Genomic DNA, 245,712 nt, shown 5'->3' with positions numbered 1-245,712 from the left:
GGAGGACAGCCCGGCTATACAGCATGGTGGCATTTCAGTAAGAGGTCAACTAAAACCCACTCACTTACCCATAGCTTCCTGGAGATAAAGAAATTGGCTTCAACAATTCCCTTTTTTCCTTTGGTCAGGAGGCACAGAATCATAGAATGGCTTAGGTTGTAGAGGAATTTAAATATCACCTAGTTCCAATACCTTGCCATGAGTAGGACTGCCAAACACCTAATTAGGCTGCCCAGTTTCCCATCCAAAGTGAACTTGAATGTCTTCAGAAATGAAGCATCCACAGCCTTTCTGGGCAAAGTGTTCCAGCAAGAAATATTCCAAGAGATATTTACTTTTTGTAAGTGTAGTAGACAATACCCAATGACAGGAAAGGCCTGTGTTGAAAAAAAAAAAAAAACAAAAAAAAACAAAAAACCTGTACCCATTTGTCTAAATTCAGTGAAATAAGAGAAAACAGAAATGATGAACTAAATAATCTCTGTTTCCCCAGTTTGATTGTTAAAGAGATATTTTTTTTTCCTGTAATTTTTCATGGATCTTGCAACATAGGCTTTAATCTGTCAAATATTTGCACACGTGCTTACTGGACAAAGTCTTTTCATAATGCCAATGGAGCCACCTGCTTGTGCAGAATCAATCTCATGCACAGCTGTTTCCAGGAGCAAGACCCATCTTTACGTTCAAGTACCAATACACATTCACATTAGAAATTATACTGCTTTCACTGAGACTACCCATATAGATAAATACAACCATAGCTTGAATGGGACTTAAGCCTACAAACATTTGTGCATATGAGTATCTTATCTCAAATAATCTCTAGCATTAAATTAATCTCTCCTAGTTTACGGTCTTTTAAAAACTAGGAAGACTTCTGCTGAAAGGGATCGATAATTTTAAATCAAATTACTTTCTTAACCAACGCTTCAGAATCAGTTCTATTTATGAAGCACATAGACTATAATAAATAGTAATGGAATTCATTAATCAGGTTAAGAACTCGAGAAGAGAGAGAGAGTAATAGGACTGCCAAGAACTGCTGAGCAGATCCCAGAGCCCATGTGGGGCAGCATTGTGCTGTTTCATACTGGCTGGGCTGTGGTGGCCATACTAGAGTGTTGCCTGTGCGAAAGCTTTCAATCCCTTCCTAGTGATTTTATTAAGAATTCTCTGCATTTCTGAAAATAAAAAAGTACTCTTCATGTTTTAGAGACTATATAATTTTATCACAAGTGAGAAAAATTATGAACATATAATAAAAATGTTCTTGCTAGTTTTATTGAAAAAAATAAAATCTGATAAGTCCCATAATCTTAATTTTCATGTTCACAGCTTTGGAACAAATTAGGATAATACATGATTATCCTCAGCTTTTCAGTATGAACTATTGTCTGAGTCCTGTGCACTGGTATTGCATATAATTTAACAGGATAATATTTGCAGCACCTATTTGGGGGTCAAGCAGATCGGTATCACTTACTGATCCTCTGAATATTCACTTAATCCATTTTGGAGGATGATTGTCAGACCAGAAATTGTCTAAATAAATAAGCTACTAGCTGTAAATTACTGTGGAAGACTTAACCAGATATGTGAAGAATTTTATTAGCAGGAATGTTCTAAGAACACAAGAGTCTCACCTCATTCTTATAACCAACCGTAACTATAGCGAATGATGAATTTATTAGGACTAAAACAGCACATAAACAGACTGGGTACTAAAATTTACTATTCTGCTTCCTATATTAATATATTTTAAAAGCTCATTAATATCATGAGCATTTTCTTGAAATATGCAACACCTTGAAACAAAGATGGGTCATTTATAATCGGCATATGACAGGATCATACAAACTTCAATCAAGTAGCACATTTCTCCATCAAATTGCCCAGCTGCCCAGAGAGGTTTTGGAGTCTCCTTCTATGGAGATATTCAAGACCTGTCTGGACGCCTATCTGTGCAACCTATTGTACGGTACTCACTTTAGCAGGGGGGTTGGACTTGATGATCTCTTGAGTTCCCTTCCAACCTCTGCAACTCTGCAATTCTGTAAATTATGTAATTCCCCACTAAAGTAGATCTCATTGTTCCATAAAGAAAAAAGGACTATTCTGTTGCTATATGTTTGAGGATGACAGGTATCTGAAACTACTTTTTATATACTGTAAGTCACTTACAAAGCCCCAGGTAAGTAAGGCTCTTGCAAGGAGCTTCACCCCTGCACGAAGGATTAATTTGAAGTCCTCTGAATACATTTAATCAAATTCTAATTAACTTAAGTCAATAGTCTTTAGGTCTTGTTTATTCTACAAAACAATCATGTTTAAACACAGTAGTGAAACATATTTCTCTTGGTTGCCTGAATGGACAGAAAAATAATGTACTAATATGATGTGTTTTAGTAAGCCTAGCACAAACTTAACCTGAATCACATTAATTGAAGTGCTCTTGGAATGAGATAGTAGTGTGTATGAATTAAGGCATCAGACAGAGTTGTATTAAATAAGTACAAATAAAACCCGAATCCATGATATTTCAAAAGGATTGTTTTAACAGAATTTTTATTTGTACATCATGTCATACAAAAACCATTTTGTATTAGTCTTCATTACAGATATTTCCTATACTTATTGAACTCATAGAATCATAGAACCATAGAATTGTATGTTCTCTGCACAGAACTATTGGTATAATTACATAATACCTTGAAGATTTAGGAAAAAAAGAAACCTTTCTGCATCTCATAAACATGCAGCTCTATACTTCAGAAAAAAGAACTGAACATCACTGAATACTAGGCTTTGGAACTGATGACACATGCTGTTTCAAACAATTTTCCTATGCCATGCATAGAAGAATTACAGTCAGATCTGTACTGTCTGCTGGGGAAAATGAATATTCAAAGGCTGTGTCAACTGACAATTTTGTTAAGAAACATGAGTCAGTTTAAACAGGAAATTGAAAAAGAGAGCTTTTTGTCCTGTTAAGAATATGAGATCACAACAGAAGCAAATATTTTCATCTTAACTTGTTTCAAATTTTATATACACAAACAAACAAACAGACAAACCTCCACATTGAAAACTGAAGAATAAGGATATAAAATACAGAATTTGTAATTAAATAGTGTATGGAACTATTGCTCACAGCATCACTTTTTATATTACGCAACCTTTTTGTAGTCACTATTTATGCTCTTGCATTAATATATGTTAATCTAAATATTTGCCACAATATAACTGTTGTAGAAAAAAAAAATCATCTAATGCATGATGATAAAGCAAATTGAATGTTCCAGCAAAGTGAAATATTCAAATAATGTCATCTTTAAAGAAATCAGAAGAAAAGCTAATACATACTGCTCTGAAACTGTACTTCGGGAATAATTCAAGTGATTAAACATTATAAAGTGGTGCTGTTGTTTTGTGTTTTTTTTTTTAAGACACTGATAGGAATGAATCGCCGTGATTTTTTTTTTTTTTTTTTTTTTTATTACAGCTGCCTTTTCAGCAACATTTCTTTCCAATTCCACATTAGGATGGGACACATTACCATCACTTCATAGTTTTTTTATAATCCTTTTAATCGGCATTTCCATTTTGTTTCTGTAATTTGCAAATTGCCATTCTTTTTAATGAAAATAAATTACATGTGAAATCTCACTCATGACAAAACTGTTTACTCCTGATGATTAATCATGTTCCTGATTTGTATATTATCTCAAACCATAGATCTACAAAGAGTTATATTAGATTCTGTATTTTCCAACTTTAAATCTTTTGCATCTACAATGGGAAAACTCTGGCTATTTATATTCATAAGGCTGATCCAGTAATCCATCTCTACTCTAGAAACCATTAAAAGTACATTTTCAAGTGCTTTGTTGATGTGAGTTGCTTATTTGTTAGCTGAACTGGGGCCTAAAACAGGCTATGTCTGACAACAAATGAACACAGAGGAATAAGACTCTGTCAAAGAGTGACAGAATAGAGACTTTCTCTATTTATTCAATTAGATCTCACTCTGCATAAATGTAATACAAGCTGTGCCATTACCCAAAATGGGACTAGATCTGAGCCATTATTTTTCATTTTATTCCGTATATTCTAAATGATGTACAGCATATCATGTTAAAAATTTAAGTTATAGCAACCTCAGGATGTGCAATTACATGTTTTTCATGTGAAAAAAGAAGGGCAAGCAGAAAAGGAAGATATAATCCTGGTGTTTACTTCAAATCAATAGTGCAAAGCAGCAGACAAGGCAATTGTTACATTTAGGAAACAATCTTAGACATCATAACCTAGCCATGGCCAAAGATACAATTTATTTATAAGCAGTTATCTTAAATATCTATCTTCAGAAGCATAGATACAATCTGAGGGGGTATAAATACCAAGATTTAGGTGATTAATTTCTATATTTGATTTCATGTCCTTTCTTCTTTTTTACTCTGAAGTCGATGGCAATATTCTAATTGGTTCTTTTACCCTTAGTTCATTTATCACACCATTTTTGTATGTAGCTTTGACATATAAGGGGGCTGCTCCAAAAGTAATGCCTCTTGTTTCATTATGTTGGCTCATGATGTCAGAGGCAGATGTTGGTAGTATGGCAGTAGAGGTTGAAAATTCCCTTCAGTATTCCATTACATTTTGTTGCCTTTTGGCAGTTTGCAACAGTGGGGCAGTCTGACAAATTGGTGTCTGACATGAAAGTGTGTATGAAGCAGTGATGTGCTACTGAATTCCTCCATGCAGAAAAAATGAACCCATTGATGTTCATCAATGCTTGCTGGCTCTTTAAGGACACCAAAGAGTGGATGTGAGCACAATGAAGCAGTGGGTGCTGTGTTTCAGCAGTGACAGCAGTGACATGAAAGACAAGCAATCTTGCACGATCTTGTGCGACGGCCATGCACAACTGTCATACCATGAAATGAAGAGCATCACAATCTGCTCATCCATGTGAATCAATGGATTGTGACCAAGGAACTGTGTATGGAGCTGAATATCTGCTTCAATGCATTGGAAATGATGGTGGTAAAATTGGAATATCAGAAAGTTTTTTGCCAGGTGGGTTGTATGAATGCTCACACAGAAAGAACACCAATATGAAACTGAAGGTGACAGTTTCCTGGATTGTATCATTACAGTGATGAGATATGGTATCATCAGTACAAACCAGAGTCAAAACAGCAGTCCATGGAGTGGTGATATGTGGATTCCCCATCAAAGAAAAAGTTCAAGATACAGCCCTCAGCCAGAAAAGTGATGTGCAGTGTCTTTTAGGATAGGAAAGGTGTGAACATTCTGGATTTACTATGATTACATTAGTGTAGCCTCAGTTCACTCAAAATAAAGAGTTTTACAAATGAAACTGAAGCAACGTGAAAAAAAAAAAATCTCACTCCTTTCCTTCTGTTTCCATACTCTTCTCTAGCTGTTGTACCGTCTCTATGTATTTTCCTCCTTCTTTTCTCTCTGCTGTATTCTTTCTTCCTCAGACATGTATTAAAATGCTATACAAAAAAACATCCAACATAGAAGACATGGTCTTTATGAAACTAAGCAAAACGGCTAGAAAGTAAGCACCTTTAGTGATGCTCACATATAGTGAGCACTTGTGACAGATATTTCTGTTGCTGTAGACAAAACAAAATAACCTCTTTATTTGACAAAATTTTTATAAATTAATATTCTTCTTTGTCTCTTTGCACAGCTTTAAACACTATCAAAAATCCTCCTCTTTCTGAGAACTGCAGTAATCTCAACAACATAGGTAAATGTGCACATAGTTTAAAAAAAAAAAAATAGAAGAGATGACTGACCTTCATCACAGACTTGACAAAAAAAGCAGACTAAAAATCCTTTAAAAGTTACATAAATATGATAGAATCTTTTGAGGCTTAGTGTATACTTAGGGTTTTAGAATATACTCTTCTAGATCCTTTTCTTCTCCTTGCTATCAAAATTCAACATACCTTTTTATCCTTTTATCAGATAATTACTAGACACCCTCTAGAGGCCAAAGTAGAACAGTAAATACCAAATGCAATTTATATTCAAAATACACTCTCACATTTGAGATTTATAAGCATTGCTATCAGCATTTTATTACTGTAGCTCTGAAGAACATCACTCTCTGTGTCCAGTACACTCAGTAATGAACACATACAGAAGAAAACCTTTCCTAAATAGAACATCAATCACTCATTAAGAAAAGATGATGTTTTTAAAAAATGAATTAAAAAAATATATCCCTAGTCATCAAAGTAATAGTTTGGAATTTGATCTTGAAAAGCTTAATGTGATGATGATTATAATGAATAAGTAGCTCATGTATTACTTTACACAAATAGCTGTGTAAAATTACTTTGTGTTTGTTGTTGCTGTACTCAGCTTTGGTAAGAGATAACCTGGAGAAATGTGTTCAGTTTTTGATCCCGTGTTTCAGAAAAAAAAAAAAAGAAAAAAGAAATAAGGAATGAATATAATATAATGACTGCCTTTAGGTCTTTCCTTGTTCTATTATCTTTAAATCTGTAGTTTTACAGTTGTGGCATTTCCCACTAGCTGTACACACAGTGATATATTTCAGACTTGCCTTTTAAGTAATTATTAGAAAAAGTGTCAGGCTTGAAACACATGCTTGTGATGTACTCGACTGATGCAAGAATCCTCCAAATGTCTGAATTAGATTTAATCCAATTTCACTGATGAAGAAAATGAAACCAAAAGAGATTAAGTTGTACATGCATATGAATACACCATGAATTAATAGGAAATGTAGACAGAGAAGTTAAAAATCCCACTCTGAATTTTATGCTTAAAATTGTAAAACTAAAATAATGGCAAGTTGACAAAAAATAGAAGACTCAAGATGAAGTCCCATGGATCATAGGAGCTGCATATTTCTCATGCCATAAAATACATACTTTGGAAGTATAGTTTGGTATAGTTCCTAAAAAGTGTTTATTTTCATTACCATTTCTTTTGACTAAATGTAGCATCCATCCAGCTCAAAAAGAACAAACTCTCTAAGTACTGCTAGACAACTATTCAGAGTTTTTAATATACAATTACTAAGAGTTTAGCTATCAGCTCTGGCTATTAATCGCCTTGACAAAACAATTGATTTTAATTTCCTTCTTTCATGTTGCTTGAGAACAGTCTGAGTTAGATTACAAGATCTGAGAGGGCCAGTAAGGACCATAAGGAAGCTTCTGAAGGTCCTCGAGGTATGCAAAAAGATTCTGAGTGCTTAGAGGATTATAGCCTTTATAAATTTTTAATGAACTTGTTGTTTTAGCTTTTGAGAATCTTGTTTCTTTAGCAGTGTGAGTCTTACTTCAATGTAGCAAGGCAGAGAATGTAACCAGTGTTGTACTGAGGTGCTAAATGTAATTAGATGTCCTATTCCCAGCAAGGTGTTAGATAATTTATGTATTTGATTGCACAAAAAAAGCTTAAGCATCTATATTTTGTGCCATATAAAAAGGCTACTAAATAATCCAAAATATAGTAAAGTTTCTGAAACCATTGCAATTCAATTAAATCTTAGATTATGATCAACAGACAAATATGTTCCATAGTCTTCTCTACCTGGTAACAAGGCAACATGTGCATCACAAAGGGGTGCCTTGTAGATTAGGTGATATTTTGCTAAACATTAAAGACCGCTAAAGTAATAGTAAAAACTAATGGCTGCTTTTCAAAACAAATCTATTCTTGATAGCATTCTTTCTTTTAAACTAGGACATCCTTGAAAAGATCTAGTGTTGTCAGATCTATGCCTACTGAAGCATCACTCTGTAATGAAAGTCAGAGGCCTGCTTCTGTATATTCTTAGACTACGCCTCCATAGTTTTCTACAAAAAAACTGTTTCCTTCTAAGTGTGCAAATCTCAAAAACATAGTAACAAATCCTACAACCTTGTCTAACTTCAATCCTAAAGAATTCCACTGGAAGTATCATTTCATTGAAAATCCCCCAAAAACAAATGTGTGACTGCCACTGACAACTCTTGAGTTTTATTCTGAGGATGTGATTGCAGAGTCAGGACTGAAGGCTAGCTTAAAATTCCCTGGGCACATAGAGTTTAAATAGGTATAGCATCCTCATGGCAAAACAACTCATCCTATTTGAATCTGAGTATTGATTCACATATAAGAGGAAGATGATGCATGGGTCTACATGAGTACGTGGGAATTAAGTTAGAACAATAACAGCATTTGTCTGGGGGTTACCACATGCTGCAGGGAGGAAAATGGGAGCTCTCAGTAGCCTCTCAGATGAGCCTAAGACTTCAGCTCAGTCTTTGTGTGTCAGCAGTTTGTGGACTGGTTCAACACAGTTCCGTGACTTGGGGGGCAGAGGGATCTGCAGATCTGCACCTCCAGAAAAGGGTAGAGGGATGGACCCCAAATCAAAACAGCGGCAACGATCTGAGGAGAAACAAACTAATTTACTAAATAAGATACCGGAATGCAAGATAACACATTATAATACAGTATAATACAATATAATTAGAATTGGGGCTAATAAATCAAATATAATGAGAGAGAGTGTCTGAAAGGTGAGAAGGTCTCATCATAATGCTGAGGTGAGATGCACAGTCGGGTCGAACAGCAGGGAGGAGAGAGACGGAAAAAGGGAAAAGAGAAAGTCAGGTGACATACCAAGGCCTTATATCTGTTCCCCCTGAGCAGAAATGATAACAATACAGTGAATAGTCTTCAGGGGAATGTAGTAGTTCTCTTCCAGGACAGGTACCCGCACCTGGAGCATTAACTCTTTAACTCCCAGTGCACTACATGATGCTGTAATGTGGAATACCAATAACCAAAAATCATAAAACCATGACATTTTGTCATCCCAGGACTGTGAGAATTTGTGCTGTGAAGAGTCCAGGCATTATGTCTCCACAGTGATGGACATGCTTAAGGACTGAAACACTGTCAAGTTCAGGACTGTGAAGCAAACTTCTACCTGCGCATAGAATGAATTAAAAGCTAAACCAAGTGCAAAATTCAAGCTCTAGCTCTTAGCAGTGCGCTATTTAGTGTTGTTTTCTTTTTAAACAACAAAAAACTTCTCTTTGGATTGACTTATTCTACTACAAAAGTAATTTCATTTGTTTTTTTAAAAAATAAATAGCCATTATTATGAATGTTTTGACTTTACTTTTGTGTAAGCAGGTGCTACTTGTCTTACATGAAAATGTATCATTTCTTCAAATTATTGTTTAATATTTGCATATCACTGTCATATACCCTTGCATTAGTATGAGGGACCTTTTCCTTTTTCTAAAATTAAAATCTTATAACCTAAATATATAAACGGATGAAAATGCATGCCTAGGGAAGAAAAAAAAAATTCAAACAACTCACAAAGTCAACCTACACAGCTTCAGGAAAGTAAAACCGAAGTTTGAGGAAAGTGAAGCAGAGTAGCATGAGTGAGGATCATTGGCAAAATGACGGCAAGGAGGCCCTCACTGCATTGTACTGCTGCCCCCTTACGGACAAAGGACACGATGACCATGAGGAGGCTGATCAGAGGCCTAAAAACTCTAGGTGACAAGCGAGGTTTAGCTGTAGGAGTTTTGGAACGGTTCTTTTGCCTTTATGTATGTCACTGGACTCGACCTGGTTGCTTTTGTACTCTGAGGCATAGAATCACAGAATCATTAAGGTTGGAAAAGATCACTTAAGATCATCTAGTCCAACCTCAAACCATCCCTACCATGCCCCAAAACCATGTCCCTCAGTATCACATCTACACAGTTTTTGAACACTTCCAGGGATGTTGACTCCATCACCTCCCTGGGCAGCCTGCGCCACTGCCTCACCACTCTTTCCGAGAAAAAAATTTTCACAATATACAGCCTGAACCCTAAGGCCATTCCCCACTGTCCTATCACTGTTACACGGGAGTAGAGGCTGACCCTCACCTCACTACAACCTCCTTTCAGGTAACTGTAGATAGCAATAAGGTCTCCTCAGAACATCCTCTTCTCTGGGCTAAACAATCCCAGTTCCCTCAGCTGCTCCTTATAAGACTGGTGCTCCAGACCCCTCACCAGCTTTGTTGCCCTTCTCTGGACACACTCCAGAGCCTCAATGTCTTTCTTGTAGTGAGGGGCCCAAAACTGAACACAGTACTCAAAGTGGTGGCTTCAACAGAGCTGCATACAGAGATGATCACCTCCTTACTCCTGCTGGCTGTACCATTTCTGATACAAGCCATTGGCCATCTTGGCCACTTAGGCACACTGCAGGCTTCATGGTCAGCTGGCTCATGATCAGCTAATACACCAAGATCCTTTCTTTCATGCAGCTTTCCAGCCACTCTGCCCCAAGCCTGTAGTATTTCCTGGGGTTCTTGTAGTCCAGGGGTAGGACCCAGCACCTGATCTTGTTGAACCTCATCCCAATGGCCTCAAACCAGCTATCCAGACTGTCCAGATCCCTCTGTAGGGCATTCCTACCCTCAGGCAGATCAATACTTTCTCCCAGCTTAGTGTTACCTGCAACCTTATTGAGGGTGCACTCAATCCCCTTGTTTGGAAACATGTTATTATCCCCGCACTCTGAACATACAAAGTGGTGGAAGCCTGTCCTGTGCTGAAAGTAGGGGGAGGCACAAAGAAAGGCAAAATCACAGAATCTCAGGATTTGGAAGAAACCTCAAAAGATTATTGAGTCCAAACATTCTGCTAAAGCAGGTCCCCTGCAATGAGTTTTACAGGTAAATGTCCAGATGAGTCCTGAATATCTCCATGGAGGGAGATCCAAGGGATGGAACATCTCTCCTTCAAGGACAGGCTGAAAGAGTAGGGGCTGTTTAGCCTGGAGAAGAGAAAGTTCTGAGGTGATCTGATAGCGGCCTTTGAATCTCTATAGGGGAGTGACAATAAAGAAGGAGACAGATTCTTTATCAATGTCTGTGGTGATAGAACAAGGGGAAATGGCTTCAAGCTTAAAGAGGGTAGACTTAGGTTGGATATAGGGAAAAAATCTTTTACAGTGTGGGTGGTGAGGCACTATAAGAGTTATGTGGGCACCCCTGATCTGGCCACGGTGCCATCAGACTTTAAGCACTGAAAAAATAATTTGAAAGGATACTGTCAATAGATTAAGATGGCTCAAATATTATGGGGGATCTCAATTAAACACAGCATCATTCTGAAAAAGGTGCTACTGTGGGCTGTCAGGACATTTGAAGGACTCATCTCAAAGCAAAATATTGTGAGACAGTGGAAAGCTTTTCAAACAAAAGAGAAAGAAACAAACCTTGGGTTGTTGGTTAAAGTAAACTGTTAGGAGCTTCCTGTTATCAGGTTGGTGCTGAGATACTGAAGATGAAGATGATATTCTTTGATTTGTATTCTTCTTTCCCAGAAATGAGCACCTGTCCTCTTAGTCAACATTTTCTGTATTTTCTGTTGTCACAGTTCTAATTTAACCTTCAGCCTCATATACCTGAAATTTAACTTGATGAGTTGCTCCATTGCTTAAATGACTGGAAGTCACTTAAAATTAAAGTGCTTTTGTACTGTAAATTGTGAGATAGCTTCTCATTACTGCTACTATTATTGTGCAGTACTCACAAAATCTGGATGTTCATGATTGCTTTTGATGGCAAGTACAGTGATCACTCCAGCTGTTCCAATACTATAGCATGTTAAATTGATTCTGTAGTGAGCTTACATAAACATAAAATGTGTAACATGCATGGAAAAGAACACTATAAATTTAAACGGCTATGATCTAAACAAAATTTGGTAAGCTGCATGAGGCCTTTTGGGAAAATAAAAACAAAAACAAACCACCTTCTGGAACAGGAAATTCCCAAAGTGGGATCTTATGATTCTATGATCTATTGCTACAATTTTCAGGTCAGACAAACTGAGTTAATATGAGGGCAGCATAAATACTTGAACCTACTGAAGTCAATAGAAATTTGCACCATGTTTCCTAAAGTGAGTGGTTTGGGGAAGAAAAATGACCTCTTGCTCAGAGTTCCCTCATCTTGACGGCTGAGACCACTGCTGCGTGCAAGATCCTGGATGAATCTCTCCTTCTGCATGCTCATATTTCACAGCATTCAATTTGGAAAACACACACACATATACGCATAGGTATATATATATATATATATATATGTACTTGAGCATATATATCTGAAATATCTTCATGTGTCATTATGTAAAAGGGCTGCTCCGAAATTAATGCCTCCTACTTTATGATGCTGGTCCACAATGTCTGAGGTGGATGTTGGTGGTATGGCAGTAGAGGTTGAACCTTCTCACCAGCATTCTGTTATATTTTGTTTCTCTGTGACAGATAGCAGCAGAGGGGCAGTCTGACAGAATGGCAACATTCACTGAAGCTTGCTGACTGTGTATAGAGACCAAGTAGTGTATGTGAGCACAGCAATGCACTGGGTGATGCATTTCAGTAGTGGTGACAGCAGGTCACTTCTTCTGGTGCAGATTTGCACGAGTGTGGTGTTCAGGTTTTTGTTTAATGCTGACAAAAATCCGTAGCTAATGGTCTTTGGCTCTGTTTAAAAGCAGCAGTTTGTAGTTGAGAATTTGTTCTATCAAATAGTGCTATTGTGTTCTTTGTGCTGTAGTTTCCATGGAAATAAATAGGAGGCATTACTTTCAGAGCAACTTACGTGTATATACTGTATATATATATATGCATATATACATATGTACATGATATATGGAGTATTTGTAATATATGGTGCACATACATACATATAACAGCATTAGAATGGATATTAATATCTGTGGGATATTCTGAATTCCTTTGAAAGAAGCTGCAACAGCACAGCCTGAGGTAACATCACACAATCCACTCCTTTCTTGCTGACACCACACTATTAGCTTTAGCAAACTAACAGCATTCTTGTGTTTTGATGACATCACTGTATCTAAACAGCAAAATGAATTCTAGAGAGGAGCGAAGAAGATCTGCACACAAGTGTTCAAGAGCAGCTATCTAAGCATCCCAAGCCTTGGCCTCAAACGGGCAGTGCATTCAGGTCCAACCACAGAGAACAGAATTAACTCAATGCAGCTCTCATTTGTTTTGCTTTTCTCCAAATGGAGCATTTCGTTACGCCCGGTGAAGCGCCCTCGGGACGCTCACTCTGCGTGCGCCCACCAGCTGCAGCTACCTTCAGAGCGGGATCCCCACCGTTCCCAGCCGCACAAGGTCTCGGCGAGAAAGGCTTTTCTTAACCTCAGCGACTGAACGAGAACACGCGCAGCCATCCTCCACCTCTCAGCTCTGCTGCCGAGGGCCGGGCCCCGCGCAGGTGAGGGCGGCCGCGGAGCGGCGGGGCGGAGTCGGGGCGGGGCGGAGTGGCTGCGGCCGCACCGCCCCGCGCCGCAGGAAGCACCGCCCGTGCGCCTTCCTCCTTCTCTTCCTCCTCCGCCTCCGCCCGCCTCCTGCGGTGGCGGCACGGCCATGCAGCAGTACTTTTCCCTGGCCGACTGCGAGGTGATGGGCTTCGATCTGGATCACACGCTGTGCCGTTACCACCTCTCGCAGAGCGCGACGGTGAGTGCGGGCCGCTTCGCTCCGGCCGCCCGAGCGGAAGGGCGAATGGGGGCGTGCGGGGCCGGCCGGGGTCCCGGGTGCGGGGGGAGCCCAGCAGAGGGACGGAGAGCCACCGGGAAACGCGAGCGGAGGGGAGAAGCGGGAGCCCCTCTCTTTGCCCGCCCCCTCGGCAGGCCTCAGCCCGACCGGGGAGCGCTGCCGTGTCTTTGCCTTGGAAACGGCGCCTCCGGAGTGTTCTCCTGCCTGGAGTGGTGCTGCGAAAGGCAGAGTTCCCCCCCCGTCGGATCGCGAGGTGGTGCAGGCGGGCGGTTCGAAGTGCACAGCGCTTTCTGTAGGGGATCGTGGCAAACTTTGTCGTGCTTAGAACGGTGAGCATGAGGGCATTCAGCATCTCTGCCTCAGCGTTGCTGTCCGTCAGAGCCTGATGGCATGCGCTGTGCCTTCTGCCTCAGCGCTTCTTTTCTGCCTGGCCCCTTTCAGTCTCGGGTGTTCCATCTGCAGGTCTCCCCTCTGTTGAGGTCAGAATGCTGCACTGCTGAATGCTCCATCCCCATGGATGTTCTTCAGTGTGATATAGAAATAACTGTTTTTATAGAAACAACTGTAGCAATGGTGCAGTGCACCTTGCTCTGTAAAACTGCATTGCTTTCTAAAGTGGTGTTTGATATTCTGCAGAAATGCATCTTACTTACAGAAAGACACTTCTTAAATTTTGTTTGCTCTTCTCAAAAGGCAGAGGCTGGTTGTCACGTGCCCTTTGCATGCATCCTTACTGATGACCAATAAAGCACTTTAAATTGCTGGCATGAACACCAGAAGATACAGTTGTTACTGTTTGTCTTTCTCACTATTCAAAGTCATTCCAAGAGCAGCTCTGGGAGAACAGCTTTAATGAAAGAACTATGAGAAAAAGGGGCCTGGCATTATCTGCATAGACTTACTTGCACAACTTCACTGGCGCATTACAGTAAGAACTGGCTGAATGTTGTACTAGGCTTTAACACTACTCTTTCTGGCCTTAAGAATCTTTTACTTAGTAGTTGCTGTTTTCTTCAAAATATGTTTTATCAGGAATGTTTAAAATTTTCTGCATCCAGGTCTGGTGCCCCCAGTACAAAAAAGACAGAGAGCTGTTGGAGAGGGTCCAGAGGAGGGCCACAAAGATGATCAGAGGGCTGGAGCACCTCCCCTATGACAACAGGCTGAGGCAGCTGGGCTTGTTCAGCCTGGAGAAAAGAAGGCTGCAGGGTGACCTCGTTGCAGCCTTTCAGTACCTAAAGAGAATCTATAAACAGGAGGGGAGTCAACTCCTTGAAAAGGTAGATAAGAGCAGGACAAGGGGAAATGGTTTTAAGCTGAGGGAAGGAAGATTTAGGTTGGATGTCAGGGGGAAGTTCTTTACAGAGAGAGTGGTGAGGTGCTGGAACAGGCTGCCCAGAGAGGTTGTGGATGCCCATCCCTGGAGGTGTTGAAGGCCAGGTTGGATAGGGCCCTGGGCAGCCCATTGGATTTGGAGGTTGGTGACTGCCTGTGGCAGGGGAGTTGGAGCTTGATTATCTTTGAGGTCTCTTCCAACCCAAGCCGTTCTATGACTCAGTGATTCTATGTTCACTAGCTGCAGTTGTTGGCAGGTTCAGATGCTACTTGTTGAATCTGGGTAACCGTGATATTTAAAAAAAAAAAAAAAAAAAAAAAAGATTTGGAAGGAAGAAGTAGTGACTGGCTTTGGGTGCTTAGTATCTTTGTTTCCCAGTAGTCTTGAAGCCCTAGGGCAGTAAGGTAGAACACTATACGCTTGGTTATGCTACAGAAGTTGCCCCAGAACTATTGCATGAGCATCTTGAGCTGTTTTCCAGCCCACCAGAAGTAACTCAGGGACTACTGGTAAAATGCTGTGGGGCAGGGCCCCCAGGTTCCTTGTTTGCCTCTTCTTAGGTGGTACTAAAAGTTCACATCTTCCCAGGGAAAGCATTATCTTTAGATACCTTAATCAATGTAGTTAATACTGTTTTAATTTCTTATTTTATTTTCCCATCTATAGCTAATATATGATAGTTTTGCTCAGTATCTGGTAACGGAGAAGGGTTACGACAAAGACTTGCTGACTCTAAATCCAGAAAGCTTAGACTTCTGGTAAGTATGTTGAAAATAACATAAACTTTCATCATAACTTCCTTTATACTATTTGTAGTATACTTTTACGAAACTTGGAAAACAGCTTTTTAGACAGTTGTTAAGACTATCAAACCAAATAGGTAACTTCAAGTTTTTTCCAACAAGTATTTAAAACCATAAGTATTTCTCCTGAAATACTTCTAATATGATGTTTTGAAGAGAACTGAATATTGCTTTGTGCTTTCTATGAAATCTCTAAAAATTTTGTGGTTTAACTTGCTGAAATACGCCTCCTTTTTCTTCTACCCTTAACTCAACTGGTAAATACAGTAACCATCAGAATTTAGTCATATCTCCATGTTTCTCTTTACAGATGTATTTTTGTTTGTGTAAGGTAGAATAATCTCAACAGTCTTCTCAGGAACTGAGGAAAGGTGACATGCCAAGAAGTAGCCCTTGAGTGATGCTTTAGGCACAAAGCTGTAATGTAAGAAACTAAAACACAAGTTTCTGGTCTGAATTCAGTGGTATCTGAGGTGGAACTTTAATGTGAATCACTGATGTTCCAACTTGTATAGGTTATTATCTATGGCAAGAGTGTGGGGACTTGAAAGTCAGGTTATTGCTGTTTGTTTTGGCTTTGTTTTTCCTTAGGAGAAGCACAGGTGTTTTGTTTTCAATTTGTTTTTACAGTTCAGTATTTGACTGGTGAGTTTCCAAACATGTCTGATTGCAAATCTCATGTGATAACCAGGACTCTGAGGGATGAAATCTGTTGACATTTAGATATATCTACCTTGGTTCCATCCTGAAGCTGGGGGTTCCTTAGTGAGGATCTGCAAGCCCATAGTGCTGGTAGCATCGCTTATCACCCAGGTGTCAAGTGTGAAAGAATAGTCTGCTAGCTGGGTTCAAAGCACGTTGTCTTCCCTTTGGATACTATATAACACAATGAAGAAAGCATTACTTTTCCATTATCTTTTCCAATATTATTCTAGATATTGAACTCTGATCTCATTTTTCAAACAAGCTAAGTAAATGTGAGTTCATTTTTCTGAAAGTTGTGAATTTACTAGGTGAGTTAGGAACTACTATGGCACATCTGTCCTACTCAGTGTACCCTTCACCTTGTGAGTGCAGACTAGCCTGACAATGCCTCTCTTCACATACTCTTAGGTATTCTGTTGTCTCACTGGAAATGATGTTCTATCTCTCTCTTCCTTAATATTAGTGTTACTGTTGCAGTAATAAGTAGGGCAGGTACAGTCAAAATGTGTATTTAATTTTCTTTAATAGTGGTTTAAACATCACATTTCTTAGTTGTATATGTTCAGGCCTTAATCCTCCAACCCTATCTATATGAATAATCACACTGAACTCACAGAACAATGGAACTGGATTTATTTAGTTGGAATTTGCTATGTAAGTGAAATCCAGCCCTCACTGTAATGATATGTATTTGCATACGTTACTTTCAAACATGAGAGTGCTTGAGGGGTTGTGATTTGTTGCTTTTAAGTGGCATTGTTATATAGCTTCTGTAACTGCATTTCACTATTCTGATACAAAGAGGCATTTTTCTGAAAACATTTTTCTTGTTTTTTCCTTAAAAAAAAAAAAAAAAAAAAAAACAAATCAAAACAATTATTTTTAGTTGTAAAGGCTTGGCATTGGACTTTGAAGAAGGAAACTTCCTGAAGCTTGCGGAAGATGGAACAGTTTTGAGGTAATACTGACTACGTGTGCTTATTGTTAAACAAACATGACCATTTTATCCTCTTCTTGAAAGTCACCTCAGTTTTATTACACATCTAATGTACTAGTTTCAATATATATTCATTTATGTAAAAATTTAAATGCTCTTGGGTAACCTAGTGTTCAGTATCTCTTAATGTTATAAACCTAGTATTTTCATAATATTTCCATATTAGCTGCTAGGAAGAATATATAATTTTTTATAAACATCTAAGATTGAGTGCATACTGATCTTGAAACTAAATTCACTTTTTTCAGTGGCTACCAATGTACTCTGTCCAATTCTGCTAAGATCCAGGGTAAGGTTTTTCTTTGAATTCTGAGTAACTTGAGTCAATCAGTGCTAATAACTAATGTTAATGACAAAGCAAATGTCTTTGTACCATATGTATTCAGAATTCTTGCAGATTTGCTACATGTAGCTTAAGTAGCCTGAGGTAAATTAAGCATAGAAACTGACACGCTCACTTGGGGAAGTCTTTTTTTCCCTCTTAAAATTAAATTTTCCCTTGAGTCATAATTTTAGTATATCTTTACTTCTTCCTTCCTTCTTTTTTTTACTTAAAAAAAAAAAAAAAACAAAACATGAAGATGCTAGGGGAAATCAGATCTCATTGAAGTCTTGGAAGGTGTCCCCGCCCATGACAAGGGCAGATAGGAACTAAGTGATCTGTAAAGGTCCCTTCCAACACAAATTATTCTATGATCCTATCAAATAAGGAATGAAATATCTGTGAGTCTTTGTTATGCGCACAGAAATTCAGTTAGCACCATGAATTTCAAAGAGCTACATTTGGAATTCAAGACAAGAGGATATATTAATATAAAGAGAAGAGTGTTACCCAGGAAATGGAAGGATAACTAATACTGTTTCCTTCAAAATCGGGTTATGTATGTTCTTTAGGGGCACAGTTTGATGGTCAAGTTAGTGGATTTTTAATTCCTGAAAAGGCTTGTACCTATTTCTGTATTACATAGCTGCTTTGAGGGCTCAAACTAGAATTTTATCACAGTCCTGCCCTGCGTTCTGTGAATGTTACCAGGCTTCAGAACGGTGTATAGGCTTTCTGCTCTGTGTTTTATTGTGCAGCGTATATTGAAAGTTCAAGTATAATGTCCTCATACAATTGAGAACATTCGAGCAACACAGAGTGATTGTGTTAGGAGGTGAGGCACTGTATCCATGCCCTCAGCCAACCAGACGTTTGTGAACTAGAACTTATACTGGGGACTGTAGTGTTAAAAGTTACAAGTCAAAAGCTTAGGTCCTAGCAAACTTCAAATTGGGAACTCAAGTGAAGATAAACTTGCATGCACTTTGGTATTCAATTGCAGTTCATTACTGTTTCCTAGATCTAGTCTGAATGTTTTTAACCTTTTATTTTTCTCTCCATAATGCATCAAATAGGGCAAGTCATGGCACTAGGAGTATGACATCTGAAGAGATCCTGGAGATTTATGGAAGGAGGGAGTGGAAGCATTTTAGTACAGTCAGTGGAATGATTTCCCGCTCAGGTAGCTATACCTCAGAATGTCCTGGTCTATGATTTGGCCCCTTCAGTGTTTATTGTAGTGTTAGTTCATCCTAAATCTATTTTTAAAAAAATACTTGAGATGAGAATTACTGACATATGTGAGTGTTTGGGGCAAAGGTTGTTTTTATATTTTTAACCTATATAATACTTAAATCACCAATTATAAGGCAAGTAATGAACAAGCTAACAGTATAGGTGTGTTTTGGCTATAGAGATGGGCACATTGTTACTTGTTGAAGTAGTGAAGTTCATAGTCTCAATCTAATTTAAGAATAATTTAAAAAAAAAATCAAGTTTGTCTTAATTGTTGACATGTTGCTGTCAGTGTTCTTACTAGAGGCCTAGCTGGAAGTGCAATTAACGGAGCAGGTATGGAAACACAACTGCTCATCTTGTGGTGGCAGCTGTTTAATTTTAAGGTGGGAGTCATGTTGTGAAGGCACTGTTATTAGTTTTCCACTTTAACTAGCCACCTTGTACTTTCTCCCAAATTTTCTTTAAGATTAGTAATTGTGAGTGATGCACATAAAGGTAAAAATGCTCGCTTTTAGTTGCACTGTCCCGTGTGATAGAGATGTTCTTTGCCATTTTGCTGTCATAAATTCTTTTGTCATCCTCACGCTGAACTACAGGTAAACTTTTGCAGCTGGGTAGAAAAGTACCTCAGCTATATGTACAAAAGAAACCTTTTGCATTCATTATTTAGTTCTCTTTCATAAATATTAGTCCTTGTTTTGCTGACTTATGTAATATATATAAGAGACGACACAGACAAGATCATTAATACAATGAAAGCATCACCTATTAAATCACATTTACTCCCAGAAAAGAATTGCAGAACATGACCTTAGTCTGGGAAAAATGCTTAGGCGCTTCTGACTTTTTTGTTCTGTTTTAGGACATCATAGAATAATGTGAGCATGTTTCTCACTGGGCTAAGTTTCTGTCTTTAGCATGTATTTTCAAAGGACAGGACTATCCCAGCCTTTGTTTTAGATGATTCAACCCGAATATCCAAGCACCACCCGAGGGTGAAATGAATCCAGAGAGGATCCTGTCTTTTTTGCCCAGAAGCTAGACGAACGAAGAATTTCCTTGCAAATTCTTTGTTTTAGACAATGAAGGAAAGACAAAATCTGAAGTTTAACAGGTTATGAGACACTTGTACAGTGTGCCACTCATAGACAACTGTAACATCAGAGTAGCAAGGATGTTTTAGATAAGTTCTACAGCTAGAGATGCGGTTTTGTTGAAATCTGGGAATGCTGGAAAACCTCACAGAGAAATGATGAAACATTGCTTTTATTTTTCCATTTTGTTTCAATGATTCTTGAGTAATTCTATTTGGTAAATAAAATGCATCTGTCCACTTTGCTTTGGTTCATTCAATTTTTACTTGTATTTTATAAGATGCTGCTTTCAAAGTCACTTGACATTTCTTACACTGTCTTTCACTTTATGACAAATTGTATTGTTGTGGCATTTTCAAAATAAAACCACTCTGTTATCACTGAAGTGAAGCAATTCAACAGTCTCATAACAGACTAGGTCAGTGTTATCAAAAGGAAATACTTAGTCTGTGAGATCAGCAAGGGGAATATAGCACAATTCTCAGTAGCGCAGAGGAGAAGGGTAAAAATATGAAAACTGCCAAATGGTTTCAATTCCCATTAATACCCTAAATTCAGAAGTTATTAAAAGAAGGGCTGTAGCCAGTAAGAGTTGATCTCTCTCCTACCTGCATGTTTGGATTTGATGATCTTAGTGGTCTTTTCCAGCCTTAGTGATTCTATGATTCTATGTAAGACCTGTCAAATGTTTCAGAAACAATTTCTCAGACTCACAGTATTTCTTACTATTGGGGAAACTGATATTTTGGAATAGCTGAGCTGCACTGCCTTGACTTTTAAGACCCATTATTCATGTCCATCTCTTCCACCATGACTTTTAGAGTCTTAAAATGTTTCTAAAAATCTTATTGCTTTGGTGTAAGGTAACCACTGTCAACTGCCAATTATGAGAATCAGAAATAGAAATAAAAGCTAACAAATGTATTATTAAGTTGGGAAACAAATAATGCTTATTATCATAAAATTCAAGGATCAGTTTGTAATACTATTTAAATATATTATTTATTTGTAAACCATGCAATACGTATTTAAAAACTAGAGGTTTGTTGTTTTTTTTTTTTTTTCCAGCCAAATACTATCTGTATGATAATTATTTTGATCTACCAGGAGCCCTCCTGTGTGCAAGGGTTGTGGACAGTTTAGATCAGGTAAGAACTGGACTTTTTGAAATTAAATGTTCCATTATCTTTATCCTTTTCTGCCTCACTTGCTGTATGCATTCGGCAGTGCATGCAAGTAATACATTCAGTGAAGTTAAGCTCTTTAGCTCTTCTTTCTTGTTTGGAATTTTTCATGCCAGACTTATCAGTGTATTAGAGCTATCTCCCACGTTACTTGTGACTTACTTGGCATGGTCAGAGTAAATGTACTTCCACCAGAGGGCACAAATAGCTAGGATAAGAACAAAGGAGTTATTTTCTCAAGTTTATTCTGTGATATGGAGAATATTCTTCTTAATTGTATTGAATACTTAATAGAATACTGTGATTTTCCAGTTTTTTTCATCTCCTAAGCAATAAATTAAATTTCAAGGTGGAAAATGAAATTGCTCCAGCTTTTTTCAGTGCTTCTTAGATATACAATGTAGCTTAGATCCTATCTTTGATATTTGTTATCATTTGATTCAGTTGAGTCAAAGCAGAGTTGAAACTTCAACTTGAAGGTAGCTGTAGAAAAGGGCTTTTCTCATTGAGTAAAATATTTTAATGTCAATGAGGTATGGATATAATCTACTGTCTGAAGGTACTAAAGTAATGCAGCACTTTGTCTGCAGACTAGAATTGAGAATCGTGATGGGTATCTGCAGTTCCTTGGAGTATCACCTAACTTGATGTTTTAGGCTTAGATCCAAAATAGCATGCTGAGCAGATTGCTGTTTAAGTCCAACTGCTGCTTGAAGAGTTACCTAAAGCTAGCTTATTGGCAAACACTGAGGACAGGTACGTCATAAGAGTCTTAATTTCGTGCCTGATTAATCTCATTCCTTGCCTGCTCACAGCTTGGAATCCTCTCTCAGATGTCACAGATGTACTGTGTTGCTTTATTTTACAGTTAATTTAGACTTGGTACAAGTTGTTTGGCGCTGGGGAGAAAGAATGCTGCTAAAATGTGGCTCAGCACACATGTAGTATGCTTACATGTTCTTACTAGTTTACAAGCTGGAGCACTGTCCCTGGAGCAGTGCTGTCTTTATCTGGAAAGAAACCCATGCTCTATTTTTCCACAGAGCTGCTAGAAATGGTTCAAGCATTCTTCATCAGTTTCTTGAATATTTAACTGCACGCTAGCTCAATTTCAGTACAGGGACTACAACAATTTTGTAAAATGTTACCATCAGTCAGATGATGAAGACACAAGGCAGGAGATTGTAGGCCTCTCTGGCACTTGTGCCCTGGACAAGTGCTGCAGTTGTTAAGCTATTTTATATGGTATCAAAATCATGGCATTTTAATTCCTTCAAACTGCTAAACAGAATTGTAGGCTTATATTTCTTCTTTTTGCAACTTGTATTAGTAAAGGCTACTTTTCCTTAAAATTTACAGAAAACATTCTAGGATTTGGAGAGTTTCCTACCAAAATAGATGGAGAACTAGGTTCCAGTTCAAAAAGGGTTCAGACAAGAGCTGGATGCTGCACTGCTCTACTCTGTTAAAGATATGTATGTACTTGATGAATTTGTGTATGTTTTCAGGCAAATGAGAGGAGCTTCTCAACATTTTGCATCTTTGAATTGAAGCTCTACACAAAATACTTTTTGTCTGATACTTTAGCTAATGAAATCAATGCATAGGCATGCTCATAGTTACCTCTCTGCTTTCAGGGAATTGGTCAGTTTTCTTTTATGTGCAGTAGCTCTGGATTTGCAGTGGGGTAGTTTTACAGTCATTTTGGTCACTTGTAAAAACCAAAGGTTTTGAGGGAAGTATACCACTTTTAAACTTCTATCCACTTGTCCTCAGAACAACACTCTTGAGGAACTGTTAGCTTGTTGCACTGATTTTTAGAAGAAGCAAGCAAATAAAACAATGAAACAAAACAAACAAACAAACAAAAAAACAAAAACAACAAAAAAAAACAAGGCTAGAGTCATGGAGTATATGTAGAGCTTGCAGTTGAATCTGTCTGAGGGCTGGTGGTAGTATAGGCTACTGCTGTCACCACTAGACAGGCATTCCCTGACATCTCATGAATACAGCTTTGGATAACGACCTTGCTTAGCAGTTAACTAAACTGATATACACCTTTTTTAGTGCCTTTTCTCTCTGACAGTCCTTTTTATATATATCTGCAGTAGTTTGCTAGAAAAATGGATTTTGGGGTGACAGGGGAAGCAATAACACTATCTTTCCCACTCTTAATCTCTAAAGTGCTGGATCATAAGTAGGCTACCAATAGTGCTTGTCAGTCACGTGTGAAAGGCCTTGTTACTGCTGCTTGATGGAGGTGAAATCGAGGGCAGACCTTTTTTCTTGAAGCCTCTGTGTCAGATTAGGCCTGAAATAGCAGTTTGCTACAAATAAACTGCATGTTTTTAGACATTTTAAATTCATTTTCACTTTCTAAATACATCCTTCTCTACTTACAAAATAAGTCTTTATTCAGGCACTAGTGCAGAGCTGAGCTGACAGGTTTAGGACATAGGGCAAAGCCATAAAAATCTGTCAACAGTTGCATCAAAACTTAAGCTTAAGTAGATGTGCAAAGCCTGCAACAACACTACAAAATACTTTCTATGGTGTAGAAACTGGCATCTGCTTTATTGCTGCCCTGTACTTGGTAACTGAGCACCTCTTACAAGCTCAGTAACTAATTATCTGCCCTATAATGTGCCTAGCTGTGTAATTGCACCTGAGTTTAACTCAACATTTTTAAAGTTTGTAGTGTTTGAGTCCCAGAGCACTCTGAGCTGCTTGAGAAGCTTTTTCTCTATCTTAATGAGACACTGGGAGGGCAGCTGAGGTCAGCAGAAGTGTTTCTGCACCTGGACAGCTTTCCAGGAAAAGTGGGAAGCTGATCACATTGAAGATTGTTTTTTCCCTTTCCTTCTGCCAGAGCAGGGGTTTGGCAACCTACAAAGCACAATGCAGTGTAGTGCTGCTCAGCCTGGCTTCTAAGTGTTTTATGTGGTGTTTAGGGTGGAGTTATTGGCAGAAGAACATTGCCACTATGTTATAGTGAAAGTTTTTACAAGTTGCAATGGTGGAAGGTGATACCAGTGCCAGGCTGTAGTTAATGTCAGCCTGTTAATTTAGTACAATGCCTGCAGCTCTAGGTGTTAATTTTTCCTGGAAGTCAGCAGGATAGCTCATTCATTAAGTTGCTGTTCTTCCTAATGCTCCTCTTTGCTGTAAGATTTTAGGCTACTTATTGAGTAATTCAAAAGCAGACCTGCCTCCCATTATTCAGAGTTCACAGCTGAGTTCTGAGTCCTGGTTCCTACTGTCTAGGACTGCTCTTCTCCATTTTCATAATACTTTTATTTATTAATGGCGTTCTTCCCACTGTTTCAGTATAAAAGCTTGAAATGGCTGATACTTGATATAGTGACTAGATTCCTTTGACAATTACAGCATGATGGTCAGAAAAAATATGACTTCTGGAAGGACATGGTGGCTGCTATCCAGCATAATTATAAAATATCAGCTTTTAAAGGTAAGTAGGTTCACCAAAAACTTACTATAATAGCCAGAAATATTATGTATGTTTGCTGAAACAAATACATTTGCTACCATACTGTAGGTTACTCAACGTAGCTTTTACTTATCAGGCTCCTAAGTTGTTCTATTTACACATTTATCCTGCTATCATTGGTATTCTTAATTTGTTCATCTGGAGCTGTTTTGATATTTTTAATAGCACTTTTGATGTTTTACCTCACTGTCTTTAGAAGAAAAGTATTTGATTCGTACAATAATGTCAGCATTATTTGACTGTATTTAATTCTATTCTTGGTGTTCTTGTATTTATGAATAAAATCAGATATGCACTGAAAAGAAAGGAAACTAATATTCAATACATTTTTAAATAGGTTTTCTTTAGCCCTTTAGTTTTGATTAGAATTCATTATGTATTGCATATGGATCATGCATAGTTAGCTTCCTTTTTAAAAAATAAATTTTACAGTAAGTTGTTATTTGGGAACATAATTTAAATCCTGATCCTTGAAATCACGTAAATAATCAATTTTATGTATGTAGGAGTGTCTGCTTGTGTGTACATGTATACACTTAAGTATATACATACACATTGTACCTATTTGTGTATGTAAGTGTGTAATCTGTAAGCAGATGTGTGATGTGACTTAATTCTTTTAAACTCCTTTCAGAACAGACACTTAATTTACTACACATAGTTTTCTGTTACAGGGGATATGAGGGATGTGCACAGCAGCAGTAAAATATGAGAAGTTATTAAGGGATAAACATGTTTTTTCTGGGGTGGGATGGGAATAGGTAGGGCTTTGTAAAATCAGCAGTAAGACAGTACAGATTGTACACAGTACTTTAATGCATGAAAGTGCTGAACTCTGTCATGCATCGTTTTGAAAACCTTGCAGTGGTCTTATTGTCCTTTTAATAATGTAGTCCAGTGGATGAGCAGGAAGATGGAAGAATTGGATATTATTTCTTCCTGTTTGACTTACCTGTGATATTTGCCTGAAGTATTGTCCTTTTACTTCAGGTCCCTCCTCTGTGAAATGGGAATAATAGTACTAATCTTCTGTGACAAGTTAATGCCAAAGACTTTTTCCTCTGGTGCAAGCTTAATGTAACTTTCTGAGGAAACTTAAAACTGGCTCCATCCCAGTTTCGACATACCAGGAAGCCCCATGCTCTTTCTTTGTCCAGAGCCTGGACTAAAATGCATAAACCATGTCTTGACTTAACTCTGCTCCTTCGTTGCCCTGTGAAGGGTTTAACCCTTTAGAGAAAAGCAGCACTCATTTGCAGATAGTCAAAGTAAATTTTCTAAAGCAAGCGTATTAAATGGTGAGCTGGGGAGACATCAAGTTCCCAAGTTAAAATAGCATCTTGCTAGTGCCATTGTCAGTGATGGAGCAGAACGACTGACCATTTTGTTTATTTGAAATTCATGTTTGCATGTCACTTCGTTTCTGGTTTGTTGTCAGTGCGCCCTTGTTTATCTTTGTCCCTTCTCTTTATCACATGATTTCTTTGATCATTAGTCAGGTGTCTGATGGATTTTGCTTTTCATTGTCTTAGCCATGGTGATTGCCTTAGATAATGGCCCAACTATGTATTTTTTTTAGATAGCTATTTTAGATAGCCATGATTGTCATGACTCTCAGTTTATATCAACTCACTCTGCTACTTATTCTTAAAGTGAAGAACTGAGGCTTGCAGAAGAAGCCTAAGAAAGTTCCATGTAGTTTTGTTTTATTTGAATTTTGCTTTTCGAAAGCCAAAAATTTCAAGCAGTCTATTAAGAAATACTATTAGGTAAAAACATGATGTCAGACAGCAATGAACACTGGCATTTTTATTTTTAGGCAGGTCACTTTTTTAACCAACAATACGTGCAAGAATGCACTCTGCATAAATTATTCAGAATTCTTCTTGCCGATCTTTATTATTGGAATATTTTTTTGGCTTTAACATGATTAGTATTTCTTTTTTTTCCACTTAGTTTATATTCTATTCTCATTATAGTCATCAGTATAGAACAATTCAAAGGAATCGTTATGTGGAAATTATAATTAATATTATGTAAATATGTAAAATTTTCAAATTTGGTGCTTTTGATAGAAAAATTGATGGTTCCTGCAGGAGGAAAATGCCCAATATAACTTCTTAGAGCATAATCTTATAAAATGTCTTCTCATAAAGACTGCTTTCTTTCTCTTGCATGATTGTCTTTCCCCATCATCTCCCAATCGTAACAGTAGCACCTATGATTATGTAGAGAGAATAATACACTTGTAATGTTTTCAATCAGTTTGTAACACTATATTTCATTTTGGAATTAGAAGGATCATGCCTGACATAGCAGATAAAACTTTATAAGCTGCCCATTTAAAAGCTTGGTGGGATATGCTGTCAGCTCTCAAGGGTGCTTGTGAAAAAATTGTCTTTGTTTAAAAGGTATATAGTAGATGAAGGAAGTGCTAGATTAAAAAACTTGTTGTTTAATAACTTGCATTTTGATTTTAGTTGTGTTGTGTTTTTTTTTAGGTAATTGAGCAATATTCTGAAGTGGCATGCTTCTATGTAGAAATTATATACTTTCTTTATACTTCAGGGAGAAAAGCTTTCTGGATTATGAAATACTTCATTCTCTCCCCTAAACATGTGCATGCAGACAAGTTTTTGATCACAACTCTATGCTATAACTCTTTTGTCTAGGCAGAAGATAACAGAATTGTCAGTGATATCTGCATTATGTTCTTTATATGTGACTTCGGAAACAACAAAGAGGAAAGATGCTTTTCTGATCAAAAAGGAGGAATCTTCAAAAAAGACTGTAACACTAGGATTTCTAATGTTGATGTAGTCTAGTGAAGAAAGATTAGTATTTTTCTTAGTTGTGAAAATGGTGGCAAACATGTAAGCTAGTAAATTTGTTATACATCTATTCTCAGATTTCCAGGTAAATTCATAAGTGATCATTTGGCTACTTCACATCTGACTATTTAAGAACTGATGAGGCTTGTCTCAAATTTCTTTTTTTCCAAAGCCTTTGGAAGAGAATTTTCTACTATTACTAAGACTCTTATATTTCAGTTTTAATCTCATGGGATTTTCTTCTAATACCACATCTGGAAAAAAATGTGGTTTTTGGAAGAGCTTTGTCTTCACATCTTCATGTGAGGAGGATATTTAAAAAAAAAAAAAAAGAAGAAGAAAAAAAAAGTGCTACAGACACCCCCAGTTTTTCCTTTTGGCTGTTCTGTCTGAGCTGCATGGCCATCATCTGCATTATGTGATTGTGTCCAACTCTTCTGAAGCCTGACATTCACTGGTGATAAAATTCTTTTCCAACATACTTTGCTTCTCCTATAATGTGCAATTAAACAGATCTAACTTATTTGAAGTACATATCTAAAAAATATGAATTAGCTTTTGTTTTAGTAAGAGTCTTAAACATTTTCTCAGAGTTTCTTCTAAACAGTGAATCCAGAGTAAATCTTTAAATTCTACTTGATCACAGTGTGAAGTGTAATCACTAGTTCTGTGGTGCTGAGCGGTTTTGTTAATGGCTTAACATCTGGACAGTTATGAAAAGTGTTCAAAAAGACAGGCCTGAGTACTAAGTTGTAGACTTGAATTCCTTTGTACTCATTTGAAGAACTGAGATGTTAAAACACAAAACCTGATTTAAAGTGGGGGGACAATGAAGATAGCCAAACCTAACTTCTAAGAATACTGTCGAGGCCTAGTTTCTTGTGCTGTCAAATTGGAATCACAGGACAGGTGCTGAGCACCAAGAGTCTCTAACAATTTTAAACACTTCGACCGGAAACTGTCATGTTTGAAGCTCCACTTCATAATCTCTCTGTTTCTGAAATAAGAGTGTCAAATTGTTTGAATTGTTTATTTTATTTTTTTAAAAAAGGTGTTTCTTAGGAGACATGTAATTAATAGATGAGGACAGACAATTCACTGAAATGTCTTGATTGTTAGTTTAGTTTGAAGGAAAATTATTATGGGATTACTACTTATAAATTATGGTACTGTCCACTGCATTATTTTCATGCAAACATAGAACATTTATAATGGTAGTACCTACTTACTTGCCTAAGTCTACTTGGCCGCTAAAATAAGATGATTATTACTGAGTATTACTTTCTCTTTTAGCACTTAAAAGTTTAGTTTAAGCCTTCTGCATTGTTATCTAGTAGCACTTAATAAAAGGATCAAACCAATTCTGCAGTTACTTTCTTAGAAGTTCTTTACAGTTTCCAAAGTATTTAGTTTTTCTAACGATGTATCAGCCCAAAGGTGCTCTCACTTTTTTATTAATCCCAAGGTATTTTCAAGTACTTAGGAAACTACTGTTTCAAATGTACAAAATGTAATAAGCCTCGGGTTTCCCTTTCTTGAAGAAATGATGACATCGCAAAAGAATTCAAACATAGGCCTACGTACTTACAATGCAAATGATTAAAAACATCCATTAAAAAGTTTAAAATAACAGTTTGAGTTGATAAGCTTTGGATATATATATATAACAGTTAAAACATAAATGATAGCTTGCCATTGAAGAGATGTGTTTTGATAATTTATGAACACTAATGCTATTGAGCTAGCTTACATTATACCATTAACTTTTTACTGTGCCATTACGGACTAATATACTATGTAGTGTTTGAGAGACATGAGTGAATGTAGACATGCTAAGCATATAGTGTGTCTCCAGACAAATTTACTGTGATTATAAGATCCTTTTACCATGTAAGTAAAATATAATTCCAAGACTATTATTTTTATCTCTGAATACGGTATTTCTTTAAAACACAATTTAGGAGCAAAGTTTGTCTCCAATTCAGGAGTTGTAAAGCTGTTCTGATTTTGGTATCAGCATGCATGTGAAAATATGTTCTCCTGAATTTGGTTTTAGTGTACTCCAATTATCATCATTTTACAGAATGTTAATTAGGAGCTTAAAAAAAAAAAAAAGGTGAACTAGTTTTTTTACTGTAATTTACCAAATGTGTCAAACAGCTGTGATGGAAACTCTGGTCAACCTGGTCTAGGGTTAGATATGCATGGTGGCCCTGCATGAAGCAGGGAGGTTGGAGTTTGATGATCATTGAGATCCCTTCCAACCCAAGCCATTCCATGATTCTATGAGACCTGAGGGGAGGGTGCAAAGAAGACAGAGCCAGGCTCTTTACGACGGTGCCCAGTGCCAGGACAAGAGGTAGTGGGAATCTCCTGTGATCCATTTTGAGCCATCTGAACATCAGGAAACACCTCTTTACTATAGTATGCTGTAAATGGTGGATCAATGGAATAGATTACTGAGAGGTTACGGTGAGAGGTTGCGGAGTCTCTTTCCTTGAAGATCCTTAAAAGCTGTATGGGCTTGGTCCAGGGCAACCTGCTATAAATGCCCCTGTTTGAGCAGTGGGGTTGGACCAGATGACCTCAAGAGGTCCCTCCTGTCCTTAACCTTTCTGTGATTTCTACATTTCAAGACTGCTTGCTTTTCTCTATTGTTGGAGGTCTTAGACCTCTATTACCTTCAGTAATAGATTATGATTTCTAAATCTACCTTTCTCCAAGGCTGATTTTTCATTAGTAGGAAAAGCTGAACTGACTTACAAGTGACATATTATGTACTGTAATCAAGTTTTGTTTTCTTGACCTTTTTTTGATAGCTTAAAGATGAAGATATTTGATAGAAGACTAATGGTAAAGAAGTGTATTAACTGGTTATTATGATGACCATGTTGTGTCTGAAACTGTTTACTTTTGAATCAACTGAAGGTATCATTCAGTGTACCTGAGTGTGGTCTAGAGTCTTGGAAGAGGCTACTTTACCTATTAATGAGAAATGATAGTTAGAAATTCTGATTTACCCCCCCTTTTTAATGAAGAGAGAGAGACAGGTGTATTATATTAATTCATAAAATTTTAATGTTGCATTCAATTGGACAATTGATCATTGTTCAAAACAAATTTTCCATGACAAGTTCCTAAAAACATACAATATTTTTCTACTAGTTTTGAACCAATTGCTTTACTTTCTCACTGTCCTCAGTTTCTGTTCAAAATTGAAGTTACATGACCTGCTACAGACATATCACATCAGTGCCCAGTTAAAATGTCCTGAAGGAGAGTGTGTCAGGACATTGTAAGTGGGATGTTGTTAGATTTGAGCAAATAGGAAACCTGAGAAAGAAGAATGAACATATTCAGAGGAATAGAGACCATTGGATTCTGAATTTGGCAGCTGGAGCCACACTTGATCATTCTCCATGAGATCAATGACAGCACTGCCAGAGGCCTGGTCAAGGTATCCTTTCTGGTATTCATCATAAGTGTACATGACTGGGGAGCCATTTTTATAGAGTGCAACCCAAACATTTGTTCCTTTTGCATGTACATGATAGGAGAAGTAGTATAGTCCAGGGATCCTGCAGGTAAAGATTCCTGTCCTGGGATCATAGTGTTGCTGTCTGTTGTACAAGATTTTGTCAAATTTGATGGGGACTGTTGCCCCAGGGTAGGCTTTTGAGAGAATGACAGTGAAGGCAGACACTGGCATTCCTGTGAGAGCTTGATTTGCTCCTGCTTTCATGAAAGACATTCCTGATAGTTCTCGAGACTCTCCTTTAACATAACCTTCTGGGATTGTGGCTTGGCCAGGGGGACCAGGAGGGCCTGGGGGACCTGGTAAGCCAGGTTCTCCACTGTTGCCTTTAGGCCCAGGAGGTCCAGGTGGTCCCATGGGGCCTCTTAGACCTTTTGTAGCAATACCTGCTGGGCCTGGCAGTCCTGGTGCTCCTGGCTCACCTTTTGCACCAGGGGCTCCTGGCATGCCAGGGGGACCGATGGGACCTCTGATCCCGGGTATTCCTGAAGGTCCTCTTGGGCCTTGTTCACCATTAATACCTGGCACTCCCTTAACTCCTTGTGGTCCAACTGGACCAGGCAAGCCAGGTAAGCCAGCATGGCCAGTGTCACCTTTTTGGCCAGGGAGACCTGGATGTCCCTTAGGACCAGCAGGACCCTGCTCACCTGGGTATCCTGGTTTTCCATCTAATCCTGGTAGACCTCTTTCACCCTTGGCTCCTGGGAATCCTGCAGGGCCTGCAGGGCCCATATCACCTTTGGGTCCGGGTAAGCCATTCTCACCAGGCAAGCCTTTGAGTCCTTGAGGGCCCATATTTCCTGGGGGCCCAGCAGGACCTGGTTCTCCTGGCACACCAGCTGGGCCTTGGTCTCCTTTAGGTCCTGGAAAGCCAGAAGGTCCTTCAGGTCCTCTGTGTCCCTTCATCCCTGGCAATCCTGGCTTTCCAAATCCTGGAAGACCTGGGGATCCAGGCAAGCCTGCAGGTCCAGGGAATCCTTTGGCTCCAGGGATGCCTGCTGGTCCTGGTGGTCCCATTGGCCCAGGCTTGCCAATGCCAACTTCTCCAGGTTCTCCTGGTGGACCCTGGGGGCCTGGGATACCAGCTTCTCCACGTGCCCCTGGTAGACCTCTGTCACCTTTCATACCTGGCTGACCTGGAAGGCCGTTTTCTCCAGGCTTCCCTATTCCAGCAGGGCCAGGGAGGCCTTGGGGTCCCTGTGGTCCTGGAAGACCCCTGTTACCTGGGCGGCCTGGAACACCAAATCCCATTTCTCCTTTTTGTCCATTTATACCAGGAACACCTGGTTCTCCTTTCTCACCAGGGAGGCCTCTTGGCCCTTGAGCTCCTGGAGGGCCTTGTGGTCCTGGCTTTCCAGGGACAGACAGTCCTGCGGGGCCAGGAATTCCGGGGGGTCCTTGTGGCCCTCTTGCTCCTGGGAGCCCAACAGGTCCGGCTTCTCCTTTCTCACCATTTAATCCTCTTTCTCCTGGTTTCCCTGGTAGACCTGGCATGCCTGGTTTTCCAACAGTGGAGAATCCAGGTGGTCCTGGGGGACCGGGGGGACCTTGGGGACCGGGGCTTCCAAACCCTGGTTTTCCTGCGGGACCTGGTTGTCCTCTTGGTCCAATAGGGCCGGGGGGACCAGGGGGGCCTTGTTCGCCCCTCATCTGCACACCTGTATGAGAAGAAACAAGGGCAACCATGACATTTTGTACAATTGTGTAAGTTGTAAAAGCCCTTCCAGATTTGCATGTTTATTGCATGGTGAAGAATTAGCTTCATTTGGGCTTCACAGAAATCAAGTGTTTAACACTGTTGTTCACTCAGAACCTGAGCTGACTTTGACAGCAGAAGTGACCTAAGAGTCTCATTTGAATATGTAATAAGTGCAAATATGTTGGGAGTTGTCATGTGAGCTATGATGACTTTACAATTTTTTTTTTACATCAATTCATTTAGAGTAAAAAAAAAAAAAAAAAATCAAAATATAGTGTACAAGTGAATGCAAAGCATTAAGGAGGAAAGGAAACATGTAAATGATTTAGCAAGTTATGACTTGCATCTTGATAAATGAAAACAGGATGTTTCCAATAGAACTATGCTTTTTTTCCCTAAAACTACTTGGTACCTTTTCTTCTTAACCATCCGCAATGAGCTATAACTCTGCCTTTTCTTCTTACCATCCACAATGAGCTATAACTCTGGTGTTGTGTTGTTTTTATTTGTTTTATCTTTTTGTAAACATATGAATGTTTCTGAAGTATTGTCATCTTAAAGAATTGTTTGCTGTAATAATTTCACACAGTGACAAGATAACTGATATTTCACTGTAGTGTAGTCAGAGCTCAAGTTCTTTGAAAAAAAAAAAAAACAAGAAAAACAACAAATAATGATTCTTTTTGTCTTAGCTGTCAACAGCAGGTGGAGCCACTTAGCCAAACGTCACAAATAGAGGAATAAACAAGCTCAAAACTGTTTTCTCTGTACTTCATGGGAAATTTGTTGCTTCCTGTTGGAATTAGGATGATGATTTGAAACATATTACAGAGAAGATCAATATGAATATTGTGAGCCTATTTCACTGTTTTGCAGCAGCTCATACCACTATAGAAAAAAATACCATAGTTATGATGAATACTAATTTAAGAAGGCATGCAAAAATCAGACTCTGAGGTGTATAAAAATAGCCTGGATTCTGATTTTCTGATGGGAATATATTCAGTTCATTGCTTATTTAGAAAAAAAAAATCATTAACAATTGATTAGCTAAAGTTCTATTTGAGTCTTAGAATATCAACAGAGCATGTCTGTGTGTGTGTGTGTATTATATATATATGCATGAAGGTGTGTGCAATGAATATTTTCCTGTCTTTAGAAAACCAGAGTTTGTTATCTAATCTGTGGCTACTTCTGAACCAAATGAGATGAAAATAGAAATAATTTGTATATTTTTTAAAGAATATAATAAAGAAGTAAAGCTGTCAAATCAAAAATCAACTACAGATAGTAACTTTTTTTTTTGCTGATGCGTAAAGGCAGCATAAATTCATACTGTTGTTTTGCATGCATTTCTATCTCATCCTTCTTAAGTCAGAATTCAGAAAACACGGGCAAATCAAACCAAAACTTTGATGCAGACACTTAAATGAGTTGTTGACCTTGTGATGTTCCAGTTGTAAAATGAGAAGAAATATGAATAAGTTTTTACATCATTAGCATGAATTCTACTTTACTGAATTCAAAACCCGGCATTTATGTGTTTAATTTGCTAGAAGACAACTGTATTCCCAGCAAGGTGTACTTTTTTTTTTTTTATAATTCAGTGAACTATGTCCATCCTTCCACGTGTGTTCTGTTCTTTGGGAGTTGGAGTGAGTTGAATTTCTGCAGTGAAGTAGCACTGATATTCAATAGTGTTCAGGTAACATGCTGTTATTACACTTGACCTAACTGGGGGCTGGTAGGAAGCAATTGCTTCAGGCATCAGTTTCAGAATGCTTCTCCTTACTGTTTTTCAGTTTGTTTTAGGCGCAGTTTTGTATGTCTTAGTTTTGTAAAGTGACATGTGCTGCCTTTAGCAAAAGCTTCAGTATCTCTTGCAAATGTTATTGTGGACATTTTCTGTGAGGAGCTGACAAATGTCCTCATTTCAGATTTAAATATCTGGTGATTGCACTGTCTTAGAGACAGCAGAAGACAGATGGTCACATTAATGAAGTATAGGTTTTACCAAGAAAATTGAAGCAGTGGTTAACTACTTTTTTATGTGTCTTGGATGTATAAATCAACTTTACATCAAGACGCGTCAAGAGCAGTAAAACCTTATTTTTGGATAGAATTAAGTTTCAAGACTTCAGCATGACCTTCAGTAAAGGCCTATTAGCTTAAATGTTGGTTCTATGATTATTCTCAACCAGGACTTTTCACAAGAAGTTCAGGGCAATGAGCAAAGGATAATGTTCTACTATACTAATACATATATATGTATACAATATGTATGTATATTAAATACAATAAATATTCTAGTTCTGCGTTTATACTATGTTCTTTTAAATACTGAGTACTAGTATAGAAGTGGGAGTATGCAAATAAATTGAGGCAGTTTCAAGTTCTAAAATTTTTCCCTGCTATGGACTATCCATGTCTCACTCCCTGATTTGCCCTTTCTGTTGGTTCTGCTATGGCTGTAGTAAAGGTTAGTTTTTTCAGTAGTTACATTTGTTGCACAGCAGGCCCTCACACCTGCACTGATCTGTATACTGATGAATATGTATTCTGAATATGTATACTGATGTTGCTTCTGCCAGGCAGAAAAACAAGTGAGAGTTACAAAGGCAGTTTTAGTTTGATGCTGAGTGGGTCTACTAGAATATGAACTTGCCACCTGCAGAAATGAGCATAGGACTTCCATCCTATTCTGTTAGGTGCTATCAAGCACGTAACAAATGTTGGCACTATTTAGGCCCAGACTAAAATTTTGATTCCAGGCTGCTTTTTGACAATGCTATACAAAACGAAAAGAACATGCTAGTAACTAAATCACTAGAAGATGATGTACAGTGAACAAATATGAGAAATAAGCTATAATTAAGATCTTGACATGTGCTACTTGAGGTACTTGCCTAAGGAGCAACTCACTAGACAATACAGTCAGAGGTATTAATTTGGTTTTGCAGTCTCGTTTAGTTTTTCCATGACTATCTCAGGTTATAAGCAATGATTGTGTAACAGGGTGAGCCCTCTTAAATCTCTTCTAAAATGTATCTGTAGGATGCTTGTTTTCCAGGTTGAGAAACAGCAGTTACTGTGTAGTCTTTCATTTTGATACTTTGTCACCAAACATGAAGTTTTGTCAAGCTGCTTTGCATGACTGGTGTCTTAAATCTGTAAAATTGTAAGCTATTGCCGCTTTTGTAGTCTGGTGAATAATCTTTGCTCCCTTTCCTAAATAGTCAGCATCTTACAATTGTCACAGGTCTATATAATCATTATTTAGATTAAGAGGCTTAATGCAGATTAGATTCTTTGTTAATATAATGTGAAATATTAGTTCAGGACAGTTTCTTTCCCCTTTCCTTTTACCCCTTTTCGTATTTAATTTGAACCTTTCTTTTCTTCTTAATTTATTTTATTTCTCTTCTCCCTCCCTTCCCACCCCCCCCTTTCCCAGTGTTTTCTGTAGGCTTGAAAAAAAAAAAAAAAAAAAAAAATTGCCTTGAGAAGAATAGAATTGAGTGAAATGTGGTAGATAATAAAGTACATAGTATACTTCACATGAAAAATGATATAATAGTGAATAAAATCACAGGAAAACACTGTGATCAGGTACTGGGAAGAGAAAGTGTAGCTTTAACCTTCTGGGAACTCCAGCTAGTAAGTCATAGCAGTACCTGTTCATGTACCTAAATTCAGTCTGAGAGTGCTGGTAGGATTACAGAAATTCCTTGTGCTGAAGATAAAGCTATAATAGAGATTATAGCAAGAGATAAAGCTATAATAGTGTTTTGGTGCAGCCCAGAAGAGCATTTTTAGTGGGTAGGTTTCCCAGTCATGCTACTTTCTCTAGTGAGAAACAAGTGAAAGTTTTTTGAAAACGTGACCTGGAGGCAGTTTGAGTGAGCCTATAGCAGCATCTTTGAGTTCAGTATGTACTTACTGCTCTTGTGTATCCAGTCCATAGGATTTGGCTAGAGCAACTCTGAAATGAAACCTCATAAATGAGGATAATATGGATGCTGTGTCCTGAGGAGCTACTCTTCTGCTCTCCAGGTCTGCTTTTGTTTTCTAATGCAGACTTAAAATGTTCCTTTTCTAATGAAGTGTCCCTCCAACAGTTATTGTGTAACAGAAAGTTTATGCAAGTGTGCATCTTTATCAGTGGGAGGTAACTTCCTGTGTCACTGCCAATTCTTTCTGCAGTGATGAACTTATTAAAGTAAGCCTAAACTGTTAGTTTAATACCAATTGTACAAACAGTAAGCTTTTGTTCATGTGTTGATCCACTAGAACTTATTTTATGCTAGTTTATTATTAAAAAAAAAAAATAGACTTACCTTGACTCTTTACATTGAATGGTAGAAAGTGTGGTGGCCCCTTGATGCTGGACTGTTTCTGGTATCGCTCGGAAAAGTATCCATCACTACCATGGACAATGTTTAGACAAAACAGCAGCAGTAAGGATATTTGTAAATGCATGTTTCCAAATCCGTCCTCTGTTAGAAAGGGGAGAAAACAGTGTTTTAAGTAGAAGTTGATAAGTGTCTTTTGCATAAATTGGTTTTCTTAAGATATTGGTATTAAAAGTTTCTTCGTGTGCTTGCTTTTTCCTGTCTGTGAGAAGTGCTGTAAGGAGAATAGAATCAACATTGCTAATTAAAGATTTGGAGTTCTTGTATGTCTAAGATATAAAAGAGATGGTTTAGAGGCAGCAGTCTCACATTTAGAAAAAAATAATCATTTTAAATAAGTGTACTTGAAACCACTAACTTCAAAAACAGTAGTAATTTTTCTAATTACTCCAGGGCCCAAAAACTAAGTTCAGGAGACACGTATATCAGCTCCTGGAGTGAAGAAAAGGTTTCATAGGTTATATGTAGGCTATATACCATGATGTTATTGCCCCTGTCTAATGCTATAGTAAATTCCATGAAGGGTAAAGTTCTGGCTCCTTCAGCATCCATGGCAAAAATCTCATGCTGAAATGAAGTTTTTGTTTGCAATCTGTTGAATAACCCCAGTAGCAGTTAGGAGGCTGATGCTGGCCATTAAACATCAACTCTGTTGCAACCCCAACTAGCCAACATATCCTATAGATTTTAGCATCAAAACCATATAGAATAAAATGAAATAAAAACATACCAAGTGTTGTGGAGCTCCAATGCAAGGCAGTAGAGTGGCAAATCCCCCTCTAGTGAGGAGTTCTTCTGCCACCGGTGAGTGAGCAGAAGCTGATGATTTCAAGTGTCACCCTTGACTATTTATACGATTTTCACCCTAGTTTGGTGACTGCTGTACATAAGCTCCTCCCCAAGAGTCAGTAAGCAGTAATTATCTGTGTGTATGTGTGTTTTTTAGGGGTGAGGGAAGCTATTTTTGGTAGGGATTTTAGGTCCTGTTAAGCCTTTTTTTTATTTCTTCTTCTCTTGGACCTCTTATTGTTGATGAAATATAGTTCGTGTTTTCTAAAGTTTGGCATCCTTTCTGGTTTTAGAAATGAGAAAGGTTACAATGGAAAAACTTGTAAGTAAGGTTTATCATTTTTAGGTGCTTCATTTGGATTTTTCTGTGAATGTTTTAACTGAAGAATTACATGTTTTGAACTTTTGAGGTGTTACTTTCAGAAGTACTCCTCTCAGATTATGCGAATAGTTATTCACTAAGGTACAAATAGAGAGCCTAGAATCAGTTATGATGTTAATTTGAGAGCTGTGTATGAATCTGAAGGTTATTTTTAACCAGTTATTGTATTCAGAGATTGTCTCCAAAATCATATTTCTAAGCTTGTAACTGTTCTGTTATTGGAGGTATGATATACCTATTTTATGTATGCTGCAAGTAATGTTTCTGACATATAAGCTTACATTGCACTATGAAAACTATTATATTAGTAATATATGTAATAAATGTATTGAAATCCATACTGCTGAAGTTTTACACAAGCTGCTGTGTGAGTCTGATGGGACTTCTTTGATCTTTTCTGTTGTCAGTAATTAATATATATATTATTTTTTTAAACATGCTCATTCAACTGTAATTACTGCTCTATTTTGACCAGGTGCATTTTGTTCCCATTACATTACTTCAGTTTAGTAAACTTATGCTATGGCTGTTTTAGTGTTGGCTCAAACTTGATTACAGCTTTTCTTATTTTTCCTTTAGGTTATGGATTGATTTTAACTGATCTTGTTTAATAGACTGTATCCACACATTGTGATTTCTTTCTGAATAAATGGTAGAATCTGACAGCGTTTTAGCATCATCTTTAATTTTCAGTATTGAATAGTCAGCAGTTTTTTAGTTTTGATTTATTTGTGAAAACAGTATTTGAGATCAGAAATGACAGAATAAACAAACCTTTCTTGCTTAGGATGAAACCATACAACTAAATATATAGTGCATTATCAAATATTCTCAGCAAAAAATACCCGCATTTATCTGTGTTAAAATTTCTTTACAATTTGATTTTTATATATATGTGTGCGTATATGTATGTTTTAACATTGTTACATCATGTTCAGTCTTATGGGAGTTAGGTTTTTGGGTGTGTTTGAAATTCTTAGTTTCTTTTGTGTTGAAGATTGGTGGGGGAAAAATGTAGCTATCTGTTTTCACTAGAGTAAACTGGGCACATGCTACGAGTTACTGTGATGAAGTTAACATGTCAAGTTGCATTTATTTTATCATTTGTGGAAGCCATCTGGAGAGTAATATCTATGCAGAAGATTACATGTGCATCCATGTCCTAATACCAATGGTAGAAATATTTTAATTATGGAAAGGATATATATATATATACACTACATACTGTACATGTTATAGGAATTTATTTTACTCTAGGAATACTAGCAAATAACCTGTGCTACCATGAGTTCTCATGCATGGTAGGTTCTGAAGGGACACCTGTTACCTTTCCAGGCAGTAGACTGAGCTATTGGCCCTGAACTGTTCAGCTATCTTGTAGAATGACAGGTTAACATGGGCTGAATTCTACCTGCTTTTTGTCTTTGTTTAATTCCACACTCTCCCAGTGACAAAATTTTTTGGCTTCTGTGTATTGTGGCAAATATCCTAGAACACAAGTTACTGTACTGAAAGAGACCAGTGGACCATCAAGTCTATTCTGCTTACAGTTGTGCTAATACATTTGCTTATTAGAGGACTGTATTGAAGTTTGATTTAAAGACTGCTGCAATAATTTATTTAAAGTACTGTTAAACAGTTCTTTTCTTCTATTCTTCTTTCTAGCCGTCCCCTAAACAACGTTGTGTTCCATTTTTGTAAATAAACCCTTTCCTCTGAGGAGATCTTCATACTGTTTTCCCTATTTAGCTTGTGTGCCCAATCCAATCACTGGTTTTCATAGAATATCTGTATGTCTGAGATTACATTTCTATTCTTTGTGTGCATTTAGCTCCTTTTAATGTTTTGAAGAAAGAAACTTTGTCCGCAAGTTGTTTGTGTAAAGCCTTAAGCTCCTTCATTTAAATATTGGTCTCTATAAATTCAAGTGAGAATCCTGACAGAAGCAGCAGAAAACAACTTCAATCTTTTTTTTCTTTTTTTTTTTTTTTTTTTGGTTCACATAAATCCAAAAATAACTTTTGATTTTAAAACATTTAAATATATAGCCCTAAGTGGTAAGTGTGGTTGTTGCTAATTTGACAATGTTTGGTTAAGTTAGGAACAGCAGGCAACAGTTCTTTGCGTGTACCGTTTCATGCTAATTTCTAGCCTAATTCATAAATACCCCCAAGGCAGACACACTTATGTTACAAAGGCACCAATAATGTACACCCCTATTTGTTCAGCAGTCTCACTTCCTGCCTTGTCTCCTCTTGGGGAGAGAGGTGAATAATCTCTCTGTCTTTGTGTAAATAGCGATGATTACAGGGTCAAAAGGTACATACAGGTAAAACTGTTGTCCTTTAATGTGAGCTCCACCCTATTGTACTATCTTGTGCTACTTCTTTGGTTTGAGGTTTTGTTTTTTGTGGTTGTGGGAAATAGGGGTGGAATTGGAATATGCTTCTTTTGTATGTATTCCTTGTTGCTGTGGGTGTTTCCTGTTGGCATAACACTAATATGCATTTAGCTCTCAAGCATGCCTTCGAAGGTTGGCTTTTTTGTGTATATTTGCATGTGCAAAAATACGTGTAGTAGGCACTATGCTTATTTACAGTAACTGCACATTTTTAAAAAAGGTTATTTTCATATCTCTTGGCAAGGTATAACCATTCAGACGTTTTTGTTTTGTAGCTGTGCACTTTCCTTTTGAGTGTAGGAGTCTTCACTCCTTCCTCCTCCTTCTGTCCCACTACTGTAACACTCAGGAATAACTCTGGGACACCTTTAACCACTGTACCATTCCAAAACTTGCTTTTACTTTGGTATTGGCCCCCTCATTCCATGTGAAAGCAGCATTGTAGTAGTTCTTCAAGATTGGACTTTAGCTATGTCATTGCTGAACTTAGCTGCAAATCGACTCAGAATAGAATTTCTGTGGATTGTATGAATTAGGTACTGAAATTCCGGAGTCCTTAATGCTGGCCAAGTGTTGCCTGTTCATCAGCAAGCACATATGCTTTCCGAAAATCTGTTTCTTACTCCAATGGAGCCGTGAAAACACATGGATAAGTTTTGTAGGAATGACACTATGCTTTGGGAGGTGGGAACTGATTTCACTACAATCCTGCAAGTTATTCAAAAGGTGAATAGAATGAGTGGCACAGTAAGCAGCTGCTTACAAGGAAGTAATGCGGAATTAATTAAGCATAAACTGGAATAAAACAACCACTTCCTTTCTCACATAGACATGCAGATGCACAGAAGCACCTGAAACTGCTGAAGCAAGTCTCAGAGAATGGCTAGTCTAGGTTTTACACCAAATAGGAATTGGCAATGTATGTTCCTAATGCTGAAGATATTCATTGTGAATATGCTTAGATTTATTGTTTTGACTTAAAGATACTGAGCCACAAAGTAATGCTTTCTGTTGTAAGTCAGTTGCAATGTTATTATCTGCCTGAAGTGAACTTTGAAAAATCTGCCATAGTCTGTGGTGAATCTTTCTGTGTAAGAGTGCTTATACCAAAAACTTGTGGAAGCCCTAGTGGTTTCTAACTAAGTTGACTCTAGGGAAGAAATTCTCCAGCCTCCAATTTAAATTCTATTAGCACAGATTTCTAGGAGTCATGGATTTCTAGGAGAAATTTGAAAGCCTGCCATGAAATAAGAGAAGTAATTGGTTTTTCTAGTTTGTGGTGCACTTAGGATGCTCTGGATGCTCGGAAGTAATCTCTGCTCCATGGGTTAAAACTGTCCAGCTGTCCTTTTCTATTACATAATGCTGAACAGTCTTCACACGTTCACGTAGTAATGGCCAGATGAGCTGTAAATGGATGTGCAGAGGAACAAAATGTTCTCTTGTACCTTTTTAAATGGAGAGTACTAATACAGAACTTTTTCTCCTTTCTGTTATCTATCATGCTGAAAGAAATAGGAACAGGATCGTTTTTTAATTCAATACTTGATGGAAGTCTGGGTGGTTCTTCTTTGTTGTTTATTTTAAATGTGTAGCTTTTATTTGTTTCACTTGTCATCACTGTTTCATTTCATCATTGCTGCTATTTTGTATTTACATGGAGGCTACTTTGTATTCCAACATTAGCCTCTTGGACTCCCTAAGGTAGAAAACATCTTAGTGGACAAATGATTTACCACTCTCGTTGCAAAGTAAGTAGGATTTCTTCTGAGTTTCAAAATGCATAAGTGCTTTATTGAGGGAATCTGCAGGGCTATGTAGTTCTGTTAGTACTTTTGGGATACAATAAGGAATTCCCTCTTCAAATAAAGTAAAAGCTACTGTGTTAGCCCTACTCTTTCATGCTAATCTTTTTATAGGTATAAAACCTTTATATTTTTAATGGGTGTAACTGTGGTTGAATAAGCATCCTGCTTTCAAGCAGTAACGGAAAGATGGTCTTTATTTGTTCTGGTACTGCAAAACTGTCTATTGTATGTTGTGTTCAAGTATGTTGATCTCAAGAGCTTTATTTAGTATAGCAATATGTTTAAATAGATGACAGTTAAATATTTACGTTTGCTTTCTGATGAGTTAACCTGCACAGACACTGAATAAACGTGCTGATGTAGGAAGTGATGTGTAGAGAACATTTTGAGACTGACATGGATTTTGTATTACATATTCCTCATATTCAGATAGTGTTATTGATGCTTTTTAACCTCACTACAATATTTGTGGTTCTATTTCATAGAAATTGTATAAAACTATGACAATTTTTAACCAAGAAAACTTATGATACTTGAATGAAATATACCAAAAAGAAATAACATCTGTGTTAGAAAAGATGTTTCCAGTTCCTCAGATATGCTGCTGGCCTGACCTGAGTTTTATTCATTTTCCCCTTTCTTTGAAAGTAAAAACAAGTATTTATCAAATTAATGCATTAAATTGAAACTCATAGCAGAGGTATGAGCTTTAAATAAAAACTGATTAGATTTCAAGATACTGAAAGCAGAAAGCAGTTTATATACATTGATACTCATACTTTTTCTCACAAATGTATTTCTGAATCAGTTCAGTGCATTCAGGAAATGCCAAGAATTTCATCTTTCTCACAGTGCAATAACATAGAAAGAAGAATCCACTTTCCTTTGTGCACAGTTTTAGGAAAAAAAAAAAAAATCAAAGGGTCTGAATGCTGAATGATCCAAGCAAGTAAGAGAATTTGGCCTTGGATTTTTAGGGGAGGGCTCCACAAAACTATTTCTGATGCTGTTTAAACAAAGCCATCTGAAGAGATTTCCTGTTCCTTTTAACCCATGAATGCTCATTTTCAGCTTTTTCTGTGATATTGGCTGCACTCTTGGTTGTATTAATATGAAACTTTTCTGTAAGCTGAACTAGTAAGAATTTAATTTTGAATAAAATGCAACCAAGACTTTACAAGGAATGCTGGAAGGAGAGAGGCTTGTTTTTCTATAAGTCATTTCACAGGACATGTTAAGTGATATAAAGCAACTGAAATGCGTACTTGCTTTTAAAGTATTACAAGTGTTCTTTTTTGGTTGTTTGTTTTTTTTTTTTTTCCCCAGTAAGTTCTTGATGACCATGATGTTTTACTTGAGTTTTTCAGCTCACCCTCACCAAACCTGATGTGTTACAGCAGAAACAGCATTCAGTAAAGATACAAAATTGCTAAATAGTCACAATGGTTTGTTTTGTTTTGTTTTGTTTTTTCTGGGGGAATGGGGGGAGAATGAGGATGACACTGCAGGGAGAGCATTTATTTTATTTTGTTTAATTTATGCTTTGTTTTTCTCTGATTTTTTAATTAGTATTTGTATCTTGTTCTATCTCAGTACCTGTTGAGCTCAAGGTTTCTTTCATACTAGAGAAATAAAGTAAAACCACTGATGAAAGAAGGGTGAGAACTACTCTTACTTTCCCAAAGGTGAACAAATTCAAACAGCTTCCTCTGAATTAGAGAATCTTCCAAATAGTGAAAAATAAGTGTAAGTGAACTACTTTTTTAAGCATGTCCACTGGAGCAGTCTGCTGAATAATCCTATTCATTGACTACCACCTGCTGTGGTTTGGACAATTGGCATAGGGTTGTTTTTAAGCTTTCATGTTAAAAACAGGTACCAAAGGTGAGGGGAAAAAAAAAAATCCAGACTTCTCCAGCCAGAACAAATAGAAGTTGTCTGAATTCGCTATAAAAATAACCAATTTGTTTGTTTTGTTAACAATATTTGGCATCTTAAGTATTGCTGTTTCCCTTTCATTTATTTGAATTGAGACATGGGGAAGTTCTGTTTGTTGGGTGTACACAAACTTCGACTACTTTGTTTATGAGAAAAAAAAAAAAAACACCCACAACCTGAGTGTATGGAATCTAATTATTCGTTATGGTTATTAATAGGACTGGTTTTAGTTTCAATAACCTGAGATAGGATTTGTGAAAGCATTACATTGTCATCAAGGACAGTCAAAATTATCTGCCTATAACAAAGGGTTGGTAAGTTGGTTGCTTTTAATGTTACAGAAGACGCATTCTTCAGTGCAGCAGTTTTATAAGTGTCGCTTATGGTGATACTTTCTGACAATGCTGTTGCTGTTGTAAGTGGTGCAGGAAAAGAACCTTAAAAACTGAATTCTTGCTGGAGGTGGTATTAAATGTCATCAGTATCTGTGGATGGTGAGATGTAAGCAAGCAATGATTGTTTGAATTATATGTGGTTGATGTGCTCTGATGTTAATGTGCTTGAGCATTAATGAAGTCAGAAGCAGAGAACTGAATCTGTAAATCCCAGGTCACCTTCCAGTTTGTTAACTTATAAACCATTTTCACCTGTGTGGTCTGTAATAGCTAGTGTTTGTTCCTGGAGTAGTTTATCTGACAGTAGCTTAGCTAGGGATATAGGTGAAGGTAAATTTACTGGGAATCTGTTGAGTAGCTTATGGTGCATAAGCAAGGAGTAGGCTGCTCTGCTGTCAGCAGCTGCTTCCAATGTCATGTACTATTGCACAACACTGACACTCAATTTCAGGGAAGATTTTCTAACATGCTATCACTGCTGCAAGTCTGGAGTGAAAAATATCTTCCACCAGCCTACAATAACCAAGTTAAAATTAGGACATGGAAACTGGGTTGAAAGGGAGTCATGTAAGTTAGGAAATAGGAGTGGAAAGGAAGGAGTCATTCATAAGACTAGTGGAGTCTGAAGTTGACGGTTATCTTATGTAACATCTCTCTTAAGGAATACTTGTAGAACCTGTGGATTCCTTGAGTAACAAAAGCTAAAAAGAGAGAGGACACTGCAGCTCCTGGTACAGTAGCATTTACCTAGACATCATTGTCTCTGTTTCCTTCTAACTGTGGATGTCCCTGTTCATTGCAGGGGAGTTGGACTAGATGGCCTTCAGAGATCCAACCCTAAGATTCTATGATTTTATGAGATAGTGAAGGCCTCTGAGTATTTGACCATGCTAGTTAAACATGTATGTGAATCTGTAGTGCATGCATTCAAGAGAAACAAATGAAGTTTGAGTGTAACTGATCTAGAAATTAAGCTACCTTAAGTGTAGGCTCCTTAAGTGGGCACAAATCCCAGCCTTTCTGGCAATGTGCGGGCTGTTGGACCTTAGTGCTGGAAAGCTGAAGCAGTTTTACTCTGCGTAGCAACCTGGCTGCAACCTGTGTTGAACTGCTACAAAACCAGAGAGAAAGGCAAGGCTTTGTGGTCAGCTTGCACTCAGCTCCAAGCTCTGTGGGAATGAGCAATCTCTGACTACAAGTAGTATGAGATTGTGTACTGAGCAGATGCAAGCTAGGAATACTCATTTTGTTAAGTGTTACAGTGTTGAGACAGATCTCAGCGCTGTTTAGAACTCGATAGTGTTTGAATCTGAAACTATTATAGTCTCATTTCATTTTATTCTCCCTACTGAATGGATGTAGTTGGACTTTGCAGCTCTTGAAAGTCAACTTCAGAAGATCTTTACCAAAGGAAGTCTGTTATCCTGATTATATTCTATGTTTCTTATTAGAATTTAATAAAATCTTAACTATTGTGACTATAGCACTGAAATCATAGGATCATAGAAAGGTTTGGGTTGGAAGGGACCTTTAAGATCACCTAGTTCCAACCCCAGTGCTATAGGCAGGGACATCTCCCACTAGACCAGGTTGCTCAAAGCCTCACCTAGCCTAACCTTGAATGCTTCAGTGAAGGGGCATTCACAACCTCACTGGACAACTTGTTCCAGTGTCTCACCACTCTCTCAGTAAAGAGTTTCTTCCTAATATCTAGTCTAAATCAATCCTTTTCCAGTTTAAAGCCATTTCCCCTTACCCTGTCACTACTGCACTTATAAAAAAAATCCCTCCCCAGACTTTCTGTAGGCCCCTGTCAGGTGCTGGAAGGCCACTATAAGGTCCCTCAGGAGCTTTCTTTTCTCCCTGCTGAAGAGCCCCAGCTCTCTCAGCCTGTCGCCGTGGGGAGGTTCTTCAGTCCTCTGATCATCTTCCTCTGAAATATAGAAGAATGAAATAATCTAGATTATCCTATAGATTATGTAAATTTCTGAGGGTGCTCTGGGAATCCCTCTTACTGTAGCGAGCTGCAAGTATCATGGTGTTCTTTGCAGATTCATCTTAGCCACTCAAACAAGCATCTGACTTCCCTTGCACATATTTTAGACTATCCAGATGATACTTTACTTTCCAGTTAGAAAGCTAGTTCTCATACATATTTGCAGAGAAAGAAGATGCCATGTGATGATCAGGAAGGATGTTTAAAATATATAGAAAATAAGAGAGCTATAGAAAATATATAAAGCTACAAGGGCTGCTCTGAAAATAATGCTTCCTATTTTATGATGTTGGCCCACAATGCCAGAGGCAGATTGTGGTGTTGTGACAGTAAAGGTTGAACCTTCCCACCACTATTCCATTACATTTTGTTGTTATATGACAGATGGCAGCAGAGGGGCTGTCTGACAAAATGGCATCTCTCATGGAAATGCGTATTGTGCAAAGAAATGTCACTGAATTCCTCGATGTGGAAGAAATGGAACCTATTGACATTCATTGATACTTGCTGAAAGTTGATGGAAACCAAACAGCGGATATGAGCACAGTGAAGTGGTATGTGATGCATTTCAGCAGAGGTGACAGCAATGGTGTGTTGCCTCTGCAGGTGCAGATATTTATGAGTGTAATGTGCAGGCTCTTGTTCATCACTGATAAAAATGCATAGCTAGTGTTCTGTAGCTTAGAAAATTTTCTCTACCAAGTAGTGGTATTGTTCTCTTTGTATATCCTGTAGTTTCCATAGAAATAAATATGGAAATATTGCTTTCAGGGTGACCTTAGTGTATTAACCCTGAGGGCTTTGAGACATCTGTGTTAGTCTATATTATTTTTCAACAACAATAATAAGATTGAAGAGAAAAAAAAAGAGTAAATTGTCGGATCTGGGAAGCTAGGTGTAAAATTAATACTGTTACATAAAATATTTACTTCTTGCTTTTGTTACACTTTATTCAGCTACTTTCCTCTCACTGTTTAACATTAAATCTAGTAGAGTCAATTAAGCATTGCCTTCTTGCCATTGCATGGCCTTATTGGGTTATTTGATCTTGTTCTAGTAGCAAAGTAAAATTCTGTCTTTATAATTCTAATCTCATCCTGTATGTGTAATGTTTTTAAAGATTTTTTCACTTTTTTTTTTTTTTTTTTTTTTTTTTACATATCTGAGGAATAAACTTTAGATTTGTCTGTAAAATTAAAAAAAAAAAATCCTTATTTGCAGAAGATCCATCTGCAAATTTAGTGGAAGTTACAGGAATGACATTTGGAATTTGGTTTTCATTTACTTAGTTGAAGTATTTATATACAAAGCTGAGTAGCTTTAAACTCTCTCTGTATTTTTTCAGAACCTAAACATAACGCTGTTTGCCAGTTGAAATTTTAGGTCACCAAGAATGCATCTTAGGTCATTGAGAGAGTGTATTGTTTCAGAAAATAAACGTTCTGTGTAACCTATGGTGGAATGTATTTGCTTACCTAAGTATTAGTAAGTAAATTAAAATTAGTGGCTTTTTTTTTGGTTCCTTTTTATACTTGTCTAAATCAAGAGCTTTTTCTGGAATGCTCTGTGTGCATAAATTGTATTGGGTTTTAGAGTGGATTCCACCTTGGGATGTGCTGACTGACCGCAGGATGTTTATGTGAACTTTGCTAAGTTTCTGGCAGACTTCTTTCTTCCACACTTTCATTGCAGTACTTTACCCCTGAGGCACTCAAGTCATTTCGAGTGTCTTTTTGTTTGTTTGCTTGTGCACCAATAGTTTACAGATACTTTAGGGGAAATATATTTAGGCAAGTCATGCAGAGAGTGTCAATGCTGCTGAAAAACTGGGAGCTGGCAGGAGCATGAGAGGAATTTCTTTGAAATGTGAAATAATCCCTGGAAAACAAAAAAACCTATTAAATAATATACAACACCTTTAATACCTTCTCCAATTTCTGGGGATCGGGAATGCTAAGAAAAGATCAGAAAAAAAAAAATTGCATTGACAAAAGAATGTTAATTTTACAAATGTAATGGGGCTAATGGACATAATTCTGTCATGTTCTGTCTAGAACTGCTTTGGAATATTTAAATTTATACTGGATTCTCTTTTAGAAACAGAAAGGAAGACCTCAGTGTAAAGTTTTGTGTTATCTAAGAAAACAATCTGTGGTTTCTGGAGAACTTGATTAGAAGCTGTTGCAATGATATTATCTTTCAGTCAGTCACTTAAGAATAAATGATTTTTAGAACTAAGGATCTAATTCAACTTGAAATAGCTTAACATCTACTTGTGCATTTATGTCATGTGCCTGCCCTTTTCAATTGTGCGTGGAAGGCACATAAGAATATCTTTTGTTCTTTGTCTCTACTTTCTCTGTCTTCAGTGCTATTTGCCATCCTCTGAGAAATTAAACCAGTGCTTTGGAGAAGTTTTAATTTACAAGCACAGCAGCTTCAGGGTTGCTGTCTTTTCCCCATGGGGTTTCTTATCTTTTTAATCCCAATCATTTACAGTTTGTTTTGGAGGTAAGTATTGCAATGTTTCCAGCAATGTGGTGGTTTTTTTTGTTTTTTTTTTTTTTAATACAGGTTTTACCTTTTGAAGTGCAAAAATAATGGCAAAGATAGTAAGAACTGTGTTTTAAATTCTGTTTTCACAAGATCTGGTGTTTGTCGTCTTTAGTTTGTGACAAAATATTTGCCCTGTATTTTAGTGACTGTCCTTCAATATTAGGTCTTAGAAGTGTTTATATACTCTATAATTTGAAGCTGAGTGGACTATTAATTTTGTGTACTTCTATATAAGTTTCAGAATAATCTTTTAAAGGACTGTAAATATGGTTACAGGTATCAGTGTCTATGTGGGGGCATCCCTGTGAGGGGGAAAACCAATTTCTGAGATGTTTTTGGGATGTGGTCATTACGGCATTTAACTATATAGAAAGGATCAGACTTTTAAAGCTGTTCACATATGACTTCACTCCTTAAGTAATCAGAATTAGACATTATTTTTTTTTAGGGTTAGATATCCTTTTTATCAACATCCTTTTTCTGTTTTTTGTTCTCTTTTTTCTGCTTTTGTTTCCTCGTGGATATTGTCATTAGGCAGATATTATTTTCATGTGCACATAGCTCTAGCTTTTCTTCATGCCCTCCCATGCTGGGAATCTTGGATGCCAATGTCACTTATATGAACACTGATGTTTTAATGGCAATAAATTAAATGGTAAGTACAGGTGATCATACATCAGTAAAAGGAGTAGATTGTTACCTTTTAACTAGAAATGTGCCACACATTTCATGCACAGAATACGTAAGCAATGTATTTTATAAGTGAAGTATTTTCTCTGCCTCTCAGTTATCTTTTTCTATGTGTTTCTTTCCATCTTCCACACCTTTGGCCTTGCTGTGGTCTTCTCTATGTATTTGATGCTTTCTTGTACTATTAAACGTGTCCTAGCTATGGTGTTTAGTATGGCGTGAGTGAAAGAATTTACTGCTGTGCCATTTATCAGCTCTTCAAACTTCAGAAGCTCTTTTGAGACAGCAGCATGAGTAGGGTTGCAGTCTTTTTCTGAGAAAACAAGCCTGGGCTGAGTAGGAGGTCAATTTTTAAAGCTTTCTGGTTGGAAAAGAGACTTTCAAATAGTAAGAAACTGCTGCATTCTTCAGTATACTCTTGCTGTGAATTGTCTGACTCCAGTGACATAGAATTGCTACTTTTAAATAGAACAATTTAACTAGCACATGGTTTAGAACTTATTTTAGTTTATTTACACACCAATTCAAAAACGGTATATCCAAAATTCAATATTTAGCATTAGACCACAGCAGATGCTAGTCTGTCTGTTGAGTCACTTTAGAATGTGTTCCTATAAAATTGCAACCTGAGACACGAGGATGATTAGAGGGCTGGAGCACTTGTCCTACAGAGAAAAGCTGAGGGAGATGTGTTCGTTCAGCCTGGAGAAAGCTCCAGGAAGACCTCATTACAACCTGTCAGTACTTAAAGGGAGCTTCTGATCAGGAGTGAGGCCCATGTTTTTATGTAGTCTGATAGAGATAGAATAAGGGGAGGTGGTTTAAAGCCAAAAGGAGGTTTAGTTTGGATGTAAGGAAAGAATTTTTCACTTACAGGGTTGTTAGGTACTGGAATACATTCTCCAGAGAAGGTATGCCCTATTCCTGAAGATATCTAAGGCCAGGTTGGATGGGGCCCTGGGCAGCCTGGTCTAGCGGCTGGCAGCCCTGCCCATCGCAGGGTCTTGGAACTGAACGGGCTTTAAAGTCCCTTCCATACCAAGCCATTCTACAATTCTATGAAAAGTCAACAATCCCAAAATGTGAGAAATAATCACTACCTACTTAAGGTGAAAGCTTTTTTATTTTCTAAATTTGTTACTATAATTTCCTCTCATGCTGAGAACAGAATTTTCACTGTTTAATCTTAGAAGTGTATCTTTCTCATTTAGAGCAGAAGGTCAATTTGAGTTTGAATACTAGTCTGGATGTATGGTGTAAAAATCAAATTCTATATTTCATTCTTTCTTCCTGTGCACACAAAAGAAAAGAAAAGCCTTCTTGCCTCTGAGATCTGAGAAGCTGCAGTGACTCACGCTTCTGGTGAAGTGTTGCTGCTGTGATGACAGCACAAAAATGCTGTTTGCTCATTAGATCAGCTTTGGAATTCAGGGCGTTTTTCTTTTGTTTATGTCCCTGAACTTGACTGGAGTTTCTTCCAGCAGGAAAAACGTGTGGATGTTATCGTATGCCTCTCTTTTGAGGTTTCTTTTTGCAGTTGCTCAGTCACTTATTTTCTTTTAGATTTAAACTTGGTGAGAGTGAATAGACTTCTTGCTGTCTGAGAATTCACTACCAGCTTTCATAGTAATTCTCTAGAGTCTTGGCACGTGTCTCCAGCTTGTTCTTCCTCGAGCAAAACATAATTTTAAGTATTTGCAATGGATAAAGTCAGAATGGGTCATTACAATAATCCATTCTGACTATTGTAACACAAGCCAGAGCTTGTCCAGTAGCTTCTTTATCTGCCTGAAGCTTGTATTTTAAATGAGAATGTATATTTAAAGGCATAATATCCTAGCCTTTATTTAGCTATGTATTGCTCTGGTTTCTTCACACACTGCTTTTGATTCTCAAGAAGAGAATTCCTATTTCACATCGCACAGAGAAGCTACTTTTAGATTGGCTGTCATCATATCTTTCAGATGTGTGGCATAGTTTTTTTTTTTTCTTTTAAATTTGAATTTGATATTAGAGATTTGTGCAATATTGCTTTAGTATTTTAATTTTGCAAAATTAATTATACTGTCCTGTTTTGATTTATAATTGTCCTGTTTTGATTTAGGAGGCTCTAAGTCTCTGGAACTGTTATAGTTAAGCTACAGGAGCTTAAATTAGAGGTCTACACCATCATCACTTGTTTCAGATTCTTTCTGTGCTCTGGAAAGCAGTGGAAGTCCAAAGAGTTACTGAAGTGTCTGTTTCTTTCAACTTTTATAACTCAACCAAAGCTAGTATTATCAGACTGTTGTTCCTATCTCTTTCCTTTCAAATAACAGTGGAATAGTAATGGTAGGAACTCCAAAATGTGCGGTGTCCAGAGAAGACTTTGAGTTTGGAGATCTTCCCCAAACCATGGGGATGTGCCAGTGAATGTGAATGTGCCAGTCTGCTTCTTGCAGTGTACATACTAGAACTTCTGTTCCTCCACCCCTCAGCTTCTGTGTTGACAAGACCCCCCTATCCAGCTATAGCCTTTGCAATTACTTGTACCAAATTTGCTGTGGGCTGGCATGAGGTCAGTGTACACACCCATCTGAGAATAACCTGACATACCACAGCTCCATTTGGAAAGAAGAATTTGCATCTCCACAATTAACAAACCACTTTACTCCATACGCATATTCCAGGAATTAGTTTCTGTAGGAAAGGTGCAAGCTTGTACCTCAGATCTGCTCCTAGAACTTCCTCAAAGCTTGGTTTCCATATGTGGTTTCTTTCTGGTGGCCCCAGGCCATAGGAGTGTTTAGATACATGACTGTTTATGTCAGGAGATTTGGTCCCTCCTTATCTGAGTTTGATCGAGAGGTCATTGAAAATGTTGCAAAAATTTGCAGTGGTCAGTGTTAATTTTTACATAAAGCCATACTGTGAAATACCAAGTCACGGGGGAAAAAAAAGCACTTTTACTTTAATGAGGTTTAACAGATAAATTCTATAACTTCTTTAGGAATTCATGTCTTACAATGTATGATTTTCTAAAGCTATGTTTTTTTGCAGTTTTTAAGACAACTTCACTATCAATAAAAGCACCTGGAAGAAGCCTTCTGTTGTTTATCCTAGATACTACTGCCTTTTTTTTTTTTTTTTTTTTTTACATTTACTGAAATCTAGTCATTTGTCAGGTTTCTAGTTCACAGTCTGTGTGTTTTTAAATACCTGCTTTCTTGTCAGATGACTTTTTTGCTAAGTTTATTATCATTTAAGCTGTTATCTTATTCTGAATAATCTAACTGATTTTGTGAAGAAATGTGTGGTACGTTTAAGTGTTTTATTATATACTGTGTTGTTGGATATGGAGGTCTCCATCTTTTAGGACTATTTAAGCATGTTTTGGTGCCTGAATGCTTTTGATGATATTGTTCTTCATTCATAGGCTGTTTGCGGATCACACAAATATCTGCCCAGTATGTTATCTCATCAATTTTATTAGGAGCCATGTTATTAACTTTGGGCAGCAGAAATGCTGTGGTGTCTTCATAGAGTAACTTGGGTTGAAAGGGGCCTTAAAGATCACCTAGTTCCAACATCCCCTTCGTGGGCAGAGTTTATTACCTCCTAGATTAGGCTGCCCAGGTCCCCATCCAGCCTGGCCTTGAATGCCTCCAGGGATGGGGCATCCACAGCTTCTCTGAGCAGCCTGTGCAAGAGTCTCACCACCCTTGGAAAGAAGAATTTCCCCATAACATCAAATCTAAATCTCTTTTTCTTTGGTTTAAAATGGTTTCCTCTCATTCAGACTGCATGAAAAGTTAATTTCCCTCCTGATTATAAGATCTCTTTAAGTACTGAAAGTCCACAATGAGGTCCCCTGAGACACTTCTTTTTTTCAAGATGAATAAGCCCAGCTCCTTCAGCCTTTCTTTGTAAGAGAGGTACTCCATCCTTCTGATCATCTTTGTGGCCCTCTTTTGGACCTGCTCCTACAGCTTCACATCTTTCTTATCTTGAGGTTCCAGGCCTGGGTGCAGTACTCCAGGTGGGGCCTCAGAAGGGCAGAGTAGAGGGAGACAATCACAATCCTCTTCTATTGGCCTTTCCTCTTCTGACACAGCCCCTTTTGGGCTGCAGTTGTACTCTGCTGGCTTGTGTAGAGCTTTTTGTCCACTAGGTCCCCCAAGTCCTTCTCCTTTAGGCTGCTCTTAATGTGTTCTTCTCACGGTCTGTACATATATCTGGGATTGCCCTGACCCAAGTGCAATGCCTTGCAGTTGGCCTTTAATCTTATTAGGTTCATACAGGCCCTCTTTTCAAACTTCCTTCATTCCTCTGGGTGGCATCTATTCCTTCTATTGTGTCAACTGCACCACTCAGCTTGGTGTTGTCTGCAATCTTTGAGTGTGCTTAATCCCAACAAATTAATTTGTTGAAGATCATCGGTCCTAAGACAGGCTCCAGGGTAATGCCACTTGTCAGTGGCCTCCATGTGGTCATAGAGCCATCTACCACAACTCTTTGGCTGTGACAATCCAATTCTTTATCCACCAAATAATCTACCAAATCTTTTTTTTTTTTTTTTTTTTTTCCAGTTTAAAGATAAGGATGGGGTTTGGGACCTCATTTGAGGCCTTACTGGAGTCATGATGGATGACATCAGTTGCCTTTCCTTTATCCTCCAGTACAGTCAGGTGTGATCTGCTCTTGATGAAATTGTTGGATGTCCCAGATTACGTCTTTGTTTCACAAACATAGCTTTCACCTTAACATAGCTTTCAGAAGGATCTGCTCCATGGTCGGTCTTATGCACAGAGATAAAGCTTACTGACCTGTAGTTCCCCAGGTCTGTCTGTCTTTCTTTCCTTCTTGAAAACAGTAGTGATGTTTCCCTTTTTCCAATCATGTCTGTCAGGCAAAGTTCCCAGTGATTTTTTTCATATATGAAGGAGAGTGTTTTGGCAGCTATATCAGCCAGTTCCTTAAAGGCCTCATGGACTTATATATGTTCAGTCTCATGAGATGGTCTCAGGCTTGCTCTTCTGTTACAGTGGGAGGGATTTTTTTTCCCACATCCACTGTCTAGACATTCAGAGATGTGAAAAGCCTGTCTGCTAGTGAAGACTGAGTCAAAGAAGACATAGCATACCTCAGCCTTTTCCATGTCTGTTGAAGCCAGTTTTCCCCCCTCAGGTGAGGGGAGGAAAATCAGAGGAAGTACACTGTACACTTTCCTTTGCCTGTCTCTTATGACCAATGTATTAAAAGAATCCCTTATAATTTTTTCACGCCCCTCACCTAGTAGAGGCTTTCCCAGTTTCATCTCTGCACATCCAGACAGCATCCCTGTATTTTTCCCAGTCCACACATCACTGCTTCTACTGCCTTTTTGTGTCACTATTTTCTCTTAGTTTGACCAGCAGGTTCTTGCTCAGCCATGCTAGTTACTTGCTTCCTCCGCTTGTTTTCCTGTATTGGGGCACAGGAAGCTCTTGTTCTCTCAGACAGGTTTCCTTAAAGAGTTGCCAGTTTCATTAATTCCTTCATGTCTAAGGAGATTTTCCCAGTGGATCTCACCTTAAATAGCCTGAAGTTTGCTCCCCTGAAATTCAGGGTCCTGACTTATCTTTTTGCCAGGCCCATCCTCCTTGTAATTGTTCCTCTTGATTTCTGTTGTTTAGAAGTCATTCCTCTCTCTCGTGCTGGTGTTCAATTGAAAGATCCTCATTTTCTTTTTCACAAGCCAAATAATAGCTTGCTTATGCAAGGCATATATCTTTCATTATGTATCTCATTGTGCTTCTGAATAGCTTCACATATGTTCTATCTTTTGGTTCTTGTTCTCATGGTCTAATGTATGAATGATCCATATAGTATGAATATAGTTGGCTGATAAATTGCAGTGGTGGGTAGGCCTGAACTGTTCTCATACCCTTACTCTCTGTGACAAAGTCTTTGCATTTTCAAGTATTTCCTTCCATCTCACCAGAAAAAAAATAATAATTAAAAAAAGAAAATCTGTGATGGATTACCTCAGCCTCATAAAAAGACAAAATGTTCTCAGAAAGTATTTTTTTTGCCCTTGCAGGATATCTTGCTTAATAATGTATTTGTTTCAATATTAGAAAACCAAGTAAAGCAGTTTTGAGCAAAGTAATCATGTTTTGAGTAATCTTAAAGAATGCTTTTAAATATAGATGTCCATTAGCTCATTTGTTGCACCTCTAAAGAGGGTTGTTCTCAAAAGCAAAATTAGAAGTAGTTTCAAAATTATTTCACTAAAACTCATCTCATGTACAAACAGTAGAAAACAAAGTGACAAACTGTACTGCTCACCAGAAAAGATGTCTAGACTGACCCCCTGCATTTGTGAGTAGTTTGTTGGATCCTGACTTTGTCCATGTTTATGAAAGTCCTGCCCATGTCAAAGGCTTTCTATTAGAATAGTCTGCTAAAATAGTCTGAAGTGTTTCTTTCAAGCTGGAAAATGAATTTAAACAGGAAGGACTAAGGTAGAAATAAAGCTGTGGTAGTAAATACGAGTCATCAAAGGAATGCTGTGAAGACTGGCAGGTCCAAAGCCTACATGACCTACATGAGGTATTTCACTATTTCTATTGACAGATGCTTGACTGAACTTGCATCTGGCAAGTTCTGAGAGTCACCAAAACAACTTTTTTTATTTCAGCCAGAAGAGTGAATATAAAACCCTTTCTGTGACTTGCCAAACACACACAAATGGATTTGGGATGCTGATTTCTATTTCAGACTGTGGTAGCATGTTGTACTTTTCCTTTGAGTGTCATTGTTAACTCTTTATGAGTGCATATTCCAGTATAAATTTCCAGTTGACTCCAGCAGGCTTGCGGGGCTTCCATATGAATTACCAGGAGGTTGCCACTTCTTCAGCAGCTGCAGATTTATGGGAGGATACACTCAGCATATTTCATGTCTTTGGCCAGATGCACAAAAGCATATCCTCCTTTGTGATATTTGGGGCACTGGACATATCTATGCAGCTGGCAACAGAAAAATTGGCCGTGACTGGTAGCTTCAGGAGTGCTGCAATGCACTGATACATGCATTAGCTAGGGGACATCCGTGCTAGTGCAGCTAAACTGCTTCTAGAGTGCCACTGCTGTGTATGCAGCCAGCTCAGGTTGGACGCAGGATCTGCTTGCACCTGCCTGTGTAGATGTTTCTGCTGTGTTCAAACCCTTGTGTAGAACTGCCAGTTCTGGTCACCTAAAAATGAGTTATCAAATTACAGCAAAAGGAAATAGTGATGCTGTTATATAGAATAAAAGAAGAGTGGAAAAAGAGTGCTGCTGGAAGAGGAAAAAAACTTTTGTGCTGAAGTATTTCCGTCAAAATGCCAGAGCATACAAATCTGAGAATTGGCAAGAACCTCCTCCATGCAGCAGTTCTCAGTGGAAAGCAGCTTTGGATCTGGATGATTGAGGAGGCTGGAAATCCTATTGTATGTACTTAGAATTTTGAACAGAAGATGTTCTTAATCTGAACTGAGAAACGTGGTAGTTAATATGTGGCAAATGCTAATGTTTGTAGCAAATATGCATAATCTATTAAGTAGTAGGCTATGAATCTGGAGAGGGCAATTTTGGTATTTGTTACACTGTGTTCCTAGAACTTCACTTGGTGATTGGGTGTTTTTAGAGAAAGTAAAAGATAAATATTTCCACACCCATGGAAAAGCAGATATTTTCCTTTAAGTGGAGAACATCTGTTGTAGTTATATATGAAGCACTGGCTTCTGAGAAATCGGAGTTACTGTTTTTACAAACAGTAAAGGCTGAAAAGACAAAGAGAGTCCTTATGAATAAAAGCTGCTTTTCTATGTAAAAAAATGAATGCTTCCTTTATATCAACAGAGATTTTACCTCCGCTGATGTTTAAAAAACAAAAAATGAACAAAAAAACCCATAGATTTATCACCAAGAAAAATGCTAGAGCAGTTTTCTTTCCTCATTTTAAATAGATGTTGTTTGTTCTGGAAATGTAAGTATGTCAACAGATACTGCTCTCTACATACCAGACAATGTAAGCAGCTAAATATTTGTGTAAGTGACATTAGGTAGCATTACCCTTTGTATCCCAGCAAGGCGAGTTCAGATAATAGTAAGATCCACCTTCTTTAGCCCAAAAGTTGACTCATGCTTTTATTTACTGATTCAGCTGAACAAGTACTGTTTACAGCATGCAAGCGGCCCCATGTAATCACACAAACCACTCACGTGACTCAGAGAGCAATTATCTTTTTGGTTAGTATGGTAATACTTTTTTCCTCTGTAAAGAAGCTCGAGTCATGGAAAGCAGCTTCTTTTATCTTTTAAAAATGTTTAATGCTGTAATGATGGAAGCAATATTGTGGGCCTGATGTGAAACAGTAGGAGCCTCCTAATGTGAGCTAGGAGGAGTATTAACTATTATTATTATAAGGTAAAAATTTGGGAACTCAGAAGTGAATTTAATTAAAAAAAAAAAAAAATCCAAGCTAGTCAGTCTTGGCAACTTTATTTTTAGTTGTTCTAACTAAATACATACAGATATACATTGGAAAATGACTGAACAGGTAATACCTATTGCCATGCAAACTTTCATACTTGCAACATTGGCTTAAACTGTGGGGGTTTTTTTAATACTAGTCTGACTTAACTCAGTGCCAATGCCACTGTAGGCACTGATATGAAAATAAATGTATGAAAAGGAGATGTTCAGTGCTGCTATGACTTAATACCTGTTCAATCACTGTGCTAACTAGTTTTTTCTGAAAATAATTTCCACTTAAGTTATGCATAGTTTTTACCTTGTCAGGGATTAGTCAAAACTTCCAAAGCAGCATCAATTACAGTGCTAGTAAGGTAAAGTTAGTTATTAAATTTTGGCATTACATTCATCAGTAACTATATTTCTTCTGTCCTCCGCAGTGGAAGGAAATCTATATGACGTTCCAAAATAATTCAAAATATTTTGTTTGGAAAACTTATTAATATCTTAGTCTCCAAAACCCTGCTTCATCTAAATATTATGACAGGCCAGGAAGTTTGTGGCTCAGTTTCATCATTTTTCATATGTTATTTGCTCTTACTGAAAGCAAATTGAATATTATACGTGTGTGTGTGACATACATACATAGAGAAATAAAGGTCAACCTTCAATCTTGAAAAGATGACAATTAGCAAATATTTTGCCATCACTGATTTAGCCATTCCAACTTTGTTATATATGGTCAACTTGTAAATGTCTTTCAAAACTGCCCTTTCCCCATGAAATGCAACATGTTTACTTTGGATGCAGGAGCTTAGAGAGGTGGACAGTGCCAAGCTAGTTTATTAAAGTGGGTGGGGCAGACTAGTGTTACTTATTTATTTGAACTCAAAGTGTGTGTGTATATATATGTATATGTATATATATATATATGTATATGTATATATATATATATGTATATGTATATATATATATGTATATGTATATATATATATATGTATATGTATATATATATATACACACACACACATGTATATATATGTAACTGTTGTCTATTGTACTCTAGAAAGAGCATTTTTTCCTAAGTGAGAATTTAAGATACCATTGAAAGATGGCTGTTGATTATTTGTAGGCTAACAAGAAATAAATTATCTTCTGTTATAAGCAGAACTATCTGAACATGCCCTCCTCTCTAGGCCTATTTTGTTTACTTAGCAGTTGGTGAATGAAAAAGAGGAAAATTCATCTTAGCACTCTCAATGGAGAAATGATTTGAATTAATCATAGTGGTTTGAGTTTAGCCTGGGAGGATACTGCTGTTTCTGAAGTTGGGTGCAGTTGTTCATTACGTGGTCTTTTTTTTCGTTTGCTTGATGACTGAAGTCCACAAGTTATAGCAGGTGAACTAATCTGAAAACAACTTTCAATTTATAATACTTAATACAGCATCCAAAGCACATTTTTATTTTTACACCACTGTTTCTGTGCTTTAACTTTGAGACATACAATGTAACAAATTATTTTGCAGTGAAATAGTAATGAGTGAATGTGTGCTTAGTAGCCTGTGGCAAATGTGAAATTATGTGAGTAACACAGCATTTGTGAAAAGTAATTTATAGCATTATATTTCACAGCTGAGCCCATCAAATGGGCTGCTTCCACCACAAGGTCTTATTTTCCCTTTATCTTTCTTCTTCTCCCCACCCTATAGTCTTCTCTTTCCCCATGCCATGTGTGGTTACTGTCAGATTCTTCTTAGCTTAAACTAGACAGTTAGCTTTAGCTCAGATAGTTACAACTATCTTCATTCACTAGTTTTGTTTTCTCTCATTTTAGACAATTGAAGAGAATCATGCAGTTTGAGCAGCGTTACATGGAAGGAATGAGGAGAGGAGCGTGTTGATGAGTCACATATGCCATGTTTCCAGTATTTTTAATTAAAGAAATAGGCTCTAGTTGTGACCGCAGTAGATAGTTGCTATGGTTTAGCTGACAGGTGTGCGTTTTTTTGGGTTTTTTTTAAGCCCCCATCTTGCATGTGAAATAGCCATTTTTGTCTTTATGTGATGAGAAGTGAATTGAGGTCCTGAAAATATGTAATGGTGCTGTTTATCTGCTGTAACTTTAAAAGGTTGATTGTGGCAGTCAGTGCATTCCAGGTATTTGAAATCATAGAAACATCAAGGTTGGAAAAGACCTACAACATCAGCCAGTGCAACCATCCACCTATCACCAATAGTTCTCACTAAACCTTATCCTTCAACACAAAATCCAAACGTTCCTTGAACACCTCCAGGGTCGGTGACTCCACCACCTCCCCAGGCAGCCCATTCCAGTGCCTGACCACTCTTTCAGAAAAGTAGTATGTCTAGCCTAAATCTTCCCTGGCGTAGCTTGAAGCCATTCCTTCTAGTTTTATCACCAGTTACACAAGAGAAGAGGCCGACCTCCAGCTACTACAACCTTCCTCCAGGTAGTTATAGAGAGCAATAAGGTCTCCCCTGAGCCTCCTCTTCTCCAGACTGAACAATCCCAGCTCCTTTAGCTGCTCCTCATAAGACCTGTGCTCCAGACCCCTCATCAGCTTTGTTGCCCTTCTTTGAACCTGCTCCAGGGCCATAGGGTCTTTCTTGCAGTAAGGGTCCCAAAACTAGATGCAGTACTCAAGGTGCGGCCTCACAAGAGCCGAGTACAGGGGGGCAATCACTTCCCTGTTCCTGCTGGCAGCACCATTTCTGATGCAAGCCAGGATGTCATTGGCCTTCTTGACTACCTGGGCACGCTGCTGGCTCACAGTCAGCTGAGCATCAATCAATACCCTCAGGTCCATTTCCTCTACACAGTCTTCCACTCTGCCCCAAGCCTGTAGCATTGCCTGGGGTTGTCGTGGCCAAAGTGCAGGACCCGGCATTTGGCCTTGTTGAAACTCATCCCGTTGGCTTCAGCCCAGCTATCTAGCCTGTCCAGATCCCTCTGTAGGGCCTCGCTACCCCCAGGCAGATTGATACTTCCAGTCAACTTGGTGTCATCCGCAAACTTACTGGGATGCACTCAATGACCTCATCCAGGTTGTCAGTAAACATATTGAAGAGGACAGGCCCCAGCACTGACGCCTGGGGAAAACCACTCATTACCAGTTGCCAGCTGGATTTAGCTCCATTCACTACCACTCTCTGGGCCTGGCCTTCCAGCCAGTCCCTTATCCAGCCAAGAGAGTACCTGTCCAGCTTTGCTGAAATCTAAGTAGACTACATCAATAGCCTTTCCCTCACTTTCCCTCATCTATCAGATGGGTCACTAGATCATAGAAGGAGATCAGGTTGGTCAAGCAGGACCTGCCTTTCGTAAACCCATGCTGGCTAGTCCTGATCCCCTGGTTGTCCCGCACATGCCGTGTGATCTCCCTCAAGACAATCTGCTCCATAACCTTCCCTGGCATTGAGGTCAGGCTAACAGGCCTGCAGTTCCCCGGATCCTCCTTACAATCCTTCTTGTAGATGGGAGTCACACTGGCAAGCCTCTAGTCTTCTGGAACCTCACCAGTCAGCAAGGAGTGCTGATAGATAATGGCAAGAGGCTCAGCTATCACCTCTGCCAGTTCCCTCAGCAATCTCAGGTGAATCCCATCTGGCCCCATGGACTTATGACAGTCCAGCTGTAGTAGCAGGTCTCTGACTGCATCCTTCTGAATCATGGGGGGTTCAGTCTGCACCCCAGCCGAGACTACCAAGTCAGAGAGCAGAGTTCCCTGAGGATAACTGGTCTGACCTTTAAAGACAGACATAAAGAAGGCATTCAAAACCTCTGCCTTTTCCTTATCCTCAGTGGTCGCATTCCCAGCTTCATCCAGTAAAGAATGGAGATTCTCCTTAGTCCTCCTCTTACCTTTGATGTATTTGTAAAAGAGTTTCTTGTTCCTTTTTACCCCAGCGGCCAGGTTGAGTTCAAGTTGGGCTTTCGCCTTTCTGATTTTCTCTCTACACATCTTAAAAACTTCTCTGTACTCTTTCCGAGTCTCCCATCCCTTCTTCCACAGGAGGTAGATTCTCTTTCTCTCCCAGAGCCTCAAGAATAGCTCCCTAGTCATCCACGCTGGTCTTCTTCCTCACCAGCTCATTTTGCGGCTCAGGGGGACAGCCAGCTCCTGTGCCTTTAAGACTTCCTTCTTGAAGACTTTCTTCATTTTAGATTGCTTAATGGTTTGAAGCATACCAAAATGTGTTGTTGTGCAGTAGATCAGATGAGTCTAGGTTCAAAGCTGGCCAGTGATGGCCAGTAAATTCAAACTGTTCATACTGGAAAACATAGCACTGGAGAGAAACGTATGTTAGGAGGAGGGGTCAAGTACTTAGCTGATGCAGCCCCTCTTTTCTCCTGTACATCCATGAGTACATACAGCCACCATAGCAGCATCTGGACAAATCCAGTACCCAGCTCTACTCTGCAGACATATTACTCCAGGATGTAAGCCATCCTTCTTCCTAGAGCTAGCTGCAGGCAGCAGCTGCCAGATCATGCTGGTGGATGGTACAGTGACATTATCATGTCACATGTGACATTGGCTGGGTTCCTCTTGTGTGTGGCTCATGCCACAGCAAGGAAGGACAACAAGCTGTGACATTATCTGCACTGTGTACTGCAGAAGTTGCAAACTTTGTAAATATTGAAAATCTGTTTCCTAGTTAAGTCACTTTTCTGAACTTACATGGAGAACCAATCAATCTAAAATGAACTGTGGATGGAACTGCACTTATTTTTTTCAATATAAAATGAAAAAAAAAAATGCTGTGAAATTGCTTCCTCTTTGCAGTGTGAGGGGATAACTGTGTCGTAGCTCATGTGGACCAGACATGCAACCTAGGCTGAAGGGTAGCAGGTACTGGAAGCATAACTGTGAGGTACTACTGCAGTATTTTCAAATTCAGTTATTTTTGATTTCACTAAACATTTTCCAGGTTCCAAATGATTTTTCAGTGATGTAATTTCTTATACCTCTACAATCAAGGCACTCAAAAAGTACTGTAAAAGAAGGAATGTTTAAAATGATGCTTTGTCATTTGAGAGAGGTAGTACTTATAAAAAGATTCAAAAGTAATCTTTCTTTGATTTGTGTTGTGAATGAACATGAAAGTAGACTTTTCAAATGAAAATCGGAATTTTGGAGAAGAATAATTAAACTGTTGCAAGTGATGGGGAGAATAAGAAAATGAGTACTTTCAGAGTATTAAAAATTGAAGAAAAATGGCTGATAAGTCAGTGGGGAAAGCAGTGAATCTGAATGACTTACCCTAATCGGCTTAGTAAGCAACTAGTCTTTCTCTCATCCACCAAATAATTAGCAATGAGTTCAGTCCTTAATCTTCTTTAAATTTGGCAGAAGAGGACAAACATATCAAATCTTTAATAATGTTGGAGCAGAATTATGAAATACATTTCTGCTTTGATCTTGCTTCAGAAAATGAAAAGTCATTCAGCTCTAATACTACTAGCATAAATAGTTCTAATGCTATTTCTTAGAAAGTAGTAAAATTGAAAATTAAGCACTTGGAACCACTGGTGTGATTGGTAATAAGTAATGTACTATCTTGTAAGAATTGGGCATGAGGTGTTGATATATGATTCATAACTGAAAGATCAGTTTAGTCCACTGGAAAATGATCATAATTGGGAAAAGGCTGGTAATCTATAATCTTTGATATGTTTGCAGAAAATCACTAAGCTTGAAAAGAAGCTGAAAAGCAATTCTGGTACTGGAGGATCCAGGAATATATTTCTTTGCTGTCAGAGTTACTCTGACTTGAACTCAGTGAAAGTTTGTGCTGTGATGGATGGCTATGTACTTTTTAGGTAAGACAGACCACCAAGGCAAGGTGTTGGAGTCGCTCTTTCTGTGAGAGAATGACTGGAATGTATCAAGCTCTGTCTAGGGATGAATGATAAACAAGTGGAGAGCTTATGCGTGAGAATTAAGGGGCAATCTTATATGTGTGGCACTATTGTAGGTATTAACTATAGGCTGCCTGATCAGGAGGAGAAAGTTGAGGCCTTCCGCAGACATCTGGAAGTAACCTCATGATCACAGGCACTGGTTCTCAGAGGGGATTTCAGTTACCCTGATATTTGCTTGAAAAGCAGCACTGTCAGGCACACACAGTCAAGGAGGTTCCTGCAGTGTGTGGAAGATAATTTCTGACATGAACACAGCAAGGAGAGGTGATCCTGTGATTCTGTGATTTAGGTTGTCTGCAGTGCAAGATTTGCTTACCACATCAGGCAGTCCAGAGCAGAGCATAACGTGAGCTCATGAGCTATTGGTACTAATTTCAGTAAAGTTTAGTAGTTTGATATTGCTAACTCCTTTATGCTGTAGGTGATCTGCAAATGGATTGACACTTTTGAAAAGTCATTGATACAGCAAATGTAGGTTATACTTGTACTAGTAAATTGACCTCTGCCAAGGCTCAGGCTCAGACCTCAGAAGTCTATTGTCTACTTTGTAGCTTATTCTCTCCTTATAATCCTTTTGGTTCAAACATGGCCATGATATCTTAGAAAACTAAAGCACACTTAGGGAGTTGAGGAATTTGTTAGGATAGCAAATTTTTCCAGCAGACATTTGTATGGAGAATTTTAGCATTTTTTATTTTTTAGTATTTACTAGTGTGACTATGAACAGCCTGTGTCAGTTGGCCTCAAGCTCAGAAGGAAGCAGATGATTCTCTTCAGTTTACTAACTATAGAAGTAGAGAGTGAATTACCAAAACATAACAAGGTGTTCTGGAACTTGTGAAAAATACATGCACACTGAACACCAATTGCTGTAATGAAAAATGTTTTGTAAAAAACTTCTTCAAAGATAAACCATATTTCAGGCAAGTATTGTAATTTGGTGATTATTAAATTAAGATCTTTATAAGGTATGTTCTATTACATCAGTCTACCCCGTAAATATCTTAACATCAATAATTACATATTTGGATAACAGATTGAAGTGGCACTGAACAGCAGATAAGTTGTGGCAGAATAGAAAGATTAAAAAAAACATAAGGTATAACTGGTACGTGCATTCATGCAATTTGGAGTTCTTTTAGGCTGCAAATGGAAGATATGTTGAATCTTTCAAAATTACAGTCAGTAATTGTCTATTAGGAGAAATTGAAGCTCAATCAGCAATTGCTGTGTTCAGGCATAACAGTGTTATTTGGTACATTTCTCTTTTCCTTTATCTGAAATTCTTAAGGGTATTCTACTTTGATTCATACAACAACATAATTTAGGCCAAGATTATTAAAAGGCATATTTTTCTGTCTCCAAGCTGCTTTTAGAAGGCAAAACGATTGATTTGCATGGCAAGCCATGCTGAACTTCTACCAACCACTGAGTCTTAAGTCTTTAATTTTAGGAAGGCTGCATGCTGCATCAAAAAGGAATTTCTGACACATCCATCTTTATTGGGAGATTCCTTCCTGTCCAATTCTGTGATATGTGGAAGATGGAGGGAGAAATTTAAAGGCATGGTTTCCTATGCAACACAATTACCTTGTAGAACTAATTGCCCCAGGAAACTGTTGAGGTAAAGAAGCTGTAAAAAGGAGAAAAAAAAAAAAAAAGAAAAAATAACAGAACACAAAGGAACCTGGTAGATGAAACCACTTGGATGAAATAGACTAGAGGTATAAAATGATATTAAAAAATAATAATGTAAACTAATATAATAAAATAATGTTTTTGTCTATGTGTTGATTAGGTGTGAAGTACTCTTGATGATTTTGAATGGTCTATTCTTTTAAATCATCACTGTGCATAACTTCAAGTATGAAGGCAGCATGTGGGCAAAGGTGAATGCATATTTACATTTTACAGTGTGAGCTGAAGGCTAGATGTGAAGATAAGGTAATAGAAAAAGTGCTGGTGCCTTCCTAAGCCAACCTTGGGCTCTCTTGTAGAAACATATAACATGAAAACACTCCAATAAAAACTATTTTTTAAATTTTTCTTTGAGATTGACTTGAAAATGTTACAGATTTGTCTGCGTTCACAGACTGAAGCAGTAGCGGTTGGTGTGATGAGGGTCATCTGGAATCTGTAGTGACAGTTCATTTTTGTCCATTCACAAGATAGCCTTCAAATATTAAATTTAAATTTAATTTAATGGAGCCAATACTGTTAGTGAAATTCAAAGTAGTACTTATCAGGTACAATTTATCAATTTATACACTAAAAACTACTCAATTTTCATAGACTGTTTAAAAAATAATGATAATAATAAATATATATATATATGAAGCACAAAAAAAAAAGTTATCTCTTTTTTTTGGGCTAAAAATAGCCAAATCAATTTAGAGGAAGTCCTAGACCATGAGAAGAAAAGGAAAGAAAATAAAAGAAAAAAGAAAACTGGTATGCCAGCTCTTAATTCAAAGTAAAAAAAAAAAAAAAAATACAGTTTTCAATGCAGCAGCCTCAATTTTAATGCTGTGTCCAGAAGGCAGTTGTTTTTGTAATCCTGTTCTTAGACTTTTTATGCAGCTGCATTTCTGAAGTATTTAAGTCATTAAAAGAACCATCAAAATAGATGAAATAAAATTGCTTTCAATGTAATTTTTCAACGTTTGTGCAATACACATTTTTATTAAGTTCAAGCCGTTTTGCAAACTGCTATTGTGTTACTTGGCTCTTCTGAAATATTTTAAACAAGACTTTTAAACACACAGAAAATATTCATTGTTGCCAACCTTCTAAGTGACCAAGCTAATAGCAATTTAATGTATTATTAATTTGGGAGATAGGTAATACTTCATTGAGTGGACTTAACAAGTAGGACAAAACTTCCAATTTAAATATTAATATTTAAATTTTGGAAATTAGCTAACTACCACAGAAGTGGTTTTCTGATTGTATATATTATGTGAAGGAATATTAAAGGCATTTGAAGGCATAGCTAAATCATTCTGCAATTCCAGCATTGAATTTAACATGAGTGGAATACTTACTGCTATTTTAACATTTTGTATCATTTCCTGAGACTTAAATGGAATGTCTTTTTCCAAGTTGCAGTAATGTTTATTACTCAGTCTTTTCAGTGTATGCTAGTATATGCATAAAATCTGATTAAGAAGCATATTTTATAAAGCATCTTGTTTTATGCTCTTAGATATTTTTCTCTTTAGAAAGTACTATGTTGGATTACCTCTTTTAAAAACAATATTGCTGAGGGAGGTTGCAATTGCTACATATTTTAATCATGGATCTAATATCTTTACAGTCTATCTACAGGAATGCATGTTTTCCTACCTTCCAGTTGAATGAAGGCTGTCCCTTTGGTAAAGGGAGTGTCTGCTTGCCAGCTGTCACTGAAAGTCACTGCCTTCTTAACTCAGAGGGGCTCCTCTTGCAGCAGGCATGATTCACAGAAGTGCTCAGCAGGCATTTCAGAAGAGTTAAAATGATGCAGCTTTCTTGGTTCAAAAAGCTTTTTTTGGTGGCTTTTGGTCTTTCTAACTTTTTGAGAAGCTGAGTTGAATCATATGCTGGCTACTGAATGACAGATCTGCCTTCTGATTCAGTTCCAGGAGGGAGTAATTTTTTGTTTTCCAGAAGAAAATGGCTCTGTATGAGAGGTGGAAGGGGACTGCAGATTCTTGATTGCTTAACCCCTAGTTTCTTGCTTATTTGTATTAAAGAGGAGCATGAAATTTATTTGGTATGTCTTTTTAATGTCACAGGCTTCTTAGAAACTATAAGAACAAAAAATCATATATGTTCTGTAATTTAAAAAAAAAAAAAATTGTGTCTTAGGACAAAAAGGGCATTTTCCATGATGTTACTCTATTCATATTGCTGTAGCAAAACTCAGGTTTTAAAATGGGACTATGAGCTTACAAATACTTTCATGCCTGTTACCCATTTTTTTCAATTCTTGAATACCTTCCACAATTAAAAGCAAGATATAACATCTATGATTGTTTTTCCCTGTTAAATAAGGAATTATACGTAAGTCCAAAAGATTAGTGTTTTGTCTGGAATTCAAAGGAATGTTTTCAAATAAAGATCTTTTCTTCTTTCCTCCTTTCTGTTACCACTCCTGAATTTATTCAGGTGTCTTATTTAGACTGAGTATTTCATTTTTTAAATGTTTCTTTCATGCCTATACATCGTAGAATTCCAATTTCATCCTGTTTTCTTGTTGTTTTTTTTTAATCTTATTGACAAAACATCTCTTATATGATGCTTACATCCAGCACAAACTTCTCATCTATAAGTGGAGGGAAACTTTGATTTTTTTTATTATTTCTAACTCAGCCCTAGAAGAAAGAAAAAGATTAGAAAATTAAATCTTGAAGATGAGGGTGGATGGTGTAAAGTATCATCATATCCCTTGATTGAAGTAGTTTAGTCTTTTGCAATCGCTGTTTTGTTGTGATGTGTTAGTTTTATCTACAGTCTCTTGAGTGTCTTTTACACACCTTGTAGTTATAGTAAAGTTACAGTGTTCTCTAAAATCTTTCCTAGTGACCTAGACAGTGGGATTGAGTGTACTCTCAGCAAGTTTGCTGATGACACCAAGCTTAGTGGTGCAGTTGATACAATAGAAAGAAGGAATGCCATCCAAAAAGACTAGGACAAACATGAGAAGCTTAACAAGACCTTGTGCAAGGTCCCACACATGGATCATGGAATCCCAGATATGAGATGAATTCATTTATTTTATTTGAATGCAGCCTCCTTGACTTTTCACATGTTTCTTCTAAGTAGTTATTTTGGATGGCACCAGGATGGAATAAATCATAGTTCTGTGGTTGATACTTTCTTTTTTTACCTCCCTTTCATATTTCCATGATCTTACATTCCCATGTCTGTTTCTTTGCAAATTCCCCACTCTCTGTGCTCTTCAAGACTGATCATTACTGGAATTTTCTTCTCCAGATTACCAAGGTAACTGAGAACTGAGCCTCTCAGCTATGGATGTGGCATGATGCTGCTTTTCTGCAGGGGGGAAGAAATTGTAGACAAGGTCAGACTCAGGAGACTTGCAACAGGGTGTGTTGAGTTTCTGCACAGGAATAATGAATTAATCCAGCTGGCACAGAATCGCTGTGTGGGAATTGAAGAGTCACAGGAAAGATGGAATCTTGGGAGAACATAACTGCCTAAATCCATAATGCAAATTTCAGAAGCACGTATTTTAGATTGTTACTGATACATAAAACACTTGAACTGATTATGTTTTTTTTAAAAAAGCTCACTGAGTTTTTCTGGGTGCTGAAGTTACAAAACTTAGAAAAAACCTATCTTATAGTTATAGAAAAATACTATTCCTTCCAAAAAATAAATCTACATACATGCTGAAATTATTTTGAGTTTCCAAAACATTTTATGTTATTCTATTTGTAATTCATTTAAACAATGCAAATTTAAAAAGGCTTCTCCCTTGCAGGGACATCTAGTGACATTCATATAATTCTTGGTCTTGCAATGTTGTTTTTTTTTTTGCAAAGCTGTTCACATGATGTCACAGAATGACTTGGGTTGGAATGAACCCTTAAAGACAATGAGCCAGGGTACCTTCCACTAGACACCAAGTTGCCCAAAGCTTGACCTTGATCACCCCTGAGGATGGGGCATCTGCAGCATCTCAGAGCAGCCTGTTCCAGTGCTTCACCAACCTCATCATAAAAAGTCCAATCTAAATCTAACTTTTTTTTCATTTTAAACCCATGATTATAGAGCCTGCTAAAATATCTTCTTTTGTCTTTTTTGTAAGCATGATCTTAGAGGCCCTTATCTTCTTTGGGCTAAACAACTCCAACTCTTTTAACTTTTCTTCATAGAAGCATTCCAATGCTATGATAATTTTCATGGTCCTTCTCTGGGTTTACTCAAACAGGCCCATACCACTTTTATAGGGCATCCCAGACCCAGATGTAATTATCCAGGTGAGATCTCTCTAAATGAGAGTAGAGGTTGAGAATCACCTTCTGCCTAGTTGATCTTTTGACATCCTGTCCATGCTACCCTAACACATCCTCACATCTTTCTATTGTATAGACTGAGTCTCAACAGCTATGAAGATACCAAGTTTTTTAGATGGGTTGCATGAGGTGAATTCCATTTTATCTGCAGGATTCTGTTCTTTATTCTGTTTAATACCTATCTGTTACTGTTTCAGTCAAGTTTTCCCTTCATATGATATTCTTTCTCCTTTATGTTAGCAAAATCTGTCTTTTTTATTCAACTTCTTGCATTAATTTCTATTCTAGAGGTGAAATCATAAAGTTAAAATAATTAACAGGATGAATACCAAGACTAATCCCCGATGAAAACTGTTGGAGTAATTTGTTTTCAGCCTAGCATTCAGAGCAGTTCACAGTTATTTCCTCTGCAACAGTAACTTTAGTTAGCATCCTTGGGCTCTTTTTCTAATCTTCTTTCTCTCCAGTCTTCCTAATAATCTCTGTTGTGACACCTTATCAAGTGTTCTGCTGAAGTTCAGATAAAATCTAATCTCCCTGTGCAGTTCTTTTGTCTGGAAAATAAGGTATCCTATCAAAGGAAAAAATCAGGCTAGTCTGACCTTTACTGAAGCTATTCTACATTTTATTCTATTGTTTGTTTACCTCTAAGCTGCTACTTATTCTTTCCTTAAAATTTTATCTTAAACTAAATACAAAAGCTGAGGTGTGATAAAAATAAGAGTTTGGAGTCATTTTTTATTCTCTGATGTGGGCACAAATCTTGTTACAATTTTAACTCATTTTGTGTTCTAACAATCTATCTGTTATGAGATGGTTGTTTCTCAGAGTTCTGAGGTGAAAATAAACTTGTAAGTAGACTCAAGTTTGCTGGTATGTTTAAGCTTTGCTTATGTCTTGTCTATGACTAGAGATATGTTCTTATCTCGAGACCCTTGTCTTCCCCGAAGGTGTTCATTTACCTTGAGGATCACATGTTAATTTGTACTGTGGTATTTCTACTTCTTTCCTACTTCTTCAGATATAATTATTTGTCTGTTTGGATCTGGAGACTGTATGAAAGGATTTCTCCTTCCTTGAGATGCAGGTTCCAATTAGTATGTGAACATTTGAAATAAAGAAATTCCGATCCTCTGCAGACTTGTTGGTCTCCTCAGCAATTTTGTTGCCTGACACAACTAATATTTTGAAATACATCTTGAAGAATATGGGGATGCAAAGAATGTCACAACTGAATATTTTCATATTAAATCAAAACATCTTTCTGTCAATACACTTGGCTACTGTTTATGGAATTCCATTTGTTTGTTTGTTTATTGTATTAAGTGGAGAGTAAGAGGATTATTTAGCCAGTGAATTCAAATGTTTAGTCAGTGAGGTTTAGGAAAGTTGCTAATAAAAAAAAAGGTCAATATTCTTCTTTGCAAACACCAAAGGAGGCTGTTACTATCATAATCAGGAATACTCTGTGCTCCTTGACAATCAGAGATCACTGTGAGATTCTTTTGAAAAATGTCCACGTTACCAGCTTCTTTAGCCAGACAATTTGATGAAAGAGAAACATCTGTTATTACACCTTGGATATTGATCCAGTACCCTGTATTTAAGATTGGCATCAGCTAGTGACCCTGATTTTTATTTTTATTTTTTCATTCAGCTTACTTTAAAAGTTTTATGAGAAAAGTTAATGCAAGAAAATAGGATAAAACCTCATATATCATTGTTTTGCTTTTTCCTCTCCATGCCCTCTTCCACAGTTCGTATTCAAAATAAGGTATCTTATTTTCTCAAATTCTGGATATTTTCAGAAAATGGTTGAGATTTCACAGTGTCCTTTTTACCTACATAGTCAAAAATTAATCTTTAATGAATGAAACAAGAAGAGAATGGAAAAGGAGATTGTATTCAGTTTTATGTCTTTCATCTTTTGGTATTCATCAATCCAGTTCATTCTTTCCTAACTATTTTTTACTGTCTAGAATTTAGAAATGTTTGTGTTTAATTTGCACAACTTAGCAAATCTCATCTGACCAGACAGAGTTTTGTGTGGCTCTTCACTGGATATTGACAATTAGGCATCTGTTGTCTAGAATCCTTTTTTTAAGTAAAGGGAAGAAGCAAGCATTTGTAGTGTGTGACTCACATAATCTATTTTAAACATCTGTGTACACTGAGATGGGAGGAACAGCAAACTAGAAACACCCATCAGTCTTCATCAACTGTAAAAGAAGCCTTGCCATCCTGAACAGATTTAGAGATTGTTAACCTCTGAAGTTAGATGGGGTGACTGGCATCCCTAATGATCGTTCTTGCACTAGGCCATGTTTTTACCAAAAAAATAGTACTCTCTCCTTCTTGCTGAGATGGAAAATTTCCATGTCCTATAGAGAAACTTATTGTTCTCACTGTTTACCACCCAACTGCAGTGTCACCTAGCTGAGATTGCATATGCTTCTCACAGGAGTGCTTTTGTGTAGGACTTGTCACAGAAGGAGCTCATCAGTATTGGCACTGACTGCATTGGGACCTTCTTACTCTTCATCACACAGTGATGAAGGCAATGGAAATCTGCTTTGGAAGAACTGGCAGGCAGACAGGAGCCCCCAGCACTGCTTTTCCCTGTATTCTCATATATTTTCAGGGTTTTGTCAGCATTCTTCTTGCATCTGCAAGTGTTTCTGTAGCAGACTAAGTTAATCGATATGGGAGTCCAAAGAAAGCAATGCTTTCACTGAGTCTTTTTTTCACTGTACTTTTTACCAAGTAGAAATCAGCATAGCTATTACAAAACTGGTGCAATTATATACAACAGAAAAGGATATATTTTGGAAAACCCTTAGTGTCTGAACATCTTCAAGCACTTTCTTTTGAATATTGAACCTAAGTTTGTGCTCTTAGGTTCAGTGATGAACTGAAACTGGCTTAATGCTCCTAATGCCTGATCCAGAGCTTCACATGACATAAAGCACTGGTGCCAAGTAAATTCACTGTGCTGATAAAATTTGTTTCCAGAAATACCATCATGTTCACTTTGTCCTGGCAGACTTTCTTCAAAGACTCTAACACTCTGACACTCAAACTTTTTGAGGGATCAGATATTTGATCTGCTTCTAGAATAAAACCAGCACAAAGTCATAAAGCACTTGTTGTAGTGTGCACTGGGAAATGTGAAAGACCATTCCCATAACTGACATAGTGCATACAGGTGATGTGCTAAAGCACAAATCTGATGTAACTGTCTGTGGAGCTTAGGTTTTATCCTGTTGCACCTTAGTGAGTCTATCACCTTATTCTAAGGAATAAGCTAATCATTAAGAAAAGAGATGGATACTAGAAGAGAGAAACCACCTGGTGAAGATATTAAGAAGACAAATGTGATTGTATTGCAACTGCATTCGTTTTTCGATTTTCTTTCTGTTCTAATTCCTGGGAAAAATGGTGTTACAAAGCACACTTGGTCTTTGGTTTTGAAGGCTAAAATATAGCAACCTGTTAGTGGAGTTATATATTTGTGCTCACAAGATATTTAAATGAAATCTTGAGGGTAGCCACAGTCCCTGGTTAGAATCCTCCTTCCTATTAAAGATGACCTGGACAGGACTTGTTCTTATGCCGCATTTAAATTGCCCAGAGAAAAGGATCTCTGCAGAAGGCATCACACTTGGTCTTGTCTCCCTGCCTCTGACCAACTTAGTAAAGTCACTGCACCTTAGTCATTAGCAGGAAGAGAAGGAAACCAATACTTCCCAGTTCTGGAAAGAAAACCATTCAAGAAAAAATACTTACTGGATCCCGCAGAGCAATAATAAAAAGTTTGTTTGATTGCCAACAACTTATTCATGACCTCATGAACTGGGGAAAAAAAAATTATGTCCTCCTTGGGTAAGTTTAGTAAATTAATGTTTCAGGATTTCTTGGGAAGAGTGAAATCTTAAAAGGTGATTTGCTTGGAATTTTTTAATATGTATATTTGAATGTATTTGGTGCTCTTCAGTTTGCTAATTACGAGCCTAAGCAGAAGCCGTTAGTTGGTAGCTATGCATGAGCAGTTAACTCTCTGTGATACTCCCTCTACAGAGTTAGCACCTGTGTAATTGTGACCACTCGGACCTGCTTCAGTCTTAGTATTAATAAATAAGGAAAATCAATTTGGAAAAGCTGAACAATATAAGCATTTCCCCTCCTAAAATGCTAAATGGTAGTTACATATATTTTTATATCAAATAGGTACTTCAAGATACTTTTTTTTTTTGTTGTTTACATATCTCTAAGTTAGTAAAACTGCTTTACAAGCCCAAAGCAGAGATTTACTAAATATAAACTTGCTTGCTAAATATAATCTTGTTTGCTAATATAAAGCTGGACTGAATTTCTTTCAGTCAAATATGTAAAGTTCTTCAAAACTAGATGTATAGTTGGTGAAGCACAACCTCATAACAGGGTTAAAAATGAAAGAATTTTGGTGGAATGCGGCACGCAACACTGATATGGGATCTGACTCTGAGATATTTATATTCCTCTGTGCTATGCCGGCTACATTATAAAAGTTATTAAACATAAAGGCAAAGAGACAAACATCTTAATAAATAAATAAATCAGAAGTAGGCTGAATACACAGTTTCAAATATTTTTCCTTTAAAAACAGATAAATATAAGATAAATATCAGTACTGATTTTCTGACAAAATTCAAAAGAAAAAAAAACGATACCTGTTCTTGTACTCTTTTGCAGAATTAAAGAATAATTTTAAGAAAATAGGTCATCAAATGAGATAACTACTTCAACACAGATGGTAATGGTAGCCTTACCAGTCTTTAGAAGGTGAACTGAGCTATGTTGCTGGTAAATTTGGACACAGTTGAGGTATGTCTTGTCACAGGAGATATGGCATGTATCCTCTTTCCGGCATAGAAGCCAGAATATAACATTAATGTGTATTTCAGAGAAAAACAAACAGTGGCCATCTAGCTGCATTGGGAACAGGAGAAATAGAAACCCAGCAAGTGAATGCCACTGCTAAAATCCTTTAAGTCTCCTCCACCTTTTACACCATCTATTTGCTCTATAGAGTCTTGAGCAAAACCAAACAGGAAAGATCTTAAACCTGTTGGACTGCCAAGTATTTAGTGGTCTCTGAGAGGCTGACAGTTGAACTGCAAAACCTGTGTGGTATGCAGGACTGCTGGAAAAGGCTGTTTGGGCAGGGAGCAGTGACAGCACTGCTGGAGCTCAGTCTCATGTGTAGGTGCCAGGCAGTCTCTTCTGTAGGCTTCGAAAAGGGCAAGTGAAGTGATCCATCATCTAATAAGTTTACCCAGTAAGGTTAGGTGAAGTACAAACTCCTCATTACAGTGGCCGCTCTGCCTCTCACCAGGAGGGAGAAAAAGCTTTGTGGCGTTTGTGAAATTAGAACTTCAATTCTTTCTTTCAAATGTACTCTCAAGCCCTTAAAATGTCTCTCTTCTATAGACTTTGCAAACCAATCTTGTGATGGAGTCTTGCTTGTTGTAAACTGTAACCACAAAGTTATTTATCGGAGAAAAAGATGCATGAGAAAAAGCTTTGTTGGCAGTCTTTCCTACTCAGAGGTCATTGTGGTGTTTGTGGCCTTTTGTTGGGTTAGGGTTGCTGAAAGGAAGCTGGCTCTGACCCTTCTCAGCCCAAAATGCCTCTGTTTCCAATCTGTGAGCAAACATAAGAGCTCTAGTTGTACAAAGTAATCAATAATATAAAGAAAAAGAGAACATAAGTGGCTTCCCGTATAAAAACTGCTAAACTCTCAGAACCTCCCTGAATTCCTGGGAATACTAGAGTTTGGTACTTCAGCTAAAAAGATGTGGCAAGGATAAAGGAATACCATATTGACTGTGGGAGCTGAGACATTGCAGATACTGGACAGCAATAGCCATGTACTGTAGGTTTTAAATACTACAAAGCAGAACTCAGCATTTCAAACTAGTCATAAGAACAGCTCTGTAAGAAAACAGATCTTGGTTATTGTTCTTTGTTTCTTGTCATAAGGACAGTGATCAAGTCTCTAGGATTGGTGGCTTTCTCCCACATGGTCATGAAGTATTTGGAGACAGTGTAATATGAGTCACTTTACTACTATAATACCAATTAGATTGGCTCCAATAAATATGACATGACTTTTGCTTTCTGCTCTTTTTGCTGCTCCCTCATCAGAATTACTCACTCTGGAAGTAGTTCTTTGTCCCTTCTTCCTCTCCTCCCAAGCTTAGCCCTGTAGCTTCCTCTTCTCTTACTCTTTTCTGAACCAATGATTCTTTTGAAAGCAGACATCAGGAAATGTTTACTTTTGTTTACCGCCCAACTTTTCCTCTGCATACTGTATCAAATGACATGCTAATATGTTGGGCCAGGTATTATTCATCTGATAGAGCACAAAGGAATAAGCTGATGTCTGCATCAGTCCTTTGGTCCTGCCAGAGACTAAAGGCACCAGAGTAAATTTTCTTCAAATACTTTTGGTTTGGTTTAAAATGTAAAATTATATAGAAGTTTTATTTGATGTGAAAAAAGCAAGACAGAGAATCTTAAGAATTTGGATGTAATAGTGGTCAATAGCAGAAGGATTAGTTTAACAAAACTAGCTTGTTTTCACTTACAGTCTCTAAGCTACTTAGGGATAGTTTTGACACTTAGACACTAAATATATTGCTCTTACAAAGTTTTATTTGTTGAGCATTAAAAGCTAGAGTTGTTGTGTATTTTCTAAGTCTCCAGTAATTTTATTGGATCAGGCCAACAGCTAAACATAAAAATTCATAATACGAGTATGAGAATTCTAATGAATTTGTGAACATTGAAGAAACCTCAGTCTGCTGCACTCTGTGAAATATTTTGTTTCTCGATTCATATAATTTCAGTACCTCACCATATTAGACACCATTTCATTGCTTGAAAGTGTATATTACTTCAAGCCTATCCTTAGCTAAGAATTTATTGTGTGTTCGACTTGGTATGTGCTGATGATGGAGTATCCATAAAAATGCTTCTATTAATTCTTCTAGAAAGACAATTTTGCCCTTCTCCTGTAAGTATGTTAGTTTAGATAGATAATTAAAGTTGATTAGTTGGTGTACACTATGTCTTTAGGAATCTCCACTGGATTTTCTTAGATTATAACGTAACAAAATAGGTTTGGGGAAGCATTGTGGGACTATTTTTATTTACACTAGTAAAGTGGAATCCTTAAAGTAGAAATAAGTAGAAATAAAGTAGAAATAAGTATGACATCTTTAATTAATTGACTGCAGATTAATTGATGGGAAATTAATATTCAATACTACTTCAATACAGAAACATACTTCAATATAGAAAAATTCAGAATGTATTCTTCTGTCTCTCAGAGGCCTTTCTCTCGGAGGCCTCTGAACCTTAATTGTGCTGTGATTTGATATTAAAAAAGTCACATTTTTAGATTTATTTAGGTAATTTATTTAGGTAGAATGATATTACTATCAATCACCTGATTAAACTTTAGCTGCAAAGAAAATAAATGGTCACTGATGATGATCATAATAATATAATTGTAATTAGTACGTTGTACTCACTACTCTTGTGAGTACAGTACCTAATGGATGCAGCATTCTGGTATCATACAATTAGTACATTAATCTCAAAGATAGAGGTTGTTTCCAAAAGAGCGAAGTAGTTCCTGATGAGCATCATTCATCTTTCTGTCCAGCCACAGTATCAGTACTGTGATAGGTGTGCTGTGTTTTCCTGTGATCTGCTTCCAAGGGAGCATTTCCCTATGTAAACTATTTGAACACTTCTGAAAGATTTTCATCATATGTCAGGACTCTAAGGGAAATGTCAGCAGGAGATGTGAGAGGCTATATAAAATATTGTCAAGCTTTAATTTTTAGACATCTGTATGACACAGTCAATTAAGGAGATTAATAATCTTTTCTATACAGCAACAATCACATCTGTCCTCTGTAGATACCAGACACTCTAACAGTTGGCTCTTGGACATCTAATCCCAGCAAACAAAGACTATTTTCTGTTTTGTGTATAAACCTGTTTCTCTAAATTAATTTTGATGAAAATTGAGCGTATAATTTTTTTTTTTAAATACGGAATGGAATTTTATTATTATTGTTTGAGAGGGAGCATTGGTTTAGAACCTGTAGCAAGTTTCAGGAGGGAAATGAATTAAAATTAAAATATTGAATTGTTTAAACAAAACAAAACAAAACCCAAAAACAAATATATGACTTTGAGTAATCTGAACACTTAAGAAAGTTAAATTCTCCACGAGAAGAAATTGCACTGATGGCAATGGTAATAGAAGGACTGCACCTGACTTCAGAGGTCTTTGGATCATTTGGGAGCAGGCCCAACAGCAAAAGAAGAGTATGCATGATGGTAGTCCTTTCAGGTAGGACCTCAGGATGTAAAGGTTGGCAACAAATTTTGGCCAATTTGGAGATAGTGAAATATAAAGATGTCAGTTTTGGTTTCTGGTTCCTCAGAAGTAAGGTTATCTCTGTTTCTGGTCCAAATTCTGTAAACATGAATCATCAGAGAGACAGTTGATTTGAGAGGCTTCTTCTTTTGGGTTTTGTCTAGGTTTAGTCCCTAATAAATGACTAGAGTATGTTGTTTTGTATTGTTTTGTTTTGTTTTGTTTTCTCCAAAGTAACACACACACACAAAAAAAACCCTATTTATACCAAAGTAATCTATTCTGGATGAAGACAACAAGGCTGCCAGTTTTTCATCCCATATTCAGAGGATTTTTAAACTGTACAAGTGTCTGCATCTGTGCAACTGAAGTACATCCTAAATTTTTGTGCTGTTTCCTGTCTCGTTACATATTTCCTCACAAGCTGAAGAACTTTGCTTCACTATACTTGGCTATTCCAGGTAATCTGACTCTAATCTGACACTCTATTAAATGATGAAATACTGTCAGTGGCTGGGAGACTCCAGCAAAGCGTTCTCTTCTCTGTGATACTTGCTCCCTCTGGTGTTTTAGCAAGGACAGTGATTGAAGAAAAGTGGAGGTCATGGAGAAAATTACGAATACAGGTTTATATTCACATCAAGGTAATGACACTTTTTTCCTTTCCTTATGGAATTTGTGAAATTATAGTAAAATCTTATGGTAAAATAAAATGTTCATTGAAGCACTCAGATGTAATTGCAGTGAATACAATGAGCAATGCATTTATCTTCCCACATGGCACTGAGCCCTTCTAGAAGTCAGTCTCATCTTCCTTTTAAGTAATCCTTCTCTTCTAATTCATTATATTATTATATTGTTTTTCCAAGACTTCTGCTTATGTATATATTCTCTGAAAGTAATGCCTATTTCATTATGCTGACCTTCAATGCCAGAGGCCTGTGTTGGTAATATGGTAGTAGAGGTTGAACATTCCCTCCAGTATTCCATTACATGTTGTTGCCTTTTGGCAGATGGCAGCAGAAGGGCAGTCTGACAAAATGGTATCTGACATGCGTATGAAGCAAAGGTGTGCTATTGAGTTCCTCCGTGTGGAAAAAAAGTGGTATCCACTGACAATCACTGACACTTACTGAACATTTATGGAGTCCAAACAGTGAAGGTGAGCACAGGAGGCAATGGATGGTGCATTTCAGCAGCAGTGATAGCAACAGTGGGTCGTCTTCACTGGTGCAGATTTTTACAAGCATGGCATGCAGACTCTTCTTCATCACTGGCAAAAGGGCACAGCTAATGGTGTTGACTATGTTGAAAATCATATTCTGTAGCTGAGAATTTACTCTATCAAATAGTGTTATTGTGCTATTTGTAGTTGTTGTCGTTTCTGTGGAACAAAATGGGTGACATTATTTTCAGAGTAACATGCTTGTTTCTCATATAGCAGTTTATTTAGATTATTGCATACATTATATGTTCTGTAATTCAGATCTGAAAAATGTCCTTACTCATGAGCTGTAGTGAAGAAGTTCTGCAGTGTTAGAATTGAGATATGAGCTTACAGCTCAAATAAATTTGACTCGGGAATATATGAGACACATTGTATAGACAAACTGTGTGTGTACCAATTAAAATGTTTCTTGCATGCCCAAGATTTTAACTCACTCGAACAACCTGCTTATAGTGCTGTGGGGAAATACTGTAATCTCTTTGGTTTAGTTCTCTGAACTTCATAATCCAGAGTGCTTTTTCCAGTCTTGGAGTCCTTCAGTCATCTCTGTATCCATTTTGTTTTGTTTTGTTTTGCAAAGGGCATTTAAAGAAGTTGGAAAGAAAGAGTTTAAAACTTCCCAGATGGGCACTATGAAAGGTGCTTCTGGATTGGCATTTTATATGAGGCATGTTCCTGACCTTGCAAATGGTGTTAGAAGTTACTGCCTGTCAGATGAGATGAAGTGACTTATTCTGTATGTGCACGTCCCCACTGTGAAATAAAACATTATCCTAAATAAGGAAGAAAAGAAAGCAGATGTGCAAGTATAAGTTTGCAGCTGCCAGACAACAACTGCTGAGATTGGCTCATTTTATTACTTGCAACAACCTGCAAAACTCCCTTAGAAAGTAAAATGAAGGCAGAAGTAGGAACAAAACCAGCTTGTGTCATTTGAACAGGTGAAACTTCAATAACTCTCTTTAATCTCTGGCTCTCTTATAATATCTGGTAGGACAAAACACTTCAGGACTCTTATCCCATTGAAGTCAGTACAGATTTTGCAATGGCAATATAAACAAATGCTTAAAAGTCATGCTTCTATCATTTATATTATATATATATATATATTATACTTCTATTATGAAGTATCTTATGGTAGTGCACTGTCAACTGTTTTCAAGTATTGATGCATACACAGCTATCAAAGTATATGTAGCTTGAAAGTATTAGAAGTTACTCAGCCTACTAGATGATGGGTTTTGTTTCTATTTAGCAGGTCTGCTTTTTGGGCAAAAATATTTGTGCAAGAAAGCTACTATCCATCCAGGATAAACAAAGAAAGACTTTTATTAACTCAATGATTGTGGTGAACTAATCAAGAAAGAGAACAAAGTTAAATAAAAATCCCAAGATAATGTATATTGCATCTGTATGGGAACTGTTGAGTCATGGCCTAAACCACTGATTGATCAGCTGGGGAAAGGACTGGATCAGCCCTGGGAGCACAGGTGAAGGCAATTCACCTGTGTGACCAGAGGGGTGGAGCCTGGTTGCATGTCTCTTAGACCCCATTTAAGGGCTGACTGTCACTAGGGCAGAATCTCTTTCTGGAGATCCTGTCTTGGTGAAGCTTTCCCCTGTGAATCTGGAATCTTCTGATATGGGTGAGCAACCTTCTTCCCCTCCTTTATAGTACCTTTCTATTGTGCTGGTCCTTCCATCATCATACCTTTGTTAAACACATTTCCCACTGTATAGATCTGTCCAATTGCTACAGCATCCTTTCTATATGCCTCCATTCATAACAGTGTGATTGTGTGATCCTGTACTCATTTTATAACAATGCATTTCTGTAAATGATTATAAATATATGCTACAATTATAATCACATTACTAATTTCATGAGCAGCACTGTAATTACACTGAGCATTCATCTTCAGTACCTGAATAACAACTGATACACAGGCCACTCAAAAGCTACGCGTTTCTCAGTCATTTTGCAATTAACCTAAATATTGGCTGTTACTATAGTCTTGCCTGTACCAAAATTGTACAAAGCAGACTGTTCTTTAATGGATTTTGTTCTCACTTATGACATTATGTTTTATTTCTCTAGTCTATTATGTATTTTTCTACCTGGCTATCTTGTAATTGCTAGCAGTCTAATAAAGTCTTTGTCTGCTCAGTTATTCTAGCCAACAGTACCACTGTGCTACCACAGTTTGAACTTCTGTAAAAGGCAAATTCTAACAACTGAATTCAAGTAGTGTCTGTTCTTCCTAGCTTTGATGCCTTATATTCAATTATGTTAGTACAGAAAGCTAATGGCAAAAACATTTAGGTTTTTATCTGTTTGTAATCTTATTTCTTGCATGCAGCAAGTGTTGGAAATGAGCAATAAGAGCATTAAATTAGATTATTTGGCTTAACTCAGGATAGTGATATAAACAGTAGATTAAAAAAAGAAAAAAGCATTTTCAGAAGGGGGAAAAAAACCAGCATTGCCTTTTGCCATCATGTATAACATAGCTGTGTAACCATAGGAAGAGTATGAAGGCAAAAACAGAAATCCAAAGACAATTTTATACATCTTCTTATACCTTTTCAGTACAGAAAAATGCAAGTGTACGCCTGTATGTCACAAAAATACATTTCTGTAAGAAATGATATCACAGATTACACACTTACGAGCAACTATATGATCACAATTTACACACCCAATTCTGGCAATTGAATACTTCATACTACTGAAGAACCGTACAACTTTACTCTATGCTTTCCACAGAATCATGGAATGGCTGAGACTAGAAGGGACCTTTGGAGGGTATCTGGTCCAACTCCTGCTCAAGCAGGGGCATCAAGACCAGGTCGCCCAAGGACCACATCCAGAGGACTTTAAGATCACCAAGTAATTTTTCTAACATAGGATCATAGAATGGCTTGCATTAAGAGACCTCGAAGATCATCTGTTTCCAACCCCCATGCCACAGTCAAGGTTGCCAAATGCTAGATCAAGCAGTAGTGCAGGCTACCCAGGACCTCATCCAACCTGGCCTTGAACACCTCCAGAGATGGGGCATCTCCAGTGTCATTGGGCAGCCTATTCCAATATGCTTACATCCCTGTGGCATTCCAAAATGCGCTTCTTATCTCTTGGTCTAACTCTGTCTGCACTAAGCTGTCCATCTTATGTCAGAGTGTTCTTAAATGTCTCTCATATGTTCTCATATGGGTATCCTTCAATGCCTTTTATTATAGTAACTCTTTGTTGCCTATAGGGACTTGAAATTTCCTGCAACAGCGTTTCTATATTATAGTTATCTTAATTTACAACTAAATATATTAAACATATTTTTGTCTCCAAGGCTTTGTTTTCTGTATTCCTTTTTCCGTTAGCGGTAACATACTTTTTCTTGGAAATTTTACATATGAAAAGGCCTAAAGTATCTAGAAATTACATGAGGACATAAGAATTTATAGTAATTTCTCTAAAGACTTGTAAAATTGTTATATAGACAAACCTAACAATTTTCAATTTCTTTGAGATACTGATGAAGTCTATTACTTGCCCATAAACTTGTATTTTCCTTAGAAATATATTTATCTTTCTGTGCAAATAGATCTTATGCTCACATGGGTAACATGCGCAGGCGTTTTGCTATATAACAGCCTTTACCAGTGAAATGTACATAGGGTGAATTTCCTGAAAGATCTGCATGTAAGGATAGATGATATAGTATTATTAGACAGAGTTACGTATTTGATGCTCAAATATTTTCTGATGCTTGAGATTATCTACACTTCTAAAGATAAAAGAAAACCTTATTTCTTATTTCTTTTTGCTTTTCCCAAGTTCTTATGCAGTAGGAAAATTTCTTTTAAAAAGCAATTTCAACAGAACTGCTAGTGCTGATATAATTTGTGATTTATCCTCATTGAAGTGTTGTAATGATAAAAGAAGAGGCTATACTTTATACCCCATTATCATTGTAGTGATTTTTTTTTTCCATGCTTAGTTCATATCTTCTAGTAGAAAGGAGGTAATAAAAGAAGGATCTTAATACATTATACAAGCACAAGAATTTGACAGTAATGTTCATATAATGGCAGTCAAAAAAAAAAAAAGTGAATAATAATAATTAAAAAAAAAAAAAAAGGTAACTCTCCTTATGGAGAAGGTATAGAGCTGCAAGCAAACTTTGCTGTCCACATGTCTTTGCCTTCAGCATGAACAGGGATTTAACTCTGGAAGCTGAAATATGCTCTCCTTATCTGTCTATTTTTGGGGGACTTAGTATTTGGTCTGGCTCCCGGGAAAACAAGTGCTGTTTGTGTGGCACCTGGTTTTTTCCTAATATTAAGGAAAGAGTCTTGTTGCTCTGTGGAAAATGTGTCTACCAATGCTCTGAGCACGCCATATTTGTAAATGAAAATTGCTACCACAGTCTTTCCCTTCCATAAACCCCAGGTCATACAGATGAAGCCCTGTGCCCATGATCCCATGAGCAGCAGGAGTTTCTTCTTGCAGCCCAGTGAGGACTGGAGGCTTACCTTCTGTTTGTTTGTTTTTTTCCTCACCAAGGAAGTGTTTTGCTGAGGGTGTAGCAGGAGGGGAAGTGACCTGTGGCAAGGCTGTTGGTGAAGGCCCATGGTAGCTCCCTCTGCAGTTCACTTGCAAGAAGAACAGCAGGAGGATGTCCAAGATGGCACTGCTGTAGTGAGTGCTGTGAGTCGCCCATGTGATGGCACTGCAGTGGTGAGCTTTAAGGCATTATCACCATGCACTGAAGGTGAGATCAAACAGCTGTAGTTTACTGGTCTGGGGGCATCATACATTTCTTGATGCTTTTAAAGCTCTCCAATTAATAGACGTATTTTCAAAATATATGCTAATTCACATCCTTTGTAACTGAGGTTTGCAGATGTAAGCAGTTTGGGATTGTTGGCTTGCAAGAGAGAATCATTTCCAACAATAAAACTTGTTTTGTATGCTGTTGCAGCAGATGAACCACAAGCAGATTCATTTGGGAAGCAAATAAAGACATGGATTTTGATAAGAAGTTACTATATGACTTGAAACCTGAGAGATTGAGCTCTGAAGTTTGCATTAACAGTAGCAGCAACAGCATTTCAACTGTACTGTAAGAGAAATTCTGTAGTAACTTACGTATTTTTATCAAGACTATAGATTGCTTTACATCTCCAGGTCTTCCTGCTACTAGCTGCAAAAATCCATACAGATGGCCCCAGAAAGCCAAGAATTCTCACTTGCTAGAGCCTGTACATGACCTGAAATAACATAGAGTTTTGTCCAGATACATATGATCTATCTCAAGCATGTTACCATCCGCTTCCTGCAAGAGGTCTCTTAAAGCCAGAGTGTCCTTGAATACATATCCAAATGTAACTTACAGAAGTTTGAATTTCAGTACCCTAATTGCAATTGTAGCTGCTTTAATATGTGTTTCTTGATGTTTGCATGCTGGATTGCTATTAACTTGAATTATTCATGCTAGAATCTCATCAGCTCCTTCATAGGAACAAAATCTGAATAAAAATTGAGATATTTCTTACAAGTATATGGCAGTGGAACTTGTCGTGAATGTGCATGATTTTGCACTGACAATTCATTTCCAATCAAAATAACAAAAAGGAGAGATTAAACATAGCAAGTATCCTTCTTCAGGCATTTATGGGGTACAAGTTCATGTGATTGCTTTTTTGCCATATTTAGATTGTAATTTTGGTCTGAGATTTCCAGTGGATGACCTTGAAATACAGAACCAAATATTAATTCCAGGTTTAATGATTAGGATGCCCGTATGCAGAGGTATTGTAAAGTTTGAGTCTCTGTTGCTATATGAAGTAGCGAGGGTCAGATAAGTGAGATTAAAGCACAAAAACAAAATCATGTCAGCACCAGGATTCAGTGGACTGGAACCATGTTCCAGCAAGGCAGAGACAGTGCTTCTGCCTGGCTTGCAAAATAGGCTTGTGCACAGTAAGCGGCTGCCAGTTTGTGTGCACATGAGTGTTTCTCCTGTATTCCTTTTTTTTTTTTTAGGGGCTTGTAGCATTTTCCTCATTCTGGAATCCTAGAGAAACCTAGGAGATAAAAATAAGATTATTTCACAATTCTGCTTACAGAAACCTGTAAGCACACTCTTGGTATTTAATTTGAACTAGCCTCTCCTCACTGGGGACCTATTTTACATTAAGTGATATTTACAGGCTTACTTTTTATCTTTTGGCCCTTGTTTAGATAATGCTAAAAGAGAAAATTCAAGCTAGGAGGAAAAAAAGAATGCAGGATCACAGGTGGAACACATGGAAGATTTTTCTTAACTTTTAAATACAGATTTCCCCTAGGCTCTAACCTCCAATATGCTTGTCGATGGGCTTGGGCTTTCCAACAATGATTTAGGTATAATTGTGTGGCCCCTTAGTTTGTGTATTATTCAGTTTGATGAAAACTATGTTATTAACAGCAACAAGTCAAAAGCTATATTGCTGCTTCTTGCTGCATTCATTCTCTTCACCAACCTACAAGCAAACTTTGTTTTGAACATAATCCTAGGCATCATTACCCATAGATGAGGGGATTGAATATGAACCCTTGCCCCATTCATTAAAGAACAAGTGGAAAACAGGCATTATTTTAAGTAACTGTAGAAGTTATCTTGGTTTTTGCCTCACCAGTATTAAAGGGATGGGTTGGGTATTCTCTCCCTGGCAGGTAGTTGTTCAGAATCTTTTTAAAGACCTATACTTATGAATCTTATAGAACCTCTGAGGCAACTTTTCCAGTGTGTCAATATCCTTGAAATTAGAAAAGTTCTTATCTTGCTTTTGGAGGCATAAGCTCAATGCTTCTTGACTCATTGACTTTGGTCTCAGGGGACATTATCCCCTTTTTCTTGTTTTTACTTCTCCAAGCAGTTTTTTATGTGCTTGAAGACTGACAATATTTTTTGTTCAGCTTTATCTTTAAGCTGACAAATCATCCAGTCTTTTCCAGATGGTCAAGAGCTGAGCCTTCTGCACGCATGTGCTGTGGCTCCTGGCGTTTGCTGGCTGTGGATCGTTGCCTCTGGGTGAGACAACCCTGTCTCGGTCACTCTGGCAGCAAAGGGGCTGCCTTACATCTAGGGGAGATGGAACCCAGCCAGCAGCCCTCCTACACCCCTGAGCCGGGTGAGTTCCTGATGGGCGGTGTCCTTTGTCGCTAGATGGCATCAGCTGCACTTTGGAACTGAGAAATAACGCCTGAAAGGGACGAGTTTTCAGTCAGGGAAGCTGGTCTCTCCAGTAGCAAGTGGATTAACTGTTTGTGGTAAACAATTACGTACAGAAGTAGGTTTTTCTTCCTGCTGCTGTGCGAGCTTCTTAGACTATAAACTACTACTGCTTCCAGTAAAGATACTTCTGAGGAATTTAACTCCATTCTTACTGTAATAAGTGTCTCATAGTACCTGTCTGTTTCTCTCTGGAGACTGTCATTTGAGATCTACAGAAAAAAGTAACCTGTAATGTCCTGTTGGTATAGCAGGACTGCTGAATAGGATTTCTAGTTTGTTTAGATTTGTCAGCAAACTGTGCCTTTTTTATAAAATATATAGATGTGTACTTTATTTCTTTATTGCGCATTTCACTTCAACATCAAGTATAGCAACATTTTCAGCCAAGCCAGTGCACTCAAGTAAGCCTCATCAGCTGTATAAGTAAAAACTGTACTCTATATTTGACTTCCTGTCAAATTAGATGCCAGCATTTCTTTCTGACCACAGCAGCATTCATTTCCTAGCTTCTTCTCTGTATTCTCTTGCACTTGTCTGTTGAACAAAACAATTTCCTTCTTCTGTCCTAAATTGTTTTTTTTTTTCACTAGGGAAATGTATTTAACAGTGTGTGAGTTAACCCAAGAAATGGTCTGAAAGACATCAAATATGTACCAGAATCTCTATCAGCCCAAGAGTAACAACAGCTGCTCTTGGCTTCCCTCAGAGAATTTCTAGATACGCAGACTTCTTTTAGCTTGAAACCTATCTTCAGATCCCAGAGCATTTACATTTTTGCAGTAAGCTTCTCATAGGCCATAGGAGTGTTAAAAAAAAAAAAAAAAAAAAATGTAGAAGAGGAAGTAACCATGAAATGTTTGAAGAGATGGTGTTTTGTGTGAGTTCTACTGAAGTGTTTTGCTCAGTATATTAAATATTTATATAGCTCTGCAATCACTATTAATCCAAATAGTTGTGTTTTCTCTAGCCTACCACAGATTCCTACCTTTTAGTCACCCCCTCAAAATTAATCAAGGTGAACATATGCACTTGTCACCACTGGAAAATAGTTTATTATTTTAGCAAATAACATATTTCATTTATTACAATTCTATTTCTGCCTGACTAGAGCTGGGTGTTGCTAAAAATATTGAGAAAATAAATGTGAGCTGTGAATGTTTGCTTTTGCAGCTGCACAGATAAAAGAGGCACATGAAGGATCAGATGATTAGACTATCTTGTATTTCCACTAGTAATATGTGATTTCTTCAAAACTGAAGTGTTGCATAGAAAGGGTAGACTTCGCAATCTTAAAAATCATTACTTTTCTGAGAACATCAGAGGAAGTATTTTCTATTTAATTTCACATGATATGTCAATAGAGGTTTTTGGAAACATATTATTAATAAACTACAACTTAGCATTTTTCATCCCAGTCTACTTTTTGTTTCTCTTTCTATTTTCCTAGATTCTCTATAGTCTGTGTCTTTTTTTTTTTCCCTTCTCTTTCCCTTTCTTCCCACACTCAAGAATCATTTGAAAGATACTTTTTTTTCTTTTTTTGGCAGCTACTCATATATCCAGGCACACAATTCTTAGCTTTGACAAGCAGAAGTTCATCGTACTCCAAGTTCACTCTCACGATGGGCAGTGACCTGCCTGGGTGTCATTTGGAATCTGAGGTCTCTGATAGTCAGCCCAGACATACTCCTTTTTCCCTTCTGTCCTTGAAGCATTTCTTCTCTCTTTTTTTTCTCATTTGAAAAGCAGATTTGGTATTGTAATAATAATATTTCCATTACCTCCAACTCAATATGCTCTTTTTATGTCTGCTTCTAGTTAACTAAGAGGTGTAAATAGCTAGTATTCTTCCTAGGTCAGGGTGTCTAAACCTTTGGTCTGTTAAGGAACTGCACAGTCTCAGCTAAGGAATTGAAACAATTGCAGAAAACATAAAAATATAGAATATTTTGTCTGTTTCTTTTTTGCTGTTATGCCATTTTGTTTATAAGCTTCTGTCTTGCTGAATTTGCATCCTTTCATTCTGTTTTTAAACATCTCTGTCTTCTGGGGGAAAGAGAAGGATGATTTATTGCTTCCTGCTGTTCTCTGTTCCTGATACCTGCCTGAGGCCAAGCCTCCAGAATGTAACATTTTACCCCATCATCCCTGCTTTGCACTTAACTCATCTTACTTTATGCTAACATTTCCTTCTCTCTGCCTCTCATTCTGCTTCTGCTATTCCTCCTACTCCATCTTAAAGGAAAGGAGATGAAGATGACTTGGCTAATGCAAATTTTGCAAGCATCCTCTTTCTCCTGTACTTGCTTTCATTAGCAGGAAAGTAAATTATCTTGCAAATTATTTTGTAATGAAGGCAGTTTTCTTGTGTCTATGTTGAATGTTCATCTTAGATGTTGGAAATGTTTAGACAAGAAAAGAAGCCAGCATCAATAGTGAAAGAATTGTCTTTGTGTTCACTCTGAAATCTTCAAGTGCCATAAGACACTGGAAAAGCAATACACAATATAGTGGAAAGCAGTATGCAGTGAACATAGTTGTCTGCCTGATCATTTATATATAGTAAGACTTTATTTGATAAACAGGGAGGAATTGAAGTAAATGACTGTTATGTACAAGCCTGCATTCAGACTAAAATTTGGAAAGAGGTATAAACCCTTCCTCACTTCAGGGTTGTGGAGAATCTAGCAATTGGTATTGATAGCTAGGCTATCAAGTTGCCTTTGAATTTAAAACAGAGTAAAGTCGCATACCAAATACTACTTCCTTTGTAAGAATGATTAGTTATAAAGCCACTGAATACAAGCTACAAATTGGCAGTGGAAAGTTTATTTTTCTTGGCTGAATTGTAAGGATTTTTTCAGTCTCATACCTCTCTACTTAGCTAAACCATATAAAGAGTGGTTAAATTCTTTTATATTCAATCAAGTAGCTGCCCCTTAGAATTAGTAACAGTCCTGAAAAATGTACTATATTTCTGTGTTCTAGTTTTGGAATGAAACCTTGCCAGAAATGTACCTCCTCAACACTTGTTTTTTATAACCCAAATGACAGTTAAGAGATGAAAACTACATTGTCCCAGCCATGCAAATTACAGACTTTGAGCCCAAACGAATCTAGTTCTAGTGGGGTGTAAACTGACCCTGCCAAAGAAAAGTGCTGTAGTGAAGAGCACAAGAGAAAGTAAGAACTGTGTTTCCCCACATTAATGTATTGTATTGGAACGTCAAATAGTATATTTGAATATCATAACTTTGTGACTGTATTAGAGGAGGGTGATTGGATTGAAGCCTGGATTGTTGTCTCTGCTTAAGGACTTCTGCCGGTCCCTACAAGCACTGCTCTTTTTGAGTTTGGTCTGAGGATTTCATATTCTGGATATATAGAATTCCCATCATGCTTATTATCACAGCTGTATTACAAGCAGTTAACTTACATGGCAAGAATTGCAAAGGACATCTTGATCAATAATCAAGATCAGATTAGACAAGAAAAAACAAACCCCCAAACTAGATGCTAAAGGAACTTTTGATAATATACATAGAGGAAATTATGTTACATAGAAAACATGACAGTAAGTAGATCTGATAAGAGGGTCTGAAGCAGTTTCTGGCAGCATTTTATTATGTGGCAGTTCTAGACAACCTTTTAATTGGTTACATTTCTATCTTCTGCTTGAAAACATATTTTCTGAAAAGACACTTAATGAACTGCGAAGACAATTACTACTTTTGAAAGGGTATTTGGAAGATGATTATAAAGCCCTGCAGAGGTTAATTGCCAATGCATTATCCTAGACTGTATTCCAGAGAATTCATGAAGCTGTTTAGAAACAAGAATGGAAGCTGAAAAATGGCATTTGTTCCCTGGCATTGCAGAGCAGCAACAGTAAATTACAAAGCCGTGCATAGAGGTTTGCTTCCTACTCTATATCACTGGAATAAGTTCTTTTATTAAGTCATAGGAGAGTAAGTATGTTGATTATTCAGTTGATAATTACAGTTCTCATTTCCACTTTTCTTTTACATTTTGACAAGGTGTTCACGCTGTCAAAGTGTGGTTATTAGCATGGGCTTTTGCATGGATACAAATATCTGCTAACTATGTAGACACATTTGAGGTAAAAGTTGCTTGTTTTTTTTTCCACAAATTTTTGCATGCATATTAATACATGTCAGTATCCATACAGCCGCATGTTCAATGATATCTATAAAATGGATAAAATTGTGGAGACTTTATTTTAGGCCATGTGCAGGTAGCAAGAGGTCAGTTGTAGATCTGATGGTCACCATTAGTCCTCCATTATGATAGTGAATTTGAGGACCACCAAAGATTCTCTAAAGGATGTTCATAGTTCCATTTTTACGAGAATTTTGAAACTTAGAGACTCCACAAGAGTTACTGAAGGCTAACATTACTTCTCAAGAATGGTGCTTTTCTAGTAATTACTTTTCTGCTTTTCAGGAAGAGAGTTGCATGATAGTAGCAGAAAACCACTTATTATAATTAGCTTAATTTCTCCTCTCCTGTGTTAGCACCAATAAAATTAATTATTTTCTGATTGCTTACCGACTCTTTGTTCAACAGAGTTTTATTATAATTCTTATGCTTTTAAAGTTTTTTCTAAAGAAAAATAAAGTACAGTGTGTGGTATAGTGATAAGAAGTACTTGGTGAGAAATGAAGCATTTTTTTCCATCAAATCATTTCAGTTGATTGTGAAGGCCTAACCTGATGCTAATTTCTTCATCAAATAATTAAATTTTCTCAACTCTTCCAGCAAGGTGTCTCTGGCTCTGCTGTCTTCCTCAGCACTTGCCCTTGGCCTGGGATAATGAAAAAGATTTTCAGCTTTTGTTTTACCTGGATTTCAATAAAGTCTTGCAAGCTTTGGTGATTAGACTTCTCTATTATGCATATATATTCAAGGAACATGTCTTCACCAGATTCAATACTATGTTAGGAATAAAGTTAAACTCTCCTTTTTCTGAGCCATGTTTGCCTAATTCCAGTACAGTGTGTGTTAACGAGGGTTATTCCAATGTATCACTGCCTGATAACAGCAAGCAGCCCAGAGGCAAATTCCATATCCCAGTGCTGAGAACTGATTTATTGCCTGCCTACAATTAACAATTGGGTTTAAGGGTCTGGACAGAAAAGTAAAATAAGACTTTTTTAGCTCATATGTTGAATCCCTTGATTGAGCCTTGTTGACGTTTTCCATTTAAGATGAAACTAAAAGATGAGGTATCACAGATTTATTATGCAGCATATACTTAGCACAGTGTATGGGGAAAGAGAACAGTGATGTTTAAATTTACTTAAAGGCCTTACATTGGTTACACATCAAAGAATGAGAGTGGGAGACATTTGGTAGGGAAAACAGACAACAAAATATGCCCAGCAGTAAAGTTCATATGTTTTTACCTTCTTCCCTCAGGGTAAAAAGAAATAAAAATAAAATCACTGCATATTTAAATAAACTTTACCATCTTTCTTTGATTATTTGAACCTGTGGGAGCTACTGTCAAAACTGCTTTGCTTGCATCTCCATTTGTTCATGTATAATATGTATTTTCTGGAGGGGAGAGGAAGGAGGAAAGAAGAAACCTTGTCATAGTCATAGAAAACTTGTTCATGAAATACAGCTATTCTGAAGAGGAGAGGCATCTTCTGCTACTAAAAACTTTATTGCTGATCCCAAACTGTATTCATGTTCCAGGAAAGGGGGTAAAAACATTTTCCACAGGAAACCTTCCTTGGTAGATCTGCTTTGTTTAATCAAAAAAGCCAATGCTCTTGGCTAGCTCTCAAGACAAACATTGTGGTATCCCAGTGAGCTAGCTGCAGGAACATGCTTATATTCCTCTGGTGAAGGCTGTTATGTGTCTTGACCTAAATACTATGGAGTAAAATAGTGACTGGATTAGAAGCTGATAGGTTTTGTTTAAGGGGTTTTCCTGAGATGTAGCAGTCCACTCTATAGCTTTTGGACGGGTATCTGTCAAGTTACAGTACAGAATAAGAGATTTTTTGTCTCTTGTTTAGCTCCAGTGATGACACTTAATTTGAACTCCTTTATGGGAGACTTTTCTCCTGCCATCTGTAGATGCTTGAATATGTTAACTCACAAAATGGTATTATGTTTAGCACCCAATATGTGTCTTTCAGTCTTTGATACTACTGTTTCAACTGTACATGTTCTCTCTTTCATTAAATAGCTAAAGTTCAAGTGGTTTAAAACTTATTTTTTCTTACTTGAAAATAGCATTATTCACATACCAGAAAGCTAAGTAATGTCTGGGATTTATTAAATCATTCAGCAAAGTTGACCACAGACAGTTGCATATAGAACAAATGCTGGAAGAAAAATAATCTCATGTTGGCAATGTTCATAATGCTATAACACACACAGACAGAAAACCAAACACTTGGTGTTGTTTCTGTTTATGCATTGCTATTTCCTTTTAGACCTTTAACTAGCTTGACATTTTTAGATATAGAGGGTTTGATCAGAGAGGAAATATGTAAGCTTAAGTCATAGAGATGATGCAAAAACATTAACTTTCATTATGTTGATGTCTTAGTACAGTGGTTATGGGTTATACCAAGGTATATCTTTATTTACTTGATATTATATTAATGAATAGATAAATCTTATTGCAAACTTTATGTAATTCTATACTTCTTAAAATCTTGCATTTCAAGTGTATTTACAAAATTCAGTTGCTGCAGTGTTCAGAAAAAAACAGCATTATTGATGTTGGAACTGGTTGGTTTTCTTCTCTTTGTACCTGTTCCTAGTATTCCACATACCTGTGAGCTTTCCCACCTTACCTGATCAGCTCTTCACACATAAAATGCTAGTTGTGAAACAGCAGAAATATTAACATGAGCATTACTCATCAGACAGTACTAACATAGGACATAAAAAGTAACTGAACAACGTTCTTGAGAATTTCATGCTCTCATAATTTTCAGAACATTAAACTCATTTTTAAATCACAAACAGTATCCAAAATTTGAGCAAAGGCAATGGAAGTCATTATTTGTTGTTTCAGATTATAACCTGTAACATATGCATTATTTACTCTCATGAGTAAAAGAGCATCAAATACAATAACTGAAAATTCTGTAAGAGTTTTACAAACATTTCTGCTACAATGCATCCTTTTGGCTTCATTGTTTTTTGTTTATATTGAGTTACAACCTAGGGAAATCTTTAAACTTTGTTTTGCCTTTTTTAAATTCTATTGTTTGCACATGAAAGGATATTTGTTGTGCAGATTAAGTGGTTTGTGACTAGGGTTGGCTAATATATTATTTTGTTTTAATTTTTAGAGGACTGTGGGACATATTTCCCAGAAGTGAAAAATCATCCAGAAAAATACTTACAAAGATGTCCCAATTCTGTAAAAAAGTGGCTGAAACAACTGAAAAGTGCTGGGAAGATTCTGCTACTAATTACCAGTTCTCACAGTGACTACTGTAGGCTCCTGTGTGAATATATTCTTGGGTAAGTGCAGTGTCCATTTCAAATTCTATTTCCAGATGCCAGATGGAAATAAGCCTGAGCTACAGAAAGGTTAATTTTCCTTTCTTTATTTGTTATAAATTATTTGGATCGTAAGTTTCTGGTAGGTCTATCTCTAATAGCAAGGTACTCAAGACAAAGTAGTTCATCTGTTAGCATGTGAGCTTCATCTGACCCACAGAATAAATATCCTATATCTTTTCTGGGCATCATGATGGATTTAAAGACATCAAGAAATATCGTCAGGCCAACACCTAGTGGAAGGCAACATCTGAATACCATGCATTTTTACAATGTTACCTGTGCCTCTCTCATCATAAGTGCAAGCAGTAGTTATATTTCTCTTCTTTTTGCAGTAAATCTGTACAGAAAAACTTACAAATACTTTGTCTTCATAATAGCTTCGACAAGATGGTTGTGCATGAGGAATGTGCATTTGCAGATCACAGCAGAAAAGATAAAACAGGTAGTTGATTGCACTTGGCAGTCAGTTGAGATTTGCAGCTGCTGACAACAGCTATTTTTTTACCTGTATTTTTTTTTAACACAACTGGTTGAGTCATATTCAGTGAAATGCAGCAAAACTTACTCTCCAGAAAGGAATTAATCAGTGATGCTAATGGTTAGGCTGGTGACATGGTGAAACTAGTGAATCGAAGAAACAAAAGTAGTGCAATGCGAGCCAACCTCGACTTATCTGGATACAGCAAAGGAAGCAGCAAAGTGAATAGAGCAGCTCAGTTAAAAAAAAACAAAAAACAAACAAAAAAAAAAAACATAGAGGTAAGCTGGAAACCAGACCAACCGCCCAAAACCAGTCCCACCAGTATCACTTGCCTTTTGTTTTCTCTGGGCTAAATGAAGCATCAGCTGTGCCAGTTCTCACCGCCTTGCATGAATATTATACATTGTCATTTGAGGGGTAAACCTATTTCTTTGCAAAAAAAATTCTCCTTTGAGTAAGTTGTCTGTGAATTAACTTTTTAATGTAAATCTGTCCAGTGGTTTTCTGAATGAAAAATTGGTATAAAACTAAAATCATTAGCTATATATAATGATTTTGTTTTTTTTCCTTGGTGAATTATGTTTCAGCAGTTTTCACAGAATCATAGGGGTTGGAAGGAATCTCTGGAAATCATCCAGACCAACCCCCTCCCCACTAAAGCAGATTCCCTACAGTAGGCTACACAGGAAGGCATCCAGGCAGATTTTTAATATTTCCAGAGAAGGAGACTCTACAGATCTCTGGGCAGCCTGTTCCAATGCTCTGAAGGCAGCAGTAGAGATCCTGCTTGAAAGGTGTAGATAAGATTGGCTGCCTCTCAAAAGATAAAAGAGATACTCTGCTAGGAGAATATCGGATCACTTTGTCTCTTTTCTCATGAGTATATAATATTCTAAAATCATGCTTTCCAGTGACTGATCAAAATTGATTTCGAAGACATCTTCTGGAGTAATAAGTACTTCCCTGTCCATTAGACATTACTGAAGTATTTTTTTGTCCTGAAAGTAATTCTAAACACTCTCTTACTTTCACTCTGCCTGTGGTATAGACCGCTGTCAGTGAATTCAGTATGCAACTTATGGATGGCTATAGTTAGGTGAGATAGGTCCTGCTCTTTGTCCTCGCCATTCACTGTAACCACAGACCACCATACCAAGCACGAGCAGTAACTGGAACAAATTTTATAATGAATATTATGTAGTAATGTAAAAGCACATCTAGGTGCTCATAAAATAAGTAGCTTTGCAAATGAAATTTTCAGGGGTTCTAAAAAGGTCATAGATAACACTTCACATCTTCTACAACAAATACAACAAAGATAAAGTTACACTGTGTTTTGAATTTTTTACATAAGGAATAAGTCATTGTTCCCACACATCTTTGTCATGTTCCTGAAGTGTTCACTTCCAAAATAAAGTTCAAGCTTAACTTACATATGAAAACATTATTTGCACTGTATGTGAATACAAGAAGCTTACTTCTATTGATACTTATCACCTAAGAACTGATGATGTATGTCTTTTTGTTCAACTTCCATAATCCTCCAAACAATTTTGTACTATTTATTTTAAAAAGGTTTACATATGGTCACAAGTTGAATAAAACAAGCAAATACTATGACTTAAGGAAGTTCTTTCCTTGAGAAAGGAAAACTAGAGGCATTCGATTTTAAGGCTGAAATGTAATTTGGAACACAAAATAAAAAATTTGAAGACAACCTCATAGAGAGAACATTCATATTTTTATTTATTTTATCTCAGTCTCCTGGAAAATTGTAGGTTATTTGAAAATGGTGCAGTTAGCTAGTTTTCTTCCAGTAAGCTTCTTCTACCATTAATAGTATTTTAGTGCCTCTATTTATCTTGGGCATCTGTGACTTCTATGTTCTTACAAGAGTATCTGTAATTCTTCAGATCTTATATATAATACAGTCCCTAATCAAAGAAACAATCCAACTAAAATAAAGTGCATATCATAGATGGGAAATGTTTTCATTTTCCAATAATAAATAATAATCACTCTAAGCAACATTTGTCTAATTTTATGTTTTAGTAACTTCAGAACATGTAGGTAGCCACTATTGTTATTATTTCTTGCTGTAGCTCCGAGCTGGATGATGTAATAAGTGAGGTCAAAGAGAATCCTTAAAATAAAGAAGACCCTTCCTTCAGTAGGAATAACTGGCACCTCCAGGAGTTCACCTCATGATAGGCCAGATGGCATGAAGGTTCCCCAAGGTTGCCTATTTTTTCCATATTGGCTTTGTAGTATTACTGGCTTGTGTACAGGTCTCTATTTTTTTTTTTAACACCTTCATATAAATGAGTTCCATATATACTGTGCTGAAATGTTCAAACCCAATTGATGAGTTTCTGACAGTTCAGGTATCAATCAGTGTTTTGATAGACCTTATGAACTTTGAAAAATCTGAATTTAATGATGGGATTTAGCTGGGAGATTGAGAATCATATTTGTTGATCTTTATGAGCCACATGTGAATGGGGATTTAGTCAGAGCAGTGGAGTCTGAAGAAAAGGTTCAGCTGCCAAAACGGTATATGAAATCACCCTTCACTAGTTGTGTTAATTAGACCTATTATCTGCAGTGTTGTCATAGGTACTTGTTAAGTCAGCATGTACATATAGAATAGATACCAACAATATGGACATTTTCATTTAGGTATATTTAGTCTTCAGTTACTTCCAATTCCAGAAGCCAGTAAGATTTTATAAGGCATGTATAGTCTCAAGAGTAGAAAACAAATGCATATGCATACGTATTCAGTCTGTATACTCTATACAGGATAAGTAGGGGAAAAAATACTATTTTGTCTGTGCTTCATGTGGTTTAACTGCTAGAATTGTTTTCTTCTTCAGTCTGTTTTCCTAAACAAATGAAGTGCATGTGATCAGGCTCTCCTTGTTTGCTTGTCAAAACGTTCACAACTCTTGGATCTGCTCACTGCTTCAACTAAATATGACACAAGGATCTCAGTGGCCTCTAAGTTATGAACTTTGCAAAACAAGTATCTGAGAAACACCACAGGTACCTTACAATGCTGCTGATGAAGTAAAGGCACATGTCCACTGCTTACAAAATACCAGAGGAACTGAGTATGTAACATAAAGCTATATAAAATCAGGCTTTGCTGCATCTTATATTCTCAGAACTATATGATTTCTTTTGAAGGCTGTTATGTAGAAGGTTCATGAGTCCTGAACGAGCAATGAAGCTTTATGACAGGTACAGATAAACCAGATCAAATATTCTCCTGTATGTGGTATCACAGAATCATAGAATGGCTTGGGTTGGAAGGGAAGGTTCATCAAGTTCCAGTCCCTCTGCTGCAGGGACTGCTGCCAATCTCTACATCAAAAACTAGATCAGATTGCCCAGGGCCCCATACAGCCTGGCCTTAAAGATGCGTCCATGGTAAGCCTGTTGTATCAGCCTTGAATTTTTCTGTGAGGACTATGAGCTTTTGCTCCTGCCTACTATCTCCCCAGACCAAGGCAAAGAGAAGGCATGTTGGAGTTAACACTCCATGCAAATAAATGCTAGATGTGAGGGGCTGGGACCATATTGCCTATGGCTCAGCACACTTTTTCAGTCTATTCCTGCAATAATTAGTTCTGGTTGCTACAGTCTTATTAATTCAGAGGTCCACAGAAGAGAACCAAGAAAGTTTCATCTAAATGCTACTGCTACTATAATTGACTACTTAAAATTTAAAAATTGTTTTTCCCTCCCACCATCAGAAGCCAGTGGTTAGAAAACTGTAGGGCACTTTTGGAAATAGAAAGAGAAGACATAAACTGTATAGTTAGTATGTTTCTGAGTATATGGAACCCCTAAATCCAGATTTAGAAAAATAAATTTCTAAGAAATTCCATTTGTAAGAAAATCACTTGACTTCACATATTCCTGCTGTATAAAGAAAACACCTCAATTACACTTTTCTATACAGAAAAAAAAAACCCACAACAGAAGAGGATACTTTAGTGAAGTGTTGTACTGGTTTGTCAAATCCTGAAGTATGAACAACCTTATTGAATTTAATTTCCTTTGCTTTCCAGAAATGATTTTGAAGAGTATTTTGATGTTGTGATCACAAATGCTTTGAAACCTGGCTTTTTCTCCCATACTCCAAACCAAAGACCTTTCCGAACTCTTGGTAAGTTGCAGTCATGACTTCCTTCTCATCTTCTTACATCTGTTAAAAAAAAATATGAGAGGACTGAACCGAAGTAATAGTCTGAACAGCATATTTTGAAAATTTAGCTGTAAGAAATAAAATGGATTCTACACAAGACTCTTCTAATGATATTAGTAAAAAAATCTGTTAAGACTGAGGAGCACTGAAAAATTAAGATTTGGAGTGAAAAGGCAAATCTTTGACAGTAATTAAAAATGGTTTTGATGCTCAGATATTGCATCATTAATAAAAAACTAAGAATCTTATTCTTTGAGCTGGTATGGTTAAAAAAAACATAACAGAAACATTTAAAGATTTAAGAATGGCACAAATAAAATTGCAAGGTTAGAGGAAATTATTTATGATGGAAATCTGACAGTATTAAATGTGTTTACTTTGGTTAAATCACAACAGAGTAGGCAAATGGAAGTGCCACTGTACTCAATTCAGTCAAAACATTCTGAAACTTTTAGCATTTTTGACAACCTAATTAAGAGCCATTAGGTAATTAAGGTTGTAAAAAAAAGTTTGACAAACAGTGTTTGTCAAACTACAAGTAAGAATAGAAACATGGCTGAAGCCAGTTAATTTTTCCATATTCTCTTAAACATCAAAATGATTAAAAGCTGCTTAAAAATTAACCTTTGTATCCAAAATAGGATACATTAGCATACACTGAACTCTATTTTACCATTTTATGACAGGAAAATTAGCTGTTGCAGACCAAAAGAAAAACTGAGTGTGGAACTTTTATGGTAAAACTAAAACTAGCAGTGGAAATATATGTTAAAACTGCATTTTAATGTTTCTTCTATCCATGTAGGAAAGTTAGTAATAAAAATGTTAAATGAAATCTTTAAAGGTTTAATACAACTAGGAAATTGCAAGTTGACAATTCTAGAAAAAAATATACTTAGAGAACTATTACTATGGAATGGGGAAAATAAGAAAAATATAAAGGGTAAAAAAGGCTCATTTCTGTAAACATTTTATTTAACTTCATATAACACAAACTGAAAATAAAATATAATCCATTTTGGATATTTTAAACAATCTTATCAGCATCATTTCCTAAGGAAATCCTGCTGTGTCGCTGTCGGTAATCCAGCTAGCAATGTTTGAACCTTTTGGTCAATTTCAGTAAATTCAACAGACAGGCAAAAATTTTTCTTTGCAACAAGGTCAGAAGAGAGGAAAAAGACTTTACATTACTGTCTCCTTTGAGAACTATTGTGTAGAATTAGCTTAATCACGTTAAATTTTCATGAATCTATTTCTTTCTCCTGCATTCAGACAGAAGTAGCATCCCCTGGAGCCCTCCCGCTGACTCACTAGTTTTCATTCACTATATTCTGGCATTGCAAAGATGCTCAAGTGAGGGTTTCTCACTCATTAAAGTGTCTTACTATACAAATAGATAAGTGGCACAAAGATATATAAAGCCATCAGATAAATAATAAGCTGTGAGTGGACTTATTTTTAATAAATTTGTATTTTATGGACAGTAAATGGCTTCTTCTGAAAAATGAACCTGAGCATTAAAAGCAAAGAATTATACTTTGGAACATGCTGTTAGAGACACAGTTTAAAATAGCAGAATGCTTGTTTAAGACTATGTGAAGTTTAGAGAATAGGAATAATCATGTGAGAAATTGTCCAAAATAATAACACACTTTTATAATGTATCTTTTGCTGCCCTCCTTTTGTGTTCCCCACAATAAACACACAGCTTCGGGGCAGGCACTGATAATTTCACCCCTTTGATTTGCCCATCTGTTACAAGGTCAAATGTTATAAATGTACTTCAGGCAAAAAATATGGAATGTGTTTTTAATTTCAAACACCTCTAGTGTTGCATTGTGAACTGGAGATGAATTTCATTCATCCAGAAAAGGATTTTTGCTGCAGATTTACTAAGAGAAAGTCTTTGAAGCTTACGGAAGAGAGTAAGTTCTTTGCTGTGAATAATTTCAAAAAGGTGACTGTGTTCAGTAAACATTTGAAGGAGGACAAGAAGCCGGACAATGTGACAAAGAAGTCATTGTCTAGAGATGTGAGATCGGATAACTGTTGCACAGAAATGTTTTTTGTTTTTTGTTTTTTTTTTCCAGTTGGCAAATCATTTTAAAACTAATCCATTTAGAACAATGAAAATGATTTTAACTGTGCAATTAAAAATGCATCACTACTTCATTAGAGTTTCAAGGTATGCAACATTTTAAGAAACCGAAACACAGTTTGAAGTCTTAAAAAAATCATGTGACTACTTTTTGTTAAACTCAGGCACTGAAAAGCACAGTATTTCATTATTTATTTAGCACAGTTATCTTTCAATGCACCATTCTGTTAAATGAAGGAACAGCTTATACATCTTTCTAGCTTTCTTAACAGCTACATTTAGTTTTACCTGGAAAAACAGTCTTTATACTAAGATGTGCTTAAGATGTATCTTAAGCACATAGTTTGTGAGAACAGTATTATGTAAAAAAATTACTCCTGTAATACAAATATTCCATAATTTATCCCATGTACTTGTTATTCAGAAGGTTGCTTTTTCTTCTACAGAGAGAAATTCTTTAATTGAGTCATGGAAGTACTAATAATATCTTGAGCTATTAGATCTAAGAATCTGGCTGATAATGTTTGTGTAAATCCCACATTCAAAGTGCAAAACTTTCTACCTTTCCTTTCAATTACTACATCTGGCTTAAAAATAATATAAAATTCCATGGTGGGCTTGAAGGAATACAAGTAGCAAATAGAGCTGTGGATCATCTGAGATACTGCAAACATCAAGATTTCTGTAACATTTGACAGCAGAGCTTTCTGTTTATCGCATCACTTGCTAATGAATGTTAAATTACTGTCCTGATGGCCAGTTCTGATATTGCCAGATATATTGTTTGGAATGCAGAGTTAAAATGGAAATGCTAAAGATAGCCCTAACTTCACTGACAATTTAAGTCTGTAAGTACAGGGTGTTCTCACTTAATCCTGAATAGAATGTTCATATTCTTTATTTCCAGCTCAGAAACAGTTACTGTCTATTTTGGTCAGGTTTTTTGATCAGCTAAGATTGTGTTGCTGGTATTGTTATATGTTCAGTGTTTGAATGTACAATGCATATTTTAGCATGTATTTGATGATATATCTTCATATATATGTGCACAAACGTGCTAGGCCAAAAAACATCCTGCATATGGAGTAGCAGTGGTTGCAATATTTTTTTGAGCTTGTGTGCCTTTCTCTGGTGCCCAGAGAAGCAAACCGACTCTCCTGCATCCTGCAGGGAGTCTTAGGTTTTCATAGCCCATTTTCAGTTACAGTTCCAACCTGGTTACCTTATTCTTGCACTTGAGTTTCTGTCCTGCTTATGTTCCCTCTTGTACATGATGTAGCCCCCAATTTAGCAGTCTTTTAGTCCTCTATTTTTTTCCAGTTCTCTTGTTTGTAACTGCCATTTTAACAATTCAACTGCTTTACTCAGTAATTCTTCTCAATCCTTCTAAAAATATAGGAAAATGTTAAGAACTGAAAATATAAATTAGGAAAAAAGAAATGGGGTATGGGGGGGCAGGATATAAAATGGCATACCTGTAGGGTGAAGACAGTCTAATTATTATGGACTGCAAGACTTCATAAGAAAGACATGGTTCCATGTCTGCATTTTAAGTTTTCTTCTGCAACATCTGGGCTTGATTACTGCCAAAGGTGGGATGCAGAAGTGGGTGGAGAGTCAGGATTAAGCCTATACAGCTATTTTTATGCATTTATATTCCAAGGCATTTCAGGCCCAAGTAGTGGAATCTAGAAGGAAGTTGGCTTAATTTCCCTGGATGTTAAATGTGTAAGCCATATTATTTTTTAGGTCATTCTTTTTATTTGAGACTTCTTTCTTTAAAGGCAGGAGAACAGCAAAATACTACCGAGTAAATAATTTTCAATACTTTTAGTAAAACCATAGAATATCTGTTAAAAATGTGGAAATTTTGAAACAGATAGTATTACATCTTTATAAAGGAATATAACTTTCAAATATTCTTGCATCATTCACTTATATAGTCCGTGAAAGTAATGCAATTATTTTCATGCAGGTCTCATTTCGAAGTTCTATGTACTGTATTGCCACTGTTTATCACATATTTTCTGGGTATTTTGTAAAGGAAAAGGGCACTTGTAACTAATTTATAATCTATTTTTATACTCTGGTTTTCAAATTTAGATCTTTTTATACTTTTTGACAATGTGATATTAAGATTGAGCCTCTCCTAATTCTCTAATACTAGAAACACACCCTGTATCTTGCTGGCAGAAGGGGGTCAGCTATTTTAAGAGATGAAATATCTGGTTCTATACCCAACACACCAGTAAGAAGTAATTTCCTACGTTTTTCTTGACTGGAGATTTATATTTTATCCATTATTTCTGTAGAAAGAGGAATGTGTTTTTAGGCAACTATTTGGTTGCCTAAATAAATGATGAAAGGCTTTAAATAATGAGATCTTCATAATCAGTTCTAGATTCTGACAGTTTTTGGTTTTTATTCTGAAAACAGAGAAGACTGTGGCAGTACCTCATAAAGACGATGCCTTCAGCTGAAGTCCCTCTTTGCAGCTTGATCAATGCCTGATTGCATTTTCTTGAAAGCAATCTAGAGCTCGTTAGAACAGCTAGAAACAGAAGCAACTTCCTTCCTTTGTTCTGATAGTTTCAAAGTTTTGATGGTCGTTGCCTCGTAAAAACAAGTGTTTAAACATTTTGATTCCATTGCAGATATATCAGGTTAGTGGGAAATTGAGGAAGTAATTTTTATTGCTACTTGGAAGCATGTAATAGAATCACAGAATATCTCAGTTGGAATGGACTAAGGTCACTGCTTCCAAATCCTAAGGACTCCTGTCATGTTATAAAATGATGCAAGGGGCAATGCTGCAGTTTGCACTGGTTGTATATGTAACCACTATTAAAATGACATAGTTAAACCTGTGTAATTCCTGTAAAATGCCATTGAGTAGTAGTGGATGGTAGCCAAAGAACAAGGAGGCCAAATTTTCCATGACAGTACTCCCTTTCATGGTAATCTGAACCATTCCTTTCTGCCGAGGGAAGGAATTGAGGGATTTGGTTTTATTTTTTTCGGGAATGGGCTTTACTAATATTTGCTTCAGAAGTGGTGGGAGGCCAGATTGTCACTGAGCCGTTTATACATACTTGCCAATCAGAAGCTGGAGCTTTTGTGGCCAAGTTTAGTTTTCTGTTTCTACAAGGACAACACTGTGCTGCCCTAACTAAGGCTGTAAATTTGGAGCATAAGTCATGCTGGAATGTCAGCTGATGTCCCCTCCTAACTGGCATGGGTCATGCATGGCTATCAGCTGTCTCAGCTGCTAGATAGGGGACTGGATGCTGTCTCTCAAGCATCTTTGATACCCCTGCTGTATTAGCCAGAAGAGCTACCAGGCTAATTCTTCAACATTTAGTCTGTTTTCCAAGATGGAGATTTATGCAATCCCATGGCATGTATCAGTAGGAATTTCTGTCCTGTCTGTTTTGCAGAGCTTTGGGAACAATGCAATTTCTAACACACTTGAGTATGGCTTAACATTCACAGAGTTTTAGGCTAGATATATAGTATTCTCAGACACTACATACCAGAAAGGAAAGAACTGGTCAGTCAGTCCCAGCTCAGGGAAAGACTGCAGTGTAAACTTATTCCTTATTAGACAGCAGAGAGGTCACACAGAAGAGCCTAGCTACAGATGACCCATCTACTGTAAATTCATCCATGAGACATTGTACCCCATTGACGTTCAGTGAATCCAACTGCAGGACATAATTTCAGAGGAAAATAGGCCCCATTATTTCTACCACAGTTCACAAACAACACGTTCTTTTTTTTTTTTTTTTTTTTTTTTTTTAATAAATAGTCTTTGAAATAAGGCTTTTTTTTGTTTGTTTTGAATATGAAGATAAATGCTGAATTGTAAGATACATTCTCCAATGCCTGTCCTTCTTTAAAAGAAAAAATAGAGTAAATGTGTCAAGCCAAATTCTTTATCTATTTTTAGAGTCTTCAAAGTAGCTCAGAAGATAAAAGGAATAAAAAGTTATTCATCCAAAATCAGAACACTGAAAAAACTGCAAAGTGCTTCTGTAGCAGCAGGGTTTGCTTCAGCTGATTACTTTTGATAATAAATACTATGTTTGGCACTAAACTGATAAGAATATTCTGAAAGCTATTTCAAAGAAAGCTAAAGCTCCTGTTTTCAAAAGCTGGATATAAACAATATTCCTTTTGTTAAATCTGGAAAACATGTTTAGCATAATTGCCAAATACTGAAAAAACAGAATCCTTTGTGAGAAGTGTGTTTTCATTTTTCAAAAGGAGCTAGAGTGATTAGCACTACTGCAAAATCCTAGTTAATGATTATATTATATTATGTTCAAGGCCTGAATAAAACTCAAAACCCGGTTCTTTAAGGTACTGTGCAAACACCTGATAAGAGTCAGCCTCTGTCTTCAAGGAGTCCACAGGCAGGCCAGATAAACAGATGGCTGAAAAAAAAAGTACAAGCTTTTCTGTTAGTGCCAAGGAACTGAAACTCAAAAAGATTGAATGACTTACCTATAATCATATCTCTGGCAGATCTGAATATCTAATGTCCTAATCCAGAAGCAGTGAAGAACTGTAAATTTTTTGCATAAGAACTTCAACAGAGTCCTGACTGTGAAAATCCTTTTAGCTCTTTCCAAGATTCAGAATGGTGAAATAAGATAGAACAGAACTGCAATTAATTCTGATGGATTTACTTTTTATGTTTCAGTGATATATCCTTTATAAGTTTAAGGAATTGGTACTACTAACTTGCTGTGTTCTATACTGACTTTTTCAAACAGTGCAATAATTATTTAGTCATTATTTCAAGTTATTGAAAGCAGTAGGCTAGAGTACCATTTTGTTTTGGAAGACAGTTCCAAACCCCTGATTTCTTAAAATTGGATGTTGGTTATCAAGTCATGTTTAGGTTTAATTTTAGTGGAAGTGTCTTTCTTCATAGAGAAGTATGCCAACTATCTTCCTGATTTTATGAATTAAGTCTCCAAAGCCTGTATATTTAGAAAAGTTTACCAAACTTCTAGGAATTATCTTGCAAAATCTTTAACTTATCATGATGCTTTAAATGTGGTTGATAAAGAGGTGATATCAGCATTTAGAAGAAGCATTTAGCAGAATTGTTTTAACAATAACATACAATGATGATGTAAACTACAAATAGAATTACATATAGTATATGTATATAATTATATTTCAACACATAAAATATGTGGTAGGAAGGTTATTAGAAATCAGAATCAGTAGAAAAATTCTCAATCATAATTTTGAACTCATTTTCTATTTTCTTTTATTTCAAAATTTTAGCAGAGAATGGAACTGAGATACAGTCCCATCTGGACTGTACCATTAGTACTGGGGAGATAAGGTACAAAAGTTGTCATGCATAGGAAACCCAATTCATCCAAAAAAATTCAAGATATTTTTTACAGCAAGATAAGCTACTGAGGGCCTGTCAGCCCTGTTCTCTTTAGGTATTGCATCCCCACAGAACTTGATCATAACTAAGTCTGCATTTTCAAAACCAAAACCAAAACACCTTAATGGCAATTTCATATTCCAAACACAACTGTGTTCAGCAAACAGACTTCTGTGCATTAAATAAATTGTTCTCCAACACCTGAATTGATTTATTAAGAAGAGACGATTTTTTATGCCATGATATCTGAGAAAATGTACTCACATGCAAAATTTAGAAGCAAAGTAGTCAATACTCTAATGCTAGTTAGTGCTCCAGTGCCTAGTGATGTTGCTGTTGCCCTGTTCCCTGGAAACATTCAAGGCAAGGCTGGAACAGGCCCTGGGCAACCTGATCTAGCAGTGGTGTCCCTGTTTGTTGCTTGGGAGTTGGACTAGATGGCCGTCAGAGGTCTCTTCCAACTCTAAGGAAGAGCACATTTGTACTATGATAGTAGTCTAACAATTGTGATGATGAAAACGATCTGGGATTTATGGAAGATTCCTTACTGATTGTGAAGACACAATACGTTCTGTAGAGTAGTGGGGCTTGCATAACTAACTCTTTCTGCAGCATTAGTAGGACATTTTCTGAACAGCGTTATCAGTACTTATTTTTACAGTTCCATAGAAATACTGAAAGTTTGAAATGTAAGCTCATTCAATATTAGAGAATATTATGATGTAGTATTAATGATCAAGTAGCTTGTGGCCCCTTTACATCAGATACATGGGGGCTCATGCTAGAATAACAAAATATTTGAAGAAAGTGTATGGATTACGTATACAGACACCATCCAGTTCTCAGAATAGGAATTCTAGAATAGAACAATTATTATTATTTTTTAAAATATTCCTTCTGGTTATATGAAATATTTATTTTCATATTCATTCGACTTCCTAGCATGCATAAGAGCATCCATCCAGAACTAGGCAGCAAAGTCAGAGCTAAATTGGAAAGTTCAAAGGGTTGAAAGGAACAGTAGGAAAACAAAACATGTGCAAATCAGCTGCTATTTTGGGATTAGGATAATATGTGTTTCCTTCTGAGCTCTTCTGTGCATTTCTGATAAGTTGGTTGAACAAATATGTTTTTATTTTGTCCATAGAATAGAAAAGGTCCAAGTGGAAAGCTTACCTCACACAGATTCTACTTCTGCTTACAAATTAAATATTATGCCCTTGATGTATTAGTTGGCAAAACTGTAACTGAGAGATGACTAGTTTTCAGATTTTTTTGCCATTCAGTTGGAAGCTTCGCCCTTAAGCAAAAATTGTCAGATAACTACACTGAAATGGTGATTCCCTAGGCTAGAAATCACAGAGATCTATTCTGGGGAGGAAAGAACAGACAAATCAATCAATAAATACCAGGAGTGGATATAGAAACCAGTATATACGGAAACTAACCCAGCTATCCATCATTTTTTCTACATTACTCAACTTGACAATGAAGAACTAACACTGAGTGGAGAGCTGTACAATTGCCCAAATTGTAATTCCAACACTGTAGGATACATTAGGGCCATACGTGACTTAATGGTGCAGTCTGCAGTGGCTGTGCTCCCTGTTGTAGACCCTTTATGCTGTGTCTCTGCACGTGGAGCAGAATCCAAGCTATGGGGCACTTGTGTCCTGAGCATAGGCCTCCAGGGCTGACTGAAAGTCCCAAGGAACCCAAACACAACTCTTGCAGAAGTGGCACGGGGTATATGGAAGAACCATGCCTTTTAAGCTTACAAGTGGATTAAGGTCATGGATACATTGACCAATATGACTTAACAGGGGAAAATAATTATTTGGCATAGATTATGTATGTGTAAGACAAAGGTGATGAAAGGGGTTTTATATTATTTTTTTCTCTCTCTTTAATTGTTTTTTTTTCTTAGACAGAGAACTTCAAAGTTACCTTGTGGTTTGATTTTTCATCAGTTCGGAAATTGGGATTGAGGCAATTTGAAGTAGAGCAAAAATAGAAGGTTCTGTATGGTACATTCCTGGCAGATGGGAACTGGCAACCACTGCAGAAAGCTTCCTTTCAGCATAGTTCCTATAAACATGCTGGTTTTCATTAAGAAGCTTTAGAATTCTCTTGTGTGTTCTTCCAAAATTTCAAGCTTATATCAAGTTAGTTTGTAGAATTGTTTTTCACAGAAAGCACATGTTGCTTTTTGTACTGGAGACATCAGATCTGCTATTGGAAGCAAGTAGTGAAAGAAGCTAGTTAGAAAACCTGGAAGTTTACTGAGAACACTAGGGTGAATCATGAGGAAAGCCTAGACTGAGATTTGGTCTGCTTTGATATCATAGAATCATAGAATAGTTGGGTTGGAAGGGACCTCAAGGATCATAAGTTCCAGCCCCCCTGCCGCAGGCAGTCATCAGCCTCTAGTACTCAAGCACTAAATCAGATTGCCCAACCTGGCCTTGAACACCTTCGGGGACGGTGCATCCACAACCTCTCTGGATAGTCTGTTCCAGAACCTCACTACTCTCTCAGTGAGAAACTTCTCCAACATTTAATCTGAATCTCCCCTCCTTAAGTTTAAAACCATTCCCCCTTGTCCTATCACTACCCATATAAAAAGTTGATTTCTCTCTTTGTTTATAATATCCCTTTAAATACTGGAAGGCCATAATGAAGTATCTCTGCACCCTTCTCCAGTTTGAACAAGCCCAGGTCCTTCAGCCTGTCTTTGTAGCAGTGGTGCTTGTAGCAGCCCCCTGAACATCTTCATATATCATATGTCATACTGTATGTCATATCATGTTCATATGTCATATCATCTTCTGATATGACACTGAATCTGTGCCCCAGTTTCCAGCTTCGAGTTACTGAGGCTTACTTAATGTTTATGAAGTGCTTGGGAGAACAGCAAAAAGGTAACAACTGCAATAAATAAATAGCAGGGATGGATTTACTGTACATTGGGGAAAATTTAGATGGGTAGAGAACTGACTAGGTCTGTAGCAGCTCTGCTTCTCCCTCCTTGTATAGGAGAAACAGAATATTGGAGAACAAAGAGCTGAAAGCTCAGGAAAAGGTGTAAGTGTTGTACCATATTCTTCTTCACCCTCTTTGCTCTTCAGTCTTTCTCTAATACTCATGTAGGAGTACAGATATCTTAAACTTACATATGTATACCGCATGTCTTTCCAGGGAGGGTTAGTGATCCCAGGACTTTTTCTCTTCATCAGTAAATGCATTAATTCTGAACTGATTCTTATCTGCTGCAAAAGGAATTTACATATTATTACTGTCCACAGATTCCAGGTGTCTCTGTGATACTGCCAGACTAATGCTGAGCATTCCAAGATGATTATTTTTTCTGGAATAATAGTAGCGAGAGATTTTATCTGTGAAATTCCTGCATACGGAGATTTGGCACAGTGCTCTTGATTCTGAGAAACAAGGTAAATCACATGCTCGTATAGACACAGGGTGGTTCTGCAAACCACACAAAGTGCATAGACAAGGAACTGCAGAATTATAGGAAGTGGGAATCATTTCTCTTTCACCTCTTCAAAAAAAATCATTACTACAATTTTTTCATGTCAGTCTTCCCATTAGAGTGCCTAAACTTACTTTGCCAGAAAGTAGTAGTTTCCATTCTTCCTTATCATCTCCTGCCCTGTTATGTTGTTCTGAGATTTGCAGTGATTGTTCAATACATAAAAGTTCACCTCTTAGAACATCAGTTTCCTAATGTTTTTTGTTTTCTTTTTTTTCATTCAGTTTATTAAACTTAAAGTTACACTGTATCTCAGTAAGTTTAATACAGTTTTTAGGAACAGAGTTTCTCATTTTTTATCATTCTAATGTTCCCTGTTGTCAAAGACACACATCTGGCTGTGGAGCAGGCCTTAACAAGCATTTGAAATCTCTGTCAGTTGTTATAAACCTGCCACCTTCTTTGCCTTTCTTGTGAATTCATCCAGTCACATATGTCCACAAGGCCATAACATTGTCCCCAGACCTGTCACGTCCTGTCTATAAGGGTGCAGGAAGGTCACTGCTGTTGGCAGCTGTCCTTGACAGCCATGGAGGAAACTACCCTGGGCTTGGGTGGGGTTGCTCTCTTGTAATTGCCGAGGCAGAGGGACAGCCTGAATCAGGTTCTAATAACCACTATCTGTAGCTATCGTATGCTTCAGCAGCTATTAACAGGCAAATTTATTTATTTCAAGATCTATCAACTGTTTTGCTTTTTGCATACAATTTATGACTTCTAGGCAAGGAGTTCAGCAGAAGGAAAAAAAAAAGAGTTAATATAAGTAATATAACTTTTCACAAAAGCAGGGACAATTCTTTATGTGTATGTGATGAGGAATTTGCCTTCATTTTCTGTATGTCGGTTATATACCTTCTTCCATGTTTCCCAGTTTGCAGAGATCTAGTTATCTGTTCACACTGAAATAAGCTGTACAGGCACACGATGTGTCTGCAGGTCTTCCTTCCACCTTTTCACTAGCTATTTGGAGTACAAGCTAAAGGAGGTAATAGTATGTATCCCATCTGCTCCTCGTTTTTGCACATTCTTATGTGTTAATAACAGTATTTATGTATAGCTGCTCAACTTCAACAATTACTATTCTCTTTAAAAGCAGATATTTTAGAGATTTTGAAGAAATAAAAATCAAAGGCCCTTGCAGTACTCTCTATATTGCTGTATGCTGTATGGAGATATGCTTTTTCAGAATCAAACTGTCTATTCACTTTATATAATATAGTTTATACCTGAAATATTAAAATACAGGGGAAAAAAATATTTTTGCTGAAATTTAGGATTAAAAAACTGCTGGTCTTTTTGTTTATATTTTTCCTTCTTTTAGTGTCTGTGGCCCAAATAAATTTAGGGCAGGAAGTCTTTCTCCATCACACTACAGGGTCAATTTTTAATGTAGAAAAGTATGCTCCAAAGTCAAATCCCAGCATGCCATATTTCATTAGATGCTGCTAGAGAGACTTACAGGGTTATGATAGACTCCATGATTGTAGTCTGCAGAGTGCAAGGAAGATACATTGTGTGTGTTTGCAGATCAGAATGTCTGGCTGGTGGGCCTCACCTTGTCATTGGTCTTCCCTCCAGTTTTCCTGAAAACTTCAAGGAATCTTTTCTTGGCCATCTTACCCTAAAAACTGAATTTTCTCATATTGCTTAGCCAAAATCTAATACTGTCAGCCACAACATCAGCCAGAGAGGCGTGGTGATTCTCCACAGCCGTCCAGCTCCACACTTGTGGACACAGTCCAAAATAGCCCAAATCAGTCTTCTAACAATGCTCTGGTTAAGCCACTCCAGTTTAGATTAGCATTTCAAAAGTAAATAACTTCTTTTGAAAATATTCCCAGATGCACCTCTTAGCATCCGAACAGGGCCAAGGGATCCTTTGTCTTTTCTTTATGCCTGCAGCATCCCTGGAGCAGTCCTTCCTCAGAGAACAATACAGCCTGCAAATTTTTCATGGCTGGAGCAGATTCTTTCTGAACATTAACATGGTAGAAAATGAGTCTTATTACTCATTTATCCTATTTCCTGAGAAATAATTTAGTTCATACTGACTGTAACACGGATACCCAATATTTCAGCAAAAGAAAGGATATTTTGCAAATGCCAAAATTTTGGGCGATTTTTTTGGTAAAAAATGCCAACTTTTTTTAATAAAGTGCACTCTAGCAAGAAAGATTATGGTCATTTGCTTGAACTAAACTGTATGTTCTTTAAATTGTTGCTTTGTTTTGTTATGTTTTGTTTTCTCAGTTACAATATCTCTCGTAGCTTATTAGAATTTGAAATACTTCCTGGAAATGCTTGTCTCTCTCCATAATTATGTAGGGATTTCCAGAAGAACTACAATAATAATATTGGTAGGGACATTTGAGGACATTTATCTGGATATTGAGAGTTCCAAGTTTCTCATGAAGGAAGCTCTGGAATCTTCTTACAAAGCTAATGAGGTGTAGGATTTCAGAATACAACAATTCTGGGGTGGAAATTTATTTCTTATGTTGCCATTCTTATGTTGCACCTCTCCAAAAATCCCTATTTAATTAATGAAATTCTGCATTTATTTCTCTCTTATCTTTCCAAAAGAAGTTCTCTGAGTTATAAATACAATTCATAGAATTATGAAAAGGCTTCAGCAAATCTCTGCATGAGCTATAATTAGAAATGAACTTGCAGATGAATCGCTTTCCAGAAATAAGAGAAAAAGGCCTTGCTTGTACTTCATCATATCAATGTTTTATATAGAAATGCTTTGTTCATTAGCCAGACTATTTCTGGCTATAAAATTAATGCTTTGACAGATTTGAAAACAAATTGCTAAATCTGTAGTGAAACATTTTCAGTTCCTGTAGCATAGTAATCATTTTTTCCAAAAGAAACTTACTTGCTATAAAGGAAATAATGATTTTCTTACAAAGAAGGAAAACTTCAATCTTGTCTCTTCATATTGTAATGTTTAGCACAATTAATCTTTAGCACCAATGCAGATTTCAATCAAAAAATAAAAATATTTTCTTGAAACTGGAAATGTAAAACATTTTATATATGTATTCATTTCTCTATGGAGCCTGTGGTTTTTAAATGCCCAGGACAATTTCAAAGTGCACATTTTCTTTTACTTTCATCTTATCAGGCCATACAGTCGAATCCTTAGCAGGTTTGGGAAGGACTACTCTGGTGCTGTTGCACTATCCATCACCTGTGATGTCCATAGTGGATGAAGTTTTACCAGCATTCTTCATGGAGGATGTGGTCTGTAGGGAAAGTCTACAGTTTATCTCGTCCCATCTCCTTGCCTTTAGAGCTGGAAGAGCCACCAGAGGGATTTTACTTAGCCATGTCTTGCCTGTGAAGTGATGTTGTTTTCTGCCCTCAGATACCTGCTGAAAAGGAGGCCTTGTACTTCTTATGTGAATTGAAAATGCCATCCAGGATCAGGCTGTGACAGGAGGCCAAGCTGGAACATAATTAGGCCCTTATATTAATATCCTCAGGGCCCAGAATGACATTGTTTTAACTTACAGAGAGACATGTGACAGTGGTGGGCCATAATATGTATTTGTTTTACAATAGCCCATGGCAGTTGTAACCAGAACCTCAGTAAACACAGAACTCAGTAAAATCTGTGCTAAGTGCCTGCGTGTGGTGAGTGCCTGTGAGAGTTGCCCCTCGTTAGGAAGAGGCAGGACAACCTTGTACATGAGAGGCAACAGAGCCCACTGTTGTTTTTATTCCAATGCACCGTTCAAAGGAACAAAAAATATCAGTAGCTTAATGAGCCTAACAAAGTTTGTACCGAAACTCACAGTTATGAGTATCAGGAAAAAGACAGGAAAGCAGAGGAACAGACTGCCAGGGAGCTGCACCACAGACTACAGTTACACCTCAGCCAGAATGCATAGGCTCCCTGGCAACTCACTGGAAGGTTGTCGTCCGGCTGCGACTGACACGCACCGCATGGCCTCCAGCTCAAACAGCAGTGTGGGGGTGGCCCTGTGGGTGAGCTGGTGGGAATGCAGGCCCACACCCTGAGTTCACATTCAGAGTGGACATAACCTCAAGACCTCATGTGTTCAGGCACCCATCTGGGCAGGTAGGGCCAATAAACAGAGAGCATGCTGCAGGGAGCAAGCATGAGCAGTCATTCCAAGGAAGCCGTTCTGTGCCAAAGTAAATTACCGACAGTTGTCATTTAAGTGGGAATAAGCTTCAGTGATTACTTTTTGCATATTTGTTTAGAATGGAACCAGATGTTCCTCAGCCCGTGTTATAAACTTCCAATGTGTGTTTAAGAAAATCAGAAGAGTAGTTTACTGAGTCATGTTATTGAGTTGGTGTATTTGAAGAACCATGTCTGCTTATGGTGACAGTTACATTTCTGAATCAAAATATATTTCCCAAGGTTAGACCCAGCAATATTTGAATTGCCATTCCTGCAATTTTAATATAGCCCCAGCATGAGTAAAGCTTTTGTTGCTGTTGTTAGAAAGGAACATTATCTGCCCTTCAGGAAAATTGCTCTGAATCATTGTTGAAGTTTGGGTGAATGTGTTACTAGAATAATTTTCTGGTTTTAATAATTTTAATTTTACCCTCTTGATGCTTTTGCATTTCTTGTTGTGGCACGCTTTTATTCCGCAGCCAGGAATCCAGGCTGCAATGATATATTAGACTTCAGAAGGAAGCAAGTTGCTCTATCTAAATCATCTAAGAAATTCTTTTTGGTTATCCAGTCTGTTTGAAATTGTCAGGACATCTCCCTTTCCGCCCAACTTCTAAGACCTGAAGCATTAGCATCTCCGCCTATGTGTGTGTGGCTTCCTGTTACAGTAATACTCATAGCAGTGTTCTGACCTTTGAGTGAACTTTTAAGAATCAATAACAGCAAGATGGAAGAAAGGTCAGCAGCAGATTTCCTCTTGTCTGAGTGCAGCCAAAGTTAACACTTGGAATATCTGAGATATATAAATTTGGAACTATCATAATCACGTTTATGCAGCACTTCTGCAGGAAGTATATAAATTTCTTAAGCACTGTCATGGAGCTGCTGTTGCAAGGAAATAATACAATGCCAGAGTCAGTTGTGTCATTAATGGTTTTTAAGCTATTGTATATTTTCATATGGCAGAACTACCACAAGAGGCCTTAGCAGCCAGTGCTAAGGAATAATTTTCCTGACTGTATTTTGCCACAGGGAAAGTGGAACTGGATTAGAAACCCTTCTCATTAGTGACTTGCTGCCGCTGAAACACCTCTAGAGTGTGCATTTCTTCTCCTCCTAGATTACAGAAGTACAATTGACACAGTTGCTACATATTTGAGCTAGCTGTCTGAGCACAAGCAGACATTATTCAAGATTCAAGGTTTGTCTGTTCAAATCCATTATAGTAATTTCTCAGCTTTCTAAAGCTCTTTCCAAAATCAAGATTTTTCCTGTAATGAATTCAACATAGATGTTGTTTGCTGCCTCCACATATTGAGGAAGACAAGCCTTGTAATTTCCCCTAATTTCACTGTCTAAAAGTGAAGTTCTAGCTTAATTAAGCATTTTACTTCTACAGAGCTGGCACCTCTAGAAAGTGCTTATTGCACTCTTACCAACCAAGGAAGCCTGGCCAACTAGTTTAAATTGTAGCTATAAATTAAAGTCTGACTTCAGGATGCATCAAGTTAAGTGAGATGAATCCCATAGCTAACAGTGACAGTAATGGGTCTCACACAGTGAGAGATCTACCTTGTAATTAGAGTGAATTTTTTCAGCCCGTGCTGCCCATGTCTTCCCATAGAATCAGTAAAGCAGAGCCTTTTTCCAGAGCCACCTGGTGCTGCTGCAATTCATAGAGCTTATATCTGTAAATTCACCACTGCAAACAGTTATTCTAAAAAGTCCACATTAATATCTCTGTTTTTCACTTCTATTTTCTTGACTGACTAAATGGAGAGATCATTGTCATAGATAGTGATAGCTACAGAAACCTTTGGTGGCAGTTCAAAAGAGTGGCTTTGAGAAATGCTTTTTTTCTGCATCCATGTTGTTTGAAAATTGTGTCTACTTATTCAGCCAGCCTAACAGAAAAGCCTGAAAATGCATAGAAAATAAAGCAGATTTGCTGGAATCTGACAGCTTCCATTTGATGAAAATTTGTTTGGTCAAATGTAATTTAAAAAACAGGAACTGTAAAATGAAGGAGAATTTTTAATGGCTGTTGTTTTACTTAATACCATAATTTTCTGAAAGAGAACAAAAGAAAAGATATTTCCACACAATTCTACATGAACTGTTAGCATCAACTTTGAATTTCCTCGTTTCTTCATACTTTATATCTTTAATATAGAATTGTTTTGTCTGAGAATAAATCTTGTGTTTATTCAAATTCTTAGATGCATAATATTAAAAGATTATTTGCTGTCTTTGCCTATGTATCTCTTTCCTTTTTTCGTTCTTCTTTTTTCTTCTTTCAAAAGGATCAATTAACTTTGCCATGCACATCTTTAGTGTACTTAAACATAAAGCCGTGTTGTAATTTGCCCAAAACTGGATCATAGCTGAGACTGTTCATTGCATGTGCTGATCTAAGGCTGGCTAATGTCTGAAAGAACTATCTCGGCCTGTTTCATTGCATTTATGTCAGTGTTTGAAAGTGGTGGCTAATTCTGGAAAAGGTACGCGTTCTTGCAGTCTGCCCTCTCCTAGAGATTCACCTTAGATCTGTAGCATGTCCTCCATCAGTCTGCAGTGTGATTTTCTACCTTCGTTGCTTTTCTTAGGAGACAAAGTTCATGGCTTTGATTCCTTAGCTTTTCTGTAACCCTTGCAGATCAGGCTCAGCTGCTGCTTTCCTTACAGATGTCTGCCTACTTCAACTCCTTTTTATTTCCTGCTTGCTGAACAAGATAGCGTGTAAGGTCACATCTTAACTGCGACTTTATATCCAAGATGTCCCCAGCTACCAAACATCCTGACTGAACCCACAGTCAGTACCAGGACTTGAACCTCTTGCCAGACCCTGGTGTTATTTTCATGTCATACTGGACCACATTCGCTGAGTAGTGCACAAGCAGCTTCTCACAAGTCTCACAAATACAGGAGCCTATTCTGCTCTTACTAACAGCAGGCAATTTTGCTTGGTGGTTGCAGAAAATGATGAAGAGCAAGAGGCTCTGTTATCACTGGACAAGCCCGGCTGGTATTCCCAAGGTAATGCTATCCATCTTTATGAACTACTGAAGAAGATGACTGGAAAGTTGGACCCCAAGGTATGTTAAAAGTGGAATTAAATCTTTGTAAAGATATTCTGTTTCCATATAAATATCATCAGATGATCTTGCATTACAGTTGATGATGTGATAAATCACTAATTTTTGTTCTGCATACATCGCTTTGGGGTAGAACAATTCCATTACATATCAAATCTAACCATTGCATCCAGCTTTGTTGCTGATGTTTACTGAAATGACCTATCAATGCACAAAGTGATAGACTCACCTTTGTTAGCTTACTCCACATGTTTTCCAACACACAGTATTTCCTATCTTGCTCTATGTGAAAAGGTCTGTGCACACTCCCTGCACTAAAAGGAAGGCAGGGCATGCAGTTACTACTTCCTTGGCTGTGTGACAAAAGCTGAATCAGGAGTGACAGAATACAGCTAAAGTTGCCTTCTTCTTCACTGTCTTCTAGTAACCAACTAGTTATCATTTATTTAGCAATGATGGGCCTGTTCTGGAGTCTAAAATGTTATACCATTCCTGGTGGATACAAGTTTAAAAAACTGCAGTCCAGAACTGGAAGGATTGTATACATATTTTTGTTGTTAGAATATTTAAACTGTCTAGCTAAGATGTTTTATTTTGGGTGCTTTGTTATGCATTTCTGAAGTTTCATGTAGAATCAGATTATCATCAGAGAATCCATCTCCCTGAGAAAATAAATCAAATAGGTGAAAGGGTGACATCAGTAAAAATTAGGATCACTTTAATTTAATTATTAATTTAATTTAATTATTAATTTAATTTAATTATTAATTTAATTTAATTAATTTAACTCTGCATGGATGAAAAAGCTACTTGAAGGTGGTAGTATTTTTCTGTACTGGGTTGACTACCACCTGGGTACAGAAGAGTTCTGAATCCTCAAAATGCTCTGTGTTTTCCATTTCCAGAGTTGTCCAAAATGCATTCCAGTTGGTCTGTGCATTTTCTTTTAAGTCCTTTCCACTGCTTCCTGGCAAACTATTTCTGTCAGTCAAAGATCTCAGTTGTCATCATGTGTGCCAGTCCTACATGGGCATTCCCAGGCAGTGCCCCCAGAGAATCAGAGCAAGGAGGGGATGTGGAGTCAGCCTTTTCCTTACTGAACTGTTTGAAGATAAAAGCCCAAATGTTAATAAGATTTGTGTGTGTCGTGGCCAACTGTAAACACAGAGGAATTTTTATTAGGTCGTTTTAAAGCTCTTTTTCTCTCTCTGCAAAATACAGTTTGCTTGTGTTTTCCTCCAATACAAAGAACTTTTAATTCACTGCTTCCCTCGTAGGTTGTTTATTTTGGTGACAGCATGCACTCAGATATTTTCCCAGCACGTCACTATAGCAACTGGGAAACTGTCTTCATCTTGGAGGAGCTTCTAGGGGACAAAGTTATGGTGCCTACAGAGACTGAATCTGAGCCCTTGGAGAAGAAAGGAAAATATGAGGTAAGGGTTCCTTGCCAATATTTCCTAGAAGAGAAGAAAGTAAGCTGCAGAAAAGCCTCCTGCCACCTGTGCTGAGCATGAGCCTGCTTATCTCACTAGGCTGCTGGCTCCAAGCTTCACACCCTCCTGGCGACATCCTGTCCCAGGTTGGCATTGCATGGGTGTCACAGAGCCTTCATTACCCTGAGATAACTCAGAAAAAAGAGTCCCTTGTTCTTAACACAGTCTTCTCCTTTCTAGTAACGAGAACCTGCTCTGTGTCCTGCAAGAACTTTCACAGAAGCTTATCAGGTCCAGCACCTGAGTTTCACTGAGTTCATGACACTTCCCTGCATGTCATGGCCATAGTTTTTATGAGGTTGTTTTAAAGTTCTCTTTCTCACTCTGAAATATGCTTTGCTTGTGTTTTCCTTATATACAGAGAACTTTTCATTTGCTGCTTCCCGCAGAGGCTGTTTATTTTGATGACTGTTGGACTCAGATAGGAGGAACTGTTTCTAAGAATGGTCAGATGTGAACTACTGATTGTTACCTCAGAAAAATTATAAAATTTTCATGTTGATCGCAGTTGGGAAGCAAGCCCTTAACATTAGCACCATTCTAATTGCTCCTCAGGGAGAAATTTTACTACAATTTATCTTTTTCTCCACTGCTGAAGAACTAAGTAGGTAAGGAACAACACTTAGATGGTATAGTTGTACCTTCAGTGTGCCATGCTGAGGAACTAAAGTCCAGTTTCAGCAAGGGACCTCTGCAAACTTGCCACCAGATAGCAAGAAGAAGAAAGTTCATCCTCTTAGTAATTCTCTGCTTTTTTAATATACCTTTCTAATGTTGTCCCCCATTGTCTTCATTTCTAAACTAAGGTCAGACAAGGACATTTCACTCAGTGAAATAAAGAAGGAAATGTAGTCATTAATGTTTAGACTTTTTCCTGAAGTATAGGGAAAAAAAGAAAAAAAGGCAAAGTGCAGTCTCCTATCAAGATAAATGTGCTCCTCAGTAAAAAAAAAAAAAAGAGAGAGAGAGAAGAAAGAATAAAGGAAATGTGAAGAGTTACATGCATGGGTTGATAAAATTTGATGTAATTAACTAATGCTGTAAAAATAAGTTATTATCCTCCATAAATCTTGTAGTTTCTCTGATTGGAGACTCATTGCTCCTTTGAACACACATTTCCCTAAGATTTTTTTTTTTTAACTCAGCCATTGGTTCTGAAGCATGCTCAGTATATGCTTCTGAAGCAGGTGTATTTAAACAAGCAGCCAGAACACGTTTCTTTTTCTAGAAGTACAAAAGAAGAGTTACTGAGTGATGTGTTTCTAAGCCCTTGATAATGACTTCTTTTTTATCTTCTTGTAATACCTCTCATTGAGGTATCTTCTCTATCAGTGCAGTTATCAAGTAGGAAAGTGAGACTTTTATACAGGTGTCTGACATTTCCCTAAAGCTGTAGTAGTTATGATAGATGGCAGCATCTCAGGGAGATAACACCTCTGCCACAGAAAACCCCTGTTCAGTTTACATCCGCTACCAGTGACAGCAAGTAATCAAGGGAGAAATGAATTGCGCTGATTAAAGGAATCAGAACCAAGGGGGCCATGTAGGTCAGTGGTATTATTTCATTACCATGCTGCTCACTGGAGTCTGAACAACAGGTCACATCCATATCTCTGCAGTTGACTGGACACCACTGACTTAACAGGACTAGTTCAAAGAGATTCCCTTTAGAAGTCCATGGAAGTTTTATTTTTATTCCCCTAATCAACTTCCCCCATTAACCCTCTGGTTAGGAGTGAAGGAAAGCCAACTCAGAGGACTGCACAAAGTCATGTGTTTTCTGGGAAAATTAGGTACTAGCAAACAAGATTTAGTATTATTCATTTGTCTTCCCATTCATTCATTTCCCAGAAATACAGTTGCAGATTTTGCATGCCACGCTGTGAGTGCAAAGAGGGACTGAAAATATAATTCAAGACACAATCCTCCCTTCTATCAATCTTCATTAAATATTATTAAATAAATGAAATATTGCCTCTAATTTGCAATTGCAAATTTTGAAATAACAAAAACTGTTTTCAGTCGCATGACATGATATTTCATCACTAACAGAGAGAGGGAAAGAAACCCTCCTCACACTCAAAATGGAATTCATTTCCATTTTCATTAACAGTTTTTGTCTTCCACTTCAGTTAAATGCCTGATATAAGCCAGATACACAGAACTGCGAAATTATGGAAACAACTGCAGTTCTTTTGAGTATATGAGTCATAACCAAATGAGCAAGGGAACAGCAAAACTATTTATGTAATTACTCAGCTATTAAGTGAATGGCAGCATACAAGGAAAGAAAAGCTAAAAAGAAGCAAACAAAAAAAAAGCAAGTATTGTGTTGAAACTAGATTCCCCACAGATTCAGGGGTTTGTTTGCTTGGCTGGAGGGTTTGTTTTTTTCTTCTGTTCTTTAAATTTGTGATCAGTTTCATCAATGAAAGCTCTAAGAAAAGCTGGATTTCATCCTAGGATTTCAAGGGAATTAATTATAGAGAAGCTCGTCAGCATATAAAAAACAAGGTTGCAGGAGTGAATGGAGTAAAAAGGGAAGAAGCTGTTGGCAGATATAGACAATATTTCTGATATTTCTGCACTTAGAAGGAAAACTGGTTTTCACAGTATTGCCTAGTGGCTATTCAGGAGGTCAAGCCCTTGAGGCCTGTGTTTCCAGGACTCTGAGTGACCTCAGCCAATGGCTGATTGCTCCAGGCCTTTTGGCTCTGTTTCTCTCTGTATTCCTATTTATCTTCAACACAAATCTAATGGTACTTCCAGGAACAACCTGATGGGCTGCTGTGAAGCCCAACCAGTTAGAGAGATATCCTTAAAGCAATATCTTTAACATGGCATGGCTGTTTTATTCAGGTACATCAGTTCATTGTGTCTCTTACCAGCACTGTTCTGCTGGTGGAAGTACCTCAAAAACCTGCTGTTACACAGGCAGAACTGTATTCTGAGCATTGTTTTTATTAGCGCTAAGAGCCAGTGGTGGTTTTATTACTTTGGCACAAGGCATATGGCCATCAGTGTCAGAGGATACAGTATGCAGTGAAGCAATTGTAGTAACCCCTGCTCAGTACAAAAACAATGGCTTAGATGGCAAACCCACATTTCAATAATGCCTTTAAAAAATGTACAGTGCTTTACAGTTTTACTTTTCACTCATCTCTCTTCCATCCTTTTTTCTTTCTCCTGTTTACCAAACAGGGTAGAACTTCAGAGCTCACCTCCCTATTCACTTCAGTTTTCTACAGGCAATTTGTAAGCCGGCAAATCATTGTTTCCCAAGGGTCCCAAACTTATCTGGTCTGTTAGCCAGTCCTATTTATCTGCAGTTAATAAAGTAAGGCTGATAATAAGCATCCCAGGTGCTTTAATTTAGTGGAAAGCTTTGAGTGTTGGAGCACAGTTGTACCATCATTTCTCTCTGCTGTCTAGATGTAGTCTTTAAGGCTTTGTGCCCTCATCTGTTACAGTCAAGGTCTAACCTCCTCCTGCAGTCTGACTGGTATGCCTGAGAGCAAAACCACCCCCCTGGGGGGAGGGAGGTAGAGGTGTTATGTATCAAAGAAGGGGGTGCGCAGCACTTGGCAGGATTTGTAGCCATGCAAGGAGAGGTTACTACAGGGGTGGCTGGAGGACCTCACAGAGCTCATGTGTTAAACACATCTCCAGGTATGTAGGAAAATGTGTAGGCTTTGTGGCGTAGTGTCCTACCTTCACTGTAGGCTATGTACACTTCAGGTGAGATACAGACATCTTGTACGCAGTAGTTAGGAATGACACACAGAGTGACAGCAGATGCCTCGTAAGTACATGGGCAACATTTTACAGCTTTTGTTTCGTATTTGGGATGAGGATAATGCCTTCTACAACTGCAGTTGTGATGTGGAGGTAAGCCAGCAGTAAAACATCAGGAGTCCGCTTCCAGATGACTTGATGACAATATTTATGTCTGAGTTTGGTTTTATTAAGGGCTTGGACTATAAATCTTGAATTTATCTTCTTCCTCCTTAACAATTAAGATCTCTGAATCAGATCTCTGAAAAAGAACAAAGCAATTCCTCTTACTACAAGGACACATCTTAAAAAGCACAAGCTTCAGATTTGTTTCACTTGTCAATAAACAAGACCTTGTCTTTGTTTAAATGTTTATGTAGTCCAATACTTTTGATGGAGCTTTTTGATTAATCACCTGAATAGTTGGAATGGCCTTAACAGTTTTCTGCATTCAGCTGGCAAATGGAGTTTAATTCATTACCTACATTTAATTAAAAATGATGTAAAGTCCCAGGATGTGCATGGGACATCCTAAGATGTTGCCACTGTGCGAGGGGGGGGGGGGGGAATGCAGTTCCTGAACAGCAAACTGCTATTTTTGATACTAAATAAAGGGTTTTTCCAACCTGTTTACATCAGAAGACAGAAATCAATGTCTGTATTTATCCAAATTAGCTCCTGTCTTGTCCCCCAGCTGCACTCAGAGAAAGAACTGTTACTCAGAACCACTGAAACAATTGCTCTGTGTTTACTGATGGGGTTTGTTTGGCTGGTTCAACAGCTTTGTTGTGGTCAAAAGCCATGGATCTCTGTCATAAACATAAATTATTTTGGCGCTTTCTCAAAACTATTAAGAAAGGAGTTAAATGGAAAATAGAGTACAAAAGTTTACTAATCTGGAGGCACCCAGATGTCTGTTCTGTGCTTTGTTCGTCTGAAAATGTACTTTGCACACAAATGACTTTAACAGATTTTCTGCAGTGTAGTTTGCAATTTTGGTTTACGTTTTTTAATCTTTCTGTAAAGGACTCATGGAGCTTTTTCTGGCTGCTCATGGCAATATATAGCAGGTTTCAAGATGAACTGCAGAAAAAAAAGATCAGTTTTCCCAATGCCGCTTTAATGAGTTTGTATATTGTTGACTGAAAAACATACATGGAAAAAATCAATTTTTTCATAAGTGTTATGCAACTGAGTCGCTCTCTGTGGTTTACATGGTTCTGTTCTCATTTATCAGCTGAGAAGCAGATAAAGTAGCACAGGTGAAACACTACATCCTTTGCAGCTCAGCAGCTGGTGGAGTTGCTTCTGTCTGGTAGGAAAAACTCCCGGCTGCATCGTGCTGCTCAGATGCTGTGGCAGAGAAAATCAGCAAGCTGGTCCCACTATCTGAAATAGAATAACAGACAGATTTATTTGGGGAAAAGGTTAAAGGCAACTTTTTCTTCCAAGGGAAATTGTTTAAATCAAAGTTAGGGGCCTTATTAGGGTATGATTGTTATTCTTTTTCACAGTATTTTTAAGCCACGTTGTTCCTGAGATGAAATAGAGTTTTCCCAGAAAATGAGAAAAACACTAGAGACTTCTTAAACTAATGCTTGTGGTTGCATAAGCATGTAGATATTTTTTCTAAGCTTACATGTTTTCTCATTTTTATTTCAGGGATATCAGCCCAAAATTCCCTACTCTGTATCTGAGCAGTGGGGTTCTTTCTTCGTGGACAGACTTCCAGGTCTGGAAAATGCAGAGGAAACCTTAGTTCGTACATGGTCCTGTAAATGCATTAGCACTTACAGCACTATTGCAATCCCTAGTCTTGAAGCAATTGCAGGTAAGAGAGGTTTTGTTTTTTTTTTCTTCATGAACTTATAGTACTCATAGTAATTTTGTCATACCATGGGTTTATTTTTGAGATTCCATGTACCCAAAATATATCTCAAAATATTCTGTTCCTATCACACAGCAGCTGATGTTTATGTTTTTTGTAGTGTTTGCTGTGCTAGTTTCTTGTTTGTGTCTGCAAAGATAAGGTGCTTCATTTGCCCCATGTTAGAAACAAGATGCAGCATTTCAGGAGTTCAGGACTTCCCCACACCATCTTGCTCTTTCTGCCTTTGGTGGTGAGTTATGCTAGGAAACAAATGCATGCAAAATTACTGGAGCTTTCTTAAGATTTCAAAATTTGTTCCCCTTTGATCTAGTTCATTATCTTATCAGTTTGCTTATGCCATTAAAGTTGAAATGAACAAACACAAGAATGTAATGAAGCCAAGAACGCTTAGACCTGTGCTTTTCTCTTTTTGTCTGTCGTACCTTTTGAAACTGCACCGTCATGGACACAAATTGAGCCTAAAATTTACTCCTTATCTGGGAAAAAAAAGCCTAACAAGCAGTGTCTTGTTCTCCAAAAAATTCATCCAACTCAGAAAGTACTCAGACTTTCTATATTTTTTCCATCAGAGCTGTGCCAGAGGTACAATCATGACAGATCTTATTTTCATTTAACTGGTCTTTATCTCTGGAGGGACCATGCTTTAGTTTGTGTGGTTTGTAGCAGTAGCTGTAGCACTGATACTGCAAAAGCTTTGCAGCTGCAGTACATATCAGTTGATTATGCAGTGGTTGTAAAGATCCTCTATCTAGGTAGTTTCGATTGTCATTTTTCCTTACTGAACTTTGATACACGATTTCTAAAGGAATAAACAAAGTATTAAATGAATTATATACTTGGCTCTACAAAGACCACAGCGATTTGTTACTAACCCCACTGCTCAGCATCTGTGGCGTACTTCATGCAGAAGACCAATGAATAAAGTTCTTCTGAGAGATATTTCAGATATGCCAGTTATTTCACTGGCAGAACACTTCATAGACATTGTCTTTGCAACCAAAGTCTACAAACCGACGTATCTGATGAGGATATCTCAGAGTAGAAAATTGATACAGCACCAGAATTTATTTATGCTTCCTGTATTTACTGTGTTGCAGTCTGTAGTTCAGCCTAGAAGTACAGGGCCCAAGTATAAGAAGGAAAAATGCCAAGAGAGAGGTAACTTCTGTAAAATTCCCTTCTAATACTTCTTGCAGCATCATTCTGTGGTTTGCTTTGAAAGTGTTGGCCTAGAGGCTGACAGGGTTCTGTGAACATCTTCCGTTCCACCAGCTCCCCAAACCACAGCTCAATCTGCACAGCTAGCAAATGCTCTAGACCGCAAACTTATCAGGAATTTTCCAGCTATAGATGAAGGGGTGAGAACATTCAAGTTATGTATGCATAAATTATTGCTTGAAGTGCAGGAGCAGTATAGCTGTCTGTTTTTTCACAGTTTATCAGCTGTGGAGCCCTTGCAAAGCCTGTGCCTCCATCAGGAAGGGTGCTGTGTGCATCCCCACACAGCTAAAGGACAGCAAGTGGAGAACTAAAATTTTTAACTTGCAGCTGTGTGCCTGAACAGTAGACTCAAAGCTGAACATACAACAATCTATGGTTTCTTAATGAGAGAAGTCGGTCTTGTTTGTTTGTGCTAAACACAGATGTTCATTTTTATGGAGGTTAAGGCATTCCTGACTCCTCTAGAATACCTTGTTTAACTTGTGAGCCCCCATTTTACCAAGCCCTGAAGTTTTTGGCTGCAGTTTGAAGCCATAGATTAAATAGCTTAATAGCTGCAGCTATTTTGGTATAACTCACTAGAAGAGGTTTAAACAGGTTATGTGAGTTTGATGCACTCCAGCTTTTCCTTTCCTATTCGTGCATTTTAATCACCAGCAGAGGACTTCCCTCAGCCAAGCTGCACAAACACAGACTCTTCCTCAAGCTCCTCAGAGTTGCACTTTGCTGACCATATGGCAAGCTCTCTGTGAGCAGCTGCCATGGTCCTGGAGTTGATAGGCAACCTTGTTTGAGCTCTGTGCTCAACACCACTGTTAGCCATGACCAGCTTCAGCTTAGGATGTCTGTGTGAGCAATAAGCAGTACCACATACGAATAAATGCCCCAACAGATTGTGATTTGCAAAAATTTTTGGTGAGATCCAAACAACTGCTGCTAGGCTAATTTTAAATACACTTGACTCTTCTTGTTTGGCTGCAAAATGTGCATAATGAACAGCCTGATTTACTTCTCCAGACTCGCTTGTCTTTGAAAAATATTATTAAAAAAAATACATTCAACATGATTCAACAGAAGTAAATACTAGTGGTGTTTCACAAAAAGCACTGATTTTTAGGCAAAATTTAAATGAGAATTGTTATGAAAGAGTTATCAGAAATTTTTTTGGGGGGGTTAATAGAAGTCTTTAAGCTTGTTTCTGTTTTTGTTTCTTTTTTTAATGCATGAAATGTGTTTAAAAAAAAAAAAAAAAAAAGAATGAAGGCCTTAGCTTTGGATTGAAAAGTTGGAATAGAAACAACTTTGACAGTTCTCTTTTTTCACCAACCTCTTGTGGGTTTGGTGCAGATGCCTTCTAATGGTTTCATGTAAAGAATTTAAACATGTACCTAAATTTAGGGAACAACTTGATACTCACCAAAGAGCACTGTAGGAAAGGGCTTCACAGGGAATGCTGTGTAGCAGATTTTCTCCATTCAAAGTATAAAGTAACAGAGCATATACGTAAACTGTATGTGTAATTAGCAAAATCACAGCTTGGTTAAAAAACAGTCCAGTTCATTTTTCTCTAGCTTTCTGTGCTGAATGAATGTAGTAGTTCTACACTTCTGTCCCCATCTTTAGTAGAAAATTCAGTATCTGATCCAAGAAGGTTTTGCATTCAAAGATGCATCAGAAATTTTGAATTCTAATCACATCTTTAGCAAACAAAGCATTAGTGAGATTGTAGATTACTACGCCACAGCTTGTCATCTCAATTCCCCTGGCAATCTCTTAAGAGGAATTGACATTTTCCTTGGGCATTAAAAAGAACATTTTCTTTATCATTAAAATCACCCAAAGGACAGAAAGGGTCTTCTGTAATAAATTCTATGTACTTTCCTCTGGAGAGGAAATCACATAGGGGTAAAATAAAACTCTTCATTTAAGATATTATTACTTTGACATTTAGACGATATTTTAAAAAGTTTAACTGAAAAGTAGCAGTAAGTTTGTGTCTTTGTAATATTAAGAGGAAATGAGTTAAGCTAAAAGTTTTCTAAACAGTTCAAAGTTCATTTACGAGATAGTTTTCCTTCCCTGTTTCAGTAAGCAAGAAGACTTTTCTAAAGAATTTGAAAGCTGAAGATTCACAATTATACTGACATGTACATGGTTAACAAAACATTAGAAGCCAACACTCCTACTCCTGTTCTCAATGCCTCATTCACAAGTCCATCTGTTTCTTCACTTTTCTGCTATTAAATCTCTCCTCATTTACAGCTCCCTCACTGTTCTTGACCATTTTCAAGCACAATGATATTGTAAGCCAGATTTTACAAAGCAGGATCCATTACCATGGGAATGTTACATTCTAGCTCACACATAGAAATTAAAAGATGTGGGGATTAGTCTGAAAAAAATGGCAGTTTGCATAAACCAGTCTCTACTATACGGTTCTCAATTTTAGACAGTTTGATTTGTGACAAGTAGAGGCAGATATGCTTATCTATCATACCTGCATAACGTGAATGGTACCGTCAAGTAGTTGACTGCTACTCTGTGGCGTTCCCATCGAATTACCAGATGTCTGTGTAAATAATGATAGGCCCTGCATCATGCAGATATTCCAACAGTAACTGGCAGATCTCCCCAATTTACAAAGATATCAAATACAAATCATAGTTTAGCTACTGAGCAAGCTTTTACAGAAGTCAGTGAAATCGCCAACCAGTGATTGCCAGTTCTATGATCCAAAAAAAATTCTGCACATATTTCAGGCTTTTACTTTGGACCTTATAATAGTTAATATTTTTTAAATAAAAGTAACACTTCAAAAAATTCCATGATAAGTAACTCTTTTGTTTCAAAGCTTATGGGAGAATTCTAATAAGTTTCTTCCATTCTTTGTTGCATTAACAAAAAAAAAAAAAAAAAAAAAAGCCTGAGAAAGTGGGCCTTAAATCCTAATACAGATAACCCAAATAAAACTTTATAAAATGTCATGGTTGTTAACCTAGGCTCCTGAACTTGTCTCATAACCTCTGAATGGTGAGGTTTGCCATTTAAAAAGATGCTGTAGGCAAAATGAGCAATGTGGCAGCTCCAAAGACTTGCATTTCAAAGAATTAGTGCAAAAGTATTTTATGGGCACAGTTTATTTCACATTTTGGAGATGTGGTAACCAAACTTATGTTGCATGTGAGGATCATATGTTTCTTTAAAGCTTGTGAGCCATATGAAATCTTACCATACTTTGCCCATAAGAGTACGTAAGTTTTTCTCATGCCTTATTGCTATTTCAATTGACTAATAGAAGAGAAAAATTTGTTATAATTTGCCAAAACTGTCTTTTTAAAGAAGCCAGAGTCCCATATCCTGTCTCTTTCTCCAGGAGTTTCAGTTGTCAGTCTGCTTGCTGTATAAATATAATGCTGAAATTGCCAGTGAACCATAGCAAAGGAGTTCATGTTTCTGCTTAGAGTTGCAAATTGTCTGCACAATGGAAAGCAGAAGGCAGCTGTGGCTGGGACATTGGAGCTAGCAAAGTGTGTGTTGCAGATACACGGGTCTGCCCACCACACATTGGTTGCAAATTGCATTCAACATGTGTTTTAAACATGAATGTCCATGAGGAATTTATTATTACTGTGGAAGTCATGAATTTAACTAAGCATGTGGCGATATATAATTTCTATATCCTGAGCATTATCATGTGTAATTATTACTAGAGTGAAACGACAGAAAAAAAATGAACCACCATATTTTAATACATTTGTTCTACACCTTTTCATTGAAATTATGTTGTATATAGTCAAATCTAGCTCCTATTAAAATTAAATTGGACTTTCCTGTAACCAGATAATAACAAACTCTTACTTATTCAAAGAATGTAATAATGATATAACATAACTCAAACATATAGAAGTATGCATATTATAAATTACTTATTAACTAGTAGTAAACGTTAACGTGTAAAGCTTTACAACCATGCTTTTACTTAACACTTTCAATGTAAGAATGTATCTTCACAGTATCCTAGAGATTTCAGTTTAACAAAATGCTTGGATGATTCTGCCTTCCTTCTGGGCTTAGCTGCTGTAAAAAGCATTGGTTATTAAAAGACCCTAGAGATCATTTTTATAACAAACCTTTTTTGAAAAAAATACATATTTTTTTAATGTTATATATATACATATATATAACAACATGGTTTCTGAACCTCTTTCTGGTTCTGCTATTTTAGTACAAAAAAACTGGTAGCAAAGTTAGTTTACTGGAGACGTGTTCAGGTGGCTTAGCAGCATCTTCCTCCGACTCTGTGTAAATTGAAAAATGTTAGATAATTTAAATCTGATTTAACTGTTCCAGGAAACTAGTTTCAGTGCTCGGAATAGAGAGACAGAACAATACACTCAACGCAACAAACAATGTATTTATTTTTTCAGCTGCAAAATACAACTGAAACTGACAGTAAACTGCATCTCAACCATAAGAAAATATTACTAACCACTAATACTTGTCTAAACCACTAAATAGTCTTCGGGACCCGGTATTGGCCAAAGGGTATGAGACCAACTTTTCCAAAAGATTTAATCAAATATCTTGTTAGTAATTTTGGACATAGAACGGATGATTCAGTGTTATGTTTTGGTCTGCCTTTCACTGCTCCTCCAGAAAGGTGTGTTGACTTGTGCCCCTGAAGGCTGCGTCAAGTCATGCAGAATCCAAAAAATTACTTCCTAGCCAATAACTGACAGAAATGTTCCTGCAATCCCTGTTCTACTCTGTGAAATGTCAAAGCACAGCCACCTCTAAAAGATTAAAGGGAGAACTCATGAGCAACTCATTAAGAAAGGTGGAACCACTCAGTCATTTCTACTTTAAAGTTATCCTTCAACTCAAGCAGCATAATTTCATTTGCAGGCTGCAATTAAAGCTGTAATTGGGTTTTGACTAGATCGCATGCTTGTGGGGTGGGTTTAGGTTTCTTATTTGAAAATACTGATGGTAATATAACATGTTGATAATTTCTGAGTGTGGAAAGAAGTGCAAGTAGGTAAGCCACCAAGCATTGGAAAGACTTCTTTAACTAGATCAAATTTTACATAACTTGCAATCTTATATATTAAAAAAAAAAAAAAAAAAAAAAGTTGTTGGTACCTTCATGTAGTCTGGTGTCTAACATATTTCCTCCAGATTAAGATAGTAGTGCATGAAAAAAAAAACAAGGCAGGCTTTCACACTTATGATGAGTCACTCAAACACATTAATTGAGTGATTCCTGAAAGACTAGTATATGCCATTAGGATATCTTATGTCTTAGAATTATTTTTTTTTACATTGTCTTTATCTAAATATTTGAGAGTATTATAGCGTAATAGTTTGATCACTTGCAGAACAGCAACTGGGAATGGCGAGGTTCCAGGATAGCTCTTCTGCCAGGGGCATATTACAAATATTCCTTCCTTGGAGACATGGAGACGCTCAAGCTCAGGCTGAATGGGCCTTTGAGCAAGCTGATCTAGCTGTAGGTGTCCCTGTTCATTGCACATGAGTTGGAGTAGATGACCCTTAAAGATCCCTTCCAACTCAAAAGATTCTATGATTCTGTGTGGCGGAGCAGCAGGCATTTTCTCCAAACAGTGCAGCCACAATGGGAAAAGCTGTTAAAGGGTTAAAGCAGAAATTCTGCAGTTTCACCGAAAGCAATATTAGTCTTTATCTATGGGTGCATAAACTGCGCTGTCTCAAACAGCACATTGCGAGTGCCAGCTACATCCAAGCTGAGCAGCTTTATCACCTTCCTTCTCTAGAGCCCCCCGCTGCTGATCATCTTCCCATCTCAAACAAACACCTACAGACAGGTATCCTCCTCCTCTCTCACTGCTCAGCTGCAGAGCCTTCAAACAGCAGCAGTGACTTTCATGTAACTGGTAGAAGGAATGCTCACTTAAGTATTTCAAGAGCTTTGGGTTAATACAGAAAACATTTGATCTCGTGTTTAGGAAAATCTGCCTGAGATGTCTTGCTAAAAATAACTGCTGTCAGATAAATCTGATTGCATCGTTGGGGTTTTTTGTTTTTGCTACTAGTGCATTCCTTCACATTCCCAGCTCTTGCTGCAAGAGCTGTTGTGATTTTTATAAAAAAGAATTAGGTCAGAAGATAAAAATTTTTCATATTTCCAAAAACACTCTACACTCAGTACTGTTGGTACTCCTCCTGTAGGTTGGCAGGCCACAGAGTAGTTCTCTTGACAGTGCAGCCAAAAGTGTGCTTACTCTTCTGTTAAGAAATTATTTCAGAAATTGTTAATATTAATTAATATTTTCCTTTTTCTTCAATAACAACTTTTCAATACAAGCAAAGTTCTATGGTAAAGCTCCTAAGCTAGAGTAAATTACTGGAATTCCTGTAAAAACAAGAGAATTAATATTGGCTGATGATTGCCCATATAGCTATGCTACCTGCATGCTGAGCCATGTGATAGATTGTTGTGTTTTGATATTTGCTACAATTAAGCAGTCTGAAGTTTTTCAAAGTTGAATCGTATTGCTGAAGAGCTTTTTGCTTCTCCCCCACGTCCCCCACATATCCCTTGATAGCAATCAGAAGCACTCGTGTGGGTTCAGTCAGTCCTGCCCTTCTCTTTACTACAAGGTTTCTGCAGCCCTGTTGCCTCCAGGAGTGGGAACTCCTTGGTCTGTGGGCTTCTCATGCATCACCAGCATGCTGCTGTGTTGTCACTGCAAAAGAATGTTGTTCTCCTTTTTGTGGTCACTACTGCAAAATTCTTTGTGATATTTCTTCTGTGCGTTTTGAGAGAAATCTGCATTAGGCTTGGACTGTGCTTTTAATTGGAGAAATATCTTCCACCTAAAGACCTTAGTTAAGATTATAATTGTTTCAAGTATTGATTTGTTCAAGGAAATCTCAGAGAAAGATTAAATATGAGTATTAAGTTTATCAAGCAAGCCTATGTCAGGATTAGATTATAACTAACTTCCATTCAGTTACTCAAATATTTTCCTGATTACTCATCTAAACTACTACGTTTTCCCTTCTTCTTGTGGTTTCCCCTTCCAACCCTGTGGCTACAACTCTTGTGTTTTTTTTTTCCCAGTAAGAGCTTTTGGCTTTCATTTATTGGCTTATAATAACAGAGTCACAAGTAATGTAGTCAAGTAATAAGTACAAAATAAATCCATCTTTATCACCTACAGGTATGAATATGGATATGCCAAAGCATCAGAGCACAGTGTTATAATTTATATCACTTAACAGCTGGGTCTTAGTAGCTGGAACACAGCATCTTAGTGACTGGAATAAGCCTGGCAGTGGTTACTGTTCAAATATCACCATCACCATTTTATTTAAACTGGGGCTGCTCAAGTACTGCAAGTGAGGTTGGGCTGGGCAGGGTACCTTGGGAACCTTCTGTGATCAGCAGCTTGCAATCCTGAGCACCAGCTGAGCCATTGAGAAGCACCAGGATACTCTGCCTGCACAGCTACTGTGAAGGGAGCTGGCTCTCATCACTCACTGACACTCAGGCTCTGCTTTGGGAGCACGAATATTCCCAAGGCTACATCTGGCAACTAGAATTCCTGTAGATCTAGAAAGAGATATAGACTACGAGACACTCCATGTTTGACTTTTAGGAGGCTGGGCTATGAAAATGAATACTGGGAACAAGATGAGTCTTGGAGGAATCTATGTACCATAGAAAATGTCCAGGATTTAGGTCCCTGCACAATCTCTTTGGGTAAAGCCAGCTAGATCTTTCTTCCAACCTAAGTCTGTTTAGTTTGCATGGGGTTCTTTTGTGGTTGTTTTTTTTTTTATTGTTGTTGCTGTTGTTTTATTTCCTAGGTGAGTGGCAATATGAGATGAGATTTGTGTTGAATCCATTGTCATTCTAGGCTGATCAGCACTGATCAGACCCCCACTGTATGTAAGAGAGAGCTGTGTATGTGCCCCCTTCTAATCTACAGCTCTCCATCAGGGCTGGGTGAGAAGAGAATGCCCAGATGTAAAGCTCTACCAAGACAGCAGCAGCTGTGAATGTATGCAGTAGTAGAGCCTAAAGATATTTATTGGTAAAAATACTAGGAAACAATCATTTTGGAAATGAGCACTCATTTCTTTCCTAACTGAGGCTTGCTTTATTATCAAATACTGTATCTTTTATTATTTCCTTTTAAAGCAAGCAGTGTTCATTTCTCTTCTGTGCCACCAGTGACAGTAGAAAATAAGACCAAGTACAAAATCAATTGCTGCTGTGTCCAGGAGGCAAACTTAAGACCTCTACCGTAGTTCTTTGCTGATGAGCCAGCACTGCTAATACCATTGCCATCTGCATCCAGAAAAGCTGGACTGAGCTTTGGTGTCCAGCTACCATGAATTCTTTGCCATCCAAGGCAACTGCAATTTGTGTGATGTTTCAGAGTTTTCAGAAGAGCTACGTTTAAAAGACCTTACAGCACACTTCCTCTCTGACATTTTCTGGATTTCCATTTTTTCATAATTGTATATCCCCCCTCAATAAAATCTTCATTTTTCTTTCTTTGAGTAATTACCCTTCATCTTCACTCTGATTTATTTATAGCTGCTAGAATTCCAATTACGTATTTCTGGATCAGTGCAGGGCTTTCACATAAATAAATCACACTGAAATAAAGCAGTAGCGTGAAGTGTTCCCAACTCCAGGCAGGGCAGATGCAGCAAATGAAATCACTGATGAAAACAAACCTGAAAATACAGGAAGATGTTTTCCTATATTTGTGACATAAAATCAGTATTGTAGGTGATGAATAGTATCTGCTTCATGTAACTTTCAGTGATGCCTTACACAACATTTTTACATACGGATACCTTCTGCTCATCCAGTCAACTTGCTCAGACAAAAGCAATATTTAAATGGACAGATTGGATTTTGAATATGTAAAAATTTATTATTCTCTATTGGAGTCCTGTGCATTGTATTCAGAATGGGTTCGGCATCTAAGCTGATCGTTTAAAGCTAGTTTACCATGAAATATCAACTGAATTGCCATTTTGATCTAACTGCTCATTTCTTCAAGATAAGGAAATATACAGTAAGTCTGCATCACTTATGCTGCTGCTTTTTGGTTAAACTGCTCTTGGGAGACTCCAGACTGCTGGAATAAAAAGCTAATGAAAGCTTTTAGATAAAAAAAGGCATGTAAATTTTATAGTTTATAACAATATTCAGAATCCTTGCTTCTTTACTCAGTAGACTAGGAAACATCTGCCTGCTCTGCTGTGCTCACAAAGAGCCCTAGAGAATCCCTTGGCTAAGAAAGAATGAGAAAATGTGCTTCTTTGACTAGTTGAAGTAATCCACTTAATAGAGCGTAATTCACTTGCAATGAAGTATCCTCCCATTGCTTCTTTATTCCAGTCTTTATCTGATTTCTCAACTGGATCTAGATTCTGATTTGTTTGCTTCAGCTGTGTTTTATGTGGTCTTAAAGCTGCAGGCCTGGATGCTGCCCTGCTGTCTGCATAAGAGTTGCTGCTGAGATAGAGCTGAACTTCCAGTTGTTTGATCTGAATCGGCTAAGATTGTGTTTTTCTGTTTCACTAAAGGAGCTGAATGCAAAAAAATGTATAGCCTGTAGTATCTAGATATCAGCCCAAATGTATTTCAAACCTTTCCCTCCCCCCCCCCCAAAAAAAGGTTCAGATTAGTTTAGTTTTTTGTTTTGCTTTGGTTCTAAACAGAAAACTACAGAAAACTAGGTAGGATCTGAGCTTCCCCCCCACTTAATAGGAGAGTGATTGTTGAATAAAATTTTATATGTGTGCAGTTTATTTTATTTGATTTCTTGAACTTTGAATAAGAACTAAGTATGAGAAGTATCAGTTTCCTGTAGGAGGAGGCACTGCTGCCGGTAAAGTCTTTTTAAAAGAAGGAAAGGAAAGAAAGCTTTGACTGTTCAGAACTATTTAAATGTATTCAGTGTTCTTTACAGAGTGGATGCAATGGGTATGCCAAGTTACGAGCGCAAATTTTCAAGAAGGCTTCATACAAAATGATGGTGTTAACACTGAACTTCAAGAAAGTCCCGAAGTGGGTTCCTTGTGGGAATCTTGCTACAACAATCTCCTTCCCACCCCCCCACCCCCCCACCCCCCCAAAAAAAAAGACTTTGTTTTAAATGGGGCTCTCATCAGTTGATTGCTGAGATAAAAGAGAAAAGTGTCAGCTCGAAGAACCTAAAGCTGTTCTAGTAGGAAAATTCCATCTAGGTTTGAAAAAGATTTTTGTTTGATTTTTTAGTATTCATCTAATCATTCTCTATGACTAGTATAGCATTATTTCAGCAATCTAGGAACTGAATATCCTTTACTGCAGTTGAATAAACTCTGAAAGTCAATCCCTTGGACAGCTGAAGATGTCAAATAAATATGTAATCATGCAATCCGATTTGAGTTTTAATGCCAGTAAGCAAACAGCTCAAGGGCTTAAGAAGTACTGCTATTCACCACAGGCTTATTTTTTATGTGATATGGACTGTGCTGCTAATCAGATGTGGTATATTTCTGTCTTTCAGATTTACCACTGGATTATAGATTTACACGATTTTCCTCAAATAGCTCAGCAACTGCTGGGTACTACCCAAGCCCTCCAAGAGCACTGCTGCCAAGTGAGGAATCAGTGACTATGAAATAGGTTTTTGGCTTTTCTTTCAATAACCCTGTGATCCTTTCTTAACTGCTGTTAAATGCTAATTGGTGAAAATGCTGTTTGATGCTTCATAAAATAGAATGATGAATTAAAGCGGACTCCTGTGTAGATTTATTTCCCTTGTTTCTCTAGTCCAGCTGGGACAGGTAAGCATTGCATACTTTGTAAATCTCCTTACCAGGACTAAATTTCACACAGTAACTGGCTTTTTCCATGCACTGCCCAGATACTTTAAGAGAAATGTACTGTTAACAATTCATCTCAGCTTACATACTAAATTTTCAAGGACATTTTCAGTACTATCTCTATTTATGGTGGTGCCGTTGCTGCTGCAAAAACCAGGAAAGACATGAAAGACTCAGCCTACTCCATTAAGAGTTACCTTGGCAGATCAGGTTATGACAATAGACCTGAGCTTGTTTTGCAAGCCATGAGGAAGTTATTCTTTTGCTGTCTAAACAAAGCAGAGAAGTACTGCAATTGTTCTTGGAGAAATGGAAATACTGAGGCCTAAAGAGGAAGATGCATCATAGCCAAAAAGAGACATGAATGAAATTTAGGCAGCAAAACACAGAATTATAGTCCTGGGAGGAGCCTTGGCTACATGCTTTGTATTCCTGCAAGTGCCTAACCAATGGTAAAATTCTCAGAATGGATTTGACTTCTGGTAACTCCTGACACGTCACCGTAGCTCATCCGTTTTACAGTTTCACCAATTACAATATTTTGTCTCAGAAGCAGAGGCAAACGCCATTCCACCTCATTTCAGAGATACCAGTGTCTGTTTCATGCTTTTTCCTACCTTTATTTATGTAAGGAAAGAATTTTAAAATTCATATTTACAAGTGATTTGCAACTTTTTCAATTTAATATTAAGCATTATATTTTGGAAGAGAAAAATAAAACAATTAAGAAGAAGAATTGAAAAGAATTAAAATAAGGTGGATGAGGAAGGAAAATGAAAGCACTATTTTCTTCCTCATAAAGCATAGGCTGAAAATATTTGACTTAAGGCAGCAAAAAGTAAGAACTTGTGTTTAGTTTGAAATATATAAATTAGCATCAACATCTTGGGCTGCAAATCTGGCTCAAGATAAGGGTATGATTTGCACTAAGTAGAAAAGTATACAAATTGAAGTCTCAGATCCCTGATTACTGCATCATTTGAAATTCTGACCTGAATTAGGTAATCCCTTGAAAATAATTTCTAACTACATTCCAATCCAAACCAATACTACGTACTCTCATGCCTTTATTTTTCTGAATTCAATTTTTTCAACTTTGAGGGGGTTTTCTTGGTTTTGTTCTGTGTTGTTTTTAAAGAAAATTAAGATATAATGCCTCATGAAAATGAAGTCTTCTAAGACCCTGGTTCCTGGTGTCAGCATGTTTGGTTTTTTTTGAATGGAAAGATGACAAATTCTAAGGACGGCCTGAACACAAATGCTACTGGAAGTGTGACTCCCCATGTCTGTGGCTGCATGAAGATATTGGAAAAATAGTTGAAGCATTTGCAAAACAATTAAAAACAGAGTTCCTGTATATCAGTATATAAAGACTCTTATAATGACTATTCTCATTAAAGAAGCTCTGAAGATATAACAAGTCTTATTACAAAGCCCTCCAAAATGAAATAGAACATTTTGTTAAGGTTGAATGGTTTCATAATCTCAGACAATTGTTCTTATCTTCCCCAAAAGATCTGTTGTCCTAGTATATTTTGATTCAGCCACCAGCCCGAGGAGTTACCATGTGGTCAGCACTGCTGAGGTGAGGCCTGACCACCCAAGAGGCTGCTGGAGTGAAGGTTGGCAATAGAGGACCTTTGGGAGGTGGACAGGATGGCCCTTGAAAATGGAGATGGCATGGGGATGAGGGAGAAGAAATGCAGATGGAAGATAATTGATAGAGCTAGCTCCTCTTGAACGAGGCACTGTAAAGACACAATCTTTGTTGTGTGTTTTTTTTTTTCCCTGATTATTTGAACCTTTGGAAATCTCAGATATTTCTTGGATTCTGCTGTGAGAGATCACTGACAGAAAGGTCACTGAAGTGCCTGCAAAATTAATGTTTATAAATATCTTAAGTGTGGGAGACAAAGGGACATGGCCAACCTCTTTTCAGCAGTCTACGGGGACAGGTCAAAGTAAAATGGCCATAAACTGGAGCATAGAAAGTTCCACACCAATATGCGAAAGAAATTCTTCACGGTGAGGGTGACAGACTATTGGAACAGGCTGCCCAAAGAGGTTGTGCAGTCTCCTTCTCTGGAGATATTCAAGACCCATCTGGACGCCTACCTATGCAACCCAGTGTATGGATCCTGCTTTGGCATGGGGGTTGGACTTGATAATCTCTGGCGTTCCTTCCAACCCCTACAGTTCTGTGATTCTGTGATCTCTGAAAACTATCTTAAGTATCAGCAGGGAGACATAAAGCTGAAAAGAGTCACTAAAATCACCATGTCTGTTTACATAGTCCTGAAAGCCACAGTTTGGCTTAAAACTTGACCAACTAGTCTCTTTTGTCATCCACTTTGATACCAAATATATGTGTCTTAATTTTAAAATAAAAAGAATTTATTTCTTAAAAAAAAAAAAAAAAATATCTGAACTTACTTTATAGCTGAACAGCAAAAAAGGGGGGACTAAGTCAACCAAAATCAGTGCAAGGACAGGTTAGTGCTGCAACCTCCAATAAAGCAAAACTTGACCTACTCCAAGTAACAAACATGTGAATCAACCAAAACACAATCTAAACTAACACTTTTAATAAATTAATACCTTTAATACCTATGGGAAAATCTGCATAAACAATGAGCAGAGTCCAGTGTGTTTCCTGAACAGGACTTGTCCTGGAAACTAAAGGCTTCCCAGTTCCCAGAGAGTAAAAGTCAAACAAACAAATGCAGATAACTTACCTGCAGTAGACTGGCAAGCAGGACGTTGCTGAGGCCAGCACTACCTGAGGCTGCAGGAAAGAAGGCTCCTTACCTTGCTGTGTCCCACAGCTGCCCAGAATCCAAGGTGTGCAGTGGGGCACCAGTGCTGGCTCAGTTCCTGATGGAATTCCCAGGAAAAAATGCTTGTTCCAATAAGCAATACTTTGAGATTACCATGCTGGTGATAGGCACCAGAAAACAGCAATCCTAAAACTGTTCTAAGCCTACAGGTAACAGCTAGCTGTTGTCCTAGCTGGCATAACAGCTGGAAACCTAACCTGCCAGGAAAAATACCACTATTAAAGTGGGGCATGGTAACATGACAAGGTGGATTCTGATAGAGCTATGCAATGAGTAGGTCTCTGGGGATATGAAAAGACTCCATGGCATGCTTCCTCAGATCTGGCTGCAGCCAGGTCCATGTAACCCCCAGTAAAGACTGAGTTACTGCAGATCACAAATGAGATTGCTCTAATTCAAAACTGTTCACCTGTATTTTCCTGCAAAACAGTCACACTCCTGTAGAAACCTCAATTCTCTTTATTCCAGGAGTCCTAATCTAATCTGAGGGAGGAGTCAGATAGGGCCGACACTTATTGCCCTATTAAAAAAAAAAAAAAAAAACAGTTTCCAACCTGGCCTTGGAGTCATTCTCTTTCCTGTGGTTGCACAGTCATGTTTTCTACCTGTGTGGGATGATATACAATTGGTAATTATCCTTTCTTACCATCAGTAGAGATGTGACTTTACATTACTCATTGTTTGAAAAGCGTTTGGCCATGACTTCTTCAATACACTACTGAGTAAATATTGTACCTTAAATCTTTCCTCCTGACTCCAGATGTACATTAAATCATATCAAGGTAAATGGCAGCAGAGTTTAAAGATATATAGATTAGTATGAAGATGTCAACAATCAGAACATGATGACTGATTTTCAACATTCCATTTGTTCTTTTGTCACCACAGAGGACAAGAACACTGTAAGTCTAAAATATACTTTTGTACACAATGTTGATATTTTATAGTAGAGATAGTTTCTCAGAGAATAAGGTTTACAAAAAAACTGTACAAAAAGATGAAAGTCACACACTAGCACGTAGAACTAGGGATCTCGTACAAAGATGTTGCTTGACCAGGGCTTTGCCTTGATTGTCTTCTAAATTCCCTGGTGAAAGGGTATGAGGTTTTCTGGCAGGCCTAAAGTAGCTATTTTCACCTTGTACATTTATGCAATCAACTTTTAAAACAAAATATTCTTTTGTACACTTGCTTTGTGGCAGATAGTAGTTCATCTGAAGAGTAGTTCATCAGATTTAGAAGGGCAAGCACTTGGCTAAGCTATAGAAACCTTTCCTCTGCAGGGCACCAGTTTTAATGGTACAACACTGATAATGATACAGCCACAAGATGTGTATTAACTGCCCAAAAAACACCTCCAACTAGCTGGCATAAAGCCTCCTGGAAAAGGCTCAGTCCCCTAATCAGCCCCATCTCCTGTAACCATGTTTGTTCAGTTCTGAGTGTGTGGAACATCAAACTTCCTCGGAGGGTCACAAGAAAGAAGAAATTGTACCAAAAAAAAAAAAATTGTTTTTGGAAAGATTTAATTGCAAGAAACAAATCTTGCTTTTCTGTAAGCACTATAAATAGAAATGCCTGCTTGAAAACTGAGCATGGATTGGGGCCAAAATAAAATGGAATCCAGGAAGTTAAACAGACTTGGGAATGTTTGCCAACTCTACAGGGCAAAATGGGGATTCCTGTATGCAGGCCAATGGAATAGCGCTGTGGTCAGGGTAAGTGGTCACTTTCCTAAATGTAGGACAAAAACCTAAGGGAAATCTTTCAGGATGAACTGAATGCCCACAACAGCTCTCTAACAGCATGGCAAGACCACAGCAGGTTTGCAGCTGACCAGATGTCACAGTTCATGGAAGGGTGAACATCTGAAGCACCGCATCTAACTTCTGCCCCCACCAGAGCTAACCTGATTTAATCAGATCTGCTAAAAACCCTGTGTGCTTTCCACTTGCACTGCCAGGGCTCATGCATCGGTCTCTCACACATGGTTATAACAACTTTTAAATACTTGCACTGGGGGAAGAAACCATCCTAGCAACTTCAAAACCACATTATGGCTTCCATCCTTCTGCAAATTAGAGGATGTGAGGCACAAAATGACAGTGGCACAAGTGAATCATAGAATCAAAGAATACTGAATCATAGGATCATAGAATGTTTTGGATTGGAAGGGAACTTAAAGACCATCGAGTCCCAACCCCCTGCCACTGCCATCCATCAGCTCAGCTGCCTGGGGCCCCATGCAGCCTGGCCTTGAGCACCTCCAGTGTGGGGCATCCACAGCTTCTCTGGGCAGCCTGTGCCAGTGCCTCACCATCCTCTCCGTGAAAAATTTCCCCTTGACATCTACTCTAAATCTCCTCTTTTTTAGTTTGAAACCATTTCTCCTTGTCCCATCACTACCAGACTGTATAAAAAGTTGGTCCCCCTTCCTGTTTATAGGCTCACTTTAAATACTGAAAGGCCACAATGAGGTCTTCCTCAAGCCTTGTTTTCTCCAAGCTGAACAAGTCCAGCTGACAGAGCATTTCTTCACAGGAGAGGTGCTCCAGCCCTCTGATCATCTTCATGGCCTTCCTCTGGATCTGCTCTAACAGCTCCGCATCCTTCTTGTGTTGAGGGCCCCAGGCCTGGACGCAGTGCTCCAGATGGGGCCACACAAGGGCAGAGTGGAACCACATGGCACCAGCCACAGATAAGAACCAGATCTTTTCCTCTCAAAAGTCTGAAGAACTTGGGTTCTTTTTAAGAGTGAAGAAAACAATCATAAAATATCTTAAACTCTGTATATGAGACAAACAAAAATTAGATTTTCTTGTCCAAAACATACAAGAGAGTTATTTTGAGGATATCTTTTAGGAAAACAAGTCCATTAACATTTGGTAGGGCTTGTTCTGACACAACACAAATGGAACTCTGAAAACTGTGACTCCATGGCCTAATAAAATTCTATTAGATGATCAACTTTTAAAGGCTCTACCAACCCTGAGGAATAAAAGTATCTAGGTAAATAACTCTACACTTGCCTTATCTCAAAATAAAACCTGAGAATTACAGTTTTCCTGCAATGTCATTCCCTGGGACCTCAGGCCACTTCTGAGAATTTCAGTGGATGCCCCTAGCAGCTGCTGAGCAATCTGCATATTGTGATAATTCCAAGAAAAGAGATGGCACTTCAAGCTTCCTGAAAAGAAATGTTATGTTGTGAAATGGAATGACAGAAATTCTTTATCTTACACCAACAGAACACTTCTGAAACAACTACTGGAGGGCTGCTGCTGGAGCAGAATAACAGAATCACAGCTGCTGCAATACTGGAGAGTGATGGCAGCAGTGAACTTTCATCTCTGTTTCTTCCCTCAAAGCTGCCCGGAGACAACGTGGTAATGTCCACTCATATATACACATAAACTGGCAGCAATTAAGGGCAAGGATCCCATGACCTGAGAATGCAGAGACAGAGGGAATGAAGGAACGATCTGCATTTCATAGGAAGTTGGTTTTGTGAAGTTTTTGTTTTTATCTTCCAGTCAGGCAGGAAGCAGAAGAACTTTAAATGCAGTAGTTGCAAGGAAAAAAAAAAAAAAAAAAAAAGTAACCAGAAGACAACTGTATGAATTTAAGAAAATAGATTTGATTACAACCATTAATATGACAGTAGTTAGGAAAGTATTATTAACATTGCTGTTTATAGCATTTGTATGTATGCATGTATATATATTTCTACATATATTGTTGCTGGGCTGTGTTGCTTCAGAATCAAGTGTACAGAACTGATTACTGTGGTATCCCATGATGCTGCTTATGCAAGTGTTATTGTTACATAGAAATGAGTCTCCAATGCCTGTGCCTGTGTTTGAAAATCCCACCTTTGAGTCTCAGCTGTAACTGGAGCACAGCAAATCAAGATGAGAGGGTTCTGATGAGAAACAGAGAGGCAGCAACGTGCCCAAAGGCAATCTCTGAGCTACACCTTTTGCACTGACACATCTCTAGCTAAGGAGGAGAGAGAAATGGGAGCATGAAATGTAAGTACTGAGGGGGAAGGATCCTAAATAGGTGATGTTTAAACATTTTCACAAATTCCAGCAGTTGTGTAGTTGTCTGCTTGGCTTTCCACATATCAAGTGACTCCATAAAATAGGTGGATTCTATTCATTGAAAGCACCATGTTACAAATGGAAAACATTATTGCAACATATCTGGCATCCAGAGAAGGAGAACGTGGCAGGCGGCTGTGAGGCAGTGCTGATGGGGCCCATCTGAAGTTTTCTCTGGGAATGAGCGCTGATGCTTTGTTCTCCTGAGGACAGTGCTTGATTTGTAACACTGCAGAAATTTGGAAGGAGAGATATTGACATGTTGAGAAAGATCACACATCTGAGAACATTTAGTAACAGCAAGTTCTACTGCAGGGACTGCCATATGGTTCTGGGACCCCAACCTGCTCCGATCACCCTCAGAAAAAGCAAGGGCTGAGTGCTGAAGGAGCTGGTAGCAGGGCACTGTGGCAGCTGCTGGGAAGAGGTACACCTAAACACAGCCCATGAACAGAGATGCAAAAGCAATAACAATACTGTCCTACTGCTTCTTAATGCGCCCTGCTGCTGGAAGGCAGAGACCAAAGAATACGTGGCATTTTTTATCAGAGCCAGATCTTTCTTCTGTGTATTGGGATATGCAACTTTGTACCTGCCTTATGGCTGCTTCCCTTCAGAGATGTCTGAGGAGCATGAGAGTCCCCACTCACTGCCTTTTCCATCCTTGCTGAGGTTCCTGTCACAGTTCCTCACTCACTGTGAAATCTGCAGGAATTTCACAAATTTGTCTGCTGGCCTCAGGCTAAACCAGGCTGAACACATGGTGAGAGCCAGAGAGAGGGAAGCAAAGGAAATGTAAAGCAGAGAAAGATGTTTCATTTACATATAAAAAAGTACTGTTTAGGAAACACCGCTGCTGCCTTCCCCTTCCAGCTGCCTACCAGTACTTTGGCTATGAAGGAGCAAAAGCCATCTGTGGGACAGACAGCACCATGCCCACTGTGTAGATGTAGCAGAAGACACAGGGAGGAGAAGCCTTTGTTGCACTAAGGCATTGTGCCAATCCATAAATGTGCCTGGCACCTGACAGACCCATGGGAACATCAGGCTAGATGTTCCTGAGAGAGAAATTGCTCTTTACCACACTGCGTGTGACAGATCCTGGAAGGTATCTGAGCTAGTTAGAAAAGAGTTCCAGATCTCCAGTTCCTTCTGATTCTCAGGGTTGTTTTCAGCCACTCCTTCAATTACTTGGCTTTGGAGCTGTGACTGTTTCTGCCCATTGCCTGTGCTGCGAGCCAGGCCCCAAAATCCCCAAGTAGTAAATGGTATGAATCATGCAATACTCTCATAAACTTGAAGGACATAGCAGTAACAACCGAGTTAGGACACTGTCTGGTCCACACCCTGCCTGGAAAAGAGGCCATATCCAACATTCCCCCACATGGAATTAGGATAAATTCTGAAAATTAGAGCTCCCTTCATGTGATGCTAATGCAGTCATGAGGGAACCACCAGACAGAGCAGCCCAGAGCGAGAAGGGCAGGATGAGCATTATGCAAGGATGTAGATCTGTGACTCTGCTGCTCAGTGACAGGAGGAGGCTGCCACAATGCCCTTATCCTGAGGATGTCAGTTCACAGAGCTGAGATCAGAAATCATCACAGCTGAGCACAAGAGATGAAGAGAAAACAAGGATTACAATCATAAGGAAATCAATTGTTTTGGAGAATTAGTGAAAGAATCTGGAGAATTTGGTACTTTTCTCTCTTCGTTTGAAGACTTTTGTTACTTAATGGGAAAAGTAGAAGTGCCCCTACATGGAAATTAGAGTCTGAACACATCACACATAATAGGTCTGCAGTGAGAGGGTGAAACTTGAAAAAAAATCACAGAGGAAAAATAAAAGGAGAAAAATTACTGTTGCATTGACTTGGGAGGAAGAAAGACAAAAAATGACCAAGACCATGTGTGTGAAACAGAAAGAATGACATACAGCTTCTCTCTGTAAGCTAGCATCTCCAGTCCTAAAGAAATGAATCTTTCCCACATTTTCACGCTATGTAAGAACCAAGAGCTTTAACATGCATGAAGCATTAGGAGGCATTTTGTATCTCCTCCAGAAATGATGAGCCCTACCTCACTGTCTTCATTGTCCATCGTGTCTAAAGCAGTGACTCCTCTATGCACACTAAAACCTGCTGCTGTCATACATTTTTCTCAGTCACAAAGGCACCAGGATTTTCATGTTGCTGGTAATGCTGTCATTACCAGAAAGGCCAAGGAAATATAAATAAAGTGTGTGACATACGAGTTGAGTGGTTTTTGACCTGAGTAGTTTTCAGACAATTTCCATGGAATATGCTCTTCACAACGGCCGAGCCAATGGTCTTTAGCTCCAATAGCTAAATTTAATTCCTCTCCTAAGTCTGTTCTGGAGCAATGCCACCCAAAAGGTAAATGTGCTATATGTTTCAGTGTTGAATGATGTAACTTAAGGAAAATTATTTACAAAACTTACCAATCTCAATGGGAGTTTCCAATAAAATAAAAGGAACAAATAAAAAGGGCTTCTGACTCTCGGGAGCAGAGAGGAAGTGAAAGATGTCAGGGACAGAGGCACCACTGCAGTGGAAATTGTACAGTGACATGTTGGTCATTTAAACCAGCCCTGGTGTTGGTGGCAAGAACAGACAGCTCTGGGGCATGATTCATCACCTCCTAAAGAAGATGTCTGAAACAGGTCAGATGAATTCTGTTCTGAAAGCACTCAGTCCTCTCTGCATTTATAAAGAGACCCTAATGTGACTGGATCGAAAATAGTTTGCAAGAGGTATGGCAAGCCACACTTGGAACTTAACCATATAAAGAGGACTGGAAAGGACCTGGACAGGTCATGTGGGCATAAGCAAGGTACCCCTCGCTCTAAGGGCAAGCACCATCAGATTTTCTAGACCTGAACTGTTCCTGGTAAATACATGCTTAACTGTTCTTAAAAGTCCTCAGGGACAGAGATGCCATTTACTCCTGCTAGTTTATTTATCCCTAAAGATACCTTTTTTCCTACTTATCTTAAAATTCTCTTACTGCAACTTGCAGGCTGCTCCCAGAGGATGTGGATAAGAGATTACTCTCTTCTTTTCAGCATCTTTTATGTAACTGGAGGCTGTTGTCATATCTTCCTCCAGTCTTCTCCTCCTTGGGATAATTTTTTCCATTTCCCCATCCACATAATGTCTACTACTGGGGTCTTTCTCAGTTCTCTCCTCTCTCCATTCTTAAATGATGCAGTGGATGAAGCAGACCACAGCAGTCCATCTGAGGACTTACTTGCTTACGGTAGAAGGATTTTTCCTCGACCTGTTATGTAATTCTTCTGTTTATATACAAATGAATGGAAAACTTAAGAATTCTTCAGAAATTCTGGAAAAAGCCTTTCCTGATTTTGGGAGCCTGCCTGATTGTGAAGTAAGCAGCGCATTCAGGATGCAAAAAGAAAACAATTAGTCATAAAGCTGAAATTAAACTAGAATGGAAATTTCCTGCCTGTCAGGCTTCTCTGAATGACTGCATATAAATTTCATTGTATTTATTTAGCCTGACAAGTACTTTATGGTTTACTGAGCAGTAAAATGAGCTCATTTTATACAAGAAGGCATAAAGCAGAGGGGCTTTGTGGCTCTCCATCACTGCCCATCTCCATGTCAGAGCAAGACCCAAGCACATCTCAACTCATCCTCTGAGAAAGGAACCTGAGTGCATAGGTTCAAGAGGATCACAGCATGCCTTACAGGTATTCAATTCCAACAAAGCAGCATAGTGCAGTTTATCTGAAACACAGATAGGTACTACCAAGAAATGAGGTTTTGAATTATTGCTGTTCAGAACTGCAAGTTAACAATGCTGTGTTACTTAGATTCAATACATTTAAATACGTAATAATGTGATGCTAACATATGACCAGTATGTGGACATTTCCCTACTTATCACTACAGGCATCCCAACAGTTGTGGGAATTCTCATGCATTTTCCCTCTGCTCCATGTCTGGCTGGTGGTGGATGCAGCTTTTCTCATGCTTATTCATGTTACAACACCAATATTTTACAACTGCTCTATAGTCCAATACCATTCAAATAGTGTTTAGAAACACATCTTCTAACGCTTAATCTGATGTTTGCATGACTGAAGATGAAGCATTCCCTTCTTGTCAGCATGTCACTACCAGTACAAAGCAAGGCTTCCTTGCAGGCTCTGGAACTACTCTGAATTTGAAGTAATTGCTGGTGGATTCCAATAGGGTTGTCAATAGGCAGAGAAATACCTCAGAAGGGAAGGATTAAAAATAAATGTATAGTTTTTAGTTTCTCCTAGTTTATACAAGCTTATTAGTCTTTGTAGAACAGAGGGAAATCACACTGCCATAAACCGTGAAGCTTGCTTAAAATTATCCTCAGAAGATCAGTTTTGTTTTGTATGTACACTTACAGCCCAGGCCGTGATTCAGTAACGCCACTGAAGTGATGGTTAAGAAAAAGCTTTGGGAAATCGAAACCCCAGGAGGCTATACAGCATCCTGAGCTATTGCATGTAAATGATTTTGTTTGGATCCCAGCCATAGTCTGAAGATGATGAAATATACTCAGCTTTGTATAGCCAACAAACATTTGAAAATCTTTGTTTTGTACTTTTTCCTGGTTATCAGTGACAAAGACAGCTGTTCCCAACTATCAGTTATGTTGTCCCATTTTCCATTACTTTTCATTTGAGTGGCTGCATAAAAGTCAGGATGATTGGTGTGGATGCTGCTGATGTTTCACATTTTTGCTTATATAAGCTTAAATATAGTCACATCACATTTCAAAGAGCAGATGGACAAACTGATTTTTTTTTGTTGTTGTTTCATTGTGGGGAAAAAGAACTCTGAAGGGACATTTAGGTGAGATGTTCCATTGGGCCCCTCACTATCAGAAAGAAATGGAGGCACTGGAGCATGTCCAGAGAAGGGCAACATATCTGGGAAGGGCCTGGAGCACAAGTCTTACTGGAAGCAGCTGAGGGAACTGGGATTGTTTGATCTGGAGAAGAGGAGGCTCAGAGGAAACTTTGTCACTTTCTACAATTACCTGAATGGAGGCTGTGGAGAGAGGGAAGTTGGCCCTCTCTCCTCTCCATATATAACTAATGATAGGATGAGAGGTAATGGCCTTAAGTTGTTCCAGGGGAGGTTTGGATTGGATACTGGGAAAAAAATTTATTCTCAGAAGAGTGATCAGGTGCTAGAACGGCCTGACCAGTTAAGTGGTGGAGTCACTGTCCCTAGAAGCATTCAATAAACGTTTAGATGTGATGCTGAGGAATGTGGTTAGTGGTGATAGACTGACAGTCAGACTTGATGATCCTTATGGTTCCCTTCCAACTCGGGATATTCTATAATCCTATGATTATGCAGCACGGTGAGATGGACACTGAACGAGTCCCCCCTGGCTGCTTCCATCTCCACACTCCGTGCAGAGCCGTGCAGAACCCGCAGTTCCGACAAACGGAGTTAGGGGCCGGGTGCGCATTTCCTTTTTCTGCGGCCGGCGCTCCAACAAGCGCACCCCGCTACAAGGGGCGGCCGCGCCGCTTCCGTGCGGGAATGGCAGCGGGGCCGGGGGCTGCCGTGGGGGCGGCGGGCGGAGCGGGACCGCGCCGCCGCCATGGCGTGAGGGGCTGGGGCGAGGAGGGGGAGGAGGAGGAGGAGGACAGGGAGAGGTAAGGAAGGAGGGCGGGGAGGAGGGGGTGGAGCGGGAGGGGGCAGCCGCTTTCTTCCTGAGTAGAAAAACGGCCCCCCCGCTCCGTGCCCTGGGGCTGCTCGGCAGAAACTCGCGGTCCGAGGAGCTGCGGGGCTGCGCCGAGCAGGGGCCGCCGGCAGAAAGTGCGCGCTCCCGCACCGTCGTGTCTCCGCGTCCCGTCCCGTCCCGTCCCGTCTTTCCGCTGGGCGCGTCGGGCCCGGGGTCTCCTCTCGGCGGCGCTGCGGCTGCCGACGGGGCGCGGGTCGGGCCCCGCGCACTGGAGGTGCTTAGATCTGTGCCCCCCCCCCCCCCCCCCCCCCGAAGCAGCGTCGGAGCCGTCCGCAGGCGCTGAGTGGAGCCTCGCAGACGTGCCAGTGTGAGAGGTAAGTGGGAGCATCCTCATCGTGCGCCCAGGGGAGCCCAGAGACAGGAGAAGGGAGATCTGCCCGATGCAACTTCCTGCCGCTTTGATTTTTGGTGGTTGTTGTTGGAAAAGTCGGAGTGAGCTGGGAGCGCGGCTGCCACCTCCCGCAATGCCGGCGGCCTTCGGGCCGCTCCGTGCGAGCCCCGCACCGCCGCGCCGGGCCCTCCTGCACGCCCCTGAGCGCTGCGCCTCTCTATGACATTCCTGCTCGAAACAGCGTAAAGCTGTGCTGCTCCCTAAGCTGCCTTTTTGGACACTGTCAACGTAAGAAGCGAATGCAGCTGGGAATGAAATGCAGGAATTATTGCTCAAGTAGCTGCAGGGTTTGCTCACCCCGAGAAAATCAACTGCAGTTTAAATAACGCTCAAGTTTTAATACGGCCCAAACAAAGAGCAAGAAGATTTCTGCTGAGCATTGCCACGCGATGGTTATCACGCCAACAATGATCATAACTCAGCACGGGGTTTGGGGAAAGGAACAATACAGCGAAGGGCAGCAGTGGGAATCAATAACTCAGATTCTGTTCATTGCTCTGAAAGTCTCTCGCTGGGCAGCCCCGGGCAGCATGCCCCACCTCGCCGTGCCTCTGCTTCCCCTACTCATAAAGCAGATAAATGTGCCCACTGCGTCATGGAGGTGCTGAGAGCCCTAATTAATTAATTGAGTTCATAACTGCTCGGAGATCCCTGGGTGCATTTTTCAACAGAAGCGCTAAGTGTTACTCCAGCTGGGGGCTCTTGCATTGTGTGGCACTGTTCCTATGGGTTTCTTTTGTGACCTACATTAGCTGAAGTTTTTAATGGAAGGCAACAAAGTGTCAGTTCTGAATTGGAATTTTCTTGACTGTAGATTTTGCTGGCAAGCAAAGCTACAATACATTTCTCATAGGCTGTTTCTATGGGGAAGGACTGCCAGTGCTTTAACAAAATGTTTTCTTGTTATTCAAAACAAGTTTGCTTTTATTGCTGAAAGTATTGGGATAATTAGCACTGATTGGTATTGCCACGGAAAAAAAAAAAATGGTATTATTTAATATAAGAACAAAATACATTTATAAATGTATCTGCATCCTGTGTGTGGATGCTGACCTCAGAAGACACTGAGGTCAGTGACTCTGTCACTCTCTATCCCTGTACAGACATTCTAACCCCAGCACTTAGATCACAGAGGGCATGTGCTGCAAAGGAAGAGCTACACAGATTGGTTACCTGTGGTAAAAACTGATAGTTTCTAGTCACTCAAGTGAGCTCAAATGTCATCATAGTTTATTTTAATTGTTCTAATGAGGTATTTAGTAAATTTCTACATTACAGTGGAGAAAGAAGTGCATTTAATTACATGGCTAAGTGTTAGATGTTATTTCCATAGGTTGCATACAGTTATAATAAAGTTGAAGCTACCTTTCAGCTATTCCTTTATGAGCAGTGATTCAGTTTTGGTACTACTTCTTTTGGCACTTTTTCAAAAAAAAAAAAAAAAAGTTTTTCAAGCTTGGATCAGAGGTGGTAGGAAATTATTGCCCCCAGCAGGCAGCTGGTGATTTGCAAATGAGCATCACCATCTTATTTGCAGGTGAGGAAATGGTCCCATCCATCAGTGGCAGGCAGCCTGAGCCATGGGAGTGGGGTGAAGTGAGGCTGTAATGAGGCCACGCAGCAGCAGTGTCTGCACAGGACTGTGACTCAATTCTCACTAAATGCAATCACACTAGTTTAGTTAGAATTGAGTCACATTCCTACGGCTGTGTTTGGAAATTTGAACATCTGGAACCCCCATCATACTCCAGCAATGAGCAGAAAGTGATTCATTTACTACTGCTATTGTTCCTGGAAATTTTGCAAGAAATAAGGTTTGTTTTCTCCTTTTTATTTTTATTTTTTGCAGAGATTAAATTAATACACAAGGAAACAACTTTCTGTAACTTTTGTTTTCTGGTTTAGACTTGGTAATCCAAGTGTGAGGATAGTAAAAGATATGGCTTTTGCTTAGTGAGCTGCATTTAATTGGCAAATAGGATATCTCAACAGCAAGCTTGTCCTGCCTGTTTGCACTTCCTTTAGCTGGTTCAGATAAAGGAGTTTGGTTACAGTGTTGTACTCCCAAAGCTGCTGCAGCACAGTGCCAGTTTGTGTTCACAGCTGTAGTCATGTCTTTATTATACTTGGGCTTAATATTTGGTTGAAAGCCCATCCCTTGAACTGTTCCCTGTTTGGGTGAGTGTGCTTTATGCCGAAGCATGGAGCATGACCCAGGGATGACATTCCAGATATGCACAAGGTGCAGCCCTTCTTCACTGCAATCCAGAGGGTCAGATCCTGCTCACCTTATGCAAATGTCAGGATTTATTCACTCCACAGATTCAACATTTTCTCATGTGAGACCCATGTTACGTGTCTGTTAGCACAGCTAATCACGGTGGGGACATGATGAGGTGTGACAGCTTCATTTAGCAAAAGCCCCAGACTCTCGTGCACTGCGCTTTTTCCAGACTCAATTATTTGCTCAGGATGGAAATGGAGCAGGGAAGGGGATTAAATCCTGCCAGGAAATAGGAATTATTGCTGATGTGATGTGGGTCCTTTCTCACAAATGCTTGGCCAGCAGAAGTTCAGCAGAAGCAAGGTGTTGATAACATGGAGCTGACCTATGAGGTCCAGTCATTTTGGGAGTGACATGAAGGACAGAGCACTGGGAATAGCTTTTCCCATCGGATGCTGATGTCACTTTTTCACTGCTGTTGGGATGGAGTCAGGTGTTAAAGCTCAGTCACAGTGAGGCTATTATTTTTACATGGTCTGAAATTACCTTTGTTTGGTCCTCTTTTCTCCTCCTAGCTCACACTCAGGGAAAGTATCATAGGGATTGTCAATAGCCTTGTTTAGAGCAGACAGTGGACTGTAGGGATTCTGGTCAGTTTTCTCAGATAGGTATTGTGTTTCAGTAGCAGATGAACTTACTTTTAACATTAGAGTTCTTCCTCTACAGTTTTCTTTATGTTCTTGTTTGTTTTCATTTGTTTGTTTTCATCAGAGATAATAAGTATGCTGAATGTTTGATAGAAACCATGTATGCCATCATAAGTTTGCAATGAAATATTTGCTATAGCTATCAAAGTATTTCAAAAATTCTCTAAGAATGTTTGTGTGGATGCCAAGTTACTTTAAAGCTTTTTGATCAGATCCTTGTAACTGTGGTACATCACATTTTTTGCTGAAGTGGTACGTAATGTTTTGGTTGAGCTGCGAGAGCCATGCCTGCACAGCTCAAAACCAGAAAAATTAATATTTGCAATTCTGCATTTAAAGATTAACCTGTAATTTAATGGTAATGTTGAAGCCTACTCAAGAAAATTGGTTATGCCAAAAGTGAGCAGCTAAACTTTGCAAGAGTAGTGAAACTTTGAGCTGTATATGTATTGTAGGCTTCTTTCCATGAAAATATAACTGGTGCTTCTTATCATGGCTGTTCTCAGCCACAGTGAAGATAGCAGTAATCTCAAAGGGGCTACATGGCAATGTGTTTTATGTTCTCTCCAAGTTTGTACCCTGAAAAACATTGGGTGCATCTGGTACATACATATTATATAGGTAGAGAAGCTATATGCTCTCTATACATATGTATGTATAGAAACTGGAGATACAGAGATGTATAGCAATGAAATATGAATGTAGCAGAGGTAACGACTGAGTTGTACCAATAATTATGAACAGTATATTGAGTTGAGGTGAGAGGGGGCTGCCAGGTGAGGTGGTGCAACTGAAGTCCGTAAACATAGAGATGTTTGTATTATAGCAAATGGAAGAGTAGTTCTATGAGAATATGCATGTCTTAAAAGTAGATGTAAATAATATAAAACCAAGTGTTGATTTAAGTCAGGTTGTAATCTTTTTAGATTTGTGAATTGTCTAGCATAGATTATTTTGGTTTTTACCAGTGTTCTTTACATGTCAATATAACATAAATAAAGTTGTAGGATAGCTTTGTATGCAAAACTGAGTCATTAACAGGGTATGGAGACAGTTAAAATGCACTTTGATCCCATAGCAAGAAAAGGATGTGATTGATGCATTCTCATCTATTGATATGACATTCTGTGGAAATGCTAACAAAAAGAAGTACTTGATATCTTCAACTACTGAGGTTTGTAAATAAAGTGCAGATATACTTGGAGAAAAAGCTGAGTTTGTACAACACCAGCTGAGGCATTTGTCTCCATTCATCTTGGAGGGCAATTAAAACAATAAGCAGGAAAGTTTAAAGCTGTCAATTACACATAGTAGAGGTGAACAACCAGCCAGGGGACTTGAAACATGTACAAATAGTAGAAGGAGTAAAGAAGAAGGCTAATAAGGATATATTAATTGGAAAAGGGAACAGGAACTAAAGTGTGAGACAAAAACACCAGTGTCAGAAGTTTCTGATAATTGGCCTGCTGAAGCAGCAAGGGAAGCTCCACATGCAGCAGTCTGAGTGGGTTGGATTAAGCACAGGGAGCATTTTTGTTTTGACGGCAGTAAAATTGCCTTTCCCCTTTTACATGTATGATTAATTTTTTCTGTCCTCTATTTACGCCTCCTGGGCATTGCAATCACACAGTGTTTTGCAGCTTTTCCTGTGCACTGTGCTTCTGTTGCTTGATCCATGCACAGATCACGCTCTAGGTAACCTCAAATAATCTCTTCCTTTGCTCACTTCCCGTGGTGAGACACAGTTTCTCTTCTGGCCTGTAGGTTACTTTCACAGGAAACCTTCTGCATAGTTCCTGATACCCCAAGCCCAACTGTTCACACACTTCCAGGCCTGCTGAATGGGTCAGAAAAAGCTATGTTCTTAGCAGCTGCCAAAAAAATACCCTGAACTGTTACAGGTTCCTATGTTCTGAGTTTCTGCACTGCTATGGTGATAGTTGTAGTCCCCAGAAGCCTCCTACATGTTAGAGCTGTGTAATGGATGGACAAGTGGTTTGCAGATTGAGCTCTGGGACATCAGTGGAATGGGCAAAAGCAGTTAATACTTTCTAGTTGCTTTTGTTAGTGCTAGTTTCTGTGAAAAATAATTATTTCTAATTATTTAAATGGCCTTTAAAAAAAAAAAATTTCAGCTTAGGATAAAATAAAAAATTCTGGAGCTCTCAAAGAGATCTTTCTGTGGAGGTTCATAGTTCTATAGTCCGTGATGGTAGAAGTGACTGAGCTTCCATTCACTGAATGCCTTAGCAGACGTGTCCAAACTGGTTGGGAATTACTGCTTCTATGGTGCCGCATATCAAAATTATTTTCTTATTCATTCTAGACAGTGAAGTATAGATTAAAGGAACCCAGTGAGAGTTAAGGGTAGTAATGTTTGTACAACTGAAAAATTGAGAAAGCATTGTGTAGTGGAATAAATTATAAAAAAGAAGAAAATTCCAAATTCCCAGGCTATGGTTTGGGCATGCAGAAAATTTAAATCCTGTTTTTGCTTGAGGCAGAAAAAAGGTTGTGCGTTGGGTGTGTGTAGACCATGTTCATTTCTATATATGGTGGTAAAAACAACAAATAAGATTTTAAATAAGAGGACTAAGCAGACAGAGTTTCCATGGCTGATAACTTACATGTTCTACTCCTGCTCTATCTGCATCATAGTGCAGAATTGAGTGCAACCCATTGTGATACTCATACAGCTGCATGCTGTGCTAAATAGCTCCATTGAATTTTGTGCATAGATCAAAGGATAGGCACAAGTTTAAATCTTGACTGCTGACATGATGTCATAGATGGATAATTAGTTTAGGAACTACTTCCCTCTGGTTGCCTTCATGGTTTTCAGAATTACAGCAATTGCTCAGACATGTGAGTTGATGCAAAGCCTCTTTTAGGGTTATTTTAGATCATATTAGAACAAGTGCAAAAAACACACGGGTACCTGAGTGATACTTTCTTTATTGCAGATGGATTTCTGAGTTATGTTTTGCATTTCAGTATTTAAGCTTTTAAATACTTTTCAGATCACATACTTATGGTGTAGCATTTTTTTCACAGTGGCAAAATAAGAGAGGAAGAAGCAAAGTAATGTCCCCTGGTGGTTAAGGTTGTAATAGGTATTACTCAAGCTGTGAGCAGTGGTATTCCACTTTCCCAGCGTTGTCACTGGAGGGACAGATAATCAACCACTGAGTTTGGTGGAAGGACTCCTAGCTGCATGTCAATCTCCTGTACTCTTGCCTAGCCCTGCAGCTCTGAAGGGTCTAGGTAGTACCTGCTGATGTGGGAACAGTAGTTCTCAAGCCATTAGACTTGAGAATTTGGACTCTGGATTTGTAGTCGTTACTACGGTGTGCAGATAAATTTGTACTTTTTTTGGTCGCACTGTGTTGACTAATTTGCCCACAGATAGGTGAGACAGTGGAACTGAATGGCAATATATGGGAATTAGTCTCTATTGACTCTTTCACCTCTCTATTTCCATGGATTCTAGCTGCATTGTTTTGACCTTAAATGCAACTGGTTTCAGTTAGATTTCTTGATTGCACTCCTATTTTTGTTTGCAAAATACAGTCAGTGGTAAAGCTGATATTCTTTTATAAAACAGCTTTCCAGTTAATATGCTCATGGTTTTAAAACATCACAATTTCCAAATGATAAACTTGGTTTTATAGAAGCTGATCCTCCACCATGAGGAGGAGGGCCCATAGCCTCAGCAAGCATAGGCAAAAGCTGTGTGCTGAGACAGTCACTCCTGATGGGACTGGGTGGGCAGGGCTGGTTTGTATGTGTCCCAGCCCTCAACCCATCCTCAACCGTGATGGGAGGCTCTCATTCAGTAACCTGAAGAATCCATGCTGTTCTGATGGGAACTTTAATCACCAGAAATTCTAAGTGCCAGCTTTGCTAGTCATAGATGTACAGACTGATGAGATATCATGTCAGAGGTGAGACATGGGTGAGTCTTGAAGATGCTACCAGAGATGCTCACTATTTCTTTTTTCTAGGAGAAGATACAAGAGCTGTCCCAGCAAAAATTATCCACAAAGTGCCTCTTCAGAACTGAAATCACTAGTCTCTAAATGTTGTTTTTTTTTTAATAATCCATAATGTCAAGGTGCTTCAAGTATTGCTGATCCAACCAGTACTGTCACACAGAATGGTCAGGGTTGGAAGGGACCTCAAGGATCATGAATCTCCAACCCCCCTGCCACATGCAGGGCCACCAACCTTCACATTTAATGCTAGACGAGGCTGCCCGGAGCCCCATCCAATCTCGCCTTGAACACCTTCAGGGATGGGGCATCCACAACCTCTCTGGACAGCCTGTTCCAGTACCTTTCCTCACAGCCCTTCACCCCCTTTCCTGCTCCTTTGCTCTCTCTGCTGGAGCTGTCTTTCAGTGCACAAGCAGCTGGAGTTAACAGGGCCTCCGTTTTCCTTCAGACAGTGTTTATTTGTTGAACCTACTGTGTTTAACAATGTCCAATTCAGTTAGTGGCATCAGTTTTATAATACTTTTTTTTTTCCCCAGTAGAATATCCAGTCTTTATTGTGGATGGGGAGAATGGAAATAGTTAAGATTTATTCTTTTTTTTTCCCCTAGAATAAATGGTGTTTTCTACTGTTTTGTTTCTGCTGGCAGTGGACTGGAAATCATGGCAAATGCTTTTTCAGTCTAGGACTGAGTGACAACCCTTCAGAGTATATGGTATATTAACATTTTCTTCTGTGGGTAAGCATCCTTCACTCTCCTTACTTTTAATACTTTATCAGGTTATGGCTTTCAAACTGAATAAAAAAACTGTTTTCAGAAAAGATTGAATTGCATGATAAAGTTGTTCTTGGAAGATGTGGTTGGTAGTGATGTAGTGTAATATGATACACTTTTTTACTTTAAAAAGTAGTATTGTGAGTAAGATTTAAGCAATCAGAAAGCCAGGCTCCTTTTCATTTCAGCCCTGTGTATTGAATGAACTTGTTGCAGGTTCACCCACCACTGTTAAGTTGGGGTTTATGTGGCCAATTGTCTATCCATGTTTGGCTTCACCTGAGCTATGGAGATAATTGGGTTTTAGATGCAAATTTCCAACAGTGCAGTATGTTTCTTTAGGTTTCAGTAGGCAACTGAGTTAGCTAAAGAAACATCAGAATATGGAGTTCAACACATGAAGCTTATGCATTGTGCTTCAGTGGTTAATGATTGTCATTCCCTTCTCCCTAAGGATATTTGTACCATTGTACAAATATGTACCAATTTTAAATAGTCTCTAAAAGTTATTTTTGACCAGGTTCTCCTTTCAAAGGTGAATTGGTTCTTCTGGAGCCTGTTACATCTCACATCTGATCGTTTTTGAAGTGGTTTTGTAGGTACCTTACAAGCCAGTTTAGTTCTAACTAGCCACAGTGAGGAAGAACGCTGACAGCTCAGAGCCCTGTGGAATAACTGAGAGAGATCAGTAAATCAGTAAAACATGTGGTCAAGCCTGTCCTAGTCTGGAAGGGCCTCATGTGGTTCAGGGCAGCTCAGCTGCTTGAAGCCCCTGTGGAGCTGGTTTGTGAGGGCTCTATCTGTAACCACCTAGTCTGTATTTCCTCTCTGGCTGATAGTGCCCATCCATGGCTGTGATTCTTTTCGTTATCACCTTTATTAGTCCAGCTCTTAAGGACATTGCAGCTAAGATAACACAGAACGCCTTTCTTTCCTCCTGTAGCGTTGCTTTGGCCGTGCTCACGCTGTCCCAGTCCCTCTCTGTGGTTGTGGCTGGGGCCTCCGCAGAGGTGCATGTGGAGAGGAAGGTCACTCTGTACTGGTGTGATTTGACCACGAATGAGTGACTTTGTAGTCCTGTTTTTGTCACTGCCTATTGACTTTCTTCCAAACCAGGAAAAGATGGGGAGGTTATTGAATTCATAAAATATGAACTATGGATTTTAGACAGCACAGGAGGTATTTGTTTTTGGTTTAGTGCTGGGAAATGCGTGTCCAAATTTGCAAAGGGGGATGTCATGGGAAACTTTGCAGTATATACCCTGGTCAGAAAGACCCTAATTTAGGGAGATTTTAAAATCATCCCTAAACTCAAGTATGTGTTTAATTTCTCATTGATGTGTGAGAGTCCTTACAGGAATCAAACCAAGGCAAGGAATGCATGGAGTCCTTTCTGTTATGTGGAATTTTTTTTTTTTTCCTTTTCTCACCACTTCTGAAGGATCATAAAGGTTTTTTTTAAGCAATGTGGTAATTTTTTTTTTTTGGTCATGATAAAGCAGTTCTCAACAGCTCTTGTTGAGCTTTAAAAAAAAAAATACACTGCATTTCAAAAGGTTTTTTTCAACTTTTATTTAAAATATATTTACCCTTCCTTTCCAAATATATTTTGTATGTATTCATTATTTATAGGTGAGGATACCAACAGAATTGAGTGTGTTTGGATAAACTACAGTGCATGTTTCTTTGTATATGTGGTGAGCAAATCTGTAGACATAGTACAGGTATTACCAACTAAACCACTCTTTGATCTGTGTAATGTGTCCTGTAATGATTGGTTTACATCCAAAAAGGGCAAAACTAACCTGCAAAATGTGTTAGCATAGTATGAAAATGTCATCTTCCATTGCTCTGTTAAAGCAATTATGTTATGCTCAGTAGTGTATAAATGTAGACAGTTATAGAGTACAATGTTATTTTTACCCTAAGGAGGAATGCAAAAAAGGAGATGTACTTCTTGGCCATAATTACTTTCTTCTCAATTGACTGAACACAAATGACTGAGGGTCTGTGTACCTAGTAGTTGTTGAGGGTCCCAGTGCAATGAGATTGCCTCATTGTGCATGCAGTAATGACATTGTGGAATCAGGATGTGGGTCTCTAAACATGGTTTTAGCAGCCTAAGTTTCTGTTAGGAAATGTTGGCATCTATACATAGGGAACTGTGGGGAGAAATAAAAGGTTGCTTTGTACTTCAGCTTCTTACAAGCTTTATTACTGAATCCTATGAAACAGGTTTTCCATGGAAAAAAATATTTCATATTTGTTTTTTGGTTTTCTTTCCTCCTGTCTATTTCTTTTTTCAATAATTGAAAACTACTGTTCATTATTTACATAAAGCTGTCTCTCTTCAGTCTGCTTTCTGTAACCTTTCCCCTGTGAAGAATTTGAGGAATTTGTTGGCTTTCCTCAGGGGGATCCTGGCCATGTTTTATCTGAGACTTAAGGCTAGATAGTTGGTGTTTTCTACTAAGTAGCTTACTATGTTTAAATACTTCCATTTAACCTCAGTATAGATTTGCCATTTGGGCACATTTTGAGAAGTTGTGTATGTAGGAAAATATGTACTTTACTTTAACCTTCAGCCTCCTTGGTAGCTGGCAGTAAATCTCCAAATGCAAGATGGAGAGCCGCTTAGGGGAAAGAAAAAAAGATACAAAATACCTAAATGCCCTAAAGGCTGGGTATTTCAGCTGTGTTTCTAAGGTTCTGCCTGTTCCTTGTTCTCTTTATTTGTTCTGTCTTTTTTTTTTGAAAATGAGGACATGTCAGAGCACAGTATAAAGTGACCCCTACGCAAACTCTAGCATTCCACATCCTTCGTTCTCCAGCTGTTAACATCAGCCAATGCAGCACACAGGCTTGGCTGCTGCTAGCACCATCTCAATGGCAGTCCTCACTCCTCCTTCCTTCCCTCTCCCTCCCTCATCTGTTTTCCAGCAAGACAGCAGTGCTTTGAGCTAGGCACTATTGCAATTAATTGAAATTTCAGTGAGTCCGAAATACTAGAACTGTCAGTGTGTTCATTCACTTCGTATCAGCTCCTGATAGGAGTAAGTAGGTTTCAAAGCAGGTAGGTTTTTCTTTAGGATGGATTGCTCAGTCTGAATGATTTGCAGAGAAATGATTTGAAAGCCACATGGCTTTTTTAAGTCTCCTTGGAGTCATATTTCCTCAAAAGCATCCTTAATTATATTGCCTTACGGATTGTTTTTCTAACTCTCCTACATCTGTCTGCCGTAGGATATTTCAAAGATGATTTGGCTCCCACTGGGACTTGGAGATCTGATGCCACAATGAGGACTCACACCCGGGGAGCCCCAAGTGTGTTTTTCATACATGTGATGTGCTTCGCCTTTGCTTGCGGCATCAGGGAGGACGTGGATGCCATGGTTCCTTTTGTCAATGCCAACTACGACAGCTATCCCATGCTCTACTTTTCCAAGGGTGACGTGGAGGGTCTGCGTCTCCAGGCATCAACCACGCACCGACACATCACGGCTCGGCTGATGGAGGCAGTGCAGACAATGCTGTCAAACCCCCTGGAGTACCTCCCGCCATGGGATCCAAAGGAGTTCAGCGCTCGGTGGAATGAGATTTACGGCAACAACCTGGGGGCCTTGGCAATGTTCTGTGTTCTCTATCCTGACAACACTGAAGCCATTGGCATGGCCAAGGATTACATGGAGAGGATGGCAGCTCAGCCTAGTTGGTAGATTTTTATCTTTTTTTTTTTATGTTGTTGTTATTGTATAAACTGCCTGCAGCTGGAAGAGTGAGTTGTTAGATTAGTAAATTATTTAAATTGTTTCAGTTGTTTTAACGTTCATTTTGACAGTGACTAACTTTCCAAATGCATTTACCCTCGTCTGAACCAGTAGTAGTGTCACATAGCTTTTTACCTTCACTGTATCTACCCTATTGTAAATTAATGCGAAAATAAGAGGTAGGGCCTCTTTGTGTCTAAAGTCTCACTCTAAAGTAAAAAACAAAAAAATTATCCAAAACCACCACACATCAGGAGCCAGGGTTTCCCATCTGATCTGTAGTGAGAATGTAGTGTTAACTTTTTCCTCTCTTTTTCCAGACTTGCACATTTCCTTTGGGTAATGTTTCCTTATGAAGAATTCAGAATGAAACGATGCCTTTAGGATTAGGTACAAGTGACACTCAGAGTTTCCTCAAACAAGCGTTTTATGAATGCTCTAACATCTGTCTGAGCTTTAGTTCAGGCTTGCAACTTCACATTGCTGTGCGTTTCCCGGGCTTCCCATAAAGACATTGTAGGTCATGAAAGAAACAGTTGTTTTTTGAAGTGTTTTACTGCAGCTGTTGGAGTATCTAGCATTTTGATGACCTGCATTAACTTCACTTGGATATGAGTTGTCATACACATTATTCTGTCCTCACTGTGTCACACTTTTTTTTTACAGGGGCAGAAGTTAGTGTTTTCACTGTTGAGTGAATTTACTGATTGGGACCATAAGATAGAATCATAGAAGCATAGAGTTAGGTTGGAAGAGACCATGAGGTCATCTAGGTCCAACCCCCTGCCATGGGCAGGGTTGCTACCCACTCAATCAGGCTGCATTAAGACACTGTTTGATTGTTGAAGCACTTTCTTCACACTCCTTTGTTTTTCATACCTGATTATTTCCCTTTTTTTCCCCCATGTATTCAGCATGAAGTTCACACTGTAGCTGTCAGTTCTCTCCCTCATCCAGCGGTGGCTTTATGGAAGACTATAGCATGTATTACTTTGTCTGACTTTGCTCAAATCGGTCAACATGTTCACTCCTACAGCTTCTGAACAGGCAGATTTCATAAATCTGAGAAATATAATTAAAAAATGCATGCAAAACATGTTACTGCACACAATTCTCTGCTTAGGATAAGACTAGGAGAGGAAAGATGGCATGTGCAACAGTTCTTGTCTGATTGCTACTAGCAAATATTTAGGTGTTCTGGAGATAAGCCCTAAATAAGACTGGTTATGCAGAATTCTTTCAATGTCACAGTAATGGAACTATTAAAAAAAAACAATATTGTTCAGTGTGTTAAATAGTGTTTAGCTTCTGTCAGACTTTGAGGAAAATATTATTCTGGCTGATAAATTAAGAATATTATCCTTATTTAATAAGGATAATAAGGAGGGTAGACGCTCTTCACAGGAAAATGGGAAGAAAGAATGGTTTTGATGATACTCAAGCTTACTGCCTTGAATGTTATGAGACTTAGGTGTCAGAACTGCTTATGTCAGAGTAAAGAAGACTTGTACAGAGAGGTATCAGTAAGTAAAGCAAATCTGAAGAAACTTCTCTCCTTAAACTTCTTTTCTTATATAAGTACCTAGACTGCCATGTAATTTGTCCTAAATTGTCTTTTTATCTCTGATGGTAGTCAACATGTATTGGTAAGTTAGATCTGGCTGTCATATAAATCACTTTTTGGTAGCTGAATTCTTTCAAGAGTATAATCTGGATTTCTTTTGACTTTCACTTAAATGACATTGACTCTAAAGTAGCTCTAGAATTTAAAAAAAAAAAAAAAAAAAAAAAAAAAAAAAAACAGCAAAAAAAAAAAAAACCTTGAGTTGGGTAGTTTGCCTCTAATTTTTGTAGTGACTGTAAGTAAAAGTGTATTTTGGTACTGTGGGCAGTAGTTGGATAGAATATATCAACTTTCCAGCATCACTGATTAGTTCTTCCAGAATGTCAAGTCATAAAGCTGCCTGACATTTTAAAAATTCAGCTTTGTGTTAGAGAGAATCCTCTATAGTCCAAATATAGTTCAACATATCAAGGCATAGTTATGATAAAGTCTACTGGTAATTGATACATGCTTGGAAATGGCATGTAATTAAGCACTTGCTTTTCTCAACCATTAGGATAGTCATTTTGTGTCACGTAATAAAAGGCACCTTAATTGAATTCCCATTTGTGTAGGCTAACACAGCTTGAGCTGTTTGTCATAACAACCGCTCCTGAGAGGCATGCTGCTCGTAACAGAGCATCCATAATTGCTACATCCTGGAGTAGGTTTACATTTAGATTAAACAAAGGGTCAGTGGCTAATAGCTAGCTATAATTATAATCAAAATAGTATGGGAACAGACTGTTTTGGAGGCTAGCAGGAGCAGGGGGAAGTGTAGTAGATTAATGTTTTCATAAAAATAGATGAACTTCTACTGTTTTGCCTGTAAAAATTAAAAGCTGTTGTTAAATAACTTGCTTGATTTTCCTGGAATTCAATCTAAATGCTGTCTAAAAACATAGGGAAAGTTTGTCCTTATTTAAGACATCTTATCTTATTTTACAGAGACCGGAGGATATAGATCAGCTTTCTGGCATTTTATCTCCGAGTCACCTCGCACACTCCCTTACTAGACATGCGTTGTTGGCTGAGGGATCTGCACTAGTGATTCTTTCCATATGCTGTCTCAGCCTCCTCCAGCACCGAGTGAAGTGATGTAATTAGAGTTAAACACCATGCAGAAATAAGAGCCCAGTCAGATTTTGTGCTTGGACAAAGCAGTTAGAAAAGGTTTTTCTTTACAAAGTCTTCTGTACAAACAGATACCTCAGAAGTTCACAATTTCTGCACCCTTTTCACAGTGGGAGGGATTTCCCTGCTTAGAATTGCCACAAAGAATTTCTGTACTGTTCTTTTTGACACACAGTTCATGCACCATTTTTTAATAGAAATATGCTACCAGTGTATGATAAGGTATAGGATTTGACAGCAAGCCTGAGTTCATGGTTTCACATTGGAGATAATTGCTGTCAAACACCTGCAGACATTCCAAGGAAATAGCAGCAAGTAAATAGAAACTAACAGGCGTCTTCAATATAACAAATCTGTGACCCTCCTGATATTTCTTGTTATCCAGCAATCCCATAGCCCTCTGTTAGCCTATGTTTATTGAAAGTATTGGAGTATGGTGAAGGCTGTTGCCGTTAGTGTATAGATAGTGCTCAGTATTGAACAACATGAATTGTACAATAAAAATGCATGAATACAAGTATTTAAATGTAGAAATAAAATAAGTTCATGTGCTGAGTTGAAGACTCTATGCTGACAACACAGATTTAGCACTTATCTTTAACTCCCAATAATCAACCGTCGGGCACATTCAAAGAATACTGAGGAGGGTTTTGTAAGACTGCTGAATTTTTGGCATGTTGCATTAGTATGTAAAAAAAACTTGGAGATGCTGTTGGCGTAGTCTCCTAGAGCGAGAAAGAAAAAGAATGGTAGGAGGATTAATTCAGTATCTGGAATATACATTATGTTAGTAAGTGAAATATCAAACCCTTGAGTTCTTATCATTTTCATATGTAGCATTTAAAAATGGAAATTGTGCATGACTCTGAAATTAAACTGCAGCTGAAGTGTTAAGAGTTTCTTCTATATCTTCTATTTTGAAGTATGATTCTAGCCTGGTTTTCTGGGACATAAATCAGCACTCAAGTTCAGTGGTGACTACAGGGAGCTTACCTTCCTAGTCTAAAATTCGCTATAACCTGGAACTTACAATAAAGAGCTAGGGTTAACATAACTACATTTCTTTGCTTGCTTTATGTAGCACTGAGAGTTACTAAAACAGATTTTATTATTTATTATTATTTATAATTACAGAAGGCTCATGATTAATATTAAGAAAGAGTAAAATTTGAAAGGGATTCTCTTATGATCAAAGACAAAACTGAGAGAAAAGAATATAAAAGCAATTTGAGAATCAGTAGAATGATGGTTACAGGCCCAAAAAGAGAACAGAAAGTAGTTATAAGTTTTCAAAGGAGTAAAGCTTCAGTTGTCTCTTCAGCACATTAAGCAGTAGGATCCTACTTGTATAATACGCTCTTAAACTTCTGAAAAATACATTGTTGTCTTTTTTTTTTTTTATGACTTTAGCCTTGTATATTCAAGCACTCCTTTGTCTCTCTTCTTAAGAACTGAGCTGAAATGAGCATGAGTGACTGCTGCTGAAATATGTCAGATAAAGGAATAGGAGCAGACTTGTGTTGTTTTAGACACCAGAAATACAAATCATCAGTTTTTCAAGGTCTTAAAAAACAGACTCAATGTATTTCTTTTTGCAAAAGGCTGAGTACTTGCATTTTGCAGATTATGGAATTTTTGCTTTGGTGGCAAACAGAAAAATGTTGAAAGGGTGAAAGGTGGGAGATTGTTTTGGATTGAACAGAATTTTTTAAGGATTTTCATTTTTCTCTTCAAAACAAAAATTGGAAGATACTGTTCTGTCAGTGAACAACGTATTCAATTTGAGCATAAGAAAATATTTCATTTTGGAGACTGTGTAAGAAGAATATTGGGTATTGGATCTAGTTTATAAAATAAATGCTGGTGGTTTCATTTCCCATGGTGTGTATACTCCCTCTTGGTATGTATGCTTTTTCTGATCAGGGAAAATATTTTTTTCCTTTGCCTGATGAGGAGTTGAAAGCTGTATCTCCTGCTCCCAGAACAATAGCAAGGATATCTAGAGTGCCAGGGCACTGATGTTGTCTGTAGAATTACGCAGTTGGACACAGGACTAAGAGCTCACTTGGCCCGATTACATGCAGTATTTGCATCACGCTTGGCATTTAACACGCATTAAACTCAACCATGCTGCTACCTAGCTACCATGTCTAAGATGGATTACACCTAAATGCACTGAGGGGGTGTCCTTGGACTAATTTCCAGCTGAAAGTCTTGTGAATAGAGCCCTGATTCATTGCATTTGCATCAACCTAATGTGAATGAGTGTTTCACTACTGAGGAGTGATTTCTGCCATGCTTCTTGCAATCATTAGCTTAATGTGCCCTCAACCTCTAAGTTATTCTTCAGTAAGTGATTTGTCATGAGGAGGTTTGAAGCATTAAGAATCAGGATGTGGTCTACATTTATAATGCATGTGTCAGGGCATGTTTAGTGCTTCATTTTGGATGCAGTGATGCCATATTATCTTTTGATAGAGAGGTTGGGAGTCAGGTATCACACTGCCTGCTGTTTCTTAAGTTAGTATGTTATGTTCCTATTTGCTTCAATTTGTTTTTATGAATTGGGTGAAGTGAAGGTCAATTTGTTTTTATGAATTGGGTGAAGTGAAGGAAGGGAGGTTCTAAATATCCTGTAGGACAGGATCAGGGATCTCACTTAAGTGAGAGAATTTTACTTGATCCAAATCCTGCCTTGAGCAGACAGACAGTATTTTTTTCCTCTTGGCTTTCACCTCCTGGAGAAATAATAATGGTTTGGGTTTTGATAAGATAGAATTTATTAGAATTGAGGGAATTTATATAGAAATGAGAGAAAAATGCATTAACACTTTCTGAAAGAAGGGACATTAGCAACGTTATATGTGTTGCCAAGAACAGGGGAGGTTAGGGTAGCCTTATCATGATTTTTCTTAGTTTTGTTTCAAAGAGACAAAATATTGATTTGTTACTTCTCATACAAATTTTTATGCAGTTTATATTGTTTTCTAGAGCGTGGGATCCCATTCAGTGAAGGCAGTGTGTACACTGTTAGTTTGGGACAGTCTGGTGCCTGTGTGGTGGTACTTGGCATCTTAAATGATGTCTGCAGAATTGAGCTATAACCCCTTCCAGGTTTCACTGTTCATTGCAGAAGGTGGCAAATCTGAAACAGAAACCACGTTGCACTACACTAGAGTTCTCAAAACACATAGGAAAAATATGCTATTTTCATTATCCACAATCTCTTAATTTCTCTGTGATTTCCTTATGGAAGATCCATGTCAATAATTAAAATAAAGTATCAAGGAGTATTTTAAGCAGCAAAAATGAAAAGAACCTATAAGAGCATCTCAGGCATGTGTTTATGTTTGAAAGTGGTTGTTCTGTACTAAGGAATCCATTGTAGACATTATTTACTCTGGATTCTTCTTTTGTAGTGTCTGATACGTTTGAAAGATGAAGGCTACTACAGTGCTACAATAAAAGTTACTTGCTGCCTTCAAACACAGCTGCTAAGCTGTGGTTCATATTGTCTGATGTTTTATTCAAGAGAGGATTAGAAAATAGCTGTTCTGCAGCATGTTTTTACTCATTTTTATTTGAATAAATACAAACAATTTTACTTTTTTATTTTAGAGCAAAGTAGTTTGTAATAGCCTTGAAAACTCTTTATTCACAGACCATGGTAAGTGCAGGCCTATGGTCCCATGCTTTCCCACTGGTTATCAGCCAGGCTGTTTACCACATCTGATGCTGGAGACCTATTTGAAAAATGAGAGCACAATTTAGATACAAAAAATGTTTAATGCTTTCTACTTGTCCATTCTTCTTGTGTATCATTTTATTCATTGTTTGACGCATTTTACTTGATTCCTTTGAGATTCATTTAATGGAGGTGCACTGATTTATATCAGCTAAGTAATTACTTCTTAGAAGGAAAGCTCATTTTAAGAACAAATGTTGGCTGTGATTTTTGTATGTTTAGAGACAAGGGTTTTAAACAGTTGTCCTTGTGTTGTTTTTTTTGTTTGTTTGTTTGTTACTTGTGTGCATCTCTTCTGTTAAACCCCGTATAAGACCCACTACCCAGAATTAACATTTGAGGGAAATAATTACAGAGCTGTGTTATCTAAACAGAAGGAGTTGACTGTGACAATGTGTAGCCCCAGGAAGCCTGACATAAACTTTTTTATATTGAAAGCTTTGTTATTATTTATTTTTTCTAAAGAAGTCAGCTTAAATGCAGTCATAACTAATCAGCTTAGCACTTCCTGTGTAGAAGATTTTTTATCACCTATTTTTTCAGAAATGGTGCCACAGAGATTAATTTGTAGTGTTTTGCTATGGTGTTTGATGCTGTGTTGCTCTTGAAACCAAATATAAAGTTAGCTAATATAAAACCACATATCTTAACAAAGAAATATAAATTACATTGGTTCCATTGTCAAATCTCTCTTAAGATGAAGTCAGATAATGATCATTCAATAGCTTTTAACACACTCTGATCAGCAATTTGTAAGTTTTTATAAGGATACTGAAATTTGAATTAAATGTTTTAAATTAATTCCTTATATTTAATTCTCTCATTATTCTTTCCCCCTCACTAATGTATAGCTTAGCCTCAAGCACTTGTTAATTGTTCCAGACTAAAGTCTTTAAAGTGATATTTCCTGTCCCCATATGAACTCTGATCTTTGAATGTACAAAGATTTGGCAAAAAAACAAATCAAAAATATGTTGGAAATTTGGATTCGTGATATAGCTTATCAAAGATATGCATGTTTCAAGGGATTCCTGGCAGCAAACAAAGCAAAAGGGTGTTCCATATAACTACATAGAATGCAAATTTGTTTTTACATACATGGCCTGTTACAATTTCAAAGTTTTTCCAGTGCTAACCAAAGATGAAAAAGCAGAATAGAAACAGATTGACAAATGACCACTTCACTCAGATTTTTAGTGTTTCTGTCTCAGTGATGCAGTATAACTGTATCTGGAGACTGGGAAGTGTTGCTTGCCTCGTTAAGTTACGTTTTCTTATAGTTTATCGGGAAGTATGGAAATAATAAGCACCTACATAAAGCATTTAAATATTTTGATATACAGATCTGTAACTTTTCCCACAACGATTAACGCAAACCTAAATAAGAAATTTCACTATATCTAACCAGAAATCTTTCTGATGAGTTTGAACCCAAAGCAAAACAACAGAGAAAAGTCCCATACAGTGGCCACAAAAGAGTTTCATGAAGATATGGAGAAGACAAGTTGTACATTTTAAGAACTTTCATTCTTGACTCTTTGGCTGTTATTTGTTACCACACTTTTAGCTTTCTGTCCTAATATTGTTCACAACTTTCTTCTGTCAGTACCTGCCTGTTGACCAAAAAAAAAAAAAAAAAAGCAACCTACAAACAAATTAATCTAGCCCAATAAAAACTCTGATTCAAAACAAGATTTAATTATTTGTTGAATACATTCTTGTATTTAACTTAACATCCTTGAAATAATGAATTCATTTAAGAAAAATAAAAATAATGTATAACTTCGCTCAGGATAAAATGGGATTAAAGTCAGAAGAAAGTAAATGCTCAAACTGTTGGAAATTCAACTAATCCAGAAACCCTCAGGGGTTTCCCTTTTATAAAGGTATGAATGTGTCAAGGTCACTTCAATTCTTCCAGTGAAGTTAAATGTACTGAAATAAAAATCGAACATCATTTTCCTTGCTTGCAAACCTTGTGATTTACCATAGCTGCACTACTCTGATCTGATAGTCTTAATTTCTCAGCGCTTCATTCATGCATTTTGAATGCAAATAAATGCTCCTAAAGCAGAATGAATATACATACGTGTATAATCTTGTTAATTTCATATATTTTTATCATCTTTTCATATTACCACTTATACAAGTCGAAAATGAAATTGTATTTAAAGAATTACAGAATAGTTGGAACTGGAAGGTGCACATCTTCAGGAGCACAGTGCAAATCTCACTGATTACAGTAGGGTACTATCTTAACAATTTAAAATTCATTTCTTTAGTAAAAACGTCTTGCAGGATAAGTGAACAAATGGAACAACTATGAAAGCAACTAATGACTGTTAGCCTTTTAAAAGATTCTTTCCACTGTGCATTCCTTCTTTTTTTTTTTTTTTTTTTTTTTTTTTTTTTTTTTTGTGACTGTGGCCTGAAAATATGCACAAAATATGTATAACAAAAGTAAAGTCTTTTTCAGCCAATATATGCTTGATTTAAGGGAAATATTTGTTCTGGGCTACCTCTTTTTCCGTTATGAATTTTCTTGGTACATCTTTACTATTTTGCTAATAATTATTTTGCTTTAAAGACGACTTCAATCCAATAGCCACCATTATGAACTTATTAACATTTGACTCATTTGGAGAAAAAAGATACTTACAGATTCTTTGGAAGAGTGTAAACTATGGGATATTACTTTCTTAGAAAAATGCTTTAAATCTTGCCTCAGGCAAATAGATTATTTTTCTGTACAATCAATATTCTGCATTATCTGTTTTTCCTAGCAAATCCTAGACATATCACAAACACTGCTTTAATACTTAAGGATTTAATCTTTCTAGTAAAATTAATGAGATTTGAAGGTTGATATTATCCATACTAAGGATAGTATAGAATGCTCTCAGAGACTTGGTAAATATCTTACTACCACATTAAATTCAGGATCCATTGCCTAACTTTGGAGATGTTAAGCCATACATACCTTTAAGTATATTCATAGAGAAAAATGAGTAGATGAAACTCAATTAATTGGTATCTTTCTTTATTGACAGGCTAGTGAAGGATGCCCCATGGGATGAGGTCCCTCTGGCTCACTCCTTAGTTGGCTTTGCCACAGCTTATGACTTCTTGTACAGCTATCTTAGCAAGACTCAACAGGAAAGATTTCTTGAGGTAATTGCCAATGCTTCGGGATATATGTACGAAACATCATACAGACGAGGATGGGGTTTCCAGTACCTCCATAACCACCAGCCTACCAACTGTGTGGCCCTGCTGGCTGGAAGCCTGGTTCTGATGAATCAAGGTATGTGCTAAACCATAGGAATGCTTTTCTACAGCATATCAGCTCAATTGCCCATTTATGGAGTAACATGCAGGAACTGATGCACATGTTTTTTTCTGCGGTTTTCCACATTAAGTACTCTGCCTATATGGCAGCCAGCTGCAAAGGTGTTCTGCTTTGTGTGTTTTGAGAGCTCCGTTGCATTGGGTTTGCTCTTATGCTGCTTAGAAAAAAATGTATTTGTTGAATAGAACAATAATCTGGGGGCAGATGGACAGATATATATGCACTATATCAGTGAATATATAATCACAGAATCACAGAATGGCCCGGATTGGAAGGGACCTCAAGGATCATGAATCTCCAATCCCTCTGCCACATGCAGGGCCACCAACTTCCCCATTTAATAACAGACCAGGTTGCCCAGGGGCACATCCAACCTGGCCTTGAACACCTCCAGGGACGGGGCATCCACAACCTCTCTGGGCAGCCTGTTCCAGCACCTCACCACTCTCTCTGTAAAGAACTTGTCCCTGACATCGAACCTAAATTTTCCTTCCCTCAGCTTAAAACCATTTCCCCTTGTCCTGCTCTTATCTACCCTTTCAAAGAGTTGACTCCCCTTCTGTTCGTAGGCTCCCTTTCGGTACTGAAAGGCTGCAATGAGGTCACCCCGCAGCCTTCTTTTCTTCAGGCTGAACAAGCCCAGCTCCCTCAGCCTGTCTTCATAGGGGAGGTGCTCCAGTCCCCCGATCATATAAGATATATATATTATAAATATTTAAGTAGCTGCCTAACTGGTTTTGTATTTCTTACCTCACCGTTACTAAGAATTGACACTTCCCTCATGTGTACTAGTACCAGTTCAGATTTGCAGGCAGTCTTTTAAGATAGATTTTCAGTCTGGGGCTTGTTCTAATGCCTCCAGACAGTCCGGCATTGGTCTGCATCAAGGTCAGTGGTCAGAAATGCCCTGGGCCCCAAACTTTCAGCTAGGCTATAGCACTTCAGTCTTGTTTCCCTGAGAAGACTGCCAATCTGGAACTTGATCCACCTGTGGGCCACAGCTTAGGACCTGTCTTTTCAGCATCTTTTGCTAAGGAGTTGAGCAAATCTTTATTCCCTTTGAGCTATGTCTACTCTGAAGGAGAGTGGAAAGAGCAGGCAAAGCAATCCTATAGTAAATCCCTATAGTACTTAGACTGAGAAGTGGAGGGCATGTAGCCAGCTCTACTTATAAAACTGTGTCAGTATTTTATCAAGATTTTATTTAGAATGTGCTAGACATATCTTGAAAACTCAGTGCCACAAGTCAAGAAAAAAATCTAGTTTCTGGATGCTGATAGTGTTACTGAGCTGTTTAGTCCGGCCAAGCAAGGGCTCATCTGCACATAGTTGGAACTTTCAGACATCCAAAGAATGTGTGCCAGAAAAATGTGACATCTACTGTGTTTGGGGGTCAATTTTTTCTTAAGAGCTTGTCATGGCAAGTGCATTCACTAATGTGCATATGCTCAAAACCAGCAAGGGTATACATGGAAATGATTCCCTTTCCTCGTACTATGCTTTCCACAAATTGAAGACTAAGACCATGTTTATCCAGTGGGTTTTGCTAAATTCCTCACAATTCCATCCTTCCCTGATCCTCCGTTGTTGCAGAAAGCTGGCAGTTTACAAGAGGACTCTGCTTTTCATTAGAGTATAGACCAGAAGTATGCTTTTTGCCAAACAGTGGTAACATCACAAGCACAGTTGGGTAATATTTCTTTCAGTAAACTTCATATCTTTTTTGGGAAAAAAAAAAAAAAGGAAAAAAAAAAAAAGCAAAACAAGCAATACTTGAGCAAGTACTGTGAATATTTCAAATGAAAATCACTCAATACATCCAGACTGTGTATTTCTAAATGAAAGTTTAAAGTTTAATTAATCTCAATACAGAGCAACTTCATTTAACAAAAAAAAAAAAAAAAAGTTTCCCTTTTGGTCAAAAATTACTAAAAAAAACACAGTTTCTTAAAAATTCTAATTCCAACATGAAAGACTTTTTCTGAAGGGGAAAAAAAAGGGAAAGATGGAGGGAGTAAACAAATTCTATCTATATCAGATTGGAATCAATTGTAAATAGTCTATCCCAGTGTGAGCATTTCTTCAAAAGGTTTAAACTTCACTTTTAGAAATTTTAAACATGGTGCTCAGCTAATGAAGTAGGCAGAGACTAAATAGCCACCATAAAGTCATGTAAACATCGTCATAGGACAGAAAAATGAAACTAACTGAAATGATTTCTAGGTACCCACGTATAGTCTTTGCAGTTAAAATACACTCAGATACTCCTTAAAGAGACATGAGTAAGGCCTAATTTGACATACATGCTGTTCATTACGTGTGAGATTTATTCTGGAGGGGTTTTTTTGTGTAGCCTGACAGAGTGTTGAGTTTTCCCTTTTTTTATTACTCAAATGTATCATTATGTTATTAAGGTACATATGAGAATAGATTTATAGCATCAACATAACATCAGTTAACAGAACATATGTGCATTACAGCAGTAAATGCACTATGTTGAGCCATGGAAAACACCATTCTTGTTAGGGCAGCATCTAAAACTAACTGATATGGCTGTAACGTCACAATGGAAAACGAGGGTAGAAGTAGTTGGGGTTGTGTTCGGATGGACTGCTGTGGTGCCCTGCTCTATCAGTGTGAGGAAGCAGCGTAACACCGGCTGTGAGCAAGGAGGCAGAACTCAGTAGTGCGGCCCGCTCCTCCTGCTCAGGCCATTCCGGTCATCTTCAGCCTAAATCAGGTTGTCTGTTTAACTTAGATTTCACAATTTTTTCCTCTCTGTTAACTGAGTAGGATTTGGCAGTCTTGATTGGTAGAAAGTCTGAGTTGCTCATCACTCTGCTGAGCATAGAAATGGTGTTTGTGGCAATAAAGAAAAACATTCTTGGTAGCAGGTTTGAATGTAGCTCATACTCCCTCAGCCTGGCACATGCAGTTCATTCAGCAGGCACTGTTTCACCAAGTAATGTGGGATGTAATGCATGCCAGCTGCCCTAAAGTTGAGCTCTACTATGCAGTGGAAAGAATTCGGGTTAAATCTGTGCCCAGACACTAGGTAGCCATACAGACATACAAGGTAATTGTTTTCTTTTTAGTCCTACCTCTGTTGCCAGTGGATCTAGAAGAGAATAAGAGAAAGCATGCAGTCTTTCATCTGCTGGGATCCACCAACTGCCTTCCTTCTGCAGTAGGCACTGCTGGGGATCTCATGCCTGTGGTTGCTCCATGGTGAAGGCAGCAAAGTCCTGAGAAGGACTTTAGGCAACCTCTTCCCAACTCATGTTTTGTGTGGAGCAGATCAAAATAGTAAGATCTCTAGAAGTCTTTCCTTAGAAGAAATGTAACTGTTTAGAGCTTGTTTATGTGAAGGTTGGAAGGTAAGGAAATGAAGAATCTGCGTTTGTAATAAGCCATGCAAATCTTTTCCAAAGGAACTTCTATTTTGGATAACCTTTTAGATACTGAAAACGTAACCAGAATATAGCATATCTTAAAATAAAGCGTATTGTAGTAGAATATGTCAACTGCAGCTCAAGTGTCAACTTTTTATAAACTCTGAGAATCTTTCACTGCACTGGTGATTGTGCTGGTGAAAAATGACTGATAAGAATACTTGCTTTATTGGAGCCCTCTAGTGGGTAAAATTATTTTCATACTGTTTTAATTTGAAATGCAATAAACGGTGTTGTTCTGACTCTTCTGTTTTTGCATGTTCTGAATGCATTAAGTAATTTTTCCCATCAGGGTAGATCACATAATCCCACAAAAGTAAAAAGGTGTCTTGATAGTTTTCTCTCTACTCAGGTAACTTTGCTCTACTGTGTTTAATAAGTGTAGCATTTTATCTTTTACCCTGGAACCACAGGGATGCTGCAGTGATGGGTCATATTTTAGAGATCTATCAGCTTTCCTTATGGATTCATTGCTATGGAGGATCGCACTGTGTGAATACAAGTGATGTCATCTATGATTTACAGTGTTGTGACCAGATTTTGTAACACCTCTTTTCTTTCAGGCTACCTTCAGGAAGCTTACTTATGGACCAAGCAAGTATTGGCAATCATGGAAAAGTCAGTAGTCCTGCTGCAGGAGGTCACAGATGGCTCTCTCTATGAAGGGGTGGCTTATGGCAGCTACACAACCAGGTCACTCTTTCAGTACATGTTTCTTGTCCAACGGCACTTTGATATCAATCACTTCAACCACCCCTGGCTCAAGCAGCACTTTGCATTTATGTACAGGACTATCCTGCCAGGTAGGTCTTTTGGACCAATGAAAACTCATCTTCCAATTCTTGAAAAAATTTTATACTTGAAGTGGGCCATTTTCAAGTAACCTTGGCATTTGAAATGACCTTCTTCTCTCACTTCTACTTTTATCATCCATGGAAACAATGATATTATTGTTTATTACTGCTTATTAAACGCTGTTGTTTATTAAACTTTTTTTTAGAACCAAGTACAAAACAAGAATGTCACTTGAGAGAAAAAGTAGTGCTTTAGAATTCGATTTCTGGTTTTCAGAGTTTGACATAGATCTGGTTCTGGGGCTTTCTGTTTGATAAATAATATTCATTGAGATTCTTACTGATTTTTTTTTCTTTGCCAAAAGGAAAAGCAATCACACAAAATTTTAGATTAAATGAACAGCAAATCATGAAGCCACGGTGAAAGTATCAAGGATGTGCAGAGAAGTTCTGCATAGGATCATAGAATCCTTAGAGTTGGAAGGGATCTTTAAATGTCATCTAGTTCAGCTACCAGCAATGAACAGGGACAACTACAACTAAGTCAGGTTGCTCAGAGCCTGGTTCGGACTGACCTTGAATGTCTCCAGGGATAGGGCATCTACCACCTCTCTGGATAATCTGTTCCAGATTATCTACCCTCACTGTAAAAGACTTTTTCCTTGTATCCATCTTAAATGTATCCTTTTTTATTTTGAAATCATTTCCCCTTGTCCTATCCCAAGTGACCCTGCTAAAGGTCTGTCCCCTTCTTTCCTGTAGGTCTCTTTTATTTACTGAAAGGCCCACAGTTTCTCACAATGTGTTGAAATCCACTTTTATAACTTTTTTTTTTTTTTTCAAAATCTTTTTCATACAGAAAATGTAATTTACTCAATTGGTGGGTTTCTCAGATCAGTCCAGGATGTATGAACTATTTTCTTTTGTCCATGTGAGAATTAAACAGAAATACTGGGCACCTCTGGTGGGTCAGTTTTGCAGACTGTTTCTGTTTTCATGCTAAATCTCTCCATTGTCACACAGTGTGTTCAGCATCTCTGATAGGAAATCCTAATTTTGACTAAAAGATGGAGATCTATAAATATGCAAACAGTATAATCTAATAAATATTCCCAGCTACTTGTAACTTTCAGATAAGATGCAGTTTCAGGTAGCGTTGAAAGTTCTCAGTGATGATTTTGTGCTGCTTATTCATAGGACAATTCATTGGGAGCTTATATTGTTTAAACTTCTCTTTAAAAAGATAGTGTGATAACTTAATATGTATTAATAATTAGCTCCATGTATGAGGCGGTGATTGCTGCTTTAGCATGCCAGCACAAATGTGTAAGGGACTGCACTGAATGCAGGCTATACTATGTACTGGGGAGAGGTTCCTAAAGAGCAAAGGAAACTCATTTTAATTATTTCAGGATGAAGGCTGGGTTGGAGTTTTTGGTTTGGTTTTTTTTTTTTTTTTTCTTGAGAGGACCTTTCTTTTGTTGCTTTGGAGAGTTTGGATTGACATAGGAGTGAAAGTTGCAAGATCTGAGTGAGTGGATGGGACATTGCCTTTTATATCTTTGTCGCACTTTGACTGGTTGTTGCCTATAGCCAAAGAAGAAAGGTGACTGTTCAAGTTATCTACAGCAGAAGCAAACAGCTCCTGTGTAACTTATGGCTCATTTATAAACATCATAAAAGTCAGCTTCTGTTTGTGTCTGTTTGTACCGCTTGGCTTCATCTTCATGCTTTACAAACATATCTGTGTTTATTTGTTCTTTTTCACATTCCTTTTAACTTTTTCCCAAGGCTTTCAGAGGACTGTGGCCATTGCAGACTCCAACTACAACTGGTTCTACGGGCCAGAGAGCCAGCTGGTGTTTCTCGACAAATTCGTCATGCGCAATGGCAGCGGGAACTGGTTGGCAGACCAGATCAGGAGGAACCGGGTGGTGGAGGGCCCGGGGACTCCATCCAAAGGGCAGAGGTGGTGCACCCTCCACACTGAATTTCTCTGGTATGAAAGGAAATGAGTGGGCTCAAAAAGGACTGGATGGCTGCTTGCCATTTGCGATGAGATGTTATTTTTAGGTTTGTTCTGCAGAGGCAGAGATTATGCTATGCTGGCCGTGTGTAGGACAGAGTTTTTAGGCTCAGAAGAACTTCTTAACTTAGCATTAGAGGTTCAGTGTGCATTGCTACAGATTACACCTTAGTCTTATCCTGTGTGTGCTTTTGAGTTTTCCTCCCATTGTCTGTTGCAGTTATAAAAGGAAACATCCCTGCATATATTCTTTGGTTTATCTGGTCTATTCTGATGTTTAATCCTGTTATGTTTTTTAGTGATTAATTAGGCAGATATTTAAAGTGTAGTTGTGTTTTAAAAACTCTAAGTCCTAATATAAATGTTCTTTGAAAAGCTGAAGTAATGTAAAAGATAGCGTTATTATTAGTTGTGTGACCACACTAATTTGCAGGCCAAATTTAGAAAAAAAAAAAGTGATAAATGACTAGATTTATATCTTCCATGTTATTTACACCCTTTTAACTTCTTTGTCAGTCTACAGAAGGTAAGAAGTATGATCCAAGATGTACATACAAATGTACATGTAAATTCCCTCAGTTTGTAGAAAAAAACACATTTCTCAGGAGTCAATATAGCTCTATTTCTCTCTCTTAAAAGAGCAATATTATTGAATGTGTTGGTTTGTGTTTATGTTATAGATATTAAAATTTTTTTCTAGGCTTATAGCACACTTCAGCTTGTTATTTGCAAAATAGAGAATCTTTCCTTTATGACTGCTGTCATACATCTTCTTTTCTTGTTTGTCCATGGAAATCTTGGAAATTTATATTTACAATTTCTTCCCGATGCTAAAGGAAAAGACATTTTTTAAGAGCATGTGGGTCAAAACAAAAAAGACAAAAAACAAAACACACATGCATATACACACGCATATACACACACACACAAAAAGCCCACACTAAAAAAGCTCTGAATATCCCAACAACTATCTTTTCCTTGTGCTCCAATGTTGCTCCTTTGATGAGCACATCCCCTTGCATTGGAGTCTTAGGAAAAAAGGTCTGCTTTTAGGAAGATCTCCATCAAAGAACACTAACTACAGAATAAAGACCTGAACTCTACAATGAAGCCTTTGCCAGACATGAGCTGAGGTTGGCTAAAAGCTTGATGGGGCTCCTCGTTAGCTGCAGAGAATAATTCTGATGAGAAATCATCTAGTAAAAATACTATTGAGTTCAATAATGGTTTTGCTTACTTAAAAATAATATTGGGCTTTGTTTCACATACTTTTTGGGGGTGAGTTATTTTAATTTCTGTGAATCAAGCAATGAAGGAATGAAGACCTCCTTTTAAACCGGATATTTTATGTCTTGCAATTTATACAAGAAAGCTGTAAATTTCTTTTTCAGCATAGCTGGAAAAGGAAAATAATATAGTGATGTAAATTAAATTATATAAATCATATAAATGTATCATCTAAAATGCTTTTTCATTAATTTTTTAATTAATTCCCAATTCTGTTTGGAGGCTACAGACTTCCTATGATCATCAGTTTGGGTGAAACAGATGCTCTTTTTGACTCTTCTGGTTAGGTAGCAAGGAGATAGATGCAAATGCTGATGTCCAATGCAAAACAGTGCCTACAGCTTGTTCCTAATGTGCCTTTTAAAGTATTTATGTTGCAGTCAGTAGCTTTATGATACAAAACAAAATGTGGCTTGTTTGAGAGAAGTTCACCATACTCTTATTTTTGGACTGCAAAAGGATTACTTGTAAGTGTGGAGTAGATACTTTCAGTTATTATTCTATAAAAAGCATACAGTATATGCTTTTGACTCCTTCAAATTTACTTAGGGATTGGTAGCATATATATCATTACAACTATAGGCTTTTTTTGCTCAGGAAGGACATTGGTGGGCTTTATATTGTTAGGTTGTTCTTTGATACAAGTAATGAATTGTTTTTTGAATTTTGTGTAGGTGTTGATAGTGAAATTAGTCAAGTGATTTTTAAACTATTTCCCTCATCATTTTGGCAGGTATGATGCAAGTTTGCGCTCCATCCCTCCGCCAGACTTTGGGGTCCCAAAGCTGCATTACTTTGAGGACTGGGGAGTGGTAACCTACGGAAGTGCTTTGCCAGCTGAAATCAACAGGCCTTTCCTTTCCTTCAAGTCAGGAAAGCTGGGAGGACGTGCAATATATGATATTGTTCATAAGAACAAGTACAAAGAGTGGATCAAGGGATGGAGGAACTTTAACGCTGGCCATGAACACCCAGACCAGAACTCCTTTACTTTTGCTCCCAATGGCGTACCTTTCATTACAGAAGCTCTGTATGGGCCAAAATATACTTTTTTTAATAATGTATTGATGTTTTCTCCTGCTGTGTCCAAGAGCTGCTTCTCCCCATGGGAAGGGCAGGTTACAGAGGACTGTTCTTCGAAATGGCTTAAATATAAACATGATTTGGCTGGTGACTGTCAGGGACGAGTGGTTGCTGCCATGGAGAGAAGCGGGGTGGTTTTTATCAGGGGAGAAGGAGTGGGAGCATACAATCCTAAACTGAAGCTGAGAAAATTGCAAAGAAACCTCATACTTCTTCATCCTCAACTTTTGTTGCTGGTGGACCAAATCCACCTAGAAGATGACAGCCCTCTGGAAGCAGCAACTAGTTTCTTCCACAATGTGGATGTGCCTTTTGAAGAAACAGTTGTTGATGAGATTCATGGGGCATTCATTAGACATCGTGATGGAATATATAAGATGTACTGGATGGATGACACTGGCCACAGCGAGAAAGCTACCATTGCCTCAAGAATGTATCCCCGGGGCTACCCTTATAATGGAACAAACTATGTGAATGTAACGACCCTCCTGCGGCACCCCATCACCAGAGCCATTTACTTGTTCATTGGGCCCTCCATCGATGTGCAAAGCTTCACTGTCCGTGCAGACTCTCGGCAGCTGGATGTTTTTGTTACCACCGGTGAGCATTCCTATGCAGTTTACCTGTGGACGGTGGAGGATGGGCCTCGTTCTGCCTTTGCACAGGTTACTGTAGGCCGTCAGAAAATTGTCTTTGACCGAACGTCTGCCATTAGGAACTTTGCAGTGCCAGAAGTGAAGGACTACATTGGGATCGTGGAGAGGAACCTGCAGCATTTTAAGCCTGTTTTCCAGCAGCTTGAAAAGCAGATCTTGTCTCGTGTACGAAACACAGCTAGCTTTAGAAAGACTGCTGAACGCCTATTGAGGTTTTCAGATAAGAGACAGACGGAGGAGGCCATTGATAGAATATTTGCAATCTCACAGAGGCAGCAGCGTGGAAGAGCAAAGAAAAATAGAAAAGTATCCAAAGGTTACAAATTTGTTGATGCTGTTCCTGACATTTTTGCACAAATTGAGGTAAATGAAAGAAAAGTGCGACAGAAGGCACAGACTCAAGCACAAAAAGAGTTGCCTGTTGATGAAGATGAGGAAATGAAAGATCTTCTGGATTTTGCAGATATTACTTATGTGAAGCACAAAACTGGAGTTTCAATCAAGGGCCGATCAGGGCTGGCACAGTTGGTGGCAACCACTCGAAGTAGTGCCCCATCAATATCAGCTTCTTATACTCGCCTCTTTCTAATTCTCAACATTGCTATTTTTTTTGTCATGTTAGCAATGCAGCTCACATACTTTCAGAAGGCCAAGAGACTGCATGGCCAAAGATGTCTGTATGCAGTACTTTTAGTAGATAGCTGTATATTATTGTGGCTGTATTCTTCTTGTTCTCAGTCACAATGTTAGCAGAAGACCTCTACTAGTTGACCAGTTTATGGTCATATATGTCTATGCAAAAGCATTAACCCTAATAGGGCCAAAGTTTATGTTCTTTTCTTTCTGAAACATTCCAAAAACAGCTGGGGAAATATTGGTTTCAGACCATAAAGAATTGACAAATCAGGCAGGCAATGAATTTCTCAGAAAAGTAAGTACTTAGTAAGTACTCCTCCTTTGAGTTTTGAGTTGGGCTTCACATCTGAGGGAACATTATGCTTTCTTCTTCAGAGTTTGGTAATGCAAAGCTGTAATTAATTATTTTTTTGGTGAGAAGAGCCCTCTTAAAGCATATGTTTCTAAGGGTTTGTTTTTTTTTAATACGGAATTGGATTTACATTTAGTGACTTTTCATTTCCAGGCTGCTGTGAATGTTAGTGGACATTCTCTTAAGGAAAAGTTATTCACTCACAAGTATGCAGAGCAGATCTTAGCAGCAGATGCTGTTTCTCTCTGCCAAACCAAAGAATATTTAATTGTGGGACACTCCTGTATAATTATTTCAGACACTTCCATCATGTCATCTCTTCCATGCTTTACAGTCTGGCACGGCTGGAGGTAGCAATCCTGTCAGTACCTACCAGTGAGCATCACAATGTTTAGTAGGCAGTGACAGAAGGAGGAGAATAAGGAGCTGGTTCAAAGTACAAAGGAAGACAATTCTCAGGAAAAAACAACAACAAAATAAACTTTTTTCAGTCAAGAGTAAACTATGGAAAGATGAATGCTGTGGAGTCTGTTCTCGATTTTTCAAGACAGGGTTTCATGAAAGTTTTCTATTGTTTGAAGTGCATCTTAGTAGAGAAATAATGTTCTTCTACGTGCACTTGTAAAAATACAAAAGCCAAAGCAATCCTGTGGTAACCTCAACAATTGCCAGTAGGGAAAAAGAGGTATTATGGAAGTAGTGTCTTTTTTTTCTTTTCACATGGCTAGAAGCAGAGGACAGTTAAAATAATGTGAACAATCTGTTCTCTATAAAGCACGAGGAAGGGTTCTGCAAGCTCTTGGTGGCTCCTTGATCAATTATCTGGGGATTAGTGGTAAATGGAGTCATGTGGTTTACAGCAAAAATAAATTTGACATCTCCGCATATATCCCCTTCTGTTTATTAAACTGATTTCAAGAAATCATAGCTATTTGAGAGAATGGAAAATCTAGGGAATTGGGGCATATCTGTATGTCTTTATGGGAAAATAATTTTTCCAGTACATTTGTTAAATAAAAATATTATTGTCTCTGCGGAAAAAAATGTTTCTCTTTGATTAGAATATTTTTCCTATTAATTACAGTAATTATGTTCATCAGCTCTTTGTTCAAATCATAAAACTTTGTTTCCTTTTCCTTACACCCATTTAGGTATGTTATCTACATTGCTATTTTTAAGCCTTCTGGAGATTATGCACTGAAATATACTGAGCTTTTCTTGCCTAAACATTTTTAGTGAACAGATCAGTATATTTTCATTAGGTTTCAGATACTGAGCCGTATCTGCACTGTGTTCACATACAGAAGCTTTGCTACAATCTTTGATGCTTGGATATAGCCGATAAGATTTGACATGTTTAGTCTAGGCAAAGGAAGCTGATTGGTTGCATAATGTTACTTACAGTGTAAGTATGTCTAGATTGTGAGAAGCTGGGTATCACTACACATTTCCTTTCTGTCTTGGCACAGGGATAACAGGAAGGTATGGAGAAACAGCTATTGGGTTTTGGGTTTTTTTTTTAGTATTAGACATTTGTGTATCCTTGTCCTCTTTGGAGATTGTTGAACCTTTACAAAAATGAAGAGCTGTGATGACCGTGAGCCTTTACTAGACTAATGTAATCAGTGGCATTTATACAAATCTTTCACTGCAATTGACAGTTATGTATGTTTTCCGTATGTCAGGTCACCATTGCTTTGTTGGACAGTCAGCCACGGAAAGGTAAACTCTCATCACTCTAGTCCAAAAAGCTTTTGAGAAGTACCTGCATTTCTTTGCTAGCTGTGTACAGTGTGCCATCCAAACTTCTAGTACAGGATTAGTGTGTGTGTCCAATGAAACTGCAGAATTATGGAAAGTAAGATATGGTCATGGACATTAGCTCTTGTTTACATGATGCCTCTCTGCATTGTTGTAGCAATGTGAAGTTGACAAGGTGGCTACAAGAGATCCCTGTGCTCAGAGCCAGGTCTTAAAGCAGCTTGTAAAGACAACCAGCATTTAAATGTGGTGTGAGTGTACCTGCAATGATAGGGTGAAGGGAAATGAAAATAATCTCATGTACTTCTTTACTTTTTTTTCCACACTGTTGCCTTTTAGAAGTCCTTTTTTTGTGTTTGTTTCTTGTTTGTTTAAGTTTTGTTTCAATTTCTTGCTTCCATTCTTCTTCCCCTTCTTTCTTTCATTCCTTAGCAAAGCTTATCATAGAATCACAGAGTCACAGAATTGTAGGGGTTGGAAGAACCTCCAGAGATCTTTGAGTCCAATGCCCCTGCAAGCAGGTCCCCTACAGCAGGCTGCACAGGTAGGCATCCAGGCAAGTCTTGAATATCTCCAGAGAAGGAGAATCCGCAACTACCCTGGGCAGCTCGTTCCAGTGCTCTGTCACCCTTACATTGAAGAAGTTCCTTTGCATATCGGTGCAGAACTTCCTTTTCTCAAGTTTATAGCCATTTCCCTTTGTCCTGTCCCCACAGACCACTGAGAATAAGTTGGCCATGTCCCTTTGACTCCCACACTTAAGATAAATATAAATATAATCATTAATAAGATCACCTCTGAGTCTTCTTTTCTCAAGGCTGAACAGACCCAGTTCACTCAGTTTTTCCTCATAGAGGAGATGCTCAAGACCCTTTATCATCTTTGTGGCCCTCTACTGGACTCTGTCCAGGAGATCCCTGTCTTTTTGTACTAGGGAGTCCAGAACTGGATACAATACTCCAGGTGAGGCCTGACCAGGGCAGAGTAGAGGGGGAAGATCACCTTCTTGACCTGCTGGCTACACTCCTTTTAATGCACCCCAGGATGCCATTGGCCGTCCTGGCTGCCAGAGCACACTGCTGGGTCATCATGGCCTACCTGTCATCCACCAGGACCCCCAGGTCCTTCTCTGCAGAGCATCACACCAGCAGGTTATGTCCCCTCATCTTTTCCAACAGAATCTTAAGCAAGTGGAGCAAAGAGCAAACATATCCTTGATGTCCGAAATTAGCAGCATGGACCATGGGGCAGAAGTGTCTGTGTTACAAGCCAGGAAGAAATAATTCAAGCCTTCAGTTGGAACACCCCCTGAAAAATCTGCCCGGGCTTTCCTAGGAAGTGTAGCGAGGAAGAGCAAGAACATGGCATCAGCCCAGCTAGCTCTAGTGGCTGGTTGGAGTCCTTAATGCCTGTTGGCATAAGAGAGGATACTGTCCTTGCCTTTGGGTCATTAGTCCAAAATAAAAAAAAAACCAGCAATCACAGTACCATGTGTGTTCATGGCAGAGGCACTCAGCACCAGTTTTATCTCATCTGGGTATACTGAACTGCAAAATGTCATTGTATGATATCCATTAACAAAGTTATCTTTAGCCTTCTATTTAAAATGGAGTAACCCTACAAAGTGTTTCTGGTGTTTGCCTCTGATCCTATTCTTAGTCTGCCTCTTTCTGCTTTCTGAAAATGTTCATGTTCTGCATCTCTGGCCACAGGAAAATATGGCTGTTCTACAATTGGCTTCTCTCAACTTCTGTTCAGAACTTGATTTTTTGTCATGCAAATTTGTTTCAGGGCTGCAGTCTAAATTAAGCTGAACTTAGTTCAGTGTATTCTGAGCAGAGTCATTGGGAATTCAGTTCACTGGTAGCTGTGCGAATGTTTGAAGGTGGAATCTGGTTCTTAGATTTGTAAGTGATTTTTGAGATTATCTAAAAACTGGATGTGTATGTTATATACATCATTGTGACTGAGGGAAGCCAAGGGAATGGAGCGCATTACCTCATTTCTTAAATCTTTGAAGATTAAAGTTGATTCTGAAGTATTGTATGTCTGAAATGTATCAAATTCTTCTGTTACCTATGTATTTTCCAGTGATTAATTTTTTTTCTTAGTTTCTGAAGGTGTGTATTGTCTGGAAAATAGATTTTTGTACCAGGCCATTACAAGCATATTTATTGGGTCTGTGAAAATCTTACTTCTGATCATATTCACTTTTGTCCAACTTTAATCCTTTTGGTCTGGCTACTCTGTTATAATTCAGAAGGAGAACTTTAAGCTATTGCGTCAGACACAGCTAATAGAGGCCAGATTTTATTTTCTGTCCTTTCTTTGTTGACTCCAGGAGAACTGCAGCAGGAGGCCTCTGTGATCCAGTGCTGGATGTATCAATATGGTCCTCAGCACTCAACCTGTTTTCTAAACAAGTTCAACCTTGAAACAAAGCACTTCAAAGAATATAAAAATTAACATCAGTTTTTCTCCTGATAATAATTAATGAAGAGTGATTAATTTAACTTCATACTTGCCTGGTTTGCTACTCTAATAAACAGCAAAACAATTAATTTCATGAGAATTCAGATTTCATCTTCAGTTTTCAATGAAACTGAACTTAACTGCAGTAGCCATGAGATAAGGAGTGTGTGAATCCATACGGACAAGACCATATCCTCCCTGCTTTAATTCACATTAACAAAAGTATGAAGGAAACGATATAAATCAACCAGGTTCTGTAGTAATGGAATTATGCAGCTAATTTCTGTAGGTGTGATCATTCAAATCTCCAAAAGGCAGAAAAAAAGGAGGGGGAGATGCTGTTGTCAGGCATATATCCATACTCTCTACAAGAATGCCTGCACTAAATACTAGAATTATTGTGGGAATCCTCTTTATACTGACAAACAATCATCTCTTTGGCCGTGGTGCTGAGAAAGCTGTATTTTTCTCAACTGTTCTCAGGTGAGTTCTAACTCATTTTGGTGTAAGGTGACTTCAGACCTCTTCAGCTCATTGTCAAAAGCTCATTGGCTAACTCAGGGCTTCCTGATACGTGGCCTTATCTATCTGGGCTATAGATATCCCCCAGACACAGAAAGAAAAGCACTGTGGGGTCTCTAAGGAATACAGCCATGAGGAATTGTCTGTCACCACCACCTGGTTGGCTGGTAGCCTGCTTTGTCTGCTTGTGAGAGACCCTAAGGAAAGACATTGGTCCCGCAGGGTTTCTGTGACTCATCACAGTGGTGACAGTCTACACTCACCTTCCCTCTCTAAAAACCTCTTTAACAGGTGTGCAAGCAGCAGTGTATTTATATCTGTGTGCATAGCATATGGGCAGTAAGGTTGGCACCTGTGGCATGCGTCTACCCTACTATGTATGAATTGTATCACATTCAGTTATTTGACAGGAAAGAGCCCAGTACAGATGTACTCTAAGACAGATAGTATGTCCCACCCCAATGATAAAGTTGGGCATTGCAGACCTTAGCAGAGGACCTTAGCAGAGGCCACTTACTTTTTCTTCATATATCTATTGTAGTCAATGAACTGTGGCATGACCACATGGCTCTGTGAAGACAGAAGCTCCCAAACCACAATGATTTCATTGGTTTCACTCCTGCCTCACTCTGGAACAATAGAGAGGAAGACTGCCCCTGCTCTGACCCCACAGCCAAATCATCTTGAATTCTGTTGTCGAGTTGGCTGTAGGGGAATGACCTTCACCTTTCATGCTCCCTTGAAGGTGCACACTTCCCTTAAATTCCTGTCTCCTGTGACAGTGTAAAAGTTCTCCCAGCAGATGGCATTGCCAACTGAAAAAGCCACAATTAAGAGCATTACTTTGGTTCAAGTGCTTAATGAAAAATGTTAAAGACGGAACAAATCTTTTTGCTGAAGAGGACTAAAAGGACCTGCAGCTGCTCTTTCCCCCTATACTCCACCCAAGCTCTCTATCCCACCAACAGAGATGTGTTTACTAAATGAGTTGTGATTCATCCCTCCTACATTGCATCAGCCTCTTCATTTTTGCTGTCCCTAAGGGAATCAGATCTGAAGCACTAAAACCAGATTATGTGGTAACAAGCCATGCTTGTTGCTGTGAGGACCAGAAAAACAATTACAAAAATTGTGACTTAGTTATTCTGAGGTCTTTGTAGTTCAGAGAACCAAAATGGAGCAAGAAAGAAATATATGCAAGAATAGGGTACGCTGCAGTCAAACAAAAGTCCATGTCAAATAAGGAAGTCTTGCACCATGCTTACTCCTGACTCCAGATGAAAGTCATTCAGCTATGTTTTTCAGCGCCTGCTCTCTGATTCTTCCCTAGAAAGGAAAACACAAGTCTTCTACAGAATTACAGTTTCTCAGATGTGAATTCTCCCATGATTGTCACCTTCATGATGTCTTATATGCATATGCCTCTGGTAAGTTCTTCTTGGCAGAAATGTGAATGAAACCTTCATTCCAAGGAAAGTAAGGAATGGATCTATTGTTGATGACAGGGATTTTATCCATATTCCAAGATTTGTATCTCCTATTTCTTTCTTATATTAAGTCCTAATTGGTTCTAAAACAAATGTTAAGGAAGCTGAGGTTCAGTTGCTGGCACATGTTTTGCCAGAGCTTTCTAGCAGTTTCTTCCATATGAATAGCTGGTTTGCTAGTAGTTATTAAGAAATGACTTGCTTCTCTTAAAAAGAAGATCAAATGCTCTCTTTATGGGAACAGAGGTGGTTGTTCCTCTGTGTATTCTAAAGACCAGATGAGTCTGTTAAACACTTGTTTCCTGCCTTATGAAAGATATGTAGCAATTTCTCAACCCAAAATGTAAAATGGATCTTGCTTTTCAGCTGAGTGGAAAACTACCTCTTCATCCAAAAAACAGCTGTTTACACTAAGCCAATAATAATTTTCTCATGGTTAATTCACAGCCCTGCATTCCACATTTTTAAACATCATTTAAAAGTGATGTTCTTTTAGATTTGCTCAGTATTCACTGTAGAAAATACTGTAAATTTCCCAGAACTTCCCTCTTGCTGGGATGTAGATTTATGTATGTGCTTATGCTTCTAGACCATGAGGTTCAAGTCTGCTTAGAATGGAGATGCTACTGGGGTGAAGCAATCACAGAAAAACAAACAAACAAGCAACAACAACAACAAGAAAAAAAAAACTGGTCTAATCATTGCATTTCTTTCTTTTTTTTTTATTTTTTTTTATTTTTTTTATCTCCTTTAGCCAGGGATTGCTGCATATGTTCAGGAGTGGACACTTTTTTTCCAGAGTTCAAAAAAAGTTGAAATGTCTCCTGATGTACCAGAAAATGGACTGTATTTCCCTTAGGAGCAAAGCCACTCATCTGTCTACAAAGTTGTCTACTTTGGCCAAAGATCTGTTAATACCCAAATCCACTTTCAGTGGAGCGCAGTCACCTCTCTCCTTTCCAAAACCAAAAGATTGAAAGACTTGATTCCAATTGTCTCTGATGTATGCACATAGCAATCTTCAACAAATGTATGGCTACAGGCCACATCACCTGTACCATTTCTTTTATACTTGCAACTTCTCATGGCTGCAAGCCATTTTAGAAATTTACAGATCACACACATCCACAGAATTTCCCTTGTAGATTGTGCCTGAAGTTCAGATCTGTGCAGAGAGACAGAATTGGTACAATTTTAAATTTTTTAGTTCTGTGTTGAATCCACAGATCTGAAATAGTTGAACAGTAAGTTGTCCTATAGACCAAGAGGAATTCAGTTTCTTTTTTTCATTTATAACCTTCTCACTTGACTTCATGCACTGATTTCTGAACCTACCAGCATAACTAAGATAGACAGGTACATATGGGAAGCTTTGAAAGGGATAAGGTCTCAGCTCTTACACTGTTTTCCTGTTAGAAAAATTTCTCCTTAGGTATCAAAATTCAGATAGCTAAGGAGTCCAAGTTGGGAAGCTGTGAAGAGTGAAAAAAATCCCCAGTATCTCAATTAGCTAGAATGGTTAATTTGTTCAAGCTTTAAAAAGTGGAAAAGAATTAATGGAGTGAAAAGTAACAGAAGATATTTTAGCATGTAAACAGAAGTAGCATATTAAGAGATAGCATTAGGACACAGACATGGGAGGATAGCATGAAATCTAAGCTATTTGACAATCAAGACAGCAAGATATGGTGTCATAATGTGAAGATAGCCACATTCTTCTGCATTCCCATATATTATTAAAAAAAAAAAAAAAAAAGTATAAAAGCCATTACACCAGCTTTCTCTTGCTGTTATTCCCTGCTGCTTTTCACACCAACAGTAGTGGGCTTCGTGTAACCAAATGGCCTATGGCTGTCAGAAGGCTTTACTGCTCAACCTACATACAACTACAGTCTATATGTGCTGTAAGGAAGTCTGCATGGTTCTTTAAGCACTGGCTGTGATCTGTGGCATATTTGCAGAGCTTATAAGAAAATATGTGATATTTTCATAGGATTAGAAAGCTATAAGTTGTCAGGTTTCATGAAGAAATCAAGAAGTGCTGGTGAGGCAGATAATAGAATTAATTCATCTGTAGTCAGGTAATTCACCCTGAGCAGCCAATTAGTAACTTCCAAGAAAGCAAAGCTCAGTCTTTTTCCTCTAGTATGTAAAATGATATGGCATTAAAACTTCTTTTGCAATTATGAAAACATTAAATCCAAAACATCTCTGTAGTGTCATACTGAGGACCAGATCCCACCTGCACAGCCTTCTTCAGAGCTGTGCTTTGTTTTATGTCCCGGTTCCTTTCTACCCACTAAAACTGATTTTCATTCTAAACCTAATAAATGTAATGTCTTAAAATACCATAATAATGTATCCCAATAGTTGTAAGCTGTACATGCACAGCCACAGTGCTACTTCTCCACCTGCTGCTCTGCTAAGTATTAGTGCTACTAATGATTTACGTGGTGCTACTGGGATGTGTGACACTTCACAAACATATGGGGCTGGTTCAATCATAAAGCCAGAATAACTTCCTTCGTTTCACAAACTGAGGTAATGGGCCTCCAGGGGAGGTCTGTCCACCTGGAGGGGAGGTGTGGGTCTGTGTGCAGACAAAACTGCCACTAGTAAAGCTTTAAAGAGACAAAAAGCATTACAAGAATTTTCCTAGGGCAGAAAGACCATTCTGTCTCTCTTTCTTAATTGGGCACTGAAAAATACAGTTTGCAATTCTTTCACTTGAAGAAACGAGTCCAGTTGTTATAAAAATAAAACCCATTGGCAGCACTGTAGAGCTCCAGCTCCGTTCTGCCCATGGCTTTTGGGTTAATAAAGTGAAGATTAATTTGAGCTTGATAAGACTAATGACAAACTTAAAACACAATGAACTTTCATAGAAACAGCTAGAAAAAGAATGTTTTGCAAAAAATGATGTAACATAAAACAAGATCCTCTCAATATTTACTGACAAATCCTGCAGTGAACATACACATATGTGGTGCATTCAAGAACAGTATCACACATTTGGTATAACAGCATAACTAGTTGGACTACAGCTATTTCCTCTCAAAAAGTATGCAAGACTCACTCAGCTGCAAAAGAAGGGATATAATTTAAAACATTAAAGAGAAACTTCTTGAAACTTTGAACAAGTTGATTTGTTTTGAGCTGATTTTTTCATTTCAGTAAAGCATACTTCAAAATAAAAGGATATTTCAAATAACAAAATCACCTTTTTTTCTTTTTTTTTTAAACTTCTCTCTGTTTTCACCATGGCATTGTTTTTATCCCACTTGGTAGGCACAAAATTTAATGTGAATAAATGCAAAAACACCCATTAAATTGGAATTCTGAGTTCTTTAAAAGAGAACTGTTTTTCTGAACACTTCCAGTTAATGCTTTGCAACTACTGTGGAGACAGAAGTGTTAATTCAATGAACAGAAAATAGCTGCCCTGAGAGAACAATGTACAGAGGAAGCTAACAGCAGCATGGCCTTGCAGCTCTGCAGTTCCTCTGCCTTTCCATCTCCAGACTCCTAGTTCTTCAAGGCTGCCCAATGTTCTCTCTGGCAGGACCATTGCTGCCCCTCAGCCTGACTCATGGCACAAGCATTCCCCTCCTTCCAATCAGGGTGGTCTCTTCTCCTTCACCCACATCTCTGTAGTATTTATTGAAAATGTGTTTTCTCAGAGGGGAAGATTAATCCTTTTTCACAGAGAGCTTCCTTCCCTTTTTAGATGAAGCTTTTTCCTGAAATCATATATTTTATTACAGAGAAATAAAAGAATGCTAAAAGTAGTCTCAGGTGAATCACAGAATCATAGAAGTGTAGGGGTTGGAGAATCGTAGGGGACCTCGAGATCATCAAGTTCAACCTGCTAAAGCAGGTTCTGTAGAGTAAGTTGCAGAGGAAAGCATCCAGATGGATCTTGAATATCTTCAGGGAAGGAGTCTCTACAACCTCTCTGGGCATCCTGTTCCAGTGCTCTGTCACCCTCACAGTGAAGTTTTTCCTCATACTTGTGTGGAATTTCCTGTGTTCTAGTTTGTGCCCATTGGTCCTTGTTCTGTCACTGGGCTCCATTGAAAAGAACCTGGCCCCATCCACCTGACTAATGCTCTTTAGATATTTATAAGCATTGATAAAATCTCCCCTCAGTTGTCTCTTCTCCAGGCTGGACACTCCAGGTCTCTCAGCTATTCCTTACAAGAGAGATGGTCCAGGCCCTTTTTCATCTTTGCGGCCCTCCCCTGGACTCTGTCCAAAAGTTCCCTGACTTTTTTGAATTGAGGAGTCCAGAACTGGACAAAGTGCTTCAGATGTGGCCCGATCAGGGCAGAGTAGAAGGGGAGGATCACTTCCCTTGACATGCTGGCCATGCTCTTTTTAATGCACCTCAGTGAAGTTGTGGGGTTCCTTGGCTGCTGTCTTTCCACTGTGTGGATATTATCTGCTCCTGGTCATAAGGATTGTTCAGCTGGTGGTTCTCAGACACAGCCTCTGCTTTTTACTTTAAAAAATTCTGTATAAGAGGTGATGAGAGGTACATTTTTGCTGGTAATGTTGTTCAGCTGGCCATCTGTCTGACTTAAATATGATTGTGATTTTGTTTTGCTGTGATCGATGATTAAAGTGATTGCAGATGTGACTTGAGCACTATAAGCATATCACTTTCAGAGCATGTAGAAGCAAATCCAGAGCTCGCACTATTCTCTTTCATCCCAGCACCTCCCAACATTGGTCCAGACACAAAGAATTCTAGTTTCAAGGTCCGATAAACATTGCTTCCAACTATAAGCAGCTACTAAATCGCACATTATCTATGTAGGGACAGACATCATTTCTCATAGTTTGTAGGGGATTTTTATCTTGAGTTTGAAAAATAGGGCAGTTCTTCAAAGTGGAGAAAAAAAAAAAAAAGAACTTATTCTGTGTCATGCTTTCTGAAAGTTTGAAACTTCCTCATCCCACTCCTCTTGTCTGGTAAGAGGTTGTGAAAAAACAGCCTGTTTTTTTTTTCCCCTAGAAGTTCGAATATTGATATTAATATAAATTGTAAAATGAAAGTATCTACTTCTTGGCAAATAGGTAGAAATTATATTAAAGAATAAGAATAGAATAAACATATGTAAACCTGAAGGCAAATTAATCTGACTTGGTTCTAGTTGGATTTCAAAAGGCATATTTGACAGTTTGTCTTGCAGAATTTAAGAAAAAAAGTTAAGAGAGAAAGTCCTTACGGAGTTTTAAGTTTGCTGAAAATTGGAAAAAGTAGTGCATCTGTACTATGAACAATACTGCTTGTATCTTTTAAGTGACCTGGAGGGGGGTGAAAATCAAAACTGTGATATTTGCTAATTATATGAATTTATTCTACACAGTTAAAAACAAACTGCTGATAAAAGAACTGTTTGTATGTCTCAATAGACCAGAAAGCAAAATGACAGGAGCAGGCAAACTGGTGTTCAGGGTGAAATTCAGTCCTCTCTTCATACATAAACAGATAGACTCTGAGCTGAATGAAAATATTGCTTAGAACTTGTATTAAATTAAATCTCACTACAATATCAGCTCAGTGTTTCAAGCATGATAAAAAAAAAAAAAAGAAAAAAAAAAGAAAAAAGCCATTCAAATTCTAGAAACTGTTACAACAAAATAGAAAATGATATCATTATGGCACTGTAGAAAACTGACCTGGCTGCACCTCCAGCGTAAGTCTGGTAAACCCCGGCTTCATCCCCTCGTGTCAAAACTGGTACTTGTATCCTGGAGAATGGTACAGGTGGCAATATGGGTTAAAAAGGTATGCAGCCCAGCAGACAAGGAACTCCCTAAACTGCCTGGTATAAGGGGTCAGTGTACCATTGTTATCTACTTGGTACAAAGGCACAGATTCTTCCTGTTTTCTAGACCATCTAAAGGGCTATCCGTCAGTGAGCAGTAGCAGGCTTAACAATATCACTACATCTTGTTTCAATCCCTCCTTTTCTTTTGAAGATTGTAGCTAACATGCTATGACCTTTATTGTATCCATTTATTATAACTCCAGCAACAATCAGAACAACAATTGCAGCCCTGTATCATTACAATTGCAATTATACATACAGCAATTAAAAAAACAAAAACAAAAACAAACAAAAACAACAACAACAACAACAACAAAAGATTATCAATAAACAGTTTCTTCAATCAAGACCAATCAGGTAACCATGAGGTCAGCTTATCCCAGACTTTCTCAAAACCCCATGTAGTGTCATCAAGGGATATTTCATGCTCTAGCTTTTGTTAGCTCTTTACATATTATGCAAAGAAATTGTACATAAATGGAAAGAAACCAAACAACCTTTTCAGCAAATCCAAGTCTATACTTATAAAAACTAGTTATTCCTGAGTTTTATGTTCCCTTTCAGGAGCCAACCACAATGAGAGCTTTAGTGGCTAGATGAAAAGAAACACCATCATGCACCAAGAGAATCCAACCAGAAAAAAAAACATACCATTTTCTGAAAAATAGGTCTCTCTTTCCTTTTGAAGAAGGATATGCTTTTTCTATGTTAAGGGAAAGTAATGTATGTGATAGCTTACTTAGATGGCCATGTATGTCACTAATCTGTGAAGAGCAAATGCCATACTAGCACCTTCAGCTAAGTCTTAAAGAAGTTACCTGTTCATCATGGGGCTCACCAGAATGTCATCATTTTATATACTCCATTTTATACTATTATTCTTTTCCTTCTTTTAAACATAACACGGGAATGGATACTGTCTATTTGCAGTCACAGAAATGTTGTAGCAAGAGTAACAACCCAAAAAGCCCCATGCTACTTCATCACCTAGTTTTTGAGGACCATCTCTCAAACCATAAAAATAGAAGACCAGAAGGTTACAGCCACCGCCACATTACACCTGGTGAACTTTCTTGAAATAGTCTCTATGAAAATCTAGTTGGGCTGTGAGTGCACATCCTGGGGTTTGTGGTTAACCTATGTGCCATGATAATGCCCAGTAAGAAACAGTGCAGCGTAGATAACAGCATTCAGATTCTATTCAGAATGAATTCATAGCACTGACACAACCAAATAGGTTTGAAGGTTGGTTCCCAGTTCATGAGAGCAGATAAATTTGAACCAAAAATCCTGGGTAAACGGTTGTGGCAGAAAGATGACAGTGAACAAAACTGAAAGTGGTTTTCTCACACTTTGTTAATACTTTGAGTGTGATGCCTCATACAAAAGCTTCCCTGAGAAGCCTATGAAAATTAAGCCACTGTTAGTTATAGAGGACAAATTTAAGCTATTTTCTTGGAGAAAAAGACATTTCAGTGCTATTTTAGTGCTGATCTCCACTGTAGTGAGTTTTTACTTGACTGTCACACAGTGCAGTGAGTTCATGCACTTCTGTACTTTCTCCTAAGAAACTGTTTCAAAATCGCTAACAGAAAGTGAAGGTGTTTCACTTTCACAAAAAGTGAAAGCTCTGTGAAAGTCTTTAAAAGCTGTGGGATTTGAGGAACTACTTTTCTTCTTTTCTTTTACTGGCTGTGACTGCACTGCCCTCAAAATACAGAGAGGCCACTGGAGCCTTCAGCAGAAAATGGAAAAACTGCGCACAGCGATGAATTTTTGTATCTGCTACCAAAAGACTCTGGGTTACAGCGTTGTGTCCCTGCTGACAATTGCCAGTGAGCAAATCTTTTCCTTGGTGGCCTTCAGGTGTCCCTGCAACTCTTGGAACACCCTGTATGGCTGTGTCTTCCTCCTAGTGCCAGCCCTCCTTCTCTTTCTGTTTGGCTACATGGTGAATGCAAGGACTTGGCTCCTGCTTACAGGCAGCTGCTCTCTAGAGAAGAAACACTGCTGTGGCTCTTGGGGAAAAGGCTGCTTCTACCTGAAAGTGCTGGCACCGGTGACAGTCAGCATCTTGGTGGCCCCTCTCACCTGGATTGCAGTGGCCCTGCTCAGCGCAAGTTTCTATGAGTGCGCAGCCAGCGGGAGCAGCCTCATCAGGAACCAGGTGTGCAGGGACATGGGCAACCCTAAAGCATGTTGGGAGCTGCTGGAGAAAATACCCTGTGATGAGAACGTTGTCAGACAACTGCTGAATGAGAATTCAACTTCTAAAGGTGGACTTGTCAGCTTTCGAGCACAGTCTCAGGTAAGACCTCTATGCTCTGCTCTTCCCCTAAGGACTCCTGCTTTGCCTGCTTCACACACACTGGTACCTGCTAGCAAAAGCACATGGTTAGCAAAAATTCTTTGGTCAAAAAACACTAACACAGAAAGGCAACAAGTGACTATTTTGTGCTAGTTTCTCTTTTCAGTATTTGCATAGTAATTTCTTGGCACTGGCAATGGCAAAGCATTTGTCTGGGCAGTAGACCAGCCTAGATATCAGCACTTTCCACTGCAGCTTTTCTTGTTCTGATTATGCCTGGTGCAAGCTTTTCTCTGTTACTCTTCCAAAGATCTCAGGCTTATTTATGTATGCACTAGCTGAGAGGAAGCTGAAATCATTAGCATAGGGGAAGCCAACACCTCACTGCAACAGGATGAGCTAACAAGTGAAACAAAGAAGGACAGCTTGTGTGACCATGAACCTAAAAGCTTGACTCTATTATTAATTTCAGACTTATAATGTAGGTGAACAGTTAAAATACATGTGCATCTTGTTACAGTTTCCTTCTTGTGCTGTAATAAAAAATAGCTCTTCTGAGTAGATTTTTTTTCCATTTGGAGTGAAACGAAACCAAAGTGATTTGGCAGCACTCCAGTTTTGTTTCAAGCTTGTTCCCCTTGACTCCAGGAGAAAATTAATTTATTATCACTTCTTCAGGAAAACATTAATACTGATTAATGTAGTTAAGTTTGCAGGAGATTATAATTACACACACAAAGTGTTTAAATTTGTTAGATATTTAGCATGTGGCTCCTTCAAGAAAAAGCTGAAAAAGAGCAGATTCTATATCACTGAATTCTGACAGAGTAAAAAAGGAGCAAAATTGAGGAAGATTGACTGTTATTGATTTTTCAGTGAAATCTAAAAGAAACAGACTGGTCAAATACAAATGGAAGACATATGAGAACATATATTTAATTTCTTGTATCTGACCTACTTTCAGCAAAATTACGAGCCAAAAAGTGGTGTGGATGACAACATTCTATACAAAATAGGAAAGATTTCTTATTTAATAGCCAAGTCTTTGTTCTGCCTACAAAGCATTGCTTCCATGTCTGATTCAATGTTTTGTTCTATACTCTTGCACAGGGCTATGTGAAAACACTAATAACCCATTTATTTATTTTTCAAGATTCTAGGATGGTTGCTGATAGTCACCATCATTACTGTGGCATTCATTTCAAAGTGTATCAGCCGCTGTTTCTTCCCAGTTAGCTATTTTCAGCTGAAGTTCTGGAAAATTTATTTGGAAAAGGAACGAGAGCACTTCGAAACCAAGGCTAAAGAACATGCAACCCAGTTGGCCAAAAGAAACATAAATTGCTTTTTTGAAGCCACCAACCCACCGCCATTTCAAACCCCCAGCAATGAAGACTGGCAGGAGATTTCACTCCCATATGCCTTCAGTAAGAATGATCAGTGTTACAGCATGATACACAAATACATTAATGCAAACAGAGGCAAAATCAGTACATCCGGTGAAAGAGATCAAATTTCCTGTGTTTTAAGGTTTGTGGATGAAGCACATATAAATGAGCAAGGGTTTTAGTAAAAAAAAACACTTTGTAACACTGGTAATCTTTTAACCTTACTGATCTAAAAGAAGCTTTATTCTGTGCTCTTACTGAAATCAATGAGAACTGTATGCTAAAGGCTGGTACTGTAAACCCCGGGAGACTTTTTTAAAATAAACTTCATACTTTTGCTTAAGTACATTTAAATAAGCGTATGGTTCACAATGGGATTATTATTATTATTATTATTATTGTTATGTCAATGATCATTAAGAAAAAGTCATATGTGAAACAGTAAACATCCACAGCAAAGATGTCAGCTAATACTATGTGATTACTACCAAATATCTTAAGGGCATTTGGCAGCTGGAGTGACAAAACCAAACATTTATGCCTTTCAGTAACAAAGAGGCAAAAAGGAATGGAAATTTGGACCAGAATTTTCAATTAGTTTATTAGCTATCATTTTACTTAACAATATATTTTTCAATGGAGGCTAGAGCAAGGTCAAGTCTAAGATATTCACTATCAGACAATTTCTCAAGGCAAGGAAGATGTCTTTCAAGATCCAGGATGCAGTTAACATCTTGGAGCTACATGCACGTAAAGACTAGATATATAAAGAGTGACTTCAGCTGGTCATCAGCTGGAATAAGTGAGCAAAACAATTCCAGCAAGTTACTCCTATGACTCCAGCTGCTTTAGGTAAAAACAGTGCAACTGAAAACTTCAGTTTTGAATTTTCTTTACCCCTGTCTGATCTTGATCACTTTCTGCGACAGGATTTTTTAATTAGCTTTATTACTCATTTCCTGTTACCCTAAAACTCTTCCATGGGAAAAAAAATAGGTTTTGGAATGTTTCAAGAAAAGAAAAACAACATTAAATTTCCAGTTTATATTCCATTCATATTGATTTCTATTTTTATCTGACGCATATCTATTTACTATGTATATAATACTACACAGAGTTCTGGCCCTGTCATCAGTACTTAAGCTTCTCTTGGGTGTATCCACCATATAAACTGTTTAACTTGATCTAAAATGGTGTCCAAGTGAAAATTAACATTAGGCTTATGCATAACATGGTAGCATAAGTGAAGCTTATGTTAACAGATTTTTACACCATAGCTGTAGGGATGTTATAAATCTGCAATCCCTGTTAGCTATCAGCAATGTTTTTATCGAAGAGCCTCGAATGATAAGAAACCAATACAAGTTTTGAATGAAGGATGATAGAGTTCGGTTTTTCTTTAAGAGCATTATATTCACAAGAAATGAGTCGGTCTGCTTGATAAAGGCTGTCCTTTCACATCTCCCTGAAATCCTCTGTTTATAGATATAGATATAGATAATAGTAAACTATTACTTGGAAACTTAGTCGGGGAGGGAGAAATCTCCCAAACTATGCCTGTGTGTCAAAGATGGTCAATCAGTGGCCAGGAGAAGAATGAGACTCCCTGACACCTTGAACTCACCAACTCATTTTCAGAATATTCTAAAACTCAATCTGCACTTGCACAGGGATAAAAGCATAACTCAATTACAATGTTACAGGGGGCCTGATGACCAGACTCATTTCTGGGACATTCTGAAGAAGTACTGGACATGTTCACGTAGTGACTGAGTTCCCCCTTAGTAAGTGGAGAAGGGGACACAGTCGCATAAAAGGCAAAAGACTGTCAAGTCTGTGTTTGTGCCCACCACTGATTGAACCACCCTGACTACTGAGAGATTGCTGGATCCAAGGGTCATCTCTCTGTATCTTTCTCTTTCTTTTAAGTTATATTAGAATGCTTCACAAGCCTTATTATGCAAGCTTATTGCTGATAAAGCGTAGATATATTAATCTAAGTATCATAGTAGGGTACAAATAAACATTTAACTGATTGGTATCATTTCACCTTCATGTAATCAAAAGGTATCCCAAACCTTGCAACAACTGTATGTTTCCCAGGGTTGTTTGGAGTTGGGTCATGACAGTAACAAGTGTCCAATTTGTTATTTTTGCCTCCAGGAACACAGTTATGCTTAAAATGTTTCAGTTCACCTCTCCTATTAAATAACTCCATTGTTCACTGACATCTAGGAGGCAATAAATCTGCTCTGGAGTGTTGTAAATTGGAAGGTAACAATGGCCCCTGAAATCAGCAGCAAGATGTTCCTTGACTCAGTGGGGCCAGGCTTTGCCATAGAGACACAGTAAAATTGTTCAGGATAGCCCAAAAGCATCTAGAGAAAGGTTATGCCTTTTTTTCTACCCCTGATGAGAAGGTCCAGTTAAAATGCTGTCTGAAACTGTGTTCATCCTCCCAGTTTTACCAGTTGGGCTTTTGCCATTTTCTACTCCCAAACACATCTGTAGGATGATGCCACTGCCCTCTTTTGTGGATAAAATTGCATCTTCACTTTGTTGATCACTTCCCTCCTCTTCAGCAGCAACGTTCAGAACTTCCCCACATCTAGAGAGATATCTAAAAGCTGTTGCCATGCCACAGGTACCTACCTGTCAATCAAAGGAAAATCTGACACTGACATCTCTGAGCTCACTTGAGCACTTGACACTCGCACAAGGCACCCCAGCTCAGCTGGAACACTCCTAAACAACCCTCTCTGCCAATACAGCCTGGGGAGATGAAAGGATTGAGTACAGTCCTGCCAAAATGACCTGAGAGTACTGGTGGATGGCAAGCTGGACATGAACTGGTAATGTGCCCTCTCAGCCCAGAAAGCCAATTGTATCCCAGGCTGCCTCAAAAGAAGTGTGGCCAGCAGGTCCTGCCCCTCTACTCTGCGCTGGTGAGGCCTCACCTGGAGTACTGCATCAAGATGTGGCATCCTCAGTACAGGAGAGACACAGACCTGTTGGAGCATATCCAGAGGAAGGCCACAAAAATGGTCCAAGGGATGGAACACCTCTCCTCTGAGGACAGGCTGAGAGAGCTGGGGTTGTTCAGCCTGGAGAAGAGAAGGCTGTGAGGTGACCTGATAGTGGCCTTTCAGTATCTAAAGAGGTGATACAGTAAAGAAGGGTACAGACTCTTCAGCAGTGTCTGTGGTGATGGAACAAGGGGAAATGGCTTCAAGCATAAAGAGGGTAGATTTAGGTTGGATATAAGGAAAAGATCTTTTACAGTAAGGGTGGTGAGGCAGTGGAACAGATTGCCCAGAGGTGTGGTTGATGTCCCATCCCTGGTGACTTTCAAGGAGAGGCTGGATCAGGCCCTGGGCAACCTGATCTAGCTGTGGTGTCCTTGTTCATTGCTGGGGACTTGTGACCTTGAAAGGTCCTTTCCAACTCTAAGGATTCTATGATTCTATGGTTCTATGATTCAATGAAAGGCAGGAGGATGCCCAATGTAAAGGACAGTGAGTGAGTGGCAAACCAAAGCAGACACCTCACAGTGAGAAACTGCATATTGTAGGATTTATTATTCTTAACCACAGTCAGACAGGGAAATAAAGCATATCTTACTAACTATGCTTTTAAACATCACCCAAAAAAAGAAAAAAGAAAAGAAAAAAAAAAAAAAAGGAAAAACAAAGTCATGTTCACCTGAAAACATTGAAAACATTAGGTGTCTGAATGAATATTTTGCACCCAGCATGCACTGAATACTGAAATAAAGCAACCATTTTGTTCAAGAGTATGCTTATGTGAAAAGTAAGAGCAGAGACATTTTGATCTTTTGTACTCATACCTGTGCCATGAGGATTAAGATTTTTACTCTGACCTCATCTTTGCTTTCTAGATTTCTTCACCCTTCCAACATCTGAGTGGTGCAGATGACTCAAGGAAACATTTCTACCCTGCATTTCATCTTCAGAAACAAAAGGTCTAGAACATCACTTAACAAAGGTTTATCTTGATATTTTCTTTCATTTATTTCTTTTTTGCTTTCTTGTCTTCAGTCTTCCTTAAAAATGTAATTCCTATTTCTGTCACAGCATCACCCTTCAGCTTGTCTTGCAGAAAGGTCACTTCTGCTGCCAAGTGAACCTAGGAAGAAGCAAAGAAGCACTCAGTTTGTCTCCTTCCTCTGGTGTAACAGTATTCTTACCTCTCTCTTACCACAAGGGGACCCTCTTTTACAAGTTTTGTAAAAAACAGATTTCCAAATTTTAAAAAATATATTTCAAACCAAATTAATAGAAAGGAAGCCTATATACTAGAATTAGCATATTTTAATCATCAGTCCAGTACTTTGATTTGCTCTGCTCCGAGAACTAAAGATGTGTACTTGATTTTGTGATCACAAAATTTCCTGATCACATACTAAAGTTATTAACACTTTTGTTAATTGGCCGAATATCATATATATATATATATATCACACATTATGATTCTGAGACTGATTTATATAAATAATACTTACACATTTTTCACTTTCTTGAAACATAAGACATACGACAAATCAGATACTCATTAACAAAAACAATGCAGCCCAAATGTTATCTTCCAGAAAGTGAGACAGAAGCTCCACAGCTCAGTGACATTCAGATATGGCCTTTGTGTATTATTCTGTAAAAGCCTTAAATGATTTGGAATGTCATCCAGTATAGTTCTGATTAGTTGGTTTTTATGTTCTCTGCATCCACGTTCTGTTCTCACTTTCACATGATGCTGCAGTTGTACTGCTGTGACATGAGAAAGTTTTACTGATCCTCATACATCAAGGATAGAAAGAATCAGGGATATTTTTACCAATAAAATCTATGCAGAAAAAATGAAATAGGATTAAGGAGCAGATGACAAGTCCAGAACAGGACCTTGACTCCCCCTGTTTTTTGTTAGCTGGGTCCTTGTCCCACCAGCCCTCAAAGGAGCCCAGCTAAGACTGTGCTTAGCGAGCCAGCCTGTGTTCTTCTTTATCTCAGGATCAGCCTGACCCTTTCAATTTCAGTTTAGACATTAAATCTGAGAAAAAAATTTAATACTAGTAAGCTTCCTTGAGCAAGATGTGTAGCACTCCTGCACCTCTGCACATTAACAAAAAATGGAAAAAAAGGATGTGTGCTTCCTTACCATTTCCAAGGCACCTCGAATCACTCCACAGAGGAGGTTGCAATAGCAAAGGGATGCTCGGTCCACTGGCAGCTCCTCCACAAAGTCCACTAATGGGTTTTTGTCCAGGATTAAGGAGAATTCATTTCCTGCAGCACTACTGCAGCTCACACTGGGGGTGACCCCCAAGTACATCTTGAAAGCCACCTGCAAAAGGAGGATAGTCAGCCACTTGAATCTGATGGGCATAGACCAGAGTAGAAACTTTAGGATGCAACACCCTACACACTAGTTTTGCTTCAGGAAAATAGGGGTAAGGAACAGGTAGTCTTGAGATCATACTAGATTTGTCTCTTTTGTGTTCCATCATATTCACAAATTTGGAGCTACGTGATACTCCAGAGAAGTACACTGTAAGGCTACTTGTTCTGTCCTTGATGTTCCTGCATTTACAGCCCCATAAAAAACAGTTGTATTGTAATCCCTCATGCTTTCACAGTGTCGTTATGCTCTTCTGGGGCCATTAGTTCTATACTGGCTTCTGTGTTGCCCTACATTGCCAGCAACTTTGATAATCACTGCTCAGGAATTCCTGCAACTTGTGAGTGTGTTTACTCAGCTCTCCATGTGCAGCCAAAATAAATAAATAAACAAACAAACAAACAAAGTTACAACTGAAACAAAAGAAGAAAGGGTAAAACTACTGGGATGTATTTGATAACAGGGCGGGGTTTGCTTCTCTGCCTCTACTGGTTAGTATTACTTTAAATATGCAACATCTGCTCTGCTGGTGGAGAGGTCCCATCTGCATGCATTTTCAGTGAGATCACTGTGCGACCCAGGCAGTGCTGAGGCACCAGGTTCACAACAGCTGTTCTGTCTGTGGAGAGCTCTCCTGTAACACACAGCCACAAGTTGCTCCAGTTGAAGATAAGTGTTTTGTTTTTTACCTCTTTGGTGAGTATCGAACATGGAAGGTTTCCGAACAATCCTGAAATTCTTTATGAACCGGAGAACTGCTATTGGCTACAGCGTTATGGCTCTGCTGACACTGGGAAGTGAACGTGCATTTTCTCTTGTTGCTTTCAGATGCCCCTGCAGCAATGAAAACTTCAAGTATGGTTTGGTTTTTCTCTTCTCCCCAGCTTTTGTTTTGCTTGTTTTTGGATATTTCCTGAATAATAAGACCTGGAAGCTCTTCACAGGCTGCTGGGTGAACCCCAGAAAAATATTCCCCAAAGGGAATATCTGCCATTTCTTCATCATCTTTGGACAAATCACTTTAAATGCCCTGGTAGCCCCAGTGATGTGGCTTTCTGTGGCTTTGCTCAATGGGACTTTTTATGAATGTGCCATGAGTGGCTTAAGAAATCCTGCCTACTTAGATGCAATTTGCCACAACAAATCTGTGAAGTGCTTTGAGGAGCTGCACAAGGTGTCCTGTGGCAAAAGCACCATGTCCTTTTCAGAGAGTGAGGAACTCAAGCTAACACTGCAAGCACACTCCCAGGTAAGGAAAACAAGTAAGAAGTTATTAAAGTTTGCAATGCTGCTGTGAATCATCTATGGAAGGTGTTAAAGTAAAACCATTGGCTTCACATAAAGCTTTCTTATGATGCAGCCCTGCCAAATTCAGTAATTGATATTATTTTAATTCAGCTTGAACGACGACATGTCTCAAGGGGGGGGAAGTTGCCAGTGTAATAAGGATCAGTAAAGTCGGATAGTTTAAAGCTGTCTTTCTGAAAGAAGAGAGCTCTGAAGAAAAAAACAACACTGGTCTGTTTAGGAAGCCAAATCAACAGATGTCAACCTATCTGAGGGTTTTTTACACTACAAACCCATATAACAATCATCTCCTATTTTTATATCATTATATATACCATAAGGAAATCGAGATCGTTAGCAGTAGGAAAATACCGAAAAATCAGATTTGTGACTCACTGTCTAAATAACTTGTTTCTGTTTGCATTTCTCAAGTTTATGATGCCAGATGAAAGCATCTTTTTGTCCTGCTTGGAAGAAGAAAGAAACACTAAAATAAAACCAGAGAATGCAAGGCTGCGATTACATTGTGCTATACTTGTGCATTACTGCTGTTTTCATTGTCTTGTAATGTAAATAAACTTAGAGATGAAAAGCCAAAATGAAAGAAAGGTGAAAAAAGCGCTATAGAAAATGATGGAAAGATGATTGTCAGCATATGTCAGGAAGCATTCTGTGGAGCCTGTAAGTCTTTGTTAGATGACTGTATTCATCTGGAACTGTTTCCTATCCAAGAGCTGTTTTTATTTTCATTTATTCAGGCAAATAGGACCAGAATGCAGGCAAAGACTGCAGTGCAGGAAAAGGAATTTAATTAAGAGTTTTAGAAAGAACAAATAGATCTTAGACTTGAAGTTGTATGCACCACAGGAAATAGTGAAAGACCAATGACTCAGGGTATAACATGGGAACAGATAGGTTCATTCTCCAAATAGCAAAAGAGTGAAGGGCTTCTAAAAAGCAATATTTTAAAAACATATAGACATAATTAGTTATTTTAATTAGCAGAAAATGCATAAAATAATTCAAAATCATAATAGTCCTTAAAAATAATTGTTAGCCAGTCTTCCCTGTTTCCTCAGGGAAAATTTCCATGTTTTCCACTGGCTAAATACAATGATTTACCAGGAGTTATTATCTTAACATCCTTTCAAGAGTTCCCATGAGGCAGATTGCTGCTCTTAGTGTCATCTCCATTAAGACAGAGCATGGAAAACCAGTTCCAATTCATATGGGTCTCTGAAAATTAAACAAGTTATTCCATACTGGAATTTGTTCCTTCATTTGGAAACAAGCATGTTTTGCAAATGTTACATATCACAGTGGAATAGACAGGTGAAGCTGTTGGCAACGACAGTGGCATTAGGCATGTAAAACCTGCATCCACACCTCTGCTCTCTTTAAAGGAGGTCATTCCACAAAAACAATTGCTCATACATTTTTCCACCCTCATTCCTTAAACATGGAAGTTGCTCTTTCCCTTAAAAAATTCTTAACATAATTTGGTAAAATTCAGAAGTAGCTACAAAGAACTTGAGGGATGCTGAAGAAAATTTGAGGAATCTCTGAAAATATGGCAACTATTTCTATTCAGTGTGTAAAAGAGCTGTGCTCTGTTTCAGTGCCAAGGCAGACATGCTGATGAACATGAAATTTCCTTTTTCTCTTGCTCTCTCTAGTCACAGAACTGAGCAAGAACATTTTAAAATATTTTTGGAATAAAAAAAGATTTTCCTCTACAAAGGGCTGATTCATCAAAGTCAAAAAAGCTCACAAGAATGGGTTAAATTTCAGTGAATCTCCTAGTAAAAGAAATGCAAGGGTCTGGGAAGAATTTATGTCAAGATTTTAATGTTAAGACATATATTCCTGCTAAGTAATTTAGCTAAAACAGGATTTGTTTTGTTTTTAATTAAATCTGAAAATAACACATTTAAAAATATTTACAGTTTAAAAGATTGATTGAATTGGGAAAAAAGTTACTTATCCATTTTGTTTTTTTAGTTAGTCATAATTCAGAACTGTATCTTAATACTAATTCTTGCTGAGTGATTCTATTTAATATTCTCAAGAGACAGAAACCCATTTACCGTCCAGTGATCATGACATTATTTTATTCTACCTGTACACTTCTCCCTCTATGTGGCAGAATTCAGTGATCAATTCCAATACACTACATACCAGATCTCTATATTTTACAATAAATCCTCATCAAAATCCTCTTTACATGTCCGGACACTATTCCTTGCTCTCAGGTCCAATCTGTTTATAACACTGTTCAGCTGGTGCATTATTTGACTGATCATTTAGACTTCTCTTAGATTTTTCTTTATGTGTGGTCTTGTAGCTGAGGTCTGATTTGAGCTCATCTGTTCATGAATTTGCTGTTGCATTTGCACTGGTCTTTTCAGCTGCTGTTATCCAAGTTCCCTTTGACATAAAATGGGATCACTTAAAATTGAGGCAAAGCCTATCTCTTTGTGGGCAGACAGATTCCAGTATAAGCCAACATTTTTATAGAGTTTTACCTCAAGAGCAACTTTCATTCACTTTCCTGAGGAAGAGACATCAATCAAAATGAACAGTACAGAGAAGCCTGAGTCCTGACTTTTGCTTTCTTTTCATTCAGATGTGACAGCCCCATTAACACTAATGTCAGTCAACAAATGAAAATTACAAAGATGTCTGTGGTAGCTTCCCTAGAAGAGCAGCAGGCCCGCTATACAAAGCACAATCACTCTGACAAACATTCTTAAATAGTGTTTTAACTTTAACCTGAGGTCTGTTTCTTTTGTTTTCCCAGATTTTAGGTTGGTGTGTGATAGTGGCTGTGGCTCTTTTCTCCCTGCTAACCACTTGCTGTGCCAGCTGCCAGTCGAAAGTCAGCCATCTCCAGCTGATGTTCTGGAAGGTGTATGCTGAGAAGGAGAAGGAGCAACTGGAGCAGACCTTCCAGCTGTATGCCACCAAGCTGAGCGAGCGAAATCTGAAGTGTTTTTTTGAGAACAGGAAGCCAGAAGTTATGCCCCTGCCAGCTTTTCAGGCATGGGAAGATGCTTCCCAGCTCTACACTTTCAGCAGTAGCAAACAGCATTATAGCACAATTCACAGGCTAGTTGAAGAAGGCCGGAAAGAAGTCAGCGAGGAAAGAGAGACAACGTATGATTTTGTAGACAGAAGGGAAATACCATAGATCACATATATCTTTAGTCTTTCTCTACTGTGCTAATATAGCATACTTCTAGCTTCTTTTATCTGTATTTTTTTCACAGTGGCCCTTTTCTTCATGATCACATTCCCTCCCAGTTTCATCTTGCATTTTTTGTTTTATGAAATTAAATTACTTCTGTACAACAGTGAAAAGACTGCAGTACTCACTAGCTCTTCAGGCTCACGCCATGCTGATATCGCTGGCTTCGGATCAAGTAACAACAGCAAAAAGGATTGACTAATGACTTGAGAGGGTTTGGACAATATCCTATGTAAAAGGTGCCTATAGCACACCTGTCCTATATAAATCAAAAGTGTATTATAAAGCAATGCAATTTGAAATGGGCGTATACAATAATAGAAGTGTGTTGCTTTCTGACAGTCCACAGAAAGTAAAGGTTTTGCTACCAGACTGTTTTCAGTTACAGGAGGTTTTGAGGCACAGAGACGTTTGGCTACTTGGGGCATCTCAGTATCTTTGGTCTCCGGTTGCACGTAGAACACCACAGACAGTCTCCTTGATAACTGGTCCTCCTTATGCCTGGGATGTCTGTGGGGGACATGGAGCAGTGATTTCACTTAACAGTGAGATGCCAGGTAATTACTGGGACAAATCTTACAGTCAAAATTTTAGGTACCAATAATTTTGAAGGGCATTTCTGACGCTGCATAGAGCCATCAATGAATACTTGGCCTGCAGCCAGCATGTGGCAGAGGGCTTAGAAGTTCCATGTTTTAAGATGACAAAATACTTTTGCAGAGGGCTGATTTTTGTATTTTTTGACATCATAGGAAATGTAGAATGTGTCTGGAGCCAGAGATGCAAGCAGGCCAGGCAGGTGGGGCACAGTCCTTGCTATGGATAAGGCCTCTCACTCCACAGACTTTTGCTTCACCTCACGTACGTGTAATGTACAACATGGCTCTCACATAGGGTGTCTGAGCCTTTGCAGATGCTATATAAAGGAGGCAGCACTTTTCTGCCAAGTTCCTCTCCTTGGAATGACTGGGTGGGCTTTTATGCAGAATTTTACTGCCAGTCTCCCTAAGTCTGCAAAGAATCATAGTTTTGCACAGCTCTAATCAAGCTCTTATCAACAAAACAATATACACTACCCAACTCTTCTCATACACACTGTGTTTCTTAAGAAGAAAACAAAAATCTATCTACATTTATAGATCATGACTTTTTTAATGTAGATAATTCCACTATCTGCTTAGATTTTTTTTCCCCACATATTTAGAATATCTTGTGGTCTTTGAGAAAAAGTTTTACTGTTTTTTTTTTTCATCCCAGCTGGCACACTTTGCAGCAGACTTAGGTCATGTTACTCACCTCAATGTATGTGCTGTAGCTAAAAGCCCAGAGGCAAGCCTGCCAAAATGAAAGTCACAATAGCAGGCGTATCTGGCAAGAGTAAGACAGACCTGCAGTTTGTCACAGAACCACAGCCTTTCACTTCAGTAAATCCATGGCAGGAAACAACCAGAGCATGAATGAAGCTCTGAGTATGTAATGGAAGGTGTGATTACAACAGGCAGGAAGAATGCTGTTTGTACAAGCCCATATCATAGGTCTTCTGATCTCACTCACAAAACTGTTCACAAACTAAGCTTTATTTGTGTAATGGCAGGGGGGTTGGAACTAGATGATCTTTAGGATCCTTTCTAACGTAAACTATTCTATGATTCTATGATTCCCTTTGATTTGTTCTCTTTACTTATTTTCTTCTGACATTCATACAATCAGTCTCCTACTGATCTTGTAGGATTTTGTACCCTGCTGATGAAGATCTTTATTATACGCAGTTTAAAAGGAGAAACAAAACTTCTCTCAGTCCTTCCAAAAGAATCAAATGCAGGCTTCTACTTCATGCCTACTGAACAAAAAATTGTTTCTGCTGTTCTGCTAAATTTCACTTCCCAAAGCTGTCTGTTCACCTCACCAACACTACAGAAACCCAGAGCAAGCAAGGATGAAACAGGGAGTGCACTAAGTAGATTAATGAACTGATATTTGAATATAAGGAACAAGTTGGGTTAACATAACAATGAGTTCTCTACTGTTCAGTAAGATCTGGGACACAAAAATTAAAGCATGTGTGGAAGAGGGGGGAAAGGTGGGAGGATCAAGTGGTCCCACCTCCAGTTTGGACAATCTTTTCTTCCACAGGAGGTGGAAGAGGAGCACTCCCCTCACCCTTCCTTTGCTGCATGCTCGTGGGTGATTTGTATTGAGAGTGTGAGGAGATGCTGGCTGCAGCTATCAATCCTCTATCCTGGTCTGCTGAGGACAGGCTGCACTTAACAGCCCTATGGCATGAAAGATCTGGTGGTTTTGGCCAGCCAGCTACAGGGGGCTGCTTCTTCTGCATTCCCTTTTCCCTGTGCCTCATAGCATGGTCTCTACCTTGGAAGTACAGCTGCTGAATCCTCAGTACTACAACATGTGTCTGGTTGGAGCCTCAGTACATCACTGAACTTAGTTTTCAGGGCTGTGCTATTCTAGCTCTGCTGTATTTCCAAAATGTCTATGATTTCATGCAATTGCCATGTGGTTCTTGGAACACTTCTATCAAAACAGACAAAAATAAAATACAGTTTGACCTATTTTTTCCAGCTAGAATCTGATTTTGGCAAATTTAACTCCATTCCTAAATCAGCTATCACAAAAAGCTGTTTTATTTCAACATTGCCACCGAATTAAAGTTCAGCAGCCAGCACAGAAGATCATTTTCAATACTATCAAAAAAAGTGACAAAAAAAAAACAGCAGAATTGACATTTTATCTCAGAAAACTTAGATTTTGCATTAAGTCTGATGCCTGTCAAATGAGTCCACAAATAAACAGACAGCATCTGGTCTTTTTCTATTCCACATTCTGTACCTCAATTTACTCACTTCTTCCCATCAGTGAGAACCCACTTTTCTCAATTCATTTATCTTACCTCTTTTTCTGCTATCTGCTGCTCAAATTCTAAGTCTTAGTTACACCAGAAGAACAAGAACAAGACTAATTAAATATACTAGGCCCTCACATTCTTTTGATGTAGTTTCATCTGGGCTTTGAGTTAAGGTATGAAAAATCTTTCAAAATTCAATTGTTAGAATTTCTGGTATAAAAGGCAACTTACATGAGAACTATGCAAATCCAGTGGCTGGTTTGCAGTGCAATAGAACACAAAATTAAGGCAAAATTGAAAACTATATAGTGCAAATTGTTTAAATGTCTCAGTAGTACAAGTAATCTATGTGCATACATAAATAATTCAACAAATATATAGGAAATGAGGATTTTTTTGTTTTGTTTTTTTTGTTGTTGTTGTTTTGAAGCCAGGCTATGACTGGAGGGAAGTTCCTTTTAAAACTACCATGCACAGCTTCCTTGTGGTAGAACAAAGGCCTCTCAGTCTTTCTTTGGGACTCCAAAATTGAGTGAAGTGAAATAAATAAACCATTTCAAAAGCTACATTTATAAATTTGCCTCATTTCCGTCTGTATGAAATGAAATAAAAAAGAATATATGTTTAGATTAATAGATAGGCTCATCATCACAATGAACCTACATGAAGAAAAACAAGCAGAACTGTCTTTTAAAAATGTGACTTGCAACTCTATGGGATTATATGTTACTTAACATCAAACAAGGAATCTATGCAATCAGCATTTAAAGTGTACCGCAACCTTTTTTCAGATTCTCATACTGCAGCCCATCTTTCTTCAGCAGCATGACTAAAGCTCGGTCAAATTTTGATGGTGCACAGAAGCAGTGTAGAGCTATGAAAAGCAGTTAGGAGGCCACTAACTTCCCAGCTCCTGATACTACAACTCTACAAAGCCTTGTATGCATAAGTAGTGTTGCAAAGTAAGTGATAACACACACTTAGAAAAATGAAACCATAAAATCAGATGACATATCAAGAAGATTAATCAAGAACATTAGTTGATCTACTTAGAAGGGGAAAGGCAGCCAAAGTAACTTTTTGCTGGCATAGTCCAAAGCACAAGGTATTGCACTTGGATTGCAACAATCCTTGATATGTGTGCAGACTGTGAGAACTCATTGAGAGCAGGACTTGGGGGTCCTGATAGATGAAAAGCTGAAAATGAGTCATCAATATGCTCTTTAAGCCTGAAAAAATCAATGTTATCCTGGGCTGCGTCAAAAGAAAGAGTAGCCATCAGGACTGGGAGGTGATTGTCCCTCTCTCCTCTGCCCTTGAGAGGCCCAGCTGGGAGTACTGTGTCCATGCCTGGGGCCCCAACACAAAGATGATGCAGAGCAGGTCTAGAGGAGGGCCACAAAGATTAACAGAAAGCTGGAGAATGTCACTTATGAAGAGCTGGGCTTGTTTAGCTTGGAGAAAAGAAGGTTCTGAGGAGACCTCACTGAGGCCTTCCAGTACTTAAAAAGAGCTTATAATCAGGAGGGAGACTGACTTTTTACCTTATCTAAAAGTGATAGGAGAAGGGGGAATGTCTTTAAACTAAAAGAGAGTAGATTTAGGTTAAATGTTAGGAAGACATTTTTTTACTTAGAGATTGGTGAGGCACTGGCACAGACTGCCCAGAGAAGCTCTGGATGCGCTGTCCCTGGAGGTGTTCAAGATCAGGTTGGATGGGGGCCTAGGCAGTCTGATCTGGTGGCTGGCAGCCATGCCCATGGCAGTGGGGTTGCAGGGGGCTAAAACTATACGATCTTTTATAACTCTTTCAATCCAAGTCATTCTGTGATTCATTTGCCAATATAGAGTGGTCTTGTGCAGCAGGACCTCAGTAGGAGAGGGAATCTCATCTATTCCCCTACAGTTCTGGCTTTGGAGGATGACATGGTTGGAGTCCCAGCCCTGGTGCTATAGAAGCTGACATAATTCCAAGATCAGATCTGAATATGGAGTTGTTTACTCTTTACATCTTTTTTTTCAAACAGATCAATGATGGCAGAGTTCTGAGGAAGGATGAGGTAAACTTTTACTTTATAGGATTATAGAGAACAATTATCATCGCTGTTTTAAAAGCTATCCTCAGTTATACTTAGACACAATACTGAATCCAGTGTTAGATGTTACTTCTTTAGCTGAGCTTTGCTCTTGGTATATTCCTCAGTTGGTTTCCATTTTCTTACACCAATTTGCCAGTGAGCATGAAGACTGGCTTTAGGTGGTCTGTTTGGTCTATGCAAAGTCACAGCACCAATGTAAGGAGCCAATGAGCACCATGTGAACTCATGTGGAAAGACTTAGTTTGGTTGATCGCCAACCCATGCTGGCCTTCCTCCAGTCCTGCATAAAATAACAGTAAATCCCAGACTCTGCAGTCTGAATCACTGTATGAAACTTTAAGCCCCTAGTCACAGAAAATGAATGCTTTAGATATACCTCTCCTCCACTATTTATTTACTAGTATGGCAGGCTGGCTCTGTATTCCTCACTGTATGCTTTCTCTTTTGTTTCATCTCTTGGAAGCTTTATGCAGTGAATACCCATGGCGTGACTTTACAGGCTTCTTTTTTCTTCAAAAGACTGCAGGACAGCAGCTATGTTTACAAATGTTTGGTTGTAAGTACTTGAACTGCTTAACTGCCTTACATTTATAGGGTACGTTTGTACCCTATACATCCATTTTCAAGAATTAGTGGAGTTAAATATTTCAGCATTTTTTTCCTTGCTGTTACTGAAGAGGTAAAGAGAACATGTAAAAAGCTGTGCAGTTTTAAACCAGCAACTTTAACAGTTATTTTCTGGGTCATTTGTATGTGTTTTGTTGTTATATGTGTCAGACAAATACACTTGAATGTTTGTTCAAAAACGTTTTGCCAAATGAATGTGTTAGTATTTTCCTCTCCTATTTTGCCTCAGAAAGGACATACTCTTTCCACAGAACTCCTCTTTCAGTTTGCTAAAAATAAATTCTCAGGAGACTTTGAGCTTTAAAGTTTGTTCCAATCTTTCTGAGCAAAATAAGCGTCCTTTGAAGTATCAAAAGGATAACTGTATTTTTCTTTAGTTTCTTACCATATTTTGTTTCTGAATCTCCTGTAGTGGACAATGATGTAGTTATACTACAGCAATTTACAAAAGGAAGCAACAAGTAAATGCAAGAATCAGCAAATCAGATATCTACCATGTATATGAACGTGTAGAGGCAACAAAGAACATACTCCAGCTGAAGAAAGACATAAAAGTGAACAAAAATGTGAATTTGCAGGTTGGTATCATTCTTCTAATGAGACAGCATATTTTGGTATTGTGATTGAAATGTTGTTGCTTGCCTTACATTTTTCATTCAACCACCAATGGATCCTCTACCCTGGCTCAGTTTTGCCTAAAAATAATCTTTGTTGTATATCATCTTCATTTTAGACTCCAAGACACACTTTACTTCAGGACAAAATTTAGTGACCCCTAAATTCCACTAGGTAACTGATCTGACTGGCTTTTAGTAACAATATCCAATGCTAGACCAGGCTGCCCAGGGCCCCATCCAATCTGGCTTTGAACACTTCCAGGGACAGGGCATCCACAACCTCTCTGGGCAAAGGTCTGAGCCAACTCCATTTCTATGAACTACCACCTCCTTTGCAGTGACTCTGCAGTCTAGGAGGGAACGACATCCTACGGGTTTCTCTTCAAGCTTCCCCAGGACTTAGCATAGTGTCAAAGCTGTATCTTAAGAAACCTCCCTACTGCTCCGCAATTTTCTCCTAGATCTTCTTGTCTGCCAGTAGTGTGAAAGGTTACTCAATAAGAGGGAAATTTCTATCAAAGAAGGTAGAAGTACCTATACGGGTTTGTTTGTTTGCTTGTTTTATCATTAGATCTGTGACTCTACTGCCATCGAGTCTTCATTTTGCAGAAAATTCATCAGCTTCTTCATAATATTACCATTCTATGGTTAAAAAACATCTGAGCAAACTGTGGATATGCTGAAGGGTTCATATGGCAAGAATAAGAATACCAAATTTTAAGAAGTGTTATGAGTTGATTGATAAGTTCCTAGAAAATAAAAATTGAGGGGAATATACAGTTTGAAGACTAGTAAAACTGATTTTTTTTTGTTGTCAGATTCTGTGGAAAGAGCAGAAGAAATCAGCTTAAGCAGCAGTAAACAAAAGTAAACATTAAACTGTTCTAATGGAAAATACCTCACAGGCTAGTAGAAAAGACTGGATTCATAGAAGGACTTAATATTAGCTTATAAACTTATATAAGCTTATATTAAGCTATTGCTTATTGAATGACTTTAAGGTGAGTTAAGGTTAGGGATCAGCAACCTCTCACAGCTTGTATCCCACAGTCTCCGATACCAAAGACTAAGACAATTTAGTTGGCATGTAAAGAACAGAAAGGATAGGCTTCCTTTGTGTAAAATTTTGTAGCAGACAAGATAAGTAGGCCTAAGCAAGCAAACATAAGAGGGTCTGGGCAAGAACAGGATAAAAGGGTTTAGAGAATCTGGAGTGCATGCTACAGAATCATGTGGGTAACAAAAAAGCAGAATGCTTATTTACACCCTGGCTTTGCTGGCTGGGATAAACACTATCAGCTGACTGAAGTACTGAAACCAGATGTTGCAAGTTTTGCAATGTATTAACATATGTATTAGAATTCTTGGAATGGGCGGGATCTTCATGGCAAGTGTTTGAATAATGATATGTTGAATGTATGTAAGTGTGCTTTAGTTCCTGTGTATGCATATCAGAAAAGAGATCCCCCATGCACTCAGAGCTGAAATAAAATAATGTCAGCTTTCTAAACTATCATTTGGTTTGGAGAGCTTTATATCTGGATTTTGGTGACATCTCTGTCCTCAACTCAGATACAAAACTACTACTGACATGAATCTGTTCAGTGGTTCTGATGACCCAGTAGCAAACTTACCATTATCATAATCAACTGCAAAATTCTTATTTCATTAAGCATCACAATTTTTGTGCGATGTTTTGGTGCTTTAGGGACTGATATCTTCTCTCAAGAAGAAACTCTGTGAGCTACTAGCTGAAGTGAAATTGTAGAATAAAAGATATATTTCACACAAGTGAAGCATGGGTTTGACTGTAGAGATAAGACAATTCTCATATAGCAGAAAATGTAAGTAACATTGTTCTGGAGCGAACTGATAGAGAAGGAAAAGCTAAGACAACTGAGGATAACAAAGCTCTAAAGAACATAAATCTTAATTACCTGTGCAATCATGTCTGCCGTTTCAGAATAACTGCGACACCGTTTTACATCTGAGTGAGCTAAAAAATCATCTATCAGCCTTATGCCAATGCCGTATCCCCTAAGAAGAGAACAAAGAGAGTTAACGTTCAAAAAGGGATAGCTTTCCCACCTATCATCCTCTGAATATGTTTTGTGTGCTTTCTCCATTAGAAAAAAAAAATAATAATAATAATAAAGCATACTTCTAAATGAATGGCTTTAAGGACATCAGATTTTGTAGTCTAGATTCTTCTTTCTGCTGTATTTTACAGCACAGTAGGATGTAGTTTGTGCAGTTGTATGGGGAACTATGCTCTTTTAAGCATGATATCCCCAGCAAGCAAAGCATAATGTGAATGTTGTCTACATACTCATGCATACATGTGTATTTACATATATAAGAAACTGTATACATGAGTATAATAGATAAATATATAAATAATAAGCAAATGAAGGCTGATTTTTGTCACTAAAGGATAACATAGGACAGGATTTCTCCATTCCTGTGTGACCCTCAGAGTTCATCTCACACCACCCCCCTGAAGAAGAACAAAGCAACTGTCCCTTTCAGTCACAGCACTCATGCCTGCATTGGCATGGACTTCAGCAAATATCTATTTCCTTTATCCTCTTATCCTTTCATCTCTGTCTTCATTCTTCCATCACAATCCCCTCTTTTCCTCTAACATGTTTTCTTCCTTCATCTAATAGTTGCAGAATGAATCCAGAAGTAGATATTTAATATAGAGTTTCAGTGCACCCTACCTTTATTTTGTATTTAAAATACTGCAAGTTCAGAGAGATTAAGTAAAAAAGGACAGAAATTAACAAAATTTTTCATTAAACAGATATTAATTCCTAGCTGTTAGGTGTTAACAGAAGACAGTAGTTACAAAGAGTGAATAATAAATATTATCACTTCAATCATTTTTTGTAACAAAACCCAAAGTTTATGCAATTGACAGAAATGTTACAAAAAGATCTGAACAAACTCAGAAATTATCTTAGGGATTTTCACATGTTCATGCATGTGGATATTTTTAGTTTCTTCCTATATGCCACAGACCTTACACCTTCAAGAAGGCAGGTTGCAGTCATTGGAGCTTCTTACTGGTTTTGTAACACATCTTTGACAAGAAGCCAAAGAGTGATCTGATCTTCAATGTGATGACAAGACAGAATGTGGATTTGGCACCATGAGGTTCAAAATGAAAATGATGAAATTTTTATCACTTAAGTATCAATATCAATAAAGTTGGTAAATAAGTAATCAGCAGTTAGCAAGGCGTACATTAGTGATGCACAAGACTATTTTCAAATTTTATGCATTAGCTTTGGAAAGTTACAAGCATAAGAAATTTACAAGCAGCTATTTGGCAACTATACACTGAAAAACTTTCATCTCACTACAGATTATGTATGTGCATTTATACAGAGGGAGAGATCAGAATACTTTTCCCATCTGTTACAGATTTGCTGATCTACAATGTTTCTTCCCAAAGCTGGGCTGTTTCTATTGTCACAGTAGTAAAAGTGTTCATATTGCAGCAATGAAAACTGTCAATATTTTATCAAGTCTTTCTGTTTAATGAGAAAAACAAAACAATTTTATAGAAATAGGTGTAAGAACAAAACCACAAAGATCAATTATATCTCTGCATCTTTCAAAAATAACCTTTCCTAATTTCTACTATAGCATCAGAAATAAGTCTGCTTTTGTTGTTTTGTTTCTTTGCTTGTTTATTCTTCTTTTTTAATGCATGATTTCTGTTAGAGCTGAATGAGGGGTTAAAGTCAAATAACGATTTGAGGGATGTTGTCTCTTCAGTCTGTGAATAAATAACTTTTCTTTATCAGATCAATGATTTCTTACTAACTTCCGTGGACAACTATTGGACTATAGCCTCACTGTAAGCTTTTAGATTAAGAGTAAAGCATTCATAATCTTATAGAGCACCCAAGTGAGAGATCTGAATTATACCCTCAAGGAGGGGTGTTGACTATAGAAGGAGGCTGTCTGTTGACTGGGTCACTCAAAACAAATTTCTACAACTTTGCAGTATGACTACTTTTTAGTGTCCAAGTCAGAAAACCACAGTGCAGCCTAGGTGAGGGGAAGGCAAAGGAAGGCTGTGTGAACAGTGGATACATAAATGCATTGTTTAACAGGTTGCCAGAGAACTTGTTGATGTCCCATTCCTGGATGTGTTCAAAGCCAGGTTGGATGGGGCCCTGGACAGCCTGATCTGGTGCCTGATTTGCTGGCTAACAACCCTGCAAGCAGCAGAGGGATTGAAACTAAATGATCTTTCAGATTTCTCCCCACTCAAGCCATTCTATGATTCTATGTTAACTTGGAAACACGTGTGAAAAGCAAAAGCCTTGAAGAATTTGAAATGACGTGGATGTGAAGGAGTAGAAGAGTTAATATGGAAGTTGAAAATTAGTACATGGAAATAGATGAAATTTAGAAGTCTGTTTTATTAATTAGCTATCAAAGAGTTAACAAAGAATAAGTGTAAACAATCAAAAAAATCCTGACACTTTTCTCCTGAAATTTAAAGAAAATTTCTCATCATAATTCACAAATTAATGTTATTTCTATTGACAGATACTTAACCTTACCCCTACATTGTCCATAAGCCTTGACAATGCTGGAACCCATAAGACAGGAGACATAAAGCTGAATGATAATATACAGGTGGTCAAATTGCATTATCAAGGAGGCTGAATATTTAATGCAGTACTTACATTTTGTCTAAGCAGCTGTTGACATCTTCATCTTTTTCATAGTCCTTACACAGCTGGGCTACCAAAGCCCCATATGTGAGAACAAAAAGTTCTCTGCTCTGCAAGATAAAGTTAGAAATTGAAAATGAAACAAATTATAATCAAATTTTTCACTTTTTTTTTCTCTACCAAAAGCAAACAAAAATACAATTTATATATTATATTTATTTTACATTAATAAAGAAGCTTCTTTATTTATTATACATTAATTTTTATTATAATAAAAATTTATTATACATTATTATAATGTATAATAAATTATTAATTTATTATACATTAATAAAGAAGCTTCTGTCCACTGACGTGTAATCACAGATATCTGTGATTTAAGCATGGCAGAGCCTGACTTGATCATCACTTGAGCCTGTACAGGGATTTTGTTTGTTAGAAAAACCATTTGTTGGGATATAGCTACTTTCATCAGATACATTTTTGCATTCTGCAGCACATATAAATGTTGGATTGATAAATGTTGTCAAAATGCCATTCAAACATAATGACAAGCATTTAATTGCAGGAAGAGTATATGAGGAATTGAGCTATTAGTCCTTTTATAGTTTAAAAAATGTGTACAGTAAATTCCAGTTCTTTCACAAAAGTCTGATTGGTCTGACTCAGATCATCAGCTGATTTCCTTGCAAAAAATAAGCAAATACAAAAAATATTAGCTCAGAATAATGGAAAATTTCTATAATTCAACACAAGTATAAAGAATAACAGTAAACAAAGAAGAAAAAAATCAGTACTATTGACATTTCTTCTTCTTTACAAGTCTATACATGTAATCATAGAACACCCGAAGTTGGAAGAGATCCACAAGGACGATGGAATTCAACTTCTGACTCCACACAGAGCCACTCTATCTTATTGTCAATACCAGTTCTCCAAATACTCAGACAGACTCATTGTGATAATACTTCCATCACATATAAGCAAGCAAATAGGCATCACTGCTAATGCAGTCTGCTTTTGAAGTTTCATATCCTGTCAAACAGAGGGTAAAAGCCTATAACTTCTGAAAAAGACTTGATTACCTAGATTTGGAAACAGTGATTTCTTTTGGAGGATTTATCTGCATTAGGAAATGTAATATCAGTTATCTAACATCATAACAAAGTAAATTTCAAGCCATATTTGATACATATACAGATTTATGTTTTCCCCTTCATTTAGCAAGTGAGCCCCCTTTTCCAAAGTAGTCTTAGGCAACATTTTCTGGCCCAGATTTATGGCCATCATTTTCTTATGCAGTTTCTCTGCAGGCAGGTATGGTTGGCATGGGTATGCTGGCTGGAATGGTGTGTCCGGTTCTGGACTCCCCAGTACAAAAAAGACAGGGATCTCCTGGAAAGAGTCCAGCGGAGGGGCCACAAAGATGATTAAAGAGCCTGGAACACATCTCTTACAAGGAAAGGCTGAGAGACCTGGGTCTGTTCAGCCTTGAGAAAAGAAGACTGAGAGAGGATCTGATCAATGTCTATAAATATTTAAGATGCAGGAGGCAAAGCGATGAGACCAGACTCATTTCAGCGGTATGTGGTGACAGGACAAGAGGAACACACAAAGCATAGAAATTTCCTCACAAATGTGTGTAAGAACTTCTTCACGGTAAGAGTGATGGAGCGCTGGAGCAGGCTGCCTAGAGTGGCTGTGGAGTCTCCTTCTCTGGAGATATTCAAGACCCACTTGGACTCCTACCTGTACAGCCTCATCTAGGGAGCCTGGTTTTGCAGGGGGGTTGAACTAGATGATCTCTAGAGGTCCCTTCCAGCCTCTACAACTCTGTGATTCTGTGACTGATCTGAGTGACTAAACATAGTGTCATCAAAATTATCTGAATTGTTTCCAGCACACTGCTGGACATTACTTACAGTTGATGTTAACAGTAGAACAATTACATCAACTGCTCTATCACACAGTTGCTACCAGAAAATTGTGACTGAAGGATAAATTCTTCTATACGGCACATGGTGAGGGACATAGTCTCAGACACAGAAATGCTCTTATTTGACTGACATAACTGAGAAGACATACTCACTTGTGATTTGAGGAATGTAAAGAACTGCATAGGCCTATATGAAAATGTTTATTATTTTCTGCAAAATAATAAAAGTGCATTAGGGTTTCTATCAGAAGAACAAGAGGATTTTTCCCTGAAATAATTTTATATATACATATATATATATATGTGTGTGTGTATACATATGCATACATATATATATATATACATATGTATACATATATAAAGAAAATGTTTCTAAACTTTTAGTTCCAGAACATCAAGATCATTGTATACTCTGTGATCTGCAGAGAAAGAGAATGAATTGCTATTTAAATGTTAATATTAAAATAATTAAAAGAGTATAGGGGAAAAAATGGCACAGTTTTATGCAATTCTTTTTTTTTTTTTTTTTTAATGAACAGCAAAATGAAGGAAAGACAATGTGATGCTCTGAAATGTAAGTGCAATTTAAAGGAAAATATAAATCACATTGGCAGGAATGAGTTTCACAGCCAAGTCAGATGAAATATTGGCCTATGGCTTGCTTTCGTCAGTACTGCCATGCCAAATGTTCTCTTTTTGAAGTGGCTCCAGAGGGTAACTGAGTATACTGGATTGACATCTGGTTTATCTCTCCTTAATTTGTAATGAGAGAGTAGGCGATTGAAAGTAGTCACCTGAAATTTAGGTGGCTAACATTAAATAAAACAAATCCTGTATTTGGTGTGAATGATTTAGCAAGATTGGCTAAACACAGATAACCATTATGAAAAGACAGTATCTGAGTTTCTCACTACAGGAGATGTAGTTGGTATGGCTCTGTCTCATGAGCAAGACTGCGGAGATGGGCAAGGATTACAGTCACCTGGAGTATAGAAAGCACTGGAAGCACTGGGATCCTTAGCTGTTCACTGATCTGGAATAAAGTTATCTTCCCTTCTCCCCTAGGTCATGATCCAACAGGATCACATCTATAGCACTGCTGAACTGACTGTACCTGGTTGGAGTAGTAGCTGGTCTGCAGACCTGAGAGACTAGGTTGACTGTAATTAAATTCTTGGACAGAAATTAATCCATAAAAGTGCCACAAGCCTGTGGCATGTGGGCATATAAGAAGTGCTTTTTATTTATAGTCCGTTGAAAGAATAATAGTAAATGCCAATGAAAACAATGGAACAGGAAGAATGGCTTGGCAGAAAAACCTTTTCCTGCTCCCACTGCATCAACAGCTTGAAGTTTAATAAATGTTTCCATTTTAATGTCACTCGTCAAAATGTTAAGTAGTGTGAAGCCGTATCTTAAAGTCACCTTGGTGATAACTCCTGTTTACAATAGCATTACACACTTTGGCAAATTCTCATAAACAATTTTTAATGCATTAAGTGGACATCATACAGATTCTGTATTGTTCTAGTCTCAACAGGTCATTGTTGCAATAAGACAAATGCCTTGGAGAATCATAAGCACAGTGTAACAGCATAATTGACATCACTGGCCACTCTTTCAGTCTATTGGAGAAAGAATCTATTTATTTGACATTTTTTTCCATGTACTAATGTAAGTTTATTTATTTTATTTATTTTATTTTATTTTATTTTATTTTTTTATTTATTTTTTCCCAGTGGAGACCTTTATTATCCGCTAATTCTTTTCTTTTCAGGAACAGCTAAATAACATCTTGGAGGCTTCTGGAACTTTTCCACTGCCCTAATACATCAAAACTCACCATTAACCAACCAGAAAGCCCTGAGGCTCTAGGTTTCTGAAGAAAGATGTGGGTAGAATTGAACATCCAAACACAAAACAGATTTCATTTTGCACTTAATTTAATGACTACGTAAACACAGAGGCACATAAACTCATCTGAGGTTTCTATTTTTGACCAATGCTCTCTGAATTACTTAGTCTTCTGCTTCTGAATATACTCCAGACTCAGAAACTTTGTGTCCATGTTTTTCTAAGCCTACTTAGATCTTTAGGATTTAGTATTTAGGATCATTAAAAAAAAAAAAAAAGAAAGAAAGAAAGAAAAGTCAAGCACCAAGTAAGACAGTAACTTTGTAAAAAATTACTCATTAGCAACCTCATCTCTTTAGTTTGTTATACAGGTGTGTCACAATTACACTTCTAGGTGCATTTTCTCTTCAATACAAGAACTATTATTTCTGTATTGCTTTATTGCTTTGTTGTTGGTTTTTATTATTGCTGTTTTTGTTTGTTTGTTGGCTGAGAGGGCAAAGGGGCTGGGGGATTATTTGTGGTAAAACATTCCTAAACAGTTATAAATTTTCAACAATAGAGATTCTGAGGAAACTTACTGCTAGCAGTGTTTAATAACCACAAGCCCCTAAGTTCTCCACAAGAATTATTTTCTTCCACTACACACACTCCTAGTACATAGGATTTCCTAACTGATTGCCTGATCTATAGCAAAAGTAAGCCTCACCTTACATAATATCTGCTATAACGAATCCATAGAACATTTAGATGTGGAGACACATTCTGACTGTAATCTAAGGTATAGAAATCTTCATCTGATAGCTCAGAGGATCAGCTCACTTTTGGCAAACTCTGTGGCTAGAAGCAATCAAGAATATGAGGGATGCCCGGCAAGGACTCCCTAGACTTACAGCCTCCAGTGAGGTACAAAAAGACCACCCTTCTGATCCCAGCAACAAGAAAGTCCCTTGTACTTTGGGCAGCAAGCCTCTGCTCTAATACTGGAAAGCTCATCCCCATCTTTTCTGTACTTTCAAGCTGTTCGGAAATAGGTCTGTACAAAACACATCAATACAATAATAGCTCATTCCTTCTCCATGCACAATTTCAGTTGCACACAGCAAAAACATCTTACTATTTTGTGGCTGTCCTGCTTTCTTCCCGGAGGCCGTGACATGTTGCTTGTGTAAAGCTTGACGTATGTGACAGGTTATACTGTTTCTTCCTCAAACAGCATTTTCTTGTTCCCTTTCCTAAACGTCTCTCTTTTCTTCTCTTCTGCCTTTTGCATGAGATATGCTCACTGCAGTCTGTAGTGCTTCTGATGCTCCTCCTATTCTCCCTCCCTTAGGGAGGAATGAGGCTGGCAGACCCTGTGCGCAGTACAAACTACTCCATCTGTGAGAATGGACTGTCATCAAATACACAGCAAACAGCCACAGGAAGTCAAACTGGGCAGCCCCAAGAGATGTGTAGGTCTTATTTTTTTTTAGGTTTCAGTTCATCCTGTTGCTTGTGTCAGGTTTTGATGTTTGGAAAGCTAAGAAGCATTCCCTCTTTGAAGAGTAAAATCACAATTATATGATAATTATAAACAAGGTAATTAAAAATTCATCATTTTCAACTTCAGGAACAATAGTCCTCTACGAGCTGTGACACCTTTACTTAGTTAATGTCTGCCTAGGCAGGAGTGGCACAGGTTACATGTGATACTGTCACTGTGGTTCTGAGGATGCAGAGCTGGTGGGATGGAGCTAGAGCACCCAGATTCACAAAGGAGTAAGCTGAATACATGCTACAGCTGCCAGTTTTGGCAAATGGCACTTTCATTACCAATGTTTCTAGTGGATTTTATATCATTCTTAGCCTGCTATTACCTCTGCATGTAAACATCCCCATTACAAGCATCCATGAAGGTTTGGCTTTCTTCACTTAAGGTAAATTTGACCTTTTTCTGTTAGTTTGGGTTTGGCACAGATCTACTCTACAGTCACTAGCAAATGTAATCTGGTAGCTTTATTTTCCTTCTTGGATTCATCACCTCGTTCATTCCCAGTAGAGAAGGTAAAGATATGCAGCCTGATCTGAATGTCATGCAGTAATGAGATTCTAATTCATTTGTAGATTTAGAGGTAGGATAAAATTACAGGTATGTATTACTCCAGACACACAGAAAGCTCATTTGGGGTAAACAGGATTAATTCTTTTTTTTTTTTTTTTTTTTTAATGGTAGTTTAAAATAATGACATAAGTCAGCAAAAAAAAATAGGACAAATATAAGCATTTTTTAGCCTCTCCTTGTGAAACATAGCCACTCTAGCAGCTTTCATTTTACCCAGAATGAGATGGTGTTGACAACTGTATGTACAGTTTTTTCTAGGCACTTTTCTGACCCTGTAAAAACTGACTCCATTTCCTAAGTCAAAATATTGTAGGTACTTTCCATATCTAATTGTAAGTAAATTATAAAAGTCAGCATTAAAATTCTCTAGATAATCACTTGCATTTCTAAATGGAGTCTGAAATGGATTTGTTTCCCAGATTGTCTCCAACTGGCCACAGGCACCGAGCAAGAGACGTTCCATATTCTGTAGGAAAATGTACTGCATAGCATTTTAAAAAACAGCTCTAAAAGATTATCATTAGCATAAATTATCTGCAGTGAAACCATCACAAAGCACTTAAGGCTGCCCATAAATGAACACCATTTTATTTATCCAGTTCCAAGTATAAGGATGAATTATTTTAGCCTGCATTATTAATACTAAAATCATGAAGGAACACTGCAGAGCAGAAAGTGAAATATGTGATACGTGCACACAGGTACATATGTACCTTCTCACAGATAATGGGATGTATTAGAGAGTATATGCTATGATTCAAAAGGTTGCACACACTACAGAAAATGAAGCTCAGTGCTGTGTCCGAATAAACTTGAAAATAGATTATTCCAGAGAGTTGAGTCAATGGTGGATTGAAACCATGTCTTCAGGATCAGGAGAAAACCACTTCATGATTTTTAACTGCTGTCTAACTTTGCATCCCCATGTAAAGTGTAGAGACTGACACATACCTGGCAGCTGTTTCTTAAGACTTAGCATAGACTTATCAGAATATATCCAAGGTAATTTGAATAGTGAGGAAGTCAGTATGGCCCTCTACCTCCCTTTTGCATTTGTCAGGAGAGGGTTTTTGCCTTCAGCCCCAAGAACTTCGTGTAGGACACATTGCTTGAGCACCATAACAGTTCCCTCCTTTCCCATTTAACTGAAAATAAATACACACAAAATATCTCCTGAAGTTCAAAAGCATGCATAAACATGGGCACCAGGTCCCTGCCTCTTACAGTAGATTGGCTGTTATGGCAAAGCTGAAACCTCCGGAGCTAAGCATGTGATCTCCTCATTAGTCCAGTGTCTTTCTCCCAGACAGAAATATTCCAGAGTGCAGAGCAGTATAAGGTTCACTAATGCATTCAGTATCTTAAAAACTTATTTGAACCAAAATAAAATACATTTCCCACCAAAGACAGGTCCAAATTTGTGCAATATCGGGCTGGGCTTTTTTTTTTTTTTTTGCTCGTCTTTGACTTGATAAATGTTGTGTTAAATATTTTGCACATAAATTTGATTTCAAACTTTGAGAAGGTAGGTGATGTGGTATTTGGAGCTACATAAAAACAATCAATGTATTTGAGCATGTCTCTCTCATCACAAGTGAGTGCTCTTTCTCAAATGCCAGTGTGGCTGCTGCTTCGGCAGCAGAATGAAGAAAGCAATGCCATTGCTGCCATTTTCCTGTAGTGCCCTATCTGAGAAGAATTTTGAGCACGAGTTGACAGAAATTGCTTGGTTAGCCTATGTAGCCTAAGAACAGTTTTCACGTCTTCAGAACAAGCACTTATTTTTGTTGAGACTCCTGGCAGTGAATTTTAGCTGACAGAGAATCCTGCAAAATGACAAGCTAGAACATGACAAAGCTTTGCCTGCCCATGTATTGCTTCTTGCCTCAGACATCAGCTACAAGCATCTCTTTGCCTTAGAGGAGAGCCGGGTGTCACCTGAAGTTGTGGTATCTTGGACTGCATTCAGTGCTAACTCCTCCTGAGAATCAGATAAAGAGACAAGATGTCTACTCAAGACACCAGGTTCCTCTACAAAGATGACTACTCAAAGGTTTGATGTGCCGCTCAAACTCTCAGTTGGATTCAACATTGTAATTTGTTCCACAATAGGATGACCCAGCAGGGTTTTTTTCCAGCACAACATGAAAGAAAACATTTAAAAAAAAAAAAAAAAAAAAAAAAAGTTGTTCAATTGATTATATAAATTGCATCACTAACAGCCTTAGGCTGACTATGAATATTTCAGTATTTTTCACCTCTTCAGCTTCATGTCTAATGTTCTTCTGGAGTAAACAAGTGTTGTGTGGGAAAGCCTGCTTCCTAGTAAATTAAATGTGTTCCAAAAGAGAGTTCAGTAGCAATTATTGGAAATTTGAAAATGAACTGACATAAAATTAAAGAATATTATAAAACACAGCTTCAATATAATTCTGTGAGAACCACACAAGTTTGTTCTACTGAACCTGAAGGGTATAAATTTTGACAAAACATAATATCACTAATTTGAAAGAAAAAGTACTGAAAATATTGTGTTTCTGAAAAGAATTCAGAAAGTACTGAAATCTGTTATGGTACTACACTGCCCAAAATGCCAAGAACTTATCAGCAGAGTCCAGAAAAGCAGAGACAAAGTGCTGCTAAATGTTTCATCACATATCTCTATTACTTTAAGTTTTGTGTAATAGTGTCACACAGTTTTGTGAGCCAAAGGTCAGCAAGGGCCTCATTTGTATATTAGATAATCAGATGTCCACCCCAAAAATGCACTAAAGAAATAGGGTCTTGCCTAGAAAACAGGAAAGACATCACTATGTCAACAAGAGTGTTTCTGTTATCCAAGCAGATACCATGAGTGCTAAAACTACTTTTTATACTGGAAGTTATTATTAGCAACTGCTCCTCATGGGGATTGAGGAGGCTGTCAGACTCTATTATGTCATGCAGTCAAGCACAAGAAAGTTGCATATGATCATCTGTATAAATTTTCTCATAGCCTGTATGGATCTTCTTCCTGCTCTTTGTAAAAACCTTTGGATTACAGGCAGTTAGACTTCTTAAAACCTAAATCTCCACAAGTGTTTGCATATTCAGTACCAAATTGGACTGGAGTATGAAATAGACAGAACTGCCAGACAGCAAGACCTAGACAAAGTGCAACCTGAAGAAAATCATCACAGTGACATGTTTTAAATGAACCTGTATTTAAGGCTTGATTTGAAAGAGGTGCTAAGAGCCCAGATCATGCATTTCACTATTTAGAAACCAGCTCTGAAAATGTCTAATTTCTATCTACCTCAGTCCACAGCATGGGATTGATGATACATATATAAATCTGAAAAATGCAAATTGTGAACATGCTATATAAATGCCAGCTGTTACCACAAGTTCATCTGAAGATGACTTGGCAGAAAACAACAGATTATAGATTGCCAAAGAAAATCTTTCTGGAGGAGATAGCATAAAGGATTGTTCAGTACTTCCAGTAAGTGAGACATGGTAGTTTCTTGCCCCTGCAAGTGACACGCTAAAATCCTCATGGTCCAGCAGCTAACCACATCTTGTGTACTGGGAAAGCAAACTGAAACAGAACTGGAAATACCACTAAATGTGAACAGAATTGGGATTCCCAATTTTGTGCAGCTTATTGAATATTTTCCATTTTTATTTTAATGTTGAAGCATTTTAAAATATCTCTGCTGCTTTATCTTTTATCAGTCCACTTAGCAAGGCAATGGTTGTTGTGTGTGTTTTTTTTTTAATGAAGAATAGTTGAAAACAATCCATTTTACTCTTTTTTTCAGTATTTTTTTTCCTAACCTCATGCCATGCTTCTGCTAATTACCATTGATTGCAAAACAGCTGACCAATTAACCCTGGCAGGATAGACGTTAATTTGCTGGCACTGCCTGTCCTCCATCAGGCAGTGAGGACTGATTGGTAGCTTCAGCCAATTAGCAATGAGCTGGCAGAGCTCACAGTTCCCTAAATTATGAATGTCCTCAAACTGCTGAGAGAAATTACTGGATCAGTTAAAACACATGACTGAATATCTTCAAGTAAATAAAAGCTAGTAAACAAGGCTATGTCTTTTATTGAGCAGTCAGAAGCTAATTAGAGAAGAAAGACTAGTAGGCTTTCTGTTGTTGTGTTAGAGGTTTTTTTAGTTATTGTTTTACATTTTAAGCTGTTGGGATTGGTTTGTTTCTGTTCTAGTCTACCATTAATATCAGTTATCTATAACTAAAAGCTATCATTGACTTAATGCAAGAGGATCTATCTGGTAAACAGTGAGATCTAAAATGACCTTCCTTCCAAAGTGGCTAACCTTTCTGAAAGGCAAAGAGGTGGTTATTGCTAATGCTATAATTGCAATACTGACAATTGGTGGGCAGCAACTCTTCTCTTTCTTTACGTTCAGCTGTCCTTGTCATGTGGGGCAGAACCTCATCTATGGGTTGGCCTTCCTGGGCGTTCCTGCACTGATTCTTCTGGTTATTGGCTATGCTCTGAACAACCAGACCTGGAGGCTGGTTACAGGCAAGAGGTCTCCTCTCCTGACGGAGAGCACATGGAATCAGTTATTGCAGTGCAAGCTGACCTGCTTTGTACTGTGCAGTATCACTGGGAGAGCACTGGTTGCTCCAGTGACATGGCTAGCAGTCACTCTGATAAATGGCTCCTACTACGTGTGTGCTGTGAGTGAGTATGTCTCTGTGTATTACTATGGAGATATTCCTAATGTGACTATTAGTGAACGCCAGAGGATTTTGGCTGCGTTTCCTTGTAGTCAGCTAGTTCCACCAGAGTTGAGCAGGGTGAGAGATGAAGTGATCCTCCTGCTCCGGTACCAGTCACAGGTGAGTAATCTATATTGTTTCTGCTGTGAAAGCTGTTGTCTGTAGATCTAGTAATGACACCACAGTTTATTCATCAGACAAGGGGTGAGGATAGAACAGGATCAATGTCTTCTGCCTTGATTACTAAATCTCTTCTGTGTTTTGTGGAGCCTGCCTTGTTCCCATAGGTGGAATTGAAAATCCAGTACGTAAATATTACTTCTGACCTTTGCTACTGGAAGATGCATTCTTGTATCTTGAGAAGCACTACCACGTAAGATAAATGGAAGTTCAAGAGCCACTGAAGGGAAGGAAGCTTCTTGTACTCAAGCACAAGAAATGTGACTAAGGGGTCCAGGCTGTGAGAGCTCCACATAAACCAAAGTCCTGTTGTTGCTGATTTTTTTGTTTGTTTTTGTTTGTTTGTTTTTTAGGTCAGACTTGAATCTATAATTTAATATTCCAGCTAGAAGTAGGAGGAATGTTAAGATTATTACTTCAAGGAAAATTGCTTGTAAATATTGCACAAGGTAACTTGGGCTAGGAATTAGAGGGTTCCTATGTTGCAGATTCACAATAGTAGCTGTAGGGGCAATATCCTTAAGTTATTCATCAGGTCTTCCTTAAACTTGATGGGAAGAAATGAATTTATGACACATCTGTCTGCAGTAGTCAGGGACTGGGTGTGATGGGAATAGATACAAGCCATGCTTATCCTCTGCTAGCCTCCTTATTCAGGAAAAGCAAGTAGAGATTGTCTTAGATTTTTATTTTATTCTTTATGCCCAGAAAGTACCACTGTAGGTTCTTCCAGCTGTGATCTTGTTTGTTTTGGAAGGTGGCAGGCTGGCTTCTGATTGCTGTGGTAGTCATCACTGTCTTCCTGTCTTACTGCCTGGCAAGCTGCTTCTCCCCACTCAGCTTTCTGCACTTCAGGTACTGGACCAGCTATGTCCGTAATGAGCAGGAGCTCTTTGACGAAGCAACAGACCAGCACTCCAAGCTCTATGCCATGAAGCATGTAAAGAAGTTCTTTGGATTTGTCCCAGGAAATGAAAATATAAATGAAATCCGTATCCCATCACTCAGGGAGTGGCAAGCTATCTCTGGACTGGCCTTCCTAAAATTAGTGGATGAGGAGCATTATGACTACAGCCTCCTCCATGACTGGGCACTCAAGGACTCAGCAGACAGAAAATATCTGAAGCTTAATGAAGACCCCTGACCATAACTTAGCTGTGAGGTTCTGAGTCCCCGCCAACACCTTGTGGGAAAAATCAGGAGTGTCTAGCTCTGCTTTAGACTTGAACTGTGATGGAGCTTTCTAATACCTTATTACATAAAGGACATGAATAAGTACTTTGTTAATGTAGATCTTCAGATGCTTATACACTGCTCCTGATGGCGTATGACTCCTGTGAGATGCAGAGGTCAGAGGCCTCATCTGACTGGGGTGGGCTGTTTCAAGCTGTAGCTTCACTTTCTAACAATTCTGTAAAAGGGATCAGTTTCACAGGGTAAGAAAGCTATACTCAAATGCTTTCTCTTCCCTCTTGTTAAAAAATCTTTAATAGTAGACTCTGATTAGATTCTATGAGCCTGATCCACTCTGTATGAAGTAGAAGATATCTAGTTTTGTCTTAATGACCTCCAGTACAAATACTTTATTTTTCCTCTTCCACTTTCTCCTATGTGGATAGAACACCTCCTCAACCAAGGCTGAGTACAGATAAAGTGGTTCGAAAACTTTCAGTGGGCACTTGATATTTTTAGCAGAATTGAGATGTGCAAGAAGGAGGGATGAATCATATAGCAGTTAAAAGGGGAGGAGGGGGAAGGAAAGAAAGAAGGGAAGGGGGGGGGGGGGAAGAAAACAAAAAGGACACTTTACATGTGGAAACTTGAATTTGAGCGCTTCTTAAGTGGAAGCAGTAGCAAGGTCAGTTTCCTATTTTGTGTCTGACTTTACAAGTAAGCTGACCTACTACGTAGGGAAATATCCTTCTGAAGTCAAATTTGCTTTGCCTTTGAAAATGTTAAAATTCTGTCATACTATTGTGCCCACAGTTATTGCTGTCATCATTTCTCCCTGAATTGGCATGCGGCCTGTGGACTGTGTGCTATCTACCTATAGGTTAGGACATAGGATGCAACCTACTGGGGATTTGCTTTTGTTTTTGTTATTTTATTTAAAAACAACAACAAAAGAACAGTCTTAAAATAGAAAAATACATGTAGCACTTTCCCTTACAAAGTACAGGAGTTGAGAGCATGCTAAGTAGCAGGTCTTGTTTAAGTGTGTTTGCTCTTCCTTTGAGGAACTTCTAAACATGGACTTGAAAAAGCTGAATATGCTGAGTAACTGGAATAATGCATATATCACTGAAAATTTTACAAATATCACATTTCACTTGAATCCTAAAGTTTCTATTATACTGCATGGTATGTATGATCAGCTTAGGAAGCAAAGCATCTGTTAGGGAATACAATCTCTAATTTCACTTTAAATTCATTGGTGTTTGGTTTTGGTTTGTGGATTTTTTTTTTTGAAGATGGAACACTATGCACAATCTGGAAAATGTACAGCTGCTTTGTGTATCTGAAAGTTTCTCCTCCCTCTCTGATTGGAGTAACAAAAGCTAGCTGCTACCTGTTGTGATTTTTTCTTCTACTTTGTACCTTGTTTTACAGTGCCACTATGAAATGATGCAAAATTTGTAAAAAGAGAAAGTGAGCTGTTAACCTCTTTCTTACTTGTAGTGAAACTGTAATTTTAAAATGAATCTTTTAAAAATGACTTTAACTTTGTCTCAATTGATGTTTTTCCTTTGTTTTTTAGAGTTTATTTAAAAAAATCTGAATAACAAACCTTAGCTGTCATTGTGAATTTAGCCTGCTAATATGCATAGCATTGTCTTGTTGGGATATGCTAATCCATAGCATTAAATACAGCTATAGTATTATGATTTATGGTGCATTTCACTTCATTTCTCTGCTCCTGAAATATGTCGTGGATTGGTAATGAAATAAGATATCACTTCCTAAAGAACTTGAAGCTAGAGAAAAATCCACAGGGCACTGAACAGCCCGTGTCTGCTAACACTGGTGTCATCTTACCCCAAATCAATTTAGAACTGCAGTTTGCTCACTCAGACTGAAAATGATTATTTCTACAGCAAAGGAAAGCTTCCTGTAACCCCAGGGTTGTAAAAATACGTCTGAGGGAAAACTGCCAGTGGTAAATTCAGGAAGTGGATGCACCTTACACAGTGCAATGCAACAAGTGCCAATAGGTGTCTGGTGCCCATTAACCCTTAAACCCACCCTTGCAGGAAGCCCACACTGGGTGACGGTGTGCCAGCTTTGATTTCTGTGCGATGCTCACACAGTTATGCCATCTGTGCGGTGTAACTCCTGAAATTACTGTGAAAACCCCCCGAGATGTTTGTTGGTGCCTTGTAACTCCAACCTGCGCTACCTGCTACCCCAGAGGACCTTCCAATTTCGCTCTGAGGTGTCGGTCAGCTGCCCCGAGAGCAAGTTCTGAATACCTTTCAAGTTCTGAATACCCTTCAGCCTACTGCCCCCTATGGGTTTCCAACCGAAGAACGACATCGATCCAACAGCAGCGATGTCTTTTTAAAGTAACTCTGCATATGCTGAACTCTCCGTGTAGAGTCCGCAGGTGCCCACGCAACAGGGGCTGAACCTCAAGCTCCTCAACTACTGCTGCTTAAGCGTGCTGCCCAAGGAAAGCGGATTTCAACAAAACAAGAGAAGATCAAAGCCAGGCGCCACCAACACCCACGACCCCCGCGCTGAGCGCCGCCCTCAGCCCAAAGCAATCCACTGCCGAGCGAGTCGCGCGCGGCCGGCGCCAGGCACCGCCAGCCGATGCCGGCGGGCGGCGCGCATGCGGTGTGCGCGGCCCACGGCCGTTGGCGGCGATGACGGACTACAGCGAGGAGCAGCGCAACGAGCTGGAGGCCCTGGAGTCCATCTACCCGGACTCGTTCACGGGTGAGCCGCGGAGCGGGTCCTGCTCTGCTGCACGGCCGCGGCGAGGCGATGGAGGCCCGGTCGCGTACGGGGCGCTGCCTGCCGCCCCTTTTCTTACGGCTCTCTCGGGGTGAAGGTTGAGTGGAGCGTGGGGTGTCCGGGGTCCTTAAGCGTGTGTGGTGCCGGGGTGCCTCAGTTCCAGGACTGGGACTGTCTGTGCGCGGGATGTGCTCTCGGTTGTCCAGCGATTGAAGGCTTTGTGCGTGAGATTTCTGCACGTTCTCTCCTTCCTACCTGCGCAGTATCTGCTCGCCCCACGTCCCGCCTCATCTTAGCCGCGCTAACTTCGCTCCGCCGTCTGCCCGCTGCGTTTGTTTATTGCTTTAATCTGGAAACGCTTCTGATGCCTTCGTTTTTAGGTTAAAGCAACGTGGACCTGTGTCCTGTAGCTAAGGATGCTGAGTCAGAGACTAATACGCTTTCACGTAGTCGAGTGTTTATTGTGATTTATTGTTTGCTCGGGTAATAATGCACTTATGCCCATGAAGAAGAGGGAGCACAAAAGGCTGTAGTGGTGGTACATAAGCAGTTGGGCAAAATTCAGTTAACAGTGTTAGATCACAAATACTAGATTGGTTATAGTTTACAGCAGTGGTACAGAACAATCCTTAGTCAGGGATTTCACCTGCAGTGCACGCTTTAGCAATGAGGTAAAACCATCTATTCCATGACAGCAGAATATAGATTTGCCTTTTTTTTTTGGTCTGTTAAGAGCCACTGTCTGTCTTTTAGCTGCCTCCTTCACAGGTGGGCAATAAACAAAGCCTTACTTCACTTTTACAGGTGAACATGGTTGCTGATGGATTTAATTTTTTGTACTGACTATTTAAATTCCCCCCTTTTCTAGGTTATTTCCAGAACTCTTGAAGGAAAGCATCATCCATCTCATTTTTTTGTTTTAAGAATCATTTTCTACTTCAAGCCGCCCTAAATACAGTGGTAGGAACAGATATACTGGATGGACTGGATACCCATTGCACCTATCTAGCACAATAAAGCGAACTGGCTTTGGGACCTTTCTGCTTATATTTGCTTTTACTAGTTCAAGTCACTTAGTGGTAGGTAGGTCTGTACTCTTGCTAACTTCTTGCTATTGTGGATGTTATATGCTGTCATTCAGAGAGAATTTCAAACATCACATCACGTAGAAAACAGCAGTTAACTAGAAAGCACCCTTTAATGAATTTTAAAGGCTTCTAACACTGTATCAAGAGGCTTGTTTACCTTACTAGTCCTAGAGAAATTCAGTTTTAATTATGTAAAGTAGTTTTCTGATTTAACGTATCTTTTTTTCTCTTTTTTTAACAGTGTTGTCAGAAAAGCCAACGACCTTCACAATTACTGTGACATCGGAAGCAGGTGAAAATGATGAAAGTAAGTTCATTATGTCTTAAGTAGAATAACCTCCCTTCCTGCATATTAACTTTCCAGTTTATATATATTTTTATATATATATATATATATATGTATGTGTATATATAAGCTGTTTCAGTGTGTGTTTCCATATACTTGGCTATTTTCCAAAGTCTGCCTCTTCTTTAAGTATCTTACATTTATGAAGCTGCTGTAAGAAACATTGTTGCTGTCTTGCAAGAGGTAGGTAAGAATAAAGATCTTTCTCTCAAGTATATAAAAGTTGTGGATATTGATTGTGATGTTTTTTGTTCATGTAGCGTTAGGAACCTGCCTAAACTGTTCATACTGGCACCAGAATGGTTGGTCTCTTCTGTGCCTGTTGCCATAAATGTTGATTTGCTTATTGTTGTGGAGCAGTTTCTGAAAGATAACCATTTAGGCTGATAGCCTGAACAGTTCCTTGCAGCGAAGTTCAGAGCAGTGGCTTATTCAGTGGAAGATATCCTTATTCCTTCTTCCAATATATCTTTTTAAGATGGAGAAAAACATATTCTGAACTACTTTAAAATAAGGTGCTGCAAATGCAGAAAGCTCTTTTGTCTAGTGAAGTATCTGTCCTAAGCACCTTCTCTTTATGAAAGGACTGACTGCTTATGGTTCCATCAGCATCTGGTGCTCTTCTGGCATGGAAAGTCTGTATGATACTCTGAAGTACTTCTGCCCTCTGGCATGTCCAAAAATGCTTTTGCTCTTTTGGTATCAGTGATTACGTGAATTTGTTTTTAGCGAATTTCATTCCAGATAAGTTTGAGAGATGTTATTCTGTGTTCATGAGTTAGAGGAAAGAAACTGCTGCCATCTCCTTCGGTTTTAAAGGAGTAAGCCCTGTCTGGAGCAAGTGTGTGTTAAAGGGAGAACTGAGCTGCCAGAACTGTGAGTCATGAACTGAAGGAACTGGTATTCTGTCAAGATGCATGAAAGGAAGGAATGTAGTTCTTTCTGGCCTTATTTCCTTGCTAGGCTAGCTTTCAGTAACATCAGATTGAATGTGTGTTCCTTAGGCAGTTTTCCTCTTTGCTTATTAATGTCTAATGGGCATTTATGTTTTTGTCGTATGTTGTATGTGGAGCTGTTAACTACCACACTGGTTGTTGCTCCAACCAGGTGTGCAGAATTTAAAGCAGTAATATGCTGAGATTCTCTCTAGGTTTTGTTGTTAGGACTCTTGCTTCGTTTTCTCCAGCGTTAAGTGGAATGTCAGGGAAAAGAGGTTATCACACTGGTACCCACTGTGCCACAGAAAAATTTGCACTCTTTCTAAAGTCTTCTCGGACATAAATAGTCTGGAATAGCTTATGTAAGGGTTAATTTCAGTCTTAGTGGTATTATATTGCATTATACTTAAATTTTTTTTGTATGATGTAATATGTGTGTAAGATGACTGTTCCTTTAAGACAAGTTTTTTTCCTATCTTAAAATACTTAGGCTGTTGATGCAACAGAAAAATGTACAATTATAATTCTGTAAGATAATCACTGTAATGTGTATTTTTTTGTCTTGTAGATGTCCAAACAACCCTTAAGTTTACCTACAGAGAAAAATACCCTGATGAAACTCCCCTTTATGAAATTGTCTCTCAGGAGAATCTTGAAGATAATGATGTCACAGGCATAATAAACCTGTTGGAACAGCAGGTAAGTAAAATGGAATATCTCAATTTATCTTGATATCACTTGATTTAGTCAGAATTTATCCCTCAATTCAGTTGTCTTCTGAGAGATGACTTACTGATTTGAAATACCTTCCATACTGTAAGGGCTGACTTTGAGATTTGGGTTTGGTAAATGGCATTAGTGATGTAAATGACGTTAACGTAAAATACAGAGCTAATTTCAGTGTGCACATGTAAAATAAAGAAATGGAAGGGCTCTACAGCTTCCCCTCCTAGCATTTCTATCTCAAGATGAATTCATTTAACTGTGTATAAATAGTATTTGTGAAGCTAATTCAGTTCAGTTTTATTTGGAAAGAAACAAAAAAAAGCTACATTTCAATAACATAAGTATTTTGGATCGAGAAAAAGTACTCTTTGACCCTTCGTATCAGTGACAGTGCATTGTGAAGGTATATAGAGGAAATATTCTTGTTGACTTAAATATTTCTTGACAAATCTTATCTGCCTTAAAATGGCTGTAAAGTCATTTTCTTTTTAGTTTACATTTTACACCTTTATTCCAGCAGCTGGTGATTTTTGATTGTGTCCCACCTGAAAGGAACATATGTAAGGGAGTAAGGGATTAAGGAATTAGGGAGAACATAGTTTCTGAGTGTCTGTTGTTTCTTAAAATCTAAATTTTATAAACTTGTATTCCTACTGTAGTTTTTTTTTAATCCATGAAGAAGCTCCCCTGGTGTCTAGAATATGCTGATGACATATCATTATCATCATCAATGTTTAGCTACTTACTCATTCATTTGAGAGTGACTTTAACTTGTTTATCTGGCCAATTGACTTGGATTTTACAGTGAACTTTGAAATGGATGTAGAGTACCTCAGCTGTGTTATCTGTGTGTATGTACACAATTCTGCTTTCTGAACAGATATATGTATTAAGCTTCTGAAGATATAGGGTTCTCCTGCTTGAGTTTGCCTTTTTTGTGTTGTAGGCAGAAGAAAATTTGGGAATGGTAATGATCTTCACTCTAGTGTCTGCAGTACAGGAGAAATTAAATGAAATAGTGGATCAAATAAAAACACGAAGAGAAGAGGAAAAGAAACAGAAAGAAAGAGAAGCAGAAGAAGAAGAGAAAGTATGTAAAATATTTTTTCTAACTAAAGATTTAACTTGATGCATGGGCTTGGTGCAAAGCAACTCTGAGCTGTAGTAGAAGAGTAACATCTAGCCCAAAGTTGTGGCCTTTAGGTATTAACTAGAACAAGGTAGTTCATTGCACTTCAAAGATCTTTATTTTTTCCCTCACTTTCTAAAGCAGTCTTTTCACATACGTGTTGCATGTTGCTCCAGCATTGCTTCCTAAGACTGGGGCAGGGATTTTTTTCCCAAGTGAAAACAAAGTCTCTGTAGTCAGTTTCTTGTTTGAAGTGGGAAGTAAAAAAGGATAGAATATGTAGTGCTGTGCACAGACTGCTCTTGTTCTGAAGAAGCGTGTCTTTCTTTGTGGAGCAGAAGCAGTAAGGACCAGTCTTCAGGATGTGGTTTGTCCTCCCTGCACAGGTACTTTCCATCAATCAGCATGGAATAATTTTTCTATCCATGGGATGTGCTGCATTAACTACTGATTATGTACTTTCTTCAGTAGCTGGAGGGTGATGAAACATGAAATATTTGGTGTTCTGAAATAGTAGGAAAAAAAAACCCTGCCAACCCTTTGTGTCTGTCAGTGAGAGAGAACAGTTAATCTATTTTTTTATAGAAAGTTTCAGTCTAGATTGCATGTAGGAGTTGATAAGTGCTGCCTACTTAAGCATAACCTTCATTATTGATATGTTACAAGCTTTTGCACTGTAGGTTCAAATGTATTACTTGGTGTTTTTCTATAATTTCCACCTCTCTGCAGCTCTCTGAAGGGAGAGACCCATGTGGAGAATAGAAACAAGCAAGAATGTGTTCTTTGTATGTACTTGGGGTTAGAGTTAATTTCTGAGAATGCTTCACAGCAAGCAAATGCTTCTGGGATGCTGCAATGTAAGTAAGGAAGAGAATGCTCATCTTCACTCCTAGTTTTGCTAATTGATCATATTTGTTTTCTGTTGGTTTTTTTTTTCAGCAACGCTTTCATGGCACTCCTGTTACAATCGAGAATTTTCTGAACTGGAAAGCAAAGTTTGATGCGGAACTCCTAGAAATAAAAAGAAAAAAGATGAAAGAAGAAGAACAAGCAGGCAAAAATAAATTAAGTGGTATGACTTAAAACTGTACCTGAAACTGCAGTGTTCTCAGACTATCATGATAAGCCTTAAAAATAATTCTTACATTGAAAGATGGTAATAGTAAACAAGATTTTAATGCAATATTAAATTATTATTGTTTATGTTTCTCCAAGTCTTGAGCTCTTTGGTGGGTCAAGATTTCTAGTGAAGTCATTAAGATTCCTAAGCTGTGTATTCAAGCTTCTTTTGATTTTATGCAGTCTACTGCTTTGAGCTCCAGCTGATGAGTATTGCTCTGGCATAAATAGCTGGGGATTATCAAACAACAGAAAGAATCTACACTGAGCAGTGTTGTGATTGGTCTTATTTGTGTTGGATCATGCCATGACTTATAATTATTCGAAGGCATGTAGGAGTTTGGGATGTTGCAGACGAACTGAAGAAACACAGTGGCTGTCTAGTGGATGCAACAAGCTTATGATGCCTAGTGAGAATGGTAGTTTTCCTATAGTATTTTGGAGAAGAGCTATCATAATTATAGTTGTAGGATGTGTTGTCTGTAGATCCCAATCCAGCAGAATCCAAACTCTATCCACTGGAAAAAAAAATGCAGAAGAAATGATTTTAAGAGCACCTGTATACAAAAATAAGTCTTAGATAGCATTCTCCACACTCTCTACAGCTTAACTTTGGACTTTGGTTCTCCTGTGATGATAAATCCACTTTTTAACCTGAATACATCAGAAAACATAACTGATATGATTGTGTGGTAATGCTGCATGGCAAAAGGAGGCTATGATAGTACCTTCTAATGCTCAGTAGAAATCAGACTTCTAGTTTTTTTGTTCTTGAAATTGTTATCATGCTGTTTTTCTCTTTAATGGTCTAGTTTATAGGAACTCCACCTTACAAAAGTAAAAAAGGCTTATTTTCAGATTTTGTGAGGTACTCCAGTAGAAGAAAAAGGTATCTTTGAGTGTTTTACCTGAAGTATCAAGCAGTCTTCCTGATAGAAGATTAAAAAAAACAATGCAAATGCAGATGGAAAGGCTTGTAGAATGTCTTGAACTTTTCTTTCCCCACCTCCCAATTAGAAAGGCTTTGCTTTGCATTATGTGATGCTTCCTTCACAGTTGGAGCTGGTGACTGGTATGTACATCCAACTTGATTTTCATATGAAGGAGGTAGCTTAATCTGTCCAGTTCCCAAAGATTTACTGTAGAATACAAGATGAGGACTGAATAAAGACTGTGAGATGGTGTAAATTTTCCCAGCCACATTTCAAACTGGTTAATCTGTATAGCCTAAGGTAGTGTACTGTTATTGCCTTAGATTGTTAGTTACATAACCAAACAGCATTTTGAAATATATACTTTTTAACTTCTAGGGAAACAGCTGTTTGAAATGGATCACAACCTTGATACATCTGACATCCAGTTCTTGGAGGAAGGTAAATTTCTGTTTGTTTCTGCATCTGAAAGACAGTGGCTTAAAACATGTAAACATTCTAATTCTGACTAAAATCTTATGTCAGTATCACTTTTAACTGGAAAACATTTCTGAAAAGTACGTTTTGGCGATGGAACAAAAGCAATTTTATTCTCCCCAGAAAAAAAATTTCTTTCCATTTAAAGTTTTTAAAGTTCTCTTTTCTTCTCCCTGAAGATCAACATCAATAACAAACATCGTGTGTATCAAATTAAATATTACTTGCCTTTGTGCAACGCAATTCCTTTTTATGGTTTTGTACAGGTTAGTTTATTTACTGAGAAAATTCCCTGATCCTAGCTGAAAATTTTGTAAGTCTGTGCCAAAAGCTGTTAAACTGTTGGAGATAAATAAATCCACCACAGTCACATATTACTTATTTTATTTCTATACCTTCTTTTTTGTCCTAGTTCAAAAGACTGATTGTGAGTTAAGGCAATTATTTACTGCAGCAACATTATCTCATAGTATAGCAGAAACACACATGTATAAGAATGATGAAGTTCTAAACATCAGTGAATATAAACTTGAAATGGCAGTCATGAAGAAGTTGTTTCTTCTAGTTAGAGGACATGCTTAACTTTGCCTTCCTCCTAAAGTGCTTAAAGTGAAGATGGGTTTTTCTACCTCAAGAGAAGAATAGACTCTGTGTATTTGGGCTCTGTTCCCAAGTTATGGGAATATAATTTTTAATGTTAACTTTTAATCCTGTTGCTGTCCATTATTTAAAAATTCCTGCACAGATTAGTGTTGTAATTTTAAATTGAAGTTATTGATAATTAACACTAATTTTTGCAGCTGCTACAGTCTAATGTGTTATCTAGATAGAAGCAGTTAAAAAGTCTCCTTCAAAGGCAGTGAAAAACAGAACCTTGTTCAGTGGCCAGAAGATGTCGCTATTGATAGATGCAAATAAAGTAGTAGTGGTTCTGAAGTTTTGCTCCTAAGCTTTATCTATTTTAGAAGAAAGTGTGACAGCATAGAAGGCTTCAGCTTACTTTTAAAATTTAAATCTAAAGTATTCTTTTTTTTTTACATATCAGTGCCCTCTGAATTACTTATCTGCCTTTCAGATTTTCTCATGGAGAAAATTTAAAGGATAATTGTATATGATCTGATGTTCCTTATTGCATGTGTGTGTGATACATATATATATATATATATATATATAATATACATATATGCACTTTGTACTGTTTGTATTCAGAGACTGAATTTGTTGTTCAGGTATTTTTTTTCTCTTCGTGTAATTTTTTTTTTTCTTTTTTGTAGCTGGAAACAGCGTGGAGGTTGATGAATCTTTATTCCAAGAAATGGATGATTTAGAGTTGGAGGATGAAGAAGATGACCCTGACTACAACCCTGTTAATTTAGATAGTGATTAGACTTTCTTTGAACTGGCTCTGTCATCAGTATGGACTTATGTAAGGAGAGAGAGGCAGAAAAACCACAGCATCTGTGGTTGTAGTAATGTGTATTGATTTTCCTTTTTTCAAAGAAAAAAAAGTATTTTACATCTGGGAGTATGGTCTTCTGATGACTATCATCATAAATAAATTGACTTATATTTCACATTAAAAACTGAGACATACTCTTCTGATTATTTTTTTTTTCCTCCACTTCTTTAAGTGTCCTCTGAAGAGAAGTGACAGCAAGCAAGAAGGAAAAGATGGCATGGTGATTGTTAAACATACCTGCATGCGGAAGCTGAGTTCTGCTCTCTTCTTTGTAGGAAATGCATGAGAAAGTTTATTGAGTAGAACGGTTTACGTGCTGTGCAGGATTTTTTCTTTGAAATTTTATAATGCAATAAATGATGGTCACTTCTGATAACCCAAATTTTTAGCTGAACAACTGTAGATAGGCAGCACTAGTCATTTTTTAATAAGGCGTATACTTTTTAATGTTGAATGGAAACCACTTACATGTTAGAGTGAAATTTTGTTTGCTGCAGTCTCAGAATGAAATGGTTGATTTCCAAATGGTTGATGTGTTTAAAAAGCTTTTTTTTTTTTTTTTTTTTTTTTTTTAAGTTCTTGTGAATCAGTGAACTTCCATGATAGAAAAAATAATTTGCTTTTGGCAACAGTGAATGTGAGAACACTGTCAGAGCGCAGAATGCAGTAACAGTGTTTTATAGTGTGCTTACATTTGAAGTTGCTGAGAGTTTTTTAGAAGTAGATTGTTGGCAGTCTGTGAAAGTCTTAACATATAGTAAATTTAACATCTGTGAGTTGCTGGGTAGCCTGTTAACCCATCTGAAGAGTTGCTTTTGGAGCTACTAGCTTTATGTTAGACTCCACCCCCCTTCACACCTCCAAAAAGCCTAGAACACTGAAGAAATGTGTATAAAGTGTTTGGTATTGTGTCAGGTGGAAGGACGGTGTGGATGGAGGTTTCAAGAAGCAGCTCTCTGAACAGATAACTGCCAGGCACCTTGATGATTAGAAGCTGTGTGCTGGATTTTAAAACACTTTTGGTCGGTTGCCTTAACTGCTCCAGCTTCAACCTTTTAAAAGAGGATTGCACTAAAGTATCTATGCTTAGAAGATTAATGGATTTATGAACTTTAATATTAAGAAATTTCTTGCTCAAGGTGGGAAATTTGATTCCAGAAATAATTTAATGATATGTAAGATTCTCTGCTTGTGTCATTTGAGAACATCTGTTCAGGATGATCTTGTATAACATTTCAGTAGTCTTGTCTTTTTGTACTCAAGAGGAATAAATAGGAGTTCCCAGTAGATAGAAATAAGTATTTGAGTACTCTGTAAATGGTTTTATAAATGAACCATGTGCCTTTGTTCCTACCATCTTCTATTTGATGTTTTTAATTTTGGCACCTAAGAACTTAAGATAAGCATCTAAGTTTCAGTTATAACATTGTGTGTTTCAAAGCAATAAGGAGGATCTGTGTTCCAGCAGGTATTACCAAATGTATTTAAAAACTTGTAAGTTAATGTAATATTTAAAGTCTGACTTTTCCAAAGATGCAGTTGGATTGAAAGGTTTGTAATTACTGTGTCCAGTTTCCTGTGTATCTGCTAGCACACTTTTAAATGCTGTTCAACACATAACTTAATTTTCTTCTGTCTCATCAGCCATATGAAAACCTCCCAGGGTTGCTTTCAGTTGTCACTTGTTTGTCTAAAATGAGCGTATTTTTCATAAAAGCGGTGAGTAAATTCTCTTCAAATCTGGACTGAATCCAAGAATACTGTATTGTCTGTGCAAAATGTGATAATCTGAGAAAGTTTTCTAAGTGGGATACTGATGATTCGAGAATCACATAAATGTGAAAAAGTTTTGTAATAATTTCTAGATTAATGAGGTTTTCTGTTTTGTTTTTACACTAACATGTTTATTGGTTTTTATGCAAAGATGTGTAGCTTTAAGAAGTTATAACTGTAAAGTTAAAGTTATATTTTCATTGCTATTTACTTCTTTTTTTATCAAAACAGAGGAAATAAGGGTTGAAGTGACAAAAAAAATTTCATCAAGTCCATTTCTCCAAGTCTTTGAAACAAGTTTCAGTGACTCAGTCTAAACTTCTGATTTGTTTATTAGCAATTAGCATTTGTGAAATAAAAGGTAATTTTACTGAGTGGACTTGGGTGCATCTGTATGACTTAGTTTCCAGAGATGGAGGTAGATCTTTTTTTTTAATTTTATTTTAGTTTTGATGAAGAAGTTTGGATTAATTATTTAAAACTTTGAATTAGACTGAAGTTGAATCCATATTTGTCTAATGAAATTCCATCAGTTAACTTTGAATGAATTTTAGCAATTCCAAGTCATCGTACTGAGAACAGCACTGACAGCTTTGCTTGTAAATTGGTCACTCTGAAAGTAGTGCCTCCTATTTCTTTTTGTAGAAACTACAACAGAGAGGAAGAGTATAGTAATGCTGTTTTGTAGCTGAGAATTTGCTCTAACAAACGCTTTTTCAACATAGTTGAAACACAACACTGATAAGCAAGAGCCTGCCAGCCACACTTACAAAAATCTGCACCAGTGGGGGTGACCCAATGTCTTGACTGCTAAAATGCATCTGCCTCACTTCAGTCTTTCTACGAGGAAACCTTTAACCATCAGGCTGTGATGTAGAATCATAGAATCACAAGGTTGGAAAGGACCTACAAGATCATCTAATCCAACCATCCTCCCATTACCACTGCTACCACAAGCCGCTAAACCGTATCTCGTAGCTCCTCATCCAGACGCCTCTTGAACGCTGCCAGAGATGGAGACTCCACCACCTCCCTGGGCAGGCTGTTCCAGTGCCTGACTACTGTCCAAGAGAAAAAGTTTTTCCTTATGTCTAATCCAATCCCCCTCTGCGTCCTAAGTATCTTCAGTTTTAACTCCGTGGTTGCTGAAGTAAAGTAGAAGTTTGTTGGATGAGACCGAAGACTACACCTGTATTCTGTGAGAAAGAGCTGTAAGGTAAGTTGCAGAATCTGATATTTCATTTCTGCTTTTTTTTTTTTTTCTAAATCAGCCCTTTAGTACATTGCAACTTGACTCCAATTTGGAGAAAGTTTTTCTGTTCTTTGGTGTAATTGCATTTATTGCAAGGAACTTGATTTTCATTTCTGTACTGAATGCTGGTGAAATCTGCAGCTGCAAGAGTTAACTGGTATCGCTAGGCTGTTTCATGAGTGTTAGGTGGATTTTTATTACCCTGATGGGACTCGGTGTAGTCTACCATTGAAAAAAATAGTAAAAGATCAAGGTCCAAATTGTAATCAGTTTTATTTGTACTTAAGGCAAACTCAGCAAAAGACCTGAATTATTATTCTGAACTAGTTTTATCTTTTCTGTGCCCAGGGTAAATATGTAGAGGTGGAAAAAAACAACATTCTGCTTGTCTGAAGTTCAGGCTCATATGTCAGGGGATGTGCTGGTTACGTAAATCACAGATATTTTGTGTAACTTAACTTACCTTCTTGATATCGAGGACATGAAGTTCTAGAAGGAAAGATGATCTGGCTGTACTGTTAAGGGTACAAAAGGCTTATTCTTGTTGTAGGCTAATGATATGGTTGGCTTTGTCTAAATAAAGCAGCTTGCAATTTCCTCTGTATGAAGTACTTGAGTGCAGCAAAAAGCAAGTAGAACCCGTCAGAAGGTGAAAACAGCTGGATTGAAAAATGGAAAGAAAATACTGATCTTTGGGACCAGTAGGGAAAAAATGAAATGTATTTTACATTTTTTTTTATTTTTTTTTAAAGCAGTTTGTGGGAAAGCTAAGTTAGATGCTACTTGTCAAGTTAAAGTGATGGTTTGGAATGTTTCGGAGTTCACAAGCTATGTCCTGCTGTGGCTGGTTGGTGGGATGTTGATTCACTAGCAACCAAAAGCAGTCATTGTAATTTGATTCTGTAAAT

The 245,712-nt window shown here is 38.1% G+C and overlaps 8 protein-coding genes across 13 annotated transcripts; 6 read left to right on the top strand and 2 right to left on the bottom strand.

The window, feature by feature from the left end:
• The first annotated feature begins 13,385 nt into the window (after positions 1–13,385).
• Positions 13,386–137,381, top strand: NT5DC1 (5'-nucleotidase domain containing 1). Its single transcript, XM_031611166.2, has 12 exons — positions 13,386–13,584; positions 15,626–15,717; positions 17,354–17,425; positions 18,863–18,969; positions 21,188–21,267; positions 24,691–24,772; positions 94,982–95,156; positions 99,756–99,853; positions 118,092–118,210; positions 119,488–119,646; positions 125,143–125,311; positions 137,155–137,381. The coding sequence occupies exons 1-12, from the start codon at positions 13,492–13,494 to the stop codon at positions 137,271–137,273; spliced, it is 1,365 nt and encodes a 454-aa protein (XP_031467026.2). The 5' UTR covers positions 13,386–13,491; the 3' UTR covers positions 137,274–137,381.
• Positions 29,991–48,085, bottom strand: COL10A1 (collagen type X alpha 1 chain). Its single transcript, XM_031611167.2, has 2 exons — positions 37,214–48,085; positions 29,991–32,835 (listed from the first exon to the last, which is right to left on the bottom strand). The coding sequence occupies exons 1-2, from the start codon at positions 37,428–37,430 to the stop codon at positions 30,953–30,955; spliced, it is 2,100 nt and encodes a 699-aa protein (XP_031467027.1). The 5' UTR covers positions 37,431–48,085; the 3' UTR covers positions 29,991–30,952.
• Positions 137,382–150,028: 12,647 nt separating the features above from the next.
• On the top strand, positions 150,029–186,446 carry DSE (dermatan sulfate epimerase). 5 transcript variants are annotated; one of them, XM_090135865.1, is made up of 7 exons: positions 150,136–150,511; positions 158,123–158,251; positions 161,531–161,999; positions 171,587–171,840; positions 175,901–176,140; positions 177,923–178,130; positions 180,178–186,443. In XM_090135865.1, exons 3-7 carry the CDS (start codon positions 161,584–161,586, stop codon positions 181,931–181,933), a joined length of 2,874 nt encoding a protein of 957 aa, XP_089991991.1. In that variant the 5' UTR covers positions 150,136–150,511; positions 158,123–158,251; positions 161,531–161,583; the 3' UTR covers positions 181,934–186,443. The 5 variants fall into 5 exon arrangements, with proteins under 5 accessions (XP_089991993.1, XP_089991991.1, XP_031466585.2 ...); XM_090135867.1 differs by lacking the exons at positions 150,136–150,511; positions 158,123–158,251 and adding an exon at positions 150,029–150,108; XM_031610725.2 differs by lacking the exon at positions 158,123–158,251.
• Positions 186,447–195,912: 9,466 nt separating this feature from the next.
• CALHM6 (calcium homeostasis modulator family member 6) lies at positions 195,913–201,928 on the top strand. Of its 2 annotated transcripts, XR_016464401.1 has the most exons (3): positions 195,913–196,558; positions 197,712–201,072; positions 201,845–201,928. XR_016464401.1 is itself a non-coding variant. In XM_031611136.2 (2 exons), the coding sequence occupies exons 1-2, from the start codon at positions 195,998–196,000 to the stop codon at positions 198,126–198,128; spliced, it is 978 nt and encodes a 325-aa protein (XP_031466996.2). In that variant the 5' UTR covers positions 195,913–195,997; the 3' UTR covers positions 198,129–201,389. The 2 variants fall into 2 exon arrangements, 1 of the variants encoding a protein (XP_031466996.2); XM_031611136.2 differs by lacking the exon at positions 201,845–201,928 and having other exon boundaries at positions 197,712–201,389.
• A 16-nt stretch (positions 201,929–201,944) lies between these two features.
• On the bottom strand, positions 201,945–224,123 carry TRAPPC3L (trafficking protein particle complex subunit 3L). The gene is made up of 5 exons (XM_031611090.2): positions 223,703–224,123; positions 218,808–218,905; positions 216,036–216,135; positions 203,119–203,304; positions 201,945–202,092 (listed from the first exon to the last, which is right to left on the bottom strand). The coding sequence occupies exons 1-5, from the start codon at positions 223,742–223,744 to the stop codon at positions 201,976–201,978; spliced, it is 543 nt and encodes a 180-aa protein (XP_031466950.2). The 5' UTR covers positions 223,745–224,123; the 3' UTR covers positions 201,945–201,975.
• Positions 203,797–211,329, top strand: CALHM5 (calcium homeostasis modulator family member 5). The gene is made up of 2 exons (XM_031611089.2): positions 203,797–204,607; positions 207,446–211,329. The coding sequence occupies exons 1-2, from the start codon at positions 204,068–204,070 to the stop codon at positions 207,833–207,835; spliced, it is 930 nt and encodes a 309-aa protein (XP_031466949.1). The 5' UTR covers positions 203,797–204,067; the 3' UTR covers positions 207,836–211,329.
• Positions 224,124–228,764: 4,641 nt separating the features above from the next.
• Positions 228,765–232,493, top strand: CALHM4 (calcium homeostasis modulator family member 4). The gene is made up of 2 exons (XM_031610947.2): positions 228,765–229,548; positions 230,366–232,493. The coding sequence occupies exons 1-2, from the start codon at positions 228,991–228,993 to the stop codon at positions 230,750–230,752; spliced, it is 945 nt and encodes a 314-aa protein (XP_031466807.2). The 5' UTR covers positions 228,765–228,990; the 3' UTR covers positions 230,753–232,493.
• Positions 232,494–233,388: 895 nt separating this feature from the next.
• RWDD1 (RWD domain containing 1) lies at positions 233,389–241,907 on the top strand. The gene is made up of 7 exons (XM_031610948.2): positions 233,389–233,547; positions 234,895–234,960; positions 236,506–236,636; positions 237,610–237,753; positions 238,732–238,864; positions 240,222–240,284; positions 241,595–241,907. The coding sequence occupies exons 1-7, from the start codon at positions 233,475–233,477 to the stop codon at positions 241,705–241,707; spliced, it is 723 nt and encodes a 240-aa protein (XP_031466808.1). The 5' UTR covers positions 233,389–233,474; the 3' UTR covers positions 241,708–241,907.
• Positions 241,908–245,712: the final 3,805 nt, after the last annotated feature.

Source organism: Phasianus colchicus, chromosome 2 (genome assembly GCF_987193195.1).
Source record: "Phasianus colchicus chromosome 2, bPhaCol1.hap1.1, whole genome shotgun sequence".
Taxonomy (NCBI): domain Eukaryota; kingdom Metazoa; phylum Chordata; class Aves; order Galliformes; family Phasianidae; genus Phasianus; species Phasianus colchicus.
This window is presented reverse-complemented; position numbering and strand designations above follow the sequence as displayed.

Excerpts from the sequence above, each read along its gene's own strand:
- NT5DC1 (XM_031611166.2), top strand. The coding sequence starts at position 13,492 with ATGCAGCAGTACTTTTCCCTGGCCGACTGCGAGGTGATGGGCTTCGAT. Across the intron at positions 18,970-21,187 it reads TGGAATGATTTCCCGCTCAG|CCAAATACTATCTGTATGAT; the intron begins GTAGCTATACCT and ends TTTTTTTTCCAG. Across the intron at positions 99,854-118,091 it reads AAGACCTTTCCGAACTCTTG|AAAATGATGAAGAGCAAGAG; the intron begins GTAAGTTGCAGT and ends TGGTGGTTGCAG.
- COL10A1 (XM_031611167.2), bottom strand. The coding sequence starts at position 37,430 with ATGCAAAAGACACTTATCAACTTCTACTTAAAACACTGTTTTCTCCCC. Across the intron at positions 32,836-37,213 it reads ATTCAATGTAAAGAGTCAAG|GTGTGCAGATGAGGGGCGAA; the intron begins GTAAGTCTATTT and ends CTTCTCATACAG.
- DSE (XM_090135867.1), top strand. The coding sequence starts at position 161,584 with ATGAGGACTCACACCCGGGGAGCCCCAAGTGTGTTTTTCATACATGTG. Across the intron at positions 162,000-171,586 it reads ATGGCAGCTCAGCCTAGTTG|GCTAGTGAAGGATGCCCCAT; the intron begins GTAGATTTTTAT and ends CTTTATTGACAG. Across the intron at positions 176,141-177,922 it reads GTACAGGACTATCCTGCCAG|GCTTTCAGAGGACTGTGGCC; the intron begins GTAGGTCTTTTG and ends CTTTTTCCCAAG.
- CALHM6 (XM_031611136.2), top strand. The coding sequence starts at position 195,998 with ATGGAAAAACTGCGCACAGCGATGAATTTTTGTATCTGCTACCAAAAG. Across the intron at positions 196,559-197,711 it reads GCTTTCGAGCACAGTCTCAG|ATTCTAGGATGGTTGCTGAT; the intron begins GTAAGACCTCTA and ends TTATTTTTCAAG.
- CALHM5 (XM_031611089.2), top strand. The coding sequence starts at position 204,068 with ATGGAAGGTTTCCGAACAATCCTGAAATTCTTTATGAACCGGAGAACT. Across the intron at positions 204,608-207,445 it reads CACTGCAAGCACACTCCCAG|ATTTTAGGTTGGTGTGTGAT; the intron begins GTAAGGAAAACA and ends TTGTTTTCCCAG.
- TRAPPC3L (XM_031611090.2), bottom strand. The coding sequence starts at position 223,744 with ATGTCACGGCCTCCGGGAAGAAAGCAGGACAGCCACAAAATA. Across the intron at positions 218,906-223,702 it reads AGCAGGACAGCCACAAAATA|AGCAGAGAACTTTTTGTTCT; the intron begins GTAAGATGTTTT and ends TTTATCTTGCAG. Across the intron at positions 203,305-216,035 it reads CGGCAGACATGATTGCACAG|GTGGCTTTCAAGATGTACTT; the intron begins GTAATTAAGATT and ends CTCCTTTTGCAG.
- CALHM4 (XM_031610947.2), top strand. The coding sequence starts at position 228,991 with ATGACCTTCCTTCCAAAGTGGCTAACCTTTCTGAAAGGCAAAGAGGTG. Across the intron at positions 229,549-230,365 it reads TGCTCCGGTACCAGTCACAG|GTGGCAGGCTGGCTTCTGAT; the intron begins GTGAGTAATCTA and ends TTGTTTTGGAAG.
- RWDD1 (XM_031610948.2), top strand. The coding sequence starts at position 233,475 with ATGACGGACTACAGCGAGGAGCAGCGCAACGAGCTGGAGGCCCTGGAG. Across the intron at positions 233,548-234,894 it reads CTACCCGGACTCGTTCACGG|TGTTGTCAGAAAAGCCAACG; the intron begins GTGAGCCGCGGA and ends TTTTTTTAACAG. Across the intron at positions 237,754-238,731 it reads AAGCAGAAGAAGAAGAGAAA|CAACGCTTTCATGGCACTCC; the intron begins GTATGTAAAATA and ends TTTTTTTTTCAG.